The sequence below is a fragment of the Macrotis lagotis genome, chromosome 7 (genome assembly GCF_037893015.1).
Source record: "Macrotis lagotis isolate mMagLag1 chromosome 7, bilby.v1.9.chrom.fasta, whole genome shotgun sequence".
Lineage (NCBI taxonomy): Eukaryota > Metazoa > Chordata > Mammalia > Peramelemorphia > Peramelidae > Macrotis > Macrotis lagotis.
In genome coordinates, this window is record NC_133664.1 from 217,975,698 (window position 1) to 218,245,155 (window position 269,458).

General features: G+C 34.9%; 1 protein-coding gene, 1 non-coding gene and 1 pseudogene across 3 annotated transcripts; 1 reads left to right on the forward strand and 2 right to left on the reverse strand.

Annotated features, from left to right (window-relative positions):
* Positions 1-46,874: 46,874 nt before the first annotated feature.
* On the reverse strand, positions 46,875-167,336 carry SLC38A4 (solute carrier family 38 member 4). 2 transcript variants are annotated; one of them, XM_074194891.1, is made up of 16 exons: positions 167,265-167,336; positions 80,981-81,210; positions 79,239-79,326; positions 78,555-78,670; positions 76,276-76,349; positions 74,471-74,563; positions 73,629-73,710; positions 73,452-73,534; positions 73,296-73,354; positions 71,996-72,271; positions 71,784-71,863; positions 67,397-67,497; positions 56,999-57,123; positions 52,144-52,288; positions 50,078-50,175; positions 46,875-47,141 (listed from the first exon to the last, which is right to left on the reverse strand). In XM_074194891.1, the coding sequence occupies exons 2-16, from the start codon at positions 81,112-81,114 to the stop codon at positions 47,040-47,042; spliced, it is 1,656 nt and encodes a 551-aa protein (XP_074050992.1). In that variant the 5' UTR covers positions 81,115-81,210; positions 167,265-167,336; the 3' UTR covers positions 46,875-47,039. The 2 variants fall into 2 exon arrangements, with proteins under 2 accessions (XP_074050992.1, XP_074050991.1); XM_074194890.1 differs by lacking the exon at positions 167,265-167,336 and adding an exon at positions 93,056-93,163.
* LOC141494281 (mast/stem cell growth factor receptor Kit pseudogene) lies at positions 81,217-88,604 on the reverse strand (annotated as a pseudogene).
* An 89,680-nt stretch (positions 167,337-257,016) lies between the features above and the next one.
* LOC141494593 (U6 spliceosomal RNA) lies at positions 257,017-257,120 on the forward strand. The gene has a single exon (XR_012470495.1). It is a non-coding gene; the product is annotated as a U6 spliceosomal RNA (small nuclear RNA).
* Positions 257,121-269,458: the final 12,338 nt, after the last annotated feature.

Consider the following 269,458-nt stretch of genomic DNA (forward strand, 5'->3'; position numbering starts at 1 on the left):
AATAATAATAATAGAATGAGAAAATTACACTTCAATTTGTACTTAGAATTCATTAGTTCTCTCTCTGCATTTTCATTTCAAGTCTTTTGGAATTATCTTAGATGATTGTATAGAGCAGAGTAGCCAAATCAAGTTGATTATCAATACAATATTAATATTATTATTGCACAATGAGCTACCAGTTCTTTTCACTTCACTTTGTATCAGTTCATGTAAGTCTTGCCATGCTTTTCTGAACTGCTCTCCTTGTCGTTTCTTGCAGCATTGCTAGTACTCCATCATGATCAAATGCCACATTTTGTTCAACTATTTCTGAATTGAGAAACATTCCTTCAATGTCCAATTCTTTCCCCCACAAAAAAAAGTTTCTACAAATGTTTTTGTAAACATAAATCCTTTTTATTCACTTTCTTTTGGTACAGACTTAGTAGTGAAATTACTGGATGGAAGTATGCCTAATTTTTTAACCCTTTGGGCATTATTCTCCAGAATGGTCAAAACAGTTCACTCTTCCACCAATAACTCATTAGTGTACCTATTTTCCCTCATCCTTTCCAGCATTTGTCATTTCTGATAGGAGTAAGGTAGAACCTCTGAGTTATTTTAATTTGCTTTTGTCTAATCAATAGTGACTGCCTGTTCACATTGCTCAACCATTTATCAATTGGAGAATATTTTTATTTTTATAAATTTGACTCATTTACTTAGATATTTGAGAAATGAGGCCTTTATCAGAGAATTTACTGTAAATTTTTTTTATATTACTTCATTGTCTATGGTACCTTTTATCAAAAAGTGGTTTCCTTGATCATTTATTTTAATTAGGTTTATTTTTTAATTTTGCTTTATCTGAGATCATGATGGCTACTTCTATCTTTTTTACTTAAATTGAAGCATAATTGTTTCTTCTCTGACTCTTTTTTAAAAAACTCTATGCCTGTGAATATCTGTCTTTCTGTTTCAAGTGTGTCTACTATAAACAACATATTGTTAGATTCTGGTTTCTATTCAGATTCTATCTGCTTGCATTCTATGGGCTAGTTTTCCCCATTCACATTTATGATCACTAACACTGCATTTCCCTCCATTCCATTTTTTTCTGTTTATCCTTTTCCCTCTCTTTTTACCCTATCCCTTCTCAAAAGTCTTTCTTCTGCTCAGTGTCTCCCCCAAACTTGTCTTCTTACATTTCATAGCAGCCACCCCCCCACCCTCACCCCGGCCCCTCCAACCATTTCTTTCTATCTGAAAATTTCCACTCCTATCTCTCTATTAGGTAAGATAGATTTCTATACCCAACTGAATATGTACTCTTGGCTCTTTGGAACAATTCTAATGAGATCAGTTCAAGAATTCTTTGCCACCACTACCCTTTCCCCTCTCCAGTTCTACCTTTGTGAGAAAAAAAAATTTCCCCATTTTACCTGTTCCTTCTTCTTTCTCTCAGTTCATCCCTCTATCTTAATCGTAAATTTTTTTTACTTCAAATCTGACTTCAGACACTTAGTAGATGTATGATTCTGAGCAAGTCATTTAATCCTGTTTACTTCAGTTTACTCATCTACAAAATGGCCTAGACATAAAAATGACAACTTCTAGTATCTTTACCAAGAAAACCCCAGCTGGGATCACAAGGAACTGAATGCAATAAAAACAACTCAACAGATAATCTAATTGGTTTTTACCTTATTTAGTCATATAATATAGTCTTCTTTCTGGTGCAATGTTTTGAGGGTTTCCCTTTTGGGGAATTATTGCACAAGCTTTGTCTTGGAAATTATTGTACAACCGCTACAATGGGAAATAGGGTAGAAATTTCACTGATTATGGAATGAATGGAGAAATAGAAGGAGAGATGGAAAGAAATGACAAAGACTAATACTACGGGAAGAATATTCTTTAATGGGAAAAGAAAGAGTATGTGAAAATATATCTGTAGTCTATAAATAAAACTTGTTTATTACATACCTCAAAATGAAGCCTTGAATATCAGTAGCTATTTGTTGAACTACATAGTTGGGTAAATGTGAATTATATGAAATAAGTAGTTTTTTAGATCATAATTTGAAATGGAAAAATAAAGTGATAATAGCTTACCTCTACTTGCCTTGTATCCAGGACCATCTCCAATCATCCTGATTCATGTCTGACCACTGAGCTCAGATGGTTCTGGAGGAGAAAGAAAGCTGGTAACTTAAAAGAGCATTTCCTCATTCAAATCCAATTCATGTGCTTGTCATGGCATCATTTCCCTGATGTTATGATCATCTTTGAAAATGAAGGACAAACATTATTATTATTATTGTTGTTGTTGTTATTAATAACCATGAAGTTAACCAACAAATATTCAGATAACGTGTGCTTCAAATAACTATAACTATCTTAGTTTAGTTCAGTAATATATACCTAAATATATATAATGAAACACAGTCTAATGTCTTTACTTATTGATATCTAAGGACCAGAAAACAGCAAAGTACATGCACTAAAGCTCATATTCCCATTTTATGGGAATAATAGAATATTTATTGAATAAATAGAAGAAATATGGGAAATATTTAGAGATCTTAATCAGAGGCTACTCAGATATTACAGGGAGTTCTAACAATCTTGGTTAATTGTTTAATAGACCCACAGTAGAGTGGGAATAAGAGGAAATAGGAAAAGGCACTAAAGGCAGACACATTTTGACACTGTGAGATGTGATAGTTGATGTCTGGGGAAATAACCAAAAATAACTATATAAGCAGAAATAAAAAACTCAAAAAGGACAGCTGCCTGAGGCAAATTATCATGAGAAACTTCCTTAAAACTCTCCTTAGACCTTTCTAATCCACAAGTATTCCAATCCAAATAATTGGATATATGATAACCATGAATAATTAAAAAATTCTCTTCAGTGTGATTTTTAAAAAAGGAGAGAAATTGGTACTGTATTTTAGAAATATTCACCCATGAATAATAAAATGAAATTTTTCTGCTTAAAGAAGTCTGCTCTCTGGAAAAACCTATCTAGAACTCATTCCCTGAGAATTACAGAGGGCTGAAATTTTTCTCTTATGCAACACAGCTATTATATTCCAAAGTTTTCCCAAAAATTCCATTTTATAAATGGTATATTAATCACCAGGGCAGCTAGATGGCTCAGTTGATAGAGCACTGGCATTGGAGTCAGGAGGATGGGAGTTCAAATCCAGCCTCAGATACTTGATACTTAATAGCTGTGTGACCTTGGGCAAGACATTTAACCCTGATTGCCTTGTATCCAGGACCATCCCCAGTCCTCCTGATTCATGTCTAATCACTGAACTCAGATGGTTCTGGAGGAGAAAGAAAGCTGGCAACTTAAAAGAGCATTTCCTCATTCAAATCCAATTCATGTGCTTGTCATGGTATCATTTCCTTGATGTCATGATCATTTTTGAAAATGAAGGACAAACATTATTATTTTTATTATTATTATTATTATCATTAATCACCATAAAGTTAACCAACAAATATTCTTTTTCATTTTTTCTTAGATGGAATGCCATATTAATTTCATTTTGCCTTCAAAACAACATTTGTGTGTTTGTACATACACAAACACATACATGATATACTTGTTATATATATGATATAAATATATATATATATATTTGTGTGTATATATATGTATTTGAAAACTGAAAAATTTGGAGAACTCAAATATTCTTTAAAAAACTATATAATGGGGTGGCTAGGTGGCGCAGTGGATAAGAGCACTGGCCCTGGAGTCAGGAGTACCTGAGTTCAAATCCACCCTCAGACACTTAATAATTACCTAGCTGTGTGGCCTTGGGCAAGCCACTTAACCCCATTGCCTTGCAAAAAAACTAAAAAAAAAAAAAAACCCTAAATAAATAAATAAATAAAAACCTATATAATGTTAAAAATAAAAACCCCAGTTCCAAAAGAGGAACCTGGAATGATTCAGAATCCAGTTTATAAAGATTATAAGTACATTTATTACTTGAGAAGAAAAAAGTTGCAGACTGGAACAATGAGACAATATTCTCATCTGTTCAATACATATTTATGTGTATTTGTGGTATCTAGGACTTTTTGAGCTATTTATGACTATCGGGGTTAAGGGAAAAACACAATAAATTGGGAAGTTGGGGTCTACCGGGGAAGATATATGTAAATAAAATAAATTAGAAAGCAGAGGATTATTGCTCTTTAGATAATTCATCAAGCAAGACGTTTGTTTTTCTTTGAATTGGTCAAGACTTTGTTTCACAGCAGTTGTAGGCATCTCTGAATTCAGCTATAGTTTACTTCACAAAGAATCACTAATGTTTCAAGTAGCCTTCAACTTCAGAAGACTTTCTGTGGAAAAAGGAAGGTCTAGCATATTTAATCGATTAGTACAAGTATTTCAGAGCACAATAGTTATTATGAACTTTCTAAGAGCATGTCACTGGAATATTTGGGAATAAAACTCTGGTTTCATAATTCTTGCATCTTATGTAAAATTAGTCAGGATAGAGTTCTGCTTCTTGGTTAGGGTAGAAATGACTTGTATTACTTCAGAAGTTTTAAACTTAGTAACAATATAGTCCAAACTCTTCATTTTAGAGGCATAATTTAAGTGGTGTAATCAAGTATGTGGTGCTGGGACTGAAGTCAGGAAGACCAAATAATACTTATTCCCTTTCCATTTATTAGTGAGAAAAATGAGATTGAGGAAATTACCTTGTAGCTGAGCATGGATCAGAGTATAGTAATACTAATATTAATTCCATTCTGGAATAAAATAAATCATTAAAAAAACTAACAGTTTGATTAATAAAATGGGAAAGCAAAAGATGAGAAGATCCATGTAGCAAGGGAATTCCTGAGTGTTTATCTCAGAAGTAAAAAGTTGTATCCTCTATTCCATCTTCTTTGACCCCACTTCACCTGAAACTTTAAGGTGGAAAGGAGTATATTCACTTGGATCAATGATTATTTGCAGAGAGAAAAGCCCTCCAAAAAAAAAAAAAAAAACAATAGCCTAGAAAGTCAAAATAAAGTAGCCATCATGAACTGAAGGTTCACCCGCACATAGTTCCAGGCCCAAGGAAAATAAACTTTTGATTTTATTGTCTGGTTTAACTGTCCAGAAGGAACTAGATTTTTTCAGTTTGGTCTGACTGCTTTGACTAAATCTTACATTTTTTTTTGAAAAATTAGAAATGAGGTGTGGAAACTAAATATGAGTGGAAAAACTGGCAAGGTTTCCCCAGGAATTTATATTAGTATTCATCTTCTCCATTTTCTCTGGTGAAACCCTCATTAAAGGTCTATTTACTCTCAATTCTATCCTTCCTGTGTGACCTTGGGAAACAAACTTGCCTTCTTTGGGACTATTTCCTGCTTTATAAGGTAAAAATATTGAATTGGATATGTAGAATCTCTTACAGTTCCAGGTCGTAATTGCATTTATTAACTTTTTAAAATATCCTAATAATTTTAACAGCATCAAACAACTTCAATATTTCCAAACATCTTTAATTTCAACAGTATGCTTACTCCTATACTGAGAAAGATCACAACAAACCTTCCAACCTTTTAAACAGTTTCATGAGACAACATGAAGCAATGGGAAAAGAGGAAAAGTTGACTTCATAGTATCATAGGATTTAGAACTAAAAAAGCATTTAGAGATTAGATTACTTAATCCAGTTCTTATTTTTAAGAACTGGGGCTGAATGACTTTCTTAAGGTCATATAATAAATAGTAAGCAGCAAAACAAGAATTCAAAACCAAGATCTTTTATATACAGTGATTTTTCGAATTCTAATTATGCTATATCTCTGACCTAGAGCAAATTTCTTGATCTCATTTGACTGTATTTCTTCATCTGTAATATGAAAGAGTTAGATGAAATGTTTTCTATGGCCTCTTCCAGTTCTGAATATGATGATTTAGTTATCTGCGCTAAAAACATTTTCCTTATGGGTTGACTTATCCCATGATGAATCTGGTCCTAAATTCATGTTACTATTTTCATTATCAAAATATAAAGAATAGGAGACTTAAATTAACATCAAAGGAAACCAATCAGTCTTTCAGAAGTTCACAACTTGAGATCTGTGAACTTTTAAAAGATTTTGGTAACTAGACTTTAGCACAGTTGTTTTCTTTGTAATCCTAAATATTTTATTTTGTGCATTTAAAAATTTTCTGAAAAGGAATCCAAGCCTACAATAGATTTATAAAGGAGTGAAAGACATAGAAAATACTAAGAACCTTTGGACTAGAGCAAAGTTTTTTACAAAGAATCAATTAACAAGAATTTATGAAGTATCTACTGTCCCAGGAACTAGGAATGCAAAGACAATAACAAAACAATCTCTACTTTCAAAGAAACCACATGCTAATATTTTACTAGAAGAGACATCATTCATATATCTAAGAATATATAAAATAAATATGTAGAGAACAAATACAAAATAAAAACAAGCTAGTTAAGAAGCAATAACACTAACAGGATGATCAGGATGAGGATTTAAATAAATAAACCATATACGAACAATTTACAACTTCTGTGGTGACTTTTGCCTCTTCTGATATAATATAAATTGGGCATAATCAGATTAATATTATCTCTTGTGCTGCTCCAAGTAGTCTAAACAAAACTTTCTGCAAAATAACCAAGGAATCATACAGAAGTAATCTCTAAAATCGCTGGAAAACACAAAATCCTGACCCTTTCTGGTTGTTCCATTCACACCATTAATATTATAACAAATGCTAAATCTTTGCTCTTCCATAATAGAACTGCAGGACACTAACTCATTACTACCTAGAAAAGTTGACAATTTTTACATTTATAATAGTGAATAATTTCCCATATGAATTATGATAATTTTAGAACTAATTATAGAAGTAACTATGTTATTATAAAGGAAGGGAGAACTGCTGTACTGGAAAATAAAATTTGACAGATAAAGGAAATCAGGACTTTCTTCCATAAGACTTATATAACTGACTTTGTCTGAGTTCCTTCACTAGTTGCCAAAGCCAAATAGTTACATACCATCAAATAGCCACTTTTGTTTGTGCTTTTCAGATTAACTAGAGACTTAAAAACCAATACAAACTTAGAAGATATTAATGTGAAAACAATTACAAGCAAAGTCTCAAAGAAAATTGCTAATTATACCCAAGGTCAAGGAAAGAGATAAGAGGGGTAAAGGGAAAATTTGGGGAAGAGGGAGAAGAATGACATAATACAAGAAAATTATGAAAAGAGAATTAACAGTTTGATAAGGGACACAAAAAAATTGCTGCAGGAAATAGCACATTAAAAACCAGATGACAAGGTAAAAGAGGCACAAAAATTTACTGGAAAAGAAAAAAAAAAGAGCTCCTTTAAATAGGCCAAATGACAAAGGTGGCAAAAAAATCCCACTGAAGAAAATAATTTCTTAAAAGTTAGAATTTGGCAAGTAGAAGTTAATGATTCCATGAGATTTCAAGAAATAATAAAACAGTCAAAAGGATAAAAAAAATAGAAGAAAGTGCGAAATATTTCACTGGAAAAACAATTGATCTGGAAATAAATTCAGAAGAGATAATTTAATAATTACTGGACTACCTGAAAGCCATGATTAATTAAAAAGAGCCTAGAGTTAATATTTCAGACATGGTTTCTGGAAGGTTAGAAATTTGACCTGAGCAGTCAGATGATGCTTAATGATTCAGCCATTGATTAGCAGAAACAAATCTCTTGCCCTGAAATGGGAGAGTGTTGTTTTTCCAATTGAAGACAGATTGAGGGACATTTAGTTTAGGAATTATTGTCTTGTCCTTAATGATGGGATCGTAGGATTCTGTGCCCAGCACAACAAGGTCTCATAATTGAAATGAAGATAAACCTAGTCAATAAAGTTTGGAGTACATTCATTTTATTGGTGAAACTAGTATAGTAATTAACAACAAAATGAGTCTTCAACTACTTAGCAAGTCAAGATCATGGGGTGGGGTTTACTAGACTTTATATAGTTTTGGGAAGTACAAGAGAACAAATAGGAAGCATCACAGATAAAAAACAGCATTATTGGTTACAAAGTCTGAAGTATCATAGACAAAAACAATTTGTTGGCTGTATATTTGACCAGCAACAACTGCTCCTTCTAGGCTGTTGTCAGGGGAGTTGATTGATAGAGTCTATCTGTTTGTTAGTTGAACAGAAATAACATTCTTCTTGGTTCCCAACTTCATTCTATAAGGCTTGTTAGAAAGATAACATATTTTCCTTAACTGTACATGAGTATGCAAGACTATATAGAGATAATGTATTTCTTTGAGTTAAGATGATTTGTAGAACAATTTAATTTTAAACTAAGTCAGAAAGGGAAAACTGAACTCATGAACTTCTGAACTTAACTCAGAGACATAGAAACATGACTCAGGCAGTTTCAGAATAGAATCAATTACAGAATGAAATGAAATATAAAATACTAAATCAATATTTGATTTTCTCAATGGTATCACCACCCAAATATCCGAATTGAGACTGAATCTACTTTCTGTTCTTCTAATGACTCTAACCTGGTAATTTAGTATTTGATCACTCCTATGACCTCCAGACCCCAGATTACTTGGACAGACTCATGAACACTACCCAGGAATGAGTATAAATAAAAACTTTCTCTTTCCTATCCCTCAGAGCTCTCTCATATGCCAAGCATGAAGCTTGAATTTAAGCTGACAAGAAGGATTTACCAGGACCGGTTCTTCCTAGGGTACCTCCTGCAATCATATTAATGGCTACTGAAATCCAGTCACATAAGCCTTTCTCACAGTGAATAGAGACATTGCTTAATAAGGCAAAATGATACTCCTCAAGAGTCAGGTCATTATAACTGGGAATATCCTGGGTCAGTGAAGTAGGAAAGCTTCCAGGGTCTGGTCTGGATGCTTTAGTCTTTGATATAATCATCATCTGTTGTGAAAGGTACTAAGGAAGGGGGGAGGGTCCCAGACAATCATGAATTTTAATTTAACATTTTTGCTTAGCTGTAGAAGTTGTCTGTACTCTACCCATCTTGTTAGCGAGACCAACTTGTATCACCTAACAAAGGTGGCTTTGGAAAAAGAATAATTGTATGGTCTTATGGCATCAACTCATTACTGCCTAGAGCCTATTAAAAGACAAAGAACTGATTTTCAGAAGCAATAGAGTGAACAGTACAAAGCCACCTGTTTTGGAGAATCTTAAACTCTAGATGATTAATAATGACTTATTCTGGTCACCTCTTGATGTTTGATAAAGTCTTGATTCATTCTAGTTTTTTAAGGACAAATCAGAGAAAAGTCTGCTTTCTATTTTCCAGTTCTGTAGCCTTCTCTGGGGCCTACTTGAAAGGGGCAGACTTGGAAATGAAATAGGGACCATCAGGATGTGTAGATGGAAAATGTGGATTCTCCAAAATCTAAAAAAATCAAGACTATTTGTCTAAACCACAACTGTTCCAACCTTCTGCTCAAATTTCACCACTTTAGTGATTAGTCCACATCTGTATAGTTGTGTGGTAGGGAAAATCCAGGGCTAAAATCTGAAGCCATAGTTGGAACTGTATCTTTGAGATAGATTGGGCATTAGGATGTTCATAGGATATTCCCTCTTTCTAAGGAATAGGATTGGAATGATGATCTGCAGGATTCCAGATTTACTAAAATGGGGAGGGAAGGGTAGTGGCAGAGAGCAGGTTTATTAATCAATGAGGAAATATCTTAATTTAGAGATATTTTCTTTGTCTATGGAGTTTGGCCTCAGGGTGATGTCCTCTCGGAGTGTTGGGCAATTAAGGCAAAGGGAGGAATGGTGTTAATCCCTTTATCCAAGACTGAAGACTTGATGAGATGTTCTTATTCCTTTTTCTGGAAAGGAATAATGTCTGATTCATGATGAAAATGGTGTTTCTCTTCTTCCAGTGAAAGCTAGGAGACCTGATAATCCTCTCTTCTTACCCCAAAGACTGGAGATTGGTTTTCAATAGAACGATTTTCCTCCTTTTCCTTGGAAAGCTGGAGAAGATGAGGCACAATGGAACAGCACCCTCCCCCCTCCTACAAAATCAGGACACTGGTGCAATGGAATGGCACTCCTCTATCCAAGAATTGCAGAATGCTCAGGGATTGCATATCAGACCAAGAAAAGGTCCTAGACCTACCCAGGGGACCCAACCTTGTCCAGGTAGCAAGAATAGCTACAAAATGATATTTTTTTTGTATTCTCATTACCAATTACAAAAACAAATTAGTGGGGGGAGGGGGTCAGGAGGGCTAAACACGGGATCTGAACCAAGGATAATGATCCAGGATGAGCACTAATCACAAGCCCAAGGATGTGTCTTCAATAAGGAGAAAGTTGAGAAGCAAGCATCGACTGAGTGATTGTTTGCCAGGAGTTGAGCAAGGGCTCTTGACTAGCTATTAGAGCATCCTGAAGCCTACAGCAGAATAACCAGCCTGGGAAATCCAGACCAAAGAGAACCCTGAATTTCTGTCATTTTTAACCTGCTAAATCCTACAGCAATCTATTTGCACTCTAACCAGAAGCAAGCTTAAAGGACTGTTGCTCAGAGATACTCCAGGAAAGCAATCTGTAAGTAAAAACAAGGAAGACATCAGGCAGAATTTGACTTGGATCAGACTACTTTGGGAGTACTTAAAGCTTAAAGGCTTCCAGATTGAACTATTACTTAGGTCCTAGGACAATACAAAGCATGAAAGAAGTAGCAGAAGCCAAGAGGACATAAGCTCAGTCCAGAATTTTTATCTAAAAATGCACAGAATTCAGTCCTGAACATAAAATTTGAAGAAAGGAAGTAGTCTAGATAAGAATAAATTAAAACCAAAATATCCTACTATAAAGTGTTTATATAAAAATATTATCATGTACTCGAGATACAAAGAAGAAAATTATTGAAGGAGAAATAGTAGATAAATATTTGTCTACTCTTTCCTGTAATATTAAAGAACTATTTATCTGACAGTTTCTCTGAGCCTCTAATTCCTTTCCTATTGTTCAATTTAGCCCTCTTCTCAAATGCAAATTCACTAAGATAACAAAAAGCTGTCTCAGTTTCTTCCCCCCACCCCTCCTCTTGCAAGTCTGGCTCTTAGCCTTCTAAGGTGTTTGCCTGACCCTTGTCATATCCATCTTGATCCCCCCTTGACCACCCCCCCCCCCAGTTTTGACATGTTCACTAGGTTCCTTTTAGAATTCTGCCCAAACACTTCTCCAGGCAGCATGTGATCCCAGTTCCATGTGACTGGATTCATGTTGATCTAAGGCAGTCACATCTCAAGACTATTTCTTTTTCCTCCTTAGCTAGCTTTAATATTTTCAACAGTCTAACTTGTAGCTGTTTCTTCTTTGCTTAAACTTCAAACTTCTAATACCTCACTTTATTTAAGTGAGTTAAAGAACTTAATCTGTGAACCTTTTTAGCAACCTGTGAAGTTTTTGTAATAACCTATGAACTTTTGCAGCAACCTGGGAATTAAAATCTATGCTTTATCTTACCCTTGTGAGTCTGAGAACCTCATGATTTCATCATTCATAATGAAATCATATTGATCCTTAAAGCTCTCCCACCTCTTCCCTCTCCCCTCCGCTCCTATTCCTAAATGACTTCAAAACATCTACAAGCAAAGGAAGAAAATCAACTGGAATTTCTGAAAGAAACAAAGCAAGAGTTGGTAGCAAAGAGTTTAAATTATTTTTAAAATGAAATGAGAGCATTTAGAAGAAAGAGTCAGAGATTCTGAATGCAGAAGTCAGAAAATTATGTGTTTTGGTTGTGATATTTACTAAAGACCATTTTATACATACACATATAAGGAGTCTGTGTGGGTGGGTATGTTTTGTACTATTTGGGTTATATTTGTCTACATGGGCCTCTCTAGATGTGGCTCCCAGGGAAGCAAGAATAGATGTCTCAAGTCTCCTCCCCACCCTGCTCCAAGGAACTCTCTCATTCTTGCCAAGAATCCTGCTGACTTCTTGAATTTTGTGATCTCATTATTCTGCAGAATGAAATCAGCTCTGAAGCTCACATTTCTTGGGCCCCCTGAATCCCCACAGCTCCTCCCTCTATTTGGAGAGTTTGGAGGGTGGACACTGGAGAACTGTTTCCTAATCCTCCACCTTTTAAGGAGTGCCAAGTTCAGCAGATTGCTCAGGGAACTCATCTTCACATTTCCCAACCTGATGACCTGGATTTCAAGATCTCTAGAAAAGATGAAACCAACCCTGAAACTTACTACTATTTTCCAACCTAACTTGCAGAGGAACCTAGAAGAGGAACATTCCCACCCCTTCAGCTTCTTTATGTATTGTCTACCCACATCAGATTGTGAACTCCTTGGGAGTAGGAACTGTCTAATACTTTTCTTTGTATCCCTAAAGCATAGGCACACAGTGCCTGGAACCTCATAGGCTTTTAATAAATGTCTACTATTAACAAAAAAAAAACAAAAACAGGAAGCAGGAGGTTGTGGCTAGAGGTTGGCCACTAAGGGAGAAGACTAGCCAAGGTTAGTGCTACATCTATCTGACCCCTAAATATTTTTAATCTATGGGATTACAAGATTGTACTCTTTTCCCTCCAAAAGAAAGCACAATGTTGAGACAAAATTTTTGAATAATTCTCTCTCTCTCTCTCTCTCTCTCTCTCTCTCTCTCCATATATATATATATATATATATATATATACATATGTATATATATGTGTGTGTGTGTGTGTGTGTATGTATGTATATGTGTATATATATACATATATATATATATGTAATATGTTACAACAAATTTTAGCTTATAAACCTAGGAAAAATACTATGGCCATCAAGGTACACTTGACTCTCTTCTCTTTATTTTAGGTGAAAAGAACTGAGTTAGATTACAATCAGTAGGCTCTTTTTTATTGGTTGTTTTTGTTTTTGCAAGGTTTAACCCCATTTGGTTAAGGTGTCTGAGGCTGGATTTGAACTCTAGTTCACCTGATTCCAGGGATAGGTGATCTATCCACTATACCACCTAGCTGCCTCTAATCAGTAGGCTCTTAAATGTTAAATGTTTATTGTTTGACAACACCTCTGACTCCCCAGTTAGGAAAAATTTCTAAGACCTAGGAAGGGCTCTCTACCTAATCTTACTTTTCCCCCCCTTAATCAGTGATGTTAAATATTTAATAATCAGCTTTCACATATCAAATAATGAATAAGCCTATTTATCTAATTTGATAATTAAAACAGAAAGCAGAGGAAGTAAATGTGAGAATATATATACACCAAATAATACACAGAGTGAATGAGTTGTCCAATGGGGAGCAAGACAGTCTTAGATGTCACCTAAGGGGAAATGCCACAAAGTCTCAGTTAAAAAAAGGCTGAGAACAGGTACATGTTTGAAGTGCTGAATCTTCTATATGTCAGTATCTTTTTTCCCTTGAGAGATGTGAAAAAAGTCCGGGACCAAGTCTCTTCTTATTCCCCCCCCCCCCCCAAGGCAATTGGGATTAAATGATTTACCCAGGGTCACACAGTTTAGTAAGCATCAGTTATCTGAGATTAGATTTGAATTGGGTCCTCCAGACTCCAGGGCTGGTACTCTAACCACTGTACACCTAGCTGTCTCCAAGTCTCTTCTTTTTCAAAACTTAAAGTCCAAATATTAGACTCTCTCTTCCCTTAACCTCTCACCAATTTCATTTATCACCCAGGTGCAAAGATTTGAGTAATCAATCTCTACCAATTATGAAAGTCCCAAACAAAAGGGCTTTAAGGATCAAGTTATACTATATCTATTTAGATATAGTATTTTGTGACTTGAGTAGGTGAAAACACTTTTTTTATTTTTTTAATCAAACAATCATAACTAAGTGTGAACAGGACCCTGTTCCTTGAACCATTGTGTTAAAGACTAGATAAATGTCTTTTGCTATTTATATTTTAAAAAAAAGAGATATCTCAGAATCAAGAGAATAAAGAAACCATATTAGAATTAGAAAAATAGACAATGCTGAACATCTGAATTTAAAAGATTAAATGGAATACTGTGTTATTGGTACCTACCAAAGAGAGTCATTATTGATTCTTTGGTCATCTTAGAGAGGATGATCTAGACTTAGGGAAGTCTTCTTCAATTTCCTCTCAACTTCCCCTTCTACTGTCTGTTTATCCACAGATATGCTAAAATAATTTGTTTTTTTCTTTAACTAAATGTTTCCAGGAAACTGAATATTGCTCAGCCACAATGAGACTAGGGATTTTGTTAGATAAAGGATTATACTGAAGCCAGTTTGAACCAAGTCTAGAAAACTCCTTGCTAAAACTTCAGTCATCACTTGTACCTAGAAATTTGGGGGTGATTTATTTATTGTTTTGTTGATTATCTAGATTTAAAGGTTGGGAGGGAACTGGGGGAAGGAAGGGGTGGGGGGTATTTTAAAATATTTACTAGCACATCACTGATTAAGAAAAAAAAGGAAGATTAGACAGAGAGTTCAAGTACTTACTAGGTCTTGGAAGTTTTTCCTAACTGGGACTCAAAGGTGTTGTTAATCAATAAACATTTATTAAGAGCCTACTGATTGGAATTGAACTCAGCTCTTTTCATGTAAAATAAACTTCCCAAAGCTAAACAGAAGAGACTTAAATGTGATTTAGTAGCCATTGTATTTTGGTTAGGTTTATAACAAACTAATTGTTGTAACATGATAATACATTTATAAAATTATTTAATAATTTTGTCTTAACATTGTGTTACTTTCATAGCAAACTATTTAGAAAGTTCTTTGTTCTTTTAAAATAAATTTATTTAAAATGATATTTTTAAAAGTTTGTTATAACTATTATTTTGCTAAAGTAAAAGAAATGTAAGAACATTTTTAATTTGTTCCAGAGTTATATTTCTTTCTAAGTCACAGGACAATGTATCTATTGGCTTATATCACCACAAGCCTCACAAAAGAGAACATACTTCAATGATGATCAACATATCAATTTTCATTTATAAGAACTGGCCAAGTTTAAAATAATCCCTTTGTCTAGAGCTAATATTCCTTACCCAAATGAAATATTATCGTAGTAGAACATTTCATGGAAAAACAATATTTAATTAAATCTAAATCCTATTATCTGATAAGATGGAGCCTTCAGGATTATATTTTATCCATCATAAATCCATATTTATTTTAAAATTCTGGAAGCTTAATTTGAAAAACCTGAAAGTAAACATAAATTAGATTTTATAGTTATTTGAATCAGGTACCAGAGGTATTCCAAATATCATTTAACCTAAACCCTGATTTTTCAGATGAGAAAAGAGGCCTAGAAATGTTATCTAATGTCTAGTATTTATATAAAGACACACACACACACACACACACACACACACACACACAGAATTTGAATTTGGCTTGAACCAACTATATATATGTTTAAACAACTTTTAGTTTCCATTATTTGCCTGATATATGATTTTTAAAATTGCAATAATTTCAGGGATGGCTAGGTGGCGTAGTGGATAAAGCACCAGCCCTGGAGTCAGGAGTACCTGGGTTCAAATCTGGTTTCAGACACTTAATAATTACCTAGCTGTGTGGCCTTGGGCAAGCCACTTAACCCCGTTTGCCTTGCAAAAACCTAAAAAAAAATTACAATAATTTAAAATATTAGACTATTCTAATAAATAAAAAACCAAGAGTATTATTTTGTCATTCTTTTGTGTATGTTTTAGTTTTTTTTAAGTTTTTTTAAAATCTAAAGACTTAAATCCTAGTCTTGCTATACTTTCTTTTCTTTTTTTCATATTTTTGCAAGGCAATGGGTTTAAGTGGCTTGCCCAAGGCCACACAGCTAGGTAATTATTAAGTGTCTGAGGACAAATTTGAACTCAGGTACTCCTGACTCCAGAATTGGTGCTCTATCTACTGTGCCACCTCTATAAATATATAATTATATAGATAAATAGTTTTATATATCTATATACATATATACATATATATCTATATGTATAAACACACACATATTTTTCTTGTTCAGTCGTTTCAGCCATTTCAGTTATGTCCAAATCTTCATGACCCCATTTGGGAACATTGGAATGGTTTGTCATTTTCTTATCCAGCTCATTTTACAGATGAGAAAACTGAGCTAAACAGGGTTAAAGTGACTTATTCAAATTCACAAAGCTAGTAAGTGTCTGAAGCCAGGTTTGACCTCAAGAAAAGGAGTCTTCTCTCTCAGTATTACACTCTATCCATTGTGCCACATGGCCACTCCTTGTTCATATACACATATATAATATATATCTATACATATTGATACATATATATTGAAAATGTATGCCTCACAGGGTTCTTGTGAAGAAAATACTTTTGGAAACTGAAGAATGATATCTAAACATGAGTTGATATTATTTTAGTTATGAAAATATTATTTAGTACACTAAAAGACATTGTCTTAACCGATACTTAACCTTTAAACTAAAGAATTTAAAACACCCACCAACAGCACAGTTTTCTCTCAAATCCCTTTGTTTTTATTTTAATTAGTTTTATGGAAAGAATTTTTTTTACTATGCCACTTATTGATGTTTTAAGGAAACCCATTTTATAAAAATATAAGCTTACAAATCAGAGAGGGTACATTAACAGTATTCACTTTCTCTTTGTGAAAGGATTACTTCAGGATTCCTTTAGTGAGTTCTTTTAGCATGGAAAAATATGTATGAAACATAACTTGTGGGGTATACTTGTTTTATTTCTGAGAAAAATACGTGTAAAATATTTTATTTTTAACTTCTAGTTTTACCAGAAGAGAAAGGGGTATGTGAAAGATGTTTTCATGGGACAAATTAACAAACACTGTCCAACTTGGAGTTAAATGAACTGAATGTTCTGGGAAAATTTTTCAGAAATGAACTTGCAAACAGAAGTTCTCATATTCAGATTCCCTAGGGAAATTATGAATAGTTTAGTTAAGTGAACATTTCTATGTTGTGTGTCAAGCTAAGTTTGTAGAAAAATATGAAGAAACTTATATCCTAATAATTTAGAATAATTCAGTGTGATCATCATGATTAAATATTTAAAAAGTACTTAGCAAGTACTCACAGGAACTGGTATTATTTGGGATCTACTGATGAAATAAGCTAAAAATTCATTTCTCAAAATACTCATGGATAGAGTGGGTTTGCTTTTAGTTCATTTTTGGAATGCATTGCAGACTGCCTGACGTTGTCTGGAATGCTGGTTGGAAATTGTTCATGGTGTATTTAAGCTAATTGAGCAATTCCTCCCCTTCACTCCTCACTCCAATTTTTTCTGTGCATGTGACCCAAGATTTGTTGATTGGAATGAATAACCTAAACATCAGTCAAAATCTGCTTACTCTACCACTACATATTTTATTGATTATGAGACAAAAGAAAAATTGCAAGGCTTTTTTTTTTTCCTGTTCATGAACCAACTCTGATGGTCACATTACAAATGAAAGTAGAGATAAGGGAAGTTGCAGTTAAGTGAGCATTGATTCACAAATATTCTTTAGCAAGGCAAATAAATGAGTTGGCACAGTTATTTTTCTAAGAAAGTTGCCTCTTCAGAATTCAGCAAAACTGAACAAATGAATGAATGAATGAATGAATAAATGAAAAAGTGCCATTGGGGTGGCTAGGTAGCATAGTGGATAAAGCACAAGCCTTGGAGTCAGGAGTATCTGGGTTCAAATCCGGTCTCAGACACTTAATAATTACCTAGCTATGTGGCCTTGGGCAAGCCACTTAACCCCATTTGCAAAAAAGAAAAAAAAGTGCCATTGGCTGCACTTTGACTCATGTCCAACTCACTGTTTGAGTTGAGGGAGTTGGAAACTCCTGGTTCCCCACTACTACTTTCAGGTTCTTTCTCTACCATCATCACTCAGAAACCTCTCCTCTCTTCAGGATCATTCAATCCATATCTACCACTCAAACAAAATTCTGGTAACTATTGTCTGCTGACCAATAGGAGATTCCTCCCTTCTTTCTTCAATGAATTCAATATTTAGCTCACAGTCTCCTTTGCAATGTCTTTTCTCATATAAGAGGCCTTTAACATACATAATGATACCTGTGGTGGAAATACTCTAACTTCAAAGTTCCTCAGTGTATTCATTTTAAAGGACCAGAGTTATTCCATTTTTGGTCATGACCACGTGTACATAGCCCTTTATTTTGCTATCACTAAAAAATGCTTCCCTTCAGTGTTCCTGAACTTTGAAATTCTCTTATCTGATAGCAATCTCTTGATATTCTGCATTTCCCTCTGCCTTGCAAACCCAAAGTCTTACTTTTATCTTCACTCCCTTGATTCCTCTGTTCTTTCTTTGTATTAACTACACTTTCTTCCTTTCCCTATCCCCCCCTTAGTGAATAAGTTCAATTTCACATTGTTCTCTTCTCTTGAGTCGTCCCTTATCATACTGGAAAATTGACCAACCAAGTTTCAGACTTGGATCATTTCACCATCAGTTGCCTCTGCTCCTATTGCATATGGTGTTGAATGAAGGTGAAGAAAAATCACAAACCATACTGACTAGCTCTACATGTTCTGAAGTGTTTGTGGCAAGGGAAGTGTTTTTTATGCTTTCCTAATTAACTCACATTTCCACTCAATGCAGCAGCTCTTACAAATCTTTTCATCTATCCTCAAACCTCCCTAGGCTTCTCTGTCCCCATCCTTTCATAACCTTGCCTCATATTTTACTGAAAAAAAAACCCCATCTAATTAATTCTAGTATAGCAGACTAGGGTTAAGGACATTCTAGAGGTTACCAGTTCCTTTCATTTGGCTTCTTCCTAGTCTTTTTCTTCCTTCAGTGACATGAAGAGAGATTATAAGGATTATTTTTTTTTTCCTTCCTCAAAGCTGAAAGTCAGAAAGACCACTGGAAAGTAGAAGAAACAGGAAGGCAAAAGATTCCCTCTGTCTCTTGCTCTCACAAACTCTATTGATCCCTCATACATATGTTGGTCATTGATCTCCTAGTGGTCAGCAGACAATAGTTACCAGAATTTTGTTTGAGTGGTAGAGATGAATTGAATGATCTTGAAAGGAGAGGTTTCTGAGTGATGATGGTAGAAGAAGAATCTGATAGTAGCAGTAGGGAACTAGGAGTATTCCAATTCCCTCAACTCAAACAGTGAGTTGGGCATGGGCCAGACTGCATTCCATTACCATAACCCTTTAAACCTTCATTCCTCCCCTGAAATAATTATAGTCTTTAACAAAGATCAGCTAGGGCAAGTAGCTGTTATGGGTTGGCCATCAGGATCATCATAGACTTGTCTATATCTACACTGGCAGCCAGGTCAGATTGGATAATTTGTTCCTTCTCTGTGGATTGAATCTATACCTTGGTATACTCTGTAGCAGTTTTAGGCAAGAAAAAGATTGTTTCTAGTTTGGATTTTCCATCCCTAAAATAAATAATATACACAGTCTCCTTCATTGGATGCATTACTATTATCCCTCATACCTGAATCAGAAAGTCTGCACAGTTGGTGGATAGGGTTTTATTCCCAGCTTTTGCCTAGCTGAGTATCCATCTATTGTCTCCAGTTGTTCATTAGATAGTCTAATTACCTCTTCTGTGAGTAACAGGTGATTGTGGTGAATAGTCCTGCTGCTATCTCCTTCATTCTCTGAGGTTATATTGTAAATAATTTTCCAGTTGCTCAATAATTTTGTATGATGGGCTTTCCATTTTTCAGCTAACTTGTGAGCCCTTGAATGCCAGTTTATTCAGCAAACTTTTTCCTCATTGAAAGTCTAATACCATACTCTAGCATCAATGTTATTTTTTCCATTGTAGATTGCTTTGTTTCATGTAGAACTGAAGCTGTAGCTTGTAGACATCTCTCAGCTTCTTCAAAGGAGAGATGTATTGAGTAGGAGTAGTTGCATCACTTTCTTCATCTATGGTTCCAAAACCCAAGTCAATATGCAGGTATGGTTCTCACTGAAACATGAACAAATATGATTAAAAATGCCTATAGCATCACTCCTGACTGAATCATATGTATGTACTAGAAATGATGCATATTAACTCTACTGAATCTTTGTTTTAATTTCAAAGTAGCACATATTTAACAGTATATAGATAAAATGTTCAGACTGCTAAACTTTTCAATACCTGCGAAGGCCAACATTTTCTTGAGCTCCTCTCAATGTCTCTATTTTGGTCAAAGTAAAATCTGGTTAGAGAACACACACACACACACACACACACACACACACACACACACATATATATATATATATAATTTAAAAGATACTTTGCCAAAACACTTCAACAACAGTGAATGTTTTTTGATATCTTGATTAGTATGTTCATGCATACCTGGTGAAAAGGTGTCATACCAGTAAAATCAATTTTTATCAGCTCTAGAGTCTTTTCTTCTACTATTGCCTAGCAGGAAAATGCTCAAAGACATCATACAAGACATTCATAACCATTGAGTCATACACTTTGGATTGGATCCTTCCTAGTTCCATGTATGGAATCATTCAATATTCCATAGTTATGATTTAACTTCTATTGTTGCCTGTCTAGAACTTCAAACAGGTAGAATCATTACCCTTCTTTTTTACTTGCATTACTTCTTTTAGTCCTTCTTCAGTCATCTGTTTGCCACTAGTCATTTGCAGACTACAGTTACAAAGAATGATTTCAAAAGATTTACATAAACTGTTTTGTAGAAATTGCAATGTCTCAGGTATACTTTTTTTTTTTTAGTTTTTGCAAGGCAATAGCGTTAAGTGGCTTGCCCAAGGCCACACAGCTAGATAATTATTAAGTGTCTGAGGCTGGATTTGAACTCAGGTACTCCTGACTCCAGGGCCAGTGCTCTAACCACTGAACCACCTAGCTGCCCCTCAGCTATAATTTTTACGCAATAGTAGTTTAGTACCTTGAGTGTCACAGCTAACTCATACCTTCTGCTGGTACCACCACAGTTCTAGTGTTCTGTGACTTTCTGGAAAAAGCATCTACATCCACATTTATCTAGGCAGGTCTATAATGTATGACTAATCATAATTTATCTGTTCTATCTCATTATCTATGGCAAACAGCATCCAATTTGGCACTGATAAAAATACAGGCCAATATATTTTTATTATTTTATATTCTTGGGATTTTATTCTATATGCATATTCTTTGAGGTTTTTAGGGTATATCATCACAAAGGCAAGACTTTGTAGGGTTTTTAAAATTTATTTAAGGCAATGGGGTTAAGTGACTTGCCCAAGATATCTGAGGCCAAATTTGAACTCAAGTCTTCCTGACTCCAGAACTGGTGCTCTATTCACTGCACCATCTAGCTGCGCCTGACTTTGTAGTTTTTAAGACAATTTTTTTCTTTCCTACTTTTTTTGGTTCTAGACTCTGTAATCATAAATGTATGAGTGAGATCATTTAATAGTTTAGCAAAAACAGCATAATTCTTAACAGATTTTTGATAGTAACCAATAAATGCCAGAAATAAGATTTTGTGGTTATGGCTACTTGAGAAGTGCTTCTATACTACCTGGGTAAATGTTTACTTCTTTTTGGGAAATGAAGACCCTGTACTTAACAGAATTCTACAAAATCAGCATTTATTAATTGACACCTTTAGACTAGAGTCCTTCAGTTTGCATTCACACTTTCACTAGTCTTTCCTCTTCCTCTGGTGACTTACAAAAGACAATAATGACATCAAGGTATTTTAATACTTCCAGATACTTTATATTCTCAATCACTTTCTCCTTCAGCTCTTTGAAATTGGCTGTTACCTCTGAATTACCTTAGACTTGTCCTTCATTTTGAAGAAGACCACCACCATCAGGCAGGTGATGCCATGACAAATAGGTAAATTGAATTTGAGTGAGATCGTCATCAACCTCACTTTTTCCTCCACAGCCACCTGGATCCAGTGGCCAGATATGAATCAGGATGACTGAAGTTGGTCCTGGATGTGAGGAAATCAGGGTTAAGTGACTTAACCAAGGTCACATGTTAGTAACAGTTAAGTATCTGAGGTTGAATTTTAATTCCCATTCTCCTGACTCCAAGATCAGTGCTCTATCAGCTCCACCTAGCTGTCCTATTTTACAGAAATTGACATTTACACAAACTGTCAAAAAATCTACCTGGTCAGATGAAAGCATGCCTTCCTAAGTTATAGAAATCTGACACTATCCAGTCTACAAGTCAAAGACTAGAAAACATTGGTTATCTAACAGACAATTCAAGGCATCTTGTACCTGTAATCCACTTTTTTCCCTTTGTTTGGATAAAAATAATCTACAGGCATCTGTATCTTTCTATTTTTCTTAGGAACCATTACTTTGGCTGATGCATAAGAGTTACTAGATTTGGTGATGATTTCATTAACCAACATTGGTTTCTGAGATATTCCATCATATGCAGAGTAATTTGTCTGGATATTTCTCTGAATGGTCAGGAATGGATGAGCTAGATTCTGTGGGTTGCATCTCTCACATATTCTGCATTCCACTCATGAAATGAGAACATGGCTGTTCTCTTGCTGAATTATAAGTTCATTCTAACCCTCCTCTCTTGTGGTCCTAAGAAAAGTCAAATTACTCAGGTTTCATCTCAGAAAGTAAACAAATGGGGGTCCTGAGATATTCACTTGAAATTTGTCTCTTTTGATTAATTTTCTGTACTGTCTTTATGTGTGGTCAAAGTGTATAGGTACTGGGTCCCAACTTGTTGCTTGCAAAATACTTCAATTTTGAATTTTGAAAAGATTAGCATTAATTCCAATTGGTGCTGACATTCTAGTGAATGTTGGACAGTCTGCACACACCAGAGCCACAAAGCCTGTTTTTCTGATGACACCAACAACTTTCCAGAAAAATTTGAAGCTTATGTAGAAGAATCCTAAGTAAGAATAGTGTTTATTACTTAAATATTACTTAAACCATGCCATAGACTCTATAATCATTTTTTTTTTAAATTGGAAAATAATGATAATGAGCTCCACTTCCAAGAAAACACTGCAACCCCCATTCTTCATTTTAACTATACTTTCTATGTGAGGGCCCGTGAATTTAAGTGGATTATGTCCATAAGGAATTGATTTTAAAGTCAAGGAGTCCAGAATGATCTTTCCTGACCCTGCTCTGGTTTCCTAAAGCTGAATCAGAAGATTTTAGCTTCTTTTATAATCAATGTTGCCGTCTCTTTGCTAGGACAACCAACTAAGTATAGTTATCTAATTCATAATTACAACAAAAGATAGATATGTTACTCTGAAGATTACCTGATGGCAATGATCTTATTTCAGGTTTTCATGCTCTCTATTTCTTTAGTTCTCTGTATCTCCAAGAAGAATTGGATTATTTGATTATCTTGGGTTCTGAGCCTGCAGTACTGGTGTACTGTTGCCCTTCTTTATTCCTGTGGCCCACTCTCAAGGAAGTCCAGAACCTCCTGAGGTGAGTCCTATGAATTATATTTCCCTTTGAAGCTCAGAAGTGCAGACAAATCTAAAAAAATTAGGACTTTATAGACTTGAAGACTGAGATTTTCAGGAACATTCAATAAAAGCCTGAGGAAATTTAGAGTACTTAAATCATCCAGAAAACAATGAGCTATTCTAGAGACAAAATATTGAAACTCCTCAGGACAGGAAAAAAAAATAGTCCAAGGCTTTAAGGGGAAAAAATCTGACAAACATAACAACTTACAAAAAATAAGAAATTATAGTCATATACCTAGGGTTACAGTTCTCATATATATTGTGTCTTGTGACCCACAGAAAAGCAAGAATAGATATCTTCTCTTTCCCTTCTACAGGGAGACATTAATTTCTATCAAAAACGGAAGCAGAAGTTGGGACCAAAGGATGGTCTCAAAGAGAGGGGATGCTGGGCTAGAATTAGATTCAATGATTCCCTTAAATATGATTAGTCCAGGAGCTGTAATTTCCTGAATAATATTTCTTAATAGGAAAGAAGGGCCCAAATTTTATATCCAAGGTTTGACTTCTTTCCCACTAAATGTCAGTTTTACAATTAATACACATGGGGCAGCTAGGTTGGAACAGTGGATAGAGCCCTGGCCCTGGCCCTGGAATCAGGAGGAACTGAGTTCAAATGCAGCCTCATACGTTTGATATTTACTAGCTGTATGACCTTTGGCAGGTCATTTAACCCAATGACCTGCAAAAGCCAATGAACACGTGGTAAATAGGAAAAAAATTCATTTATTCAAATAGATAGCAAAACAGAAATCCCTTACAGAAATAAAATAGAATGGACAAACATAAGTGTTTAAATAAGACACATAATAATAACTTCATAAATATTTAAATCCTATTTTAGCTAATGAGAAAGTGAGCATTAATATTACATGATAGATTACTGAACAAAAGCAATTTACTTTAATTTTCTCTCTGTTGTCTTGCTACCAGTCCTCCCTGAAATTTCAGTCCAACAAAAACTAGCTTGAATTGTCAGAGCCTTAGCATTAGGATAAATTCTATGGATTTGGTTGTACTAGCATTAGAAATTCAAATTAAAACAATCTTGAGTTATCATTTCCTAGTTATCAGATTGACTAAAATGACTGAAGAGAAAAGTGAAAAACATTGGAAGGAATTTGGAAAAATTGGGACACTATTTCATTGTTAGTGAAGTTATGAACTGATTGAAACATTTTGGGGAGCAATCTGGAACTATGCTCCCCAAGTCATTAAGGTACTAAACTTTTTTTTTTAGGTTTTTGCAAGGCAAATAGGGTTAAGTGGCTTGCCCAAGGCCACACAGCTAGGTAATTATTAAGTGTTTGAGAACGGATTTGAACCCAGGTACTCCTGACTCCAGGATGGGTGCTTTATCCACTGCGCCACCTAGCTGCCCCAGTACTAAACTTTTTAAGAAAGATTTTATTTATTTTGAGTTTTATAATTTTTCCCCTAATCTTGCTTCCCTCCCCCAACCCCCCACAGAAGGCAGTCTGTTAGTCTTTACATTGTTTCCGTGGTATACATTGATCTAAGTTGAATGTGATGAGAGAGAAATCATATCCTTAAAGAAGAAAAATAAAGTATGAGATAGCAAAATTACATAAAGAGATAATGATTTTTTTCCTAAATCTGGATATACATGGTATTCTCCATTGCAGATACCCCAAAATTGTCCCTGATTGTTGCACTGATGGAATAAGCAAATCCATCAAGGTTGATTATCACCTCCATATTGCTGCTGGGGTGTACAATGTTTTTCTGGTTCTGCTCATCTCAGCATTAGTTCATGCAAATCCTAACAGCCTTCCCTGAATTTCCACCCTTCCTGGTTTCTAACAGAACAATAGTGTTCCATGACATGCATAAACCATAGTTTGTTACGTCATTCCCCAATTGAAGGACATTTACTTAATCTCCTATTCTTTGCCACCACAAACAGGGCTGCTATGAATATTTTTATACAAGTGATGTTTTTACCCTTTTTCATAATCTCTTCAGGGTATAGACCCAGTAGAGGTATTGCTGGATCAAAGGGTATGCACATTTTTGTTACCCTTTGGGTATAATTCCAAATTGCTCTCCAGAAAGGTTGGATGAGTTCACAGATCTACCAACAATGTATGTGTCCCAGATTTCCCACATCCCTTCCAACATTGATCATTGTCCTTTCTGGTCCTATTGGTCAGTCTGAGAGGTGTGAGGTGGTATTTCAGAGATGCTTTAATTTGCATTTTTCTAATAAGTAATGATTTGGAGCAATTTTTCATATGACTATGGATTGCTTTGATTTCCTCAGCTATAAATTGCTTTTGCCTATCCTTTGACCATTTTTCAATTGGGGAATGGCTTGTAAAGTACTAAATTATTAAACAATACCATTGCCATGTTCATTTCCAAAAATAGAGCAAAAGGAAAATGACAAAAATTTTCTAAAATGTTTATAGCAGCTGTCTTTGTGATAGCAAAGAAATGGAAATTGTATCAACTGGGAAATGACTGAAGAAGTTGTATGTGATTGTGATGGAATACTAGTGTTCAGTAAGAAATGATGAGCTAAAAAAAGAAATGATGAGCTAAATGATTTTAGAAAAACATGAAATGACTTGCACCAAATAATGAAGAGTGAATTGAGCAGAACCAAAAGAACATTATATGTAGTAATAGCAGAGTTGTTGGGGTTTTTGTTGTTTTATGTTTTTGCAAGGCAATGGGGTTAAGTGGCTTGCCCACGGCCACACAGCTAGCTAATTATTAAGGTCAAATTTGAACTCAGGTACTCCTGACTCCAAGACCCTATCCATGTGCCACCTACCTGCCCCCTGCAAAAGAACAACTTTGAGTGAATGTCATTTTTATTGTTACCAACACCCAAATTACTTATAAAGGACAAATGTAGAAAGATGCTATTTGCACCCATATATGTTTGCATCTAATTATGGTTATCTTGAATGTGGGAAGAGAGAAGAAAAAAAAATTTACATGATAATGTTTTATATTAAAAGGAATAGCAAATTATATATATATATAGTAGATCTACAATTTCATAAACAGTCATTTTTATAATTCTATTGTTTTAATTACATAAATAGAAAATAAAATAAATTTTAAAAAACGTTCAATAGGGAAAGTTTAATTTATTCTTTTGGGCGGTAAAATGGTGCAGTGAAGAGAGTACTGTCCTTGGAATCAGGAAGATAGGAGTTTGAATACAGGCTCAGTCACTTGTCACTTATTAGCTGTGTGACCTTGGACAAGCCACTTAATTCTGATTGCCTGAACTTCAGGCCATCTCCAGTCATCCTGATTCATATCTGACCACTGGACCCAGGTATCTCTGGAGGAAAAAGTGAGGTTGGTGACTTAGCACAGCATCCCCTCACTCAAATCCAATTTATGTGCTTGTCATGACATCACTGATGTCATAGTTTTCCTCAACAATGAAGGTCAAACATTATCAATTTATACTTTGAGTAAACCATAACAATCTTTTTCATATTCATATGTAAACCTAACTGCTGGCCACTGTAGCCATGGATTGGATTGTCTTCTAGAGGAAAGATCTTTTTCAGCATTTCTCAGACAGGATAATCTATTTTTATAAAGCTCCCAGCCTTGAGAGTGAGGCTTAGAGAAAAATGAATGGAACTTTGCATAGTTTTAGTGTCCTCTAGTGGCAACTTGTGATATAATATTGAAGAAATTCATCAATGTAAAAAGGGAATTTTTCATGGGGATCCCTGAATGATGAAGGTCATACTGCCCTTTTAAAAACTTCTTCAATGTCATATAATAAGCATAAGTTCATTATGTCATATAATTTTTATTTCATATAACAAACATAAGTTTATTGTTATTATTTATGCATATATGAATATGATTTTTCAATTTCTACAGGGGTTAAATGAAATCAGAACTAACGTTTGTTGTATTCTACATAAATCTATCCATCTCTCTTTCTCTATCTTCTTGCTTATATATCTATATTTATTTTAATGAATGAGATTTGGGATAATAATGAGTATAGAAGGAGAATATTCCCCCCCTTTTTTAACTTTAGTGTTTGTTGAATTCAATTCAATTCAACAAACACATATAAATGACCTACTATGTTCTAGGCATTATGACAGGAAGACAAAAACAGAACAGTTCTGTTCAAGAAGGTTACATTCTCTTTGATTGACTTTAATTTGTCCATTGTTGGTTTCAGTGCAAAGGAATGACATTAATAAATGAATCCTGAACAGATTTTATAGCCAATTTTATATGCAAGTCTAGAATTTTTAGAGTACTTTTTCCTTGTTATTTTAGATGATAAGAATATATATAGATAGATATAGATATAGATACATTTCATATATGCATAGTCAAAGTCAACTTCTGAATTTTAGCAGTGAAATTAAATGTTTGAATAATCTTCCAAAAATTCAAAAACTAGTTGGTTTCTTTTATAGTTAATGAATTTTGTGCGAAAGACTAGTTACTAAGACAAATAGTCATAGATTGATATCTTAGATAAATGATGATTAAAAAGATTCAAGATGGGCTTACTTGAGTAGAACTCAATGAACTTCATTACATTAAATTCCTTGTTTGGTTGGGGAGAATTATAATGAAATCTCGTTATTAGTTACATCCTTCAAGACACATTAAAATCAGGGCTTTGAAAGAATGGGAAAACTCTGAATGTCCCCAAGATTTTGGTTATTAATGATCATTTCTCTCAGATAGTTGAGATGACTATTTTTGAGCAATATATTTAAGACAAAATTATTTTAGCTTTTCCCTAGAGGGCACACTTTTTAAAATCACAATGACAAAACCTTTATGTAGAAACTTTTTTTTTGTGGATCATAAGATTCATAAGAAACATTTTTTTAAAAGAAAGTAATTTGTAAAGAGTGACTTAAGAATCAGAGAATCATAAATTTCATAGCTACAGTGAATCAAGTCACCTCTTTGCTGGAGAGAGGGACACTTTGCAGGGAAAGAAGGAAATAATAAAGTGAAGGCAAGAAACCACTGATCCCCAATGAGGGAGAGTAGTCCCAAGGGAATCAACTTTATGTATTTTAAGGAGTTAAGAGGCAGTTGGGGAGAACAGCAAAGAGGATAATCAAGTTAAAAAGGGTGAGATTCTAAAAAGGTAATAAAATTAAGCAAAAAGAGATTATTACAGGCTGGAGAAGAGTTTCTAAGGAGATGGAGCATGTGTAGACAGCTTAGAAAAAGAAAGGAGAGAGAAGAAAACAGTAGCAGCAGCAAGCCTGGGGCAAAATCTTGATTAAATAGATTTTTGTGGTGGGTGGAAGAGGGTGGTATTTAAGGAGCGGCCTAATACCTGGTATAGGTGTGGTTTTCCACTGGGCATGCCACAGGGATGGTCCCCAAGGAGTGACTAAAGCCTGATTTAAGGTTTCACTCACAATGCATGAGCAGCATTCATTCTAAGCATGCTTCTGCCCCAAAGGGAGTGACCAAGGTCAACTTTAACTGTTAAAGTCCAAAGTGACTTAGTTAATGGAGTTCACAAAGAGTCATCACAGAATGGAGAACATCTCCAACAGTTTCCAGTGCAAAAAGATTACAGCATTTTCTGTGTACACAGTTTTCCTGCTTCAATCTAATCTTCCCAAGTTCTAAATCAGAAGACTTAATTACAGAGAAGTTAAGTGATTTGTCCAAACCCACATGAAAATAAAACTGAAAGGTAATGTTCTCCTCTAGATCTTGGCATTTTTCAAGATACTCCAGTTTACAACTGACAAACTGATAATCATATCATTTAACTCAAATGAAATTTTACATAAGATAATAAAGTGAGATGCTGATTTTTTTCATTAAAGTTACTGGGGAAAGTTTTAATTAATTATATTATTTAATTTATATATATATATATTTAATTTATAATATATTTAGTTATATAATAATTATAACTGGTTTCCCCCCACCTTTCTTTCTTGATCTCTAAAGAATTTCAAACTATGCCTTTAAAATATTCTTTCTTCTCTGGATTTTTATTACATACCGATTTTTTGGTCACTCCTCCCTTACTTCTTTTATCATTCCTTCTAAGTTGATTTTGCTGCAGTATCATACATAACCAAAACCCTAACTAGACTGGTACACCAAGACTCTGTCCTCTCCATATACTCATTAGCTCTTGAATTCAATTATTCTCATTATGCAAATAATTCTTCACCCTATATCCTAGTTTCTATTCTTTGCTCCAATCCTACATCAACAATTGCCTATTGAAAAGTTTGAAGTGGATGTCCCATTGTTGTTGTTCAGTGATCCCATGTACCATATCATGTCAATACTGTTCATAGAGTTTTATTTATTTATTTATTTATTTCATTTTATTTTTTCCCCCTGGTAACATGCAAAAAAGTTTCCACATTTACCTTCAAAACCTTGAGCTCCAGATTCTTTTCCTTCCTCTCACCCCCACTCTCCTGCATTGAGAAAGTAAATTATTTGCTATAGGCTAAAAAATGTGTAGTCACGAAAAATAGTACCACAATTGTCATGTAGTAAAAGTAAAACGTAACCCCACCCCCAAAAGAAAAACAAAGTGAAATAAAAAGCATGCTTCAGTCTGTATTTGGACACCATCAGCTCTGTCTTTGGGATGAATAGTACTCTTTATCATAAATCCTTCAGAGTTGCTGAGAAAAGGTGGGTCATTTACAGCTGATCATCCTGCAATAATGCTGTTACTTTGTATACAATACATTTTCCTTTGTATTTGCTCATGCAAGCTTTATTTATTTATTTATTTGTTTGTTTGTTTGTTTGTTTGTTTATTTATTTATTTATTTTCCTGAGAACATCCTGTTCAACATTTCCCAAAACAGAGAAATATTTCATCTCAGTCACATACCACAATTTGTTCAGTCATTCCCAAACAAATGGGTATTCCCCTCAAGCTCCAGCTCCCTACCACCAGAAAAGAACTGCTATAAATATCCCTATACGTATAGATTCTTTTCTTCCAGTATTTTTTCTCTTCTGGAATATAGTCTAACAGTGGCACTGCTAGGCCAAAGGATAGGCATAGTTTTATAATCCTTTGGGCATGGTTCCAAATTGCTCTAAAGAATTGTTGAATCAGACTTCCAGCCAAGATGGCGGGGAGAAGCCAGGCACTGTCTTAAGCTCTTCTGTCTTCCCCTCAGAACTAACATGAACCAGGCCTCTTAACAGAACTTGGATCCACCAAACCTATAGAAGAACCAAAGAGATGGACATCTACCAACAAGGTCTGTCCCAGGGGAGTATGGGGGTGGGTGGCGGGGTGAGGCCCAGGGACTAACCTGAGAACAGTGGTGGAAACGTTTGCTGTGTAGGGAAAGAGAGCTCCATCTGCGCTCCATCTCAGCTCAGTTGGTCAGGAAGACTAGGGCCAAGAGTCCCCGTATTTTTGGCTGAGCCCTATGTTTCCAGTTGAGTCCCCTCCCCACCCATTCCTGTGGAAGAAAGTGACTCTTCCCAGAACAAACATAATAACATCTCCCTATCCCCATAGGCTGAGATGTGGGCAGCAGACCTCCCCCAGTGCTGATTGAGAATTAAGTAGATTGACTATCTAGCCCCATATGCAATGGGGATAAGCTAGAAGCATTACCAATAAGATTAGGGGTGAAACAAGGATGCCTGTTATCACCACTATTATTCAATATTGTATTAAAAATGTTAACATCAGCAATCAGAGAAGAAAAAGAAATTGAAGGAATTAGAATTGGGAAGGAAGAAACTTTCTTACTCTTTGCAGACCTAGAGAACCGTAAAAAAACTCATCTTAAAAACTACTGGAAACAATGAACAACTTTAGCAAAGTCACAGTATGTAAAATAGATCCACATAAATCCTCACCATTTCTATATATTACTAGCAAGATATAGCAGCAAGAGTTAGATAGAGAAATCCCATTTACAATAACTTCAGACAACATAAAATACTTGGGAGTCTACCTGCAAGGCAGACTCAGAAACTCTGAAAGCAAGTATGAAATACTTTTCATGCAAATAAAATCAGATTTAGATCACTGGGCAAATATCAGCTACTCGTGGATAGGTCAAGCTAATATAATAATGACAATTCTACCTAAAGTAAACTACTTATTTAGTGCCAATACTAATCAAAATTCCAAAACATTACTTTAATGAGGTAGAAGAAATGTAACTAAATTGATATGGAGAAACAAAAAGTCAAAAATATCAAGAGATTTAATGGAAAAAAAAGTCCAACGAATGTGGCTTAGCCTTATCAGATCTAAAATTATATTATAAAGCATTAGTCATCAAAATTAACTGGTCCTGGTTAAAAAATAGAGTCGTGGGGTGACTAGGTGGTACAGTGGATAGAGCACCGACCTTGGAGTCAGGAGTACCTGAGTTCAAATCTGAACTCAGACACTTAATAATTACCTAGCTGTGTGACCTTGGGCAAGCCACTTAACCCCATTGCCTTGCAAAAAAAAAAAAAGAACAGAGGAAAAAAAGAAATTAGAGTGGTGGATCACTGGAAAAGACTAGGTACAAAAGAGATATCAGCCAATGATTATAGTAATCTGCTTGTTTGATAAACTCAAAGAGTCCAGCTTCTGGGTTAGGAACTCACTCTTGGATAAAAGCTTTTGGGAAAACTGGAAGATAGTATGGCAGAAACTTGGATTAGACCAACATCTCACACCTTATACCAAGATAAGATCAAAATTTAGTATATAGATATAAAAGATAATATTATAAGAAAATTAGGAGAACAAGGAATAGTTTACCTGTCAGATCTATGGAAAGTTTATGATGAAGGAAGAGATAGAGAACATCATAAAAAACAAACTGGATAATTTTGATTACATTAAATTAAGAAGCTTTTGCACAAACAAAACCACTGTAACCAAGATCAAAAGAAATGTAAATTCTGAAGCAATTTTTACAACTAGTGTTTCTGAGAAAGGACTCATTTCTAAAATATATAGGGAACTGCATCAAATTTATATTTTAAAAAAGCCATTCCCCTATTGACAAATTGTCAAAGAATACGCAAAGGGGAGGGTAATAGAGGGTAGATGAGGAGATCAAAGCAATCCATAGTCATATGAAAAACTGTTCCAAATCGTTACTTGTTAGAGAAATGCAAATTAAAGCATCTCTGAGATACCACCTCACATCTTTCAGACTGGCTATTATGACCAGGGAGGATAAATGATGGATGTTGGAAGGGATGTGGGAGATCTAGGACATTAATGCATTTAGTGGAGCCATGAATTGATCCAACCTTCTGGAGACAATTTGGAATTACACCCAAAGGGCAATAAAAATGTGCATACCCTTTGATCCAGCAATACCACTACTGGGTCTTTACCCTGAAGAGATCATGAAAAAGGGAAAAACATCACGTGTACAAAAATATTCATAGCAGCCCTGTTTGTGGTGGTAAAGAATTGGAAATCAAGGGGATGTCCATCAATTGGGGAATGACTAAACTGATTGTAGTGTGTGTGTATATATATATTTATATATATATATATATGTATATATATACATATATATATATATATATGTATATATGTTATGGAACACTATTGTTCTATTACAAATCAGGAGGGATGGGATTTCAGAGAAGCCTGGAAAGATTTGCAGAAACTGATGCTGAGTGAGATGAGCAGAACCAGAAGAACATTGTACATCCTAACAGCAACATGATCAACCTTAATGGACTTACTCATTCCATCAGTGCAATAATCAGGGACAATTTTAGGGTATCTGTAACAGAGATTACCATCTCTATCTAGAGAAAGAACTGTGGAATTTAAATAAAGACCAAAGATTATTACCTTCAGTTTTTTAAAAAAAAGTTGTCTTATGTACTACATAATTTTTTCTATCTCTAATATCTTAGTTCTTCCTCAAGGATATGTTTTTTTCTCTCAACACATTCAATTTTGATGAATGCATAGCATGAAAACAATAAAAATTATCCTCTTTTATTATTCTCCTTGATTTTGTTACAGATGTACAAAATGTTATTGACTTGTGTGATTTTTTTTTATATGGTAGACTCTAAATTTACGGAAGATATTATTAGGTATTTAGGTTATCCAGTATATAAGAGCAATGGGCCTAGAGTCAGAAAGACAAATTCAAATCTTACCTCTGATAACAATGAGCTCTGTATTTGTGGATAAGTCATTTTAAACTTTTTCTGTCTCAGTTTCTACGGGAGTAAAATAGGGATAATAAGAGTACCTATCTCACAGTGTTGGTTGTAAGGATAAAAAGTAAATATTCTGGTATATAAAAGATAAATGCATATTCCCCTCTCTCCCTTTTCTCCTAATCATTGGTTCAATTAGTTTCTTTGCTTATTTCATAGGATTGTCTCAGTAAATCATTATCTTATCAATCAACTGAACTATCTCTGTGCTTTCATGTTTTTCTGGTCTTAGTGGAATTGCAAACATTTTTAGAACTATTCTAAAAATTAATGAGGAAATGTGGCATTCACTTCTCCTCTGTACATATTGTTAGATTTTGGTTTCGGATGCATTTTTTGAAATTAAATCTTTGCATACCAAAAGTACAGGAATTTTTTTTGCTTGACTATGCATATTTGTAATAAGGATTTTTTTCCTTTCTTTCTTATCAAGTGAATAAGAGGGAGAAAAGAGATTTTTATCCATTGAAAAAGATCACTCTATGCCTATTTTTAGAATTTTAAGGATTATTATTGTGCTTTGTCAAAATCTTTCTCTACATCTATTGATAAAACCACATGGTGTTTGTCTTTTGTTTAGCATTTGATTACATTATTTTCCTCATATTGGATTATCTTCAGATCCATTACAAATCCAGCCTAACTATATAGTAAATGACTTATAAAAAAATTACTGTAACTGGCCAATATGAGCAGAAAGAACAATGATCATTGTTGGAAGGGTTGTGGGAAATCTGGGACACAATTACATTGTTGGTGGAGCTTTGAACTCATCCAGCCTTTCTGGAGAGCAGTTTGGAACTACACCCAAAGGGCAACAAAAATGTGCATACCCTTTGATCTAGCAATACCACTGCTGGGCCTATATCCTGAAGAGATTATGAAAAAATATTATAGCAGCCCTGTTTGTGGTGGCAAAGAATTGGAAATCAAGTAAATGTCCTTCAACTGGGAAATGGCTTAGCAAACTGTGTTTATCATTAGTCATTTAAATTTCATTTTTTGTATCTTTTTTCAATAAAGATTTCTCTCACTCTTTCCATTATCCATCTTCTTTTTCTGTTTACTCAGACCCTTAATATCTGATTTTACCACTTTAATTATTGTCTCTCTCTCCTTTTTCTCTGTATTCTTCATAAAATCCAAGTTTCCAAGGTATCCATTATATGCTCTCCCCTCTATATTGCCACTGCTTTGTGGGGCTTCTTCATTGATTCCATAATGAATAGAAAAGAACTTCTGAATATTGGAAAATTAATTTCCAAAGGAAAGAATTCACAGATTGCCTCTAGAAACAAGACAAAACATCAAGAAACATAGTGTTTAATTAAAGAATTCAGTTTGGAACCTGCAAGCCATATGGAAGAAGATTTTTTTTAATTGGTATGTAATCTTTAAACAAGTTGTCTATGAAAATGTGTTATTTATTGTACATACTTTTTTAAAAAGAATCTTAATTGATATTTTATTTTATTTTTCCAACTACATGTTATGAAAGTTTTTTTTTAACATTCGTTCTTATTTATGTTACACAATTTTCTTCCATCCTCCCTTCTCATCCCCTTCCTTTCAGCAGTGAATAATCTTGTGGACACTTTTCATGTACATTTGTGTTTTGCATATTTACCTATCTGAGATTTTCTGGAAGAGGAATTAGGACAAAGGAAAAAGAAAGGAAACCATGGAATAGGAACGAAAAACATAAGGAATTTTTAAAGAATTAACGTAGTGTTTATTCAGATTCTGTAGTTTGTTTTTTTGTTTTGTTTTGTTTTCTTCTTCTGGATGTGGATGGTGTTGTCCATCACAAGTCTCCCAGGATTGTCCTGGCTTTCTGAACTGCTTAGAGTAGTTGCATCTGCCAAAGTTGATCTATTCACAATGTCGATGTTTTGTTTGGATTTTGTGTGGGTTTTTGCAAGACAGTGAGGTTAAGTGACTTTCCCAAGGTCATACAGTTGGGTAATTATTAAGTGTCTTGAGGCCATATTTGAACTCGGGTCCTCCTGATACCAGGGCCAGTCCTCTATCTACTGCACCACTTAGCTGCCCCCATAATGTTGATGTTAGTGTACAATGTTCTCTTGGTACTGCTTCCTTCACTCAGCACTAGTTCCTGTAATTCCTTCCATGTTTTTCTAGAGTCCAACCACTCATGATTTCTTATAGAACAATACTACTCTATAACATTCATTTACTTGTTCATCCATTCCTCAATTGATGGACATCCCCTCAATTTCCAATTCTTTGCCACTACAAAAAAATTTGCTATGAATATTTTGGAACATGTAGGACTCTTCCCATTTTTTATGATTTCTTCTGGATAAAGACCTAGAATTAGAATTGGTGGGTCAAAGGATATGAAGAGTTTTATTGCTCTTTGAGCATAGTTCCTGATATTGAACTATCCCTGCCTACCTGGTATAAATCCTACCCAATTATGGTTTATTAACCTAGTAATAACTAGCATCAATGTTCATTAGGGAGATTGATCTATAATTTTTGTTGTCTGTTTTGACTCTTCCTGGTTTGGGTTTTAGCACCATATTGGTGTCAAAAAGGAATCTGGTAGATTTCCTTCCTGATATTTCTTCTACTTCCCTTACTTGATTTTCAAAATCTGTTTTGAGCTCTTCCATAGTCTGAGACTAATTCATGTTTTTCTTGGAGACTTTGAATTCAGAAGCTTTGACTTACAAATAGAGTGTATATTTTGATCATCCATAGGAGCCAAAGTTTGTTCATTTCTCCAACCTATGACTTGATTTTAATACTTTGTTAAGGTAGAACTTTGCTTCCAGAATGGAGGATGCACTGTCCCAAACTTTTGAGAGTTTTGCAGTTCTTTTCAGGGACTCCCCTCTCCAGGGACCTGAAAGTTCTCAATTCTTCCAAGGTCTTATGAGAGACTGATTGCTCTTCTAGCCTGTGCTCTGATATGTGGATGACCACAAGCACTCTTTTCTGCCCTGAAGCTGTGAGAAGAGTTCCTGCTTTGCTACAGACAGTGAGCTCTGTTGTGCTTCTACTCTTTTATCTGAGACTGGGGCTCCAACCTGCAACTTAGATCTGAGCATGGGCAAAGCAGCAGAGTCCTACCTCAGGGATAGAGAGACCTCTGCAATCTCCCTGAGCCCCTATGGGCTGAGTGCTATCAAAGCAGCTGCCAAATTGGCACCCTGCTAGGAAATATCCCAGGCCTGCTTCTGGTCGTCAGGGACTGGGTTTAATCTTAGACTTACACTGGACTAGGCTCCACTCTCACTCTGGAGTAGGAGTTTACCTGCTGACCTTCCATGTTGTCCTTGGCAATCCCTAGGCTGAGAGGTCTGGAAACCGCCACTGGTGCCATGGACCCAGGCACTTTGCAATCTGTTCCTGGAATGTCTGGAGTCGATTTGTTCCAGTATGGCCTGGACTGCATTGTGAACCCTTTTTAACCCCAGCATAACAGATCCTTCTCATGTATCTTCCAAGTTGTCATGGACTGGAAAATTGCTTCACTAAATCTTTTTGTGGGTTCTGTTACTCTAGAATATGGTCAGAGTCATTATTTAAAGATATTTAGAGTGGTTTGGGGGAAGAGTTCATGGAAGTCCTTTACTCCACCATCTTGGCTCCACCCCCACATCTAAGTTTTTTAAAATTTTATTCACTCTCTTAACTTTCTTCTTGTTTATTTTGTGGTTAGATTTATCTAGTTCTGAAAGAGAGGTTTAGGTCCCCCACTATTATTGTTTTACTATATATGTCTCTATATAATTCATTCAGTTTCTCCTCTTAAGAATCTGGTTGCTTACCTAGCTGTGTGACCTTGGGCAAGTCACTTAACCCCATTGCCTTGTAAAAACTAAAAAAAAAAATCTGATTACTATATCACTAGGTGCATATATGTTTAATGATATTACTTCATTGCCTATGGTGCCTTTTAAGAAGATGTGGTTTCCTTCCTTGAATTCTTTTAATGAAATCTATTCTTGTTTTTGCTTTGTCTGAGATCAGAATAGTTAATCCTGATTTTTTTTACTTCCACTGAAACATAATATAGTTTGCTCCAGCCTTTTAACTTTACCCTATATGTATCTCTCTGCCTCATATGTGTTCCTTGTAAAAAAAAAAAAAACATATTGTAGCAATCTGGTTTTTTAATCCATTCTTCCATCCACTTCTGTTTTATGGGAGAGTTCATTCCAATTCACATTTACAGTTAAGTTTACTAAATCTGCATTTCCCTCCATGCTATCTCTCCCCATTTATACTTTTTCTTTCCTTTCCTCTTATTCATCATCTCTAATGTCCCTTTCTCCTTTAATTTTTCTTTTCAACTTTAAATTTACTTTCACTTATATCTTCACCTTTCCTTTTATTATTCCCTTCTTTCCCTTTCTCTCCCTACTTCTCTGTAGAGTAGGATAAACCCAATTGGGAATGTATGTTATTCCCTCTCTGGGCCAAATTTTTTGAGTAAGATTTACTCAGTGTTCACACCCTCCCTTCTTTCCCCCCCACTATAATACATCTTTGTGCCTCTTCACCTGGTGCTATTTATACACTTTACTTAGACTTCCGTTAGTATTGTCCTTCTATTTATGTGTTTATTGTTTTAACCTTGTCTTGTACTTATATCCCCTTAGTCAAAATATATTCCTTTTATCTGTCCTGATTGAAATACTATTCTCAAAGACTGACTGATTAATAAGTAGCATTACCCCATAGTCCCTAAGTACCCTCCTCTCTTCTATCTCATTAGAAATATATTTTTCAAGAGTTATGAATCACATCAAATTATAATCACTTTATACCATACCCCCTTTTCAAGTAACCATCATGGACATATAGTCCCCATGAGCAAAAGAATCATGCAAAGCCAAATCATTTTATGAAGCTTAATACCCCTTCCCTTTAAGCATACTACCTCCTATTGTAGCCAAGCATCAAGCAAATCAAAATCTCTTCATGATATTTTCATGTCCATTCACTCTAAGTTTTCTCTTCCTTGATCTCTCTATAGCACTCCAGCTGTAGCCCTACAACACTCCCCAACCAGAGAATAAGGTACTTTCTCCCACTGTCCTTTTATCACTCCAACATGATATTTAAATTGTTGTTAACTAAGAATGGATTAGGACAAGATTACTTACTAATCTATTTATGTGGTTCTAACCCTTTTAAGTAAACTTCCACCCTCTGTCCCTATTGTATACTACCATCTTTAAGGCATCTAGTAAAGTAAGATCACTTCTGATTTAATTATGAATAGAGACTTTAAGTATTCTAAATAGTGGGACATTCTCAAAGTTTCTCTTAAGAACTTTAGAATTGATTGTAAGGCATGGGAGACAGTGACAAAGGACTGCCCAGCATAGGATGCCCTCATCAGAAAAAGTGCTGAGCTCTATGAGTGAGGCACAATTAAAATAGCTCAAATGAGACACATAAGTTTAGAATAAATACCCCAAAAGTTCACCTGAACTAATTGTGTACAACCTGTGGTAGAGCATTCTGAGCTTGTATTGGTCTGATCAGCAACAGTGCACTGCACTGTAATTTGTCTCAAACATAGTGATGTCATTTTGGTCCTCTTTGATAATGAAGGACAACAATCAACCATACCCATATTCTCTAAGTAAAATCTCTTCAACTATCTTCAACCCTTTAACAATCCTAAGAGAAATACAATTTTTAAGAGTTACAAGTGTGATCTTCCCATGTAGGGTTGTATACAATTTAATATTCTTGACTAACATTTGCTCCCCCCCTTCTGTTTACCTTTTTATGCATCTCTTGAGTCTTGTATTTGAAGATAAAATTCTCTGTTCAATACTGGTCTTTTTAATCTGGAAATTTTGGAAGTCCTCTATTTCATTGATTCTTCATTTTTTCCCCCTGAGAGAATTTGCTGAATCTTACAGGAAAGTAAATTCTTGGTTGTAATCCAAGTCCTTTGCCTTACAAAAATATGGTATTCCATGCCCTCTGATCCTTTAATATTGAAATTAATAAGTCTGTATTCTTATTGTGCTTCCTTTGTATTTAAATTGCTTCTTTTTGGCTTCCTGCAATATTTTCTCCTATATTTGAGAATTCTAGAATTTTTCTATGATATCCCTTAGACTTTTTAATCCTGGGGGGGGGGGGGGTCTCTTTCTGAAGGTGTTCTGTGTATTCTTTAAGGACTCTTTTTTTTTTCCCTTTAGTTTTTGCTAGGCAATGGAGTTAAGTGGCTTGCCCAAGGCCACACAGCTTGGTAATTATTAGGTGTCTGAGGTCAAATTTGAACTCAGGTACTCCTGACTCCAAGGACGGTGCTCTATCCATAGTGCCACCTAGCCACCCCTGCTCTTTTGTCTTCTTGATCCAATATATTGGGACAGTTTTTCCTGCTAACTTCCTGAAAGATATTATGCAGGCTCTCTTTTTTGATCTAGGTTTTCTGGTAGACCAGTGATTCATAAAATGTCTCTCCTGTATCTTTTTTTTTTCCAGGTCATTTGCTTTTCCTGAAGGGTATTTTACATTTTCTTCAATTTTTTTCAGTCTTTCGATTTTGTTTGATGGAATCTTGTTATCTCTTGGATTCATTATTTTCTATTTGTCCAATTCTAATTTTTAGGCTTTTATTTTTTCAGTTAATTTTTGTATTTCCTTTTCCAGTTGGATAATTTTACTTTTTGCTGGTTTGCATTCCCTTTCCAGTTGGTTGATCTGAATTTTAAATGAGTTGCATTCCTTTGCCAGTTGGTTGATTTTATTTTTTGAAGAATTACATTCTTTTTCCAATTGTTATTTTTACTTTTAAAAGAGTTGATTTCTTTGTTCATTTTTTTCAAAATTTTCCTGCATGGCTCTCATTTCTTTTTTCCATTTTTCTTCTTCCTCTATTCTTTGCAAAGAGACTTCCCATGTAGGTAGTTTGTCACTGTTTTCTTCTTCTGAGATGGCCTCTCTATCTGCAAAGTAGCTTTCTGTGGTTAGCCCTCTTTTAGGTTTTTTTTTTTGCTCATTTTTATTGTTGAGCTTTGCTCCTAGAATATAGAGAGTATAATCTTGAGTTTTTTTGTGCTGAGACTGGGGTCTGATCCTTGGCTTATCACTGGCCAAGATATTGCCTATGCAGCCCTGGCATTGGCTATGCAGGGGTTTGTTTCTTTATATTCAGTCTCTATCTATGCAGTGATTTGTTCTTAACCAGGCCTGTCTTTTGCCCCAGTGTCCCCAGGATTCAGATTTTGTCTAGGGATGGGACTCTCCCTTCTGGCTTGCTATCTAGCTGCCACCTCTGTGCTGTTGTCTAGCTCCTGTGACCTGGGCTTCACTCCCACTGCCTTTCCTGCCTTCCCTCCTAGCTGGGCTTTACTTCCCATTTTCCACTGAAGAGACAGACCTTCACTGAAGATCCTCCAAAACTTGTTTTGATCTTTTTTTTTCTTTTCAGTGAGATCTGGAGCTTTAATGTCTGTGTAGAGGCTTCATTTGATGTGTAGGAAAAAATCTTAAGAACATTCTAGCTTCACACTGCCATCTTGGGCCTGTCCAAGAAATCCAGAAGACTTTCAAATACAAAGGAAAGGATATTTTAAATAGCACAAAACTGTTCATCATCTACTTGAAAACAGGAATAAATGGATATCAAAGAGCAATGGAGCTTAAGATGCAACCAGGGTGATTCATCCTGCAAATCTTTGCTTAGCCGCTCATGAAGAAAAATAAACAAATATGTATATGTGTGTATTTATACATATATACATACATATATATAGCTTCCTTGTTTATCCTTTTTATTTTTTGCTTTTGCTTTATCAAATATATTATGATTGTAACTTCTGAATTTTTTGGATTCAACTGCTGCATTGTAATTTTATTTTGTCAAGAAAACTATTGAGAAATAACAAAATGACAATCAGAGAAGTGCACCCTCTGTGCATCCTCACAGAAGGTAAGTTCCATGAAAATTGACACATTTTGGCTTTCTGTCTCTCTCAGTGTTCTTCTTGTAGTAGTTGCTTAATAAAAGGATCTTGAACTAAATTGAATTGACAAGATTAAATTTCTCCTTTTTTTTTGGAATCTTATCATAGAACTTGAAGGGACCTTAGAAATCACCTAGTTTAACTTCCTCATTTTAGAGAAGAAGAATGAGAAGACAAAATAAAATATTTCTGAAATTAGAAAATGTGAGAAAAATAAATGGATATTATGTTCTGGCACATTTGTATAATCTTAATGATCTCACAGTTGTTTCCCTCACCATGTTATAGCACAAAAGAATAGTTTCAAATGATAATTAAAAAATACCTGAATACTTTGTTTTTCACTTACAAAAAACAAACCAAAAAACAAAAACAAAACAAAACCCCCCAAAATAAAACCCACAGTCAAACCATGAGTTTGAGTCTGCTACTTGCTTGCTTCCTTGACTATAGGTTTATCACTACTTAATTTCTCTTGACATCTGTAAAATGAAGGAGTTAAGGTAGATGATCTCATACCTTTTTCTATTTAGCTCTTAATCTTATAGTCCTTTTCCCAGTTATCCATTTGAAGCATGATTAATAGGCAACTCTATTAAGATAGTTGATGGTCTTAGGAGAAAAACTATATAATTTGCATGTGGAGATTTTAGTTACTGAAATAAAAATGAACCTGATCATCATCATGTGGCTCTAAAATTACTTTAAAAGCTTGTGTTTTTACTATTTGAAAAATGCTGCTTGAGATGTATTATAGGGAAAATTCTGATCTTTTTAGAAAGATGTTTCTGTGATGAATACAGAGAAGCATGGAATGATTTCAAGGGACTGGCAAAAATGAAGCAAGCAGAACCAGAAAAAAGAATAAATGCAGTGACTATAGCAATATGAGTGGAAAGAGCAACATCCAAGACGAATGGAACTTAATAATTAATTTTCCATTTCTTGATCTTTGGCATTATGGTTTCACTATATTGCAAGTTGGCATAAAAAATTAAACAGAAATTTGTGTAGAGTTTTGTGCAAGGTACAGACAGCAAATGTAGATCAGAAGATGACACAGAGCCTTTGACCATATAGTTAACCAAAATTTAACAATAAGGTTCTGAAAACACCCCTTAAAAAAAAGAAAAAAATCCAACTTCTTGGCTATGAAGGGAAAGTCAAAAAAAATTTATGAGAATTTTCCAGATAAAGAGGATATCCTCATCCTCCTAATGTAGTAGAAAGAACTTTTTTGAAAAATTATGAAGAATAAACTTGGCCCAAAGAAATGAGAGTATATTCCTCCTTTGTTGAGTTTAGATCAACAAAATTAGAATATTGCACAAAATGTCAGATTTTTATAACATACCAATTTATTTAATTGAATTTCTCTTAAGAATTCTTTGTTGCAAGTGATGCCTCTCTGAGAGGGAAAAGAGAAAAATATGAAGGAGGTAGGAAATATAAGTAATATGAAAAATTCAATAAAATCTATTTTTTTAAAAGATGTCGCTATATAAACTAATAATTATGAAAAATAGTGAAAGATGATAAATGTACTTAAATTTGTTTCTACTAGATAGAGCTGAAATATTAAGAGTAGAAAGGTCTAGCCTCTTCCTAAAAGAATTAACTGACAAAAAGTATAATTTCAAATGTTAAAACATTTTATGATTGTAATTGTTCACTTTATGTTTCTGTCATGTGAGGGAGCCTTCAAGCATGGAGAGAAAAATATGTTAGAAAACTGAAAAGGTTTGCAAAGAATTTTAAATACTCATCAGAAGCACTTCTATCTATTCCTGAGTGTAATGGAGAGGCACTGGCAGTTATTTAGTGACTTGGTCAAATCTGAGATTTAGGGAAATTCCTTAAGCAATTCTAACTAAATCATTCCTCATATCAAAGTTTTTTATTCCCTCTATCTCATCAGCTTATTCTTTTATCCTAGGTACCTTGTAAGAAAATAAATAATTGGGGTGGCTAGGTGGTGTAGTGGATAAAGCACCGGCCTTGGAGTCAGGAGTACCTGGGTTCGGGTCCGGTCTCAGACACTTAATAATTACCTAGCTGTGTGGCCTTGGGCAAGCTACTTAACCCCATTTGCCTTGCAAAAACCTAAAAAAAAATAAAATAAATAAAATAAATAATTTCAATATTCATTAGTATCCAGATTACTTATTATTTATCTGTTTACGTGTTTGTCTATTTCCTATTCTTATCTTTCAAAATTCCTAAAAGGGTGGGAACACATGGCCATTACAACATTGGATAATAAACTTTAGCTGGTTGGTAGCTGAAATTCTTCCCCCTTTACTCAAGCTTCCCATTTGTTTTCTGACTTGAGCCCATGGCACTAGATCCCATTTGACTTTGTTTCTTTTTCTAACACAATTAAAAAAAAACTAATTCACTCTACTCCTTGTACCTGGTGCCGCCTTCTATTGAGGAACCATGACCTAGAGATTTGTTAGGCTAAGTTGCTGAATATCTAGTGTTGACATTATTGATCTTCAGTGATGACTGTAAATCATGGGGCCCCAAAGAACCTCTTTCCCCTTGATTTAACCTGATCTTATGCTGCACAATGTGATATGTGGACAACACTCAAAGTACAAACACATACAGGAAAAAAAGATGTTTATATTTCAACCATCTCATGAGAAAATCATCTTCATTCTTCTAATACATCAAATAAATACTATATTAATTTAAAAAGTTTGTTTATTTTATGTTAATATACACTTTCTGCAATAAGATAAAAATCTTTTCAATACATTGACTCACCTTACAAATAAAATAAGAAAATAAAATTTTATCTGCTCTACATATAGGGTTAAATTAGTAAGTTTTTCATAGTAAGTACATGCCCTTTTTTGTAATATGTGAACTATCTGGAGGCCCTAAAAGAGAAATTCTGTGGCTTACTAGCTCATCAGTGTAAAATGAATTTGAAAATTGTTTCAGAATAGAATTCTGACCTTTTCAAGTCAATCACTTCAAATATAAACCAGAATATTGCCCTGTGGTCAGTAAAATTTAGCTTTTGCTCAAATTGTAAAAAATTATTATTGATCAAATTTCTATTTTAATCTGTTTTAATTTATGTTTAAAGTTCAGATAAAAACTCACATTGAACACAGAGCTCAGATTAAACACCAGGATGATAATTCTGTTTTCCGAGGTATTTTGGATAAAAATAAAAATGCATATAGTGGGGCATATATCTTGAAGCTACCATTACTGAATCAGTTTCTACAAACAAGAACTCTAAAGTTTTGGTAGCTAATAGAAACATTCCATTTTCACAGCAAAGTACATTCATTCACAGTATTACACTACTAAAAATAGCACGTGAAACCATATAACTCAGAATAACTATTTGCAAAGCAACTTTTTAGTTTAAAAAAATAGAGTTAATATAATTCCATTATCTTTTTAGCTAGAAGAATGGACTTTAACTTTTTTACTTTATTAACTCTTCTGGTGTAGACATGTTATATTATGTTCTTGAAAGTTTTATTTGTTATTTAGTTGCTTTAGATTCATTTATAGGGTAAAGTTAGGAAGAAACTAACATAAACTGCAAGTATAATTGATCCCTTGTGAAATTCATATTTTGGCCCAAATTTGGCACAAAATATTCAGTACCGGGACAAAAGGGAAAAAAATTTCCAGCACTGAAAGAGTTAAAATACATTATAAAGTTTAAACTGTATACTTGTTTTTCACAATTTAAAAATTGTTTAACTCCAAAATATTGGATAGTGAATTTTTAATGCAAAAAAATCATTATAGACCTACTTTTGTCCCCTGAAAAATTGGAAATAATAGAGGAAGAAGTGTCATTTATTAGAAAAAGCACCAACCTTGGTATCAAAAGACCTGGGTTCAAATTCTACTTTTGAGTAGCTAATATAAGTCAATTTTCCAGTCACAATTTACCATCTATAAAATAAAGGGGCTGCACTAGATGATCTCTAAAGTCCCTTCCAGATCAAACAGTATGCATCCATGGTTTCACTTTTAATTGTGGAGACATCTCCATTATTTTCATAGCAAAGCATTCAATTTTTGTAAGTTTAATAAATCTGTAAACATCTTTTCAAACTAAAATTTATTCAGTCTTATTTTAGATATCAAAAGTGGGGGGGAAAGTTTAGAACTTACAATTATTTAGAGCAAAGGAACTTCCCACATAGCTGATTATTGTAAACATCTGAGAACATTTTACTAAATTGCAACTTGGGTCTTAAAATGTAAAGTTCTTCCAATAAACAGAAACATAAAAAGTAACTTTCTTTTTCTAACTAATCTATTTTCCCCAGAATATGAAAAAAATAAAAGCTATGTAAAAAATAAAAAATAAAGTGCCATATATTAATATTAAAGTGAGTACAGAAAAGGATTATATACATGAACAAAAAGCAAAAGACAATTTCCTTCACTGAATGTTTTTCAAATAAAATGTATCAGGCAATCCTGGCTCCCAGGTACTCCCACATATATTTGCCTAAAACCTAATGAGTTAGAATGGAAGACAAGAAGGATAGCACTTGTTCAGTGACATAACTCATATATATCATAAGGGGCCTGTGACAAATAACAATGATAATAAAATGGATGCTTCCAGACTACAATTTTTGCTATAAATGACTGTTCTTGTAGATTTGTAGTTTTTAAAGCCCCTCTCAGAATTCAATCAGTTTTCCTAATAACTGTGACAAATCCATTGTCTGAAGATTATTTTTCTTTTTTGACAAATTTGATTCAATGTCACTGACAGGCTGGACAAAATATGTCATGATGACTCATCCATCTACAAATATTGATAGAGCTCCAAGTTTTAGACTCTACTGACTGATCCTTCTTGTGTAACAGGGTTGTTTATGAATTGTGCCAATGTGGCCATATTATAAAAAAAAAGTTCCATTAGATTTTATGGGAGTGAAGAGCCAGCAGGTTGAAGAGGAGGAGGGGCATGAGGGTATTTTGGGGTATTCTAAGAAGTGCTGCTATAAAAATCTGGAGGAGAAAAATATTTCTTGATGAAAGATTACTCTGCATGTACAGCAGTAAAAATGTTTTTGACATCTCAGATTTCTTGATTAAAACCAGAGTAGAGTTCTTCTCTCTAGGTTTTAAATACATAAACAACTTGTTGGTTTAAAAATATGATGGTTTAATATTCTAAAGATATAGTGATATTAATGGAGAAATTATTTGAATTCTTCTTGTAATTTTTCACTAGAAAACATTCAAATATAGATGTCAAAATGGTCTGGTAGGTCATTTCCAAAAATGAAATTAGCTTTTGCTTGAATTAATGATGCTTGGAATTTGGAGGGTTGTAAATCCAGTCAATTATAATGAGTGCCATGCTTCCAATCATAAAGATGATGCCAACAACAAGGAAAATGGCAGCCTAAAATTGAAAAAGAGGAAGGAATATCATTATAAAATATCAAAAGAATCTAAGTTCCTTTAGACTTAGTTACTTAACATAGTTTTGGTTTTATGACTTGATAAAATAATGTACATTTAGTGGTAAATTGATTGTTCTTATTTCAATAAGTCAGTATTTACCTCATCTGCTCAGAGTTTGTAAAAGTTTTGTTTAAAAACCTTACTACTGAATCATTCACACAAAATATTAGCAGACATGAACGATACAGTAAAATCTTTTTTTATTGATTGCCTAGGTACTGATTGACTGCATCTCCAAAAGTCCTACTTTGCTGTTCCTTGTGATAGGATGGTCACCTTGGTTTCTCAGTTATTCTAGAGAAATGATTATCTCTTGAAGCACTTAAAAATTGCCAAGGTTTCGAGTATAATTCTAATGTAAAATTTCTCATCTGTCTGAACTTTGAAGGGACTAGTCGCAAGTTGTCTACAGCCTGATGACTTTAGCAAGCATAGTTGTTCTTGAATACCATATACAAAGTTATTGAGGGGTTGTGGTATGGAAAAAATGGCCAATATTGATGAAATTTTAAGTCCCTGTACTGCTGAAGTTTATTGGATATTGTTTCTGGCTCTGTTTAAAAATTCCACACAGGGAATTTACCTAAATATTTGATTTTGATCTAATCAGTTTTGCATAATCTAATAATTTTGATACAGTAAGCAAGAATTTCCAAAGAAATAGAAATTAATTTTGTTGTATATTTATATGCGTGTATTCTTTCAAATGAGTGTGCAAAATAATAGTGATTGATTTTTTTCACCTAATCAACTTCTTACAGGGCTTATATTTGACAACTAGTTGAAGAATCTCATGTTTCCAAAAGCAAAATATCCTTATAGCAAATTGTTTAGTTTTCATTATATTTTATGCCAATTTCTTCAATATATCCTTAAATCCATTATTTCCAAAATTTAATGAAAGTCAATGGGAAAATATTATTCTACCTACAAATATTCAATTTGAATGCAATCTTTTTATGATTGGAGAAAATCTATTAAATGAATACTCTTCCTTTGATTCTGCCTAATTATGTATGGATATACCTGCTCCTCATTAAGTCAGGTATAACCAGTCAAGGATATCCTTTCTCATTACTCTCTTTCTCTGAAGGAGGTGATATATATATTTGTGTAAGAGGTTGTATATGCATATTTGTGTGTGGACATGTGTATGCATGTATGTGTATGTGTATAATATAGTACAAGATACTGAGGTGGCATTTTAATTATAAATATATCACAATAAATCAAAAAGTTGCAGCCTTTGACAGACTGAATTGCTAGAGATCACACTGAGATAAAGTAGTACAAATGACAAGAGATGAACTTTTCTCAATTTATTGAATATTGAATATATTATTATTATTTATAGCACAGTGATAGAAATAGTCCTAATATTATAAGTTATAGTTTATATTTGGATAAATTATATATAATTATGTAATCATGCTCATTCAAATTAAATGGCATGAGGCAGTAGGTTCTTTCCATTTGTTGAATTTCTTGACCAACATTTGCCCATGTGTAAAATATGGGAATTAGGGTAGATGATGTTTTAGATTATTCCCAGAAACTGTGATTCACATAGACTGTTATTTGCACAGGGTCTTACAAATAAAGTCAAAGCTAAGACTAAAATGTAAATGCCCTGATTCACAGACAAAAAGGAAAATAGAGTAACAAAAAAGGAATATTGATGTCATTCCTTTCATGCAACAGCATGAAAACAGATTGTATGTAGCAGGGAAGAAAAAGAATTGCTGATATTTCTGGCCATATATTGGGAGAGAATTTTGATAAGATGATCTATAGTCCTGGAACTGTCCTGAGAAGTGCCAAGGCTCAAAGATAAAAATTTAGGAAGAGTTAGGAAGACATATTCAACTACAGCACGGGTAGAAAATTATGCCTTGGGGCAGTTAGATGGCACAGTGGATAGAACACCAACCCTGGAATCAGGAGGACCTGAGTTCAAATCTGACCTCAGACACCTAACTGTGTGACCTTGGGCAAGTCATTAAACCCCATTGTCTTACCAAAAACAAAAAAGAAGAAAGAAAATTATACCTTAAAGACCAACTAATGCAGCTCAGGTTCAGGAAACTATAGAATCCTTTTCTTAACCCCATTCATATACTATTATCCCTGGCTATACCTTCTCATAGTGTAAGGAAGAAATTTTGTATAACTTAAAAAATAAGATGTAATTTTGAAGAAGAAATAAAGTTGCCATATGTTTGCCTATCTGAAAATAAAACTCTCAGTGTCTTTGACAAATAGGAATGTATTATTCTGAATAAAATTCTTACCAGTGTTAAAGGATTTATTCCTATTTCTGGGTAGTCAAAACAATTATCGTGATTCTCTGTTTCATCTGCGCTCTCAGTGCACATGTGTACATTGATAATACAAAAATTCTATTGCTATATGTCACAGTTCAGACTTGTCAGCTAGCTTTGATTTGTAAAATTCTGGAATCATCTACATCTCTGAATTTGTGTGTGTGTGTGTGTGTGTGTGTGTGTGTGTGTGTGTGTGTGTATGTAGAGGTGGAGTAAAGCACTTTGTCCCAAGTTGAGATATTTTAAACATGTATGTCTTGCAACACGATGGTCTGAGGTGGTTAGGTGGCACAGTGGATAGAGCACTGGCCCTGGAGTAAGGAGTACCTGAGTTCAAATCTGGCCTCAGACACTTAACAATTACCTAGCTGTGTGGCCTTGGACAAGCCACTTAACCCCATTGCCTTGCAAAAAAAAAAAAGAAACACTATGATCTTAGTGCAACATTTTCCCCCTAACAATAATGCATTTTCTTTTTGATACAAGTAATAACTTGAAGCTCAACTTTTGCTTGAGGAAAATCTCAAAATTCCTTTGCTGGTTAACTTACCCCAATCTTCTGAGTTGATCTTAAAGGTTCTTTTTTAACTAGTCGAAGGTAAAAAGCTGCTGGGAGAATGAAAATTAGCATTGTCGCAGAAGATGCACCTGAAGAAAAATCAAAGCGAAATGCTACTCACTATAAGTAGAAATCAAATATAAAATCACCTAAGTCATTGAAATGTACTGTGAGGCACTTAATTTTTATGTTTTGAAAGACAGCATTCAATATTTAAAGAGCTTGCCTCTCAAGTCAGGAAAACCTGGGTTCAAGTTCTACCTCTAATGACACTTAACCTCTCAGCACCTTTAGACAAATCTTCCTCCTCAGTTGATCCCAAAACCAATGAAGTCACAAGTTCAGTCCAAAGATGAGATGGCTGAATGATCCTGAGCAAACTTAGAATGGAAAACTAATTGCAGTTACAAGAAAAAAGGAGGAAATTGTTTATAAAAGTCAAATTCTTTACTTTTCAAATTTTTGTCCTTTCACAACTTCGCTAGAAAATTTATAGGACCTCTGGGGTGGTAATCTGAGAGGCAATGTAGTCAATTGACTGGCAATTAACAATGTCTAGGATCTAACTTCAACTGTACCAATAAGGCTTTATGTCTTTGGATTTTTCTGTACCTCAGTTTCCTTATGTGTAAAGTAATGAGATTGGGTTAGTAATGATAGCAATCATTCTACTTTGCAATACTTGATAGTATGTATGTTCTATATGTTCTATACCTCTTTTGTAGCTGAAGATACTGAGGCAAACAAAAGTTAAGTGACTTATCCAGGAAAACACAGTTATTAAGTGTCTGAGGCCAAAATTGAACCCAGATCTTTCTAGTCTCTAAGCCTAGTATTCTATTCACTGGGTCACCTAGGAGAAACTAGTGTTTTATAATTTTGCAGTTCTACCAACAGTGTATTAGTGTTTCCATCTTTTCATAACCCCTCTAATAATGATGGTTGGTTTGTTTGGGGGGTTTTTTTGGTCACTTGTGCCAGTTTGCAGGGTGTAGCATAAAACTAATAGTAAGAGAAATGCAACAAATAGACCATATTGATGCTAAATCCATATATATATATGTATATATATATACATATATATATATATAATATTTGGAAAAATCCCATGGCATACCATAAATTGTTGATTATACCTCTCTGAATATCAATTGAAAAATAAAGGGGTTTGACTAGATGACAAGAAGTCTCTCGGTGTTTCTAAATCTATGATCCTATGATCACAAATACTGGTTTATTATTGTAGTTTGTCCTTCAATCTCAAAGAGGACCATGACATCAGGGAGGTGATAACACAGCATGCAAGTGAGTTGGATTTACCTCACATAAAGTGAGGGGTGCTATACAAAGTCACCAGCTTCACTTTCTCCTCCAGAGCCAACTGAGTCCATTAGCCAGATATGAATCAGGACAGCTAGGGATGGCATTGAATACAATTTGACTTTTTTAAAGCTTAAGTCTTTCCAGGTCATAGTTTAACTGAGGCAACACCCATTCAGTCAATAAGGTAAGATAAGAAAGAGATGGGACAAAGAGGCCAAGAATGACCACTTGCAAAAAAAAAAAAAAGAGGAGAATAAATATTGGGAGGGTAAAACAGTGATTAAGGCAGGTGAGAAAGAAAATAAGCAAGAAGTTTCTTCTTTTGCATAGTCCAAAAAATCAATATGGGAGGGGTCTTCTGACCAAAGCAGAAACAATTTCTGTTTTAATTCACTCTGAACCAATCAGGGCCCAAACACTGGTTAAGTGGACTTAGTATGGTACCCTTGTTGGTCAATCAATTACAGGAAAGAAAGAAAGGGGGGTTGAGAGAGAGAGGGGAGAGAAGGGGGTAGAGAGAGAGAGAGAGAGAGAGAGAGAGAGAGAGAGAGAGAGAGAGGAAGGGAGAGAGAGAAAACAAAGATTATCCAACAGTGGGACTACTCCTATTACTCAGAGAGATTGTTTTTCCTCTACAAAGAGGTTATGCATGACATGCAAAATTTGTTTAATCATTCTATCTAGAGAATGATGAGGGTCTGAATTCAATAATTAAAAGCATTTCTGAAACCTACCTATGAACCCAAAAATGTATTTTATAGTTGGCACAAGAATAACAAGGACATTATTAAGTGCGAGGAGGATTGCTGCAATCAGGAAGTGTCTTATCCAACTGAATGGCCTTTTGGGGAATAACAGCGTGGTCACTGATGTGCGGATCTGTAAAAGAAGCATGAAAAAAGAAATAGTTCCGATTTTTAGTTTTTTCCAATTTTTTATTTTTAAATGTTTTAAAAATGTGTTAATTTTGGAAAATCTTGAAACCTTTTCCTCCTACTCCATGGAAAGATCTAAATACTGTTTTGATATCTAAAGATGTCCCATTGATGTTTTCTCCTTGACTATAGAATAATTTTATTCAATCAATTTTCTGAACTCATTTAGCAATTTAGCTTAAATTTTAAAAACCTTAAAGGAAGAGTGAAAAAGAAAATCCATATAAATATTGAGAGAGATGAAAACCTTAAGACATTTTTTTTAAAAAGCTGTTTTCTTACTTTTAGGACATGAGCCACCAGTCAGGGTTCAGTGCTAATGTTTGATTTTCATTGACAATTACTGAAAAATTAGTGGAAATCAAATTGGGATTTGGAAAATTTCTTCCTATTTGACCATAATATATTTGAGAAAGATCTCCATGAGACTTCATCATTGTTTCTTCACTCATGCAATTTTTAAATAAGTAATTTTTTTTAAAAGGGCCAAGAACTGCTTCATTTGCCACAGCAAATAGCATTATAACTGAATAATGATAAAGAAAGCCTACAAATGGAAGCACTGAAAGCTTACAGGCCCCCAAAACTAACATTAAAAACAGAATATAAAAACTTGAGGTGTCAGGCATTTATCCTTACACCTCAGACAAAGATAAGTAAAGACCAACTCTGATATAAAATCCAAAGTTAAGAAATGACCTAGAAAGATGAGCAAACAATCAGAACAACAACAAAGATCTGATCATAAAAAGCTACTATGTATGTGACAGGGAAACTTGAAACACAAATTCAAGAGATAAAGATGTGAAAACATCTACAGAGCTTCAAAGAAAGTTCAGGAGAATTTCTGTAAAGAGCTAAAGATTTTTAAGAAGAAGAAAGAAAGGATTTTTTAAAAGCAAATAAGAGCAACAGAGAAAAAAAGTTGGAGAAAGATATGAAAGCAATGCCAGAAAATTATGAAAAGAAAATTAACAGCTTAGTAAAAGAGCACAAAAAATACTGATGACAATAACCCTTTCAAAATCAGAACTGTCCAAATGGTAAAAGATTACAAAACCTCATGAAAGAAAATAACTCTTCTGGATGCAGAATTGGTCAAATGGGAAAAGAGATACAAACCTTGATTAAAAAAAAAACTCCTTAAAAATCAGAATTGGTCAAAGGAGATATCAATTGGGTATCAACAAACTGATGAGATATCAAGAAATAATAAAATCAAACCCATATTGAAAAAACAGAAGAGATAAAATGTCTCATCAGGAAAACAATTAAAATGGAAAGTAGATCAAGGAGAAAAAAATCTGAAAATCTTTAAACTACCTGAAATCCATGATTTAAAAAAAAGTCCCTAGGTATCATGTTTGCAGAAATTATAGAACTGCCCTAATATCTTCAAAGCAGATAAAAGAATGCTCTGAATATCTCCAATATAGATGGGTAGCTATTTTAAAAAGCTGCCTGTGCTACTGAGATATTAAATTACTTGTTCAGGGTTATTTAGTCAGCATGTGTCAGAGGCAGGACTTGAACTAGATATATTGACTCCAAGACCCACTTTTTTTTTTAAACTATGCAGTAGATTCCTTAAACAATAGTAACCAAAATTACTAACATTTACTGATGTAGAACATCTTAAATATTTTCAAAAAAATCTAAAAAAGGCTCTATTTTCCTCATCATATTCTTGTGAAATTTTATTAAGAATGTCTAAGTTTAGCTCTAAAGGATGGTTTGGGGGCAAAGTTGTTGGAAACAACTAAAAATTATTACTAGGTCCCAGTTTACTATAACTATACTCAGAGCCTAAACTTACATATGATAGAAAACAAAGATGTAGATCAATGTAAGGAAAACTCATGATCCTATAGTGATAAAATAAAGTTCATATTCTCTAAGTTGCACAATTATGATTATTTTCAAAAAGTGTGATGATGTTTATTAGAGTAGTAATCATTATTATAAAGAAAATACTTTTATTTCTCTACTCCCATTGAAGATAACATCAACTAGATCTAATGGAGGATGATTAAAAACTGATTGGCAATGAAGGAGAATATAAGACCTAACAAAGAAACTGACTGACAATGAAGAAATCAGTCTCTTATTGATTTTAGACACTCAACCAAAGAGAAATACAATAATTAAATTAGAAGGGAAAAGACCTAGAGACTGTGCTGTCATGAAAGAACATCAAATCTGAAGTCAGAGGACCTAACTTCATATGACTAATGATCTCTTATGGTTCTAAATCCTATGTTCTGATAGCTTCACCAATTTCTTGGGCTACTTGGGCAAAAGTCTTTGGCATGCACAACCATGTTTCTTATTGTTAATGAATGTTTATTCATAATTATTTATTAATACATTTATTAAGAAGTTACTATGTGCCAAGCACTAAATTAAATACTACAGATACAAAGAAAGATAAAAAAGGGTACAATCTCTCAAGGAGATCAGTATAATGAAGCAGAAAACATGAAAGCAACTATGTACAAATAAGACATAAACAGGATAAATTGAAATATCAGGAAAAAGGAGCTGTCATAAGAAAGGAACAGAAAGGATGCCAGTGTCCCAGAGTATTGGCAATAAGGTATAAAAAAAAAACTGAAAAATATGAAGGAGTCAGGTTATGAAGGGCTTTAAAAATCAAACAGGATTTTTATTTGTTTCTAATAGTAATAGGGAAAACTGGAATTGATTGAATTAATTAGGTGATGTGGTCAGAATCAATCAATTTGGCATCTAAATGAAAGTTGAACTATAATGGAGAGAGAATGGAAATGAGGAGAGTATTACCAGTAGGTTATTATAGATTGTAGGAGACCTAAACTCTTAGGTCTGAAACTATCATCTTAGCCAGAAGTCTTCGTATTTGTCCTTTATAGTCCTAGCATAAGGTATTAAGGGATTATAACAGGGGATTAGGTATCAAAGTAGAGAATGGGGTATATACAAAGGTAAAAATGAAAGGACTTGGCATCTGATTGTCTATGGAAGGAGGGCAGGGAGAGAAATTGATGAGTAGAAGGTGCCTCTTAAGGTTTCATTCTGTACCCTAAATAACAGCAGCAAAGTTAACCAAAGAGATGAGCACAGGAGAGCAATAATGTAGTCAGTTTTAGACATCTTGAGTTTCAGGTATCTATGATACATCCAGTTTGAGAAACCCAAAAGGCAGTTGGAAATGTGAAACTGAACAGGAAAGAAGTTAGATCTAGATCTAACATGGACTTAGATTTTAAATCTATCGATCTAAGAATTATCTGCAGAGAGATGATAATTGAATTTATGGAATCTGATAAGATGCCTAAGCCAGAATTAGTTCTGAGTCCACTGGTGAATATACCAAGAAGCAAAAAGAGAAGGAGGAGGAGATGGATAGATCTGAAGAAAGTTTGATTGAACAAGAATTCAGATCTGGTTTCTAGTTCTAACTCTGCCACTGATGTGCTATTTGGCTTGGAAAAGTCAATTAACTTTTCTGGATCTTCATTTCTGGAAAATAAGGATTGTTGTAATAATCAAATGGAAATATGTACAAAAATATGGTCATAAGGTCAATGTACTGAGCTTAAAGTCACCAGCATAAATATGTTACATATTCAGAGTACTAGTCATATATTCAGCACTAAACAGACTGTTCTATGAAGAATGATATTAATTATTTAATTTCTTGGTTTCTCTCTCTTTTGAGATAAATGACAAAATACAGATTTTTTGAAAGGCATTAATTTTATAAGAATTCTATAGCCTTTGCTCATTTTATCTGTCTTCACCACCAATTCCACATGGATGGTTTAAAGAATTCTGTCCCTTCAAGTTTGGGGATAATACAAGATATATATATATATATATATATTTTATGGAAAGCAAGCCTATCAATTTCTTTTTTTCTTTTCTTTTTTTAAGTTTTTGCAAGGCAAATGGGGTTAAGTGGCTTGCCCAAGGCCACATAGCTAGGTAATTATTAAGTATCTGAGACCGGATTTGAACCCAGGTACTCCAGACTCCAGGGCTGGTGCTCTATCCACTGCGCCACCTAGCCACCCCTAAGCCTATCAATTTCAAGGTGAAAGTAGAATTCATTTGGGAGAGAATTTTTTTAAGGTTTGTTAACTAGATGATAGCATGAATACAGAAACAAATAATGATTTACTATAATTCTTTGCTCCTGAAATTTGATTCTGATATATAATTGGCTTCATAGGAAACATTTTTTTTTATCAACAAATAAGCAGTACTTTTAAAAACAACTTGTTAGATGCAATTGTCAATACTGCCAAAAAGACAGAATAACAGTGAAATCATTACATTATTTAAAAATATATGGTCACAACTTTATTTTTTCCTACCATTATTTGAATCCCTTGTTGTCATTTTATTAATTTGGTGAATAGCTGTCCAGAACTTTTTTCCTGAAGCTGAGGTAAAAAATCTATTGTGATTATTTTGCCACATGAAATATAGTCATTACATTTAATTAGTGGCAAAAAACACTTTATTGGACATTATGAAAACTACTAAATTCAAAAATAAAATTATTCTTGATTATGGCTTTCTAAAATCTGCACCATTATTATATATATATATATATCAGATCCAGTAAACTTTCAATTAAATTTCTTCTTCCAAAGTTCACTTTACTTACTGGGAACAAGACAATAGGGACTGTAAGTGTGACTGCCACAAGTACTGCTAGACGGACCAGGAGAATTGGGGTGTCAAACGTATACACCTTGGTATAAGCATGGAGTAATTCATCTTCAACTTCTCCTACATGAGAAACAAAAGTCGGTACAGTAAAATTAGCATTAGTTTAGCTAAACAGTATAATATCTCATTATACATTGAAAGAAATTATAGTATATATGATAGGAGGTCCTAGACATTAACTATGAGTAAAATGATCCCTCTAGTGTCAGGTTTGTGGACCAAATGAGACAATGAGGATGAGCTAAGGGAATCTAATCCCTGTCATTAGAGGCTGATTCCTCCATGATTAAACCTGTCTTAATCACGTGCCTGGGTCCAGAGCAGAGGAATTCTTGGATGGGAAAGGGGATGGGAACTATGCTGACCCAGCAACAGTTTCTGGAAATTAAAGCAAAGAACTGGGAATTTGGAAATGGTTAAGCAAATTATAATATATGAATACAAATTATAATACATTATAATTCATGAATTATAATATGTAAGATATATAATTATATAATATATATATAATTATATAATAATATAATATTCTTTAGAAATGAAGACTATGAGTAGCAACTAAGTGATGCAGTGGAGAGAGTCTTGGAGTCAGGAAGACATTAGTTCAAATCCAGCCTCAGACACTTAATAATTAACTAGCTATGTGACCTTAGGCAAGTCACTTAACCCCATTGCCTCGCAAAAAAAGAAAGAAATGAAGAATATGGAGAAACTTAAGAAGATTGATATGAGCAAAGAAAAGTATGTAGAATAAGGAAAACAATATGCAAAAGCATAATATGTAAGTAGAGGAATAACAACAATAATCAAATCCATATATTGACTTATATGTAATCATTAATGATTAAACTTAACCCTGAAAAGATAGAAAATGCACCTTCTTCCCTTCTTTATGGAGATAAGAAAGGTATAGAACAGTGTATTCTCTATAAGACTTGACTGATATATATTTTGCTCACCATAAAAAATTTAAAGAACATGAGACAAAAGTTGGGGGGAAAAGCTTGGGAACCAATAGCAAAAGTAATTTCTATATGATATGGTTCACAACAACAATTAATTCATATCAAACATCATCCTGAGAGAATGATTAATGGTTAAAGTAAAGTAAAAACATAAGCAATATCTTCCTTTGGTAACCCCTCACTCCAAAACTGAGTTTGACATGAAGAGTTTGGTTTATAAAAGCAATGCAAATTATATGTAATTGCAAATTCAACATCAAATCTTACACAGAGACTATGACTACAGTTATAATATTTTAGGATTAATGGAATCTTGTGGAGTTCAAATATAAGTGTAATATAAAAAGAAACTATAAGAAGACTGGAAGTTTGATTCATTCAGGAGAGACTTATAAGCAACATGACTTGAGTGAGACTATTTGATCATAGAGATGTTCATTGATAAGATAAAGGACAAATAAGATTGTTAGCTAAACTCTAAACATTCATTAGGAGTTACAGTGATAATAAAAGTCAAAGAAAAATGGCCATAAACTACTCCATTCTGTCCAGGTCTCCACAAGAAGATTGTCAGAAAACTCTAGAGCCTGAGTGGGGATCAACCAGGCAGGAGGTGTGGTATTTAAGTAACCCTTATTCACCACCAAAAAAAAAAAAAAAAAAAGAGCCAGACTACTTCCTAGTACTGAGCCCAGGACGCTATGTTCAAGTCATAGCAAAATAAATGTCCAGACCAACACTGAGGGAATATAGAATCTCGAACCTAGGCATCTTGACTAAAGCCACAGAAGAAAGGACAAGGCCAGACCGGTGCCCAAGAATGCATGGCATAGTAAAGTGCTCAAGAAACCCATAACTGAGTCTCAGAGACCAGTGCCTGGGAAACCAAAAAATACAGATAATCATAAACAGATCCATAACAGGAGATAAAGTCATGTCATAAAGGAAGTAAACTGGTCCAGACCATTTCCTAAGAAACCCATGCACAGTCCAGAACCTATAGGTGACCCTTATTTGAAGCATTACATGAGGCAGGGTTAAACAAGTGGCCAAACAACCCAACTCCTAGGCAGCATGTGCGCCCAAGCCACAACAGAAGATAGAATATGGGAAGTACAATGGAAGAAAGCAACTTAGAGTATACAGGAAACCTGCTATCCACACAATTTACAAGGATCTGAAACTGTGTAAGTAGGATGTAAGTTTTATTAAGCCTAAAAAAAAGATTGATCAGGAGAAGATCGAAACAAATCTCAGGGATTGCCTAATCTTAAATCCCCTCATCTGGGTTGGTTGTTGTCCTTCATGCTTGAAGAGGACCAAAACAACATCATTTTATTGGGATCAGGGTACAGAGCATCTGACTGTGGCTGAGTAAAGCAATAAAAACTCAGAAAGTTCTACATTTCAAGTACAAAAAGTCCATAAGAATATTTGGAGTAGAAATGTCTTTAAATTTGCCCATCTCATGTTTCTTGTGAACCTTTGCATATTCTTATGTCTCACAATCTATTCCAAAGTTTTTCAAAGAAATCTTGAGTATGTCCTTGTTTTGCTTCTTCTGACTCACACTTTGTGTAAGTTCTCCATAAAGTTGGTTTTAAGGCAAACATGTTTGGCATTCAAATAACATGACCAACCGAGAGGATGAAATTACATCCTCTGTAATACAGTTTGAATGTAGTGGAGTTCAGCTTGAGAAAAGACACATGTTCAGCACCTTATTTTGCCGGGTGATCTTCAGAAATTTTCCTAAGTCCTCTTTTCTCACACACTTTCCCTTGGAACCCCCAAACACTGAACTAGCTCTGGCATTGTGTGCAGATCTTCACCTATGTGTCCATCCCTGGGAAAGTACTGCTAAGGTAAGTGACCAAAGCATTAAAAGTTCTTCATGTACTATAACCTCATATGGTCCTTGTATGGATGCTGTGGTGCTGGCTGGTGGAGAACCTTTATTTTTTTGGTACTAATTAGTAGACCAAAATTAACAAAAAGGGCAGAGAATCCATCCGTTCTATCTCCACTTCAAAAGCTATATTGAATGCACAATCACCTTTGAACAAAAAGTCACATCCAACTCTTCTACTTGGCTTGTAGCCTTTTCAAGTTAAACAACTCACTGTCAGTGTAGTAAATGACTTTGATGGTTTTTTGTCCACATTGAAGGCATCTGACATCACTTGAAAAACAGAAGCAAACACATGACTTGCTTCACTCCATTGGTAACTAGGAAAGTGTGAGTGCAATGTACATTATTCAGAACTCAGTGCAAATATGCCATCATGAAACTAGAGTTCTCATGACTGACAGTATCAAAGGTCTTGGTCAGAACTACAAATATTGTGCACAGACCTTTATTCTGTTCCTGGTATTTCTCCTGGAGTTGTCAAGCAACAAACAGCATATTGACTTCGCCTCAGCCCTTTCTGAAGCTATACTGACTCTCAGATCGGTGACGATCTTTCAGATGAAGGATCAACCTAATAAGAGGGATTCTGGCAAGAATCTTGCTGGCATTGACTAAATCCTACCATCTAAGACCACCTGTGATTATCAAAGGACAACTTATTTCCTTTTCCTTTATAGAAATGGACAATGGAGTTATCCTTGAACTCTTTGGGGACAACCTCTTCTTGTCATATAACCTAGAAGGTTTCGATCAGACTTTATATGAGCAGTGGACGCCCTGCTTTGTAAATATCAGCTGGAATAGAATCAGATCAGGTCCTTTGCCACTCAAGAGGAGCCTAATGGAATTCAAAACCTCCTCTTTGGTTGGAAATTCAGCTAAAGAGGTTTACTGCATTACCTTTAATCTGAGGTATTATGGGTCATAGCTTCAACAATTCTTGATGATGGTCTGTTGAGAATGCTTGAAAATATTCAACCCATATCTCCAGGATCAGATCTTCATCACTAATTGACTTGTCCCTACCACTACTGTGTAGTTGAGATGGATCTTGGACTTGTGATGCAGCAGCAGAGGCAGAGCTGAGCTTCACCTTTGTGAAGAGTTGAGCACATACACCTGGCATGAGCTTAGTAATCAGAAGTTAGGTTCAGTTTTGCCTCACCTTCTACCTCCCCACTACACATTTCAATGGAGTATAGGTTTTTGGTTCATAAATAGCCTTCAGGAAACACTTTAGATTGTTATTAGCACCATAAAACTGAATTTCATCTGCCTTCTTATCAAGCCAAGACTCCTGAATCTCTGTAAACTTCTCTTTCACTTTATTTTTTTTGTATGCCTTTTTTATAAGGCAATGGGGTTGTGATTTGTCTAGGGTCACACAGCTAGGTACTTATTAAATGTCTGAGACTGAATTTGAACTCAGATCCTCCTGACTTCAGGGCCAGCACTCTATTCATTGTGCCACCTAGCTTCCCCTGCATTTTATTTTGATGAAATTAAACGCTGATTTCTTAGAGACAGATGAACTGATGATAAATCCTGTAGAGTTTTCATTCTTTGTTTAGCAGCTTCTGAATTCCCCCATCAGTTCATCTATCTCTAAGAATCAAACTTAACCAAGACCTTTTGAACACTTTTCATTTAATTATTATGATGTTCGATTTGTTACTATAATTATAAGAATTTATTTTAATGGCAAGTATAAAGTAAATCATGAAATTATATTTAAAAACTAAATTCATGAGATAACCAGAAATATTAAAAGAAATTCAAAATTTGAAGACACCAAAACAGAAGACAATCTAAAGAATATACTTTCAAAAACTGAACTGGGAAAAATACTGCCTGAAAATTAGAACTTTCCTACAAAACAATTGCCTGAATGTCATATTTAAATAAATAACAAATTAAAACTTCCCAAACTAATTAGAACCAAAGTGCAAAGTGAAAATAGAAGTCAACCATTTCTTAAAGAAACACAAAAAGGAAAACTATCAAAATGTCACAGATCAATGGAAAAATACTGCCTTCATCCAAAAAAAATGTTCAAGAACCAGAGAATCCTAAGGATCAAACACTTTAAGGAAAAGGACATTTTAGAAAATGATATTTCACAAGGCAAAAAATAAAAGCTTATAACCAAGAATAACAACCCTTTAGAGGAAAACAGACTCTTCAAAGAAGACTTTCAACTATCCCTGTCCCAATCTAGTGTGGTATTGTTCAGTTACTTCAGTTGTACCTGATTCTTCCTGCTCCCCATTTGGGCTTTTCTTGACAAAGATACTGGCATAACTTTGCCATTTCCATATCCAGCTCATTTTTACAGATGAGGAAATTGATGCAAACAAAGTTAAGTGACTTGGCCAAAACACACAACTAGTAAGGATCTGAAGCTGTATTTGAAGAATTGAATAGAAGAATAAACAGAAGAATCATGGAAAAACTAGAAAGGTAAATATTTGAGCACTTGAAATTCGTGAGGAGGGGAAGAAGTTGATAGAGTAATTCTGACTAATAGAGAAAAATAATCATCTTTTCAAAATCTTAAAATTTTCAACAAACAGAGGGCCTAGGGTAGTGTTTTTTAGTTTTGTTTGGGAGAGAAAATAAAGTATACTATGTAAGAAAATAAGTTAAAGAATTAATTTCCTTTTTCACAAAATTAGAAGGCACAATATAAAGACTATTTAAAGATGGAACAAGGGGTGAAGTCAAGCATGAAGGTACACATTTGTAATATCTGTTACTATAGAAGGCTGAGGATGGTGGATCACTCAAGTTCTTGAGTTCTTAATTGCAATAGGGCAAATGCAATAATATGGTACACTTGCAGGAATGAGATGATACCAGGCTACAAATGAAGGCCAGTCCGACCCAAATCTGAAATGATGCAAGTCAAAACTTCCATGATAAGCAGCAAGTGGTCCCCAAATTTCCAGCCTGGGTGAAATATGAATATTTATGTGGGGCAAGGGTCAGAAGAGAGAAGGGTAGAGAAGATGAATGGTATAGAATAATTTCCATTAACTTTAACTTCTGAAGTTGATGAAGAAGTGTTTAAAATAATCACATATACATTTTATGGAAAGAATTTAGTGTAGAAAAAATTTAAATAGGAATAGTATTGCAAAAAGGAGAAAGTGAAGTTTATAAGGAAAGTTCGAATTGGTGATAATTTAAGTAAAACAAATTCCAATAATGGAACATGGTTGTAAAGGGGAAGATTAAAAGGAAATAAATATTAAAAACCTATGATGAAGAGATGTCAAGGGGAAGGGAAGAGTAGCAGTAGAGCAGAAATAGATTGCTTCATATAAAGATCACACATTCATCTTTCTTCATCTTCTTTTCTTTTTCATAGAGAAGGTCTTAAGGGAAAAGAGTACAACAGCACAGAATGGAGGAAATACAGAACTAACAATAACAGTGAATATTACTGAAATTAATTTATCCAAAAAATTGGATAGAGAAGGCAGAATGAATAAGAAAGCAGAATCTAATGATTTTCACATGAAATATCCTTGATAAAGATTTACACAATTTAGCATAAAGAACTGAAGCAAAATTTATTATGTTTCAGTTAATTTTTTTAGAAGAATGGATTAATAATCATGATGTCATATAATTTATCTGTAAAAATACTTGATTAAAAAGGAAAAACAATAAATGTATATTGAATCTATGTGAATATTTAATGTGTATGCACTGAACAGGAAAGTATCTAATATTTAAAGAAAAAGTTATAAAATTTTGTGGAGACGTTGATCTGTAGTAATGTAAATATATATTCAATATATCTATATGTTAACTAATAATTAAATATATTAATAATTGATATTTAATGCATGATTATATATTAATATTATATATATATATATATATATATATATATATATATATATAAAATAAAACTATAAAAGAAGGAATGCCAATGTACCCCTTTCAGACTTGGACAAAAATAACAAAAGGTTAAAAAAGAAAGAAGATTAAAACCTGAATAGAATTTTATAAATGTTAGTTTGGCAGCTGTGTAGATATTATTGAATGAAACTACAAAGGCATATATATATATATATATATAGTTATATATGAAATCTTCAAAAAAAGCTGATCATATTAAAGCAGAAGTTTTAGACATTTTATTTATACATACTTATTCATATTTATTTAGACATACTATTTATAATAAGGCAACAATAATGCAATAATTATAAGCAAAAAAGGTCCTTTAAAGAAGAGATTCAAAATTAACAGAAAACTAAATAATTTATTCCTAAAGAAAGTGTGGGATCAAGGGAAAAAGTAGAGAAATAACAGAAAATTTCATTTAAAGCAAATTACAACAATGAGGCATATTCCAAAACCCTGGAGTGCAGGTAAATCAGTACTTAGAGGAACTTTATATCTCTAAATACCTTCATCAAATAGAGATAAAAAGTAAACAATGAATTGAATATGCGACTTTTAAAAAGCTTAGAAATAAATTACATAAACTCAGAGTAAATGCCAAATTAAAAATTCTGAGAATCATAGAAATTAACAAAACTTCCAGCATAAAATCCATTCTGTCAAAAAGTAAAATTTAGAATTTTAAGATAATAAAATAGATAACTTGTCAGTTTGATAAGAGAGAAAAATTAGATTGTTGATATCAACATACAAAAGGACAATTTATAGTTACTGAAAAATAGACTGGGAAAATATTTTCCTAATCAAATTCCTATAAAACTAAAACCGATGAATAATGACAAATAAAAAATACTAGATTAAACAGAACAAGAAATAAATGATTTAAATACCCAAATACGGGGTGGGGGTAAAGGTGGAGGGGAAAATGTAAAAGTTATAAGTACTCTCAAGAAGGAGTGAAGAATAAAATATGATCAGATGGATTTACATCAATTTTATGAAACAAAAAAATAATTCAGTCTAATGATACATAAATGATAAAAATAGAAAATATTAAATAATTATATAAACAGAAGCTGAAAACATAATTTTCAGCCATTTTTGCTACACAAAAATATAAATTTATGGACATTTTCTTCTTTTTCTTTTTTTTTCAAATTTATTTAAGGTGGGGGGTAGCTAGGTGGCATAGTGGATAAAAGCACCGGCCTTGGAGTCAGGAGTACCTGGGTTCAAATCCGGTCTCAGACACTTAACAATTACCTAGCTGTGTGGCCTTGGGTAAGCGACTTAACCCCATTTGCTTTGCAAAAACCTAAAAAGGCAATGGGGTTAAGTGACTTGCCCAAGGTCACACAGTTAGGCAATAATTAAGGGTTTGAGGCAGGATTTGAACGCAGGTACTCCTGACTCCAGGGCCAGAGATCTAACCACAGGGTAACCTAGCTGCCTCCGGACATTTTTTTTAATATAAGTAACATCTAAAACCAAGAACCAACATATATGTAATGGAAAAAAATTAAAATACTTTTCCAAAGGATTAGGGATAGTGCAAAGATATGAACTATTACCATTATTATTTGATGTAATTCTAGAAACAGTAGAGATAGATCTTAGAAAAATAGAGGGAATATTCAGTGGGAAAAAAAGGAAATTCCTTGCTCTATTACATGAAATAATGTTTTATCTAGAGAATTCTAAAGAATTGATTAATTTAAATTCTAACAACTTCAGAAAAGTTGCAGGACATAAAATAAACACATAAAATAGAGACACCTAGGTTGTCCAATGGGTAGACCCCTGGACCTAAAATCACAAAATCTTGAATTCAAATTTGACCTCAGACATTTACATGTGACTCTGGGCAAATCACTTAACTTCTTGCTGTCTCATTTTCTGCAAAATGGTGATAATTATAACAATTACCTTGCAGTGTTGGTGTGAAGATAAAATGAGATATTATTTATAAAATGTTTTGCAAACCTTAAAACATTATATAGGGATAGTACAGGGGATAGAGCACTGGTCCTAGAGGATTTGACTTCAAATCCAACTTCAGACACTTGATACTTACTAGGTGTATGAATTTGGGCAAGTCATTTAACCTCATTGGTCTACCAAAAAAAAAATCACTATATAAATTTTAGCTCTTCTCTTAAATCAACAGCTTATTGTAAACAAAACCCAGCAGGAAGTTAAAAAGGAGAAAACCTATTAAAAATAACTATAGAAAGTATAAAATATTTGACAATCTACATACCAAATCACATACAAGAAATATTAATACAACTAAAAAATTTTTTTAGAAATAAAAAACTTAAATAATTGGTGACATATCAATTTCTTATGATTAGGTAATACATATGTATTAAAATTGATAAAATTCTAAATTATTTTATTTATTCAATGCCATCAATTATTTAATATTCAGTAATTAATAAATTCATTTTGCTTATTCAATCTAATTACAGAATTACCCAGATCTAATTTATTAACAAGAAAGCAAGTCATTCTATTAATTTATAAGAAAATATAAGAACCCTTGGTTGCCTTAGAGTCTATGACACCAAATTAGTCATGAAGTAGATGAAGGTTTGGAATTAGAGTGGTTGACTAGTTGGTACTCAAAATAGTTTATAGATACTACAATGAAATTGAACTATGAATGCCTTAAGTATGTGTTTCTATTTACATTTAACATGAGACAACTGTATCATTTTCTTGTGGTTCACTGGTTCCTTGCTAAACATAATCCATGTAAAGATTTAATGAGAAGTTTCTAGTGCATTTTGATCTCACAGAATGCCTAAGTATCTGTACTGCATATCAGAAAACATAAATCAAAGTCTTCTTGTTTGTTTTTTTTGAAAATCCTATTAAAAAATGAATGGACAACTATGGTCTAATTTGTATTGGCCTTTTGAATCTGTAAGTGCGAAAGATTCATTTGTATACTTGTATGTACTTTAGGTATCCTGAAGTGAGGAAACTATTGGCTATCTACACTCACTAAATGTGAGACCCACATGAAACCCACCCTTTGGCATAAAGAACATAAAAATGTGTTGTATTAATAAAGAATTAGTTATTAGGATAAAACAATTCTCCATTTAGATTTGCACACAAGATTATTTGAAAGTTTGTATTTGTTATGCAATCTCTTTCTAATATTTATTTGGAAAACAAGCATAAAAATAAAATGCTGTTATGTTCAATATCATCATAACTTGGATTGAAGTAAATGGGTAACCATGGAGGAAAAATATAGAACATATTTTATAGAAGGAAATTATCCAGTTTGGGAGTGGGGATTTTACAAAATGTTTATAGGTTAATACATTCTCTAAGCCATTAGCTAAACTCTTTAAGTATCATTTTCTTAGGTAGTAGTTATTGAAATGAACAAATGTTCGTTACATGAACAAATGTTCACCAATAGGATGTGCTTGTAATCCAGAATCACTAAAACAATTCTATAGGCTCAAACTGCTGATTGATTTGAACAAGGATTTTTTAAAAGAATGTAGCTTTAACTTACCATAGAAGCTTAGGTAACCAAACAGGGCAGCAAGCAGATACATAATCAGCATTCCTGTAATGGAGATATTGGATACAGTCTGCATTTTCTTTCGTGATCGACTGAAAAGAGAGAGAAGAAACTAAACTTTTAGTTTTATAAAATGAGGAATTTGTGAAAGTAGTCGCTGTTTAAGTTCTTGTCTAATTACTCAATATTTAGTTGGTTTATAATGCTAATTTAAATTTGATTTCCAAGAGAGCTATGAAGAATTTGTTTCTAATACTATTCCTTGTCTACTTACTTATACCAAATAATAGGTAATTGAAGGTGAATGAAACCTGACTACTGAATAACTAACATAAAGATCAAACTAGATTTACTCTATAGAAAAACTTTGCTATCAGAATGAGACAATTCACCCAATAAGAAACACAATTCCTTAGGGACAGTTCTTAGATTTCCATGGACATGGAGCAATATGTTATTATCATAACTAAGTCATTATTATGAAAATGGGATTTTAGTGAGAATTTCCAAAATTTGTGCAGAAATGCAACTTTTAAGAATGAGCACTGTAGTGTTTATTTTAACATGCTGAGGTTCCAAATATCACACCTACATGGCATTGACCATTCTTTTAAGAAGCAAAACTGCTGCAAAATCAGGGGTAGAGGCAAGATGGCAGCATAAAGGCAGGAATTCCCATAAATTCATTCCCCTCAAAATTCTAAAAGCCGTCAAATTTTGACACTAGCCAACATTTAGAGGAGTAGAACCCACAGAAAGACTTAGTGATACAATTTTTCAGTCCAAGACAACTTAGAAGTTCCACATGAAAGGTCTGTTTCACCAGGATGAGGGGGTGGAAAAAGCCTCAGAGCAGCTGCAGCACAGCCAGGCTGGAGAAAACCAACTCATCCTGTGGGATGCTTAGATCCCTGGAAGAGCCTGGGGCTGTGGCAGAGGGGGCAGTTTCCAGACCTCTTAACCCAGGGATCACAAGGGACAGCCTGAAGAGGTAGTGCGAGTGAGTGCAGAGTGCCAGCCTCAGAGTAGCCCTGTGGTAAGAACTTGCAGCAGGAATCAGCGGAACCACCCAGCACTTCCAGAGTGCCCAGCCCACAGACATAAGGGGATCAGGGAAGACTGCAGAGTTTCTGCTCTCCCAGGGGCAGGGCTCTGCTGTTTGCCCACACTGAGATACAGGTTGCAGTCTGGGCCCCCACACCACTATAGCTGAGCAGAGATTCTCCTCACAGCTCCAGGGCAGAAGGGAGGGCCTGTGGTCATCTACATATCAAAAGCATAGGCAAGAGAGTAGTCAGAGCCTCTCATAATACCTTGGAGGAATTAAGGTCCCTTGTGGGGTGTCCCCCAAACCCTCCTTGATGCCTTGGAAGTGAAGTAAATCAGTCCTAGCCTGAGGAAATGAGCAAACATCAGAAAAAGAAGAATCTGACCATAGACAATTACTTTGGTGCCATAGAGGATCAAAATATACACTCAGATGACAACAAAATTGAAGCTTCTGTTTCCAAAACCTCCAAAAGAAATAGGAAATGGGATCAGACTATGGATGAGCTCAAAAAAATATATTGAAAAACAAATAAAGGAGGTAGAGGAAAAATTGGGAAGAGAAATGAGAACAATGCAGAGAAATCATGAAAACCAAGTTAGCAGCTTGGTGAAAGAAATACAAAGAAATATTGAATAAAATAACATTTTATTATTTTTTAAAAATTTTTTTAGATTTTTTTTTCAGGGCAATGAGGTTAAGTGGCTTGCCCAAAGCCATACAGCTAGGTAATTATTAAGTGTCTGAGAGTGGATTTGAACTCAGGTACTCTTGACTCCAGGGTTGGTGCTCTATCCACTGTGCCACCTAGCTGCCCCTAAAATAACTTTTTAAAAACCAGTTTAGGTCAAATGGAAAAAACAACCCAAAAGGCAAATGAGGAGAAGAATGCCTTAAAAAGCAGGGTTGGTCAGCTGGAAAAGGAAATAAAAAAGCTCTCTGAAGAAAATAAGTCCCTCAAATGTAGAATGAAACTAAAGGAAGCTGATGACTTTGGGTGATATCAAGAAACAATACCAAAAGAACCAAAAATTAGAAGAAAATGTAAAATATCTCATTGGAAAAATAACTGACCTAGAAAACATATCAAGGAGAGTTAATTTAAAAATTATTGGGCTATCTTAAAGTCTTGACCAGGAAAATAGCCTAGACTTTATTTTTCAAAAAATAATGCAGTAAAATTGCCCTAAGATCCTAGAAATAGAGGGGTAAAATAGAAATTGAGGGAATTTATCGATCTCTTCCTGAAAGAGATCCCAAAAGAAAAACTCCCAAGAATATTAGAGCCAAATTCCAAAACTCCCAAGTCAAAGAGAAAATACTAAAAGCTGCCAGAAACAGACAATTCAACTACTATGTCACTGCAGTCAGGATTACACGGGATTTAGGAGAATCTACATTAAGGGTTCATAGGGCTTGAAATAAGATATTCCGGGAGGCAAAAGAGCTTGATTTACAACTGAGAATCAACTACCCAGAAATATGGGGACTTTAAACTTTTCTGTTAATGTGACCAGAACTAAACAGAAAGGACTCAGGTAAAGCACAGAGAAGATTGGATGGGAGGGCTTATTATGAGAGATTTAATGATGCTGAACTGTGTGTATTCCTAATGTAGTATAAAGATGGAGTCAATGAGCAATAAAGTAAAGTACTGGGAAGAAGAGAAAGGAGAGGTAGAATGGGCTAAGATATTTCATGTAAAAGAGTCAAGAAAAAGCTTTTGCAACAGAGTGGAAGGGAAGATAGTGAAGGGGAATGAGTGAGCCTTCATTATCATCAGAAATGGCTCAGAGAGGGGCAATTAGGTGGCACAATAGATAGAGCACCAGCCCTGGAGTAAGGAGAACCTGAGTTCAAATCCAGCCTCAGACACTTAATAATTACCTAACTGTGTGGACTTGGGCAAGTCACTTAACCTCATTGCCTTAAATAAATAAAAAAATTTAAAAAAGAAATGGCTCAAAAAGGAAATAAACACGCTTAATAGGATACAGAAATCTCTTACCCTGGAGAAAAATGATAGGAAAGAGATGGGATAAGGGGGATGGGGTGGGGAGGGAAGAGTAGGTGATAGAAGAGAGGGAAGTTCATAGGACAAGGGAGTCAAATACAACACACTTCTGAGGAAGGACAGGGTGAAAGGAGAGAGAATAGAATAAATGAGAGTATGGAGGAATAGAATGGAGGGAAATATAGCTAGTAATAGTGACTGCGGGAATAGATATGAAAGCAACTTCTCTGGTGGACTTATGATTAAGGAGGCAATTCATCCTAGATACAGAGCCTTTGGAATCTGAACACAAACTAAAGTACACTTTTTTCCCTCTCTCACTATTCTTGAGGTTTCTCTATTGGGGGGGAAGGTGTTATGTTTACTTTCACAACAAGATAATTGTAACAATATAAAATAAATAAACCATAAAAGGGACAAAAAAGAAGTAAAACTACTGTAGCCACAATGGGTAACTAGGTAATAGAGTGTTAAACTTAGAGTAAGGAAGAGTCATCCAGACACTAGCTTGGGCAAGTCAGTTTGCCTCAGTTTTCTCATCTATAAAATGAACTAGAAAAGAAATGGTAAATCCCTTCAGTATCTTTGCCAAGAAAACTCCAAATGGGGTCATGAAGAGTTGGACATGACTAAAAAAAAAAAGATTGAACAACAAAAGAATTAGTAGCTAGCCTTGTTTTTTCAATTTGGAGGGAAAATGGTGGGGGTGGGGTAAAAAGAATGCAGTGCTTATGAATAGGACAATTGCTCTACAGGTGAAGTTAAGCCAGGAGAAATAATGGCCCTTTTCTCCAGAGAGTTCTTAACAGAGAACAACTGATGCAGAAAAGGAAGCATTGTCACCTAGATGCTGACACCCTGGGACAAAGCATCATTCAATTCCTACACATTACAGATTTTGTGATATATGTTCTCCAGTTCATCAGTCCTAGTTATCAGCATATGAGAAGGGAGGGGGACTCTATCTTCAAAGAAAAAAGAACTCATGAACCAATTTGTAGAGAGAGAGAATTCTATCCAATTATTTCATTATATAGATGAGGAAAATGAAGTCCAAAAGAGAGCAAGATGGTTAACCACTTCCAAAGGGGAAATACTGAATAAAAAACTTTAGTACTGATTATCAGTAAAATTAGTGTCTATCATTTATACAATGAATGCTCTGAATTGTACTTCACTGATTAAAGCATGTTTTCATGAGACTATAGGATGTGACATGTCAAAAATAATAAAATTATGTTTCCACAGAGAAACATGGGAACATGATGAACACATTTAAAAATCAAACTATAAAGCTAAAACAATGGCAATCTTACTCTTTAAGCTCACTGTAGATTGGAAGTACCTCAGGGTGGCATACAAAAGCAAATGCAAGAATGGGGATTGCATAGGCAGTCTGAAAAAAAAATAACATCCTTCAGTTAGCCTTTTATCATAGATAGCACTACTGTGCCATTTAGGCTTAAGACACAGAAACTAAATGTGTTAATATGATGGCTGGAGATTTAATCTAGGGAATCTTGCTTACCCGTGAGTTAAATGCAAAGTACTTTGGCTGACATCTGTCCATATTCTGTACTTCATAATCCACATCTTTCCTGTGAAGGGCATCTTTGATCTGCTTCTCATATAGATCTGCAATATTTCCATTAGTATAATCCATCATGAAATTCACTTCAGTAGTCTGAGACTTGTTGGGCAACATTTTTAGATGCATCAGAAATGTATTGTTGTATGTCATATTTCCAACATTGTGATCCAGCACAGGTAGAGGACAGGGAATTTGAAATTTCTTATAGATCACCTAATTTGAATGCAAGTGGTGGGGAGAAATACAAAAGACTGAGCCAAAAATTGTGAATGATAGAAGTGTTATTTTTTTAAAGCTACTGTTGAGATTGTTAAAGAATAAGTATATAATATTTAGTTTTCTATCATCCTTATTAATACCTTGTATTCTCTATCTTAATGGAAACAACTGCAGCATTTGGAGTCTACTATTGAGAGTCATAATCAGTGTGTAAGATATTTTTGTTCACTAAAACCATCACTAGTCTACTTCGCCTCTCTCAAAAATACATACTGCAGTGGTGCAGCTAGGTGGTGCAGTGGATAGAGCACTGGCCCTGGAGTCAGGAGTACCTGAGTTCAAATCCAGCCTCAGACACTTAATAATTACCTAACTGTGTGGACTTGGGCAAGCCACTTAACCCCCTTTGCCTTGTAAAAACCTTAAAAAAAAAGGGAAAAAAAGAAAATGAATGAAATTGAAGGGTTGAGATAAATCTGATGACCTTTGCATATTTTCTTCTTGGAGAAATGAGAAAATAGAAGGAAAGGAGAGGAGAGAGCAAGGGGAAAGGAGAAAGGGGAGAAAAATGGAAAAAGAAGAGGAAAAGAAATAGGAGAAAGGGAGTAGAGAAGAAAAGGGAGGATTTTGACATTTTAAAGTATTTCATATGCACTATTTCAATTATTTGTATTCTATTCAAGCATCAATAAAATTAGGACTAAGGGGTTGATCAGGTGCCTGTCTACATCTTTAAGTTCACTAATTGTCCCCCCCCCAAAGGAGGGAAGGATCACTGACTGACTCTGCTGGAAATGTTTCTTCTGACTTATCAGATGCCTGTCCAAGTTCCTGTATGATGTCATTTGGTAATTACTGATCTTCTACTTTCAAATTATAAAAATATTTGTTATTCAAAACTATGATGAAAAGGAAAAAACTGATATTTGTGGAACCAATTTCATAATATCTAAATAATCAAAATATTAGAAATTCATACTGCATTGAGCCTTAGAGAATATATCAACAAATTACTTACTACACTGACAAAAAATACCATGCAGGTAAGGGAAAATCCACTGGTATAACCAAGGTAACCTGAAAGAAAGGAGAAAAATGATTTAGTCAATAACATTACCGAGGTGCAGCCTACATAAGCAAATCAGGAGAAGTTTCAATTGTGAAATAAGTTTACCTAAATTTTTAAGAAGGGAAAGTGGAAGAATAATTCCAACAGACACAAATATAACGAGGTAGTTGCCATTGAGGTACCATTCTCTAAAAGAGAAAACGAAGAAAGGTATTCTATAGCAGCTAAAAATATCAAATAGGTTGGTTTAGTTGAAGTCATAGAGAGAACATCAGAGCATACCCAGTATTCTCTTCAAGTCCCATGAATGTCCTGATTACTTCAGGTAGTTCATATTTAATAATAAAGAGGTAGCTTGACATTGCTAAAACAAGGGGAAATGAACAACTTAGTGTTATTAGATTTCAGTGAAGAACAATGTATACCTTTAAAAGCATATGCTAAATCAAAAAGATAATGGAATCAAGAATATAGTTACTTTTTATAAACCACAATTAAAGTTCTACTCCAATGCTTTAGTTTCTTAAGTTTTCTGGTTTCTTAAGGTTTTAATAGGAGAATCTAAGTTCTAATAGTTTACACCAAGTTGGAAAAACTTCAAGGTCAGGGACAGTAAAAGAAGATATTTCTCTGGTGGACTTATGATAAAGGAGGCAAATCATTCCAGAGACAAAGCCTTTAGAATGTGAACACAAACTTAAGTACACACTTTTTGTGTAATGAATAGTCTTGATAAGTATAGAAAGGTTTATCATTTAAAGACTGACCACCTTCTAGGAGTGCCTTGGCAACTCATGAGTAGCCATCTACTAAGGAATGGAAGAGGGTAATTTATATTTATAGAGAGAACATGCACCCTAATGAAATCAGAGATATTTTTACGTTACTGAACAGAATCATAACCAGCCCAGCATGGAAGGGGCGCTGTCTGAAGGTTCTGATACAGAGGAGAGGCATGTTTCCATATTCTCCATTCTACACCTTTCCGTATCAAACATCTTCAAGGTGAGGCCAAAGCTTGATCACAAGGACTGTGGCATCAACCAATTAGAGAGAGATGGATTCCACCTTCATCCCAATATCCAGTTTGGGAGCATGTCTCCAATAATCCCTGACTGCCTTACCTCCAATGTTCTGCATTGTAATAGAAACAAAAGCTCCAATTTTCCCAGGCCATCCAAATGCTTTCTCCCCCAATTTCTCATAAATTAATGAGCCTGTAGTTTAAGAAAAAGAAGGGAGAGAGAGAGAGAGAGAGAGAGAGAGAGAGAGAGAGAGAGAGAGAAGAAGAAGAAGAAGAAGAAGAAGAAGAAGAAGAAGAAGAAGAAGAAGAAGGGAGGAAGGAAGGAGGAAGGAAGGAGAAGGGGAGGGAAAGAGGGAGAAAAGGGAAGAGATTTATTGAAATATTTATTTTGATCATTTAAAATATTTCTATAAATAGTCATCATAGCACAGTGGCTAGAGCTGGCTTTAATATTAGGAAAAACTAGGCCCACACTTCCTGCTTTTGACAAATATTGTGTAAATCATTTAGTAACATCTCAGTGCCTTAGACAATGCTCTAAGCCTATAATTTGAAGAGAAGGTGCTGTTCTTCTATTTTGATAGAGGAGATTGATCATGAGGACATCTTACCCCCCAAAACATTTCTTTAGTACAACTTTATATCATGTAAAGAAAACTTTTTTTTAGGTTTTTGCAAGGCAAACAGGGTTAAGTGGCTTGCCCAAGACCACATGGCTAGGTAATTATTAAGTATCTGAGACCAGATTTTAACCCAGGTACTCCTGACTCCAGGGCTGGTGCTTTATCCACTACACCACCTAGCCGCCCCTAAAGAAAACTCTTAAGTATATTTGTGTTGTAGGACAACAGAATCACAGATCTTAAAAGAATGTTTGTCATCTTGTCCAACCTTCTTATTTTATGAATAAAGAAACTGAGAACCAGAGAATATAAATGACTTACCAAATGTCTTGAAACTAATAGTCTAGCAGCATCAATTGTAACAGCAGTAGCAGCAATAGTAGTAGCAGTAGAAGTAGCAGTAGTAGCAGTAGTTAGTAGCAGTACTAGTAGTAGTAGTAGTAGTAGTAGTAGTAGTAGTAGTAGTAGTAGTAGTAGTAGTAGCAGTAGAAGTAGCAGTAGCAGAAATATTGTAGTAGCAGTGGTAGTAGTAGTGGTGGTAGTAGTAGTAGTATCAGTAGTAGAAGCAGTAGTAGCAGTAGTAGTGGTAGTAGTAGTAGCAATAGTAGCAATAGCAGCTAGTGTCTATTTATCACTTTAGGGTTTGCAAAGATAAATTAATTTTATCTTCAGAACAACCCCAAGAAGTAGGTGCTATTATTATCCTTCTTTTCCAGATGAGTAAGCTAAGGCTAAGTAAGGGTGGTCAAGTGACTTATGCAGGGTCATTCAGCCAAAAAAATATCTGAGGTTGAATTTGAACTCAGTTCTTTCTGATTCCAAATCCAGCACTTTTGTCCACTGTGCCATCTAGCTGTGAGAGGAGATGAATCTGAGTCCTTTGATTCCAATCAGTCCTCTTTCCACCATACTAAAGTACTTCTTTTCACTTCAGACACAAAAATAAAGCAAGAAATTTCAGTAAAAATCTCTAGAGAAGAATAGAAGTTCAAAACCAAAAGCAAGAGATAGTGGGAAAAAATTTAAAACTTCAAAATCTTTATATGTGTCATATTTTATGAATGTCACCTACCAGTTACCCCCTTCATTTCTTTTGAATCATACATAGGCCCATTGATATGGTCAAAAAAACTTAGAAATTTGGTAATTTTCATTGAGAAGAAAACAAGATAATGAACAAAAGAAGAACATATATTAGGGACCAAAAAATTTTTCAAGAGAAAGTCAAAGCATAAGGTTATGTATTATATAGAATACAAATTTGTCATTAAGAATAACATACCTCCCTCTTTGGCTGTCTTCAGTAAAAGATGAACTGAATAGAGGGATAATATTGCCACAGCAAGCAGCATGATTCTAGGTGGATAATAAAGAATAAGAAAAGAGAAATGAGCAAGGTAGAAAGTCTAAAATTTATATCATAAGCCCAAAGCACATAGCATACATTGGGGGATTAAAGTAGGAAAATCAAGTTCACTACTAATATACTGAATTTTATTTTTTTAATAAACAGATAAAGAGTAAAATTTTGTGTTGGCATTTTGTATATATAAGTAAAATGGCCATTCCTATTCAGTCATTAGACCAAGTTCAGCCTCAAAGTTGGAAATATAGTTACATTGGTCATAATGGGTGAACTCATTTGGCTACTTTTTTCTTTTTTTCATTTCTAGCAAAAACTAGCTAACTGTGAATTCAGCATTCACTGTCATTAAAGAAAATATTGGATACCAAAGTTGGGGTAATATTTAAAGTGAATACTTAGTGAATACTTTAACACATATTCTCTGGGAATGCAGGGATGAATGTACAATACATTTTAAGATTCAACCATACTATTAACCTTTTCTCCATCACTTTTTAAAGCCTTAATAATAATGTTTGTCCTTCATTCTCAAAGAAGATCAAACATCAGGTAGGTGATGTCACCACCAGCACATAAATTGCATTTGAGTGAGGGCATGTTGTGTTGCTAAGTCACTAGTGTCACTTTCTCCTCCAGAGCCATCTGGGTCCAGTGGCCAGATATCAATCAGGCTGACTGGAGATGGTCCTGGATGCAGGGCAATCAACATTAAGTAACTTGCCCAAGTTCACACAGCTAGCAAGAAATAAATATTTGAGGTCAGATTTGAACTCCCATCCTTTTGACTCCAAAGTCAGTGCTCTATCCACTATCAAACAATAAATAAATGGGCTCTTATTGTGTGGATACACATGGTGATTGGTCAGTAAGAACTTCCCATGAATTATAGCAAAATTAATGTCACATTTATATCTTTAAACCTTAGAAATCTTTATCAATAGTGACTGTGATATCTTAACAATAACTTTCAGCATGAGGTATGAGGTATGTAGCTGCAAGAATTATTATACCCATTTCACAGATAAAGAAATGGAACTTTTAGGAATAAGTTTGCATAGATATTCCAGATATTGGTATACTCTCTCTGTTTATAACTAACCATGGGACAATTAAGTGCTTTTCAGAATTTCTCTTAATAGAAAGGAAAGGCCTTTGGGTAAAGATTCTACAGACCTACAGACCACAGAGGTCATCACTTACATCCCTGTCATTTTTATACATGAGGAAACTAAGGCCCAAAGAGGTTAAGCAATTTGTCTAAAAACAGATAAGCAATAAATATCAAAACTAGAATTTGAACCTAGGGTTTCTAATTTCAAATCTAGTGCTCTTTTCATTGCCCCATCTGGTGAGAGAACTCAGAACAATTTTAATACTATCCAGACAGTCTAGGTAGGCTAAAATATTTATCCCTTCTTCATCTCTTTAACTATATTTTTATATCTTTTTAAAAATTTTTTTAAATTTATTTAAGGCAATGAGGTTAAGTGACTTGTCCAAGGTCACTTGGGCAATTATTAAGGTCGGAGTTCAGATTAAAACTCAGATCCTCCTGACTCCAGGGCCAGGGCTCTATTCACTGCACCACCTACCTTCCCCTTAGACCTTTATTTCTAAACATATCCCTCTCTTATTCCCTACCCAGGAAGTCATCCCTATATGAGTAATTAAAAAACTTTTAAAAGTAAATCAGCAAAATTAATGTATCAACTGTAACATTTGCAACCCAGAAAATTTTTTTTAGGTTTTTGCAAGGCAAATGGGGGTTAAGTGGCTTGCCCAAGGCCACACAGCTATGTAATTATTAAGTATCTGAGACCAGATTTGAACCCAGGTACTCCTGACTCCAAGACTGGTGCTTTATCCACTACGCTACCTAGTCGCCCCTCAACCCAGAAATTTTAAAGAGAAATGAGGAAGTATATTTTCTCATCTTTGACTTCCAAACAAGTTTCAATATTAATTATTACAAATTTGTTATATTGAAGATACCATGCTGAATGATAAGGACCCAAAGACGAGGTCTCTCCCCATACATTCTATTGGTCTCACTTTTCCATCATCAGACTACTTCAATTATTAAAGAGTTGTTAAAAGTGATATAATTTATTGATACCTTGCAAATGTATATCCTTTATACAAAGATCATTTAAATTGAATAACTGAAAAACATAATACATATATTAGACACTTACATAAAAAGTATTATTCCAGTGTTGGCCATAGCATATGACAGTCCTAAGATTCCACTTCCCATAATGGCATTACTGAGGTTGAATGATGACATTCCAAAAGATGTGGTTCCAGGATGCTTGGAAAAAAGTGAGCATTCTAATCAAACATTTGCAGAAGGTAACCCTATTTTGATTATTGGCATTTTCATCATTTCCTTACAATATCTTTACTGGTGAAAAGTCTGAGGCATGACCAAAATAGAATTACTAGGAATAAAACATGTGATTTTGGGTGGAATGCTGTTTCAGTAGGCTTTAAATAAATTTTATACATGTGCATATATATGCATATATGCATATATTTGGATCCTAATGATTTCATTAGGATCTAAATAAAGAAAATATTTTGTATAATATAATGCAAGAGAAAAACTAGGGCCTTAAGTATGAATTCAGTTTATATTTGAGTTATAGTAATTTTTTTTTCTTTACAAAACAACTAACACCACAAATGAATTATACAGACATATGGTGAACAGCAAAAAAAACACTAGCCTTTATTCCAATGAAGACCTGAATAAACAAAGAATGTGCTGATGAAAGCCTTGGAAAATTTCAGTCATACTGTTTTTCCCATAGAGATTCAGACAGACCTGACATCCTTGATTCCTGTTTTTATGTGCTTAAAAGCATGAATTAACTTACATGTTCTTCTTCATAGTCTACCAACTTCTTTTTGCTTTGAAGTCCACTTGTCAGAAACTTCTGGCTTTCCTCATCGTTAGCAAATTGACTAAACTCAAACAAGAAAGAGGAAAATAATAAAACATATCAACAAATGCTTAGAAAGTATACTTATTTTACAGACAAACTAAATAAAATGGAGAAAGAGGTAAGGAAAGGAATAATTGATATTAAGAATGCCAGATCACTTGGAAAGTTCAGCATAAATTAAGAACTTTTATCATTTAATTATCATTAATTATTATCAGTCTTATTTTAAATAAGTGCTATTTTTAATATTGTACACTTTATTAATATGAGCTTGGTCCTTAACACACTGAACTTTTCGCTTAACTTTTAGAGAAATAGTAATTTTACATCATACATGTATGACAAAATCTTCCTTATACCCAAACTCTTCTATACATCCAGAGTGAGTTTTTCATAAGTATATCCCCCAGTTCCTATGGGAGTATAAATAGTACCTTCTAGAAGATAAGTCAATGCTTTTCCTGATGTAATTGCACCAATGATTTTCTTTTAATCAACCCTCTTTACTTCCTCTACTCATCTTTCACAACTGTTTAGATCCCAAGTGACAGAATTCTTAGTTGCAGCTCTGATTATATATTCCATCAACCCTAGTTTATCACCTTTCCTCATAGAGACAAATACTTCTCTGGGATACTACCTTCCTCTCTCCAGTTTTCCTCTTTTTTTGGCAAGGCAGTGGGTTAAATGACTTGCCCAAGGTCACAACAGCTAGGCAATTAAGTGTCTGAGGTTGGTTTTGAACTCAGGTACTCCTGACTCCAAGGCTGGAGCTCTATCTACTGCCACCTAGCTGCCCCTTTCCTCTCCCTTCTTAAGCAAAATTTCAATTGTGAAGTCTTAGTCAATATATATTTTCTAGTAAAACAGAAAGATTGAAGAAAAGATTAGTGAACATGTCTGGATTCAAATCTCAGTTCTGTTCCTAGATGTGTGATCACAGATGAGTCACTTAACTTCCCTGAGTTGTTTTCTTCTTGTAGTAACCCTTTGAATTAGTTAGGCAAGGCCCAAAGAAACTGAGACTCATCTAGAGACCTTTTGTGAATTTATAAATTTTTCATAGCTTATAAACAGGAGAACTGGGACTTGAATTCTGATGCACTGACTGTATTTTGTGCTATATAGTAAAAAATTATTTTTCAGTTTTTTCTCCTCCTCCAATTTTAAAATCTTTTATAAAGTATTTTAAGTATATGATTAAGTGAAATACTTTGATTAAGCAAGTGAACAATTTTTCATCACTCTCCTATTCTGATGCCTCATTGTGGTGTGTAGACTTTGGAAGGCTATTCCATTGTAATGCCATCTCTGGCAGGTCTCATCAGGGTAAAAAGTCCTCAGAACTGGGGCTGGCAATGTAGTGTAAGGACCAGCCTGCCTACAGACGCACATGGCCATTTGTGATGATTGATTCTGGCTCATTATCCATTGAATAAGGTCTGGAAGTATTTTGATCCATATCAGTGGAAAAAACACACTGATATAATCACAATTAAAAAAAAATCTAATGGTGTATTTCCTCTATTATGCATTAAGCTTAGGCTAGAATGAGACCACCAAAATCTATATCCCTGTAGTCCAGGCATATAATGGAGATGAATCTTCCAAATGAACCCCTGGCTTCCAGTCTCTAGTTTTCATGCAGCTTCTGATTATTGTCAATGACTTACCTTTTAATAGGGGCCTTTACTGAACTGACCATCTCAATATAGCTGTCAGGGACACTTTCTCCACTACTGCTTTTGTCATCAAATTGGATGTTGATTTTTTGTGGTTCTGTAGGATCCATTTGAATTGTCAACATTTCCTAGTCTCTACAGCAGCTTCTTCAGTGCAAACAATGGGCTATATCTTGAATCTGAGTTTTCTACCAACATATATTGACTTTCTGAACACTGTTCTGCAAATGGAACATACAATAACATTAAACTTCCTTAATTTCAGAAAATGAACATGAATTGCTCAATTTGTTTATTACAATGATATATAAAAGAAATGAAGCTTCTGCATATTAGAAAGTTCAAGTACAAATAAAGCCATATATTTGTGATTTCAGTTGTAAACATGGAATTTTATACTCATGCACATCCACATGGATGCATGCACATGTGCATGCATACACAGACACATAACACACACACATAGATGCTACCTAAAGATTGCAACTCATATCTGAATACTATGATTTAATAGACCAGTAGGTTAAGTGTTAAGAGATGGAAATAGAATAGGAATTCTTGAGTGCAACTCTAGCGCTTAATCATTGTGCCATTTTTACTCTATACTTCAAATAAAAGCAAGTAAAAAGTAGAATTTTTGATAAAAAATTTATGATTTACTATTACTAGATTTTTTTCTCACCACTCATTCTGGGGATAATTTAAGAAAACCATTGTCTCAGTTCCTAAATTATTAGTTGAAAGAGTTAGAAGTCTCACCCAAAATGCTTAATTTATAGCACATTCTGAAATCAGAAAACAGTACCATCTTTGCATAATACAGATCTAAAGCCTAAAGAGATCTCAAAGGTCATCTGGAATAGCGATGTCAAAGTCAGCTAGAAATGGATTCCTGCAGTTGCATATTGAGTTAGAAAAGCACAAAATATTATCTTTCTTGTTTCTATTTATTTTGTTAAACATATCCCAATTACATTCTACTCTAGATTGGATCATACTAAGGAGTTCTTGCCTCCAATCTAAGCCCACACTCTCATTTTAAAAATCCATTATTGAGGTCCATGAGATCTTAGAATTGGAAGATAACCCTCATCAAATATTCAAAGTTGTAAGGGACCTCAAAGATCATTTAGTATGACTTCCTCATTTTATGAATGGAAAACCTGAGTCTTAAAAAAAGTGAATTGGCTCAGAGCCAGTTAGTATAAGAGCTGGAACTAGAGCACAGGTCTATTTATCCAGTGACATTTAGCAAAGTGGAGCAATAGTAAGTATGGAAAAAATGGGTAAATCTTTGATAAAGAATGGTAATGGACAATGTTAACTTGAGTGAAAATCTTCAATATAATGCCATTGGGTTGTATATTATGTTAATTTTTAATAATAACTTGACTAGAAATATAGATGACATTCTTTCAAATTATTATATGATATAAAATTGAAAGATATGTTTAATATATTGAGTGGAATGAGAAAAATTTTGACAAACTAGAAGGATGTATCTAAAATGAAATTTCCTTTTTCATTTATGAAATAAAACAAGAATTTTCATAACACAGTACAATAATAAATATGGTTGCACATGAAATTCCAATCTATTGTAAATTTTTTTTCTCCCCTCCCCCACCCTAGAGATGGCTAGCAATGAACACAAATAGATTTACTTTTGCAAAATAATTCTATGCATACTCTTTATCAGTTCTTTCTCTGGATGCAGACAGTGTCCTTGAGACTTCATATATCATTTGGAGCTATTTTGTGTATTTCATAATAGGCAAAATAACTTATTTGCCCAAAGTAAGGACACTAATTTATTGTTGGTAGAAGTGTGAACTGATCCAACCATTTTGTGATCTAATCCAACAATTTCAGCAATCTGAAATAATGCCCAAGAATTATTAAATTACGTATACCTTTTGACCCAGCAATACCACTACTTGGACTATTTAAAGATGATCAAAGAAAAAGGAAAAGGAAAAGAACTAAAATGTTACAGAATGTTTCAACTCTCTCTTTGTGTTAGCAAATTGCAGGGGATGTCCATCAGTTGAGGAAAGGCTGAACAAGTTTTATACAATGGTGATGGTGATATGCTAAAAGAAATGATGAGCTCAATGGATTTTAGAAAAACAAGGAAAGACTTACCCCCCAAAATGAAGAGTTAAATGAGCACAACTTAGAGAATACTGTATACAGTAGCAGTAATATTTTTAAAATGAAATTGAATCAATAAGTTTATTTGGATTCAACACTTAAACTGAAAAAGTATGAGATGTGGAAAGTATGTCTAGAAGACAATCCATGCCAAAAAAAGGTAGAGAGGTTTTACTCAATTCTAAACTGAAAGAAAACCAACAGTTAATGCAATTAGGCTATTACTAGAACTACATCCAAGATGAAATGATGGCACTACTATAATTTATGATGGTTAGACCATACATTGAATATCATATTCATTTTCTGAGCATTACCTTTAGGAAGAATGTTGATGAGATAGAGCATTACGAAAGAAGGCAACCAGATAGTTATGGTTTTTTTTGAAATTATATAACATAAGGATCAATTAAAGGAAATTGTTGGGTTTTTTTCTTTTTGAGAAGACTAAGGAAGGAGATTTGATCGAGATTTTCAACTATCTAAAGGATTATCACATAGACTGAATAGATTTGGGGTCTGCTTGGTCCCATAGGTCAGCCAGATCAAGGATATGTGGATAGAAGGGGGGTGAGGGGTGGATTGAGAGGATGAAGATTGTTTAAATTCTACCTTTAGCAAAAAAGGTTTTTTCATACAAATTCATTTCACTAAAGATCATTTCAAGCTGTGGAAGTAGAGGTGCTATCTCATTGCAGATTCCTTAAACTAATGACTTCTTAACTCTCTTCCCCATCCAATGAGAAACCAAAATTTATCACAAGTATGTAATATGCAAAATAAATTCTCACATTAGCCTTACCCCACCCCCAACAAAAAAAGATAAGAAAAAATAAAGAGAAAAAATTATGCTTCAATGAGTCCATCAATTCTCTATATGGAGGTCCTGAGTCTGTTGGAATTGTGGTGGGTGATTCAAAGTCATTTATAACCTAGCCTCATTCTACCTTTCCAGACTGCTTTCATCTCTTTGATCCAATGACACTGGTGTCCTACTGTTCCATGAACAAGACACTCCATCTCTCAATCCTGGGAATTCTCTTTTGTTGACTCCACCAAAATGCTCTCCCTCCACTGCTTCAACTACTAATGCCCCTGGCTTCCTTAAGTCTTAACTAAAATCTGACTTTCAATAGGAAACTTTCCTCAAATCTTCTTAATGCTAGTGCCTTCCCTTTGTTAATTATTTCCTACTTATCCTGTATATAGCTTGCTTAGTATGTATTTGTTTGCAGATTGTCTCTCCCATTAGATTGTAAGCTTTTTTATAGGGTTTTTTTTGCAAGGCAAACGGGGTTAAGTGGCTTGCCCAAGGCCACACAGCTAGGTAATTATTAAGTGTCTGAGACCGCATTTGAACCCAGATACTCCTGACTCCAGGGCCGGTGCTTTATCCACTATGCCACCTAGCCGCCCCTAGATTGTAAGCTTCTTTTGACTCTTTTTATTCCCCCCCCATGTTAATAAAGTGCTTTAGCACATAGTAGGCTCTTAAAAATGTTTATTGATTGATTACAATAATAAGTTACATGTTCTTTTGGAAAGACATTCTTTAAATCATAATAATATTCCAACTCATTCATGCACCATAATTTATTCTGTCATTACCAATTTAATGAACACTCCTTCAATTTTCAATCTTTGGAATCACAAAAAGATTCACTATATGGATCCTTTTCCTCCTTTTTTGAACTGCTTTGAGGTAAAAGACCGTTTATATTGAGATATTATTATTATTATTATTATTATTATTATTATTATTAGGTATTGCTTGTTCTTAGAATATAAGCCTAGTTCCAAATTACTTTTCAGAATGATTGCACTCAGAGCTTTGTCAACAGTGAATGCGAGATGGTACCTCAGAGTTGTTTTTAGCAGGAATGGGTATTATATTTTGCCAAAAAGTCTTTTCTTGTATCTATTACTATTTTGTTATTGATATTGATATAGTTTTTCTAACATTGAACTACCCCTGCATTCCTTGGACATTTTATGTGATCATTGTGATATACTACTATAATCTCCTTGATATCATTTTTATTTAAAATATTTGCATCAGTAATCATTAGAGAAACTGGTCTACAGTTTTCATTCTTTGTTTTGACTTTCTTTGCTTTAGTGATAAAGGCAATATTTGTGTTTCAGGATATGGTAGTATTCCTTTACCTATTTTTCAAATAGTTTATATAATATTGTAATTGTTCTTGAAATGCTTGTTAGAATAATAAATCTATCTGTTAATGGGATGTTTTTCTTAGAAAATTCATTTTTGGTTTATTCAATTTCTCTTTTCCAATATTGGATTATTTTTGTATTCTATTTCTGTTCTGTTCCTTAGGGAAATTTATATCTTTGTAAATATCTATTTCATTTATGTTATGTTTTATTTTTTATAGTTGGACAAAACAACTCCTAATAATTATTTTTATTTTCTCTTCCTTGGTTGTAAATTCACCTTTTTTATTTTTTTTTGAATAAGGTCAATCAACAAGCATTTATTAAAGCACTTACTAAGTAGCAGCAGTATTCAAAGACTAAAACATGATCTCTTCCCTCAAGGAACTCACATTCTTTTTTTAACAAAGCATTTTATTTTTTGCCAATTCCATATCTAGAAAATTTTAGCATTCATTTTTATAAGATTTTGACTTCCAAATTTTTCTCCCTCACTCCCTCCCCTCACCTCTTCCAAAAGTGATAGGCAATTTGATGTAGGTTATACATGTGCTATCATGTAAAACACATTTCCACATCAGTCTCAGTTTTGGAAAAAGAAACAGATCAAAAGAAAAATAACACAAGAAAGAATCAAGTAATTGAAAAAAATATGCTTCAATCTGGGTTCAATATCCATCGGTTCTTTATCTAAACTGGATAGAATTTTTCTTCATGAGTCCTTTGTACTTGTCTTGAATTATTAGGTTGCTGAGTCATTCATAATTCATCATTGCACAATATTGCTGATAGCGTGTACATTGTTTGCCTGGTTTTGTTCATTTCACTTTGCATCGGTTTATATAAGTCTTAAGGAGCTCACAATCTTTAATAAGAAAGTTAAAAAAAAAGACTGAATTCTTGCCAAAATCATTAGAAGTCTTTGCTTTTAAATGCATCCAAATCAATGGTGTTTTCAACCACTATTTTTCCAGCACGGATGAATTTATCTTCACATCCACTGGTTGAACACCTCTGCTCAGTTTCTAGACAAAAATACCTGGCTATTGCAGGTTCAGGAAATCCTAATGCTACCCACTGAGGCAGATCATTCATTATATAAGAAGCTCTGGTTTTGTCTTTACATAAACATTAAATGTTACAGAGGCACTAACTTCTGAATTAGACACTGAAAAGGTATAAGGGCCTCCTTCGGTTTCCTTTAATCTATTAAGGTAAAGTTCACTTACATATCTTGATGATTCTCTGATTTCCTGGCTTGGTATAATGATCCCATTTGTCAGTCACTGTTCCATTCATATTTATCCATTGAAGCTGTGCAGGTTTGGGAAATAGTTCACATTCTACCACTAAGTCTATCTATATATCATTTATAAAAATTGTGGTAGTCATCTTGGAGAAAATGTTAATCCTTTTTCTACTACTTTTAAGGTTACTACAACATATGCAAATTCAAAAGTATTTTTTGCAAAACACATGAAGACTCCAGATCATTAACTCTCACTGAACTCATACTCAATATGTGCTGACATTCTTAAGCATAATCACCAAAATGCCAGTTTTTAGTTTCTGTGCTACATCTTTAATTGTACATATAACCTCAAAGGTCTCTTTCCCTGAGAAGGTAGTTGGTCTTGAGCAAGTTGACTTCTGGCACGCTTGGTAGGTCTGACCTCACTTTCAGGATCACCCTGTTGGATAGCTTCAACTGCCAAACTAGTTATGCAAAGCAATGGAAGCAGACCTTGTGGTGACTTCACATTTTTGATAGTTTTGCCTTTCTACAACAGAAATAAGCATCAGATCCTTAGGAAGCAGCTTACCATTACATAATTTCAAGGTAAAATTGGATACTTCAAGGACAGTTTCACATAAAGATGAAGATCCAAAAGGAAGAGATTCAGAGATCTTTAACGAATACATAAATGCAACTGCTCAAGCCCACTTCATTAATACTTATCTATCTCCTACATCTTGAACCTTGGCATTGCTCATAAGTCATGATTTTGTATTTCTGCTTGATTTTAAAATGACAGAAGTTCTCAAAAGTCTACTCTATTGAGAAATCAATACGTGACAATATAATCTCACTTTCCAAAATACAGCTGGAATGACTGAGGGTGAAGAATAATAAATGGGACTACTAGAATATCTAAGATAACCTGTCTGAAAGCTTAGCAGGAGCAGAAGACAGAAAAACTCTCAGGTACCATGAACCCCAGTCATTGCTCAGTTAGGTCACTTCCCTCCTCCAGTCAAAACGTACCCAGAGCAAACACCTTTTTAATTTTTGATATTTGTATTTAGATTTTCTTCTTTCTTTTTAAAATAAAATGAGCCAATATTTTATCTATTTTATAGTATTGTTTTAATTTATTTTTTTTTTAGGATTTTGCAAGGCAAATGGGGTTAAGTGGCTTGCCCAAGGCCACATAGCTAAGTAATTATTAAGTGTCTGAGGTGGAATTTGAACTCAGGTACTCCTTACTCCAGGGCTGGTGCTCTATCCACTGCGCCACCTAGCTGCCCCAGTAGTATTGTTTAAAAAAAAAACCTCCTAGTTTTATTAATTCAATGTTTTTTAAATTTTGATAACTTTTCTTTAAAAGGCTTTTTATTTTTATGCTTAAGTGGAGATTTTGAATTTGCTGTTTTTCTATTCTCTCTTTTATTGATGAAAGAGTTTAGAGATATAAATTTTCCCCAAAGTACTGCTTTGGCAACATCCCACAATTTTTTTTTTAGGTTTTTTGCAAGGCAAATGGGGTTAAGTGGCTTGCCCAAGGCCACACAGCTAGGTAATTATTTAGTGTCTGAGACAGGATTTGAACCCAGGTACTCTTGACTCCAGGGCCAGTGCTTTATCCACTGTGCCACCTAGCCACTCAACATCCCACAAATTTTGATAGATTATCTGATTATTTTTATTATGTTCTTTAATCTACTAATTTTTAGGATTAGATTAATTTCCAACTGATTTTTAATTTATGCTTCAAATATATTTTATAGAATTATTGTTTCTTGCATCTACTGTTTCTTCTGCATTTACTTATGAGTTTTTTAAGCTCTAATACATGATCAATGTATTGATAGTCTGGTGCCAAACTACTTACAATATTCAACATTCCTTTATATCCCTTCTTAATATTCTCCAAAGATTTCTCATATATAACTTTTTCAAAATTCTATTTATCTCTTTATAAACATTTTTCTCTTTTATTTGATGTTTAGATTTACCTAGTTCTAAGAGGGATAAATTGAGATTTCCCCCACTAATATGGTCCATTTTGTACTGCAATTCATTTAATTTCTAAGAACTCGGAAAGTGAGAAACAGGGAGATAAAAATAAAAAGATACTGAAATTACCCAAGATTTCAAAACAAAAAAAAGGTCAGTCAAAGATCTTGAACACAAGCAGACAGACAGGGAAAATAAAAATGTAAAAAGAGAATACAACCTCCAAATCAGCTCAATGCAGTAAGATATTCATGATTAAATATTGCAAAACAAAATAGCATGATCAACACTTGAGAAGGCAGAATATGAAATTGTAGCATTATGATCCTAAATGAATTAATAGAGAATCAAAAATTTGAAATTATGACTTGCGTAGCAGAAATAATTGGAATAAAAGCAAATTTGAAACTAAAGAAACAAAATAATTGATTGAAAATGTGTCTATATAGAAACAAAACAAAAACCCATAGGAAGAGAAGACACAACACTTGAAGAATACATAACCTTTATATAAACAAAATTAATTGACTATGAAAATAAGATGCATACAGACAATTTAAGGATCAAAGGTATCCAAAAGAACATGACAAATCAAAAAACCTAAATACTTTAGGGCAAGAAATAACATAATAAAATGGTTAGAATTTTGGAACACAGAAAACAAAGTGCCAATCAAAAGAAACTATGAATCACCTCAAAAAAAGCTTATGCTGAAAATTTTAAGATATAGAGTAAATAAATTTGACAATTTTAATAACAAAACACAAATTCCGTAAGTGATCAGGAGAAAGACCTTCAAATATAAAGCAAATGAAATTCAAATAACATAAGAACCCACCAGAGGAAATGGAAAACATGCTACAAATAACAAAGGAAGTCAATATGTCACCTAAGATTACATACCTTGCAAAATTTGTGTTTTAATCATTTGCAAAAAAAAATGCAGTAAAAGATTCATTTGCTGCAAATAGTTGAGGGAAAAAATATAGAAACCAAGAAAGGCACAGGTAATGAAATAAATTACTTCAGAAAAAAAGGAAGGAAAAACTAAAAAGAGAAAGAACGAGAGTGGACAAGAACAAGAAAGAACAGCAAAATTATAAAAGAGAAGCCATTAGGAGAGTTCTTTCTAAAAGTACACAAAGAAAGGAGTGATTGAAAGTCAAATAGAAATGATGGTAGAGGAGAAGGAGACCTGAAACAATATGAGTCAAACTTCATAACATTCCATTTAGAGGTTAATTGTACTTTGTAGGATCAAATCAAACAGTTGTGGTGCACATTAAAGGGAAAGGGGAGAAAGAAAACAGAAGGGAATATTTGATGTAGCCTTATAAAGTAAAGGTTAAAAATGAAGAGAAAATAACTACTTTAGTTCTCAAGAAGAACAGGGTCTACAGGAGTTGGCAAAGAGAAGAATTAAAACGGGAAAAAAAGAAAAAATATCAATTCAGTGATAGTAGGGAATACATTCCACTTTCATGGGAGGGGGAACAAAGATATTCTTTAATGGGAGATGAGAACTTTATAATGGGTATAATTTGCATTGAATTCCTGCATCTATGAAAATGAATGGGATTTGAGAGAGAAATGCATTAGTTAAATAGGGAAACAAGGACAAGGGCACTGTTATAGTGAGGAAGAAATGGGAGTTTTGAAGGGAAGGGCAGTGTCTAGGAAGGAGTAATCATAAGAAAAACAATTATCAATTTCAAAGAGATATAAACTAAAGCAGAATAAAATGAGCAGAATGAATTGAATAATTTATAAAATGACTACCATGTTTGAAAAAGACAAAAACTATGACCAATCACAACAGCAGAAGAGTGATGTTGAATTGTGCCTTCTAGTTCATGAAAAGTGGTAAACCAGAGATACAGAATGATTAACCACAATGCAAAGTAGTGAACTGGTTTTTAATGGTTTTTTATTTTTATTTTTTGGTCTAATTTTCTTTGTAACACTTCCATGAGAAGTGCCCTGAATGATATCTTTGTGTTATATTGCTGACTTTTGACTGACTAAAAGAATACTGAGTACATTGCTTTGTACTTGTCGTACGAGTCTTCCTTGTGTTGATTGTGGAAACTAATTAAGAGAATACCTATAAAAAAGTCCATTGAGAGAAACTTGACTGGCACAGACTAGAGCCCTCAGAGTCATGGACTTTCAGGGTTTACAAATATAGAGTGCAGGGGCGACTAGGTGGCACAGTGGATAGAGCACTGGCCTTGGAGTCAGGAGTACCTGAGTTCCAATCTGGCCTCAGACACTTAATAATTAGCTAGCTGTATGGCCTTGGGCAAGCCACTTTTAGCCCCATTGCCTTGCAAAAAACAAAAAACAAAAAAAAAATATAGAGTGCTGAGAGCAGACCTCTCCTGAGTGGGACTGTTCTCCTTGCTGCTTTGAGCTGAGATTTTATCTTACTCCCAGCTAAATAACTCATTTACTCTCCTGCATTATTTGGTAAACCCTAATCTTAGTGAGAAAAGCTAACTGGTCCAATAGATAGTATGCCGAATCCAAAAGTCAAAAAAAATTATGAGTTCAAATCTAGCCTCAGACACCACTATTTGTGATGGTCTTTTGCCTAAACAAAGTTTGGTGAGAATGGGCTAACTTGGCAAATGTAAGTTAAGGCTTATACTCCTTCCTAAGAGCAATTAATGAAATGCCTCTCTTGAACCCCTGAAAAGTATACTCCTAAACAAGATATATTTGAGGAGTAGCAGATAGATATAAATCATCTTGGACATAGAAGAAATCTTCCAACCTTGACAGTCTTGGATTCTGCCTGCCTCACCTTCCCAGATAAATTGCTAATGGGGCCCTCCTACTTTGCATAGAGGTGGAACAGACCTCAGTTCATTTCTGGGGGTTTTACAACTATGTTTACAACATGTTTTATACACACACACACACATATATATTTATATTATACATATAAATATATATGTGTGTGTGTGTGCATATATTCATATATTGAACTTTTTACATATTTTTATTCTTTATTTTACTGACAGTTGCATTTTCTACATTTTCAGCTCATCATTTTGTGAATTGAGAGTTGGAAAGAAAAAGCAAGATGGAATAGTGGTTCTTGGACGACTCTCAGTTTGCCTTTCCCTCAGTATTCTTTCAACTTTTTCTTCAAACATGCTAAAGTACTTTTATAACTTCAGAAATGTATAGCCATAACATGGAGGATATAATATATAACAAACTGTAAAGTCTGACAGAGTCAAAATTGTGTCTGAATCATTGTACTTAAGAGTTGAAAGGGATCTAGTTCAAAATTCTTATTTTAAAGAAAGAATAAACCCAGAGAAGTGAAATAATTTGTTTACATTCAAACCCAAATTGTCTGACTTTAAACCCAGTGCTCCTTCTACGGTTTTACTACTTACTGCCTGCTCCAATTCCTGCCTCTTCATTTACTAATGAAACACATTTACTAGAAATTTGTTTCATAAATTATTATTTATGCTGAAAATTCTATAATATATGGTCTCTAAAAACTTAAAAATTAATGCTAAAGATTTACTATTAATATCAAATAATTTCTTTTTATTTAAAGTATCAGAAATGATTTTTAATCACTATTTTTAATATCAACCTAAGCACTGCATTTACTTGATATGAAAATCTGAAGAAATAAGGTGTTTTACATCACTTGCTTAATGTTTATATCACTTGTCAAAAGCTAAACATTCATATTCTGTCTAATAGTAGGGACTAAAAGAAGGTTCTTAAGAAAATGCCTGATGTTATATTTAATGTTTAATTGTGGATACTAGGAACCCCCCCCATAAATAATAATCACAATCATTTACTTTCATTTAACTGAACTACCAAAATATGATTGAATTATTTTAATGAGACCAGTATCAATTATTTTATAAATTGACACAGAAAAATATACACCTTTATATATAATTGATTCCCTTTCATCAAAATTTGGTATCTCATTTAGGTTTTATCTATTCCATGGTATGACAGAAAAGCAAATTCACTGAGAACAGCTTGGTGTTTAATTAAATCACTAACTTGAGATACATTAACATATTCAGACGTATTGAACCATGTTATGCTATATGATATTTCTCTCTTTTCTTTTAATTAAAATGAGTTTTCAATTAAATGGAAAGTCGCAAAGTGCATCCTTCTTTTAAAAATTTCTTCTAAAAAATTATTTTAATTGTAACACAATGACTAGAAGTTGCATATAAATATTATTAATTGATCATTTCCAAAGTTTTAGTCTTTCTTATTGCTTAGTTCATTCATTTTTTTGTCCAAACCTCCAAATTATTATCTTAAAAAATACAGAGTAACAGGTATCTTAATAAATTTTAGGCATGATATTTAATATTTTCAAAAGAAGGCAAAATGCTTAAATTATTTTCTTTAAGCAATTAATTTTAGAAATGAAAAAATAATAATATTAATTAAATACGAATTTGTAAGAACATTCATTTTTTAAAAATTTGCTTTACCTCCAAGCCAACCATCCAATCTTCCCCTCCTTTCTTTAATGTTTGGACTGACATATACCTGTAAAAGAGTTTACTTATGTGAAACTTTGTGCAACTAGACAAAGATTTAAAGACATGTGGGAGTGAACCCAACTAGCCAATCACCAACACTTCTCCATCCCAACACCTCCCTTTGTCTAACTTGCGTCAGCTCTTTTAAAAAAAACAAAACAAAACAAAACTATCAAATCAATTTACAGGTGCACATTTAGTTTAAACATCAGTTACACCAGCTTCTATTTGCTTTCTGAATTTGGCATTAATACAAGTACACTGTGGTTGAAATTTTTTTATAGCTTACTGTCATACCAAATCAAAATAATATAGATTAGCTCCCAAATAGAACCTCAAAAGGTTAATTTTTAAAAGAATTTTCATACAGGAGTAAACAAGACAGATTTTGTTTTGGAAGTCAGGTAAAAAGAATCACCACAAAAATTATAAAGTCAGATTGTTTCCTACATTCATTCCTTTAAACAAAATAGAGAAAAAAATTTCATTTGTCTAGAAAGTATTTTTAATATTGATTGGCAAAATAAAGTTATAAACAGAATGAAACTAGAAATCATACAAAATTCCACAACATGGAAAGTATTCATGGATAAGTTGCAAAATTTAAAATTCAGTACCATCTTTATCTGCTGCCACTATTCAAATGATATGAGGAAAGGACCCCAATGTAGCAGGAATGTAATAGTTATTTAAAATATCATTGTGTTTAAATAAAACATAAATAATATTTCAGCTACTTTAAAGTTTTCTTCTTTGTTCCTTATAACTGTTAATAATTCACATTGGTGTATCACTTTAAGCTTTACAAATCATTTTCCTTACAACAATCCCATATCTATTATCATGAGATTTTTACAGATGGGAAACTAAGGCTCATAAAGTAGAAGAGGTTTGCCTATAGTGAGTTCACAAATAATAAATGTTTGAGAGATCAGTCTAATCCAGGTGTCCTGACCCCACATTCTCCACTACATCAAAACCCACAGTTCTTAATGCAGAGTTGAAAAATGTGCACCTGAGTTCCTGGAAAGATAAAGAGCTGTTTTAGTAAGTTTAACCTATACCTATAACCTATACAAATTGCTATTCCAAAAGAAAGACAAGAAATGTATTATTTAAAAACTCAATTTACATAAGTTTTCTTTGCCTTTTAAATAATAATAGTAGTATGTGCTTGGGTGTCCAGTCAGCAATAATACTTTATAATAACAATTCTGTCAATTCTCAATTGATAATTGTATAGAAAAACAATAAAATGTCTTTTAAAATGTTTTTCTCATGAAAGAGTAAAATTTAGTGCTGTCAAATAATCATTTTTCCTTTTTAAAATTAAGCTTTTGGAACTAATTTGGAATTCATTTTGTACTTTTGAACATTGGATATATTTTGCTTATCTTTTCATTAACATGTTTTATTTTTCTCACTCCTTTGTTTTTTTTTGTCAAGTGCAAATAATCATGATCTTTAAGAAACAGAAAATTGTAAAAGTCCTGTTGTTACTGATTGACTGAGTTTCAAAGAAAAAAATCATTTATTTTTAAAGGATGATTTCATTATTAAAGTAGTTTCAAATAGTCCTAATAGAACAATGAGGGAGATTTTCCTCCTTATTTTGAAACTTAATAGCAACAATATCATCCCAAAAGAATTTGAGGAACAAATGAGATAATATATATGAAAACATACTGCAAACTTTAAAACACTATGTAAATATCAGCTCTTATTATTTGAAGCAAATAAATGCCTTTGTTTATATAAATTCATCACAGTTTCTATGCAAAACACTGCCGCATAATCTAATCTCATATTAATTTCTCCAGTCTTTCTATACTTTTAGAATGTCTACTTCAAAACAGCAATGACTTGTGATTTCCTTATTAGTTAATCTTGTCCTTAGATGGGAGAAATATTCTATCACTGGACCCATATTGAAGAACCTTCTAGTTTGGGAGTACCTGTAAGAGCTTAAATTCTAACTTTCTTTCATTTCAGGCATTATCTTTCCTCCTGCTCATCATTTCTTATGGTACAATATTTCTTTACATTCACATGCCACAATTTGTTCAGTCATTCCATAACTGATGAGCAACCCCTCAATTTCCAATTATTTGCCACCACAAAAAGAGCTGCTATAAATGTTTTTGTACAGATAGATATTTTTTTTATTTCTTTGGGATTCAGTTAGCCATGGTATTGCTGGATCAAAGGTTCCTTTCCAGTTCTGAAACTCTAATCAAATGAATTCTATCATTGCTCCTGGAAAGAATATGTCAATTGATGCCCACATACTACAAGAACCATTCCTTTAAATTTCCAAATCAAAGTATCCCTCCAAGTCCTCTACTCTCCTATACTATGTTTTGTCTAACTGTTAAAATGTTAGCATCTTAAATTAAGGGTACTTGTCTTTGCATCTCAAGGACTTCAACCCATGTTTGCACACAATAAGGATTCAATATATTATTCTTTATTCATTAATTTCTGTGTAATAAATCATAACATTTTTGATGCATATACAAATATATATTTGTATGCAAAGAAGAGTTCAAATGGAGAACACCAACAAGTGACCTGGTATTCACAGGATTTAAACAGGATGGAAGTATGCTTCTCTGGATAAAATAGGAAAGGGTTTTATACTGCTTTAGAGACTAAGTCAGCTATGAAAGAATTCTTATGGTTATGACTGTTTATTTTTTTAGTTCATAAAATACCCAAGATATGATCCATATGGTACAGACCAATTCACTCTAAGAACAAAATTAAGTCATTCACTGTTGTAACTAGACAAGTAAGTGCCTTAGACCAAAAACTTCTTAGGCATTTCTCCCACCTCCAAAAGAGTCGGGGTCAAGGACCAAGCCAGAATGCCATGCCCTTTAACCCTATAGTAAGAGAAAGAAGATGTGATCTGGAAACAATCTCTTCCTTCCCTTAACCACCGGAAAAAGGAAATTAAAAGCAATTGCCTGGCCAAACTCTTTCTCAGTATCCATCTACTCTTGGACTCTATGCTGCCAAGAACACTGTAAAGTATTGAAATTATATCGACAACAAGATTATAAATGTTGGAAAGAACAGGGTCTGCAGTCAGGAAGATATGAATTTAAATCTGGTCTCAAACACTTTCTAGTTATGTGATCCTGGAAACATATTTAACCTATCTGCTTCAATTTCTTCGGCTGTAAAATGGGGATAATAATAGCACCTGCTTTGCATGGTTGTTGTGAGATCAAATGATACAGTATTTATAAAGTGCCCAGCATAGATAAACTATTAATAAAAATATTTTTTCTACCTATAGGCTTATTTTTTCAAAAACATTGGGAAAGGGAAATATATCTAGGGAAGATATAATAAATGAGAGAAGATGTGCCACATGTTAGTCAACCAATAAACATTCATTAAGCACCTACTGTGTACAAGAAAAGGAAAAGTAGCTCTGCCCTCTAGGAAATCACAATCTAATGGGAAAGGGGTAAGAGAAAAAAAGTCTTTCATAGTGTCTACTATATTCTAGCACTGTGCTAAGTCCATACTCAGCAAGACCATTTTAGGAGGAAACTGAGGCAAGTGGAGGTTATGATTTACCCAAGGTCACATAACTAGTAAGTGTAAATAAATATAAATTTGATTGCAGTCCATCTCTACTCCAAGCCATGCACTGTACCCACTGTAAGACTACCTATTTGCCTCTAAGATAAACATTAAAAAAAAGACAACACATATAAAAAAAGATTTAAAAAAAGAGGGGAAGAAAATGGATATGATGAGCTCCTTTGGAGTTCAGTATAGTAAGCAACAATGATGTGGTTACCCTGGGTCCCTTCCACAAATGGAGGATTTGAGAAGTCTTCACTGTCTACCCTCCATCCTCTCCCATCTGAAAGGGAAAGAGGCACCAGGGGCAAGAGGTATGAAGAAAAATTAGTTTCAGAGTTGTTGTGTTCTTGCAGTTTGATGAGATTCCAGAGGAGAGGATGTTAAAGTTAGGATAGTCAGGTGAGAAATTATAAGATAGTTGCTCTAGAGCCCTCCTTGAAGAGAGAATCTGGTAGGAAGCTACATTGAAAGGCATCTGACTTTTCTTCTATATTTTCCTTATGGAAAAATAAATTTTACAAAAGAACTATCTAGGACTTATTTAAAAACTGAATCTTCATATTCAAACATTTTTGAAAAATAACTAACCATTTAAGTCACCATAATTAACCATTGTTTCAATTAATTCTTTTTCAAATTGGTTTGCAAGATCAAGTATAGATAGTTAAGAACCCTATATCCTAGACTATGTATTTAAAAGAGTTACTCTTCTTTACTCTTAAAAATTCAGACCTAGGTATAGTAGTTGGGACTCAAATTCATTTTATGATCAATTCAAATGAAAATTTAACATAAATGGTTAACAGAGCTATGCTACTTAATTTATAAGTAAAACAAATTCAGAAAATTCAGAGTTCAATGTGACTCTGATTTTGTTTCAATTTTAATGTAGAAAGGCAATCCAATGCTGAATATACATGAACCTTTAAAAGAGTGCATGAATGAAAAGAAAAACTGAAAGTGGAGCATAGAGACAAAAGTCTATGATAAAAACTTGAATACTGGTCCCCAGAGAAACCAATGGATATTTTTTGAATAAGACACAGCCCTTGAACTTATTAAGTTTATAATCTAAAATAAATCCAAGTGAGGGTTTGAACTTTTCCCAACTCAGATGATAACAAATGAAGAGGGGTATTAACAAATTCTGAGCACCAGATTATGCTTTAATGGAATATGAGTATCTTTGTTAAGTTAATCAAAGTTGTGGGATATGGAAAGTGGTCAGGGGCTTAGGTGAGATGATCATTCCCCCTCACCTTACTTCCTCCCTCCTCTGCCTATGGTATCTAACAGTGGAACTATTGCCCCAATGTAGACACTACATTCAGTAGTTTAGATTCAGTTTGAGAGGGTTTGAGGAACCATTGAAGGAGCAGAACACATACTGCAGACAGATATTTCAGGATCAGGATCTTAAGTAACTTGCATAACACTGGCACCTAAAACAAAATGAATGATAAGATTATTTGCTCACTTTTCATCTTGGTGGTCTTGTTTTAAACTCCTACCTTTAGTGATCTCCTAAAGTAAAATTTACAAACAAGTTGAAATCTAAACTAGTTAACAAACTCCACACTGAGCCACCTCCTCAAAACACACATACACACACACACACACACACACACACACACACACACTCACACATGCACATGCACACACACACACACAAACTCACAACTTTAGCTATATTATCAAGACTATTTTGCAATAGCTGCAACTGATAACCTCTTGTCCTCATCATGATTGCACCCAAAGGCTGATTTGAGTCTTTTGATCAAATATCTAATACTCAGAAATAGAATTTGTTTATAGCCAAATGAGAGCCAGAAGCTTACTTTATATGGAGAGATATCAACATTTCAAAAATTTTGCATTTCTAATTTCTATTTTCTAAACTTTCTTTGCTTTTACTAATTCCTCTGGACATAGGTTATATCATATTGCTATACACAAGCATATTTATTTCTTTTTTCTGTCACTATCAACTCAAAATTATATTTAATGGTTCAATCTATGGCTTTAGTTCAAATTTAGGATAGTCTATGAACCAATATTGAAGGTTTCCAAAGACAGTTCAATAATATTAGCCTATATAGTTGAAAAAATACTTTATCAGGACACTTTTTTCCTGCTTGATTATTATATGAGTTTAACCTATAGTGTTTCTTTAGGTAGGGTTTAAAAGTGTTAGAATGATATTTCATCTTTTCAATGTAATGTCAATATGTTAACTTTTTGTTTGGTCCAAGTATACCAGAAAACAAAATAAAAATCCACCCAAGGAGGAAACATTACAGAAATCATCAACTTTCTAAGTTTCTAAATAGACTCCTATTCTCTTATCAAACTTTTTTTCTTTTTATTTGTTAAATATACTTTATTTGTTTTAACATTCTTTTTTATGCCGAAAGATGATTGGCTGTGCCTGAAGCTATTTCCAGCAATACAATAATCTAAGGCAACTCTGAAAAACTCATGATGAAAAATGACATCCAATCCCCAAGGAAGAACTGATGGTGTTGAAATACATATTGAAGCATACATTTTTGAAAAAAAAAAACATACTTTACTGGGGTAGCTAGTGGGCACAGTGGATAGAGCACCAACCCGGGAGCCAGGATAACCTGAGTTCAAATCCAGATCAGACACTTAATAATTACCTAGCTGTGTGATCTTGGGGAAGTCACTTAACCTCATTGCCTTGCAAAAAAAATTACTATATTTTTCTTGAGAGTTTTTTTTGCTCTATATTTTCTTTCACAGCATGACTATTATGGAAATGTTTTGCATGATTATACATGTATAACCCATATTGGATTAATTGCCTTCTCAATACACAGGGGGATAGAAAGGAGAGAATTTGGAAATCATAGTTTTAAAAAGAGAATGTTAAAAATTGTGATTACATGTAACTAAGGAAAATATTAAAGATATTCTTTAAAATTTTTTTTAATTTTGAGTTTCAAATTCTCTCCTTTAGTCCTGTTTTTCCCAATAAGTGAGAAAGCAAGCAATATCATATCATTTATTCACTTGAAGTCTTGCAAAACATATTCCATGTTGCCAAAAAAGCAAGAAAAATTGTTAAAAACATGTTTTCAATATGTATTCAGAATTTATCAGTTCTCTATGGATGTATATAGCATTTTTCATCATGAGTCCTTTGGAACTGCCTTGGATCTTTATATTAATCAGAGCAGCTAAGTCTTTCACATTTGACCATTTTGCAATATGTCATGCTGCTTCTACGCACTCTACTTTGCATCAGTTCATATAAGTCTCCCCAGGTTTTTTTGAAACTATCTTGCTAATATATAAATATTTTTGTATATATACATCTTTTCCCTTTTTCTTTGATCTCTTAATAAAGACAAATATTTCCATGTTCTATTTGGGTGGTGCTATTTTCTTTAAATCAAAGGGTTACAGTGATTATAATGACATTGCTAAGAATGACAACAATGATAGTGATGATGATGCTGGTGATGGTGATGGTGATGATGATGATGATGATGATGATGATGGTGGTGGTGGTGGTGGTGGTGGTGGTGGTGGGTGGTGGTGATACTTCAATTTCAAAATGTAATGATTTCATTTCAATGGAAATTCCTTTCACCGAGTCTGATAGAAACTCTATGCTTACTTGAGTAGATATTTTTATGACTCTTGTTAAAGAATCATTTCCAGAAGAGACAAACTTTTGATGATGAAACTCTTCACAGATACTTAATAAAACTTGATTTGTTGAATTCATATTTAGTTAGACAGATCCTCTGGCAACAAATATATAGGTTATTATCAGGTAAAAAAGTTTTTCACAGAACTTCAAATATGAATAAGACCTCAGAGGTGATTTAGTTCAACCTAGACCAGACTGAGAAGCCATTCTACAGTACTACCAATAAGTTGTTATCTAGCTTATGCTAGAAAATCTCTAGTGAGTGATGCCAGAATCCTATAGCCCACCTTCTTAATATCATTCCCCAAATTCGGCATCCAAAACTGAACATGGTATTCCTGATGTAGTCTAATAAAGATTACATAATAGATACTTACTGCTTTCTCAATATAATCATATTGCATTCCTTTCTTTTTGGCTGCTCTGTCACATTATTAACTCTTGAGTTTGAAATCTAATGATCCCATTAAACCTTCTTGTTTTTTCAGATTCCTATAGTCTACCTGTACTTTACATTAGACAAGATCAGATTGAGTTTATGATCTCTTATCGTAGTCTATATAAAAAGGACCATTTCCATATAATACTAGCCTTCATAAATTGTTTATTTTTTAAAAAATACTTTTGCTACTTACTTTTATTCTTACTATCCTCATTTTATAGGTGAGAAAAATGAGACCCACAACTAAAAAAGCAAGAGAGTTAGGATGAGGATGAGAATCTCCTGACTCTAAATTCATTTTTGTCACTATCATGCTGGCTCTCATACTATAGAGAAATCTAATATTTTAACTGTAAAATCTATTTGAAAGTATTTTCATTATTTATCTTCATTATTTGACATGACAGAAATACTTTGTAACTTCACCATGGTATGGAAGTAATGCTGCCCTGAGTTCTACATGGCTATGCCAATTGGAATATAAACTCTGAAAGGTTCTACTAAAGCAGAAAGGCTAGTCCCAATAAGAAATTACGTAATTTGGCATTTACCTAGCTAAGTACAGAAAGATTTCATGAGCAGAAGCTTGAGCCATTGATCATGAATTTTTCTGTCATGGCAATTTATAAGGATCTAAGATCATAAATGTGTATAGACAGTATACATACTGATGAAATTACAGCTCTTTCAAAGTACCAAAGCAAGACTATATATTGTCTCATCACCCCCAATGTACAAAATAAGAAACTCAAGCTAAAACTGGTGTGTTGCCCCCCAAAAATCACCAGTCAATTGATTCATAGGAACCAGAAGTAAAATTCAGAGACCTCTGAGTTTTGAGGCAGTCTTAAATGATGAGGATCATCCTACCTCCAAACTGCTCTCTGCATTTTAGAAATGTTTACATAGTCAGACAGTAACTTTATTGCAAAATTAGCAAACAAGCTTTGTCCAAGTTGACAAGGAACTGATCAGGCAGTTATTTACTTAACCACAAACCTGGATAGAAAATACTATGCAGCTTCAACTAAACTTATCAAAAGGTAGAACATGTGGTAGGTCACATTTTTTTGTCTCTGCCTTCTGGTTAACACAACTGGAAAGAGTTTGAGATCTTGGCAGCTTTGATTTTTGTATTTGTTTTGTTATATACAAGTAATATAACATCACATACCAGTTTCTGAAAATTTCTGATACATATGTATTCTAAATTCTATGTGATTTTTTTAACTTCAATTTAGCCCTTGAACATTGGGTTCAAACAAGACATGCTTTAAATAAGAACTTTGATAAGAGTGTTTTTTTTACAATAAGAACCAATCTAACATTTTCAAAAATCTATTTGAGAAAATAACACTTTTAAGGAGAATGACCATAATGAGGATAATTATAATCACACTAAAACAGTACTCCAGGCAAGATGCCATATTAATCTAAGTAAACCACATCTCTAATTAATTAATATTAGCATTTTTAGCAATTTACAGTGAGGGAAGGCATAACAGATTTTCCCCAGTGTTCTGTTTTCATCTTACCCACTTCAAAAGCAAATTTCTTTTAAGAATATTACTATTCATTTTGGGATTGTAATTCTACTACAGATTTGATTTCCTAAGTCTGGGTAGTACTTACTGTAGCTTCCCAGATTCAGGGAACAGAATTAAAAGTCTTGTATTATATATATACTTATACAAGTGCTTTTTTCTTCTTCTTCTTTGCTTTCAGAAAGTTGAAATCAAGAATGAGTGATCTTTGAAAGCTATTTTTCAAAGTGACTTTGAGCTAAAGATGACAGTTATTTAAAGGTATTAATCTCTTCTGACTTTAGATTTTTTTCAGTAAAGTGACGCTGAATTAATCAGAAAAAACTTAAGGTAAAGGCAGTATGTCTCTACTGGCATCATTGAGTAAGTTCCTGTTTAATCAGTTCTGCACATCAAAATGAATGTGGAGCACTCCCAGTTTTTGTTTAAATTTAGACTTTCAGATCCTTAATTGGTTCCATAAAACCAAGACTATAGGTAAAACAATATCCTGCTTCCAGTTCAGCCCCACAGTTATTATCTAGGCAAGGATCTAGGGTAGAGAAGGGTCCAGGCATCCCTCAACAATGACCAAACAACTGCCACATGCAGGGCAGAGAAGCTAGTCTAGATGAGACAGCAAAGCACTCCAAGAAAAAGGAAAAAGGCATATGCTAGGGAAGTCAGTCCAAAACTGTGATCTCTCCTATGGCCACAATAGAGACATCAAGAACCTTGAGCCCCAGGGACTACAGAATAAGACCACTATTCCTGCTTCTAATTCACTCCTATACCACTGCTATCTTCATATAGGAAATCATCTCTAGTAAAAATGCAACCTAAAAACTGCATCCTCAGTCACTAAAGTTCCTGCTACCAAAGTCCTTGGCACTATTCAACAATCAGAAATTAGTATTGTTGCATTCGTTAAAATAACATTAAAGAAGCTACATTATCATCTTCTTTGCCTCTTTATACACTATGTAACTTGCAAGTGAACCTCCTTTATGTGTACTCTTTCCACCTATAAACTCCCCCTTATAGCATCAACCACTTGAGAGCACGGTCTGCCTATTTGTATCTTCAATGTTATGCTTATAGTAAGTATATTAGAAATGATTTTTCATTTATTCCTTGCAAACAACAGCTAGACTCACAAGGAAATAGTTGTCTGATAAAGAGTCATACTCTAGATGTACTGTGTGTAATGAGGTATACCTACCTGTCAGTATAAGGCCCTCATTATCAATACTATCACTAATTCCAGTGTGAATTGGTTATTGTCTGTCATGCTTGAAGAGAACCAAAATGTTGCCACCAAGGTATAGTGTGTCCAGCTGTGACTGATCTATGCAAACTTGGGAGGTTCTACCACAGGTCAGGTACAAAAAGTCCATAAGAACATTTGGAGTGAAGAAGTGTCTAAACTTGCACATCTCACATTTCTTTTGAGATCCTGTCATTCTGCTTTGCTTCTGAAGCACAGGGCCTTCTCTGGTGCAGGCATACTATGCTGTGTGGTCCTGGGCCAGGGCCTCCCATGTCCCACAACTGATTCCAAAGTTCTTCAGAGAGACCTTGTGAGGGTCCTTATATTGCTTCTTCTGACCTCCATGTGACCTTTGCCTTGCATGACTCCTCTATAAAATAATCTTTTTGGCAAACATACATTTGGTATTTAAACATCAACAATCTATTGGAGTTGTTCTCTCTGCAGCAGAGTTTGAATGGCTGCAGTTCAGCCAGAGAAAGAACCTCAGTGTCTGAGACCTTATACTGCCAGGTGATCTTCAGAATCTTCCTAAGACAATTCAAATAGAAGCAATTCAGTGACCTGGCATGGTTTATGTCCAGTATACTGTCCAGATTTCACAGGTATATAACAATGATGTCAACATATTGGCTTGATGTTTAGTAGGCAATCTAATACCTCTTCTATCTCACACTTTCCATGGAAGCTTCTCAAACACTGAGCTAGTTCTGGAAATGTGTGCATCAACCTCATCATCTATGTGTACATCCCTGCCCAAGTTAAGTGAACTTTTCCCCAGTATTCAAAATTTCTCCATTTATTATATAATTGATGTCTCCATATTTGGATAGTGCAATAATGGCTGGTAGAGAACATCTGTTTTCTTGTTAATTATCGGTCAAAATTAGAACAAGCAACTGAGAATCAATTCATACTCTGTTGTATCTCAACCTCAGAGGCTGCATTGAGTGCACAATTATCTGTGAACAAAAAGTCACAAGCCAACTCTCCCTCCACTTTATTCTTGGTTTGTAGCCTCTTCAAGCCAAATATTTACTATCAGTGCAGTAACTAGCCTTGATTCTGTTTTTGTCCTCATTAAGGTATCTGACAACATCAATGAAAACATCATGCTAAAAAGTAATGGAGCATGCACACAGTCCTACTTCACTCTATTAGTATCTGGGAAAGTACAAGAGAATTGTACTTGTACCTGTATAGACTTGCCATTATAAATTGGTATACAATACTGACGAAGTTTTCCACACAACCAAACTTTACTGTGGTTTCTCACAATCCTTAATAACTGATAGTATCAAAAGCCTTAGTCAGATCTACAAATGTTGTGCACAGACCTCTGTTCCACTCCTGGAACTTCTTCTGGAGTTGTCAAGCAACATTCCTTCAACCTGAGGTATTACTGTCTTTGGTTTCAGCAGTAGTTGATGATGGTCTGTTTAGAACACTAAAAAAAGTATACATCTCTCCAGGTTCACATCCTCATCACTAATCAATATGGCTCAATCAGTAATAAGTAGTTGAGATGTACCATGAGTCTTGGGTTCATAAATAGCCTTCAGGGCATCATAAAAACACTTTGGATTGTTACTATCAATGTAAAACTGAATTTCATCTTCATTCTTACTGAGTGAAGAATCGTGAATCTCTAAATTTCTCTTGCATTTTACTTTTTATGAAGTTAAATACTGCCTTCTTAGAGATGGATGAACTATCCTGATGGTAAACCCTATGTAATTCTCCTTTTTCAAAAACTTCTGAATTTCCCCATTATTTTTATCAAACCAGTCTTGATGATGTGAGTGTTCTGACGCAAATGAGTAAATGTAGAGCTATTTTTGGTATGTACCAAATCTCTAAAAACCATCCACTCATTTCATGCACCACTGTTGCCAACCATGTGTTCATTAAACTTTCCTTCCAAGTGACCATCAAATTATTCATCCACAGAAAAGCATTGCTGACATTATATTATCTGGCAATTGTCTTGCCTTGGGGCTACCACTTTTGCTGAATATGAATGTTTAGTTTGGAGAGGATAAGTCTGTGATCAGTCTAGTGCTCTGGCCACTTATCATTTTTGTCACTCACATTTTGTCTACTCTTCTTACAATGATATAGTCTATTAAAATGCCAGTATTTTCTATTAGTTGCATCCACAAAGATTTATTATATTTCAGTAAACAGAAGACAATGGTGGTGATGAAAAGTTTTCAGTTATGAGTGACTGTTGCTATTACTAGGCTTGACTCCATTCCTCCCAATGACTCTCTGCCATGTCTTATAATCTATGTCTTCTCTGGTATTAGTCACTCATAATTACAAGCTTGTCCTTTTTCAACTCATTGACAAGGGTCTTAATAAAATTTTTCCTTACACCTCATCAGGGAAGATCATGTTGGAAATATACACAAATGGTGGCATGATATTTTTTGCAAGTGACAACCCTTTTATCATGAGCCTTAATTCCTTTTGGAAGATTTTTAAGATTTTTGACTATATTGGTCTTGTTTGTGAAACCTACATTAGCTTCATGGGACTCCCCATCACTCTGACCACTGCAGAAAAATATGTAACCAACTCTAACTTTCAGTAAACTGGCCTTCATTTATCAACCTTGTTTCCCTCAGGGTTGCTCTTTGGATGCGATCCTTTCTGGGTTTTTTGCAACAAGTGCTGTTCATTTTTTAGGTCTACTGGGATTTCGTGTTGTCCAAAAGCATACATATATGCCATGTAACAATAGTGAGTGAAATAATCTTCACAAAAGTTTTCATATTTTTGACTGTTTTGACTGCAGGATGGGAACCCCCTCCTGTGGAACTAAGTAAGCTAAGGTTATAGGAAGCAAACAATTTTTAGAGCACCTTTTCTAACTCCTTCTTCATGCCAGGAGATGAGTAGTGCAATCCTTCTAAAAGGCTGCTTAGACATCCAGGGGACTCCTGAATCCACCTACTACTTCAATCCATTGAGAAGACGTCCCTACGGCCTGAGCCATCTGTGTGAGGGATTGTGACAACAGTTCCCAATACATCCACACTTGCTGCTCTGCCATTTGCCTTTGAGGTAGGAAAAAATGTGATATCTTTTGACACTCATGTAGATTGGATTGAAGTGCCATAAAGTTATCAATCCTACTCTTTTTTCCAGAGTTATTGGACTCCAGTGCCAAGACAAAAGTAAAGATAACTGGTGATGGCTCAGGCTGCAATGGATGACTTTGATGTCTCCATAATGTCTACTTTCTCTATCATCATTTTCTGTTGGAATATATTGTTCACATCTGCCTATTCCATCAGGGAAGTCTTCACATGCTTGAGGTAGACAACCTTCTAACTCACCAACATGTTTGAGGGCCCTCAATTGCCTTCAACCTGATTTAGTCAATCTGCCAAAATGGTTTACCAGATTGTATTCACTGCTCATGTTGACAGGTTCAGTTGGATGGGTACACATCAAGGCCAGAAAGCAGCCCTGAAAAGGTCTCAGCAGCCCTTGCACCAGTCATCCTAGACTACCCTTCCACCCCTATCCTAACAACAAAAATTAAAACAAAAAATCATCACTTGATCAGAGGATCCCCACAAGCTATCATACCTTATCTCTCTTAGTTTTGGCCTTTGTTTTCTTTTTTCTTACTGTCTTCTTAACTCTTTACAGCCTAGCTCCTCAACTTATCATTCAATTTAAATTGTTTTCTCCAAAGTTACCAGTAATCTCAAAATTGCCAAATCTAATGATCTTTTAAGGGCTTCTAAGTGATGCAGTAGATAAAGTACCAGGCCTAGAGTCAGGAGACTTATTTTCCTGAGTTCAAATATGGTCCCAGACACTTACTGAGTAATTCACTTAACCCTGTTTGTCACCATTTCCTCATCTGTAAAATGAGCTGGAGAAGGAAATGACAAACCATTCCAGTATCTTTGCCAAGAAAACCCCAAATGGGATCACAAAGTGTTGGCCACAACTGAAAAGGACTAAACAAAAATGACCTTTTATCAATCCTTATGTTTCTTGTCCTCACTTTCACACTGTAGGACATGATATTCTCTTCTTTCTAGGTTTTCAATATGTGGCCCCCTCATAGTTTCCCTCCTATCGATATGAACATTCCTTCTCAGTCTCCTCTGGTCTATCTTCAGGTCACACCAGCTAACCATGACTCTGTTCTAGGTTATCTTCTCTTCTTCCTCTATACTATTATTCTTGGTGATATCACAAAGATATATAATTCTTATATCTACTTATTGAAGACTAACCTCTCTCCTGACCCCAAGGCTTACATACTCAACTACCTATTCGGCACCTCAAACTTGAATTCTCCTAGACATTTTAAACGTGATATGTACAAAAATGAAATTCATTCTCTTTCCCCCCAAACCCTCCTTCCTTTCTAAATTTCTTATTACTGTTGAAGGTACCATTATCCTCCTAGTCACCCAAACTCACAATCCAGGTGGTATTATCAACTCTTTCTCATTTCCCAAATCTAATCTATTGTAAATTCAGTTCATTCTACCTTCACAATATCTCTTATATAAATTCCTCCTTCTGTCCTCAGATATTGTTACTTCCCTCATGTAGATGGTCCTCACTTTATGCCTGCACTACAATAATCATCTATTTACTGCAGAACGTCTTCTACTCAGCTATCAAATTGATCTTCCTTAAGGACAAATATGTCTATGGTAACCACCTTATCAATTCAATCAGCTGAATTGCTCCTTATCCCTTGCAGAATCAAATAAAAATTTTGTTTGATTTTTTTAAATCCTTTTTAACTTTCTAGTCTTCTTATGCCTTATTCTCTTCCACCTACTCCATTATATAGTGACATTAGCATCATTGAAGTTCCTTGCACAAAACACTCCATCTCTCAACTCTGAACATTTTCCTCCTCATTTCTACTTCTTGGCTTCTCTGGCACATTCAAATCTCAGCTAAAAATCTCATTTTCTTTAAAAAAAACTTTTCCCAGATCTTCTTAAACTTAGCATCATCCTTCTGTAATTACCCCTCCCCATTTTTCATATATACATATATATACATACAAATATGTATGAAATGTATATAATTATTTGTTTACTATTTTTCCCATTAGACTGAGACCTTGAAAGCAGGAATTATTTTTTTCTGGTCTTTCTCTTTATCCCCATTTTTAGTGAAGTGCCTGACTCATAGTAGGTGTTTAATAACTGATCATTTTCTTAACTTGATTGATATTTAAAGTTTTTTGAGTGTTACGCTTGTATATTAGTGGCCTGGCACATACACACTTTACCAATTTGATTAGCTAATGCAATGTCTCTGAATAGACAACATGGGAAGCTAGCTTCTGAAAAATTATGATGACCAGTAACAGAAGTGTCTTAAACTGAGGAACACACATAGGACACATATTTCATAACTAATTTCAGACAGCTAGCTATATGAATTGGAGGTTCTTCACTTCAGGCTCTTCAAAAAAAGCCTATCATCCCAGCTTCTTTCTCTCTTTGTCCTCCTTTTTTTGGGAGAACTCAAAGACCATGTGGTTTGGGGACACACCTTAGAACCATCTTCCCCTTTGAGATCATATGGTCCCAGATAAATGAGCCCAGGTCCCCAACCTTTTGGAGTTAGTGAAGTTGTCAAAACTTTGTAGCGTGAGGGATCTGAAGGATGCCTTGGAGAGCCAGCCCAACAATTATGACCTAAGGAACAAGGAGCAATCTTTGGGATTGATTTTCTGGATACATGGCAGTGAAAACTGAAGTGAGAACATAATCTTCAGTAATTCCTTTTCCAGATATGAATTTGGTTGGGCCAGAAACAGAGCTAAATTTTGAGGCTACTTCCCCAGAAACCAGGGTAGTAAACAAAGAAAACTTATGCCCAGGAGAAAATGCTTGCCCATTTCTATCTTTGAACTAATATACTTTTTATAAAAGTTACTTGATGTTAGGTGGTTAAAGAGACTGAGTTGCTAGTAACAAGTCTCCTAACAATGAGGGATTGAGTGAGAACAGAGAAGATGCCCAGATCTCTCAAGATATTCATCTGGAACTCTGAGGGATTGATCAAGTTTACCTGGCTCTGGAAGAGAGCCAGAATCACACTAAAAATCTTAGTTCTAGACTTGATATTGCTGTTCAGTTAATGTATGATCATGCAAATCACTTAAACTTCAGTTTCTTTTACATGAAATATTTGCGGGGACTAGGACATATATTATCTTTTAGTTGCTTTCCATCTATAGCATTTTGTTATTATATTAGAAGTTATAACTAAATCTCATAATTCCCTTCAAAGTTCTATGTGACAATAAAATTAATATTGCTACTTCATATGTGGGAAAGCTAAGGTATAGAGTGAAGGACTATCCTTCTAATCTTCTAAGAGAGATGTATAGCTGAGAAAACTGTCACATTCACATTTGGGGATACATTTTAGCTCCTCCCTTGCCTGCCTGAGAGCAGAGTTGCCCCAAATGATCATTGGAGATCATTTCTAGCTCTAAAAGCTGTGATTGACATAAGATGAAAATAAGCAGATACCTCTTGGTTATAATTGTAGTGGTAATATCAGTATCTTCATTTCTGAATATATTTTCCACTTTTCCTTACCCAACAAACCATGTCTTTTAATAAAAAAAAATATAAACATAGTTTTCCTCCCATCTTCAGTAGTTTTCCTCCCCTCTACAACAACCACAAATATAGAGATATTATTGCTTTATCTCTAAGAAGGAATAGAATCCTAGGAGAGAAATAGAACTGTCATACTGGAAAGACTATTAACTGTGTTTTATAGAGAGAGATTGAGTATAAAGAGAAATCACTAAGAGAATTTTTTTCCTGAGAGACTGAGTTTAATGTTTATTCTATTAAGAAGATATACTTTGGAGAAATCTGGGGAAAAAAATTTTTCCATCTGAGACAGTTGAATTAGAGAATATGTTCCCAGAATTGAAGAGAAGTTAGCAGATATAATTGATAGTATAGGTGACCCTGATGGTTATCTCTCTCATTTCTCATACACTGTTGAAATATTTATATAAGTGTTGGAAGCAAAGCCCCATTCAGACTTTGCCCTTTTCAGACCTTAAGTGGCAATATTTGCATGTGGAAAGTCCAGTAATTCACTGGACAGAGACTTTGTCTCCTGGTTATGGAATGCTTTTGGCACCTTTTCTCCTGATCATTCATTTACATGGGCAAGTTGCAGTTCTTTAGCCTCAATTACCCCTGAGATACCTGAAAAATGTAGCACCTGGAGATCAGCAAAAATGGCACAATAAGAGGAAGCAGAACAGCAGATTTTTACCATAACTCCACCAACAAAGTTCTAAGAAGTGCAACAGACTGATTAATGATTGGAAAATTGAAGGGAAAAAACACAGTGAGTCTTTTTTTTTTTTACAGTTCAAGTCAAAATAGGGAGACAAGCAGGCATCGTGGATGGGAGACTAACCAGGAATGTGTTATTCAGAACTTACCAGCCTGGGAAATGAACTGAGGTAAAGCATACCCAGTAGCTAGAATTTGCTAGATCCACAAGATCTGACACCATGTAAATGTAAAAATAGAAGTTATCAAGTAGGTGTGTTGGTATGACCCCTGATGTAGATCATAGATCCAGTTGGGCCAGAAGACCTATGTCCAGTTGATACTAATCTGTGGTTATGTACCAGGAAAAGAAATAGAAACAGAAGTAAGCAGCAGTTTTGTGGCTCTGACCCTGAAATAGGGTCTAGACTTCAACCCCTTTCCCACTCTAAGGCCTAGAGCTAAATAAGAAGGTCAGGCCAAGGAATAGTGTTCAATTCAATTACTATGAAACTGTACAGTCTTATAACTAATGGAGAGGGACTGGGAGCGCTATCAGTATACCAAAGCTCTAACAAAGGACCACTTTGCAATTGTGTTATCCAGACCAAAATTGGAGTCAGCAGTACATGAACAAGGAGGGAAGCCATCAGACTTCACACCAGATCAGACCATTGTGGAAGTATTGAAAGTTTGCAAGTTTCTAGTGTGAACAATCACTAAGATATTTTATGTTAGATCTCAAAACTCAGAGAAAGCAACAGTAGGCTTCCAGAAAATCAAAACCACAAAAAAATTCAAAATTCCTCCCAGAAGTACAGAGAATATGACCCTTACCCAGTCTTGTTTTGGTACAGAAAGCATTATAGTTAGTACTAATAAAGAAATGAAAACTAGCATGACAAAGAGCTATTATGGAATATTCAGGAATGTTCAACATAAACTCTGAAGAGAATAACTCCAAAATATCTAAAAGAAATGCACAATTAATAATCCTGTGTGAATGTGAATTAATGGAAAGGAGTATCAGAATGTATTAAAAAAAATAGAATTCATTAATGTGATGTTTTTACATGAAACATTTGAAACCTAAAAATTCACACAAAATTTGTAAAGTATTGATGAAAATCATTTATGTTCCAGTTGAACTAAAAAATTAAAAATAAATTGTGGTGGGGATTCTCTGTATAAAGAGAAGAACAAAGAGATAGGAGAGCAGAAGCTGATTTCATCAAGTCTAGGTCACTGTTCCTTTCTCTCAGTACAATCTTCTTATAAGGAGAAAGATGGATAAAGAACAAAGAGAAAAAAGTATAATAAGAATATGATGAAGAAAAATACAATCAACATTCATAGTTTGAAAGTGAATAGGATGGGGCAGCTAGGTGGTGTATTGGATAAAGCACAGGCTCTGGAGTCAGGAGTACCTGGGTTCAAATCCAGTCTCAGACACTTAATAATTACCTAGCTGTGTGGCCTTGGGCAAGCCACTTAACCCCGTTTGCCTTGAAAAAAAAGTGAATAGGTTGAACACACCCATAAAATGAATAAAAGACAACAACAGAATTTATTAGAAAGAAGATTCCAACAAGATGTAGTTTACAAGACATTTGAAACATAAAGATTCACAGTTAAAAATCAGGGAAAAGAGAAAAATCTCTTAGGATTATACTGAACTAAAAAACGCAAGGATAGCAATCAATTTGATTGCATAATTACACAGAAGTTGAAGTTTTCTTTAAAAGAAATGAACTACATTCTGCCAAAAATTTTCATAGACGTTAATAACAGTACTTATACATGGAATGGTTTAACATCTAAATACTTAAAGTAAAAGCTAAATAAACTAGAGAGATATAGAAAATAAAGCTGTAAAAGCTGCAAACCTCATGTACCTCATAGATTTAAACAAATATAATAACAAAAAGGGGAGAGAGAAAGAGAGAGGCTTAAGTATATTAATAGAATTTTAGAAAGATATTTTAGATCTCTGGAAATTTCTGACTTGGAGTCAAAAAGAGTATTCATATTTCACAGCACTGCTTTGCACCTTCATAAAAAAATCACACATGTATTAAGACATTTAAATTTCACAAAGAAATTAAGAAATATAAATATTTCAAACATATACTTTACTGACCAGAATGAAGTAAAAATTATGTGGCCATTGAAGACCATTGAAGAATATAAAGACCATTGAAGAATATAAAAATTTTGTTTAGTAAAAGACCATTGAAGAAAGTATTTCAAATTAATTAAATTCCAAAATAAGTCTAAAGAATGGGTAAATCAGATAACAAATCATAGAAATAATAGATAAGTCCATCAATGTCAACAGTGAGTCAATATAAAGACAATTTTTGGAATCTTGGAAAAGCAATGTTTCTTTAATGAATAGACTTTCACCAAGTAAAAAAAGTATGGATTAGTGTATTCATCAATGCATTTACTTAGGGAAGCCTCAAAAGTCAACTAAAAGAGCTGACAACTTCAACAAAATTTCAGTGCATAAATTAACTTCACATAAATCACCATTTTTCTGTATATTATCAACAGAATTAGAGCAGAAACAAATCCAAAGAGAAATTCCATTTAAAATAGTAATAAAATGTATTAAAATGAATGCAATCACAAAACGTTTTTGGTAAACATGAAGACATATAAAAATAATTGGAGAAATGTCATGAATGAGGCTGTTAATATAACAAAAATGTTAGTATTACCTAAATTTTTTTACTTATTATAATTATGAAAGGATTACTTTGTAAGATCAAATCATATAGTAATTAAAATTCATCTGAAGGTCAAGAATCAAAGGGGAAAATGAAAAAAAGTAGAAAGATAGGAGATTTAGCAAGTACTAGATCTTGGACTATTTTACAAATTGGTACTCATTAAAATGATGATTTGGTCATTGTTAAGAGATATAGACAACAATTCATGGTATAGATTAGTTATAAAACAGAGAAGTAAATTAACATAATAGCCTAGAGTTTGATATATCCGAAGACCCTACTTCTAGATTGGGAATTGGGAGTTAAGAACACAAAACTGAAAAGCAGTCTCACAAAAATTTAGATTTAGACAAATACTCTATATATCATACTAAAATAAATTCAATTGAACTAATGCATTTTACATAAAAGGTGACATAATAAGCACATTAACAAACCAAGAAAGAAATTATCCTTCCTATTTGTGACTGGGGAAGTATTCAAGACTAAAGAAAAAAGATAGCATGACAGAAGGTAAAACAGATAATTTTGATTACACAAAATTTTGTACAAACAAGCAGCCAAAATAGATAACTGGGGGAAAACTCTTTGCAACAAGTTTTCTGATTTCCAAGATATAAGGATTTGATTCCACCTTATAAAAACAATAACCATGTCTCAGTTGATGGTCAAGAGCAGTTTTCAAAGTTAGAAAATCAAGCTATCAACAAATATGTGAAAAATGCTATAAATGATTAATGATATGTATATTAAAGAAATTCTAAGGTTCTATCTTAAACCCACCAGATTGATGCATATGATAAATGTTGAAAGGGCTATGGGAAAAGAGGTACATTAATATACCATTGATGGGGGCATAAATTGTTGCAGTTGATTTCTCTTCACTTGACTCAGCATGAATAAGTGATGATTTTAAAGATGAGAGGACAGATGGTACCAAAGGTGCATATTTTCCCAGTTAACAGATTTGTACTTTAACTGACATTTTAAGGGATGTATATTAATCAATCAAAGACCCTACTACTAGATTGGGAATTGGGAGTTAAGAACATAAAACTGAAAAGCAGTCTCACAAAAATTTAGATTTAGACAAATACTCTATATCAATCAATCAACAAGAATTTGTTCAACACTTATATCCAGGCAGTAGATTAGGCATAAGATGTACAGTTTTTTCCAAATGAAATAAATTACTACTCTCTAGAAACCTGCATTCTATTGAGCAAGATAACAAAATATATAAATATATGCAGAATAAACATATACAAAATAAATGCCAACAATTGAATAATGGTAGTTATGGAAGGAGGATACCACAGGTGAGAAAAACAGAAAAAGTTTCATGTAGGTTGTTGAGACCTGAGCTTTGTCATGAAAGAAAGAGGAATTCTATGAAGCACAGGAGAGTAGAGAATGCATTTCAGGTTTGAGGAGCAGTAATTATATTCCTATATTTTTCTGTTCTTTTTGTGTGTTAATTCTTAGTAGATAAACTCCTGAGTATGTCATATATTTTGGAAAGATTTTTCATGGAATTTCTCTTTTTATCTCTTCCTGCTGGCTTTACTAATAATTTATGTCGATTTATTTTATACATTGCTACTTTGCTGAACTTATACTTTCAATTAACTGTTTTACTTACTGGAATTCTTGAAATAAACTATCTCATCATTTTACAAAATCAATAATTGTGATTTTGGTTGTATCTGTCCCTCAGATTCTTTTCCTTATGCTATTGTTAGAGCTAGCATTTCTAGAACCTAACTATGTTATTTTATTTTTATGGAAATCTAGTCAAAAACTTCTGCATTTATTAAAATATGGATATGATTTTATTCTAGTTATTAATCAGATTTATTATCTTTATAGTTTTCCTAATATTAAATAAATCTTACAATTTTGTTCATTAGTGAAACTAAATAATATTTCTGTAATGGAATCTGGTTGTTTTCAAACAACTTATGTAATGTTGAGATTAATTGTTCTTTGAACGATTAATAGAATTTGTAAATATATCTGGTTCTTTAACATTTTTTCCCTTTGGAATCTTGTTTAAAATATTTTTCAATTTATTTTTTTGAGATTGGATCATTTAAATTCTCTATTTCTTATTTTGTTAACCTGGAGATATAATCTAATTATGGTCTCCCATTTCTTTTAATTTTTAGTTTTAATGGCACATGATTTGGCAAAATATTTTCTGATAATTTTCTTTGATTCTTACTTATTGGATGTGAATTCTTATTTTTTCATTTTTCATTTTGACCATCCCTTTGAATAGTTTCTTCTCCCTGTAATACTTTATTGGCTCTCTTTCTCTCTAACTATTCCTTATTTGTTCTGATGGGTATTTTTTCCCTCTTTGCACATAATCTTTCTCCATATACTCTCTCCCTGATCAATCCCATTCAATCTCAAGGCATCAACTAACACCTTTAAACAGCACAAATATATTTATGTTCAGTCTCAACATGTCTTCCAAGCTCTAATCCCATTTATCCAATTGCCTAACACTTTAGCCTCAATATTTCTAAATCTTCCCCCCCCAAAACTTTCCTTAAACCTAAATTAGGCTTTAATGGGTTCCTCCCATTAAACTTTAATTTTTATGAGAAACACTAACCAATTTTCATTATCTTTGAATAGTTTCTCCCTTAAACCTTATTTTCAATTGTTATATTAATTTTATTTCTACACCTCCAGTGTATTTCTTCAGTCACCATTCTAGGACAGATGCTAATTATTACTTGCTAAGACTATTTCAATAGCTTCCTAATGAGTGTTCCTACCCCCATACCCATTCCATTTCAATCAATTCTTCATACCACTGACAGAATAATATTTCTTATGAAATCATCTTATCACATTACAATTGCCTGATAAGTAATGCTTGGCATTTAGAGATCTTGACATGTGACATGCTCTCCATATGCTCTAGAAGCCAGGCAAAACAGATTTAAACTGTATATATCCTGAACATTCTCTTTAATTTACTTCTTTTACTTATATTTTTCTCTATTTGTGACTTTATTTACCTCATGAACTCCTCCATAAAGGCTTGCCAAATTTATTATTAATAGAATTTCATTTTGCAGTTCTCTAATTTGTGTAAGCTATGTCTTTTGTATATTATAATTATCTCTGATTGTATCAAATGTCTGACTAGACTATAATTTTAATGAGGGAAAAGAATGTAATTTTAATGAGTGCATGATCTAAATTTTGCATCTCTTTTAGTGACTAGCAATAAGAATATTCAATAAATATTTGCTTAATAGAAATGAATGATACTGCAGCATCTATCTAATAGAGTTATGAGGAAAACATCTAGTAAAATGTAAAGCAAAAGTGATTTTCCTGATGTCACACAGATAAGGATAATTCAGGACTAGAATTCAGGGCTCCTGAATTTATGGAATAAGAATTTATGTAATAAGAACAATGGACTCCTGCATTCTAGACTAATCAGTCCATTGTTCTTATTACATAAATATTCTGCTATATAAGTGTTCTAACAATTTGCTCATTTTTATCCATTTTTATCAATTGACTATAAGTATTAAATTAAAATTCTTACTTCAGACATTCTATTTATTAAAAAGAGCTCAATGAGTTTCAGCACCTTTTCTTAGATAATGTATTAATGTTATTCATTCAAGAATTTGATTTGTCAAAATAGTTAATTTCCACATTGTATAATGGGGAGGAAATGTGATTGACAAGTTGTGACCATGACCCATGAAATCTGAGAAAACGGTCTTATAACAAGATACCCTTTGCAATGAATGTTTAATATTAACCCGAGAGTTTAAGCTACATGGTGCCATGGTACATATTTGCTCCCTACCGCTTTCCCACAGCCACTATATAAACATGTTAATGAACTTAATGGTGTGTGGGTGTTTGTGTGTGTGTGTGTGTGTGTGTGTGTGTGTGTTTCTCTAGAGGGGAGAGAGGGAAGACAGGTTGGTATTACCAGTGAAATTGAAATTGATAAATCAAAACCAAAACATGAAGTTATTTTCCAAGGCCAAATTTTTTTAATCTAAGCTATTGTAAAATGAAGTTATGTGGAGTTTGGGGGGAACTTTCAGTGAGCTAAACTTATGTCCAAGTTTGCTTCTTAGTTGGAAATATTCCCTTAAACATGGGTCCTCCAGCACTTTTTATTTTCATTTGCACTAAACATGAATGTTATATACATATAATTGCATTTGTTCAAACTCCATTTAGGTTACATAATATATCATTTGAAGTACTTAAACTATTAAACTATTTCTCTCCCCTTTCAGTTTTACAATTATAAAATAAATTTAGATTGAGTATACAAGAATGAGGATTCAGTCTTTGAAATAGTGTGACCCAACTGAAATAGTGCCCAAGTGAAATAGTGAGCTCAAAAGTTAACACAAATATTTTTGCTAAATAACCCTTGGATGTATTTTCAAGAATCCACATTCTTGTTTCAGGAAATTAGACATTTATCCTCACAAATAAGATTAGTTATAATTCTAACTGAAGCACAAGAGGATTGAAGATGAAACTAAAAAACTTTTACACAAAGAAAATCAATGCAACTAGGATAAGAAAAACAAACCATGGACTGAGAAAAAAACTTTGTACTCAATATTTCTAATATTTCTAATATTCTAATATTTCTAATAAATGTTTGCAAACCAAGATATATATATATATATATATATGTATATACATATATATGTGAACTCAAATATTAAAAACCAAAAAACATTCCTCAGTGAATACTTAGTATTTGGAAGCATAACAAACTGTTCCAAAAAGAACTACCAAGACAGTCACAGCAATATGAAAGATTGCTCCAAATCAAAAATATTGAGAGAGAATGCACTTCAAAACAATTCATTAACATGAATAGATCATGAAAAGACAGGAACACTAAATAAATTGTTGTAAATTGATTCAACCATTCCAGAAAGCAATAGAGAATTACTCTAAGGAAGTGATTTGATTGTCCATATTAGTTGATCCAGAGATAATGCTGATAAGCATAAAACTCAAAGAGATAAAAGCTGAAAAGTCCAAGATATAGAAAAACAGACTTATTTGGTACTTTTTGTAGTGCCAAAGAACTAGAAAAGTAGCAGAAGTAGCAGAGTGATATAGTATACATGGAATCAAGAATCTAAGACTGAAAAAGTTCACATGTATCTCTTTGTCCATGGACACCTCACTTGATTTCATAGTTTCCCAAGTAACTGTTGGAAAAATAATCTGGAAAGTGGATGATCCTACATTGTTTGAGGAGTTTACTATGCCAATGAAATGACAGATCTGGTCCAATTTCCCCTACTCTCTCAAGTGAAAACAAAACAGATGTCATCAGTTGGGAGATGGTTAAAGCAAATTGTCTTACATAAATTATAAAATATTACAATGCAATTAGGAAAAATGAATATAAAAAAAGCTCAGGAAGACTTATAAACTGCTACAAAGCAAATCCAAGTGGAAAAAACATGCAGAGGCATCAATGTAATTGGAAAGATCAAAGAAAAATGAAATGGAATGCTTTGACTGAACTTGGTCCCCAAGAAAAAATATGAGAATTCACCTTTTTCCCTTCTTTAAAGAGGTGGGAGATATTCATATAAAATATTAAATACTTATATGTATTGTAGAATGAGTTAATGTGGTGCTTAGCTTTTGCTAAATTGCTTTTTTTCTCTTTTTTTGATCTTTAGAAGGAAGAAAGATTTATTGGGAAGGAAGGTGATATACAAATGGTAGAGATGATCTAGATATAGACATCAATCATACATATGTGAATATGGTATAGATGTAATGGGAACCTACCCAATTGGAGCTCCATCCTTAGAACATGCCTGCTGTGACACCATATTTACATAGATGATAAAGATAGAGAAATTTCATAGCTAGGGATTAAATCCAAAATTTCTTTAAATAGCTTCCAGTTGGTATAATTTTTGTCCATATCCTGTTCATCAGCATGAATTAGTATGTAACCAAATCATTAAATTAATCAACAAGTATTTATTAAATGTGTATTTCATGAGCTAGGTGCTAAGAATAAAATTGCAAAACCCTTACTTGTGTTAAGTTTACATTCTAGTGGAGGAGACAAGTAACTAAATGTACACATACACCATATACAAATGTATAAAATTATATCCTGAGTAAACATAAAGAGAATAAAGATAAAGTTAAATATATAGTTGTTTCAGAGAGAAGATACTAATTGTTGAGGGGTAGATGAAGAAGTCTTTATGTAGAAAATAGTGCTTGAGCTGCATCTGGAAGAAATAGAGAAATTCTCTGAAGCAATGCTGAGGAGGGACTGCATTCCAAGCAATACAAGCCTTCAGAATATAGTACATGTTGATCAATTTGGTTGAATGATAAATGATGGGAAAGGAATAATGCAAAAAAGTAAAGGAATCAATCAAACAATCAATGCACATTTATTAATTGCCTACTATGTACCATTCACTATGGTAAATTCTGAGGATACAAAAAGAGACAAAAATAATTCCTGCCAAGGGGCAGCTAGGTGGCACAGTGGATAGAGCGCCAGCCCTGGAGTCAGTAGTACCTGGGTTCAAATCCGGTCTCAGACACTTAATAATTACTTAGCTGTGTGGCCTTGGGCAAGCCACTTAACCCCATTTGCCTTGCAAAAACCTTAAAAAAAAATTCCTGCCATGATAGGGAGTTTACAATCTAATAATAGAAACGGCATGTAAACAAATATATCAAAGCAAGCAATGTGCAAGATGAATAGGAAATAATTAACAGAGAGAAGGAACTAAAATTAAAGGGGATTAGGGAAGGTATCTTGAAAAACAGGAGATTTTAGTTGGGACTTAAAGGAAACTAGAGAAGTCAATAGTTGAAGGGAAGAGAATTCAAGGAGACAACCAGAGAAAATACAAGTCAATAGATGGCATGTCCTATTCATGGAAAAATCAGGAGGCCAATGTCATTGAATTGTAGAGTATGTGTTATGGAGTAAAGAATAAGAAGAATGGAATAGTAGAACAGGGCTAGATTATGAAGGACTTTGAATGCCAAACAGAACATTTTAAATTTTTTCCTAGAACCCAATAGAGAAAGGAAAGCTGAGGGGAGTTCCTGAAGTACAGGTGAACTCTTGTTGAACTTTTTCTTTTCAAGTTTGCTGTTTTGTCTCAAACACGTCCCTCATTATATGTCCTTTTAGAAATTCATTACTCAAAGACAAATTAACATGCCATCTCATCACACTAATATATTCTGTAAATGAGGTCAACACAAATGGGTTTCCCCATATGCCCCATAATTGCTACAATTTTTATTTTATTTCATTTGCAGAAATAAACTGTTTAATTCTTCCTACAAATGTAACAGTAATCAACAGTCTCATATGTGAAAGAATTCTCAGAAACAATCTAATCTAATCTAATCAGAACTTAAACAAAAATGATCAACCACCATTTCAACACCTCCATTGAAGGGAATTTATGTTATGAAACTTGATTTTGCTCTTTCTTTCCAGTTGTGCTCTCTAGAACTAAGTTGAACAAGTCCAATCCCTCTTTCACATGATAACCCTTTAGCTACTTAGAGACAGCCACCATATTCTCCCTAAGTTTTTGTTTTCCAGGTTAAACATCCTTATTGCTTACTGAGGAATACACATGAATATTTGAAAAACTAGATATTATCTAAAGTCACTCTTTCATTATTTATTATTCTCTATAACAAGGTCTAAAAAATTCCAGATTAATTTTCAACAATTTTTAAATGACTAGACCTAAAACCACTTGTATTTATTCAAGAATAGCAAAATAAAAATACAATTGGTTCTGATGAAAAGACTACAAATGGTTTGATTCTACTGTGTAAAGTTTGTGTGATTGTTTCTTATTTTCACAAGTTGTTTGATATCTTAAGAGAATAATGAACATAATTATTTATAGAGAATAATTGTTTTGTTGAAATAATTTACCAAAGACTATATTAGGAGAATGGTCTGAAAATAGCTTTTAATGACTTTTAATGTCTTTTCTAGTAACCAAAACTATTAATTTATCATTTACCAAATAACTTAATGCCCAATTCCAAGATTTCATCAAATATTCTTCCTAATATTAGTTCTTATTAGTTTAAGCTCATCTCCCTCTCCAGGTAAAAAGATTAGAAAACACTCTCATGGCTTTTACTATTTGAAAAATAAGCAGATGTTCTAGTCAAAGAATGCCTTCCATTTGTATGTCCTATGCTTCTATGCAGGTGCTATTCAGGCAACAGCAGTATTTTTGCTAAAAAATCTTAAACAATTATATGAAAGAGTAGGATTGTGTTGTAAGGGGGAAAATCCATTGAAAATCTAGACTTCAGGGGCGGCTAGGTGGTGTAGTGGATAAAGCACTGGCCTTGGAGTCAGGAGTACCTGGGTTCAAATCTGGTCTCAGACACTTAATAATTACCTAGCTGTGTGGCCTTGGGCAAGCCACTTAACCCCATTTGCCTCGCAAAAACCTAAAAAAAATCTAGACTTCAGTTCAAGCCTTGCTTATGGTATTTATTGTTTGATAATGAGAAAGTTAGCATATACATCTAAGCCTCAGTTTTTTCATTTCTTAAATGGAGATAACAAATGCCTGGCTGAAGAGGAGTGTGTAAATCTTTAAAATTATATATATATATATATATATATATATATATATATATATATATATGTATATGTATATGACATATTATTATCATAAAATATAAAGTCTGTAAGGTACATCAGCAATCATGTCAGCCTTTTGCAAATGAGGAAAAAGAGGGTCATATAAGTGAAGTCACTAGCTTAAAATTATACTAATTAAGTTCTTAGTATGCAGTTAAAATGTCCCAAGTTAAAAACACTTGAAAACAAATATTTATAATAGAAGTGCTGACATAGTCTTAATGTCTACTGCATGATCTGGGTCAGCTGCAATGTCTATTTACTGTACAAGACTGAATAAAATATGTGAATTTGCCATAGCAACCTCTTAATCAAAAAGCAAGACAAGTTACTTCTATGTCATTATAACTTTTAAAAATTTAGATAAATTTGTTAGCTGGATATGTATGAATTTTGCATTTGCAGAATGTAAGTTACTCTGCACAGTAGCATTTTCATAATATCTCATAAAACATATATTGATTTATGATTGTTATTCAAACTTAGAACTTAGTATATTTCCAGTTTTATGTATGTCACAAATATTTTTTCACAAGTATTTGTCACAAATATTTTTCTCAAGAAGTTTACAATCTAATTTTAGATGGAAAATCTGTATGCAAATAACTGTGATACATAGAAAAATATCATAAATGCAAAGAAGCAGACCAAGGTAAAATACTATAAGAAGTTTGAAAGGGAGAGGGTCCTCAAACTAGAGGAAAAGAGAGAAGGCTACATGGAGGAAAAAAGTATTTTGGTTGAGTCTTAAAGATATATTAATATTTTTCATCTGTTTTTATCAAATCTATATAAAATTATAAATATCATTTTTAAATTATAAGAAAAAAGGAAGGTGATCAGAAGAAAGGGTAGGAAATTTATTTCCTTACCCCACATATTCAATAAGTTAACAATCTTAACTACACAACATCAAATAGATCTGAATTCATTTCTTCACTTAACACAACAACCATCCTAGTTCAGGCATTTAACTTTCATCTAGCCCAACCAATTTCAATATCCTCAATATCTTATGTTTTTTCTCTCTTCAATCCATACAATGGTGGCAAAAAAAAGTAGTTCAAAAAGGATACTTTTAAAATGTTGTGAAAGTGGAATAGAAATAACTTGGCAGAAGATTGGATATTTGTGGAAGAGAGAAATAAAGTAGTCTAGGTTGTAAGTATTGATGATCAGAAGGAACATAGTACCTAGGACAGAAATAAAAAAGTAAGGAAGAGGGGAGGGCTTGGGAGGGGGGATAATAAATTCCATTTCAGACATGTATTCAAGATCTCTAAAGGACATCCAGTTCAAGATGTTTAACTAACAGATTCAAGAAGGAATACTAGGAGAGAGTGTAGGGTCTGGATAAGTAGACTTGGGTCTCATAGAGATGCTCATTGATTCCACAAGAGCTCATCAAGTATAGAGGGAGAAGAGAAGAGGGTCCAGAATAGGACTTCGGATGTAACCAAAGTTAGTGATTATGATTTTGAAGAAGATTCAGCAAAGAGGAGATGAAAAATCACAGAAACCTAGAGAGAAAAGAAAATCAAGAAGGTGTTTAACAGTATCTAAGCCTACAGAGGAATTAAGAATGAAAAGGACTGATAAAAGACCATTAGATCTAACAAGAGATCACTGGAACTATAGAGAGCAGTTTCTGTGAAATGTTGGAGTTTGGAAGTCTTACTGCATAGAGTTATGCAGTCTTACTGCATAGAGAATGAGGGGGAAAGGAAGCATAAACTTTGATTATAGATGGCCTTTTCAAGAAGTTTAGCCATGAACCAAGGAGAGAGATGGGATGATAGCTAAGAAGGATAGATGCATAAAGTGAGGACTTTTGAGGATATGGGAGGCATGAGTATGTTTGTAAGCAATAGGAAAGTACCCAGTGGATAGAGGGGGGAAATTTTGCTATAAAATTTGCTGTTAAAAAAAGGAGACATAATGTCTGAAACTGAATTCTAGAGAAGTAGAGCCAACAAAGTAGGAGAAACTTTTCCTGCCCAAGTCAACTTAAAAGTTTGGAAGGAATGATATGAGATACTGGGATAGGGGGTGTCCTGGAGTATACGTGGCACTAATATCAGTTGAGGGCCTTTGGAAGTGGCAGAGATTACAACAGCCTCAGTAATTTCAGGAGCTCTCAGCCCAAAGTTGGTATTTAAACTGTATCTTGAGGAGAAAGATTCCATCAGACAGATTTGGGGAGGGAGTGAATTATAGGTACAAAGTAACATCAATGCAAAGGCATACAGATGGGAGATGGAGAGCTGCAAGAGAAAAAAAAAGAAAGTTGCAATGATCGAATTGAGGAGCACATGCTAAGATGTATGAAATAAGGAGGAAATAAGAAAAAGCTCTTGGGGCAGCTAGGTGGTACACTGGGTAGAGCACTAGCCTTGGAGTCAGGAGTACCTGAGTTGAAATCCAGCCTCAGACACTTAATAATTACCTAGCTGTGTGACTTTGAGCAAGTCACTTAACCCCATTGCCTTGCAAAAAAAAAGAAAAAAAGAAAAAGTTCTCAGTGATTTTTTTTCCTCAGGGAAATATGAATCAAAGTTCTCAACTGAGAGGGTAGAGGAGGGAACAATGTGAAAGTTTAAGGAGGAATAGAAAAGGGTTAGAAAAACTGCTGTGGTGAGTGAAGTAATAAATTGCTTTAAAAGGTATGAAAGATTACCCACAGGCACAGATGAGATTATACAACAAAAATCTGTAGTGAACTCAGTCCACTGCAGCAGAATTTTGTGATGTTTTTTTTTTTCATTATTCAGCGGCCCATAAATAGGAGCAATGGGGTATTCCAAGACAGAGTTCCAAGGCAAGATAAATTCCAAAACAGAATAAAGACAAAAGAGGACTACCTACAGGGAATGAAAAGGCATAGCATGTCCAAGGGTGATAGCCTAAGAAAGAAATTGAGTATCTCTCAAATTAGATCGGAGGTCATAATAAGAAAAAGAACAGGGTTTGGTACTGCAAAACAGAGAGGGAGAATGAAATAGACTGATAAAAGTTTATAAATAAGGAAATAGAAGATTTGTAGATGATAGCAAGGTAAAGGATAAGACGATCTCTCTGTTTATAGTTGAGATGAAGTGAAAAAATAGGTCACAAAAAATGAACAAGCTGAGGAAATAATAATTGTGAGGGAGTGTCTAAATTTATATTTTGTGAGGAAGGAAGGTAGGAAGAAAGGAAGGAAAACAGAAAGGAAGGGACAAAGGAAAAAAGGGACATAGGAAGGAAAAAAGGGAAGAAGGAACGAAGGAATGAAAGAATTAAGGAATGAAGGAAGGAAACAAGGAAGGAAGGAAGGAAGGAAGATGTATTGAAATTGTGCAGTTAACAGAATATTGATAGATGATAAATATAAATTGAGTGAAACTCAAAGGAAGAGAGGTAACTAAATGATAATGGTTTAATGAAAGTCTAGAAATAACAATGGGGAGAAAGAAATAGTGCAACTCCTCCACCTCAATCAATGTCAGGAATCCCCACTACATGACAAGTATTAATTCAGCTTCTTGTTGAAGAATTCTTTGGTGGGAATAACCTTCTAGATCTCAAGGCATACCAAGGTACTTTTGAATGTGAGAATGTTTTTCCTAACCTTAAGCCTAAATTTGACTTCAAATTCCATCTATTGCTTCCAATTGTGCTTTGTGAGGTCAAGCAGCATAAGGGTAATACTTCTAAGTGTCCTTCTAACACTTAAACCCAAGACTCAAGGCCCATCACTAACCTGTTTGAATTCCTTTGGGCATTTTCTATCTTGTTAATATCATTCTTAAACTGTGGCATTCATAATACTCAAGATAGCTTTGATAAGGATACAAAGGAACTATTATGCCTTTATTCTGAAAGTTATGCCTCAATAGAGTTTCATCAAAAAACAAAGTATTAATTCTATGCTAGGGACTGTTCTAGGTGTAAAGAAAACAAATAATAATAATAAATGAAAAAATCTTCACAAGAAACATATTCAAATGGGGAGACAAGATATAAATATATGGATATATATTTGCATTAAAATAAATATATAAATAGAGAATAAATATAAAGTAATTTATGAGGGAGGGCACTAGCAGCTTTTGCAAATTAGGAAAGATTTTTATAAAGAAGTTGGTATTTAAACTGTATCTTGAAGAGAAAAATTCCATCACACAGATTTGGGGAGGGAGTGCATTATAGGTACAATGTAACAGCCAATGCAAAGGCATACAGGTTGGAGATGGAGAATTGAAAGAGGAAAAAAAAAGTTGGAAAAAAAAAGAGGGAAAAAAGTTGATAGGATTGAGGAGCACATGCTAAACAGAGAAGTTTATATTTTATTTTAGAAGCAAAAGAAAGTCAGTGGAGTTAATAATGGGTCAGAAAATTACATAGTCATCTCTGATCTTAAAGAGAATTAAAGATGGACTAAAATGTTGAGAAATTTAAGACAAGGAGTTCAATGAAGAGACTAATTGATTAGAAAGCACTGAATACCTAAACTAAGGTATTGCATCTGAGAGAAAGGGGACGAAGAAAACATCATTCTCATGAGATTGAGTGAGTTTAATTCTTATCCTATTAGATACCCTAAAGAGAATTCTTCAGAAATTATGAGGATGGCTCCTGAGAGAATTAAATTTTGTTGGATTAAGGAGTCAGCATTTGAGGTAATAGTTATGTGCAATTTAGGTTAAAATACATTGTTGAAATATTTAAATATGTTTCACTGCTGATAAATTTTATAACTAGTGATACTGAGACTTATCTAGGCCTATGTACAAGATTTATATTCAGAAAGATAAGTAAAACTTTATAAGATTGGTCTGGGAGTATAGGAAAGTAAATAAATGACTTTGAATAAAAAAAAAGTTAAAACAGGGGTAAATGGTCCTCCACTTTATTTTCAGTCTGTTGAGAAAGCTCAAAGAATTGGGGGGGGGGGATATTCATGTTTATTCATTTGTAAGTTAATATGTGAACATAAGAGGAGAGCCAAGATGGAGGAGAAGAGGGAATAATCCATTCAAAAACTCCTAACATTCCTTTCTTCACATCTTTAAAATAATGCCTGAAATTGAATTCTGGAGAGGTAGAGCCAACACAAAGGAGACACTTTTCCTGCCCAAGACAACTTAAAAGATTGGAAGAAATGATCTGTGACACTAGAATAGGGGATGACCTGGAGCCCATGTGGCAGCAACATCAGTTGAGGGACCTTGGAAGAGGCAGAGACAACAACAGTAATTTCAGGTGCTCTCAGCATGAACATGGTAAGAAATAGAAATAGTCTGTGGTAGAATAGAAAATAGAAAATAGAAATACCACTGTGGTAACCCTGAGCATAGAAGTGGACACTGTTTTGGCCAAGTCCTTTGCCCATTACTCAATTACAGGGTTTCAGTTCCCTAGCAGTGAAGAGTGCTTGCATCAAGAGACCAAAAAGTCTAAATTGGCCATTGTTGAGTTCTGTATTGCAGTTCCAGGGGAGAAAGGACTTGTTTCAAGAGAGTGAGGGACCTCCTTGGGTAAAGAGCAATTTGCATCAATTTTACTTCTCTCAAACCACCTTGAAAGCACCAAAAATGTATAGACCATCTCAGAACTAGCTGCATAAATTAGCATGACAAAAAATCTGATGTTTGGAATAGAGAATATCCTAATTAATATTGATACAAAAATATTTAAATACAATACTAGCAAGGATGTTGTAATAATATGACAAAGATCATATTTTATGGCAAGGTAGAATTTATACCAGGAATGCACAGCTGGTTCACTATTAGGAAAATTATAAAAATAACTGACATTTCAAAACAAAAATAATAGAAATCATATGATTTTATCAATACATGAAGAAAGAGCTTTTAACAAAAGGTCAATACCAATTCCTATTTTAAAAAAAAACAAGGAATAGGAATAAATTGCATTTTTTCTTAAAATGATAAATAATAGCTATGTACAATCAAGAGTAAACTTTATCTGCAATGGCAATAAACTACAAGCCTTCCCAATAATATCAAGGGTGAAACAAGGATGTGCATTATTACATAACATTCAATATTGTACTAGAAATGCTAATAGTAACAATAAGACAAGAAACATAAATTGAGGGAACAAAGGGAAATGAGGAAACAATTGTCACTCTGCAGATTATGTGATGGTATGCTTAAAAGAGGGTGTACTGGACCTGGAATCAAGAAGGTCTGAGTTTAAATACAACCTCAAACACTAATTGTGTGATTCTAGGCAAATCATTTAATCCTATTTGCCTCAGTTTCCTCACCTGCAAAATGATCTGAAGAAGGAAACTACTCCAATATCCTTCCAAAAAAAACCCCAAATGGGTCATGAAGAGTCATACATAATTGAAATCACTAAATAGCAACAAGAGAGGTCCCCTAAAATCATTTCAAAATCTAATTAAAACAATAGACAACTTTAATAAAGTTGCTAGACATAAAATAAACTCACATAAATCATCAATATCTCTATTTCTTTCCAACAAAACTCCTAAGGAACAAATAAAGAAATTTCATTTAAAATAACCACAGACAATATAAAATGCTTGGGAGTCTACATCCCAAGACACACACAGGAACTATGTTTCACACAAATACAGGCATCTCATCAACTAAAGAAACATTAGTTACTCATGGGTAGGTCAAGCCAATATAATAAGACAATTCTATTTATATTAATTTATTTATTCATTGCCATATCAATCAAACTACCAAAGAATTATTTTATAAAACTAGAAAAAAATAACAAAAATTCACCTGGAAGAATAAAAAGGTCAAGAATATCAAAAGAATCTATTAAATAAATGAAGGAAAGTGGATTAGCAATAAACTGTATTACAAAGCTGTAATCATCAAAAGAATCTTTCTAAAAAAATAGAGTGGTGGGTCAATGGAATAAATTAAATACAAAACATATACCACTAAATTATTATAGTAAAGTAATGCTAAATAAACTCAAGGATCAAAGATTTTTTTAATAAGAACTCATAATTTGACAAAAACTGCTGGGAAGCCTGGAAATTAGTTTGGCAGAAACTAGGCATAGAACAACTTCCCATTCTGTATACCAAGATCAAAATGAATACTTGATTTAGATACAAGAATGATCTGGTAAACAAATTAGGGAAGCATAGAAAAATTTACCTGTCATATATATCAATAAGGGAAGAATTATGATCAAAAACAAAATAAAGGTGATCACAGGAGATAAATTGGATTATTAGGATTAGATGACATTAAAAAAATTTTACAAAAATAAAACCAATGCAGTCAAAATAGAAAAAAAACAGGAACCTGGGAAAAAATTTTACTGCAAGTTTCTCTGAGAAAGGCCTCATATCTCAAATATATTAATTTATATATATATCCTCATGAATATATAGAAGCCCATATAAAAGTATATTATATATGATATATGTCATGTGTAACACAAGTATATGAGTCATTTCCCCAATTAATAAAAGATCAACAGATATAGGCAGTTTTCCAAAGAAGAAATCAAAGCTATCTAGTCATATGAAAATATCCTAAATCACTTAATAATTGGGAAAATACAAATTAAAACAACTCTGAGGTAGTACACTTCATGTGGGAAAATAAGTATGCTAATAAAGTACTGTTGTTAGAGTTGTGAATTTTTCCAACCATTCTGAAGAATAATGTGGAACTGTGTCTGAAGGGAGATAAAACCCTTGACTCACCAAAGGTACTACTAGGTCTGTAACAGATGAAAGGAAAAGGAAAAAGGACCTATTTATACAAAAATATCTATATCTACCAACTCTTTCTGTGGTGGCAAAGAATTGGAAATTGACGGAATGTCCATCTATTGGGGAATGGCTGAACAAATCGAGGTATATGATTGTGTTAGGATACCATTGTGAGATTAAAAAAAATGACAAGATAGTTTCAGAAAAACCTGGGAAGAGGTCTGTGAAGTGATCCAAAGTGAAATAAACAAAACCAGTTAAACATTATACACATTAACAACCACATTGTAAAAATGATCAATCGTGGAAAACAGCTACTTTCATCATTACAATGATCCAAGATAGTTTCAAAGGACTCATAATAAAAAATACTACCTCCCTCTACTGTGAAAATTGATAAGCTCTGGATGCAGATTGAAAATTTTTATTTTTCATTTTATTTTTTGGCAACATAGCTAATATAGAAATACAGTTTACATGATTTCATATGTATAATTTCATATCACTTGCCTTCTCAGAGGGTAAGGGAGGATGTGAATGGGAAGAAAGGAGGGAGGGAGATAATCTGGAATTCAAAATAATTTTTAGATAAACATAAAAATTAAATAAATAAAACAAAGCAACTTGAATTACAACTTAAAAAAATAGCAAAGCATATATTTTGCTTGTCTCAAAACACAGGTAGAGAATTAATAAGAAAAGACACTAATAGAACTCAAATATTACTTCACCAAGATTACACATAGCATTCATGTAATCTCTAAAAAAACAAGTACAGTATTCATGTTGTCAAATCTCATAGAATATAAACTCTTTGAAGGAAGGTACTACTTCCCTTTTTGTTTTTGATCAAAAAGGCATCCCTTTGGTAAATCCTTGTTGATTGCTTATTGAATGAATAAGTAAATATATGACCAAGGGTACAGAAAAGGAAAAGGGTAGAGTACTTAAATTTGATTAGAACATATAGTAGTAGATGAAGAAGAATGAGATGAAATTAAGGTTGTAAGGGTAGATCCGAGTCATATCAAAGAAGAATCCTTCTTTTGGAGTTGGAGAAGGCTGTAAAAGTCAAAAGTCGTCTAATTCAACCTCCTTCATTTTAAAGATAAGGAAATAGAGGTTCCAAGAATTGTCCAATATCACACAGAGAGTAAAGGCAGGTTGAAGATTTGAACCCAGGATGTCTGATTTCAAATCTATTGGGTTTTTTTGCAATCTACTAGGCTGCTAAGCTTAAGAGGACTTTGAATGTCTTCAGATTCACAAATGTACATGTTATTCAATAGTCTGTTAGAGCTTTTTTATAATTAGAATGGTATATTCAGCGGTTCTGAATTGGACAGGAAAGAGATTAGAGTCCCATCTGAATTTAACTTGTCAAAGGTGAGATTTAAAGATACTGTTAGAAAATTGTACACACACAAATATGTGTATGTATGTATGTATAATCAACATAACTTTTATCTTTGCTATTTTTATAACAAACATATTTTATCACTTTTTTTATAAATCAAACAGCTTGGGGCGGCTAGGTGGCACAGTGGATAGAGCACTGGCCTTGGAGTCAGGAGTACCTGAGTTCAAATCCAGCCTCAGACACTTAATAATTACCTAGCCATGTGGCCTTGGACAAGCCACTTAACCCCATTGCCTTACAAAAACTAAAAAAAAAAAAAAAATAATAATAATAATAATAATAATAATAATAAATCAAACAGCTAATCCTGCATACAGTATGAATGTAAAGTTATACACAGGCATATACATATATATTGCATACACACATACACACACATACATACACACATAAAATCCTGTATCTAATTTATCCCATAGAAATATGGGAAGGCTTTTATGGAATGATGCAGAGTATATACAACCAAGAGAATAATTTCAGCAATGACCACCGTAAGCAATTTAAACTGATGAATTGAAATAAAGTATTTTTCCTAGATAACTAATATGGAAACACAACTTCCATTCCTCAGTAGAGGTGGAGAGTATGAATATGAAGTGTGGCAAAAAGTGTTAGATGTTAGTGATGGTTAACTTGGTTTAAATGTTTTTCATTTCTACAATGAAGGGTAAAGTGGTTAAGGGGACATTAGCACGACCTAAAAATAGAGCAACATGTTCTTTCAGAATTTTTAAATGATAATTTATTAAAAGACTGATCTATCTGCATTTAGTTTATTTTGCAGATTAAAAAAGTTTTCCTTGACTCATTTCTAAGAATACTATTTTCATTAAAGAAAATTTTGAGTTATTCAATTTTTCTAAAAGACAAAAGACAAAACTATTAAGTAACAAGGCAGGAATACTAAAATATACCCCAACAGTCTTTCCATCTTGGTAAAACATTCCATGAAAAGATGGGTTGGGGGATGTGGCATAAGTGCTAATGTGACATTTGCCTGGAAACATTCCCTACTGTTCTTTTGTACAACTTTTGAGTTCCTTTAGAAAAATTCAGGATATTAGAGTAGACATCCTTATATTTGCTAAGTCCTTTCATTCCTACATGTCAGTCCTTTCAGTCTAAAGAAATAGCATATAAAATAAAGTAGTATATTAAGCAGCATATAAAAATCTATTAAGCAGCAGAAAATACATCTATTTATTCCAAATTTCCATTTCCATATTAAATACTATTTTTGTGCCAGATTTGAAAATTATTTTTGAGACACTTTCAGATTTACTGAAGGGAAGTACATTGTTCTTTAGGAATGAGTTCAGAAGACTTGGCTAAAATACTGACTCATAATGGAAAAAGCATTAGATTTGGAGTCAAATTTGAATGGAATGATAATACTTCCAACTGTATGTCTAATAGAATTGTTGTGAAGGTAAGATTTAAAACAAAGTGCATATCTAAGTCTATTGCTATGTTATTATTATTCATTAATCTAGGCAAATGACATGAATCAAAAGTTCTAAATTAATAGCTACCTTAAATTAGGGATCAAAAAGACACCTTGGGGGTGGCTAGGTAGGGCAGTGGATAGAGCACTGGCCCTGGAGTCAGGAGTACCTGAGTTCAAATCCAACCTCAGATACTTAATAATTACCTAGCTGTGTGGCCTTGGGCAAGCCACTTAACCCCTTTGCCTTGCAAAAAAAAAACTAAAAAAAAAAACCTAAGAGACCCTAATATATCTGTTACTTAATTTTTTCTTTTATTAAAAATGAATTTGACAAACATTTCTGTTTTTAAAGGACAGAAAAAGAAGGTCACATGTGAAACAGTGAATTTCAATTAAACATAATTTGTTTTTTTAATATCTGATGAATTTAACAAATATCAATACTGCTTTACTTGTATCTGTGAACTTTTTGCTCATCAATATATTTTTAAGTGTTTCATTAATGTCTGATGCATTTTTGATAAATGCTTTAAAAATGGATACCAGATTTGCATTTTTTCTAAATTCAGAAAAATTATTTTTGACTTGGAAAACATGTAGAGAAAGTAGAAACTGCTCTGAGGAAAGGTTAAATATCAGGGTATTTCAAGAAAATCTGGAAAAATAAAGGTTTGGGGTGGAGATTTCTGGAGATAATTGGATAAATTGGGTTTTTTTAAGGATGTATTTATGAAAAATGTGAAATTAGTTCATCTTAGATCTTTTAGAATTTTTGGACCCAGACTGAAAATATACTAGATAAAATAAGAAATCAATAAAATCACTGTAGGCTGGGATTATCTCTTGCCTAGAAGTTTTTACCTTTCTAAATGCCTATGATGGCCTCTGAAAAGAGAGTTTAAATTCATGGTACACGATCTTGTGCCTTGAGGAATTATTGTGCCTTGTGTATATGTAATGTTTCTTTGTGTTTGTTTTATGTCATGTAGAGTATATACTGTCATATAATTTGAAGCCTGTATACTGGTAAATCCAGCTGGCCTTTTTTTTTTTTTTTTGCCTTGTAGTCTAATAAATTAAAGGAAAAGGGGTGAAAAGAGCAACTTTTCGGATGAAAATTTCAACTTTAAAAAAGCTATGATCTCATTTTCTTCATTCCTTAATTCTGAACAAGGTAGAAATGAAAAGAGAAAGACAGATAATAGGAAAGGAAATTCTGTCCACATTTACAGAAATTTATGGCACTAAAACTAAAAATTAGAGATCACGTTTATAATGAAGTATAATTTGTTTAACATGTATTTCCAAACAATGATGAGAATGTAGTTTGAATTTTTTATACATGCTAAATTTTCAGAGAGGTAAAGCACCCTAGAATTATTAAGGTTTATTGTTTTAGTGTAGGTAACAGTGATTTCAACAACTGTAAAATTCTCAGTTCTTAAACAGAACTGGGGTTCCTTTAATGATTTCCAGTGATTCTAAAAGCAGAGGGGGGAAAAGAAGTGGTTTTTGAAGTTTGAAGTTTTCCATCCAATTTGGAAAGAAAGAGATTTATTAAAATCAGAAAGTAAATGATATGGGAATAATTGAGCTTTCATTTTAGAAGATTGGTTTTACTTTACCACTATGACTGACATAGAATTTGATTCCATAAAACCAAAGAGAAAATGCCTGTAAATCTTGAAGTTTCCATTCTAATTAAGGGAATGAGAAAGATGAATTTAAGAAAATTGTGATAAATTTTCAAAGGACAGTTCCAGTGGATTTTAAGGAAGCTATTTATTAAGATGGCTTGAGATATGATGTGGAAAACATAGAGGTGCAATTTTGTGATTTAAAGGGCTTTGATCAGAGATCTTAGGGAAAACGTGAAATAGGAGGAGAATGGAAGAAGTAATTGTGAATATGAAACTGTGAAAACCTTGTGAAAAACACTGTGAATATGAAACTCAATATAGAAAGTGTTCTTTAGATGCAGAAGTTTTTAAAAATGAAAACTAATTTGATTTTCCAAAAATAAGAACATAAATTACATATTTTTATTCAACTTGGGGTACATCAAAATCCTCAACTTTGCAATTATCAAAATATCCAGCATGTGAGAGAGATGAGCAGAACCAGAAAAACACTGTACACCTTAACAGCAATATAGAGGTGATGATCAACTTTGATGGACTTGCTCATTCCATCAGTGCAAAAATCAGGGACAATTTGGGGCTATCTGTGATGGAGAATACCATCTGTGTCCAGAGAAAGAAATGTGAAGTTTGAACATGGAAACAATGTAAAAAACTAAGACTACCTTCTGTGGGGGGTGGGGGAGGGAAGCAAGAATGGGAAAATTGTAAAATTGTAAAACTTAAAATAAATAAAATCTTTCTTTAAAAAAAGGCACAAAAAATGTATGATCATTTCAAAACAATTTTTTCACAAACTCCCTCAGTTCCCTTCTGGGCATTTTAAAAAGGTCTTCTAGGCCTCTCTTATTTGCTTTCTTTTTAGTGGGGGAAGACTATTATTAGAGGAAACTGATGATTCAGTGGATAGAATCCTAGACCTGGAACCTAGAAAATCTCAGACACTCAGGAAATTTATGATTTTGGGTAAGTTACTTAATCATTGTTAACCTCAATTTACTCACCTGTGAAATAAAAATAATAATATTGTCTGACTCAAAAAAAATATCCAGCATGGATTGAAAAATCAGTCTAGGACTTGTGGGGAAAAAAACTGAATTTTAAAGAAAGTTTCAAACTTCATTGAGATAAAAGGAGAATAAAATTTCTATACTTAGAGAAATGCTTTTTTCTTCTTCAAGGAAGTTAAAGTGAGGATTTTTTTTAATTTTTATTTTCAGTCCAAATTTTCTGATAGTATGAGGTGGTACCTCAGAGTTGTTTTAATTTTAATTTCTCAACCTCAAAAGACTTACATAAACTGATGCAAAGTGAAGTGAGCAGAACCAGAAGAACATTGTACACAGTAACAGAAATATTGTGTGAGGAAGAATTGTGATGACAGCTATTCTCAGCAATACAATGATCCAACATAATCCCAAAGGACTAAGATGACACAATTGCCTCCAAAGAAATACTAACTAAATACTATCTGAAATGATATCTAAATACAGACTAAAGCATTCTGTTTTTCATTTTCTATTTCTTTTTTTTTCTTTTTTTACTCAAGTTTTCTATCATACTGTTTTCCAATTTTCCCAATGGCTTTTTTTTTTTTATCAAATAGTAAGTTCATGTCCCAGTGAGTAAGATCTTCTGGTTTATCAAATGCTAATTTACTAATTTACTAATATATATATATATATATATATATGCATATATATGGGATACTATTCCACTAAATAATCTATTTCTTGACCAGTAGCAAATTATTTTGACAATTATAATTTTTAAATATACTTTAAGATCAGGTACAATTGATCCCCCTTTCTTTTAATATTTATTATTCCCTTGACATTTTTTATTTTTTGTTCTTCTGGATGGATTTTATTATTATTTTTTCTATATCTATAGTTCTTGGGTAGTTTATCTGTTATGGCACTGAATAAGAAAATTTTAAAGTACCTTTATAATTTTTGATATTAGCTGGGCATACTTGTGAGCAATTACTATTTCTCCAGTTATTTGGAGAATTTTCCATTTAGAGAATATTTCATTTAAAGACTTTTTTTGTAATTCTGTTTATTAAGTTATGGCAGTATACTGTCAGGTAGATTACCAAGATTTTAAGCTGTCTATAATCATTTTAAATGAAATCTTTTTTCTCTACCAAGATTTTAAGCTGTCTATAATCATTTTAAATGAAATCTTTTTTCTCTTCTTTTTCTTTTCCTCCTGAATTTTGCTGGCAATATTTAGAAAATAGGATTATTTTATAATCTACAATTTTGCTAAAGTTGTTAGTTGTTTAACTTTTTTTTTACTTGTCATTCTAGGATTGTTTAGGTAAACTATCATATTATTTGGGAAAAAATGATAGTTTTAGGGATATTAATTTGTTAGTTTCCTAGATTTTTAGTTGTAAGCTCAATTTATTGATCTACTCTTTCTCTTTTATTGATGTAAGCATTTCTCCTAAGGAAAACTTTGGCTGCATCCTAAAAGTTTTGGTTTTCATCTTATGGTTATCATTATCTTTCATGAGATCATTATTTCTATGATTTCCTATTTGACCTAGACATCTTTTAAATATCAAGTTACTTAGTTTCCAATTCATTGTTAGTCTTTTGTTTCAACAGTCCTTTATTGAAACTTTATTGCCTGGTGGACAGGAAAGTATTCATTTAATAATTCTGCTTTTTTGCATTTGTTTATCAGGTTTTTATGCTTCAGTACTTGGTTGATTTTTGTGAATGTGACATGAATAGCTGAGAAATGAATATATGTCTTTCTATTACCATTCAATATTCTCAAGTGGTTTATTATATTTAATTTCTCTACAATTCTTTTAAATCTATTTAGATCCAAGAAGAGTAAACTGAGATCACTAGTTTTAAGTTTGTTTTCTCCTGTAATTTTAATACTTATTTTATTTTGTTTTTGTTTTTTAGGTTTTTGCAAGGCAAATGGGGTTAAGTCGCTTGCCCAAGGCCACACAGCTAGGTAATTATTAAGTGTCTGTGACTGGATTTGAACCCAGGTACTCCTGACTCCAGGGCTGGTGCTTTATCCACTGTGCCACCTAGCCACCCTAATATTGATTTTAATTCAATGTCTATGACATCTTTTTAGTAAAATAAATATTATTTTCTTTAATTAGGTTTAATTTTGCCTTTGCTTTGTCTGAGATTATGATGGCTAACCTTGGTTTTGTATATCAGCTGAAGGCCAATGAGTTTTCTCCAACTCCTTATTTCAGTTTTGTGTATCTTTCTGTTTCAAGTGTGATTCTTGCATGCAAAATAATATTAGAGTCTAGTTTCTAATACATTCTTTTATTCTCTTATTTTATGGTCAAATTCATCCTATTTATATTATCAATTATGATGGGTGTTTATTTTCCTCCATACTATTCACATATAATTTTTCCATATCTTTTTATGTGTCCCCTTTTGAAAAGTTTGCTTTACTTCTGATACCGCCTTCTTTAATCTACCCGCCCTCTTATTCATTTCCTATCCCCTTAAATTTTTCCTTCCTACTTCACTTTTGGGTAAATGAATTTCTGTACTCAACTCTCTGTAAGTGTATTCATCCCTTCCCAGGCCAGATAAGAGCAAGACTCACACGCCACCAACTCTACACTCCCAATGCCCCTTCCAGTGAGTTTATAAACTCCCTGAAAACCCTATTTACGTAAGATAATTTCCCCACTCTTTTCCCCCCATTAATTTTTCTTCCTTAATCTTCTATTCTTTTTTTAAGAGATTAACTAAACACAATTGAATCATAGCAGATCCTCTATCTAATTAGATTGCCTTTAAGACATTTGGTGATGATAAAGTTTTGAGGGATTACATGTATCATCTCCATTTATAAGAATGCAGATATTTTAATATTATTTCCTTTTAACTTTGCACTTTGTGCCTTTCTATACTTTACTTGACCTCTGTGAAAAATTTTCTTCTCAGGTCTCATCTTTTCAAGAAGAAGGCCTGGAAATTTTCTATTTCATAAAAGGTGGACCCTTGTAGGATTATATCAAGTTTTGCTAGATACTTTACCCTCTGAAATTTCATGTTCTAAACTCTCCATTTATTTATAATAGTGGCCCTCCAACATTTGTCATTTTCACCTTCTGTCATTTTAGTTAATCAGTTGGGTACAAAATGAAAGTTGTTTTTTAACTTGCATTTCTCCAATCAATAATGATTTAAAACATTTTTTCATCTGATTATAAATTGTTCTGTTTCTTCATTGGAAAACTATCTATTCATATCCTTTAATCATTTATAAATTGGGGAATAACTCAAATTCTTATAGATTTGTCAAAGTTCTTTATTTTACAAATATATTTTACAAATTTTTCCTCAATTTTATGCTTTTCTTTTGATCTTGGCTACATTTATTTTATTTATTCAAAACCCTTTTAATTTAATGTAATCAAAACTATCCATTTTACACCCAACTTTGTTCTCAGTCTTTTGTTTACTCATAAAAGGTTCACCTATTCATAAGTCTGATAAGTAATATTTTCAATGTTCCTCTAATTTTCTTGTAATACCTCTTTTTATATTTAGGTCATAAATCCATTCCGACCTTAACTTCATAAATAAAGTTAAGATATTGAACTTTGTCCAGTTTCTGCCATACTACTTTTTAGTTTTCCCAAAAAATTTTTACCAAATATTGAATTCTTATCCTAAAATACTAAGTTTTAAACTTGTAAAACAAAAATAAACTTAACAAAGTTTGTTGTATGTATACTATATTCCATTGATCTACCTTTCTATTTCTTAGTGAGTGACATACAGTTTTGATAATTCCTGCCTTATAATATAGTTTAAGATCCAGAACTGTTAAGCCTTCTTCCTTTTACAGGTTTTTTCCCATCATTTCCTATAATTTTCTTGATTTTTTATTTCTATGAATGAATTTTGATATTATTTTTTTCTAAATCAATAAAAAATGGTTTATTTAATAGGGATGGTGTTGAATAAACAATTATTTAGATCTGACTTTACTGTATGAAAAATTTTATTATAACTTTGTTTATATAGTAACTGAATTTGTTTTAGAGGTGTACCCCAAGGTATTTTATAGTCTTTATAATTTATATATAATACACATAGGTATAATGTATATTATACTATATTTTAAATGGATATGTTTTACTATTTCTTCTTGTAGAGTTTTGTTTGTGACATAAAGGAATTCTGATTCTTTATGTGGATTTATTTACTACTTTGTTAGAATTATTGTTTCAACTACCTTCTTAGTTGAGTGTTCGGGATTTTCCAAGTATATCATCATAGCATCTGAGGTTTTATTACTTCATTCCTATTCTGATTCCTTTTATTGCTATTGCTAGGATTTCCACAATATAAAATAATATTAGTGACAACAGGCATCCTTGTTTCACACCTGATCTTATAGGGAACTCTTCTAGTTTATCCTTATTACAAATAATGCTTGCTGATCATTTTTGATAAATACTTTTTATCAATTTAAGGAAAAATCCATATACATTCAAGTAATGAATTAATGGTTATTGATATAAAAATTTAAATAAAATATTATCAGGAAGCCTAAAGCAGGGAGGTCAATCATTGGACAAGATTAGTTACATATAGATCTATTGGGGGGGAAATTCACTATTGAATAAAAACATTTGGGAAAACTGAAAAGTAGTCCGGTAGAAACTATGTCCATATAAACATCTCATACTATATAACAAGATGAGTTCCAAATAGGCGCATTGACTTCGATATGAAGGGTAATGTTATAAACAAATTGAAAGGGCAAGAAAGAAGTTATCTGTCAAATTATGGTCTAACAAAAGTTAGATCACAAATGGTAAAATGGATAATTCTGATTATATAAACTATTTTAAAAATAATTACATGAGCAAAGTCATTTCAGTTAAATCATGCAGATAAGTAGCAAAACTGTTTGCAACAAGTTTCTCTGCTAAAGATCTCATTTCTAAAATATAATAAGAATGTAATAAGAATTTTTCCTCAACTTAGGAATAGATGCTTTTCCAAGAAAGAAATATAAATGCTTTTGATAGCTTTCACAAAAATTTCTCTTATTTACTAATAATAAGATAAATGAAAATTAAAATAATTCTGTGGTTCTACATCACATGCAAAAGTCTGGCAAAGTTGACAAAAAAGGAAAATGTCAAATGCTTGAAGGAATGTGTGTAAAGAGGCACACTAATGTTCTGTTGATGGAATTGAACTGGTCTATTCTTTCTAGAAATCAAATTATAACTATGCCTCAAAAACTATTAAAGTCTGCATATTCAGTGACTGGTAACATAATATTACTATACTAGATCTATACCCCATCAAAGAGATCAAAGAAAGAATGGAATCATATGTTAAAAAAATTAGAGCAACTGTTTTTTTGATAGAAAAGAATTGAAAATAATGGTTGCTCATCAGTTGGGGAAATCACATGAATGTGATAGAATGCTACTATGCTATAAGAAATCATGAAGGGGATAGTTTGAGAAAAAAACTTTTTTAAAGTTCAGAAAATTTTACGAAGTTATGCAGAGAGAAGTAAGCAGAATCAGAAAAGCAGTTTATACAATAACAGCAATAATATAAATATAAACATTTTGGAAAACATAAGAACTTCTATTAACCATTGCCACAATTCCAGAAGAATATGCTTCCCTCCTCCTAATAGAGAGGTAACAAATTCAAAGATTGAAACAAAATTTTTTAGGCATGACTCATACCTTAACTTATTTTACTTGACTATGTATTTCTAACAGGGGAAGGATGCTTTCTCAGTGAAAATAAGGAGGAAGGTGTATATAAGAGAAGGTGGGTCTTTAAAATAAAATTTAATTTTAAATAAATTATGATTTATGAAGGCAGTAGAATACTATTGTCCCAAAAGAAATTATGAAATGAAAAGTTTCTGGGAATCTGGAAAGATCTCCATAACTGATACTGATTAATAGAAAGATAAAAAAACAATTTTGAAAGACTTCAGAATGCCGATCAAAGCAATGATAAATCATGAGTCCAGAGGACTAAAGAAGAAATACTCCACCTACCTTCTGTCAGAGAAGAGAAGAACTTCATCTATTTAGGATACAGACCTGGTAGTGGGATTGCTGGGTCAAAGGGTATGTAGATTTATAGTTCTTTGGACTATAAATATCTCCAGAATTATTAGATCAGTTTATAACTCCACCAACAATCCCTTAGAGTACCTGTTTTCCCCTTATTCTCTCCAGCATTTTGCCATTGCTAATAGATGTGAGATGGAACCAGAGTTGTTTTAATTTGCATTAAAATGCATTAAATCAATTGTACTTTAGAACATTTTTTCATATGACTATAGGAAGCTTTGATTTTTTCTGAAAACTGTCTGTTTATGTCTTTTGACTATTTTTTAATTGGTGAGTGGTCCTTTTATAAATTTGAATTCATTCTAACCTAAGTATTTATTTGAAAAATAGTATATATTTGAGGTCTTTATCAGAAATATTTATTGAAAGAAACTTATTTCATTGTCAAAGGTATCTTTTACCAAACTGTTCTTTCTCAGATTATCTCTTTCAATTGAATCTATTTTTGCTTTTGCTTTGACTGAAATCAAGATTGCTACCCTTTCCTTTTTCACTTCAGCTGAAGCATATTAGACTCTGCTCCAGGTCTTTATTTTAACTCTGTGTGTGTGTCTTGCTGTTTCAGGTGCATCTCTTAAAAACAATGTATTGTTGAGTTCTAGATTCCAATCCATTCTGTTTCTATTTTATGAGTAAGCTCATCTTTTCACATTCACAGCTACATTATGTATTTCCTTCTATCCCAGTTTCTTCTATTTCTTCCTCTCTCTTTGTATCCTGTCACTCCTTAAGTTTATTTTGCTTCTTACCACTACTTCCTTTAATATATCCTTCCTTTTATCATCCTCTCTTTTATCTTATCCCCTTCCTCATCTATTTCCCTTACTATGTTATATTTCTACATAATGTGTGTCTAGAAATTCTTTTCCTCTGAGTATCAATTCTAGTAAGAGTATAAAGGTCAAGTATTGCATGATATCAATATTCCATTTTCCCCACACTGTAAAAACTCTTCCTTGAATACTATTTTCATATGAGAACATTTTCTCCATTCTATCTCTTCCTTCCCCATTGTTTCAGTGCATCCCTCTTTCTCACCTCTTCATTTTTTTTCTCAAGATAATTTCAATATAATCAGCTCACATCCATGCCCTATGTTCAGCTAAGATCCTTTTAACTACCCTAATAATGATAAAGTTCTTGAGAGTTAGTTACATCTATTATCTTTCCATATATGAATGTAAATAGATTAATTTTGTGGCGTTCCTTTGATTATTTTCTTATGTTTACCTTGAGTCTTCTGTTTGAATGTCAAATTTTCTATTCAGCTCTGGTCTTTATCAAGAGTGCTTGACAGTTCTCTGTTTCTTAAAACTCCTTTTTTCCCTTGAAGGATTACATTCAGTTTTGCTGGACAGGTAAGCCTTGGTTTTATCCATGCTCCTTTGTCTTCCAGAACATCATATTTTCAGCTTTCTGCTCTCTTAATATCAAAGTCATTAAATTTTATGTGATATTTACTGTGGCTCAATAATATTTAAATTATTTCTTTCTGGTGGCTTACAATATTTTTTACTTGACCTACATAGTGTGTGTCTATATATTCTTCCCTCTTTGAACATCAATTCTAATCAGAGTGAGGGTTCAAGTATTACCTGCCACCAATATCCTATTTTCCCTTGCTTTGTAAAAACACTTGCTTGAATGCTTCTTTCTTATGAGAAAATGCTCTAGAATTTGGCTACAACATTTCTGGAAGTTTTCTTTTGGGTATCTTTTTTTCCAGTAGTTGATTTGTGTGGATTCTTTTAATTTTTTTCTTTACCCTATAGATCTAAGATATTGGGGCAGTTTTCTTCATTAACTTCTTGAAAGATACTCTTTGTTTGATCATGGCTTTCAGGTAGGCCAATAAATTTTAAATTATTTCTCTTCAATCTATTTTCCATATCAATTGTTTCTCCAATGAAACATTTCTCATTTTCTTCTATTTTTTTTCATTCTTTCAATTTGGGGGGTTTTGTTTGTTACCTGATGCTTCATGGAATTATTGGTTTCCACTTGCTCCATTCTAATTTTTAAGGAAGTCTTTTCTTCAGTGAGGTTTTATACTTCTTTTATACAATTCTGCTTTATGTTATTTTCTTTAGTATTATTTTTGCCTCTTTTACCAATATGTTAATTCTCATTTTATGAAATTTTTGCATCACTATTATTTTTTCCCAATTTTTCCTCTACCACTCTTATTTTCTCCTTTAACTCTCCCAGAAATTTTTGTTGGGTTTAGTTCCAGTTAATATTTTTCTTTGAGATATTTTTTTGATTTTACATTACTGTCTTCTAAGTTTAAGGCTTGGTTTTCCCTGCCACCTTAGTAGTTTTGGGGGCTAACCACAGAAAGCTACTATTCAGATAGAGGTGATAAAAATGCCTACTCAGAAGAAGAAGAAGAAAGCAGTGACAAATTATCTACGTAGAAGTCTCAATGGAGTTTATGAATTGGACTCAAATCCAAAACTTCATAGAAGTGATTCAAAGATTTTAAAAACCAAAGAAAAGGAAGAAAAATGGAAAAAAAAAGAAATGAGAACCATGTAGAAAAATTATGAAAATTGACCAAAGAAATCAGTTCCCTTAAAAGTAAAAATAACCAACTGGAAAAAGAATGTAACTCTTCAAAAAAATAAAACTGACCAACTGGAAAAGGAATGCAATTCATCTAAAACTTAAATTGACCAATTGGAAAAGATTTGCTTTCCTTTTTCCCTCTGAAGAGACAGACCTTCCTTCACCATGATGTTTACAGTTGAAAACTTGTTTAACTCTTTTTTTAATGAGATCTGTAGTTTTTATGCCTATGTCAAGGCTTCTTTTAATATTGTAGAGGGAAAAGCTCTGGGAGTATACTAGCTTTATGCTGCCATGTTGACTCCATCCCAGAAGTCATATAACAATTAAATTTAACAGTTAGAGTTATCTTAAAGGAAATGAGTTTGAGTAGTGATAGTTTCCCTTTACTAAAGATTCTATTATATAATAGAATGTATTAATAGTATAAATTCTTTTGTAATATGGGTTGGACTAGATAGATGACCAGTTACTCAAATAGACCCATAGAAGGGGTGCCTTCAAATTCAGATTCTGTGACTCTTAACTAAGAAGACCTAAAATTTTGATTCCATATAGACATGTTATGTTCACATGTACATGCATGGGATAGGCAGATGGCACAGTGGATAGAATGCTAAGTATGAAGTCAAGGAGACTCAACTTCATGAATTCAAATCTAGCTTCAGACACTTACTAACTATATTAACCCTGCTAGCCTCTGTTCCTCATCTATAAAATGAATTGGGGAAGGAAATGGCAACCACTCTAGTATCTCTGTCAAGAAAATCTAAAATAGAGTCATGAAGAGTCAGATATGATTGAAAATTGACTTAATAGTAATATTTTCAAATACACATCCTAGAAACTTCTATAGAACCTGATCACAGAGTCATGGAATCTGAAATGTTACTGCCAATTTTCCTTGGGAACCTTTGTTCTTGTTCAAATTACTATAACCATATCTTATTAATCTATTACTTGTTCCTAGAATGTTACAATTGCATCACACTCAAACTTGTATTCTTTTTCATGCTCCACCTCTGCACTGTTTCAAATTTTCTGTTGTTGAGTGAAGGACCTGATACTCAGTAATATGTCTATAGTTTGACTCTTCCCTTATAGTTATAGAAAAAAATAATAATATTTTGGTCAAATAAGAAAATTCAGACTATTCAGAATCAATTTGACACATAGGGAAAGTTTGAAATCCTGATCACCTAAATTAATTCAAGATTAGATAGAAATATTTATGCATACATACATGCATGCAAATATATACATCTTAAATATGTATCCATATAAAAATATATGTGTGTGAGTATGTCTATCCAGGCTTTGCCAAAATCAGAAGGGGATGGAAAGAAAAAAAATCTATGATTTCATTAGCATAGTAGACTCTTAGTGAAGAAACTCAGAGTTACCTAAGGCATTAATAGGTTAAACAATTTACCCAAAATAATGTAGCTAGCATATGTCAGAGAAAGGACTTGAACCCAGGTCTTGCTGACTCTAAGACCCTATCTATTATGCCATACTATATCCTAAGTAATTGTCTCTGATATTTGCACACACACACTTATATATTCTCAAATCTTCTATTAACTAGAATATCTGTCTAATAGATAAAACAGCATAGTGGAAAGAACATTGGTCTTGGGTTGATATGCTTCTGAATTTGAGTGCCATTTCTTTGCTCAAGAAATCTTCCTTATCTTTAGAACAAAATACAGTCTCTTCAGCCAGGCATTCAAATTTCATCACAATCTACTATAGAGATTTCACATAAGGTTGCAGACAACCCAGAAGCCAGGCTAGTAGTCTTCCATATTAAACTTCATTCTGGAGCACCTAACTCTGATCTCTTCCATCAGAGACTTCTTCAGTTTTTCCTCAGGTCTTTCTCAGATCTGGTTCACCTTGAACTTGTCAGCATCTGCCTTCTGATTGAATTTCTCCAGACTATATCTTCAGTCATTCTTACCTATACAGCTAATTTATTGTAGCTTCCAAGACACACCATCACAACCTATTTCTTTTTATTTATTTCTTTTTTAAATATTTTATTTTTTTAATTCTCATTTTATACAATTTTTTTACATTAATAAAATATTCTTGTTTAAGAGTAAACAAAACACCCCTCCTCCCCATGAATATATACTTGCTTGTGCGATAAAGTAAAGGAGAGAGAAAAAAATTAAAATTAAAAAAAATAATAGTAATAATTGTAGGTATGGCCAGGTGGCGCAATGGATGGAGCACCAGCCCTGGAGCCATGAGCACCCGAGCCCACATCCAGCCCCGTAGACACAACAATCACCCAGCCGTGCATCACAACCTATTTCAAGGAAGGGCCTTGACATAGTATAATCAGCTGCTTCCCTCTATAGACTTCTCTCCAGTCAGTGATACTCTACATGGACTCATTTATGATTAGCATACTCACATGTGCACATACTCTACTCATCTCAGTGATTCTGAATCCTCATTGCTGAAATATGCCATTTCCCACCCCCAAATGCCTGCTTCCCTCAAACCTCTACCCTAAGTGTCTTACTCCAGATCTACCTTGTCCTTGCACTGTGCTTTCTGGTATGCCTGTTCCATAATGAATCCAGATTACAAAGTTTGATGGATTTATCCAGATTCATTCCTCAAGATTTGAATTAGAGCAAAAACAGCAGGTAGGAGGTGGAGTGGAAAGAGTGCCACATCTGGGGTCAGGAAGACTCACTTGGTTAGGAAGACCCAGAGATTCTGGAAGGTCTGCACCATAATTAACAAATCTGCTTTTTTCCCTAAATCTTTACCTCTCACACTTCTATTTTCTGTCACTGAGACATGACTCACTCCAGATAACACTACATTACTGGCTTCCCTTTACAATACTGGTTACACATTAACTCAAGGTCCAGTCATGATGCATAAGATAGAATTCTCCTTATTTCTCATTGCAACTTTCATGCAGTCCTTCTACCACCATTACTCAGCAACTGATCTACATTCAATGTTCAAATTTATCATCAAATCCTAATCCTGGAGATGAGTGGCCATTATCAATCAACACTGGAGGAACTTCTTTCTTCAGTGAGTTCAATGCCTGCCTCACAATCCTTCTCCACTCCCCGACTCCCTGATCGTCACTTATTTTTATTAAACCACCTTAACTTCCTAGCTTTACAATCTATTCCTTCAATCCACTTCAACAATACTCAGATAGTCATAGTGTCCCCACAAGATTTGCACTTTTGTTTTCATGAGATGTGAAATTCCTTTATCTGACTATAACCTCTATTATTCTAACTTCTCTATACATTACAAGTGATAACACACAGTTCAGCAGCCTCAGTGTGATAGGTCTATCTTTCAGTTATTTCTTAGACAAATTGATTGTACCCTCTTCCCTTCCTTTCCCTTTCTTGATACCTTGGTAAATCAGTTCAACTCCCCATTGTCCTATCACTGATTATGTCTTACAAGATACCTCCACAACATCCCCTTCTCTCCACTTACATAGTTATTGCTTAGATGTGAGTTCCTAACTCCTCTTGCAGGATTTATTCCCATATCTTCTAGTTGAGTTCCCTCCTTCAACTTCCTTCCCACTTCAATCTATACCATATACTTACACATCATAGGAATAGGAAAAAGGCCAAACTTTTTAAAAGACAGCCACATTCAAATCTTTTACACAGACTGCCATTGTACAATCAGTTTTGCCTTCAGTAAAGTATGAAATTTGTTCTTTAATATACATCACTAAAAGTGGTCCAGAGAAAAAATGGAGGCAGCTAGGTGGCACAGTGGATAGAGTACTGGCCTTGGAGTCAGGAGTACCTGAGTTCAAATCTGACCTCAGACAGTTAATAATTACCTAGCCGTGTGGCCTTGGGCAAGCCCCTTAACCCCATTGCCTTGAAAAATCTAAAAAAAATGAATATGGAGGAACCACTCTGCTTTGTGCTTTTTAGACCACAACTGGTATACTGTGTGCAGTTCTAATACCATATTTTAAGATATGGATAATATGGGACCCATCCCATGACCAGGGATGTGAAGGACACAAATCCATATCATATGAAGAATGATTATTGGAACTCAAGATTTTTAAATTAGAGAAGAAAATTAGTCAGCAACTATTTATTAAGCACCTTACTATATTCAGATATTGTGCTGGGCACTGAAGATACCAAAACAATAAACAATCTCTATTTACAAAGTCTACATTCTAATGAAAAAGATAACAAAGACATAGGTAATGACTAAGTCAGTATTTATTAAATATCTACCATGTACTACTACTTTGTGCTAAATTCTGTAGATTTTCTTCTGTAGAAGAAAAGTCATAGACAATCTCTGCCCTTAAAAGTTTATAATCTAATGATGGAAGCAAACAAAGACATATGCATAAACAAGCAATTTACAGAATAAATGGGAAACAACAAGAGAAGGCACCAGAATTAAGAAAGATTAAGAAAGTTCCTGCAGAAGATAGGATTTTAGCTGGGAAGGAAGCCAGGAAAGTGAGAAAGTATAGATAAGAAGAGAAAAGTGCTCTAAGCACAAGGGACAGCTAGAAAAAATATCTAGAGATAGATGGTGCATCTTATTCATGGAACATGGGGCCACTGTCATTGGATCAGAGAGAATGTGATTTGAGTGTGGGTAAAGGACAGTGCAGTGGGGAGGGGGGGGGGGGGAGTAATAGGAGGAGGTGGTGTGAGTTATAAAAAATACTATAAAGGGGTGGGAGGGCTAGGTTATGAGGGATTTTAAATGCCAGGAATTTTGTATTTGATTTGGAGGTGATAGAGACCACTGGATTTTATGTATGTGAGACACAGACCAGTGTTTAAGAAAAATCTCTTTGATGGCTTAATAAAGGATATACTTTAGTGGGGAGAGAATTTGTGGCTTTAGAGGGAAGACTAGTGGGAAGAGAGTAACTAGGAGAGTATTGCAACTCAAGGTTTACAGCAAATGAAGGGCTTCATCAAGGTGATGCAGTATCAGAAAAGAGAAGGGGACTTATTCAAAAAAATGTTGCTAAGGTGAATGACAGACCTTGGCAATAGATTAGCTATGGGGGTGGGGTACAAGTAATGATAATACTTAGTTGTGAGAATTAGATGACTAGGAAAATAATGTCCTTAACAATAACAGAGAGAAGGGGCAGCTAGGTGGCAGTGAATAGAGCACCGGCCCTGGAGTCAAGAGTACCTGAGTTCAAATCCGGCCTCAGACATTTAATAATTACCTAGCTGTGTGGCCTTGGACAAGCCACTTAACCCCATTTGCCTTTCATAAAAAAAAAAAAAAACAATAATAGAGAGGTTTGGAAGAGGGTAAGGTTTAGGGGAAAAGATAATGAATTCTGTTTTGGATATGTTATCTTTAAGATATCTGTCTAAGATAAACAACTAATTATTTTATATTATATATATATATATATATATATATATATATATATATATATATATATATATATATATTATATATATGCCAGCTGAAGATAAAAACCTAGAGACTGGTTGGGGCTGGATAAATCGGTGTGAAAATAATTACAAAAATGATAATTAAGCCCTGGGAGTTAGTAAGGTCACCAAACTCAAGACAGAACCCTTGTAGAATACCACTGATTAATGGGCATGACTTGTATGAGAATTCAGCAAGAAAAGAATCAATACAATAGGTAAGAGGAAATGTTGGGAGCCAGGGTCTAAGCTGTTTAACACAGTTGTCACACTGCCTGATGGAACAACATTTCCTTCTTCAATACATATATATATATATATATATGTATTCATATATATGTATATATATACATATACATATGTATATATATATATGGATTCCATGCATATCAATATTTATAGGTCTATTATTGATTGCAATACTTATTCATCCTAATAGTGGAATAACTATAAAGGAAGGATTCCAGAGAAATTTCCTGAATAAAACAGATTGTAAATTCTGTCCAAATTTAACAGGACTGCCTCTCCCTGAGGCATACAAAAGGCTTCAACATTATGAAATCTCTAGAAAACCCAACACTGGGAATTCCAAGGAGATGTCAGAATACATACAGGGAAAACAGATACAAGATGGGTCAGATAGAATTCCGGGGGAAATTAACAGTTTTGCCCCTCCCCATCATACACAGGAATATATGATAAAGATGGTGAAAGAATAGTTAGTATAGGTGACCGATATGTGAACTCTAACAGCCTTAGTTTATTGGGAAAGAATAAAAAGTCATGGAAATCGTGGTGTCTACCAACAAGAACTGAAAGGAAAATTGGTTACTGAAGGAGTCAACAGACAGGCAGACAAACATAACTGTCCTCACTATAGGTTGTCAAGGGAGCATATCAAAAAACATTACATACACGGCACAAAAACATAAAAGCATTCCATTAAACAAATCATATCAAAGATTATTATCAGGAAAGTTCTGCTTAATTAAAACTTTACTATGCAGCAGCAAACTACGAAACAGACAGGTTGAGGTCATCACAGTCTGAGCAGGGACAAGAAAATTAACTACATGATTGATAATTAAACTTGTAACCACATGAATTATATGATTGATAATGAAAATTATACACTTTTGTAACCAAGGAAATAATTTTGGCTTGCTTGCTTGATACATACATGATTCTGAGACTATAAAAATAAATCCAAGCAGCTGACAGTCAGTCAACCTGCTCCTGCCTTTAACCTGTGTTAACTCAACTCATTTCACTGACTGTATCCCTCCTGTCAGGTTCCAAGGACCCCACAGAGGCTGGACCCCTGCAGACTGGCACCAGGAACAGGAACTTGACAGGTAATATACTCCCTTTTCTCAGTGGGATAGATAGGTTTCTGCTTGGGGGATCTGCAGGCTTCCTAATGAGAGTTATATCAAGCAAGAAAGAGCAGTAATCTTAAGAACATCATGGGTAATAATAAAAGTAGGCAGAGAGTTCTTTTTATTGAAATTCTGACTCATCTATTACATAAAAGAGGAATCAAGGTTTCTAAGGTCCGAGTCACTCGATTTATCTCATTCGTGCATAATTGCTGTCCTTGGTTTCCTGAAAGTGGGTCTATAGATCTTGATATTTGGCAAAAAGTAGAAGATATCAGAAAGTATTATATAGAACAAGGGCCAGAGAAAGTTCCCACAGATGTACAGATGTGTTCAGTTTATGGAGCCTGGTCAAGGACACTCTTGATCCTGACCATGAAATTACAAAAATAAGTACTAAGTTATCATCTACAGTTTGTAATTCAACTGAGGAAACTCCTTTATTAATAAAATCTAGAAATAACTCAAGGGCATCTCTCCAAGATGAGCCTGACGAAGATCCTCCTCCTGATGAATTAACTCCTGAGGAAGAGAAGGATCTGGAAGACAAAACAGCTAGATATAATGATGATTGGGGTGCATTTACTGTAGAAAAGAAAAAAGAGGAGGGTAAGAAAAGCAAAAATAAAAATAGTGACCCCACCTCCCTTATCAGATGTGGGATTTTATGGGGCTATTAAAGAAACTCTAAAAAATGGAGATATCACCTTTGGGTATTATCCCCCTAGACTGGCTGCTTTCCAGCTCCTGGAAAGATCCAGACATTCTTTTAACATCCGGAGGAGGGTTTATTTGTATAGTCCCACAGGACACAGACTCATCTGTCTGGATCCCTGATCCATTCATCTGTCATGAGGAAAAGAGCAAACCCACAAAACCCCCCATGGAATGATGACTCACACGTTGTCCCTATTTGTTCCTTGGTGAACCCAGTTCAGAAGCTCTCTCTTGAAGACACATTTATTCCTCCACCTGTCTCCAGAAGAAGACTCTCCTTCTGTTAGATCATGTGTTCCAGTGCCTTTTGCTCTCTTGCTAGTTCCATCTGATGCTGATTTTATTATAAAAGAAATGTCTCCAGATTTATTTGTTGTTAACTGTACTGCCTGTATAATTTCTAATTGCATTGATTCTAAATCTAATGTAAATGCTGTTATTGTAATCCATCAACCCTCTTTTATCCTACTCCCTACTACCCTCAATGAGACTTGGTCTGATGATTCTGGGTTATTTGCTTTAGATGTTATCAGTAATGCTCTTTCCCAGCAGAAAAGATTTATAGTCTCCCTGATATTGGGAGTCTCTGCCTTAATTGCTATTATAACTTCTGTTGCCTTAGCCTCCACTGCTCTTATTCAAGAAGTGCATACAGCACACACGGTGGATCAGATTACAAAGAATGTTTCCCTAGCCTTAATGTTACAGGAAATTATTGATAGGAAGCTAGAAGCTAAGGAAATGCTTTAGAGGAGACAGTTCTATATTTAGGGGATCAGTTACAAGACTTGAAAGTTCGTCAATCCACTAGGTGTCATTTTTCCCTGAAATCTATCTGTGTTACCCCCTGCCATGGAATGCTTCAGCTATTCCCTGGGACAATCTTAAGAACCATGTCCTTGGTATCTGGAATCATTCTGATTTATCATTAGATTTTTCAAAATTACATTCCCAAATATCTGCCATGTCTTCTGCTCCATCGGCTCTTTTCACTCACGCTAATGTGACTTCCAAATTTTTAACAAACTTGAAGTCCTTCTTTAATTCTCGCAATTTAATAATGTATATTATAACATCTTTGGGTGTTATATTATCTCTATTAATCCTCCTTTTTTGTCTTCCAGTCTTCTTCAAGATTATAATAAGATTAATTCGAATGGCCCAAGTTGAACTTTCTGCTATCAAACTAAAAATAAAAGGGGCAAATGTTTGGAGCCAGGGTCTCTAAGCTGCTTGACACAGTCACGGCAAGAAGACTCAAGGCAGTCACACTGCCTGATGGAACAACATTTCCTTCTTCAATATACATATATATATATGTATATATATATATATATATATATATATATATATATATATATATATATGGATTCCATGCATACCAATATTTATGGGTCTATTATTGATTGCAATACTTACTCATTCTAATAGTGGAATGACTATAAAGGAAGGATTCCAGAGAAATTTCCTGAATAAAACATTGTAAACTCTGTCCAAATTTAACAGGACTGCCTCTCCCTGAGTCATACAAAAGTCTTCAACACTATGAAATCTCTGGAAAACCCAACACTGGGAATTCCAAGGAGATGTCATAATATATACAGGGAAAACAGATACAAGATGGGTCAGATAGAATTCCAGGGAATTTTCCCCCCTTATCATACACAGGAATATATGATAAAGATGGTGAAAGAATAGTTAGTATAGGTGACCAACATGTGAACTCTAACAGCCTTAGTTTATTGAGAAAGAATAAAAAGTCATGGAAACTGTGACGTCTACCAACAAGGGCTGAAAGGAAAATTGGTTATTGAAGGAGTCAACAGACAGGTGGACAAACATAACTGCCCTCACTATAGGTTGTCAAGGGAGCATATCGAAAAACATTACATACATGGCACAAAAACATAAAAGCATTCCATTAAACAAATCATATCAAAGATTATTATCAGGAAAGTTCTGCTTAATTAATAACTTTACTATGCAGCAACAAACTACGCAACAGACAGGTTGAGGTCATCACAGTCTGAGCAGGGACAAGAAAATTAACTACATGATTGATAATTAAACTTGTAACCACATGAATTATATGATTGATAATGAAAATTATACACTTTTGTAACCAAGGAAATAATTTTGACTTGCTTGCTTGATGCATACATGATTCTGAGACTATAAAAATAAATCCAAGCAGCTGACAGTCAGTCAACCTGCTCCTGCCTTTAACCTGTGTTAACTCAACTCACTGACTCTATCCCTCCTGTCAGGTTCCAAGGACCCCACAGAGGCTGGACCCCCGCAAGGAAAACCTATATAGAAGCATATCAAAGTATGATGAGAAATTAGAGAAATGCAAATTAAAGCATCTCTGAGGTACAACCTCACACCTCTCAGACTGGCCAATATGACCAGAAAGGACAATGATCAATGTTGGAAGGGATGCAGGAAATCTGGGATACTAATATGTTGGTGGAACTGTGAACTCATCCAACCTTTCTGGACAGTAATTTGTAATTATGCCCAATGGGCAATAGAAATGTGCATACAGTTTGTTCCAGTAATACTACTACTGGGTCTATACTCTGAGGAGATCATGAAAAAAGAGTAAAACATCACTTGTACAAAAATATGCATAGCAGCCCTGTTTGTGGTGGCAAAGACAACAGAGAAATTGAGAACTGAGAATAGAATGTCAATTAAGTAACATTGATAATATTGGAGAAAGCAATTTTGATGGAATGATGAGATCACAAGTTTATGTTCATGGGTTAAGAAAAGCCTGAGAGTAGAAAATGTGGAAACACCTTTCTCAAAGACTTTAGATACAAAGGGCAAGAGAGATATAGGATAACAACAAGGATGGAAAGATTAAGGGTTTTTTCATGTGTGCGAGGCAACTAGGGTTAAGTGACTTGCCCAGGATTACACCACTAGTAAGGTCAAGTATCTGAGGTCAGATTTGAATTCAGCACCTCCTGATTACAGGGCTAGCGCTCTATACTTATCCTTTAAGGAGGGGGAAATGGAGGCCATTGGAGAAACTTGTACATAGAGGAGTAGGAGAGCACAGATACAGGAGATTTCCAGGTAAATGTAGAGGGGGAAAATGTCAAGAGAAGGGAAATGCCCTACATTGGGGCAGTATCCTCTCTGATATCTGCAATACTTGGCACGATTATTTCAGTCGGTGATAACCCTACTCCTTAGGTGGCCAGGAAAGAGGGAAGAAGCTAGCTTCTCTTTGAGAGCTTGCATGGTTCTGTACTAAAGGAAAAAAAAAGATGCAAAGAGGAAGAAGTTCTATCTCAGTTTTATTGCTGCCTAGGATCCCTAGATTCATGGAGTTTGTTGCCTGGTGAAGAGAAAGTTATCACTCCTACCCTGTCCCTCACTAACCCTAATCTCAAGCATCATTCTTAAATTTAAAGCCTGGCAGGAAAAATCTTAGTGGTCAAAGACTGACTTTTAATATATACATAAAGTTCCTTGGAAGTAGTCAGAAGATCTCTGTCCTGAAGGAGGAAGGACAGTGATTTGTAAATGGAAATTCTATACCTGAGATTTCATCAAGATGGAGAGCCCTGTTGTCTGCAGTTTATAATCTTAAACTGTCATGGGGGCTAGAGGAATAAATTGAACCATACCTTTCTACTTCAAAGTTCATCTCTATTTCAATAGTTTGAATTATGCCCTTTGTGAAAACACATTCAAATAAACGAATTAAAAAACACCTCTATTTAGTTTGACTAAAAGGACAAAATCAAAAGATTAAAAAAAAAAAAAACCCTGAAAATGAATTAAGGATAATAATCAAACTTAGAACAAAAAAGAGCCCTATGGTAGTTAAGAATTTTGCCTTCCTTTTCCTCTAGAAATGGCAATGCCTTTGGCCAGCATCCTCTTTCCCCATTCTGAAGGGATTAAAGTGTTGATGGGGAGGTTGATTCTTTTTATTTAATCTAAGAGAAAATTTAGGTGAAGTGCTCATAGAAGGAAGCTTAATGAAAGCTTAAAATAGCTATACAATTGGAATGTTGCACAAAGTCCACAATCATATCTATTGTTGAAATTTTTTTTGAAAAGATCAAGTTTTATTGTTTTTGAATTTTACAATTTTTTTCCCAATCCTGCTTCCCTCCCCCCACCCCCCCACAGAAGGCAATCTGATAGTCTTTACATTGTTTCTATGCTATACATTGATCAAAACTGAATGTCTTTTTTTTTTTAGGTTTTTGCAAGGCAATGGGGTTAAGTGGCTTGCCCAAGGCCACACAGCTAGGTAATTATTAAGTGTCTGAGACCAGATTTGAACCCAGGTACTCCTGACTCCAGGGCCAGTGCTTTATCCACTGCGCCACCTAGCCGCCCCTAATAATTTGTTTTTAGAATTCTTTTTTTTTTTTTTAAGGTTTTTGCAAGGCAGGTTAAGTGCTAGCCCAAGGTTACACACTTAGGTAATTATTAAGAGTCTGAGGCCGGATTTGAACTCAGGTACTCCTGATTCCAGGGCCAGTGCTCTGTCCACTTTGCCACCTAACCACCCCCAAAATTGAATGTCTTGAGGAAGAAATCATATCCTTAAGGAAAAAAATAAAATATAAGAGATAGCAAAATTACAAATCAGTTACTTTTTTTTTTGCGAATTGAAGGTCTTTAGTCTTTGTTTAAACTCCACAATTCTTTCTTTGAATACAAATGGTATTCTCCACTGCAGATAGCCCAAAATTGTCCCTGTTTGTTGCACTGATGAAATGAGCAAGTCCATCAAGTTTGATCATCACCCCCATATTGCTGTTAGGATGTACAGTGTTATTCTGGTTCTGCTCATCTCACCCAACATCAGTTCATGCAAATCCTTCCAGGCTTCCCTGAATTACATTTTTCCTGGTTTCTAATAGAACAACAGTGTTCCATAACATAGATATACCACAATTTGTTCAGCCATTACCCAATTGATGGACATTCACTCAATTTCCAATTCTTTGCCACCACAAATGGGGCTGCTATGAATATTTTTGTACAAGTAATGTTTTTACTCTTTTTCATGATCTCTTCAGAGTACAGAACCAGTAGTAGTATTGCTGGAACAAAGGGAATGCACATTTTTATTGCCTATTGGGCATAATTCTAAATTACTCTCCAGAAAGGTTGGATGAGTTCACAACTCCACCAACAATGTATTAGTGTCCCAGATTTCCCACATCCCTTCCAACATTGATCATTGTCCTTTCTGGTCATATTGGTCAGTCTGAGAGGTGTGAGGTGGTACCTCAGAGATGCTTTAATTTGCATTTCTCTAATCAGTAATAATTTAGAGTAATTTTTTCGTGACTATGGATAGCTCTGATTTCCTCATCTGTAAATTACCTCTGTATATTCTTTGACCATTTGTCAATTGAGAAATGGCTTTTTTTTGTAAATTTGACTCAGCTCTCTATATATTTTAGAAATGAACTCTTTGTCAGAAATACTAGTTGTAAAAATTGTTTCCCAATTTACTACATTTCTTTTGATCTTGGTTACAGTGGTTTTGTCTGTGCAAAAGCTTTTTGATTTACTGTAATCAAAATTATTTAGTTTGTTTTTAATGATGTTCTCCATCTCTTCCTTGGTTATAAACTACTTCCCTTTCCATAGATCTGACAGGTAAACTATTCCTTGATCTCCTAGTTTGCTTATAATGTTGTCTTTTATGTCTAAATCCTGTGCCCATTTTGATTTTATCTTGGTATAGGGTGTGAGATGTTGGTTTAATCCAAGTTTCTACCACACTAATTTCCAATTTTCCCCAGCAGCTTTTATCGAAGAGAGCTGGATTGTTTAGGGCTAAACCACTTTCTTTTGCACTTTTTTTCATTAAATCCCTGGAAAGACTAGACTTTTTATTTCTCTAAGAATTTCCCTACAATTTTTCCTAACTCATTAAAGTAATTTTTTGGAATTTGATTGGTAAGGCATTATTATTTTTATTATATTAACTCAGCCTACTCATGAGCAGTTAATATTTGTCCAGTTATTTTATTTGTGTGAGAAGTGTTTTGTAGTTGTTTTCATAGAGTTTCTGAGTTTGCCTTGGCAAGATAGACTCCCAAGTATTTTATATTGTTTGAAGTTACTTTGAATGGGATTTCTCTTTCTAGCTCTTGCTTTACATATCTTGCTAGTAATATATAGAAATGCTGAGGATTTATGGGGATTTGTTTTATATCCTGCAACTTTGCTAAAGTTGCTAATCGTTTCTAGTAGGTTTTTAGATGATATTTTAGGATTCTATTCTCATCAGGTCATCTGCAAAGAGTGAGAGTTTTGATTCTTCCTTTCCAATTCTAATTCCTTCAGTTTCTTTTTCTTTTCTTATTGCTGAAGCTAATATTTCTAACACAGTGTTGAATAGCAGTGTTGATAGTGGGCATCCTTGTTTCACCCCTGATCTTATTGGGAATGCCTCTAGCTTATCCCTAGATAGAGATAGAGATAGAGATAGAGATAGAGATAGAGATAGAGATAGATAGAGATAAAGAGATATAGATATATATAGATATAGATATAGATATCTCAATGGGGATATAATGCTTGTTGATGGTTTCAGATAGATTGTTCTAAGGAACAATTCATATATTCCTACACTCTCCAGTGTTTTTAGTAGGAATGGGTACTATATTTTGTCAAAGGCTTTTTCAGCATCTATTGATATAATCATATGATTTCTAATAGACTTGTTACCAATATAGTTAATTAAACTAACAGTTTTCCTAATATTGAACCAACCCTGCATTCCTGAGATAAATTCCACTTGGTCATTGTGTATTATCCTAATGATAACTTGCTGAATTGCTTTGCTAAGATTTTATCTAAGATTTTTGCATCTGTATTCATCAGGGAGATAGGTCTATAATTTTCTTTCTCTGTTTTGACTCTTCCTGGTTTAGGTATTAACACCATATTGGTGACACAGAAAGAGTTAGGAAGAGTTCCATCCTCACCTATTTTGCCAATGAGTTTATCTAGAATTGGAACCAATTGTTCCTTAAATGCTTCATAGAATTCACTGGTGAATCTGTCTGACCTTGGAGATTTTTTCTTAGGGAGTTCAATAATGACTTGTTGAATTTCTTTTTCTGAGATAGGGTTATTTAGGTATTTAATTTCCTCTTCATTTAACCTGGGCAACTTATATTTTTTGCAAATATTCATCCATTTCACTTAGAGTATCAAATTTTTTGGCATACAATTGGGAAAAATAATTCTGAATTGTTACTTTAATTTCCTCTTCATTGGTGGTGAATTCACCTTTTTCATTTATGATACTGGCAATTTGGTTTCTATTTTCCTTTTTTTAATCAAATTAACCAGAGGTTTATCAATTTTATTGGTTTTTTCATAAAATCAGCTCTTGGTTTTTAGTTCAATAGTTTTCTTGCTTTCCATTTTATTAATTTCTCCTTTAATTTTTAGAATTTCTAACAATATTTAATTGGGGGGGTAATTTGTTCTTTCTCTAAATTTTTTAGTTGCATGTTTAGTTCACTGATTTCCTCTTTCTCTAATTTATTCATGTAAGCATTTAAAGATATAATATATCCCCTGACAACTGTCTTGGCTGTATCCCATAAGTTTTGGAATGCTATCCCGTTATTGTCATTATCTAGGATGAAATCATTAATTCTTTCCATAATTTGTTTGAGCCACTCATTCTTTAAAATGAGGTTTTTTAATTTCCCATTAGTTTTAGGTCTATCTCTTCCTAGCCCTTTATTTCATGTGATTTTTATTGCATTATGATCTGAGAAGGATATATTCACGATTTCTGCCTTTTTGCATTTGATTATTAGGTTTTTATACATGGCCAATTTTTGTGTAAGTGCCATGTACTTCAGAAAAAAAGTATATTCCTTTCTAACCCCATTCAACTTTCTCCAAAGGTCTATCATGTCTAGGTTTTCTAGCATTCTATTTACCTCCTTAACTTCCTTTTCTGTTTATTTTATGTTTAGATTTACCTAAATCTGAGAGCGGGAGGTTGAGGTCCCCCACCAGTAGAGTTTTGCTGCCTTTGTATTCAACTTCTCTTCTAAGAATCTGGATGCTATACAGCTTGGTGCATACATATTTAGTATTGCAATTGCTTCATTGTCTGTGGTACCTTTTAAGAGGATATAGTTTCCTTCCTTTTCTCTTTTAATGAGATCTATTTTTGCATATGCCTTGTCTGGAATAAGGATTGCTACCCTGCTTTTTTCACTTCAGCTGAAGCAAAATATATTTTGCTCCAACCTTTTACCCTTACTCTGTATGTGTCTCTCTGCTTCAAATGAGTTTCTTGTAGGATTCAGGTTTTTAATCCAGTCTGCTATTCGCTTACGTTTTAAGAGAGTTCAGAGTTATAATTACTAACTCTTTATTGCCCTCCATGTTATCCTCCTTTTATATTTCCCCCCTTTTTTAACTTTATTCATATTCCCCAGTATTTTGTTTTTGAATATCACCACCTTCAGTGTGTTTGCCCCTTTGTATCCAACCCCCCTCCCCTTTCTTTTCCCTTTCCCTTTGCCCCTTCTTCCTTCTATTGGTTCCTCTTTTCCTTCCCCCTCCCCCTACTGAAATTTTTTGAATCTTTTCATTTCCATTTATAATATTCCTTCTGTTTCCCCAATCCCCACAAGTTATTTACTCTTCCTCTCTAAACTCTTAAAACAAAACAACCAAGGAACTTTTTCCAGTAGAGAGAAAAACCTTAAAGTCCTTTCTGTGGCATTAAGACTACTGTTCATGCTGCTCTAACTGACCCATACCTGCAACTGGTGATAATTATTTTCCTTCTTCATTTGTATAAGGCTACCTCATCAGGAAACAGAATCATTTAAGAGGTACTGTTATTGAAAAAATGAGCTGAATTCTCAATACTGCGATCAAGTTCTCCATAAAATTTGCCTCTAGATGAACTACTTTTCTTCTTTACAATTTTGGTAGTATAGCAAAATGTACCTAGTGATTTTAAATTGTGCCAACTCAAACAGCAAAGTCCCTGACCTGAAGCATATGTGGTATAAAGAGAATGAATGTTGCAAAACAAATGACAGAATAACACAAGCAGGAAAAGGTGCAAAGTAAAATTATGGTGGACTAAAGAGAATTTTCATTTGGTTTTAAAAGGACAAAATCACATAAACAAACCAGGGTCCAAAATTTTGAGAGTATAAACAAAAAATATATCAATGGATGAAGGTTTTAATTTGTAGAAAAATCAATCAATATACATTTATTAAGTCACTATGCTAAGTTCTGGGGGGATACCAAAAAAAAAAAAAAGCAAAAGACAGTACTTGTAAGGAGCTTGAAATCTAATGAGAGATAAAACATGCAAAGAAATCTATACAAAGTGTTTGTGTGTAACAAAGGGGAAATAATTAAAAGAGGGAAGACCCAAGAATTAAGAGGAGTTAGGGAAGGCTTCCTGAAGAAGACAGAGCTTTAGATGAGACTTAAGAGGAATTCAAGGGAGGTGACTGAGGAATGAAAACATTGAAAGCATATAGGAGACAGCAGGAGAAAATGTCCAAAGTTGAGAGATGGAATTTCTTGTTGATGGAAAAGTCAGGAGGCTAGTGTCACTGGACTGAAAAGTACATGTTGAAAAAGAAGGAAGACTGGGAAGATGAAAGGGGCTAGGTTATAAAGGACTTTGAATGCATAACTGAGAATTTTGTCATTGATCCTGGAGATGACAAGGAACCATTGGTGCTTAGTGTGTAGGAAGTAATAAAGTCAAACCTTCAAGTTATTTTACTGGAGACACAAAAAGAGACATCCACTTTGGTGGTTGAATGGGACTGGAAAGAGATTCAAGACAGAAATAGCCACCAACAGGCTGTTGCAAAACAGGCATGAGGTTATGAGAGCCTGCAAAAGGGTGGTGGCAGTATCAGCAAAGGAAAAGTATTTGAGAGATGTTGCAAAGGTGAGATCCACAAACTGCAGCAATAGCTTGGATATGGGGAGGTAAAACAGTGAAGAGACAAAGACAATTCCAGATTGCAATTCTGAGGGACTTGAAGGAGGGAACGAGAGTTTAGGGAGAAAGATGAGTTCTGTTTGGGAACTATTTAGTTTAGGATGTCTACTGAACATCCAATTCACGATGTCTAAAAGAGAGTTGGAGAAGTGAGATTGGAGGTCAATAGAAAGGTTAGGGCAAAATAGGTAGGTTGTAGAATAATCAACATAGAGGTGATAACTATGTCCATGGCAGCTAATGAAATGAAATGAGATTTTTAGTGTGAATTGTTTAGATTAATCATCTCAAAAATCCAATAGTTCCCTGCATTCAGCTCAGTATAGTGATTGTCATAGTAGTTGACTTATAGATGTTAACTAAAATTAAAGAATTGGGGGGAAAAGCATTATATTATAATGTAATTTTGCTATCTCATATTTTATATTTCTGCCTTAAGGATATTTCTCTGTCATCACATTCAACTGAGATCAACGTATAACATGGAACCAATGTAAACACTAACAGAATACCTTCTGTAAGGGATGGGGGGAGGGAAGCAAGAATGGGGGAAAATTGTAAAACTCAAAATAAATAAAATCCTTCTTTAAAAAAAGAATTGGTCTTATTCTTCCTTACTATTTTCTTTGAAATAGGGAAAGGTTGAGATAAAGGGAAGTTGGATAGTAGGATGCTCTTCAAGAAGTTAAAATAGTATAAATGGCCAGATAGGTTAGTTAAAAAAGATAAAGAAAACAGAGATGAAAAGATATTAAACAAAAAGAAAAGAAAAAGGTCTTCAATTATAATGGATACAGCTTCTCTCAGTAATTCAGAGATTAAGGGCAACCCTGAGAGACCTGCTATGGGTAATGACATCCACATTCAAAGGAAAAAAACTTTGAAGTCTGAATGTATACTATGTTCACTTTTCTTAACACTCCTTTCTCATGGTTTTGTTTTTATTTCACTTTAATTCTAATTCCTCTTTCACAACATGACTAATATATAAATATGTTAAACACAAATGTACATGTACAACTTTTACCAGACTGTTTACTACCATGGGGAGGGGAGAGGAAAGGAAGGAGGGTAGAAAAATGTAAAACTCATAAATTTGCAAATGAATGAATGTTGAAAAACTACCATTGCATGTAATTGGAAAAATAAAATAAATGTTCAAATTTAAAAAAAAAAAAAAACTTGGTGGGGCAGCTAGGTGGTGCATTGGATAGAGCACCAGCTGTGTGACTTGGACAAGTCACTTAACCCCATTGCTTGCAAAAAAAAAAAAGAAAAGAAAAGAAAAGAAAAGAAAAAACTTGATGGAATTTAAAAGGGGGGGAATTGAAAATCTTTGGTAATTATTGGAAGGTTATGCCTCTTTCCATGTTCTTGTCATAAAGAAATTCAGAAAAGGGAAAGATTTGGGCAAAATAATAACTTCAGTTTTAAATATGCTGAGTTTAAAACTGTGGTATATTAGTCATTGTTAAGCAATCAGTTCACCAAAAAAATGTACCCATGAGACACTTGTAAGTTTAATTTGCTTTATTAACACTTTAGTCATCTTAAATCTAGACAACCAACAAAACAATAAATCAAGTCCTGATTTGTAGCATTTGTTGATTTTTAAGGTATGAATTCTCATGCTGAAAATTTAACTCTAAGGTCCAATCTAAAGGAACTGGTCACAGGACACTTCTATTTCCTTGAGGATATTTCTGGGATATCCATTTTGCAATGTTTTTGTCAAAAGCACAATCATCTATCATCAGAAGCAAATTAGGAAGGCAAGGAATATTTTACCTGTCAAATGTATGGAAAAGGGAAGAACTTATGACCAAACAAGAAACAGGCAGTATTACAGGATGTACAATGAAAAATTTTGATTATATTAAATATAAAAGATTTTCCACAAAAAAATTAACGCAACCAAGATTAGAAGGAAAGAAGACGGGGAAAATGTTCACAGCAGGTATCTCTGAAAAACGATTCATTTCTCAGATATATAGAGAACTGAGTCAAATCTATAAGAATACAAGTCATTTCCAAACTGATAAAAGGGGTCAAAAGGCAGTTTTCAGATGAAGAACCAAACCTATCTATAATCACTTGGGAAAAAAAGGCTCTAAATCACTGTTGGTAAGAGAAATTTGAATGAAAATAACTCTGAAGAACCACCTCACACTTGTCAAATCGACTAATATTACAGAAAAAGAAAATTATAATTAATGAAGATGTGAGAAAATTGGTACACTAATACACTGTTGATGGACTGATCCAACCTTTCTGGAGAACATTTAGAACTATGTCCAAGAAGTAATCAAAAGGTGAATACCCTTTGATCCAGCAATACTAAGTCTGTATCCCAAAGAGATCATGAAAAAAAATCTCCATGTTCAAAAATATTTATAGTAGCTCTTTCATGGTGGCCAAGAATTGGAAATTGAGGGTATGCCCATCAACTGGGGAATGGTTGAACAAGCTGTGGTATATAAATGTAATGGAGTACTACTGTTCTATAAGAAATCATGAGGATTTCAGAAGAACCTGGAAGACTTACAGAAACTGATACAAAGTGAAGTGAGGAGAACAAGAGAACACAGAAACAGCAATACTGTGCCATGATCAACTATGATTTGCTCATTTTTTTCAGTGATACAATGATCCAAGATAACTCCAAAAGACTCATGATGGAAAATAAAAAGAAAGAACTGATGGAGTTTGAATGCAGATCCAAGTATGCTATTTTCACTTTCTTATTTTTTCATAGGTTTTTTTTCCAAATCCAGTTTCTTCTTTCACTAGATGGCTATGATGGAAATATGTTTTACATGACTGCACATATATAACCTAAATTAAATTGCTTACCATTTTAGGGAGGAGGGTGGGGAGAAAAGGAGAAAATTTGAAAATCAAAATTTTATTTTAAAAATGAATGTCCAAAATTGTCTTTGCATGTAATTGGAAGACAAAATAAAATATTATTAAAAGGGGGGAAAGCACAACAATCTTTCTAGTCATCCATATTTGCAGGCTAAATTATCTTTGATGCCTCATCCCACACAGTCTGTTCCCATCACCCACATAGTACTGAATGAGTGTGGTGGAGTGGTTAGAAGCAACTTCAGTTTTTTTTTTGTCTTATCCTCAGTTATCCAGTCAATTGGTAAACTATTTATTAAATGTCTTCTATGTACCAGACACTGGAGATACTAAAAAAGGTAAAAGACAGACTGCTTTCAAGAACTTACTGACTAAAGAGGGAGAGAACAAGCAAAATGCTATGTACAAATGAACAGTACATGGGATAAATTGTAAATAATAATAGAGCGAGTCCACCAGAATTCAGAAGAATAGGGAAAAGCTTTGTAGAAAGCATAACTGGGACTTGTAGGGAGTCAGGGAAGCAAAGAAGTGAATATGAGGAAGGAGAGGATTACAGGCGTGGTGGAAACTTGAGTAGATAGGAGTGTCTTGTTCAAGGAAAAGTTAGCAATGTCATTTGGATTACAGAGTGCTCAGAGGAGTTTACAGTGCGAGAACACTGGAAAATGACAGGGGGAGAGGAGAGGGTCAGAAGAGGCAATAAAAGTGCTTTGAAACTTAAAGAGAAGATTTGCTGTTTGATCCCGAGGGATCCTGAAGGGGGTATTGGTGCAGAAGCAATTGGAGAATTGAACGCAGTCAAGTACATAGACTTTAAAGAGGCAGCCAATCAGCAGGCGCTTTCAGGGGTCCCGGCATGAGGCGGCCGTCGAGAAGAAAAGAGACTAGACAGGAGAAATTATGCCTCAAAGTCAAAACTGACAACAGATTAGCTATGTATATTGGAAGGAGTCAAAGGATAACATAAATGAAAGCCTGGGGAGAGACAGTAATGGGGAAGATTGGAAGGGTAGAGGGTTTGGGGGAAAAGGAGTTCATTCCTGTGCAACTGTTGGACGCGCTGATGCTAAAATGGTGCTGTGTGAAATGCGGGAGTAGTCATAAATGTGAAGCCGGGGGTGAGCGGGGAAGTGAGGGCTCGCTAAGCCGATGTGAGGATGCTCAGCATGGCGATGCCGGGCACCGATGTTGCGCCCACCAGTAAGGACTGTTCTGTTCCCCGGGTGGAATGGAAGCTCTTGAGCGCGGCACCCGGCGCTCGGAAGTCCATGCTTCTGGACCGGCGGCTCGGCCCCCGCATTGGGGGTGCCCGCCCGTGGCCCCACAGGCGAGGGTGCGGCTTGGCTTCTGTAGCCACAGCTCGGCCCTCCTGAGCGCCCGAGGCCAGGCGGCCGGCCCGAAGGCCGCAGCAGCCTCCCTCCTGCAGGCGTCGGGGGCCCTCCCGGCTGTCCCGCCGCCCGCCATCTCCTCCCTGCCTGCTTTGCCGCCTCTCACCTCCCGGCTGCTCCCCAAGCTGGGGCCGCCTGGGCCGCCGGCCGCGCCACGCGGCCCTCGAGGCCTCCGGGACCCCTTCCGCGTCTACAAGCTTCGGGTCCGTTTTTCCGAGTCTTGGAGGTCACCCCCCCCGAGAAAAGGAGGGGAGCTTCCGGGCCCCCCTGAAGAGCACAGCATCCTCCGCAGGGAGGGGGAGGGGCGGGGCGGGGCGTCGGTCCAGCAGGAGGGAGGGCGGGGCGTCTGGAGAGGAGGGCGGGGCGTCTGGAGAGGAGGGCGGGGCGTCTGGAGAGGAGGGCGGGGCATCCAGCGAGGAGGGGCGTCCAGCGGAGGCGGGGCGTCCAGCAGGAGGGCGGGGCATCCAGAGGGGGCGGGGCGTCCAGCAGGAGGGAGGGCGGGGCGTCCAGCAGGAGGGCGGGGCATCCAGAGGGGGCGGGGCGTCCAGCAGGAGGGCGGGGCATCCAGAGGGGGCGGGGTGTCCAGCAGGAGGGAGGGCGGGGCGTCTGGAGAGGAGGGCGGGGCTCCCGGCGGAAGCCCCTTGGCCGCGGCGCCCCTCCCCGGCGCCCGCCCCGCCGTCGCCCCCCGGCCGGCTCCCCCACTTGGGTTGGGCCGCCTGTGTCGCCCCGCCGCCGGCACTCCCTCTGACCGCCCGGCCCGGCCCGGCCCGCGGCCCCGGCTCGCGGTCCGCCCTCTCGGCCCTTTGGCCCCGCGCCCCCGGGCCCCGGGAGGGCGGCCAGGCCGGGGCTGCCTGGGGCAGAGAACGGGGAGGGGGCGGGGCGGAGGCCCGGGCTCGGCGGTGCCCTTGCCCCCGGCGCGGCGCCTGCCCGCAGGGCTGCCGTGCCCCCCGCGCCCCCCAACCCTCTCCGGAATGGGGTCCTGGCGCTGCGGGAGCCCGGCCCGCCCGGCCGCGCACGTGCGCCCTCCCGCACAGCCTCCGCAGTCTCAGCCCCGAGCTCGCTTGCACGCTGACCACGATATTCCTTCTAAAAGAAAAAATGTATTTTTTAAAAATTTCAGAATCACTCACCTTCTTCTTTCTCCCCTTCCCTAAACGGGCACGTAGAGAAGCACCGGGGAGAAGCGCGAGTGCAGAGTCTGCTTCTGTTCTTTTCGCCCTTTCTGGAGTGCAAATTGCTGTCCACTGACTGGGGGCCACATCCTGGGGTGTCACATTTCCTTAGGACCCTCCCTTCCAGAAAAGTCACCAATCATCAGCTGGCAACCTGAGATGCGGGCGCGAAGCATCCTCCCAGGTGCAGCCGGGCAGCGGGGACACAGGACCTGTCAAAAGCCCGCTGCAAGTGGCAAGTGAAGCCAAGTGGCATAAACAAGAGAACAAATAAATAATGATTTGTAGTCATTTGGTCTGTCTGCTCCACCCAAAAACCACGTTCCTTTCTTTACTTTAAATCATATATTTAAACTTTCCCAAAGAACCAAAAAGCACTTTATGACTTAAAATAACTTGTTAGTCTAAAAAGAACCTTAGAAATAGTCATGGAAAGAGAAAAAATGATAAGGAGGTGAGGGATGGTCTTTCAGAAGTCATTTTGAGGTTTGAGAATTTAAAACATAGTATTGAGAAAAAACATAAATATAATTTTGCTTTTAACAAATATAATATTTGACTATAGAATAAAGGTTATTATTTTCATACACTACATGACTACCAGTATTAACACTGCTCTCTAGTGGATATAAATTATATTCAAAGAAAAATCCAACCTAGCATACAAGTCTTCTCCGGCATACCATCATTTTTCTTTTTTTAAAAAAAAGCAAAGTGTGAAGACCTCAAATCTACTAGGGTAGCAAACTGCATGAAGCACCAATAGACATTTTCTAGATTTTTCAATGACCAATTTGGGTTGGTTCAAGAGACTGGCACTCACAACTGGCAGATTGCCTTCTGTGGGGGGGGGGGGGGAGGGAGTAAGATTAGGAAAAAATTGTAAAACTCAAACTAAATAAAATCTTTAAATTTCACACAAAAAAAGAGACTGACACTCACTCTTCTCACTTCTTATCTCAGAACCAGACTAAATTCATTCTTGGAAGAATTTGGATTCCAGTGTAGGATGAGGCTCCTCTTCCCCCCACCCCCAGTTTTCATATTCATAGACTTTCATTGCTTAACTCATCCAAGTTCATTAAAGCTTAGCTTTTGGGTCCTTAGCTAGGATCTTCCCAAAGAAGGAAGTAGAAATGTATTCGTTCATATTTTGTTACCTATGGTGACTTTAAGATGCAGTTTTAACTGTCTATTTTTGCTGTGGCCCTCACTGAGATCATTATTATAAACCCAACTTTTCTGAAATATTCTGAGGAATAATAATCTATTTCAGTCCTTCATTTTAACACTTTGTGAATCTTTAATATAGTGTGTTTCTTATAAACAGTATAATGTTAGATTCTGCTTTTTAATCCAACTCTCACTTTCCTTCCTTTTATGCATGAGTTGATCACATTCACATTCAAGGTCACATGATACTTGTGTACTTTCCTCTATCAGAATCTTTTATAATTTTCTCCCTTCCTAATTCTTTACAAAGAAGGGAATGGAGAAAGAAAAGAAGTATAATCAGCACCAATTATCTTGAATAACTGAAGTAGTCTGTTCATTCTTCTGTGTTCCTACTCTATTCACCACACCCAAATACTTGTGTTTTTATTGCATTTTTTCTTTTTTAATTCTTAATTTATGATCCACTCTCAAAAGTTGAACTGTTTTTCCTGTGATGATTCCCATCATTTCCTTTTACACTCCACTCTCTCCTTGCCTTTTCCTACCTGCATCCCAATTAATTTTCATCTATTTCTACATCAAACTCTATGTTTGTGTCTGTTTATGTGGGTATGTATTTATGTGCATGGGTGCTCACTTAACTTTTCTTTCTCTGATTCACGTAAGAGTGAAGTTCACGAGATGCCTACTTCTTTCATCCTTTCTTTCATATTGTATATTCTTCTCATTTGTCTGAAATACACATTTGTATGAATTCATATGAAATTTGTATGTAACTTCCTCTTCTTTCTTTCTCATGTCATCCCAAGTATATTCCCTTTTGATTCTTTTTTTTTTCTTTACTCTCTTAAAAATCATCACAGCACACTTCCAACCAAGATGACAGAGAGAAGCCAGGCCCTGTGCTAAAGTCTCCTGATCTTCCCTCATATATAATATGAAACAAATCTCTTCATGGAAACCTAATCAACAAAACCCAGAAAGAGAAGCTAGGGGAACAACACCTACCTCAAGGTCTGTCTTCAGGGATTGTGGGTGTGCAGAGTTCAGAGATCAGACAGCCAGTGGGGGGCAGGGTGAGAGCCTGACTAGCCTAAGATCAGCCCTTGGGCTTTCCTGTGGGAACCACTTCACTCTGAGAAACAACAAGAGAGTGGAGGTATGGCTGTGGGACTCACAGTCTGGGACTTACAGGAAGGGCTGGAGGGTAAGTTCCAATTTCTAGCACCCCCTACTAGCCAGCTGGAGATGTTACACTCAGTGAGCAAAATCTCTAGTACACGTGGAGTTGCTAAACCCAGTGAGTAAAGCCTCTAGGGATCCCAACACCAAACCTCTGTGAACCAGCCAATACAAGATCTTAGGAAAATGAAGAAAGGCCAATGAAAAGGGCAGTTTATAGAAAAATTCCTAGAAGGAAAAGACCCTAACAAAGAGAGACATAGAACCTCTGAGAAGAATGTGATTTGGTCTCCAGAACAGAAAGACTTCCCTGAAGAAATCAGGGAGGAGTTTAAAAATCAATTGGAAAATTTGGGGGAAAAAACACAAGAGAAGATTAACACATTGTAACAAGAAAACAAATCCTTGGAAAATACAATTAGACAAATGCAAAAAAAAGAATATGATTCTCTCAAAATCTCAGTTGGTCAACTGGAAAACTCTTACAAAAATAGACTTGAGCAATTGTAAAAGGAGTTGCAAAGAGTAAATGAAGAGGGGTGGCTAGGTAGCATAGTGAATAGAGCACTGGCCTTGGAGTCAGGAGTACCTGGGTTCAAATCCGACCTCAGACACTTAATAATTACCTAGCTGTGTGACCTTGGGCAAGCCACTTAACCCCAATTGCCTTGAAAAATCTAAAAAAAAAAATCTAAAAAAAGGTAAATGAAGAAAATTCTTCCCTAAAAAAAACAGAAACTGTGGAAATGAATGACTTCAAGAGACAACAAGACTTTGTTAAACAAAACCAAAAAATTGAAAAAAAATAGAAGAAAATGTAAAATACCTCATCAGCAAAAACCACTGACCTTGAGAAGAGATCAAGGAGAGATAACCTAAAAATTATTGATCTTCTTAAAAACATTGAAGAGAAAAAAAAAAAGCCTGGACTCAATATTACAGGATTCAGTGATGGAAAACTGCCCTGATACCATGAAACCAGAGAGTAAATAGTTATTGAAAGAATATGTCGATCCCCTCTGGAAAGGGATCCCAAAATGAAAACTCCAAGGAATGTTGTAGCCAAATTCCAGAACTATCAGATAAAAAAAGAAAATCCTACAAGCATCCAGAAAGAAACAATTTAGATACCAAGGAACCACAATAAGGATTACACAGGAGAAGGCAGCATCAACATTAAGGGATTGAAGGGCCTGGAGTGCAATATTCTGAAAAGCAAGGGAGCTTGGAATGCAGCCAAGAATTCACTATCCAGGCAAAACTGAGCCTTCTCATCCAGGGCAAAAAATGGACATTTAATGAAATGGGACACTTCCATCTCTTCCTGATGAAAAAACCAGAGCTTAATAGAAAATTTGAACTTCAAACAGGAGACTCAAGAGACACATGAAAAGGTAAAATTAAAAAAAGGAGGGGGGAAGGGAAAAAACTGATAACAAATTGGATGAAACTAGCTATATCCCTACCTGGAAGAAAGAATTTAATAACTCTTGAGAATTGTAACTCTATTAGAGAGATTTTAACTAACCATAAGAGATGGACACTCAGGACTTATTCGAGAAACTGCTATCCAGTAAGAAGAAATTAGCTATATCCTTATCTGAGAGAAAGACTCTCATAAGTCTCAAAAATTATAATTCTATTAGAGAGAATATACTTAGCCAGAAGTGATGAACATTCATGACCTTTCTGTGACTCAGATAGAAGGATTTAAAAACTATACCTCCTTTAAAAGGAGGACAGTAAAGAGATGGGAGGATGGAGGACACTGAATGGGGTAAATTCCATTAGATTAAGAGGTTCAAAGGACTTATTGCAATAGAGAGGAAGAAGGAAGGAGATGAGAACCTTCTGAATCTTACTCTCATCAGATTGGCTTAAAATTAACATATCTAAACTCAGTTAAGAAATTTATGTTACATTTAAAGTGTTAAAAAGGGAAAAGGGAGGTGGCAGGAAAGGGGGAACCAACAGAAGTAAGGGAAGGAAGAAGGGACAAAGAGAAAAGGGAAAAATAAGGGGAGGAGGGTTGGATATAGGAAGGCAAACACACTGAAGGCGGTCATATTCAGAAACAAAACACTGGAGAATATAGATAAAGGGGGAAAAGGGGGAAATACAGAGGGAAGATAACATGGAGGCAATAAAGAGTTAGTAATTATAACTTTGAATGTGAATAGGATGATCTCTTCCATAAAATGTAAGTGAATAGTAGAGTGGATTAAAAACCAGAATCATACAATATGCTGCTTACAAGAAACTGATTTGAAGCAGAGATATACATATAGGTAAAAGGTTGGAATAAAAGTGAAAAAAAGCAGGGGTAGAAATCCTTATGTCAGAGCAGCTGCAAAAATAGATATCATTAAAAGAGATAAGGAAGGAAACTATATCCTCTTAAAAGGTACCATAGACAATAAAGAAATTTCAATGCTAAATACACAATGGTATAGCAACCAAATTCTTAGAGGAGAAGTTGAAGGAGTTAGAGGAAGACAGTGATAGTAAGACTCTACTAGTGAGAGACCTCCACCTCTGGCTCTCAGATTTAGACAAATCTAAACATAAAATAAACAAGAAGGAAGTAAAAGAGGTAAATAGATTGTTAGAAAACCTAGACATGGTAGACTTATGGAGGAAATTGAATGAAGATAGAAAGGAATATACTTTCTTTTCTGCAGGACATGGCACTTAACACAAAAACTGATCATGTACTAGGGCATAAAAACCTGATAATCAATTGCAGGAAGGCAGAAATAGTGAATGTATCTTTCTCAGATCATAATGCAATGAAAATCACATGCAATATTGGGCCAGGGAGATATAGACCCAAAACTAATTTGAAAGCAAATAACCTCATTTTAAAAAACGAGTGGATCAAACAACAAATTGTAAAAAGAATTAATTATTTTATTCTACATAATGACAATAATGAAACAACATACCAAAACCTATGGGATACACTCAGTTGTCAAGGGATATATTATATCTTTAAATGCTTATATAAATAAATTAGAGAAAGAGGAAATCAATGAACTAAATATGCAACTAAAAAATTAGAGAAAGAACAAATTAAAAATCCCCAGTTAAATATTAAATTAGAAATTCTAAAAATTAAAGGAGAAATTAATAAAATCAAAAGCAAGAAAACTATTGAACTAATAAATAAAACCAAGAGCTGGTTATATTAAAAAAAAAACAAAAAATTGATAAGCCTCTGGTCAATTTGATTAAAAAAAGGAAAACCAAATTTCTAAGTATCATAAATGAAAAAGGTGAACTCACCACCAATGAGGAGGAAATTAAAGTAATAATTCAGGTATATTTTGCCCAACTCTATGCCAATAAATTTGACAATCTAAGTAAAATGGATGAATATTTACAAAAATATAAGTTGCCCAGGTTAAATGAAGAGGAGATTAAATACCTAAACAACCCTATCTCAGAAAAAGAAATTCGACAAACCATTATTGAACTCCCTAAGAAAAAATCTCCAGGGCCAGATGCATTCACAAGTGAATTCTGTCAAACATTTAAGGAACAATTGGTTCCAATTCTATGTAAAGTCCTTGGAAAAATAGGTGAAAACAGAACTCTGCCGGACTCTTTCTATGACACCAATATGGTGCTGTTACCTAAACCAGGAAGAGTTAAAATAGAGAAAGAAAATTATAGATCTATCTCCTTGATGAATATAGATGCAAAGATCTCATAAATCCTCAACATTTCTATATATGACTAGCAAGATTCAGCAAGAAGAGCTAGAAAGAGAAATCCCATTCAAGGCAACCTCAGACAATATATAAAATACCTGGGAGTCTACCTGCCAAGGCAGATTCAGAAACTTTTTAAAAGCAACTAAAAAACACTTCTCACACAAATAAAATCAGATTTAAATAGCTGGGCAAATATCAACTGCTCATGGATAGGTCAAGTAAATATAATAAAAATAAAAACTACTAAAATTAAACTGCATGTTTAGTGCCCTGCCAATCAAAATTCCAAAAAATTACTTTAATGAGTTAGAAAAAATTGTAAGTAAATTCATATGGAGATATAAAAAGTCAAGAATTTCCAGGTATTCAATGAAAAAACATGCAAAAGAAGGTGACTTAGCCTTACCAGATTTAAAATTATATTGTAAAGCATCAGTCATCAAAACTGTCTGGTATTGGCTAAGAAATAGAGTAGTGGTGAGACTAGGTGCAATAGCAGGAAATGATTATAGTAATCTGCTGTTTGATAAACCCAAAGAGTCCAACTATTGGGATAAAAACTCTCTCTTCAATAAAAACTGTTGGGAAAATTGGAAGTTAGTATGGAAGAAACCTGGATTAGACCAAAACCTCACATCCTATACCAAGATAAGATGCAAATGAATACAGGATTTATACATAAAAAACAACATTATAAGCAAACTAGAAGATCAAGGAATAGTTTATCTGTCAGATCTATGGAAAGGGAAGCAATTTATGACCAAGAAAGTGGTGGAGAATACCATTAAAAATAAACAAGATAATTTTGATTACATTAAATTAAAAAGCTTTTGCACAGACAAAAGAAAATGTAGTAAATAGGGAAACAATTTTTACAACTTGTTATTTCTTACAAAGAACTCATTTCTAAAATGTATAGAGAGCTGAGTCAAATTTACAAAAAAAAACCCATTCCCAAATTGGCAAATGGTCAAAGGATATACAGAGGCAATTAACAGTTGAGGAAATCAAAGCAGTCCATAGTCATATGAAAAGTCAAATTAAAGCATCTCTGAATGATCAATTCTGAAAGGGATGTGGGAAATCTGGGACACTAATACATTGTTGGTGGAGCCATGAACTCATCCAACCTTTCTGGAGAGCAAATTGGAATTATTATTGCCTAAAGGGCAACAAAATTGTTGTTGCCCAAAGGGCAACAAAAATGTGTATGCCTTTTGATCCAGTAATACCACTACTGGGTCTATACCCTGAAGAGATTGTGAAAAAAGGGTTAAAAACATCACTTGTACAAAAATATTCATAGCAGCCCTATTTGTAGTGGCAAAGATTTGGAAATTGAATGAATGTCGTTCAATTGGGGAATGGCTTAACAAACTGTGTATATGTATATCATAGAACACTATTGTTCTATTAAAAATCAGGAGGGATGGGAATTCAGGGAAGCCTGGAAGGATTTCTGATGATGAACTGATGCTGAGTGAGATAAGCAGAGCCAGAAAAACATTGTATACACCCGAACAGCAAATGTGGGTGAACATCAACCTTGATGGACCTGCTCATTCCAATCAGGGACAATATGGGGCTATCTGCAATGGATAATACCATCTGCATCCAGAGAAAGAAATGTGGAGTTTGAACAAAGAATGAAGACTATTACCTTTAATTTAAAAAAAATGTTACCTTATTATGTAATTCTGTTCAGGGCAGTGGAAGTAGTACCCAGACCTTCCAATCCAGGCATCACCCAGAACAACTTGAAAGATCAGTGGGAAAACTCTGCCAGAGGGAGCACAGAGACCAAGCCAGCATGGCCCTGGATGCAGTCCTGGTCCCAGGAAATGGAAGCAGGCCTGCAGAGTCATCTAGCTAAATGACAGCTACTTCCAGAGCCCTCAGCCTATGAATGGCAAGGGGGTAGGGGCAGGCTGTTAATGTCCCTCCACTATTCCTGGGATGGGACTCTGGTACTTTGTCCCTATATAGACCCTGGTTGCTTTCCGGGGTCTGCTATTGTCATAGCAGAACAAGGACCCCTTCTCACAGTTCCAGGTCAGAGGAGAGTGCTTGTGGCTATCCACAGACAGAGCACAGGCCAGGAGGACAGTCAGAGCCTCTCATAAGACCTTGGAGGGATTGAGGTCCTTGCAGGAGTGTCCCAATAATACTTAAAAATCTTGGGAAGCACCCCAAAACCAGGGTACAGACTGAGGAAATGAGTAAAAAAAACCTGATCATAGATAAATATTTTGGTCCCATGGAGGATCAAAACACACTCATAAAAATGACAAAGTTCAAGTTTCTGTATCCAGTTTCCAAGAAAAATAGGAATTGGACTCAGACTATGGAAGAGCTCAAAAAGATTTTGAAAATCAAGTTAGGAAGGCAAAGGAAAAATTGGGAAGAGAAATGAGAGCAATGCAGAAAAATCATGAAAACCAAGTCAGCAGTCTGATCAAGGAGATACTAAAAAATATTGAAGAAAATATCATGTTAAAAATGAGTTTAGATCAAATGGAAAAGGCAATCCAAAAAGTTAATGAGGAGAAGAATGCCTTAAAAAATAGAATTGGTCAGCTGGAAAAGGAGATAAGAGAGCTCTCTGAAGAAAACAATTTCTTCAAATGTAGAATGGAACTAAAGGAAGTTGATGACTTTATGAGAAATCAAGACACAATAATTCCACACCAAAAGAATGAGAAACTAGAAGAAAATGTGAAATATCTCATTGGAAAAACAACTAACCTAGAAAACACATCTAGAAGAGACAATTTAAAAATTATTGGGCTACCTGAAAATCATGACCAGGAAAAGAGCCTTGACTTCATTTTTAAAGAATTTCTGTAGGAAAATTGTTCTGATATCCTAGAAGCAGGATGCAAATTAGAAAGTGAGAGCATCTCTCAAGCTCCTCCTGAAAGAGATTCCAAAATAATAACTGCCAGAAATATCATAGCCAAATTCTAGAATTCCCATGTCAAAGAGAAAATATTACAAGCAGCTAAAAAGAAACAATTCAAATATTATGGAACTACAGTCAGGATTATAACATTTAGCAGTGACTACTATAGGGCTTGGAAAATATTCTGGAAGGCAGAAGAGCTTGGATTACAACCAAGAATCAACTACCCAGAAAAATTTAATATCCTCTTCCAGGGGGAAAAAAATGGATATTCAGTGAAATAGAGAAATTTCAAATGTTCCTGTTGAAATAGCCAGAGCTGACCAGAAAGACTGATCCTCAAATGCAGGTCTCAGGTGGAGCAAAGAGAGGAGGATGGGAAGGACAAATTGTGAGAGATTTAATGATGTTGAACTCTTTGTATTCCTGCATAGGAAAATGATACTTATAATACTCATATGAACCTTCTCAATTAATAGGGCAGTTAAAAGGAGCATATCTAGACAAGGTACAGGAGAGGGTTGAATATGAAAGTTTAATATATTATAAAGATGGAGTAAATAGGTGGAAAAGGAATGTACTGAGAGAAAGGGAAAGAAGAGGAAGAATGGGCTCAGATATTTCACATCAAAGAGTCAAGAAAAAGCTTTTTACAATCAAATAGAAGAGGGAGAATGAGTGAACCTTCATTTTCATCAGAAATGGCTTAGAGAGGAAACCACATACATACTTAATAGGGTACAGAAATCTATCTTACCCAAGAGGAAAAAGGAGAGGAAGTAGATGGGAGAAAGGAGACAAGGGAAAGGGGAGGAAGGATATAGGTGATATAGGAAAGGGGAAGATTGTGGGACAGGGTAGTCAGATACAACATATTTTTTTTATTTATGGAAGGTGGTGGGATTTGGAGGCCTACTGGGGACCATGAAGCTGGGTGGTTGTTGGATGTCTAGGGCAGGACTTGGATTTAGGTCCTTTTGGCAGAGCTAGTGCTCTGTCCTCTGTGCTAACATACTTTTGAGGAAGGGAAAAGTGAAAGAAGAAAAAGAATAGAATAAATGGGAGTAGAGAGAAATGGATGGAGGGAGCTTCAATTAGCAAGAGCAACTGTGGGAAAAAATATAGAAGTAACTTCTCTGATGGACTTATGATAAAGAATCCAATCCATCCCAGGGACAGTGCTAATGGAATCCAAACATAGACTGAAGTACAATTTTTTTCTTTTTCTCTCACCTTATTTTTTGTGAGGTTTTTCTATTTTTGTGGAGGGAGAGGGGATTATGCTTACTCTTAAATAAGACTATTTTAATAATGTGTAAATAAGTAAATAAAAATAAATTTAAAAAATAAAAAGGTGTCTCTTATTTTGTTATCAATATGTATGTTGAATTAATACAGGAGTCTATGATGGATGCAACCATAGAGACAGTTCTTTTCATTGCTCTACTCGGTTTTAAAAGCAAGTGAAATTTTAGGTGACTCCTTTAAACATAGGGGTCACCTAAAATATTTCCCAGAATGTATTCTAAATAGAAATATTCTCTGTTCATGGTAAAGCTCTCTAAATACTCCTGTTTGTACAACTTTTTAAAAAAAATTAATAAATCTGCTAATCTTTTCACAAGAAAGGGAAATTTATTACTGAAAAATATTTCTATTCCAATTATCAACTAGGAAAGAAAATTTGAAGTGTCAATTTTGCCAAGGTAGCGGGAAAGTCATGGGTTTACTGTTGTAGACTTTTTTAAAAACAACAATTATATTCATTCCCTTCATCCTGATGATTATTTTCCTAAATCATTGCCAAGTCACCGTGAAAGAAAGGAATTAGAGAGGATTGGCATGGGATAATGATTTGATTTACTGTAAAAAATCTAGGAAAAATACTAGGGCCTACTGAATTCTCAGCACTGCAGTTACTTTTCTAAAACATTAACTCTAATTTGGGTAATTTTTAGAAATACCCTGTACCTTGTTCCTCTACTTATATCATCATGTATGAAAATGAGAAGGTAGTGACCTATTCTAATGTCACTTCCTAGTAGCTCAAGGAAATAGTAATTCAGTAATGATGCAAGCTAGTTCAGGAAATCCAGTACTAAAGATTCAATAACAATTATGATTCATGATATTGCCAAAATTAATATAAATGAATTTTATTTTTAAAAAATCAAACATTCCAATTGTATTACAAGGTTGATTTGCACTTATATTTTAGGAGGAATAGTAAGGATAATATATTAAAGATAAACAAAGTTATTTAGGCAAGGTTATAAAATTACATTGCCAAAAATAAATCAGAAAAATAATGTGAATGTTTAATTAAACCATTTTAAATCACTTACCATATATTTGGGGTGATATAAAGGGGGAAAAACAGTCCCAGTCATCAAGTAAGTAAAACATATAAACAAATAAATAAATAAAAGTATACATAAACAAAGCAATGCAAAGTAATTTCAAGAGGAAGAAGGTCCTTGTAGACAGTGGTGCCTAAGATGTACTTGGAAAGAACCTAGGGATTTTGATGAGGCCAAAATGGCAAGAGAATACTTTTCAGTCAACTAACAATTAATGAACTGCTAGGAGTAAGTTCTAGGCATACAAGACAAAAAAATGAAATTATCTACGCCTTGAAGGAACTTAAACTTCTACTGAAAGAAATAATATGAACCCAGGTTTCCCAAAGGTAAATACAAAAGTCATTTCAGAACACTAGATGATGAGGTGATAAAGAAAGATTGAATATAGGTGAAGTCACTAGAGGTGAGCTTTGAAGGACACTAGTGATTATAAGAAGTAGGACGAGCTTTCCAGGAATAGAGAAGCAAGCTTTACAAAAGTTTGGAGATAAAAGATCAAGTGTTGGGTTGGTAGATTTGCCAATCTGATTTGTATGGATTACAGAATATATAAAGGAGAGCAATGCACAGTAAATATGGAAAGTATGATGCTGTCAGTTTGTTCAATTTTAAATGTCAGGTAACTTCTGGAATTCATTAAAAAGAAGAATGAAATGGTCATTACTATGTTTTAGAAGAATAACTGGCAGCTCTGTAAAGGATATATTGGAGTGGGGAAATCTCCATATACCAAGAAAGCTCCAAATGAGTACATAACTTAGACATAAAAAGTGACAGCACAAACAAATTAGAAGAGCAATAAAAAATTGTCAGATATATGGAATAAGATAAACAGTAACTATAAAACTAGAGATCACAGAAGGTAAAACAATTTTGATTACATAAAATTAAAAAGATTATATACAAGCAAAACCATTACAGTGAAAATTATAAGAGAAACTAGCAAATGGGGGTGGGAGGGATTTGAAGCAAAAAATTTTGTTAAATGTCTCATTTCTAAAATAGATATGGAACCAATTCAAATAAGATACCTGTAATTTTGTTTAAAGTAGATCCTTTCACAATCATAAAATTCTTGGTCTCTTTTCCTTGTCTTCTTTCCTTGAAGTTAGAATTTTTTTATTTTCTAGTTTACATGGAAGTCACAGATGGTGTTCCTAAATTCAACACAATTGGGATTCCAGTGATAGCACAGATTTTCCAAATATTACCCTTTTTCCCTTGGTTTATGCCCCCTTTTCCTTTACCCCTTCCTTTCCTGTGAAAGGTTTTATTTATCTATTCTAAGTTGTCACAGAATACTGCTGATTAGTTTATATATGATAAGTAGAACTGAAAGATTATAAAACTGAATTCTGTGTCCTGGGAAGATGAGGCTACTAGTCAGGGAGAAAACACTTTCTTAGCATGCTAATAATCTATTAATCAATAAACATTTATTAAACACCTATATGCCAGGCACTGGGTTAAACACTAGAATAATAAATTTGTGAAGTATGGTAAGGTCCTTGTTCTTCTTAGTCACCCCTCTTCTTCACTCCAATTTTTCGATGCTCTTTCTAACTCACGGTACCCCAGATTGAGCACAATATTCTAAATGATGTCTGTCAGGGGCAGAGCACAATGGGACTGTCACTTCCCTATTCTTGAAAACAATGTAATTTTAATGTCTCCATTAATTTTTTGTATGCTGCATCACTCTACTTATACTAATTCCACTAAAAAAATACAAATTTTTTCAGAACAATTATCTATTCATGGTTCCCCAATCTCACTTAAAAAGATGACTTTTTTCGTTTATAACAAAGTGCAGGATTCGTGTTTTTCCCTAATGAACAGGGAGGAGGAAAAAGTGTGAGCCAGTAGCTGTAACTTTGATATCAGAGTAGAATCTTAGATTCTGACCACAATAGCCTGCAGCTCAGTAATGAGGCTAGGAAGTTTAGACAATGGGCAGTCTTATGATTCTATTTCTCAGACTCCCAGAAAGAAACTTGCATTTACCCACAGTCTGAGGCTAGGACTTACAACTGAATAAATAAGACAAGAATTGAGATCAAGGATAAGGTTGTAGTACTGTGATTTGAACCCTCCAAAAAACTTGAAGCTGGCCCAGGCACTGTCTATTAGATATCCATACAGGGACAAGTCCAAGACATCAATAAAAGATCAGATCTTACCAAGCTCAGAAGAGGAGACAAGACATCAGATTATGCCTGAGATTAGAATACTAAAAGTTTATAGCAGTCTGATCTGTGGTTCTTCTGAGATCCCTGAAGAATATAAGATCCAAAGAAAATAGTTCCACAAATAATAAAGGCCAAAGTCAAATAAAGGCTCACATTCCTTCCAAAGAGTTCATACAGCCTAGTCATAACACAACATTTCAATACAGGAATTATAGAAGTAAGAATTAATAGATTAAAAAAAGACAAAAACTATAAAAAGAAATGCAACACAAATTCAGATGAGGAAAACAACTCTAAAATCTCTGCAAGAAAACAATATAATACAGCTTCAAGATCAACTAGAAATCCTGGGGAAAATTAAGCAAAAACTTTCAAATTGATATTAAAAATAAAATTAGAATTTAGAGGGAGAAATGGAAAACAAATGAGAACCCTAAAGAAAAGTCATAGAAAGAGAATTAATAGTACAAATGTATAAAACCTTACTTAAGAAACTGAAATTAGAATAAACCAGAGATGAATCAATGGTTCCATGAGAAAATTAAAACAACAAAAAATCAGAATTCAGGAAAAAATGGAATGAAATAATAAAACAAGATAAATATCACATTATCAACAAAAGTCTAATCATATAGCTAGCATTTATGTGGTACTTTAATTTTATAAAGCATTTTAAAGTCACTAACTTTATCCTCACAACATCCTTAAGAGACTAGCAAAAAGTGTTATTATTATTCCTATTTTACAGATGAGGGAATTGATACAGGTATAATCATGACCAACTCAGAGTTACATATTTAGCAAATGTCTGAGAAGGTATATAAATTCATCCAAAGCCATGACATCTAAATACATAAGGAAAAAACTAAAGAAGCATGTAAACAAAAAGCAGTAAAACTACAATATTTGGAAACCTCAATATAATGCTTTAAAAGTTAGATTTCAGGGAAACCTAATTATTCAAGAAAGAAGTTAATGTTTGACATAGAATTTTTAAATAAAATATGATAGATCATTGGAAATTATTGAATATCTCAGCACTGTGTAGCACCTTTACAAAAATGAAAACTATTAGGGCATAAAAATTCCAGAACAAATTTATAAAAACAGAAAAATCACATATCCTTTATTATCATGATTGTAGAACTACTAAAGAAAAGATTAAACATAAAGGGGAAAATATTTTAATCCTAAGAAACTGGTGATTCAAAAGAAAAATCATAGAAACAAGAGATACTTTCCATCAAATGACAATAAAATAATATACTAATGTTTGTGAGATGGAGTCTAAACCATTAATAAGAGGAAATTGATATGTATAAACATATTTACCAATAAACAGAATTGAGTATGCAACTAAGATAATTAGTAAACCAATCATACAAAAATCCAAAGTAACTACAAATCCAAATTTTAGAAAACAAGGAAGAGATGAACAAAATTAAATAAAAATTAAATAAAAAATTTAAACATTAAATTTTAAATTAGCACTTTTAAAAAAATAAACCAAAGATTAGGAAAATTCATATAAAATATGTGAATATATATATGTTATAAGAAAATTAGAATGTGAACATATTATCAGACTTATGGATAGGTAAACAATTTATAAATAATAAATGAAAAGCAAAGTTTAATTATGTTGAATTTTAAAAGGTTTTGTACAAATAAAATAAATGTAAACAAAGGAAAGGAGAAAATTGGTTGGGGGGGGACAAGAAGGAGTTTGTCAGATAAAAGTCTCATATCTAAAATATATCAAGAACTTTGCCGAATCTATAAGTATGTGAGTTACCCAATTGATAAATCAAAGGATATGAACTGACAGCTTTCCAATGAAGAAATCAAAATAATTTATAATCATATGAAAAAATGCTGTCATTATTTTTTTTAATTTTAGAAAGGTTTTATTTTACAATTTCCCCCCCACCCCCACAGAAGGTAGTTTGTTAGTCTTTATGTCATTCCCATAGTATGCATTGATCTAAGTTGAATGTGATGAGAGAGAAATCATATCCTTAAGGAAGAAACATATAGTATAAGATATAGCAGAATTACATAATAAGATAACTTTTTTTTTAATTAAAGGTAATAGTCTTTGGTCTTTGTTCAAACTCCACAATTCTTTCTCAGGATACAGATGGCATTCCCCATTGCAGATATCCCAAAATTGTGCCCTGTTGGTATGAGCAAATCCATTAAGGTTGATCATCACTCCCATGTTGCTGTTAGAATGTACAATGTTCTTCTGGTCCTGCTCATCTCACTCACCATCAGTTCATGCAAATCCCTCCAGGCTTCCCTGAATTCCACCCCTCCTGGTTTCTAATAGAACAATAGTGTTCCATGCCATACATATACCAAAGTTTGTTATTAATTAGAGAAATGCTCATTAAGATACCCTAGAAATATTTACATTCACTCTGAGTCAATTGGGGCTCAAATAATGACCAAGTAGACTTAGCCTGAGTCCCACTGCTAGTCATTCAAGGAGAACCAGAGTGATCTGAGGCCTGTAAACCTAAAAACAACTTATCAGTCCCAAGAGTTTAAGAAAATTTCAAAATTAAAATCTAGATATATCTTTTCCTAACTTTTCTCATCAGTCTGAGGTCAGTACAGTCATAGTCTGATGCTAGGAAATCTGACCCATTCAGCCACCTATCTCCAAGAGGTTACTTTTCTATCCTTGCTGCATCCTCTTTATTCATGATTTACTTGGGAGTGGTGTAATGTATAAAACTTATGTCTAGTTTTATATCACATGTCTAGATTTTCCTTACCAAGGTTTACAACTCCACCATAAGCACTCAATCTACAAAATAATTATCAAGTATGGGACAGATTTATTATTATGTATAACTCACTGAAGCCTATGAACAAGCAAAGAATCAAAAATCACTTAATAAGGGTGATGATGATGATGATGATTTTAAGGATAGTACCATTTATATAGCACCTACTATTTTGCAGACATGATGCTAAGTGCTTTACAAATGATATCTTAAGGTGCCATAGTGGATAGAGAACTTGCCCTGGAGTCAGGATGTCCTGAGCTCCTCAGACACTTAATAATTGCCTTGCTATGTGACCTTGGGCAAGTCACTTAATCCCACTGCCTTAAATAAATAAATAAATAAATAAATAAATAAATAAATAAATAAATAAATAAATGATTTTTTAAATGTAATCTTATTTAATCTTCAAAACAATCCTGGGAGGTATGTGCTATTATCATTTTATAGTTGAGGTAACAAGTAAACTGAGGTCAAGTGATACACTTGAAGTAATTATCTGAGGTCTGATTTGACTCCAGATCTAGAACTCTATTCACTGTACCACTCCAATAATCCATTAGATTTTCTCCAGAAAGTAAACTCATGTGTAGGGTTGATAAACAAATTGCAGGTAAATTCCCTAGAATTTGGAACTGTAATATTCAGACAACTTGATTATATCAAGGTTAACAAATTCTCCAGATCTCCCATCCCCTAATGGGGAACATGTTTGGTTTCTGTCTTTTTTTCCTTCAACTACACAATGATCTTTCATTAGAAGTCTTCTTTCTCTAAATATACTTAATTCCTGTGTGTACAAATAGATAATCTTGACTCTTCTTTGCCTCACCCCCTATTTTTCCAAGACATACTTACTCCTGCCAAAAGAGAAAGCAAGATGCTGGAAATTTTGCCACTCTGGTCTCTTCAGAGAAAAGATACTGGGTTAGTGAAAATATGTATTATAAAAGATGGTAGATAGATAGATAAATAGATAGATAGATTTGCCCACACATATCCATATACAAGTTGTGTAGATCTATGCAAATGCATACACACATATACACACCCTACCCAAATATTGTTAGTCTAAGAGAAATAAATCTGAGAGAGTTAAGCTGAGCTCTCAATTTCTATCCTTTAATGGGGAAGGAGTACCCCAAGAGGTCCTCTTGATCTCTTCCTACAAATGTACCTACATATCTGACACTAAATGAAAATGGAGAAAAATCATGCAATCAATCTGAGTGGATCTGCTACAAATTTTTTTTCACATAATTTCAATGGGATACTCTCTATTGTTAGGCAATCCTACTATACTTCCCTTATGAATTCACTATCCCACTCTCCATAGTGGCTCTTCCAAACCATTTCATCCCTCCTACAACCCTCCATGGCTCCCCCTTTCCCTACTCTCTCAACTGAGAATCTTGTCTCATATTTTATAGCAAAAAATTGAGGTCATTTACTATGAAATCCCTCTTCTCCCTCCTTCCTGATCTCCTACCACTCAGGTGACTTCTGCCATTTTCTCCTCTTTCACCCCTGTTTTACCCAATAAAGTGACCTTATTCCCTATTAAGGATAATCCCTCTACTTGTTCAAGCCATTCTATTCCATATCATCTACTCCAGCAGATTGGCCCACCCCCATCATCCTTATTCTTTCATTTATTCTCAATCTCTTTTTCTCTACTGGCTCATTTCCAACTGCCTATAAACATACCCTTATCTCTCCTATTCTGGGGAAACAAACCTCACTTGATCCTTCCATTCTTGCTATCATTCTATTTCTCCTCTGTCCTCTCTTCAAAAAGGCCTCCTGGAGTGGCTGGGTAGCACAGTGGATAATGCACCGGCTCTGGAGTCAGGAGTACCTGGGTTTAAATCCAGTTTCAGATACTTGATAATTACCTAGCTGTGTGGCCTTGGGCAAGCCACTTAACCACATTTGCCTTGAAAAAACCTAAAAAATAAAAACAAAACAAAACAAAAAAAGCCTCCTACAATAGGCACATCTACTTTCCCCTCACTCTCTTTTTAAACCCTTTAAAATTGGGCTTCCTACCTTATTATTCCACTGAAACTGCTCTCACATCCAAGGCTATCTTTAGTACCTGATTTATAATTGACCACTAAACCCAAATGATTCCAGAGAAAGTAAGGTTGGTGATTTAGCTCAGCACCCCCTCACTCAAATTCAGTCCACTTGCTAGCCATGACATCACCTCCCTGATGTCATAATCTTCTTTGAGAACATCATCTTTATCATCTTTAAAGTTACCAGTGATCTCTTAGTTACCAAATCCTACAGCCTTTTCTCAATTTCTCATTCTCCTTAACCTCTCTGCAGACTTGATACTGTTGATCACACTTCTTTTTTTTAATTTATTTATTTTTGAATTTTACAATTTTTCCCCAGTCTCACTTCCCTCCCTCCCACCCCCCACAAAAGACAGTCTGATAGTCTTTACATTGTTTCCATGCAACACAGTGATCAAACTTCTTTGATAATTTTTTCTCTCTAGGTTTTTGAGTAACCTCTCCCCTGGTTTTCCTCATACCTATTGCTCCCCTATAATCTTGATTGGATCCTCCTACAAGCACAATTCCCTCTAACCAAAGATTTCCCTCAGGGGTCTGTCCTGGGCCCTCTTCTCTTCTATCTGGACACTACTTCACTGGATGATCAGTTCCTATGGATTTAATTACCATCTTCATGTTAATGATTTTCAAATCTATCTTTCCTGCCTCAGTCTTTCTGTCTACCTCCAATCTCATATCTCTAACTTTCAGATATCTCAAACTATATATCCAGTAGGCATCTCAAATTCAATACATCCAAAACAGAATTTATTATCTTTTCCTCTGAAGTACAATATCAGTGTTTGTGAAATTCCTCTATAGAGAGGGGTCCCCCTGACATCCTTCTGAGCCCTGAGAAATTACTTAGAAATACAAATTTGGCCAGGTGCCTTTGGGTCTGAAAATAATAAGACTCAAGTACTTGACCTAGTGATCCAGGATATACCATAAAATTGTTTGAAGAATCACAAAGCACCCTCATCAGCCTAATTATCTTGCTGCATCTCTTAAATTCTAGGACTGCCTCCCCCTTCCCCAGGTGTGGCTGGAACAATAAGATAGTAAATTCCTTGAACTTGTGGGAAGCTCATGAATATGTGACTCCCCCCATCTCAGGAAATATGTTCAAAGACCCTTTCTGTCTATATGGAACCTTATATTTACATATGATAAGATGATCTTTGCTTCTGTATCCTGCCTGCTCTCAGTATTTCCCCCCAAATGCTATAAAAACCCTATCCCCTGAACACTCAGGTACTGTCTGATTTGGGTACTCCATTCCCAGGCAGTCCCCAGGGAATAAAGATCTCCAAACTTATCAAATTCTGGTCTTGGTCTCTCTCTTTGGGTTCAACACTCTAAATCCACCTCCCTTTCCCCACCTTCCTTTTTTACTGTAACACAATTCTTCCAGGACCTGAGGTTTGCAGTTATACTTGATTTCTCTCTATCTCTTATGTCCTTCCCCCATTTCCAAACTGCTGCCAAGGCTTGTTGAGTTCATCAAATATGCTTCTCCTCTCCTCTGATTCTGCCACCACTCTAGTACAGACCTTCATCATCTCACACCTTGTTTATTGTACTATCCTACTGATGGATCAGCCTGCCTGCAATCCATCTCCTATTCAGCCACTAAAGTGATTTTCCTAAAACCTAAATTCAATCCTGTTGCCACTCCTCCCCCCCACTCAACATGCTTCCCTGGATTCCTATTGCCTCTAGGAACAATTACAAAATGCTCTTTTTGACATTCAAAGTCATTCAATACCTAGCCACCCCCAACCTTTTCATTTTACATGTTTTCCCCATATTGTACTTTTAGTTAAATATAATAGCTACTATAAGTTTTTATAATCTATATTCTTGTTCAAAAGTTGTTTTTCTTAGCTATTGTGAGGATTGGGAAATGTTCTCTTCAGTCTTTGAAAGGAAGACTTGGCCTGCCCTTTTTAATTCCTTTATAATTATAATTTGAAAAGAAAATTTTGTCTGACTCTTCTGAAAAGAATTCAGTTTGCCTTTAACCTGCCCTGCTGTTACTTCAACTCAAAACTCAAAGAGTAGTTATCTCCCTCAAGGAAAATAGTAATGTAAAAAGAATGTTCCTTTGAGATCAAATAATAGAATGGTCTCCAAGCAAGTTTAAGGTTTTGTCTACTCTTGTTATGTATCATCTGTTTCCTTCCCCTTGTTAATGTATAGATTTTTCTGATCTCACTCAGTTTGGGGAGATCATTTCCTAAGATGGTTTCCATTACCATGGTGGTGGGTAAAATCCCAGAGAAATAAAACTTTGTTTTATTTATTTCTTTATTGTTGTTGTTTTGCTATTTTAACTCCTTTTTTTAAGGTTCTAAATTTTGGGTTAACATCTTTAATCCAGTAACATTGAGCTCTGACTATTCCACGAACAAGACACTCCATCTCTCAGGTTCAGGTATTTTGTCTGGCTGTCCCCTGTAATAAATGACTCAAGAATACTTAGTTTAGAGTGGATTAAAATCATTTTTTATTAATATATGTTTACAAAGAAGGACCACCTCTCTCTTAAGGGAAGAGGGACATCGAATCCTGGAAATAGTAGGTGTTATATGCACCTTGAAAGGCTACTTCCTCCCTCCTCACACCAATCATTGGTTGGGGCTACAATTCATTTGATACATTCACCCGCATATTTTTTCCTGCCCCACTTGATGCAGGGGAAAGATGAAGAGAATTGTGAATGTAACAGAAAGAATTTGGGTGGATATGTAAACTGATTCTTGAGATGTAAACTGACTTGAAGTAGAGAATTATAATTGTAACAGAAATAATTGAAATCTTGATTTGTATCTTGATCTCCTTAGGCTTTACCCTCTACCTAATTAATTCTGGGTCCAGTATAGGGAAAGGGAGTTCACCTTTTGCCCTCTGGATGATAGGCAAGATATAAAAACCTGGGTTGGACCCTGGCTCAAGTCTTCTCTATCTATCTATCTATCTATCTCTCCCTAGCCCTTCCTATGTCTTGTAACCATTTTAATATATTTTTGTTTTATTTCCACTCATGCTTTACTGAGTCTGAATAATGATTCCTCAAGAGCAGAATTGAACTCAAGTAGCCAGAGGCTACATATATGGCAAGCACCCATGTAACATGAGGCCATACTTTCTAATCGAATACTTACCATCTCACAAATTGCTAATGAGACATCCCAGGCCCTCTCTGATATTCAAGAGTCTCTTAACTCTTTAGCCAATGTTTTGTATTGTATTGCTCTTGATTATTTCCTTGCATCTTCAGGTGGTGTTTGTGTTCTAGCCAACACATCTTGCTGCATGTATCTTAACAGTTCCTATAAGGTGGAACTCCATACCAAGATCTCCATTCCACCTTGACCTCCCCTTCTTCCTGTGTGAGATGAGTCTACACACTTAAATAAAATTTGAAGATTTCTCAAGGTATGAAGAGAAAAGTTTTATTCAATTCTCTAGAATTGGACCCCTCCCCCACAAATAAACACACTTTGGCTTAAAACAAGGAGAGAGACAGAGAGAGAGAGAGAGAGAGAGAGAGAGAGAGAGAGAGAGAGATGAGATACTGGAGCAAGGAATCCAAAATCTATTTATCCTAGCACAATCCCCCACCACCACCACTGACTCATCCTCATTAGTGAGGAATGTGGTCTTCACAATCTAGTCGTGTAAATTAATCTAAAGATAAAAGCATATAATTCAAACAGAGACAGGTTCTCCCCCTCCAAGACAAGGAATATAGAAACATCTGGACTTCAATCCAGATAAGACAGGGTCAGTTTAGGGGCAGCTAGATGGCACAGTGGATAGCGTACTGGCCCTGGAGTCAGGAGTCAGGAGTACCTGAGTTCAAATCTGGCTTCAGACAGTTAATAATTACCCAGCTGTGTGGCCTTGGGTAAGTCACTTAACCCCATTGCCTTGCAAAAAAAAAAAGACAGGGTCAGTTTACTCTTTACCTTTCGGGCAAGGTAACATTAAGTTGTTTGTCAGAGGAGGAGGTATAGAAGAGACATAACACACAGCTCAACTATTTCTAATCTATGATATTCTACTGAAGAAATGTCAAACTTTATCCATTCACTCTGGATCTTCTTGGGGCACCTGGTTACTCTCCTTGCTGAGTCCCTTGATTGTTCCACTTATAAGAATTGTTCTGCTTTTTTTTTGGCCCTTGCCTACTTAAACTCCTTGTCAAATTTTTCTCCTCTAGGATTCAAGCAACAGGCCTGCAGCTAGTGACCTCGGACAAACATCAGCCTCTACAACTAGTGACTTTGGCCAAACTTCAGTCTTTATCTGATCCTAATTGCCCACACCCCTTGGATGCCACTTCAATCAAGTTTTGTCTGAAGAATATTCCCTCTCCAAATGGGCCCCTAATAGTTTTCCAATTCCCCAGAAGAATCTGGGTCCTTAGGGGCAGCTAGGTGACGCAGTAGATAGAGCAATGGCCCTGGTCAGGAGGTTCAAATCCTACCTCAGACACTTAATAATTACCTAGCTGTGTGGCTTTGGGCAAGCTACTTAATCCCATTTGTTTTACAAAAACCTAAAAAAAAAAAAAAAAAGAATCTGGGTCCTTAATAATTTGTGGGGGGAATATGATGCAGAGAAACATGGGTTTAGGGGGTGATGAGATCAGTTGGAGACAAACTTTGTAAATCTTTTGTTTGCATTGTAAAGCGAATCTTCCTTCCTTTATCATCTAATTTAGGCCACACCTGAGGGCCTGATCTTCAACTTGGATTGCATTGTTTTTCTGGGGCAGCCAGGGAGCATAGGCACTGGAAGACCACTCAAAAGAGACCTCTCCCCAAAAGGCAAAATTTCCAATGAGAAACTTGGGTCACTCCCAGGTTACCACCCCCTTCCCATGGACTCTGGGAGAGAACATAAGGAGAAGAAAAAAGGAGCTCCATCTCCTTTTAACCTTCCAGTCTCCTGTGGAACCCTGGCCAGCTGGTCTGGCCAAAATTCAATCAGCAATCCACCTGGTCTTCTCTTAAAACACTTTATAACTTTTCTATCCCTTTCTTAATATGCTGCAACTTCCTTTAATAATTCTCTATTTTCTTTCCAAAATCTGCATTCCTGAATCTGAGTTGCGATTCCTCACAGGGCAGAGCTGAACCCAAGAAACAAATCATCGACCACACACTCTTTATACTAATGAGCACCAGGGAAGGAACAGTAATGTCCTTGAGCATGCTAGTCCAAAGGTTAACTCAGAACTAGGTGAAGCAGACCTGATTGAATCTTAGGTTTTGATCAGGTTGAGGCTAAGTCTTTTATCTTACACTCACATGCCTACCCATAGTCACCAATACTGGCAAAAGCCAGTCTTTGTAATGTAAACTAACAATCTCACTTCACTTTCCTGTGGGACCCAAATACTCCCATATTCCTCAGATCCCCCATGCCTTCATTGCTCTCCCCTCTTCTCTCTAACTGACCTCCCTGTCTTCTTTAAATCACAACTAAAATCGCATTACTTATAGGAAGTTTTCCCCAATCCCTCTGAATTCTAGTGGCTTCTTTCTGTTATTTGCTATTTGTCATGTACATAATTTTCTTTTGCCTACAAATTGTGTTTCCTATTAGATTGTGAGTTCTTTGAGGGCAGGGAGGTTAGGGACCTTTTACCTCTTTCTTATTCCAGGTACACTTAGTACAGCACACAATAGGTGCTAGTATATAAATCTATCTACCTAAAGAGATATTAAATAGAAATCAGACAAAAAAAGTTGAGACTAAACCATAAACATAAGAAATTTTTGTTATTCTAGGAGGTCTGGTGCCTGGATATTCAAACTTAATAACTCTTAATCTCTTGAGAACTCTAGAACTCAAGATCTCTATTTTTGACCTGTTTTTAAAATGAAACAAAAATAGAAACCATAGATTTCCTCTCAGAACTCAGATATTCTGGGAAAGGAAATGCATTTTTGGGTAGGAAATGATAACATTAGACTCACACCATCTGAATAACTTGAAGTAATTATTTTTAGTGATGAGGTAGAAATTAACCTTTCTATAATTTAATCCTTTAGTTAAGAGTAATCATTTGTGTGACCCTCTTTATTAGTCATGGCTATCTGATATTCAAGAATCACACAAGTTATTTTCTCTTCTTTCTATAGGAATTCAATTTTTGAATTTCAGATGCAATCCCTAGTGCAAGAGCTGTCAAGAAAAGCTACTTTTTCTAACTAGAAGTTTAGATTTAAGGATCACATTTCACAGAGAGTGGGAATGTTCACTCCTTTCCACTCCACTCCACTCTACTCTAGTGTCCATTAATGAATACTGTCTATAAACTACCTTTTAGAACACAAAGACAAGCATATCTGCTTCTGCCATGAGCTTCTTAAGGAACTCTGTCAATGCTGCCTGCCTTTGTCCTATGCTTGGAAGATTGGGGGTGAGGTCATATAATTACCATATTTTCCTAAGCTAAGTTTTACTAACTTAAACATTACTGTTTCATATAGAGAGAAGGACATTACTTTTGCCTGTAGAGAAGAGTGAGACAGTCAAGAATATACAGGCTCCCCTGAAATACAAGCTGAGTCTGCTGCATTGATGATCAATAAGGAAAAGGTGAATAGGCAAAAAAAAAAGACCAAGAAGTGGGATATTTCTTTATATTTAACACAAAAGAGTGAATCCTACAAGAGATTTTCCTCCTGAATTATAGCAGACAAATTATCTTGGAAGCAGCCCCACTCAATGAGAATGAATCAGGAGTTTTATCTGTATAGTCTAAGCAAGCTACCAAGCCACATGTTGTTGTTCAGTCATTTCAATTATGTCCCTCTATTTGTTACTCATTTAGAGTTTTCTTGGCAAAGAAATTGGAATAGTTTGTCATTTCCTTCTCCAGTCCATTTTACAGATGAGGAAATTGAGACAAACAGGGTTAAGCGACTGTCGGGGATCACATTGCTAGTAAGTATCTGAAACCATATTTGAAGTCAAGAAAATGAGTTCTTGATACCAGGTCTGGCACTCCATCCCCTGTGCCACCCAGTCACCCACTGTGCATGCCTATGTTCTATAGGGGGGAAATAGAGATACTAATTTATTGAGGGGAACCTCTTTATAGGCTCCCTTACATATCTGTACATACATATATACATATACATACACACATGCATATATATATATATATATAGCCTTTTTGATACCCTGATGATCTCAATTTGGAGTTGTCTTTAAAAACAAATCACTAAGAGTCCTACATGTTTCAAAATTTTCATAGCAGCTCTTTTTGTGGCAAAGAACTGGAAATTGAGGGGATGCCTATCAATTGGAGAATGGCTAAACAAGTTATGGTTCAGGAATACTATGGAATACTATTGTTATATAAGAAACCATAAATGGTCAGACTCTAGAGAAGCAGGGAATGACTTACAGGATCTGATGCTGAGCAAAAGAAGTAGAACCAAGAGAACAATGTATACATCAACAACAACATAGTGAGATGAACAATCTTGATCAAAGCAGCTCCTCTCAGCAGTTCAGAGAGCTAGGACAACTTTATTAGACTTACTATGGACTATGTTATCCCCATCCAGTGGAAGAAAAACAAAACAAAACAAAACACAGGGGAAAAAATCCTTCTGAATCTGATGAACACTTTATAAAAATTATCTCTTATCTATGTCTTTCCCTTAATCATAATTCCTCATGATGAAAGTTACTACTTTGTAAATGTGTATCAAAATATATGTGTAAAATGTTAACCTGACTGACCGTTCCCTTCTGGGGGGAGGGAGGTGGGAAGGGAGGGTGGAGGGAAACTTTGTAACTTGGAAATATACATGAACATATGAATGAAAATAAATAAATAAATAAATGTTTTAAAAAAGAAAAAAGTCACTAGGGCAAAGCCAAGTGGTGGAAAGGAAGGCAGGAAATCCTGGCAGCTCTCCCCCAAACCACTCCAAATATCTCTAAATAACTCCAACCAAATTCTAGAGTGGCAGAACACACAGAAAGACTGACCAGTAGCCAAAGAAAACTGGCTCCACTCATTGAGGAATAGCTCACAGGGTACCTAGGTCCCTGGGGGTTCCTGGGTCCAAGGCACTAGAGCAGCTTTCAGACCTCTCAGCCCAGGGATTGCCAAGGACAACTTGGAAGGTCAGAAGGAAAACTGCCGCCCCAGGGTAAGCACAGAGCCCAGTCCAGTGCAAGTCTCAGTGCAGCCTGAGAAGCAGGAGCAGTCTGCTGAGCCACCCAACAGGGAGTCATTAGGTAGTTATTTTCAGAGCACTAAACCCACAGATGGTAAGGGGCTCCAGAGAGACTGCAAAGGTCTCTTTTCTATTTCTGAGACAGGACACTCCTGTTTTGCCCATACTCAGGGCATACTCAGATCCAGGTGGCAATCTGGACCCTAGTCTCAGGAAAAGGAACTTTACTGTGATAGCGAGTAGAGACCCTCCTCACAGCTCCAGGGCAGAGGAGAATGCTTGTGATTATCCCCAAACCAGAGCAATAGGCCAGGAGAGCAGCTGGAACCTTTCATGAGATCTTGTAGAAACTGAAATCCCTGAGGGAGGAAGGGGTGTCCCTGAAAACAGCTGCAAAAACCCCTCAAAAGCTTAGGATAGTACATCATCCAATGGAAGATCAAAATATATACTCTCAGAAGATAACAAAATCAACTGCTGCCTCCAAGAAAAATATGAATTGGTCTCAGACAATGGACGAGCTCAAAAAAGATTTTGAAAATCAAATAATGGAGGTAGAGGAAAAATTGAGAAGCAATGCAGGAAGAAATGAGAGCAATTCAGGAAAATCAGCTGAACAGAAACTTTGATATTCAAGTATAGGACTCAGATGAAGCATAGAGGGGTTGGACAGGAAGGCCAAATTATGAGGGATTTAATGAGGTTGAACTGCATGTATTCCTGGATACTGATAATTCATATGAACCTTCTCATTTATTAAGGCAGGTAGAAGGAGCATTTTTGACAAAGCACAGGAAGAAATTGAAAATGAAGGTATAATATCTTATAAACTTGGAATTAATGAGCAAGAAAGAAATGTCCTGGGAGGAAGGGAAAGGAGAGGCAGAATGAGCTAAAATATTTCATTCAAAAGAGGCAAGAAAAGGTTTTTGAAATGGAGTGGAAGGAGGGAAAGTGAATGAGAATGAGAGATCCTTCACTCTCATCGGAAGTGACTCAGAGAGAAAATAGTATACACAATCAATTGGGTATTGAAATCTATCTTGGCCTAGAGGAAAATAGGAGAGGGAAGATATAGGAGAAAGGGGATGGGGTGGGGTGGGAGTGGGGGGAGTTAGGTGATGGAAGAGAGGGAAGATTGTAGGAGAGGGTAGTCAGAAACAACACATTTTATTTTACAAGGCAAGGGGCTTATGTGACTTGCCCAAGGTCACATAGATAGGTAATTATTAAGTGTCTGAGACTGGATTTGAACCCATGTCCTCCTGACTACAGGGCCAGTGCTCTATCCACCATGCCACAAAACAGTCCCTATAACACACTTTTAAGGAGTGACGGGGGAAAGGAGAAAGAAAATAAAATAAATAGGTGTGGGGAAGAATAGGATGGAGGAAAATTCACCTAGCGATAGTAACTGTGGTAAAAAATATTGAAACAATTTCTCTGATGGACTTGTGATAAAGCATACTATCCATCCCAAAGACAGAGCTGATAGTATCTGACTATAGATTGAAGCATCCTTTTTTTTTGACTCTCACTTTATTTTTCTTGAAGTTTCTCTTTCTTTATGGAGTAAGGAGAGATTATGTTTACTTATACAACACCACTATCATAGTAATGTGAAAAAAAATAAAAGTAAAGTGAAGGAGGAAAAAAATCACTAAACTGAGTCATTTCTCTTTGACTACTTGTTCTTGATGGATCTCTAAGATCCCTTCATTTAATGATAGAAATACAGATCTGGATTCCCAAGCAAAATTATAAACTATTTTCCCAATGAAAATAAATGCAAAAATTTTGAACAAGGAAATTACACTAATATATTGCACAGATTATGCACTATGACCAGGTAGTATTCATACCAGGACTGGTTAAATATTAGGAAAATTCTCCAATATAAATGACCATATCAATAACAACATCAATAGAAATCATATGATTATCTCAATAGATACCTAAAAAAGCTTTTGACAAAATATAACATTCCTATTAAAAAACACTAAAGAGCATGGGAATAAAGGAACATTCTTTAAAATGACAAGCAGTATCTATCTAAAACACTAATGTACTATTGGTGGAATTGTGAACTGATTCAACCATTCCAGAGAACAATTTGGAACTATGTCCAAAGAGCAACCAATTGTGCTCACTCTTTGATACAACAATAATATCATAAAAAAGGGGGAAAGGACATACATGTACAAAAATATTTATAGTACCCTTTTTCATGGTGACAATATTGGAAACTGAAGGATGGCCATTGATTGGGTAATTGTTAAACAAACTATGATATATGAATACAATGGAATACTATTGATCTATAAGACATGATGAACAGGCAGATTTCAGAAAAACCTGGAAAGACTTGTATAAACTGATGCAAAGTGAAATGAGCAGAACCAGAAAAACATTGTACACAGTATTAGCAACATTATGTGATGATCAACTATGAACAACCTTCTCAACAACACAGTGATCTAAAACAAAGGACCCATGAAGGAAATGCTATCCACATCAAGATAAAGGACTGATGAACTCTGAATGCAGATCAAAGCATATTTTTTCATTTATTTATTCTTTTTGTGTTTTTCTTTTGATTTATGTCTTCTTTTATAACTGTTACATGGAAACATACATGATAGTATGTCTAGGAGGGAAAGGAGGGAGGAAGAAAATTTTAGAACTCAAAGTCTTGGAAAAAAATGATAATGTATAACATATCAGATTACTTCCTATCAATTTGGGTGAGTGAAAACTATGTATAATTGGAAAAATAAATAAACAGAAAGAAAAACAAATGCTAAAACTTGTCTTGATATGTAACTGGGGAAAAAATAAAATGCAATTCAAGAGAAAAGTAAAACAACCCCTGCTCCCCAAGAGTTTGCATTCTCATGGGAGAAGATTTATGTGTCTGTACGTATAAGTAAAGTTTCAGCAACAGATAAAATGAAAGAAATACCATAGTACTTTGGGTATTTTAAAGTATAAGTCCATGTGACTTCAGTAATGTTGTGTCCACTAATAATATGATATCAGTTTCTGATGTAGAATTATTTGACAATGCCTAAGACTTTGGTAGTAAAATCTTTTTTCCCCTGGATCTACAATAATTGTAACTGCAGTACCTGAAGGAGTTATTAAAATAGAACAATCAGTGAGATTCTTTTTCATATAGCTCCTGAACCCCAGATAACTTTTGGAAAAATATACAAAGAAGCTTTATTGCTCCTCTCCTCTTCTCTCTTTGCCTTTCTTTTTCTCCCTCCCTCCCCCAACAATGTACCTGTCAACCACTCTTCTTCCAACTCCCTATTCAAAATTAGATGACACAATGAATACAGTGTTGAGCCTGGAGCCAGAAAGACTCCTCTTCCTGAGTTCAAATTTGATCTCAGATCCTTACTATTTGTGTGACCCTGGGCAAATCACTTAAACTTGTTTGCTTCAGTTTTCACATCTGTAAAATAAATTGGAAAAGAAAATAAACCACTCTAATATTTTTGCCAAGAAAACCTCAAATAGGGTCACAAAAAGTCAGATACACCTGAAAAACAACAAAAACAAATTCAAAAATTAGAAGGCATACAAGGTAGATTACTTGTGATCAATCAGCTTTTTAGCTAAGCTAACAACATTAAATAGAAATATGAAGAAACTCTAAATAATAGTACAATACAACATTAAATATACACTCTCTTAGACAGTGAAGGAAGAACTATCCAATGTCTATCATCTCTGAAATAGAAAGTTTTCAATGACCCTCACTTCTGTGCCTCACATAATGACCAATGAAGGACAAGAAGTTATAAATCACAGAGCTCTGGCAAGGGTATCCCACAACCACTACCCTATCTCAATACCTCAGTGCCCATTCTCCCTCGGTATATTGATTCACATTACAAACCATGTGATATATTCAAATGTGCCCTTTCCTTGTCTTTGCTCTTAAGATCTTTTCCCCTCAGCTCTAGAGAAATATAATGTTATTTTCAGTTCCTAAAACTCATATGGCCAAGAATTACAGAAGCTGGACTCCAAGGCCTTGTAACAATCATTTCCTTAAGGACACTGAGAGCAAAGCCATGTTGCTGCTGTTTTTTAAATTCAAATTTTATTTTTTACAACTACATGAAAATATAGTTTTCAACATTCATTTTTTTTTGCAAGGCAAATGGGGTTAAGTGGCTTGTCCAAGACCACACCGCAGGGTAATTATTAAGTGTCTGAGGTCGAATTTGAATGCAAGTACTCCTGACTTGAGGGTCACTCGAGGAGTCACTACGCCACCTAGCCACCCCTCAACATTCATTTTTTGTAAGATTTTTGAGATCCACATTTTTCTCCCTGCCTTCCTTCCCTCCCCCTTCCCAATGACAATGAGTAAGGTACAATTAATTCGACTTTTAGCCAAGGTGGCAGAGAGAAGACAGGCACAGTTCTAAAGTCTCCTGATCTCTTCCCCATCTATCACATGGAACAAACCTCTTAAAAGAAATCCGACCCACAAAACCCAGAAAGAAAAGCCAGGAGAAAGAACATCTACCTCAGGATTTGTCTCCGGCAGCAGCATTGGCCGAATTCGGGCGGGTGAGTCTGGGCTCAGAGGGAGGATCAGCCCCGGATCAACCAGATTAACAGCTAAATTGGAGCTGGGAGTCTGAGGGCCCAAGAGCCGGACCTGCTGGATCAGTGGTGAGGCTAGACAGCAGGGGCTTCAGTCAACTAGGGAGTAGAGGTACTGGTGTTGGTGCAGGCCCCTGGGAGCTTGCGAAGAGGGCTGGGGGTAGAGTTTGGAGCAGGAGAGCTGTGGACACCATTCCTGGGCTTCTTTGGTCTGAGGAACCCAGAGTCCCATTACAGCTCAGACCTCTTCCCGAACAAAGGCAAACTACTTCTGCCTCAGGCCCAGGTGTGTGAGTAGAAGAACCAGCCCAGCTGAGGAATGACCTCAGGCCAGGGTAAAGCCCACCATTGATTGAAGGCAAAAGAATCCAATAGCTCCAAATCCTCCCTTCAAACAAAGGGAGAAGACCTCAAGCAAGGTCACAGACACTCCAGAGAAAGCAACCAACACCTCCTACTGGCCAGCCAGAGAAATTGCATTCAGCCTTTAGCAATGCCAAGCCCCTGTGAACCAGCCCCTCCCCAACTCAAGGTCTTAGCAAAATGAAGAAGGGTCAGGGGAAAGGTGGATCCATAGAAAAATTCTTGGAAGGGAAAGACCCTAACTCAGAAACACCTAGAACCTCTGAGGAGAATATGATCTGGTCTTCAGCACAGAAAGGCTTCCTTGAAGAAATAAGGAAGGAGCTTAAAAATTTGGGAGAGACAATTAATACCTTGCAACAAGAAAACAAAACCTTAGAAAGTACAATTGGACAAATAGAAAAGGAGAATAAATCTCTCAGATCATCAACTGGACAATTACAAAATGAGAATAATTCAGATCTCTCAGACTGGGCAAATGCGAATGACTCAATGAGACAGCAACAATCAGTTAAACAAAATAAAAAAATAGAAAAAATAGAAGAAAATGTAAAATGCCTCATCAACAAAACCACTGACCTTGAGAATAGATCAAGAAGGGGCAAGCTGAAAATTAAGACTTCCTGAAAACATTGAAGAGAAAAAAAGCCTGGACTTAATATTACAGGATCTAGTGATGGAAAAATGCCCTGATATCATGGAATTGGAGGGCAAAGTAGTTATTGAAAGAGTACATCAATCCCCACCAGAAAAAGATCCTAAAATGAAAACACCAAAGAATGTTGTGGCCAAACTGCAGAACTATCAGATAAAAGAGAAAATCCTGCAACCAGACAGAAAGAAACAATTTAAATATCAAGGAGCCACAGTAAGGATCACGCAGAACCTGGCTGCATCAACATTAAGGGATCAAAGGGCCTGGAATGAGATATTCTGAAGAGCAATCGAATGCAGCCAAGAATCTACTTTCCCACAAAGCTGAGCCTTCTCTTCCAGGGAAAAAGATGGACATTTAATGAAATGGAAGAATTCCAAAAATTATTGATGAAAAGACCAGAGCTAAACAGAAAATTTGGACATCAAACAGGAGGTTCAAGAGACACATGAAAAGGTAAAAAAAAGGGGGGGGTGGTAAAAGGAAAAAAAATGCAATCCAGTAAATTGAAATTGGTTAAACTTCAGCATGGGAGTGAAAAAAAAAAGATTCTCATAAACCTTGAGAAATGTAACTCTAACAGAGAGAATACACCCAGCCAGAAATGATGGATATTCATGACCTATCCATAAGACTGCTATCTAAAGAGATGTAACTGACTTTAACCCCCTTGGGAGAAAGATCCTAATAACTCTCAGGAATTTTGACTCTATTCGATAGAATATACTGAACTAGAAGGGACAGACACTTAGAATTTTCTATGACTTAGATAGAATGATCTAAAAAACACTACCTCCTTAAAAAGTGGGACAGGAAAGAGATGGGAGGAGGAAGGGGATTGAATGGGGTAAATCTCATTACACTAAGAGGTACAAAAAAACCTATGGTAATAGAGGGGAAGAAGGGAGCAGATAAGAAACACCTGCATCTTCTTCTCATCAGACTTGGCTTAAAGTCAACCTACACATACTCAGTTAACTTATAAAACATCTAAACTTTCAAGTATTAAAAGGGGAAAAGGGGAGGGGGCTGGAGAAAGGGAAGGGGAGTGGGGGGAAAGGGGGAAACAGCAAAAGGAAGGGAAGGGAAAAGGGAAAAAGGGAAAGGGGAAAGAAAGGGGAGGGTGTGATATAGGAGGGCAAACACACTGAAGAGGGTGGTATTCAGAAACAAAATACTGGGGAATATGGACAAAGGTGGGGAAGGGGGGAAAAATACAAACAGAGGGAAGATAGCATGGAGGACAATAAAGAATTAGTAATCAAAACACTGAATGTGAATGGGATGAACTCTCCCTTAAAACGTAGGTGAATAGCAGAGTGGATTAAAAACCAGAATCCTACAAAATGTTGCTTACAAGAAATTAATTTGAAGCAAAGAGATACATATAGAGTAAAGGTAAAAGGTTGGAGCAAAGCATATTTTGCTTCAGCTGAAGTAAAAAAAAGCAGGGGTAGCAATCCTTATCTCAGACAAAGCAGCAGCGAAAGTAGATAGCATTAAAAGAGATAAGGAAGGAAACTTTATCCTCCTAAAAGGTACCATAGACAATGAAGTCATTTCAATACTAAATATATATGCACCCAGTGGGACAGCACCAAAATTCTCAGAGGAGAAACTGAAAGAACTACAGGAAGACATAGACAGCAAAACTCTATTCGTGGGAGACCTCAAACTCCCACTATCAGATCTAGATAAATCGAATCATAAAACAAACAAGAAAGAAATTAGGGAGGTAAATAGATTGTTAGAAAAATTAGATATGGTAGACTTATGGAGGAAACTGAATGGGGATAGAAAGGAATATACCTTTTTCTCTGCAGTACATGGAACTTATACAAAAATTGACCATGTACTAGGACATAAAAACCTAATGATCAGCTGCAGAAAGGCAGAAATAGTGAATACATCTTTCTCAGATCACAATGCAATAAAAGTCATATGCAATATTGGGCCAAGCAGATATAGACCCAGAACAAATTGGAAACTGCATAACCTCATTTTAAATAATGAGTGGACTAAAAAACAAGTTACAGAAAGAATTATACATTTTATCCTAGATAATGATAATAATGAAACAACATACCAAAACCTATGGGATTCATTCAAAGTGACTCTCAGGGGATATATTATAGCTCTAAATGCTTATATGAATAAATTGGAGAAAGAGGAAATCAATGAACTAAACATGTGACTAAAAAAAATTAGAGAAAGAATAAACCAAAAATACCCAATTAAATACCAAATTAGAAATTCTAAAAATTAAAGGAGAAATTAGTAAAAGCAAAAGCAAAAAAACTATTGAATTAATAAATAAAACCAATAAAATTGATAAACCTCTGGTCAATTTGATTAAAAAAAGAAAAAAGAAAACCAAATTGCTAGTATCATAAATGAAAAAGGTGAACTCACCACCAACGAGAAGGAAATTAAAGTAATAATTCGAAATTATTTTGCCCAGCTCTATGCCAATAAATTTGATAATCTAAGTGAAAAGGATGAATATTTACAAAAATATAAGTTGCCCAGGTTAAATGAAGAAGAGATTAAATACCTAAATAACCCTATCTCAGAAAAAAAAATTCAACAAGCCATTACTGAACTCCCTAAAAAGAAAAATCTCTAGGGTCTGATGGAGTCACAAGTGAATTCTACCAAACATTTAAGCAACAATTGGTTCCAATTCTATATAAACTCTTTGGAAAAATGGGGAAAGATGGAACTCTGTCTAACTCTTTCTATGAAACCAATATGGTGCTGTTACCTAAACCAGGAAGAGTTAAATCAGAGAAAGAAAATTATAGACCTATCTCCCTGATGAATATAGATGCAAAAATCTTAAATAAAATCTTAGCAAAATGATTACAACAAGTTATCACCAGGATAATAAATTATGATCAAGTAGGATTTATTCCAGGAATGCAGGGTTGGTTCAGTATTAGGAAAACTGTTAGTATACTCAATTATATCAACAACAAATCTTTCAGAAATCATATGATCATATCAATAGATGCTGAAAAAGCTTTTGACAAGATACAGCATCCATTCCTATTAAAAACACTAGGAGAGTGTAGGAATAAATGGACTGTTCCTTAAAATAATTAGCAGTATCTATCTGAAACCATCAACAAGCATTATATTCAATGGGGAGAGGCTAGAGGCATTCCCAATAAGATCAGGGGAGAAACAAGGGTGTCCATTATCACCACTACTATTAAATATTGTATTAGAAATGTTAGCATCAGCAATTAGAGGAGAAAAACAAAGTGAAGGAATTAGAATTGGGAAGGAAGAGACAAAACTCTCACTCTTTGCAGATAACATGATGGTCTACCTAGAGAATCCCAAGAAATCATCCAGAAAACTACTGGAAACAATTAGCAATTTTAGCAAAGTTGCACGTTATAAAATAAACCCTCATAAATCCTCAACTTTTCTATATATGTCTAGCAAGATACAGCAGGAAGAGCTAGAAAGAGAAATCCCATTCAAAGTAACCTCAGGCAATATAAAATACTTGGGAGTCTATTTGCCAAGACAGACTCACAATCTTTTTGAAAACAATTATAAAACACTTCTCACACAAATTAAATTAAATTTAAATAACTGGGCAAATATCAACTGCTCATGGATAGGTAGAGCTAATATAATAAAAATGACAGTTCTACCAGAAGTAAACTATCTGTTTAGTGCCCTACCAATCAAAATTCCAAAAAATTTCTTTAATGAGTTAGAAAAAATTGTAAGTAAATTCATATGGAGAAATAAAAAGTCAAGTTTTGAAGAATTCCCAGGAGCTTAATGAAAAAAGTCCTAAAGAAGGTGGCTTAGGCCTACCTGATCTAAAATTATATTATAAAGCATCAGTCATCAAAACTGTTTGGTATTGGCTAAGAAATAGAGTGGTGGACACAGCTCCACCAACAGTGTAATAGTATCCCAGATTTCCCACAACAAAGTAAAGACTAACAGATTGCTTTCCGTGGTGGGGGGGAGGGAAGTAATATTTGGGGGGAAATTGTAAAACTCAAATAATATCTTTAATAAAAAATAATATCTTTAATAAAAAAAAGACTAGGTGTAAAAGCAGGAGATGATTATAGTAATCTGCTGCTCGATAAACCCAAAGAGTCCAGCCATTGGGATAAAAACTCCCTCTTTGATAAAAACTGCTGGGAGAATTGGAAGTTAGTATGGAAGAAACTTAGATTAGACCAACACCTCACACCCTTTACCAAGATAAGATCCAAATGGTTACAGGACTTAGACATAAAAAACAATACTATAAGCAAATTAGAAGATTAAGGATTAGTTTACCTGTCAGATCTATGGAAAGGTGAACAGTTTATAACTAAGGAAGAATCGGAGAACATCACCAAAAACCAATTAGATGATTTCGATTATATTAAATTAAAGAGCTTTTGCACAGATAAAACCACTGTAACCAAGATCAAAAGAAATGTAGTAAATTGGGAAACAATCTTTACAACTAATGATTCTGACAAAGGACTCATTTCTAAAATATACAGAGAACTGAGTCATATTTTAAAAAAAAGCCATTCCCCAGTTGACAAATGGTCAAAGGATATGCAAAGGCAATTTACAGATGAGATCAAAGCAATTCATAGCCATATGAAAAAAATGCTCTAAATCATTACTTATTAGAGGAATGCAAATTAAAGCTTCTCTGAGGTACCACCTCACAGCTCTCAGATTGGCCAGTATGACCAGAAAGGATAATGATCATTGTTGGAAGGGCTGTGGGAAATCTGGGATACTATTACACTGTTGGTGGAGCTGTGAACTCATCCAACCCTTCTGGAGAGCTATTTGGAACTATGCCCAAAGGGCAACAAAAATGTGCATACCCTTTGACCCAGCAATACCACTACTGGGTCTATATCCTGAAGAGATGAAGAAAAAGGGTAAAAACATTACTTGTACAAAAATATTTATAGCAGCCCTGTTTGTGGTGCCAAAGAATTGGAAATCAAGTAAATGTCCTTCAGTTGGGCAATGGCTTAGCAAACTGTGGTATATGTATATCATGGAATACTATTTTTCTATTAGAAACCAGGAGGGATGGAATTTCAGGGAAGCCTGGAAGGATTTGCATGAACTGATACTGAGTTAGATGAGCAGAACCAGAAAAATACTGTATACCCTAACAGCAACATGGGGGTGATGTTCTACCTTGAAGGACTCGCTCATTCCATCAGTGCAACAATCGGGAGCAATTTTGGGCTGTCTACAAAGGAGAGTGACATCTGTTTCTCGTTAAGGAGCTGTGGAGTTTGAACAAAGTTCAAGGACTATTCCCTTTAATTTAGGAAAAAAACAGATATCTTATTGTCTGATCTTGTTACCTCTTAGATTTCTTATCTCTTCTCTAAGGATATGATTTCTCTCTCATCACACCCAATTTGGATCAAGGTACAACATGGAAACAAAGTAAAGACTGACAGATTGCTTTCCGTGGTGGGGGGGAGGGAAGTAATATTTGGGGGGAAATTGTAAAACTCAAATAATATCTTTAATAAAAAAAAGGTACAATCAAGTCTAACATATTTCCATATTTCTCTTAGAATGAAGGACAAAATAATTCTTGTTATTATACATATTGTAAAAAAAGAATCAGTTCAAAAAGGGAAAAACATGAGAAAGAAAGAAACCATAAAACAAATTTTTAAAAATGAAAATAGTATGCTTTTCTTCTGCATTCAGACTCTATCGTTCTTTCTCCAAAGGTGGATGGCATTTTCCATCAAAAATCTTTTTTTTTAGGTTGTTTTGTTTTGTTTTGCAAGGCAATGGGGTTAAGTGGCTTGCCCAAGGCCACACAGCTAGGTTATTATTAAGTGCCTGAGGTCAGATTTGAACTCAGGTACTTTTGACTCCAGGGCCAGTGCTCTATCTACTGCTCCACCTAGCAGCCCCCTCATCACAAAATTTTTAGAATTGTCTTTGATCACTGCATTGCTGAGAAAAGCTAAGTCTATTGTAGTTGATCCTCACATAATGTTGCAATTAAGATGTACACTAATCTCCTGGTTCTGTTGACTTCAATCAGCATGTTAATGAGTGTCTTTCCAGGTTTTTCTGAAACCTGCCTGTTCATGATTTCTTACAGAACAGTAATATGCCACCACATTCATAAACACAATTTGTTCAGCCATTCCCCAATTGAAAGGCATCTCCTCAGTTTCCAATTCTTTACCACTACAAAAAGAGCTACTATAAATATTTTTGTACATGTGTGTACGTCTTCCTTTTTTCTGATCTCTTTGTGATACAGATCTAGTAGTGATATCGCTGGATCAAAAGATATGCACACTTTTATAGCCCTTTAGCTATAGTTTCAAGTTGTTCTCCAGAATGAGAGTTCACAACTCCACCAACAGTATATTAGTGTCCCAGTTTTCCCACATCCTTTCCATTTACCATTCTTCTTTTTGCTTGTTAATCAGCTGGATGAATGTGAGTTGTTATCTCAAACTTGCTTGAATTTCCATTTCTCTAATCAACAAGAATTTAGAGTATTTTTTCATAAGACTAAAAATGGCTTTAATTTCTTCATCTGAAAACTGCTTATTTATATCTTTTGACCATTTATCAATTGGGCAATGACTTGAATAAAAACATTGTTTTGCTGGGGTCTAGGTGCCCAAAAAGGTCTGGAGAATGAATAACTGAGAGAGAACCTACAAATAGGAAGCCCTCTGTAAATATTGAGTAGTAGCAAAACATGAAGTACCTAAAAGTGGACAGTGGTTATGAAAGGCAAAAGAAAGGTACAGAAAGGAGGAGAGAGTTAAAGAGAAATCTTTCTCTTCCCAGTTTGGCCAATGACCAATCCTGGTGACTAGCATTGCCTTAAGAGAGATGCTTTCTTGTTTCTTTCTCAGGCTGTGACTAGAATGTATTCCTCTGCCAACCTAATTTCTGGTCTGCCCATTGAGGGAGCATGCTGGTTTTCCTTTATGCTATAATAAAGTTTTGGCAGTAAAAGAACAAGTATCTGGTTTCAGGCTCCACATCTATTCCTAGCCAAGATTTTAAATATCACTGTCAACATTCAGTGAGGACATGGGTCAGTAAAGACCACAGATGGGGGAAGGGAGAGAAGTTTTTTAAAACTCACTATACAAAATGTGTAGTATATCATGACTATTTGTGGAATTAAATATTTTGAATTACCAACATGGCTTGGTGGCAATGCAAGTAAAAGCTACCCTAAATTATTTTGCATTATTAATGACTAAATACAACAGATAAAGACAAGAAGTTATATTTCTCAGGATTTGTCCAACATTTAAAACACAGAATAGATTGTGAGCTTTCATTTTTTTGTCTTCTTCAGTTGTTACTTAATAGTTATTGACCTTTATGATTTTTTTTCTGTAATTTCCTTCAAAGAAGTCACTTAGAGCCAACCTAGGTGCAGAATGAAAAGAATGATTTGTTTTTTCCATGGGTTTTGTTCACTGAGCATGTTTTTTTTTTTTCTTGAAATGTCTCCTATTCAAATAAATATAAGTGGAAAGCAAGGTGCCAACCAGTCAGTGGCTAAACTGGGAATTAAACTTTCTGGATGTTTACTTTATTCTCATATTTCCCCATGTATTTTTCTACTATCTTGGTCAGTATAAAGAAAAGACTCCTGGATTTCAACCAGTTCTGATACATTTGCCAAGGATCTTAGTGTTCCTTTCATAGTTTGAAAGGTGATATTCATATCTGGATATATTTCAAGTAACAGTGATCCCCTGCTTAGTGTCAGGCAGCTCCAAAAAGCAACCTATCATATATTTATATATAGCTCCAAAACTGTTTTCATGTACTCAATAAAGTATCCCAGCAAATTCATATCAAAATGACCAATGGCATTTAGAAAGAATAGAGTAATAATATAAATTTCTAATGAAGAATATCTTGAATAAGAGTTCAACTTATTCACATTTCAAGTGTCTTCCCTCTTTTGACTTATTTCCAAATTATTTGGCATATAGTTTCTTTACTGTACATAGTTGTTTGCATGTTGTCTCCCCCCATTAGAATGAATTCCTTGAGAACAAGGTATGTCTTTTTCCTTTCTTTGTATCCCCTAGCATTTAGCAGTGCCTAGTACATAATAATATCAATAGATATTTATTGAGTGACTAATAAATTGATTCTACTCATTTCCCCAAGTATACTGTCCTAAATATTTATTAACATACTATTATGTATAATTTTTTTTGCAAAGTTCTAGGAATACAAAGAAAAAATTTAAAATAATGTCTGCACTTAAAAAGCTTAAATTATCATGGCGGCAAAAAAAAGGTATATACATAAAAAAGTGTCAGAATCCTTTTCTTATATTCTTTGATTCATCACACACAAACACATACACACACACATCATGCCTGAAGGAGTGAAAAAAAGACTATTTAATTTTCACAGTTGACTCAAAACTAAGATCTCGCAAAAAGGGGGGAGTAAAAAGTTATTCAGTGTACAAAGTAAATCAGTTATGGAACAGATTTTTTCTTTTTTATTTATTTATTAATCTATTTCATGTTCAATGCATTATATTGACAAGAATATTATCAATTGTTCTGAATTCCAAATTTTTTCCTCCCATCTTTCCCTCTCTCCTCCCCAAGGCAGCAAGTTATCTATGTTATTCATGCACAAACATGTGAAACATATTCCCATACTTCCAATCCATAATCTTGTTCTGAAAGAAGGATCAGAACAAAAGGAAAAAATCAGAGAAAGAAAAAACAAATTTTAATAAGGGAAAATAGTATGCTTTGGTAAGCATTCATACTCCAGTTTTTCCTCTGGATGTGGATGGCATTTTCCATCACAAGTTTTTGGAATTGTCTTTGATCAGTTCAAAACAATGCATTAATCTCCTAGTTTTTTCCACATCCCCTCCAACATTTATCATTTTCCCTTTCTGGTATGTTAGCCAATCTAAGAGGTGAGTTGGCACTGCAGATTTTTTTTAATTTGCATTTCTCTAATTAATAGTGATTTAGAGAATTTTTTCATATGCCTATAGGTAGTTTTAATTTCTTCATCTGAAAACTGCCAGTTCATATCATTTGACTATTTATCAACTGGAGAATGATTAGTATTCTTTTTTTTTTAGGTTTTTGCAAGGCGAATGGGGCCAAGTGGCCTGCCCAAGGTCACACAGCCAGGCAATTATTAAGTGTCTGAGACCAGACCTGAACCCAGGTACACCTGACTCCAGGGCTGGTGCTTTATCCACTGTGCCACCTAGCCACCCCGATTAGTATTCTTAAGTAAAATTTGACTCACTTTAAGTTGATGGCTTGTTCAATTTCTTTTTCTAAAATGTGACTATTTAGGTATCTTATTTCCTCTTCTGTTAATCTGTGCAATTTATATTTTTGTAAATATTCATCAATTTTGCTCATATTATCAGAATTATTGTCACATAATTAGGTAGAATGTTTTCTAATGATTGCTTTCATTTCCTCTTCATTGATGGTGAATTCACCTTTTTTAAATTTTTATTATTGCGAATTTGGAAATTTTTGTTACTGGGAACGTCTTTATTTTTTTATATCAAATTAACCAAAGATTTATTGGGTTTTTTAAATAAAACCTACTCTTTTTTATTTATTAGTACAATAGTTTTCTTAATTTCACTTGTATTAATCTCATCTTTAATTTTTAGAATTTTTAATTTGGTATGTGATTGACAATTTTTAATTTGTTCTTTTTCTAGCTTTTTAGTTGCATGACCAATTCATTGAGATTGTTTCTATGATTTTTTGTTTGACCCATTCATTCTCTTATTATAATATTATTATTATATTCTCTTATAAAAATGCCATTCACATCCACAGCTCTGTCCCTTGTCTGAACTGGATACTCCTCTAGGCAAAGTCATTAGGTTCTGGATGCTGTGTCTACTTTTACTCAAAGCAACATCTTTACTTGGAGGCTTCTGAGTTGAGATTCTTGAGTTTCTGTTTCATTAATAGCTTGCTATATCTTTAATAGCAAAGTGATGACTTTTTCCTGTATCTTCAGTATCTCTTTAAATCTTTAAATTTTTGATTTTTTAAAATATAGACTTTTGTTCTGCCTCACTTTCCAATTTCATCTTCAGCTGATAAATTTTGTTTTATGTTTTTCTTTCTGCTTTCTCTAATACTCTCTGAACATAAAAGTTCTTAAAATTTTACTATCATTTTAATTCTTAACAAATCAGGCTTCATAATATAATTTTAAAAAAAAAACATTGATTACTTGGGCATCAAATTCCTTTGAAGCAATTGATAATTCTTCTTTTGAATGTACTTGACACTAGATGGCCACCTAGTACCCAATATAATAGAAAACAATTCTGCTTTTCAATAGAGTGGTACATGTAACTGTAGATTTCTATTAGCCTTTATTTTTAATATATTTTCTCCTTTTTAACTTTAGTACATATTCAAAGAATAAAACAAGCATTTCTATAACATAGTACAATTAAAAATAGATGAATACATAAAATTGCAAATTTACTAAGCATAACTTGCTATTCTTTTTAAATAAAGAACAAAATTATAATATAAATTTCTTTTTTTCCTTCTAACCTCCTCCCACTTCATTCTAGAGAGGGCTACCATTCAATACAAATAGGTATTTATAAAATTTATATATATATATACGTATATATATATATATATACACACATATATACACTTTGATTTATCAGTAGTTTCTCTGTTAACTTGGGTATTTTGATAACTTATAAAATAACTTATTCATTCAAAGTCTTTCTTAAAACAATATTGCTGTTCTATATACAATGCTTTCTAGGACTCATTTTTCTCTTATTATTTCATACAAGTCTTTCCATGTATTATTTCTAAGATCACTGAACTCATAGTTTCTTATAATACAATAGTATTCCATCACTATCATATACAGCAACTTGTTCAGCTATTCCCCAACTGATGGTATCCCTGCAATTCCTGGATCTTTGCCACCACAAAGAAAACAATTTAGAACACATATATGCTTTTCCTTTTTTCTTAGTCATCCTTGGAATTAGAGACATTGGTAGTTTAAGAACTTTGGGTATAAATCCAGATTGCTCTCCAAAATGATTGGATCAGTTCACAATTCCACCAACAATGAATTAGTGACCCATTTTTTTTGCATTCACTCAAACATTTGTGGCTTTTCCTTTCAATCATTTTAATCAATCTAGTAGATATAAAGTCTCATTTGTTTTAACTTATATTCTGTAATCAATAATGATTTAGAGCATTTTTATATGATCAAACTATTTTGATTTCTTCATTGGAAAACTGCCTGTTTATATTCTTTGACTATTTATTAATTGAGGAATGACTCATATTCTTATAGATTTAACAAAATTCCTTATATATTTTTGATATTAGACTTTTATCTGAGAAATTGTCTATAGTTTTTCCCCCATTTTCTGCTGTCCTTCCAATCTTGGTTACATTTGTTATATTTGTACAAAATCTTTTAAATTTAATGTATTCTTGTCAGTTCTCCCTTTCATCCCCTCTGTACCTTATAAAATGTGATTGAAGCTTTTTCACTGCTATCATGATCTTTGCAATGACAGGAAAGACTAAATATGCCTACCCCATTTCATAAGTTCATAAATTAATTCATTGTAGAAGAAATATAGAGATGCTGTTGACCTTGCAAAGCAGTATCAATACAGGGAGATTACAGTTGATTGGACAGGAAAAGTGGGTTAAACTAGAAAATAGGGACAAGGAGTATCCAGGATAGGGGAGGCTAATCATGTTTAGAATAGATCACACTGGAACTGTACATGCATCTCAGAACATGAAGAAGAGGAGTTAACTTGTTCGACTCTGCCAAAACCTCTGGTCCCCAATCTTATCTTCCCCACATCCCTCCCATATAAAGAAAGAAGACATGGCCCCAATATCTGCCCTCTTTCCTAACATCAGCCCCTTCAGTTCTGACAAAAAGAATTAGATGTGGGACAGTCTCCAGACTAGCCTTCCCCTTTCCAGGGGATCCACAGGCCATATGCACAGATTATGAAAAAGTAGTTAAATGAGGAAATTAGACATTTTCTGGATGTTCTACACATTAAAGCTAAAATGACTGTCATGCCAGTGATGCGGGGAGTTTTGGGAATATGATACAGGGAGTTATGGACATAGCAATTCTGTAATTGGAAATAAATTTTGCAATTTTTTACACTGATAAATTGTGTCTGAGGAGAAAGATAGAAGAAATATCTGTCTAGTTGAAGAAATATTATCTTCTGTGATGTAAATTGACTCTTGGTGTTCCATTGTTAAATGTGAATTCATCAAGATGGGAGAGGACTTAGCTGTTCCCCTTCCTCCAGTTTCCTGTTTCCAGTCAACCTGAAACTTGGCCATTGATGGGTCAAGCTTACATGGGTGTGACAGCAAATGATGTGTTGGATTTAGAGGGTCACACACCTTGGGCAGGTGCTAGATCACTCCCCAAGCATCACCCTTGTCCAACGCACTACAAAAGTACATTTAAGTCATCCAGAAAAGAAGCACCCTTCCTTTTTCCTCTTCTTCACCCTACCTTCATATTGCAAGGATAGCTATCACTCTCTTTCTTTCTAAGTTGTCACATGCTCCCAGAATAAGCCTGCAGGAGAACCATGCCTCTATGCCATGGGGCCACACTAAGCCAGCCCTTATGGCTATCTATCCTTTCCCTCTTAGCAGGTCTCCTGGCTATTTTCCTTTTCACTTTCTTCTCTCTCATTCAAACCTCACCCCAATTTTTTTTCCAACTCTGTCCTCAATCCTCCTCCTCCAGAAGGAGAAAATATTTTAATCTGTAAACTCTGCAGGCTTGCATAATAATTCCTAAGAGGTTTTAAAATTTTATGTGAATCCTTTCACCTTTTAAAGCCTCTTAATCTTAAATTGGTGAAATCAATCCCCAGCAACACTAAGAAGGTCATATGAAAAGGACAAGAGGATTCCTCTTAGTGATTCTGACCCATACCCACCATTTGAACATGCAGGTAACTTTCACAAATAGAGTAGGAGCATTCCAGTCTTTCAAATGAGCTCTACTGATAATTCTCACTGAAGAATATATCAAAGGCATAGATCCAAAGAGTCATTTTAGAGGCAGAGACCAACATGCTGATGGACCATGGTCCATCTCATCCTACTAGGAGGTAGGTATTACCTTCAGCATAGGACCTTCTCCAGCTTACCCTCTTCCACCAAGGAGGTCTAGTTCAAGCAAGATAGTATTCCACATAGGAAGAGAAAGACCACTGCCTTAATATAAGAGTTATTAAATACTGGAATTACTGAATACTCAAAACTGTCTCTCAGTTCAACAAACCAATATAACTAGTAAAGAAAGTCAATAGTACTCGATAATTTCCTCCACTTGGGGGGGGGGGGGTTAAACCAAATTGTAAACATCATTGCCTTTATTATATCAGATATAATGACTGAAATTGAAATTCTAGTGGTCACACCTGGGGAATAATTTACTGCTATAAACTGGATGAAATCCTTCTTTTCTATTCTCTTAAGGAAATAGGACTAAACATCTACACTTTTACTAGGTAGGGAATGCCATTTGCCTTTATTGTCCTACCCCCAGGATAAACTGGCCATTTGCCAACAATGGGCGGAAAGGATAATGGCCAAGTACCCACTTGACTCTGACAGTATAAGCCTCCACTATATTGAAGGCCTTATCAAAAGGGGAATATCTGATATGAAAGTGGACATTGCCCAACTATTTTGAAGCCCTGGATGGAACAAGACAAGGGAGTAATTAACTCAGACAAATATAATAACTGGTATGACAGATGAATTTCCTGAAGGATCAAAGGGCATTCCTGTGATAGCCTGAAGCCCCTAACAATCATGAAAAAGGATCAAGAATTGATTAGACAGTTCAGTTACTGGCATCAGCACATGCCACATTTAGAGACACTTATCATGCTGTGCCTTGATGTCCTACTTGGTTTGAGTAAATTACATAGCAACAACCTGATTTCAAAACTATCCAGCAGATTGTCCAATGGACTTTTCCATTTGGACCCCTAGAATCTAACAATGCTACATAACTTCAAGAACTGTCTTCTGCCAATAGCAGAAGACAGGTATTGATGAAAGAAAAAGTAGCTGGGATCTAGAGACCTTTAGGGAACTTTTCCCAAGAAATATAATATATAATAACATAAAATCACATAGCTGATCAAAGTTAAACCTGACAAATTACTTGAGAGAGAAAAGATCCAATTGGACTCCTATTCTGCAGCAGTCATTATTTATTAAGTCAATGTGCTTCAATAGTGGTAAAGATTGTTAGCAAATATAAATATTTTCTCATCTACAAATATTCATTTAATCAGTTTAGTTAACTAATATTAGAATAAGAATAGCATATAGTGGGGTGGCTAGGTTGCTCAGTGGATAAAGCACTGGCCCTGGAGTCAGGAGTACCTGAGTTCAAACCCGGCCTAAGACACTTACTAATTACCTAGTTGTGTGGCTTTGGGCAAGCCACTTAAACCCTATTGCCTTGCAAAAAAAAAAAAACCTAAAAAAAATAGCATATAGTAATGAATATTTTATATTCATCTGAAAATCATTCATTTTGCAATTTATAATGTACTCTATTTCTTGTTTGGTCATAAATTTGTCCCCTTTCCATAGATCTGATAGAGAATTTCTTGGTCTATTAATTTATCTATGCTGTCATTCTTTATGGCTAAATCTTGTACCCATTTTGACCTTATTTAAAAATAATGAGTTCTTATCCCAGAAGCTAATGTCTTTGGGCTTGTCAAACAGCAAATTATTGTAGTCATTTATTACTATTTCTTTTGAATCTATCCTAATCCACTGATCTATTTCTTTTTTGTTTGTTTTGGTTTGGGTTTTTTTTTTTTGCAAGACAAATGGGGTTATATGACTTGCCCAAGGTCACACAGCTAGGTAATTATTACATGTCTGAGGTTGGATTTGAACTCAGGTCCTCCTAAATCCAGGGCAGGTGCTCTATCCATTGACCACCTAGCTGCCCCCCTCCACACTGATCTATTTCTAAAACAGTACCAGACAGTTTTGATGGCTGCTGCTTTATAGTAGAGTTTTAGGACTGGTAGAGCTAAGCCACCTTCCTTTACATTTTTTTTTCATCAGTTCCCTTGCTATTCTTGACCTTTTGTTGCTCCAGATGATTTTGCTACTATTTTTTTCTAGCTCAGTAAAATAATTATTTGGTAGTTTAACTTAATTTGTAGAACTGTCATTTTTATTATATTAGCTCAACCTCACCATGAGCATTTGACATTTTTCCAATTATTTAGATCTGACTTATTTGGATGAGAAATGTTTTATAATTATCTTTATACAGTTTCTAGGTTTGTCTTGGGAGGTAGATTCCAAGTATTTGATGTGGTCTACAGTTACTTTAAATGGAATTTCTCTTTCTATCTCTTGCTCTTGGGCCTTGTTGTTCATATATAAAAATGCTGATGATTTGTGTGGGTTTATTTTATATCCTGCTACTTTGCTGAATTTGTTAATTGTTTCAAGGAGTTTTTTTAGATAATTTTCTTGGGTTCCCTAAGTATCCCATCATATCATCTGCAAAGAGTAATGCTTCTTCATTTGCTTCCTCATTACCAATTCTGATTCCTTCAATTTCTTTTTTATTCTCTTATTGTTAAAGTTAACATTTCTAATACTATATTGAATAGTAATGGTGATAATAGGCTTCCTTATTTCACCCCTGATCTTATTGGAAATGATCCAAGTTTATCCCCATTACATATAATAATTGTTTAGATAGATACCACTTATTATTTTAAAGAAAACTCCATTTATTCCTAAACTTTCTAGTGTTTTTAATAGGAATGGAAGTTGTATTTTATCAAAGACCATTTCAGCATCTATTGAGATAATCATACAATTTATTGGTTTTGCTATAGATATGTTCAATTATGTTGTGTTTTCCTAATATTGAACCATCCCTGACTACCTAGTAAATCCTACCTAATAATGGTGTATTATCCTAGTAATGACTTGCTGTAATCTCATTGCTAAAATTTTATTCAAACTTTTTGCATTAATGTCCATTAGGGAGATTGGTCTATAATTTTCTTTGTCTGTTTTTATTCTTCCTGGTTTAGGTGTACCATATTGGTGTCATAAAAGGAATTTGGCAAAACTATTTTTTAATAACTTGTCTAGAATAGGAATTAATTGCTCCTTAAATATTTGGTAGAATTCATTTGTAAATGCATCTGGACCTGGAGACTTTGACTTTGGAAGTTTATTGATGATTTCTTCAATTTATTTTTCTGAAATGGAATTAAGTATTTTATTTCCTCTTCGATTAATCTGTTTGTATTTTTATAAATATTCATTTATCTCACTCAGATTATCAAATTAATTGGCACAGTTCAGCAAAGTAGCTCCTAATTATCTCTTTAATTTCCTCCTCATTAGTGTTTAGTTCACCCTTTTCATTTTTGATACTGGTAATTTGGCTATTTTTTATCTTCTTTTTAAACCAGATTAACCAAAGGTTTATCTATTTTATTTTTTTTCATAAAACCAACTTTTGATTTTATTTATTAGATCAATGTTTTCTTGCTTTCAATTTTATTAATCTCTCCTTTGATTTTCAGAATTCCTAATTTGGTATTTAATTGAAGATCTTTAATTTGTTCTTTTTCCTAGCTTTTTTAATTGCATACCCAATTCATTGATCTCCCCTTTCTCTATTTTATTCATATAAGCTTTTAGAGATATAAAGTATACTCTCAAAATTGCCTTGGCTGCATCCTATAAATTTTGGTATGATGTCTCCTTATTATCATTTTCTTGGATATAATTATTGATTATTTCTATGATTTGCTGTTTGATCCACTTATTAATTAATATTAAGTTATTTAGTTTTCAATTAATTTTTGGTTTATCTTTCTGTGACCCTTTATTACATGCAATTTTTATTGCATCATGGTCTGAGAATTTATTATTTCTGTTTCAGAATTTGATTATAAGGTTTTTATGTCTAGTATATAGTCAGTTTTGTTATTGGTATCATGTACTGCAGAGAAAAAGTTATATTCTTTTTTATTCCCATTAAGTTTTCTCCAAAGGTCTATCATATCTAAGATTTTATTCACCTTTTTAACTTCATTCTAGTTTATTTTGTGGTTAGATTTATCTAGTTCTGAGAGAGGGACGTTGAGGTCCCCATTATTAAAGTTTTGCAGGCAGCTTGATCTTAATGCCTTGCCATCAAATGTCTTGAATAAAATAAAAGTAAAGAATTATATTTTATATGGAAACTAATAATTCTTTCTGGGACTAGAAAAATCCAGATTACATTCCAATTAAGGCCTATGCTAATAAGCTAAGATCATGTATTTTAAAATGTGCATTATCTCTGAAATTATGTAACTGAATTTGATTTTCTGTGCAAGGTAACTTAAGAATGCAATCAACTATATCAAGGAAATTTAATTACTGATTGACTATTTTAAAATTTTAATATACATATGAGGTTCCTCAAGAAATTATAATTGATCCTAAAATTATATGTTCAGAAATATAATTGGTACAATTCAAAAATAATAATATAAATATATGTGTGTATGTGGGAGTATATTTTAAAATATATTTTAAATTGGAGATGTCTGTATAGTTTTCAATGAGTCTTTTCACTTCTCTCCACTGGCCTGGGGGGCTGAAAAAAGATCACTTGACTTGGGATTTAAGTGAACTGACTAGAGCTCCTAAAAATCTCACTATATAAGTGGATCAATGTGTAATCTTTGTTCAAAAAAAATTATGCCTATCTATATGTGCATGTGTACATGTGCTAACTCAAGTGTGCAATTCAGATCTGAAATGGTTGCTGATTATTACACTGAGTTCATTGATATCCTTGTCTAAATGTTTATTATTCCTTTCATTTGGATTCTGGATTTAATTGTTTTTCAAACACTAATTTAAAATTAAGTAATCAATTACTGAGTTAGGGTCTGAGTTAGGATGTCATCATTTTAAAATCCTAAAGCCTAGCTCCTTACTAGAGAATTTTGATACAATAAACAATTTGGCCTCAGTTAGAAATTGCAAAGACAATATCTACCTTTAAATCAAGTTAGTAAGTCAGAGTTTAAACTAGATAAAGGGTTCAAGTTGGCATAAATAAGAGTTAATTGGGGTTTTAAAAGTAGCATATATATAAGATTTATTTCTTGAAGAATCTCATTTTCTTTTTGAAAATAGAAGTGTATTTGGAATAAGTGGTAAATAAGCATTTAAAATAAAATGCAAATATATTGTTATGAGATTAAACTTAAAGATATCTTTTTTGTTTTATTCTAAATCTCATGTCAATATGTTCAATTTTAAAGAAGTCAGCCTTCCAAAAAAAACTGTGAGGGTCTCTAAAGATTAATTGGGCAATTTAATATTATTGATAAGTAAGATATTAAGAAATTTTATCAGTTATGTGATTTTTTGGTTATCTGTTGTGAAAATATAAGCCATTTGGAGTTATTATAAGTGTTAAAGCCTGGAGTTAATAATTGATTATTTGTAGATATAATGGGGCAATATCAAAAAACTAATGCCCCTCTCCAGGATTCCTGATATTACTAAACTATATAAAATTATATTATAATATAATAATGGAAATATTCTTGTGTAAAATCTAATAATTATGTGTTAATTGACTTGAAAACCTGGTTGTTGTTACTACTGTTTTATTACATTGAAATTAATAACAGTTGAAAATTTAAAATTGTCTATGATGTTCTAATAGTTTTAAAGAATTCTGAAAGCAATGATATGTATCTTAAACATGATTAATAACTAAATTGATTCAATGCAAAAAGTTGCTTTTATTTAAAAAATCCAGCTTATTATATTTCATTATATTATTTTCATTGTTGTCGTTAGATACATGAACAACAGTTGAATTAGTTATAATTTTTTCTCTGGATTTCTTTGCTGATATTGATAATCATACCATGGCAAACTCTGATTCCATTAGTTCTCAAGCCACCTGAAGCTCTGATTATAGGTATTTGCTGTATCACAATATATTGATATTTGGTCTGTCTGACATCAGATATGTTAAAACAGAAAGACCACAGTGTATCAATGAAACCACTAGCCCCAAGGGACTAATAAGTAGAAGGGACCTTTGAAAGAATGACCCTAGCCTCAACTGGGATAAGATTGGCAGACCTGGAGCCTGGCTCATTGAAAATTGTCTGTAAGACTTCTGCCTGTACATGGCCAGAGCTAAGGCAGGTTAGAGACTGGAGAGTAACGAATCAATCTGAAGTTTAATTTCAAAGTACCATATTTCACCATGTATAAGATGCACCCTTTTCCAGAAAATTTTGGGTATAAAAACTAGGAGCATCTTGGTTTAGATTGGTGGTTTGGATTTTTTTTACTTGCATTTCCCGCTTTTTTGCACTTATTTTTGTGCTCATTGTTTCGCATTTGTTGCCGGTATATTAGTTTACATTTTGTCACATGCTGCCCAGAAATGGATCAGAAAAGATTTTCATTCAGTGCTGAATTTAAGTTCAAAGTGATCCAATTTACAAAAATGAATGGAAATTGTACTACTGTGTGTGAGGCTCTGTCCTCCCTCCTGGTCTGTGAATGACCATAAGCTCCCCCACTCTGCCACGGGGCTGAGGTGGGGGGGGGGGCTGCTGTTCTACTGGGGGGAGGCCTAGACTGCGATCAGGATCTGAATGTGGTCAGAACCCCAGTGTCCTGTTCCAGGGGCAGAGCTGGACAGTCTCTCTTCACTCCCCTCCCTAGGTTCAATGGACTCATGCCCTGGAGGCTCCTGCTTACCTGCTCCACCTGCTTCTGTTTCCTGGATCTGGACTGCCTTGGCCACTCTGCTCACTGTTTGCCCTGAGGGGGCTGGGCTTCATGCGCTTGCTCTGGCAAAGGTCCCCCACTGTTCCCCCAAGTTTTGCCCAGTGCTCCCCAGGGCATAGATCAGTAAACTCCCCCGCTGCTGTGAGCTGTGGCTCCCAACTCCCTAAGGCTGTCTCCGGGAGGCTGAAGTTCTTTCGTTCTGGTAGGCCACCCCTCCAACCCGGAGGAGCAGAGCCTTTCTGCTCTTTTCCCGGTTACCTTGAGTAGGAGAACTGCCTCACTGGGTCCCTCTGTGGCTTCTGTCTCTCGAAAATTTAGTTAGAGTCCTTAGTTTATAAGTTTTATGAGAGAGCACCTAAAACACCATCCTCTCTTGTCGCCATCTTGGCTCCACCCCTGAAATTGTGCTACTGAACATAAGTTTGGTCTTCTGCCAACTGAGAAAACACAGAAGAAGGCCATGAGAGGCAAGTCAGCCAAATGGTCTGATTTAGAGAGGGAAATGAAGAGATGGATTGAAAAGCAAAGGGTGATTGGAATTCTTGTGTTCACAAAGATGGTTCAGATGAGGCAAGAAGAAATGCTGATGAAAAGGAAGTTAACTGACTTCAAAGGACACAATGGGTGCTTCAGATTCGTGAACCGGAATGAACTAAGTGTGCATCCACATACTGGACTTGCCCAGGGAGAGCTTGTGGTCAACCACAGACCAGAGCACAGGCAAGAGAGCAGTCAGAGCCTCTCCTGAGACAGTGATTTGTCACCCAACACAGATGAGGACAAGCTAATGGATGGGAGTTTTGACAGTGATGAGGAGTTGAAGGAATTTTGTGATGAATAAAACTTGAGTTCAATAACTTTATGTAATATACTTTCTTTCAAATTTCGGGCCCAAAAATTAAAGTGCATCTTATACATGGGGAAATATGGTAAGCAAGCAAGCAAGAAGGGGATCTAAACATATGAGCCAGGTCCTATCTCTAGTAAGGGGACCCAAGGGAGTGTGGGGAGATCTCAGTATTTTATATCTATGACTATGCAATGAGCTGTAGCCCTGACTGTGAGGGTAACAGCAACAGTGAGGCAAATGTGAATACCCTTTCTCCAATGATATATTTATAACATAGTACATAATCAATACCTTAATAGATAGAAGGATCACCTAAATGGGCAATTTCCCCTTGTATTTCTTTTTTCTTTTTTTTTAAGGTTTTTTTTGCAAGGCAAATGGGGTTAAATGGCTTGCCCAAGGCCACACAGCTAGGTAATTATTAAGTGTCTGACACCAGATTTGAACCCAGGTACTCCTGATTCCAGGGCCGGTGCTTTATCCACTGCACCACCTAGCCACCACCCCCTCCCACTTCTATTTCTTTTACACTCTGGAAGCAGGGTTTCATGACTGGAACACAGAAACTTGTCTGGTGCTTGTCTGAGCTCAGAGAACAACTAGTTCTGGTAATTATGAAATTTTGTCAGAGGGTGAGATCATCCAGAGAATGAGCACAAAGGATAGTTGTTATGCCAAACTCAGGGACATTTTGCTTAATGAGCTTTAGTTTTTATCAAAATATTAGAGACACCCTGTTTACCAGACCTAAAGCCCAGCAAGCCAGCTGTTCTTGACAGCAATGCTATCTGTGTTCTATATGATCTCACCTCTGGCAATAACCAGTTCCCAGAGACATTTAGCTCCCCCTATTTTCCAGAACTATCCATCACACCTCCTGACACCTATATAATCTTCAAGTGAATCAAGCCAGGTACTACACTCCTTTTCCCACCATGCTGCAACCTAGAGACTATCCCATAGGACCCAAGAATGCCTGTTTTGTCCCAAGAAATGCCAATGATGAGAACTGACTGTGTTATGATCCAACCCTCATATATATATATATATATATATATATATGACCTCAGCAGCATTAGGCCCTTCTTCTTAGGGGAGTATGGGTTCCCACTTTCAAACATCATTTTCCCCAACTCTGAAATTAAATAAGTTTTATTTGGGTCCTGACTCTGCTATCTCTAGCCTATTTTGTGCAACACTGGCCTCTCACGGGTTAGAGGCTAGTGCTGGTCTAGCTGACATTCCAGAAAACAGGCTATCTTCTAATAACTTGAAAGGTTATATTAAAAAAATGGAACAACAAGCAAACCTTTCTTTCAGTTTAAAAAAGTATTTTAATGCTTTGAAAAGTTAACAAAATCATAGGAAAAAGAAAGATTGACCATCTCACCCCTTCCAGTTAAAACTCAGTTCATGAGAGGACAGGTAGAAGATATCTAGCTCCTAATAAGAAACTTAGAAAACACATGGAACTGAAGGAGAGAACATAAAAAGTTCTGAGGAAGTAGGAGAGTGAAATCATGGACCAAGGAAGCTGCCAACAAGAAAAGTATCAAGATATTTCAAATGAGGGAATTTGGGCTTATTATGCCCAAAGAATGAAGGATAAATATGTTATTGAAAAATTCCTCCCTGGACTATGGACTTGAAAGACCTACATTGTAATATTCTTTCTTTATTTTTTTAATTCAATTTTTACTGTATTTCTCCTTTGGCCTTTCTACTTTCCATACTTATGAAAAAGGAAGAAAAATAAAACATATAATTTCCTTTCCCTTCATATCTCTCCTAGAAGCCTAAAATCTATCCCCCTGAACACTTGGTAAGTCTGTTTATTTTTCCTTGTTTAAAATGCTTGTTTTATCATTATAAATAGTATTAACTACAAATCTTTGCTAATCTGGGTGTACTTATTTAGGAATGAAGTGAAATGGAGGCAACTGAGGGAGTCAAATTTCCAAAAAAGAGAGAAATAAATCATTGTGAGCTAGAGAGAACATTTTTATGGGCATAAATAGGGAACATCACTATGGGGAAGATAAACAATGAGAAATATAGATCAAAAATTGCAGAACATGATATTTATTAACATGGGTGTTTATGCTTTCGGATTGAGGTACAAGAGTTTCCACAATCATCATGAAAATTATGTAAGTATTGGGGTGGAGCCAAGATGGCGACAAGAAAGGATCGAGTCTTAGGCACTCTCTAATAAAACTTTGAAACTAAGGACTCTAACTAAGCTATCGAGAGACAGAACCCACAGAGAGACCCAGTGAAGCAGTTCTCCTACTCAAGGTAACCTGGAAGAGAGCAGAAAGGCTCTGCTCCCCGAGGTCAGAGGGGCAGCCCACTGGAAGGGTGGCCCGCCAGAGTGAAAGAACTTCAGCCTCCCAGAGGCAGCTCCAGGGTGCTGGGAGCCACAGCTCACAGGAGTGGGGGAGTCTCCTGAGCTGCACCCCGGGGAGCACCGAGCACAAAGTGGGGGAACAGCAGGAGACCTCTGCCAGAGAGAGCACATTGAGCCCATCCCTCAGGGCACACAGTAAGCAGCTTGGTCTTTCCTCAGTCCAGATCTGGAAACAGAAGCAGGCAGAGCTGGTAAGCAGGAGCCCCCAGGGCATGAGCCCATTGAGCTGAGGGAGGGGAGTGAAGAGAGAGAGACTGCGGAGCTCTGTCTAGGGCCCCTGGAACAGGACTCTGGGGCTCTGACCACATTCAGATCCTGATCACAGTGTATGCCCCCCCATTGAACAGCAGGGCCCTCCCACCTCAGCCCCATGGCAGAGGGGGGTGTATATGATCATTCACAGACGAGGAGGGAGGACAGAGCCTCACACACTGAGACCCTTGTGGGAGTGTCCCAAAAGCTCAGGAAGCACCCCAAAACCAGGCCCAGGCTGGGAAAATGAGCAAGCAGAGAAATAAGAGGAGCACCATTGAGAAGTATTTTGCAAATGAGCCCAAGAAGGATCAAAATACTCACTCTGAAAATGAGGAAGCACAAGCTCCTGCATCTAAAGACTCCAAGAAAAACAGAAATTGGGCTCAGGCTATGACAGAGCTCAAAAAAGACTTTGAAAATCAAATGAGGGAGTTAGAAGAAAAACTGGGAAAAGAAATGAGAGAGATGCAGGAAAAACATGAAAATGAAGTCAGCAGCTTAGTCAAGGAAATCCAAAAAAATGCTGAAGAAAATAGCATGCTAAAAACCAGCTTAGGTCAAATGGATAAACTAGTTCAAAAAGTTATTGAGGAGAAGAACGCTTTAAAAAGCAAAATTGGCCAGATGGAAAAAGAGATAAGAAAACTCTCTGAGGAGAACAAATCCTTCAGACAAAGAATAGAACTCAGGGAGATTGATGAATTTAACAGAAATCAGGAATCAATACTCCAAAACCAAAAAAATGAAAAGTTAGAATAAAATGTGAAATATCTCATTGAAAAAACAACTGATATGGAAAACAGACTTAGGAAAGATAATTTTAAAATTATTGGAATACCTGAAAATCAGGATCAAGAAAAGAGCCTGGACATCATTGTCAAGGAATTACTACAGGAAAATTGCCCTGATATTCTAGAAGCAGAGGGCAAAATAGAAATGGAGAAAATCCATAGATCCCCCCAAGAAAGAGATCCCAAAAAACCAAAAAAGCCAAGTTCCAGAACTCCCAAGTCAAAGAGAAAATATTAAAAGCAGCCAGAAGGACACAGTTCAAATATCATGGAGCTGCAGTCAGGATCACACAAGACTTAGCAGCAACTACATTAAAAGCTCCTAGGGCTTGGAATACAATATACAGGAAGGCAAAAGAGCTTAGAATGCAGCCAAGAATGAACTACCCAGCAAGGCTGAATGTCCTCTTCCAGGGAAAAAGATGGACTTTCAATGAACCAGGGGAATTTCAAAGGTTCCTTTTGGAATGGCCAGAGCTGAACAGAAGGTTTGATCTTCAGATACAGGACTCAGGTGAATCATAGAGAGTGGAGGAGAAGGGGAAAATATGAGGTACTTAATGATGATGAACTGCATGTATTCCTGCATAGAAAAATGACACTGATAATACTCATATGAACATTCTCAGTTACTAGAGCAGGTAGAGGGAGCTTTTATAGTTGAAGCACAGGAGAAAGCTGAATTCAAAGATAAAATATCGTGTAAAAATGGAGTCAATAGAAAAAAAGGGAAGTGTAATGGGAGAAAGCAAAAGGAGAGGGGGGAATAGGCCAAGATATTTCATATAATAAGATTTTTCTTTATTACAATGAGCTATTGGAATGATATGGAAGGGGGGAAGGCAAGGGGGAATGAGGGAATCTTTGCTCTCATCAGAGGTAGCTAGGAGAGGAAACAGCATATATACTCAATGGGGTATAGGCATCTGGAGTAAGAAGGAGGGGGGAGCAGGGGGAAGGGGTGGGGATGTGAATAAAGGAGGAGAGGATGGACCATGGGGGGACAGTGGTCAGATATAACACATTTTCTTTTGTACTTCTTGCAAGGGGCTGGGATTGGAAGGCCTGTCCAGGACCATAGGGCCAGGTGGATGCTAGGCCTAAGGGGTGGTATGCGGCTCAGGGCCTCTTGGCCCCAGGGCCAGGGATCTGTCTGCTGCACCATTCAGCTACCCTACAGCAGAGTCAGAGTGAAAGGAGAGAGAAAATATAGTACATGGTAGTGGAAAAATAAGAAAGGAGGGAGTTGCGATCAATAATGGCAACGTTGGAAAAATATGGAAGTAACTTTTGTGATAGACTTACCATAAAGAATGTGATCCACCCACGACAGAGTTGTTGGTATTGGAACAAAGACTGAAGCACATTTTTTATTATTATTATTTGGGGGAGGGTGCAGGGAAAATGGGGCTGGGTGGCCTGCCTGGAGATGCATAGCAGGGGGATCGTTGGTTGTCTGAGGCTGGATTTGGACCCGGGTGCTCCTGGCTCAAGGACCAATGCTCTGTCTGCCACCCAGCCACCCTTACTATTCTATTTTATCTTGGGTCTTTTTTTTTCTTCTTTTTGGTTTTTTGCCGGGCAGTGGGGTTGGGGTGGCTTGCATGTCACACGGCTGGGTGATTGTTGGGTGTATGGGGCCGGATGTGGGCTCGGGTGCTCATGGCTCCAGGGCTGGTGCTTCATCCATTGTGCCACCTGGCGATACCTACAATTATTACTATTTTTTTATTTTAATTTTTTTCTCTCCCCTTTACTTTATAGCTCAAGCAAGTCTATATTTATGGGGGAAGGGTATTTTGTTTACTCTTAAACAAGAATATTTTATTAATGAGAATTAATATGAGAATAAAATGAGAATAAAAAAATAAAAATGAGAATAAAAAATAAAATAAAATAAGAAAAACAAAAAAAAAGACAATTATGTAAGTATTCCTTACAAGAACAGAAAACCTTGACAGGAATGGGAAACATTAACAGATTAGCAATACTTAAGGCATAGGCATGGAGGAATTGTGATTTGTGAGCTGTTAGATGGCACAATACTAAGCATGGAGTCAGGAAGACTCATCTACCTAAGTTCAAATCCTACCTTAAACACTTATTAGCTGTGTGACCCTGAGCAAGTCACTTAAACCTGTTTGCCTCAGTTCCTCATCTATAAATTGACTTGGAGAAGGAAATGGATATCCATTCTAGTATCTCTGTCAAGAAAATTCTAAATGGGGTTCACAGAGAGTGACCTAACAATAACATCTACAACCTTAGAACTTCAAGGAGTCAACTAGAAAATAGTGCAGCTTAGCCTGTACTTGGGCAGCACTCAAGCTTAATCTATATCAGGTTTTATTTTGGAAAATCACAGTTTCAGACAGGAATAGAAAAGTCAGAAGAAAGATTCAACTTAGCTCAATGAAACATGTTGTTTCTTAGATAAATTAAGTTTTGAAATACCTCTATATCTTGGAAAAGAAGACATTAAAAATATTGTAATGAAGCTAATAGAGTTTTGAGCAGGAGATAAAAATTTAGGAGTCAACTGAGGTGACATTTGAAGAGATTTTCAAAGGTTAAAGTGAAGAGAAAGAAAAGGAGTGACAAGAATAGAAGCTTAAGTAATACCCAATTTAAGAGATTTGTAAGAATTTCACAAAGGTCAACCAACCAATAGTCCAGATGGTATAAAACTATAAGTAGCCACTGAAGGGACAGCTGAGAGCAAATGCAGACTAGGTAAATGTGAAGTAAGAAAGTAGTTGTCAGAACTGATATAGTACAAAAATAAAGATTCCACAATCAAATCAGTAGAAAAGTTCAGAACTAGCTCTTGTTCAGATAAGCCAGAAGATAGCATATTATTCTGAAAAGAAAAATAAAGTCAAAACACAGTATGAAGATATGGAAGAAGGATAGGGAGAAAGTAGGGCAAAAGAGAGAAAGTTTAGGGAAATGAAAAAGTCTAATATAGAGAGAAGTAGGTCAGAGCAGTCAGAGACAATCATGTTTCTTTCTTGTTCAGGAAGTCTGAAATTATACCTAGAAAAGTCAGAATTAGTCAAAAAAAAAGCATAAAGTCTAGTTAGATGGCATATGCCCATGAGATAAAACAGAACTTCAAGAAGGATTAACCTAGCCTTGCCTTTTTTTGAAACAATCTCAGGAGCCCAGTATGGCAGAAGGTAAAATAAGAGATGGAGTCAGATTCAAAAAGGCAAATTAGGTCAGATTGTTAAAAGCTTTGAATGTTGGGGACAGCTAGGTGGCACAGTAGATAGAGCACCAGCCCTGGAGTCAGGAGTACTTGAGTTCAAATTTGGCCTCAGACACTTAATAATTACCCAGCTGCGTAGCCTTGGGCAAGCCACTTAACCCCATTGCCTTGCAAAAACCTTTTTTAAAAAAGAGCCTTGAATGTAGATTTAAAAGCTAAGTTTCTTTGATTTAAAAAATGGCAAGTCAGAATAAATTAGATGCTCAATACACAGACTATAGAAATCTAATGTTTGATAAACCTAAAAATTCAAGGTTTTCAAACAAAAAAATTCACTATTTCACAAAATTTCTGGGAAAACTTGAAAACAGTTTGGCAGAAACAAAGCGAAGACCAATACTTCACACTGCCTATCCAAATAATAAAAATGGACAAATGATTTAGACATAATACTAATATACACAAATTAAGGGAGCATGAAAAATTTTTACCTGACATCTATAAATAAGGGGAAAATCTGTTTTTAAATAAGGTATAGGAAGGATCACAGGAAGTAAATGGATAACTTTGATTACATTAAGTTAAAATATGCAATCAATGCATCTAACAGTCATCAGATTGTAAACTGTTGGAATGATAGTGGAAAAAATGGGATACTACCACACAGTGAAGTTGAACTGGTCCAAATATTCTAGAGAATAGTTTTGCCCAAAGTGCTTATAAAATGTATATTTTTGACCACCAATATCACTACTAGATCTGAATCCCAATGAGATAAAAAAAAAAGGTGGGGGGGGAACCTATATGTACAAAAATATTTATAGTAGTTTTTTGTGTTGGAATGACCATTAATTGGGCTGAAAAAGTTGTAGTATGTGATTGTGATGAGTAGGATGATTTCAGAAAAACCTGGGAAAACTTAGATAAAATGATGCAAAGTGAAGTGAACAGATCTAGAATAACATTGTACAGATGTACAAAGAAGTAGCAATATACAAATAGCAGCAATAGTATTCTGATGATCAACCAAGAACTACTTTGATTAATATAATGATTAAAGACAATTCCAAACAATTTATGATGAAAAATGACATCCACATTCAAAGAACTGATAGTCTAAATACAGATTAAAGTATAATTTTTAAACTTTCTTTATTTTTCTTGCTATTCTTTTTGCAATGTGACTAATATGGAGATATTTCACATGTTTCATGTGGATAATTAATATCATATTTCTTGCCTTCTCAGGGAGTAGAGTGGGGAAGAAGAGAATTCACTCTCAAAAATTAAAAACTATGAATATTTAAAAATAGTCAATTAAATTTTTTAAAGAAAAATAGAAAGTCACTGGAAGTTTTTGACTGGTTGGGTCACATGATTGATTAATCTATTATTTAGATATGAAGGACATATTGGGGAGGTATGTGTGTGTATGAGTATATGTAGATATGAGTATATGTGTGTGTGTGAAGAAACTGAGGGCATTAATAGTTATTTACAAAGCTATTGAAACAATTCAAGCAAGGCCTAATGGTAGGATGGTGACAAATGGAAGATATAGAGAGAATAATTTAGGGGGCTGAAGCAGTACATTTGTACATTATCAATTGATAGGACTTGGAAATTCATTGCACATTTAAGGAAATGGAAAAAAGTCAAAGATAAATTCAATGAGCATTAGTGGTTGGCAAAATGTTGTTATCATTCATTAATATAGAAAAATTCAAGAGGGAGCAAGAATTAGGAGAAGTCAAGCAGATTTTAGAGAGTATCACAGAAGTTAAGAAACAAGATAGTTTGAACAGAGGATGGTCAGTTGTACAAAATGGTCTAGAGACATTTCAGAAGTGAGGAAAAGCAATTGGGGGAATAGTGTGAAGTCAGGTTACAAAAGTAATTGGTACTACCAGATAATGGAAGTTTGAAATGCCATTTAAGGAGTTGCCATTTCATCCTAGAGGCATTAAGAGACCAATGAAGGTTTTTTTTAATAGGGGAATGACATGCTTTCTTAAGAACCAGTTGGCAGGGGCAGCTAGGTGGTGCAGTGGATAAAGCACCAGCCCTGGAGTCAGGAGTACCTGGGTTCAAATCCGGTCTCAAACACTTAATAATTACCTAGCTGTGTGACCTTGGGCAAGCCACTTAACCCCATTTGCCTTGCAAAAACTTAAAAAAAAAAAAGAACCATTTGGCAGCTGCCAGTGCATTTTAAATTAAAATTTCCCTCTCCTCTTCATCTACCAAAAGAGAGTAAAGGAAAGGGAAAAGGGAGAGGAAAAAGGAAAGAGAAGGGAAAAGAAAAAGATGGGAAGGGAAAGAGGAAAAAGAAAAGGAATCCTAAGGTGAAAGTAATTTCTTCTTCCTCTATTTCCTCATATCCTTTATCTGAATCTCTCCCTTATGCATTCAGTATTAGAGATACAAGGTCTTTCTCTCATTGTAAAACTTTCATTATAAAAGTTCTTAGAGTGTAAAGATCAATTCTTGTCCTCAGTATCTTTGAGTATAGCAGAGTATGGAAATACTTGCAGTCATTTGATAAATGTTTTTTCAATTGAATGAAATTTTAAGATTTACAACTTTACAATATGGGTGAGTAATTAAACTCTGAAGTGGGGTGTTATCTTTTCCATCAAGTTCCATAACGTAAGTGACTAGAAGGAAGACTTTCTTGTGGGAATTTGATTCTGGCTTTAATTTTGAATGACTACATTAATATGTTCTTTGATATGAAACCTAATCATCAAATCCAGAAAATTGAATTCTATATGATCAGGAAATGAGTTTATCTGTGATCAAAGCATTTGGGAGGAATTAAACAACCTATCAGTCTTTTAAATACTGCCCTTCTTTCTATAAAGTAAGAACACTGCAAAGAGCCTGGGCACAACACACAATATACATCATAGAAACATGGGAAGATGAAAAAAATACATGACAGTTATTCAGTTATAACTGACTCTTAATGAACCCATGAACCATAGCACCCCAAGTCCTTTATATTCCACCATTTCTTGAAGTCTGTCCAAGTTCATGAATAACAGGTCCATGGTTCTTAAAATTTTTCTTCCTATAACCCAATCCCCATCCCATATTGACTAGTGCTTGCATCAATACTTTATCAAAGAGGGAAATATGAAATAAGGGATAGCTATTAGTGATCCTACCTACTAACCCTTCATCCCTCCACATCCCTCCAAGCCTTTTATGTTTTTTTAGCTAATGAATCTTTTTGTGCACTATGTATCCTTGAGAATAAGGGTTGTCTTTTGTCTTTCCTTATATCTGCAGAATTTATTGACTGATTGACTTAATAGATATTATAATAATTATAAATATTGTGGACCAATCATGAGCAAGGGAAAGTGTGTGGGGCATAATGGATAAATAATTACCCTTGAAATTTTAAAAAATAAAACAACCTGGATTCAAACTTTGCCTCTAATATAGACTGGTTATTGGACTCCCCCCCCACCTCAGTAAGTCAGTTAACTTCTCATAGTCCCAGACTAAGAGTATTAAGTATCAAAACAGTTGCTGATCTGCATTAGTAGAGGGAGTTTCCTCATGGGGAATTTCCCACATGAATAAGATAGCAGTTCTAGACAAGAAGAAAGAAGAGGAGGAGGAAGAAGAGAAAGATAGTTGTTCGCGTTTGTGTCATATAATAATAACTAGCATTCATATCGAATTTTTGAAGTCTGCAGAGCACTTTATATATACATTATCTTGTGATTCTCACAATAACCATGTGAGAAAGGTGCTCTTGCTAATTTTGTTTTTAAAACCAAAGCTCAGAGAAGTTGCCCATGGTCATACAGGTACTAAGTAACTGAGGCAAGAATGCAGTTCTCCCAAACTCCCAGTATAGCACTCTCTTTTGCCTCACATGCTAAACAGTAAGTTCCATAGAGGAAAGAGATCATTTTTAATACAATTTCTGTATAGTTCTATAAAGTGCAATGCAGACTCAGAATGCGTTGGATTGCTAGTAAAGACAGAGAAAGAGGAGTTTCTGTTCATAATTTTACCCAGAAAATATCTTTTTAAAGATTTACAGCTTCATTTCTAATTCCTTCTTGGAATTTGGTCACTGTCTTCTTTGACAAGCACTGACAAAGGTTTAATTCTCAGGGTGACACCAAATCTTAGTTTAAAAAAAATGAAGTCCTTTTGTTTGCAATTCTATCTCCTAGCATAAAGGGCCCAGATATCCTTCTGAGAATTTTCCTCACATATTTCCTCATACACCAATAGCTTCAAGATTTAAGTGCCTATTACAATCCAGGCACTATGACAAACACCAGGGATACAAAGAAAGGCAAAAATCACCTCTGAAAAATGAGGAAATGAAGGGACTGGAAAAGAAAGATTCAAAACTATCAAAGAAATTCAAAGATATGTAAAAACAGTTCTTCCCAGTGTTTGGAAACCTGAATCCCAATGTTAGAAAAGAAAGTTTTATTTAAAAGTATAAAAACAAGTTGGAAATCCTAAAATGAACAGCTTTTAGTCCAAAAATGTGCAAAAGTCTCCAAAGTAGCTTGTAGTCCCAAATAGAAAGAGTTCCTCTGTCAAAGGAACCTTTAACAAGTCTTCCATTCTTGAACCACTGTTACCTATCAGTTAAGGGAGAACTAAGGAGGAAATCTTTTTTTCCTCTCCAAATCATGACTGCTGCTTAGGGTATTCCCAACTGCAAAGCATTGCTAAGACACTCGTTTTTCAAGCATGTGAGACTAATTTCCCCTTGCTTCTGCTCTATGCACGAAATAGCAAAACTCTGCAGAATTCCTCTTTTCTTCCCAGTCTCTCTGTCTCTGTCTCTGTCTCTGTCTCTGTCTCTGTCTCTCTCTCTCTGTCTCTGTCTCTGTCTCTGTCTCTCTGTCTCTGTCTCTCTCTCTCCTCTTTCTACCCCTCTCTCTCCCCTCTGCAAATCTTTTCCTCTCATTTTCTTTGTCACAAACATACGCATAGACACACACACACACACACACACACACACACACACACATATATAAATACACAAACACGCATTCTTCTTTCCTCTTCTCTTAATTTAGTGACTCTTAGATATCACTATATGTATCTTGGGGCAGACATGTTTATTTTTTCCAGTTTTACTAGAAAAACAAAGAAGCAGGAGGGAGGTAGGAAATACTCCAACACTCAAAACTCTTAACACCCAACAACTTCTTGATTGCCTAAATGGCAAAAGGAAATGAACTACAAGAGTGAACGACCAGCTCCTTGGTCATTCTTTTATGAACATAAGTTCTTTTGACAACATGTGCACGCCAATGAGCTGATCGTTCACTCTTGTAGTTCAAAAGCACTTTTGCCTATTTTTTCCTAATATTTGTCTTTCATTTTTTGAAGATTATGAAATCAGAGAGACGATGCCATGACAAACACATGAATTAGATTTGAGTGAGGGGATGCTGGGTTAACCCAGAGTTATCTTGAGTCTAGATGTGAATCAGAATGACTGGTTGCAGGGCAATCTGGGTTAAGTGACTTAGCCAAGGTCACACAGCTAGTAGATGCCAGAGGCTGGATTTGAACTCCTGTCCTCCTGAATCCAAGACCTTAATCCAATGCTCTATACACAGTGCAATCTGGTACTAAGATATTGAAACCATCCTCAAGACTTAGCTCAGAGTATTAAACATTAGGTTATCATTGCCTCATGGTCAGCCAACTACAAAGCAAAAGGGTCTCTCTGATGATTGGTTGTTGGATCACAATGGGCAATTCAGGCAAGGAACCTTTGTTCACCTGAATCAGTTTAAGGTATCCTCAATGTCCTTTGAAAATCCTTCTTCTAAAATGACTGTAAATCTTTTTAAACTATTGGATTTAACTGCTGAACAACTGATAGTTTCTCTTGTAGTTCCAATATCAAACCTAAACTACCAGAAATTTGTCTGAGTCAGGTCTGTGCCATTAAGAGTTGGAAGAAGAGATCAAAGGGGAAAACAAGAAATAAAAGGAATGGCAGCATTGGGGAAAACAGAAAGAAATCATTTGCCTCTCCCTTTACTCCCCCTTAGTAACTTTATCAAAATGAAAATATGGTTAATCTGACTTAGTATTCTTTTAAAAATTGTTTTGATATAAGGAACTGTAAAATATCTTTCCTTAGAAAGCTGCCTAGGGGTGCTGAGAGCACTTGCTCCAGGGTATCACAATGACATGTGCCAGAGGTAAGACTTTCTGACCAGGTCTTTCAGACTCCAAGACTTTTTCATTATACCACATTGTCTCAAGCCCAAACTATTCTTGATAAAAAGCATAAATGGCTAGCAGTGAACTTGTCTTCCTTTTCTTGAGTTAACAAACTATTCCTTTAAAAATATGGTATTAAATTTTACCTGGTTTTGAAGACAAAATCATCAGCATATACTTTTAAGACTGTTCTCTTTGGTGGCTATCAGAACAGCATTTACCAAACTATTGGAAGATCTCTCACTTAAGTAACAATGACTGCTCTCTTCAAAATCACTGTTGAATAATGAAATGAGGGAAGGGGGAGGGGGGAAATGGTGCAAGGGGTTCAGATTAGCTCTAAGAAGAATTTTTCCCAATGTAATGATTTTTTTTTAATTTCTGAGCTTAATAAAGACTTAGATTGAATTTTTTAAAAAGAGATTATAAATTTATGTAGCCTAAATAAAAGGAAATGAGCAAAAGAGAAAAAAGAAACACGACTTAAGGAACTCACTTCAGAAATGGAGAATATAAGAATAGAAAAAGAAAAGTGATTTTGAAAATTAACTTTCATTATGGAAAGGCAGAAAAAGAGAAATGAAAAGAATGAAAATTTGAATTTATGTAATAATAAAATTAATGGTGAGAAAATTACATAGATGCATATAATACATCTAATAATTTTTTTAAAAATCTCATAGAACTGTCTTCTCTAGATTTTTCATTGTTCTGAATTGGTTTAGTTTTTAGTCTTTTCTAGGACAAAGGGATTAACTAGATGATCTTTCAAGTTTTGCAAATAACCTAGTCTGTGATTTTGAGTAATGTGATTTGAGTCTGTGATTACTCCTTTGAGTAAGTCTTCTCTGAGATTCAGTTTCCTCAACTATAAAATGAGAAAGATTAAATTATCTTTAAATTCCCTTCTACCATGAATTAGTCTCAGTCTTATTATTTCCAATCCTGAACTTCTTTCTCTTTCCTGAAATAACTGCTGTGAAATTTTAGCATGCAGTGTGAGAACCAATAGAAATAAGTAGGTCCAAAGATTCAGATCTGAAAGGGAAATGAATTTTTTTAGTCTTCTCACTTTACTTACAAAGAAACTGAGACCCAAAGAGGTTAAGAGATTTGTGAAAGATCACAGAGTGGGTAAAAGAAAAAGAAGGAAGGAAATTTCAAGGAAATTTACCTCTCTTCCCCCTCCCCCTCCGGGTTAAGGAGCTGCCCTTGGACTCTGAACTGTACTAACTCTATGTACCACGTCATTTAAAGAGACCACATACACGTAAAAGGATGTCTTTATCAAAATATCTATAATGTTGACCTTCAAAGAAAGAGAACAAGAAGTACTAATGATTTTCTTGTTATTTCACAGGTACTTTTTTCTTTCTTTCTTTCAGTTCCTTCATTGTTAAGACCTCTTCCTGGAGCAAAAACAAATACAGATTCTCTACTCATAAGACAGTCAAGAAACAGAAATGAACAGTAACATCTAGTGAGTACATCTCACTTTTTTCTTTTTTTTTTTAGATTTTGCAAGGCAATGGGGTTAAGTGGCTTGCCCAAGGCCACATGGCTAGGTAATTATTAAGTGTCTGAGGCCATATTTGAACTCAGGTACTCCTGACTCCAAGGCCAGTGCTCTATCCACTGCGCCACCTAGCCGCCCTACATCTCACTTTCTTTACCTGTCCCACATGCTTTACCAGCTCTCCAATGGTGTCATGAAAATTGGGTGCAGTGTTCAGTTGATTGGAACATAGCAACACTAGGATGGACCAAAATGGTTTATTTATTTTGACAGCCAAGAACAAAACATAGGAAAGTACAGGCAGTTGGTTAATCAAGTATACCATCCCAGGGGATTTCCTTGCTCCCACTATTCCATGGGGCAGTAGGTAGGATAGTGGTCAGGCAATCAGCTGAATGTGAATTCTGGTTGAAGTCCAAGAGCCACTAAGAGCTGAAGGTTACATAGAATTTTTATACAAAAGACCTGCCACCACAACTGTCACATTATTGGTAGAGCCATGAGGTTTATGAAGATAAACTTGAAGTGTAAGGAGCTTTCTAAATAAAGGAAGACCAACTTAGATGTTAGAATTATAATTGTGGCACATCAGGTTCTTACTAGAACTAGGTGTGGAAATTAAGCCTTATGCATACTCTCATTGAGTAACAGGAGCCAGACTTGAAAGAATGGAGCCATAAACTCCTTTGACTATTCACATGGAAAGCCCCACTACTTCCATAGATAGGCATAAAAACATTCCTAGAATGACCTTGCATCAGTTTCTATCTCCACCAAGAATCCCAAAGTGAACTTTGACAGGAACAGAAAAACCAAATGCCTACTTGTCCATTAATAAATATATAACTTTGCTTTGCAGATTGTTGTGAAGATTAAATGAAATATTATAGATGAAGTACTTTACAAACTTTAAAAACAATGTTGTCATTATTATTTTTATGTCATATTTATTGTATACTAATTTATGAAGAATAGCAAGCTCATGGCATATAATTCTCACCTTCTTGGTTGTTTAATTCTAGGTCATAGGTTCTAAATTTAAATTGAAAAGGGATCTCAGAGGCCATCTACTCCATCATCTTACAAGTAAAAGTGTATCTGTGAGGAACCATTTGTATAAGGAAAAATGTTTATGTTGTACTATTATAGAACGTGGGGAGTAGGATTCTTACTTCTTCCCCTATGATTCTCACCTCATGTCTTCCAGTTCCCCTCTTCATCTCTAGTCATTATTTACTAGGAGGTATGCATAGATTCTCCTAACCAATATATCTGACTTTCTAGATTTTTTATCTTTAATCATACAACCTTTCTTCCCCTTCCTAAATGATCCCCATACCCATCTTCATGACTTCTAATAAACTACCTATCACCAAAGCCCTGAAAGAATCTTACAAATCTTGATGTGATTCTATTCTGTGATGGACCATTCAGGCAGTTGGATTCAGAACTTGTCGCCCTGTTCACAAGAAGCATTCTTCATGAAGCCCTTGCATAAATCCTCCCAAGCTTCCAGTTATCAAAAGATATGTCAATAAGCATCTGAATTTATTCCTTATGTACCTGTTGAACAAATTTGAAAAAACTTCCCATTTTGGGAAATCTTCATTTCCCATGAGTCTCTTATTCCTACTCTTCTTAAAGCGTTCACTGTCCCTCCCATATTACTGTCATTCCCAGTTACTGATCCAATTTCCCTGAGCAACTAGTCCTAGATGGTACCATGGATAGATCCATGAACAGGGACTCAAGAAGACCTGAGTTCAAATCAAACCTCATATACTTTCCAGCTATGACTTTGGACAAGACACCTAATATGTGTCTACCTAGTTTCCTTTACTAAAAATGGGAGATAATAATATTACCTACCACCAAGATTGTTTGATTGGGGATCAAATGAAGTAACATTTGTAAAATGCTTATCAGAGTACCTGGCATATACTAGGTGTTTAGTAAATGTTTGGTTATTTCCTTCTCAAAATAAAGGACTAAATGAAAGACTAAACTCAAAATGAAGGGTCAAAGCTTTCCCTTTCTCGTTCTTTCACTTGACCTCATTTTTCTCAGCAGGTTGAACTTTCCTTTGGAAAAAAATTGGGGGGCAGCTTGGTGGTGCCATGGATACAGCACTGGCCCTGGAGTCAGGAGGACCTGAGTTCAAATCCAGACTCAGACACCTTGACCTTGGGCAAGTTACTTAACCTCATTGCCTTGCAAAACCAAACAAAAAAAATTGGTGAACTCCTCTAGGTTACTCCCTCAGATCTTATGAAAAAACCAAAGGGTGAATTCCTAGCCTCTAAATATCTGCTTTTTTGACTTTCACTTGTGATTAATCAATTGGGCAATAGGTGCAAATGAGGAATAACAATGAGACAAACAAAAATGGTATCATCCAGGGATTCATCAAATAACTATCTCAATAACACAATAAAGTGCGCCACCAATAAACAGTTCAATTCAGGAAAAAGATAACAAAGTCCAAAATATTAGCTTGTATGGCTATCACTTCCCATTTCAAGCACAAAGAATAAACTTTATAGAATTCCCAATTTCTCTGGGATTAAAAGTACCATCTAATGATGATCTCTATTTTGCCTACATGATAATCAAATTCCCTGACCATGGTAACTAAATTTCTAATATTAAAAATCCCTACTGTTGACCTCCACTATGGATTGAGTGAGACCAAAGAAGCCACTTTACCTCTGATGTTAATCACTAGCAAGCAAAAATTATTGGGTTCTTTCTGAAATTTTATAGGTCTTGTGATCCCAAATATTTAGGAAAAGTGGAATGAATCTAAATGTGAAGCAGATTCTAGGGAAAATACATTAAGACTCAGGACTTAGATGACTTGAAGCTCTACTTCTAAAAGTAATAAAATTCAGAAATTCCTCCAAAGAGAAAACATGATCTTTTGGTGTACAAGACAATGTTCAGATAACCCATGTCAATGGGAACCCAGATACCAATAACAGAAAAGCTGAGTGAAAATGTGACTGTGTCACATGGACTATGTCACTTTGTTAATTAAGTACTCTTTAATTAAGTAATCTCTAACCTCCACAGGAAAAATCAAAGTGGCTGAACCAAACAATATTCCCTTTCACTGCATAAAATCAGCAATATTAATTCTATATAAGAATACATTGCTGGAGGTGGAGACAAGATGGTGGCATGAAAGCAACATTTCCCAGGAACTCCTTCCCTCCAAATGCCAAAAAACAAACAAACAAAGGATTACTCTAGCCAAAATTTAGAGGGGCAGAACCCACAGAAAGATTGAGTGATACATTTTCCCAGTCCAAGATAACTTAGAAGTTCCGCAGGAGAGGTGTGTTTCACCAGGACTGGAGGCTGGAAAAAAGCAGTGGTTCAGCACAGCACAGCCCAACCCAGCCCAGCCCAGCCCAGCCCAGCCCAGAGATCACCAGCAACAAGTTAAAGGGGTAGTGAGAGAATTCTGTTGCACCTGGGTGAGTGTGGAGTGACGAGCACCACCAAATCTGCAGCGAGAATCTGGAGAAAGCAGCCTGCACCCCCAGAGACAGTAAGGGAAGTCTGCAGAGATTTCTTTGCTCTCCCTGGGGTAGGACTCTGCTGTTTGCCTACACTCATATATTGGGCTTCCATACTAAGATGGAAGGATACCTCCATATAGTCCTAGGGCAGAGGGAAGTATGGGGGCTATCTATATATCAAAGCACAGGCAAGACAGCATAGGACCTTGGAGGAATAAAGGTCCCAATGGGGTATCCCAAAAAAACCTCCAAAGCCTTGGAAGTGCTGTAAATTAGCCTTGGGCTAAGCAAATGAGTAAACAACAGAAAAAAGAAGAATCTGATCATACTTTAGTCCCATGGAAGATCAAAACACATACTCAGATGATGACAAAATTAAAGCTTCCATATCCAAAACCTCCAAGAGAAATAGAAAATGGGCTCAGACTATGGATGTGTTCAAAAAAGACTTTGAAAAGCAATTAAGGGAGGTGGAGGAAAAATTGGTAGGAGAAATGAGAGCAATCATGAAATCATGAAAACCAAATCAAAAGCTTGGTGAAAGATATACAAAAACATACTGAAGAAAATAATATGTTAAAAACCAGTTTAGGATTAATGGATAAAGCAAAACAAAGGCAAATGAGGAGAAGAATGCCTTAAAAAGCAGAATTGGCCAGCTGGAAAAGAAGATATAAAAGCTTTCTGAAGAAAATAACTCCTTCAAATGCAGAATGGAATTAAAGAATGCTAATGACTTTGCAAGAAATCAGGAAGAAATAAAACTCTTCCAAAAAAAGCCAAACATTAGAAGAAAATGTGAAATATCTCATTGGAAAAACAACCGCCCTCGAAAACAGATCCAGAAGAAATAATTTAAAAATTATTGGACTATCTGAAAGTCATGACCAGGAGAAGAGCTTAGACTTCATTTTTCAAGAAATAATACAGCAAAATTGCCCTGAGATCCTAGAAGCAGAGGGCAAAATAGAAATCAAGAGAATTCACCAGTTACCTCCTGAAAGAAATCCCAAAAGAAAAACTTCCAGGAATATTATAGCAAATTCTAAAACTCCCAAATCAAAGAGAAAATTCTAAGAGCTGCCAAAAACAAACAGTTCAACTACCGAGGCTCCATAGTTAAGATAACACAGGATCTGGCAGCATCTACTTTAAGGTCTCATAGGGATTAGAATATGATATTCCGGAAGGCAAAAGATCTTGGTTTACAACCGATAATCAACTACCCAGAAAAACTGAACATCCTCTTTCAGGGGAAAAGATGGACCTTCAATAAAACAGGGGACTTACAAACTTTCCTATTGAAGCAACCAGAGCTGAACAGAAAGTTTGATCTCCAAGTACAGGACTCTGGTGAACCATAGAGGGAGTGGAAAAGAAGGACTAACTATGAGTAGGGGGTTTATGTTTACTCTTATAACACATTCATTTTACATCAATGCATGACATGGAAACAATGTAGAGACTATCAGACAGCCTTCTGTGGGGAGGGGGGTAAAAATTGAAGAATTCAGAGCCTTGCAAAAATGATGGATATGTATTACTATTGTATATAATTGGAAAACAAATAAAATGTTAAGGTGTTAAAAAAAAAAGGAAAGGGAATAAATGGGGGGGGCAGCTAGGTGGTGCAGTGGAGAGAGTACCTGTCCAGAAGTCGGGCAGACCTGGATTGGAGTGTGGCCTCAGACACTTAATAATTGCCTGGCTGTGTGATCTTGGGCAAGTCACGTAACCCCATTGCATTGCAAAAAAAAAAAAGGAAAGGGAATAAGTATTTACTTCTGCCTCCTTGGTGCCAGGTCCACTGCAAAGGACTTTTCAAATATTGTTTTATTTGATCTAGAGATTGGTGCTGTTGTAGGCTTATTTTATAGTCAAGGAAACAGGCAGACAGAGATTGGGTAACTTGCCCAGGATTACACAGCCAGCAGGTGTCTGAGGCTAGATTTTGACTCAGGTCTTCTTGTCTCCAGGCCCCTCTACTTCACCACCTAGGAACCTCAAATGGTACCTTATAAGTTTCAAGGAAAGCAATTTTAAAACTATAAACTGTTTTTAGAAAGGTGAGCAATTGCTATTTTTTAGCAATAGAATATAAACTTCTTGAGGGCAGGGGCTTTTATTATCATCTTTTATCTTCAGAGACTTGTGATAATGTCTGTAATAATAGTCGATTAAACCTTAAAGTGCTTAAAAAATAAACTGAAATAAACTCTTTCACTTAGATGGTGGGATGGACCCTTTCAAGTACTATAGCCCAATAAGACTGTCATAAAAGTGTCATAAAAGTCAAAGGAATATCCACCTAGATCTATGCCAGCTACACTCACATTTCAATGAAGCAGCACTGGGGTGACTAACCTACTAGAGATCTCAAGCTTCCGATTCCCAGTAGGGGAAATGCATGCTTCATAAAAATAGTTACCATCATTAACTTTTACAGGATTCGGGATGAATAAATGATAATTGAATTGGAGAAACACATTTTATTTATCTTTTTTCCTTAGTTTTATCTTATCTACTATTGAATTTTTTCACTCATTTTAAAATATTATATATATATAGCCTTTGCAGGCTTTCTTAATACCTGAACCACCTAAACTCAGTAAACTCTAATCAATAACTCCATAGTTTTCTTGGATTTTCTCTCTCTACAGTTTATATACTTGCTTTATTGTCACTTAACTCAGTTCTGAAAGTAGTACTATATCAGAAGAATTGTCCCCAAAATGAGATTCTTGAGATACTTTTCAAGGTAATGTCTCTCAGACCTACATTGACAACAAAACTTCAAAGCTGAATCAAATACAAATATAGTAGGGATTTTTCTTTTAAAATTTTCAGTTATATATTTCATGACATCACAAGAAGACAGTCAATAACTCTTCTTGGAACCAGTAGTATGCCCCAAAACCTTCTAAGTTTCGGTGTGCTTCTATGATGAGAATTTTACAGAAATTCAGCCTTGATAAACTTAAGAGTTCATCTATCACCAGCAAGTCTAGAATATTTCTATGCAAGTCTAACTAGCTGGCATCCAGAAAGGTAGATTCTCCCTTCCCCATACTAGATGAAGAAGGATTAAGATCAGATGAGCTATACTATCTGTACCCCAGACCCCTCCTTCCCTTTCTACTACATTTGGGGCTAGCCTGAGATTTAGTAAACAGGCATGTTTGCAGTCTTATAGCAAAACCTTAATAAAGGCTTGTTGGGAATATAGTAGAAGGGATTTCATGGAGTTTGAGTTGGAGGCAATGACTCCAAAAGTATGTAGAGATACATTGTACTTTAATGGCCTCTTTACAGGATTGTAACTCATTTTAACTTTTTTTCTATAGAGACATCTAGATGGAAATATGTCCGATTTCAGTGAATTCAATTCATTTCAAATCAATTCATAGGTCAGTATCTGATCCTAAAAGTAATTGAACCGAGGGAATGTTTCATTTTACTTGTTCCAACATTGATTTCCAAGGGATGCAAAAAATTCCCAGAGATGGCTCTGTTCTGCTTCAGCTTCAAATATTAAATAATGGAGAAATCACTACTTATTCTGTTTTCACTTTTTCACAGTTCTAATTGCAATTAAATTTTTCCTTGTATCAAACTAAAATCTGTTTCTCTGCAATTTCTACCTATTGTTCCTATTTATTCCTGGAACCAAACCAAGCAAATCTAATCCGAATAAAGGATTAGATATAACAGCACTTCAAAAATGTGAAGGTACCTACCATCCACCCCAAATCTTCTCTTTGTTAGGTTAAACACTCCTTATATGGCCTGATTGTGATTCTATTTACTATTCTGGCTTTCCTTTTCTGGATATACTTCCATTTTCCAGATGCACCTAGAACAGGATACAATAACCTTTAATCTGATAGGAGTAGAATCCAACAAAATTATTTGAAAGAATGGGGGATTTAGGTGAAATGATGATTTTTCTTTGGAACAAGTTAAATTTGTCCAATAGATAATTGGTTGTGTAGGATTAAAGCTCAAGGAAGAATAAGTTATCCAAATGGATGCAATAATTTAGTCATGGGAGCTGATCTGATATCAGACTTAGAGAAGCTAGAAATCTGAGGACTACTTAGGAAAGATCCTTAGAGATCTTCACAGTTTAGGGGGTGATATGGTTGATGAGCCAGAAATGGAACTTAAACAAGACCAGCAGGAAGAAAAACAGGAGATAACAGTTATCACTAAAACCCACATATATAAGCCTTGTATTTTATGTACTATTTTCCTTTGAAGCAGCTAGATCAAGTCTTTCAAATTACCTTACAGCTACTTCACAATAGATCTTCGAAAAATGGAGAAGAGAGGTTTAATAGAATTTGTTCTCAAGGCTTCTGCCCAGAGGAAAACTTATGTTCTCACTAAATATAGAAAAGTTCCTTGTTTGCCTCTTACTCCTCTGGAATTGTGTGGAAAAAAATCTTTCCAGGGACTTCTGGAGCAGAGGCAAGATTGTGGCACAAAGCTAGAGCTTTTCCTGAAACAACTTTGAATGAAGCCTCTAAACATATCCTAAAGTAACAGAACCCACCAAAAATACAGTGAGATATCTTAGAGGAACTTCAGGAAAAGATCTGTTGGGTGGTTAAAAGTGGAGTATAGCCTAATGTTTGCAGGTGACCTGGGAAGGCAGCAAGAAACTTTTAACCACAGAGCAACTAAGGACCCAGCACAGCTCTGCCAGCAGCAAAAGTCCCAACCCCACTCAGAGAGCATGGTTTTGAGCCCTGAGAAACTGGTGAGATGTTGGGCTACCCTAGTACAAGGAGCAAACCAGGAACATCAGAAGAGCCAGAACAGAAAGCTAGGGATCAGAAACCTGGTCCCAGCCAAAAAATCAAAAAAAGCTCAGAACTATATGTGGGAACACAGGATATTCTAACGGACCACCACCTGGACAGTCTTAGGAGCTGGCAAGCTGCCCTGAGAGATAAGGTGCACCAGAGTCCTTGGGAGCTGGACATTCTGCCCCACAACCCAAGGGCACAAGACAAAGCTGTGTTTTACCACCTCCCCTGTAAAGTACCCCCTTATCCTGTAACACAAGATGCTGCACCTATACCCCACTTGATAATCCCCCCAATTACCTCATTTTCTTTGTTCTACCCTGGAAGACCTAACAGTATATATGTAATAGCTAAGCAGTAATAAAATTGAGCTGGAGGCATAAGGCAGAGGTGGCTTGACTCCTTATTCTCAGCTCCCCTCCAGGAGGGAGGTCGTTGCTGTGGGCCCCAAGGTGAAGCAAGCCACAACAAATGGTACCGAAATCCAGGATCCCCCCAAAGTTCTGAGGGATGCCTCAGAATTCGCACTCATCCTTGCTGGCTAAGGTAGGTGCCCCATATCGACCGGTCTCTGACAGTCCCCTCACCCCAGCAACCTCCTGTAGTCCCTTAACATAATGGGGAATCTTCCCCCTTCTTCCCAAGATACCCAAGTATGGGTTCTTAAACACCTCCTAAATTCCCATCCCTGAAATGCTCTGAAAGAGAATGTAAGATAACACTCCAGGCAGTTTTGGCCTTGGCTCCCTGGATTGAAGCTGGCCACATCCTGGATCCTGATATTTGGGGGCGTGTTTTGACACTTGCCACAGAGCTGAGGTCCATGGTGACTTTCTCCCTTGCTGCCCTTCTATCCTAGTGTCACTGCAATATATGCCTGCCTTTCAGGGAGAGAGGAAAAATATCTTGAGAGATATTTTACAGACCGCTTTAGATGCAGAAAAGGCCAGGGTAGAGTGCCCGTGCCAACCTCACTGAGGTCTGCGATGAGGGCACTCAAACTGATGAGAAATCCACTTGCCCCCCTCCTCCTAAGCCCTCCCCGGATCCTCCACCTGACAAACCACCCCCCAGTAAAGCCTCCTTGGCTCTACCTTGAGTTGCCTCAGGAAGACAGCTGGATCCAGCCTCCCCCAAAACATCAAGATGCTCCCTCTGCCCCCCTCAGCAGCAACTAACAACTTCACGGATGCCTGTCAGATGAGAGATCTTTGCTGGGTCTATTGATAACCATTACCCACCCTTCCCCCTTTCTCAAGAGGATTTCAGCACTCCCTGTCAACATGCTCCTCTTCTCATTTCCCTTCCCCCAACCCATTCCACAGGCTTATGTAGCCTTTACAGATGCAAACAGAAAGCACCTGAGCAATGTAATCTACAGTAATAGATCCATTTTATTCACTCAGGAGCCCTCACACCCAGTCTGTGCAATGGGCAGAATTGCAAGCCCTAGCCTTGGTCCTTGCCCGCTTCCCTTCCTCCCCCATCCTAATGTAAGGGAGAGGGTTTGCTTGTGTTTTTCCCAGAGATCTCACTGCCCTGCTGTGGATTCCTGACCATCTGATCTGACATGCCTCTCTAGATGATGCTAATCACAGCAGGGGCAGCAGCAGCCCACCCCCTTCCAGATCAGGCTCTCTGTAGCAGCCCTGACCAAAGGAATGCAAAGAATGTCTCTAAACAACAATAAAGGAGATCCAAGACAAGGCGATTCCCCCAACCTCCCTGCAGCACTCTAGGACAAGCTCCTTACCTTGGCAAAAAGAGCAATGGAATTTAAACCCAGAGAACATTTGTCTCTTCACCAACTCCTTGTTAGTATGCTATTCCTGCTGAACACCCCCAAAGAATGTATCACTCCTTGGTGCACACTTATCCCCTTGCCCCCAATTCTTTTACCCATGGCTCATGATGCATCTCTCTTCCTTGCTTACTGGCCCCAGAATTTCAGAACCTTGTACCCTGGACCTAAGATTACCAAATGACCCCAAACACCACACACCCCTCCCTGTCCTTTTCTCCCTGACACTGGACACTCCCCCCACTTCTGGTCTCCGCAGATCCCCTGGACCACATGTAAAAGCCCCTATGCATTTCATAGTTGTTCATTATGTTTATTATTATTTTGTGGTGTTTATTATGACTATCCAGTTCTCCTTGGCCCTTAATGAAAAACAAGGGGGAGATGTGGGAACACAGGCTATTCTAACGGACCACCACCTGGACAGTCTCAGGAGCTGGCTTGCTGCCCTGAGAGATAAGGTGCACCAGAGTCCTTGGGAGCTGGACATTCCACCCCACAGCCCAAGGGCACAAGAGCTGTGTTTTACCACCTCCCCCCGTAAAGTACCCCCTTATCCTGTACCATAAGATGCTGCACCTACACCCCATTTGTTAATCCCCCCAATTACCACATTTTCTTTGTTCTACCCTGGAAGACCTAACAGTATATATGTAATAGCTAAGCAGTAATAAAATTGAGCTGGAGGCATAAGGCAGTGGTGGCTTGACTCCTTATTCTCAGCTCCCCTCTGGAAGGGAGGTCCCAAAGATGAAGCAAGCCACAACAACTATATACCCTATACCACAGGAACAGAGCTCAACTGACAAAGAAAGGGCTAACCATTGATAGTTTCCATTCTGATAGAGGTGATTGAAAAAAATCTTAAAAAAGGAAAGCAGCAACAAACTACCTACAGTATCTCAGGGGTTGATGAACTCAGCTACAAAAGAGTTCATTTATTTTATTTTTTATTAAAGTTATTATTTGAGTTTTACAATTTTCCCCCCACTCCACTCCTATGGAAAGCAATCTGTCAGTCTTTACTTCGCTTCCATGTTGTACATTGATCCAAAATGAGTGTGATGAGAGAGAAATCATATCCTTAAGGAAGAGACAGGAAGTCTAAGAGGTAACAAGATCAGACAATAAGATATCTGGGGTTTTTTTGCTAAGTTAAAGGAAATAGTCCTTGAGCTTTGTTCAAACTCCAGTACTCTTTGTCTGAATACAGATGGCACTCTCCTTTGCAGACAGCCCAAAATTGTTCCTGATTGGTGCACTGATGGAAAGAGCAAGTCCTTCAAGGTTGAACATCACCCCCATGTTGCTGTTAGGGTGTACAGTGTTTTTCTGATTCTGCTCATCTCACTCAGCATCAGTTCATGCAAATCCCTGCAGGCTTCCCTGAAATCCCATCTCTCCTGGTTTCTAATAGAACAATAGTGTTCCATGACATACATATACCACAGTTTGCTAAGCCATTGCCCAATTAAAGGACATTTACTTGATTTCCAATTCTTTGCCACCACAACCAGGACTGCTATAAATATTTTTGTACAAGTGATGTTTTTACCCTTTTTTATCATCTCTTCAGGGTATAGACCCAGTAGTGATATTGCTGGGTCAAAGGGTATGCATATTTTTGTTGCTTGGGTGTAGTTCCAAATAGCTTTCCAGAAAGGTTGGATGAGTTCACAGCTCCACCAACAGTGTAATAGTGCCCCACATTTCCCACAACCCTTCCAACAATGATCATTATCCTTTCTGGTCATATTGGCCAATCTGAGAGGTGTGAGGTGGTACCTCAGAGAAGCTTTAATTTTCATTTCTCTAATAATTAATGATTTAGAGCAATTTTTCATATGACTATGGATTGCTTTGATCTCCTCATCTGTACATTGCCTTTACATATCCTTTGACCATTTGTCAATTGGGGAATGGCTTTTTGTTTTAAAGATATGACTCAGTTCTCTGTATATTTTAGGAATGAGTACTTTGTCAGAATCATTAGTTGTAAAAATGGTTTCCCAATTTAATACATTTCTTTTGATCTTGGTTACAGTGGTTTTATCTGTGCGAAAGCTTTTTTAATTTAATGCAATTGAAATCATCTAGCTGGTTTTTGGTGATGTGTTCCACTCTTCCTTAGTCATAAACTGCTCCCCTTTCCATAGATCTGACAGGTAAACTAGTCCTTGATGTTCTAATTTGCTTATAGTATTGTTTTTTATGTCTAAATCCTGTAACGATTTGGATCTTATCTTGGTAAAGGGTGTTAGGTGTTGGTCTAATCTAAGTTTCTTCCATACTAACTTCCAATTATCCCAGAAGATTTTACCAAAGAAGGAGTTTTTATCCCAATAGCTGGACTCTTTGGGTTTATCAAACAGCAGATTACTATAATCATCTCCAGCTTTTGCACCTAGTCTTTTCCACTGCTCCACCATTCTATTTCTTAGACAATACCAGACAGTTTTGATGACTGATGCTTTATAATATAATTTTAGATTAGGTAGAGCTAAGCCGCCTTCTTTTGCACTTTTTGTTCATTAAGCTCCTGGGAATTCTTGACTATATATTTCTCCATATGAATTTACTTACAATTTTTTCTAACTCAAAATAATCTTTTGGAATTTTGATTGCTAGGGAACTAAACAGGTAGTTTAGTTTTTGTAGAATTGTCATTTTTATTATATTAGCTCTATCTATCCATGAGCAGTTGATATTTGCCCAGTTATTTAAATATGATTTAATTTGTGGAGAAGTGTTTTATAATTGTTTTCAAAAAGTTTCTGAGTCTGTCTTGGAAAATAGACTCCCAGGTATTTTATATTGCCTGAGTTTACTTTGAATGGGATTTCTCTTTCTAGCTCTTCCTGCTGTATCTTGTTAGACATATAGAGAAAAGTTGAGGGTTTATGAGGGTTTATTTTATAACCTGCAACTTTGCTAAAATTGCTAATTGTTTCCAGTAGTTTTTTTGGATGATTTCTTGGGATTCTCTAGGTAGACCATCATGTTATCTGCAAAGAGTGAGAGTTTTGTCTCTTCCTTCCCAATTCTAATTCCTTCAATTTCTTTTTCTTCTCTAATTGCTGAAGCTAACATTTCTAATACAATATTGAATAGTAGGGGTGATAACGGACACCCTTGTTTCACTCCTGATCTTACTGGGAATGCCTCTAGCCTCTCCCCATTGAATATAATGCTTGTTGCTGGTTTCAGATAGATATTGCTAATTATTTTAAGGAACAGTCCATTTATTCCTACACTCTCTAGTGTTTTTAGTAGGAATGGATGCTGTATCTTGTCAAAAGCTTTTTCAGCATCTATTGATATGATCATATAATTTCTGATAGGCTTGTTGTTGATATAATTGAGTATACTAACAGTTTGCCTAATATTGAACCAACCCTGCATTCCTGGGATAAATCCTACTTGATCATAATGTACTATCCTAGTGATAACTTCTTGTAATTGTTTTGCTAAGATTGTATTTAAGATTTTTGCATCTATATTCATCAGGGAGATAGGTCTATAATTTCCTTTCTCTGTTTTAACTCTTCCTGGTTTAGGTAACAGCACCATATTGGTTTCATAGAAAGAGTTAGGCAGAGTTCCATCATTCCCTATTTTTCCCAAAGAATTTATATAGAATTGGAACCAATTGTTGCTTAAAATGTTTGGTAGAATTCAGTTGTGAATCCATCAGACCCCGGAGATTTTTTTTTAAGGAGTTCAATGATGGCTTGTTGAATTTCTTTTTCTGATATAGGGTTGTTTAGGTATTTAATCTCTTCTTCATTTAACCTGGTTAACTTATATTTTAGTAAATATTCATCCATTTCACTTAGATTATCAAATTTATTGGCATAGAGTTGGGAAAAATAATTTTGAATTATTACTTTAATTTCCTCCTCATTGGTGGTGAGTTCACCTTTTTCATTTATAATACTAGCAATTTGATTTTCTTCTTTCTTTTTTAAATCAAATTGACCAGAGGTTTATCAATTTTATTAATTTCTTCATAATACCAACTCTTGGTTTTATTTATTAATTCAGTAGTTTTTTGCTTTCAATTTTATTAATTTCTCCTTTAATTTTTAGAATTTCTGATTTGGTATTTAATTGGGGATATTTAATTTGTTCTTTCTCTAATTTTTTTTAGTTGCATGTTTAGTTCATTGATTTCCTCTTTCTCCAATTTATTCATGTCAACATTTAAAGCTATATTATATCCCCTGAGAGCCACTTTGAGTGAATCCCATAGGTTTTGGTATGTTGTTTCATTATTATCATCATTATCTAGGATAAAATGGTTAATTCTTCCTATAATTTGTTTTTTGGTCCACTCTTTCTTTAAAATGAGGTTATTCAGTTTCCAATTGGTTCTGGGTCTATATCTCCTTGGCCCAATATTGTATATGACTTTTATTGAATTGTGATCTGAGAAAGATGTATTCACTCTTTCTGCCTTTCTGCAGTTGATCATTAGGTTTTTCTGCCCTAGTACATGGTCAGTTTTTGTATATGTTCCATGTACTGCAGAGAAAAAGGTATATTCCTTTCTATCCCCATTCAATTTCCTCCATAAGTCTACCATATCTAGTTTTTCTAACAATTTATTTACCTCCTTAACTTCTTTCTTGTTTATTTTATGATTTGATTTTTCTCGATCTGAGAGCGGGAGGTTGAGGTCTCCCACTAGTAGAATGTCTATGTTTTATGTCTATGTTTTGCTGTCTATGTCTTCCTGTAGTTCTTTCAGCTTCTCCTCTAAGAATTTGGATGCTGTCCCATTGGTGCATATATATTCGGTATTGAAATAGCTTTATTGTCTATGGTACCTTTTAGGAGGATAAAATTTCCTTCCTTATCTCTTTTAACACTATCTATTTTTGCTGCTGCTTTGTCTGAGATAAGGATTGCTACCCTGCTTTTTTTACTTCAGCTGAAGCAAAATATATTTTGCTCCAACCTTTTACCTTTACTCTATATGTATCTCTCTGCTTCAAATGAGTTTCTTGTAAGCAGCATATTGTCGGATTCTGATTTTTAATCCACTCTGCTATTCACCTACGTTTTAAGGGAGAGTTCATCCCATTCACATTCAAAGTTATGATTACTAATTCTTTATTGCCCTCCATGCTTTCTTCCCTCTGTATTTTCCCCCTTCCCCCATCCGTATTCCCCCAGTATTTTATTTCTGAATACCACCCCCTTCAGTGTGTTTGCCCTCCTATATCACCCCCTCCCCTTTCTTTCCCCTTTCCTTTTTTTCCCTTTTCCCTTCCCCTCCTTTTGTTGGTTGCCCCTTTTCCCCCACTCCTCCTCCCTTTATCCATCCCCACTCCCCTTTTCCCCTCTTAATACTTGAAAGGTTAGATGTTTTTTAAGTTAACTAAGTATGTATAAATTGACTTTAAGCCAAGTCTGATGAGAAGAAGATTCAGGTGTTTCTCATCTCCTCCCTTCTTCCCCTCTCTTACCATAGGTATTTTGTACCTCTTAGTGTAATGAGATTTATCCCATTCAATCCCCTCTTTCCTCCCATCTCCTTCCTGTCCCCCTTTTTAAGGAGGTAGTGGTTTTAAAATCATTTTATCTGAGTCACAGAAAATTCTGCGTATCTGTCACTTCTAGCTAAGTACATTCTATCTAATAGAGTTAAAATTCCTGAGAGTTATTAGAGTCTTTCTCCCAAGTGGGGTTAAATCCAGTTACATTTCTTTAGATAGTAGTCTCATGGATAGGTCATTAATGTCCACCATTTCTGGCTAGGTATATTCTCTCTGTTAGAGTTACAATTCTCAAGATTTATGAGAATCTTTTTTCCCCCATGCTGGGATATAGCCAGTTTCAACTTACTGGATAGCATTTTTTCTCCTTTTACTGCCCCCCCTTTTTTTTACCTTTTCATGTGTCTCTTGAACCTCCTGTTTGATGTCCAAATTTTCTGTTTAGCTCTGGTCTTTAGATAACAGTTTCATGGATAGGTCATGAATGTCCATCACTTCTGACTAGGTATATTCTCTCTATTAGAGTTACAATTCTCAAGATTTATGAGAATCTTTTTCCCTGTGCTGGAATATAGCCAGTTTCAACTTATTGGATAGCAGTTTTTTTTCTTTTACTGCCCCCCCCCCTTTTTAAACCTTTTCATGTGTCTCCTGAACCTCCTGTTTGCTGTCCAGATTTTCTATTTAGCCCTGGTCTTTTCATCAGGAATTTTTGGAATTCTTCCATTTCATTAAATGTCCATCTTTTTTTCCTGGAAGAGAAGGCTCAGCTTTGCAGGATAGTGGATTCTTGGCTGCATTCCAAGCTCCCTTGCTCTTCGAAATATCTTGTTCCAGGCCCTTTGATTCCTTAATGTTGATGCGACCAGGTCCTGCATAATCCTTACTGTGGCTCCTCGATATTTAAATTGTTTCTTTCTGACTTCTTGAAGGATTTTCTCTTACAAAAGAGTTCAAAGAGGATTTAAAAACCAAAGAAGAGAAGAAGTAAAATTTAGAAAAGAAATGAGTCACCCAGGATAATTATGAAAAATTAACTGAAGAAAGCAATAATTTTAAAAGTAAAATTGACCAGCTAGAAAATAAAATTAGCCAATTGGAAAAGAAATAAAATTAAGAAGAAAATTAAACTTTAAAAACTAGAATTGGACAAATAGAAATTAATAATTCCGTGAGACACTAAAATTCCATCAAACAAAGCCAAAAGGCTGAAAAAAAGATTTAAAAAAAGAAAATAAAAGGAGAAAGGGAAAAGGACTAATAGAAGGGTTAATGGAGAGGCAAAAATCAGAAATAAGACATTGATAAGGAGGGAGAAGGGGAGAAAAAAGAGAAAAGGACAAACAAGGAAGATAGCATGGAGGGAAAATCAGAGTTAGTTATCATAACTGTAGATGTGAATGGGATGTTTATTTTCTTTCTCCTGGTTTTTCCCCCCTTAGTTCTAATTCCTCTCTCACAGCATGACTAAAATAGTAATCTGTTAAATGCAAGTGTACATGTACAGCCTTTACCAGATCACCACCATGGGGAAGGGGGGGAATGGAAGGTGGTAGGAAAATGTGGAACTCATAAACTTGTAAATGGATGAATGTTGAAAACTATCTTTGTATGTAATTGGAAAAATAAAATAATTTTTTAAAAAAACCTGAAAGATGGGACTTTAGAAAAGTTGGAAAGACTTGCATGAACTGATGCTGAAAGAAGTGAACAGAACCAAAAGAACATTGTGCACACCAATAGCAACACTGTGTGATGATCATCTATGATGGACTTGCTCTCAACAGTGCAATAATCAAATACAATTCTAAAGGACCTGTGATAAAAAGTACAATCACATCACTAGGTAATTATTAAGTGTCTGAGACCAGATTTGAACCCAGGTACTCCTGACTCCAGGGCCGGTGCTTTATCCACTGCACCACCTAGCCACCCCCAAAGCTTACTATTTTCAATTTTTATGTTTTACTTTAGATATTATGGTTTTTACTTCCTCACATGATGTTTTCCCTTTTTTATTTTATTTTTCTTTCACAACATAATTAATATGGATATATGTTTAACATAGGTATTGTTGTATAACCTATATTAGATTGCTTTCTATCAGGGAAGGGGGAGAGGAGGGGAAGAGGGAGAACATGTGAAGCTGAAAACATTACCAAAACAATTGTTGAAAACTATTTTTGCAAGTAGCTGGAAAAATAAATAAATGAAATTTTTTTAAAAAATTTTTTCAGAAAGGAAAAGGTCCAGACCTAGAAATTAAGTCTCTTTTCCTCATTTCTAAAACTTTCAAATGGGAAGGAACTGGAATTTGTCTGATGAGAAGAGCTGCCATAAATTTAAAATAGGATTCAAAATCTTTTTAGGAGACACCTTAACTCCCCTAGAAACTGAAATACAGAGTTATGTTTCCCTTTAAATTCCAATTATGCAAAATGTTGAGTTAGTAAATTCTATTTCCAGGATTCTCTTAATTACTCTTAAAAAGTGATATTTAGAGCTGTTCCATTAAGAAGGAGTAGATATATATATATATTAGAAGCAAAACCCAGCAGGAAAAGAAAAAGAGAAATTCCATTTAAAATAACTACAAACAATATAAAATACTGTGGAATCTACCTGCCAAGAAACATATAGAAACTATGTGAAGGGGAATCTCACCCATGGAGAGTTGATTCTGCCTGGGGCTTTTCTTCCTCTCTTTCTTTTCTCTCTCTCTCTCTCTCTCTCTCTCTCTCTCTCTCTCTCTCTCTCTCTCTCTCTTTCTCTCTTTCTTTCTTTCTTCCTTTCTTTCCCAAACCGGGACTTAACAGAGAGGCTGGAAAAGAACATGGGATCCCCCCAGCCACAGACTGTTCAGAGTTGGTGCTCCCCCAAATTGGTAATGTTATCTTTATCTTTTTCTTCTACTTTGATTATAGTATTACTAACCCATTGTCTTTAATGTATTAGTTGCTGTATTGGATGTTATTGTAATCAGTCTATTCCTTGTGTTGTGTAATTAAAATACTTTCATTCTCAAAAAAAAAAAAAAAGAAACTATGTGAAGATTGTAACAAAGCATTCTTCACCTGAAGAGCTAAATAACTTGAGAAACATTGTTTGTATATAGTATGAGCCAATAAAATAGAAATACTACTTAATCTACTTATTCAGTGAATTTAATCAAAGAATTACTTTATAGAGCTAGAAAAAGTCATAATAAAATTCACCTAGAAGATCAAACAATCAAGAAAATCGATTTAAAATAGGAAGGAAGGGGTACTAGATGTCAAATACAACAAAGTTGTACTAGTACTATTTGCCAATGGATAAAAAAAATAATTGATCAGTGTAACATATTAGTCACATAGTATCCTAGTGTACTTTAAACCTAAGTTTACAGCTATGGGGACAAGAAGTCACAATTTCATGTAAACTAACAGAAGCCAGGTACAGACCAACATTTCACACACCAAGATAAGCATAAAATGACATAAAGGGTAATATCATAAGTAAATTGGTGGAGCTTGGAAGAAATTATCTGTCAAATCTATAGATAGGGGAAGATTTCATATCAAACCAAGAAGGAAATAATTTTAATTACATAAAATTTTTAAAGTTTTTGCATAAACAAAACCAATGCAAGCAAAAATTGGAAGAAAAAGAGGAAACTGGAGAAAATATAGCAAATTTCTTTGATAAAGAATTAATTCTAAAATTTATGGGGAAACAGTCAAATTTACAAGAATGAGTCACTTTTTAGTTGATAAAGGATCAAATATACAGATTTTTTTAAATAAAGCAAAGCTATCAAAAAACACATGAAAAATGTTCTAAATGAACAATAAAAAGAAAAATGTAAATTAAAGTAGCCCTGAGATACTACTTCATACCCATTAGATTAAGATTTTTTAAAAAAAGAACATGATAAATTCTTGAAGGCCTGTGAGAAAACAAATATTTTGATGACCTGTTAGTGGAGCTGTGAATTAATCCAACCATTCTGGAAAGCAATTTAGAATATACATAAAAAGTTTTTAAATTTCACATACTCTTTGATCCAACAAAAGTACTACTAAATCAAGGAGATTAAAGAAAGAGGAAAAGCATCCATATGCACAAAAATATTTGTGGCAGCTTTTTGAGGCAAAGAAATGGAAACCAAAGGGTATTCACATTAATTTGGACAATGGTTGAGCAAGGTAATGCTATATGAATGTGGTAGAATACTATTGTGCTCTAAGAAATAATGAAGGGGATGGTTTCAGATGAAAACTTGGAAGACTTGAATGAATCAATGAAAGGTAAGTTGAGTTGAACCAGGAGAACCATTTATAATAAAATCAGAATTGTAAAGATAATTATTAAAGACCTAGTAATTAAAGATCAACACAATGATGACCCACAGTTTCAAAGGTCTCATTATGAAGCATGTATTCTCTTCCAGAGAATTCAGAGTATAGATTGGTGCATATTTTCTTCTATTTCTTTCTCTTTTTTTCTGTTTGTTTCTGTAAATTGACTAATACAGAAATTTGTTTTATATGTCTATACATATTTATAATGGATATTATTTTTCTTGTCATCATAATAAGAAGGGAAGAAGTGAGACTAGGGAGAGAATTTGAAACTTAAAATAAAATAAAATTGATTAAAAAAATAAAAAGAAAAAATACTCAAGACCAAATGATAAGGTGTAATACCAAACAAAAAATTTCAGGAAATACCTAAATGTCAAGTAGAGTTTGTATGGGGGGCAGAGACAACAGGTCCTTATGAAAGCAGTAGGATGCCCAGTGGGAGCCATGCAATGCTATCTATAAAAAGATATACATTGCGCTACTGCAACAGAGGAATGTGTGAACCTCCATGTGTGTGTGTCTAAGTATGTGCATGCTCTCCAGTGTGTTTTTTGCCTCAGGTTTATGGGAAAATATTTTGTTTCTTTTTTCCTCTTTTGCTATTTCTTTGAATACCTTTGCTATAAACTAATTGTGTTCTCTGACTGACTAGTAAAAACATTACAGAAAGAGAAAAAGAAGGAATATAGTCCAAGTCAATGACACTTCATTTTGCTCATTTAATTGCATTTAATTCAATCTCATGAAAATATATAGAATCTCCTCAACTTTGAAAATTTTTCAAAAAAAATGTTTGATTTTAAAATGTTTGATTTACTTTAAAAATGTTTGATTACTTGAATTTAAATATAGCAATTGTATACATTAAAAATAACAATCGGGGCAGCTAGTGGCACAGTGGATAGAGCACCGGCCTTGGAATCTGGAGTACCTGGGTTCAAATCCAACCTTAGACACTTAATAATTACCTAGCTGTGTGGTCTTGGGCAAGCCACTTAACCCCATTGCCTTGCAAAAAAATTTAAAAAATAAAAAAAATAAACCTAAAAAAAATAACAATCAAGCCCATAAGGTCGGTATTGGGGGGGGGGGGGGTTAAGTCCAGACCCATAATTTCTTCAGTGTAGATAATACCTGCACAGAAAACTCCTATACCAGACACAGATCACTAACACCTCTATAATTTGTAATCTCAAAAACATTAACCTATTTTTAATGTTATTTTTAAAAGTCAGTATTATAAAGTATGAATTCAGCATGGTAACCAAAAATTTACTCCCAGATCCCAATAGGAAAATTTTGTGTGACTATTTCTTATGTACCTTAGGAGGAGAATGGATAATCAATGCCAAAATGACAAGACAAATTACTCTCAGATTTGGTTTTATGTCCCAAATCCAATGCTATTCTCCACCAAACTCCCCACCAACCCCCAACTATTTTACCATTTTATCATTAATCATTACCTGAGATACTGGGAAACAAGAAGAGGAAGTAACTTTAAAATCAGTCAAATTAAAATTTGTGTGTAAAATGTTTGTGATAGGAAAAGTTCAAAATATAATTAAAAGATGATTAGGTTAATAGTTATAGTTCAATTTATTTATTTAACATTAAATTTAAATAAACATTTAAATTTAACAATTTATTTAACATTATATAGATTTTTTTTAAATAAAGCAAAGCTCTCAAAACCTATCATATGGATATTTATGGAGTACTATAAAGTTTGCAGAGCACTTTATATACATTGTGCTATTTCATCATCTAAACACACATGTAAAGGAGAAATAGGTTTTTATGCCAATTTTATAGATGAAGAAACTGAGTCTCAGGAAGATAGTCACTAGCCAACACAGCAAACAACTATCAAAGTTAAAATTTGAACATATTTCTGAGCCCAGGTACAACACTCAATCTGCTCTGCTACTTACAGCAATTTACCATGGTAGTTAGTCCTCATTCCCCATCCCCCATTATTATAAACAGTGAGAACTAGTTGTAATGAGAAAAGTGTAGAAATACAAGTCAACGGTACAATAACAGGATGCAGCTGCAGATTTCATAGAAATAGCAGCATTCATATTATCTGTACTGTTAGGAGCATTCCAAGGTTACATGACACACTACAGGCTGAAGTACTGCCTAAGATTCTTTCAGACATTTCAAAAATGAGAACTGTCTGATGAACAAACTGTCAGGCTTCTTAATGATGAAAAGAGACAGTTAAGAGTTCTTATTGACCAATAAAGATTAGAAACATAGACACATTAAAAACAAAAGCAAAGAATACTCAATTCAGCAACATATTTACTAAAATCAGAGCAATACAGAAAATTAGCATGCCCCTCCGCAAGGATGACCTGTGAAATTGTAATGCATGTAAAGATTGTCAGATTGCCTTCTGGGGGGGGGAAGAGGGGGGGGGTAAAAATTGAAAAATTCAAAACCTTACAAAAAATAATAGGTAGAAACCACTATTGTATATAATTGGAAAATAAATAAAATATATAATTAAAAAAAGATTTGTAATGCATTCCATATTTTTAACTACCAGAATATACTGTATTACAAAACACTTCTTGCACACATAAAAAAGACTGAACTAGGTAATTTAATGAATATTGATGCTCGTGCATAGATCAAGCCATCATAAGAAAATAACAGTAGTCCCTAAATTAATTTACTACCAAAAGATGCTTTTATAAACCCCCCCCAAAGAAATCAAAATTCATCTGTAGAAAGAAAAGGTCAAGATACAGAAGAAAATTAACAGAATAGTTTTTAATAAAACCAAACATTCCAACTACTGGATGAAAAACTCAAATTTGCCAAAAACTGCACCCAGGCTCTTCATTCTCTCACTGCTCCCCATATCCAATCTGTTCTCAAGTCCTGTCATTTATGACTTTATACAATCTCTATTATACTTCCCTTTCTCTCCTCTCACATTGCAACCACTCTAATGCAGGTCCTCATCACTTAGTTCTTGGACTATTGTAATATCCTACTGGTAAGTTCTCCCAGTCTCAAGTATCTCCATTCAACTATTCAACTGATCTTTCTTTTTTTTTTTTAAGTATTTTTGCAAGGCAGTGGGGGTAAAGTGGCTTGCCCAAGGCCACACAGCTAGGTCATTTCAACTGATCTTTCTAAAACACATCTGATCACATTGAATAATGGCAGTGGCTCCCTGTTACTTCCATTTCATAATCTGGTCCCCTTCTAGCTCTCCAGTCTTCTTAGACCTTACCCCATTTCATCTACTCTAATATCCAGTGATACTGACTAGTTTTCTGTTTTAAAACACAATACTCCATCTCCTGACTCAGATCATTTTCACTGTTTAGTCCCCCATGACCAGAATGCCCTCCCTCTTTATTGCTACCTCTTAACTTCCCTAACTTCAAGTCCCACCTACTGCAAGAAGCCTTTCCTACTCTTTCTTAATCTGAGAACATCCCCAATTTATCCTAAGTGTATCTTGTTTATATATAGTTGTTTGCATATTGTTTTCTCCATAAAACTGTGAGTTCCTAAAGAACAGAGACTGTTTTTGTCTTCTTTTTGCTTAGAGCATTGCCGGGAAGATAGTAACCACTTACCAAAATTTGAAGTTCCAAATAAATTTTTTCAGTCATATTTGATTGTGACCTCACTTAGGATTTCTTGGCAAAGATACTGAGATCGTTTACCATTCCTCATCCAAATAAGTATATAATTGTCAAAAGAACTGCTTGCTTTGCACTCTTTTTGCCTTCTGGCTTCTCTCAACTCTTCAGTCCAAGACTGTTGCTGGTCACTAGACCCAGGGATGCCCAGAAGGTGTGTATATTGCAAGTGAACTCCTGGAACCCTTGGGTGGGTAGGGAAAGTCCCCTACAATAATTGAATTAAAGCTAGAATAATATTAAATTATAGTTGTAAGAGATTTTTCTTCAGATCTTAAAGCTATGCATATTATTTTCTGTAATTATAAGAAGTTAAAAATAAGCACTTACAAGTTTTAATTATCTTTTTAAATTCAAATGTATCTTGAATCAATCATTAGAAATTAATTAAATGATCACATTCTGGAGTTTCACACATATAGTGAATACATGATAATTCACTCAAAACCCAGAAAAATACTGGTCTTGGTACTGACAAATAAACATATTTGAAAGTATTGTAAATTAACCCTTGATGCTAAAATAAAATCTTCAAACCTGGAACATGTCAATCCCAAGTTGTAACCCTAACATATACTATTTCAGTGCACTTTTATTATTTTCATAAGTGATGGTCCAACAATCTTTCAGATAAAAATACTCTATATAAAATAAACTTGTAAGACTCTTTAACTATGAGAGAGCCTAATTTCTCCTTAAATCACTTCATTCTTTTAAAATTCTACAACATTCTACAACATTCCTTCAGCAACTTCTCTCACAGAGTCAATAATATTTATTATCTCATTAGGGGCAAAGAATCCAGAGGACAGAAAATTTGGCAAACCCCCAAAGAAAAGCTGTAATATTTTCCCAGATTGTAAATAATATTCTTTTTAATCATAATATACTCAATTAAACACAACAGATGTTTTAACCATAGTATCAACACTATGAAAAGAAGAATTAATTTTACAATATACAATTGTATCACCTTCTAGACATCAATTTTCAAATTAACAACATTCCTTATACAATGATTTCCCCAAAAATCACAATACAAGAAAAATTCAGAAGCCTAAAAATAATATAAACAAAAACTTTTTGCTAGTCAAATATCAACAATTTAGTTGTCTGCTTGTCCAAAGTATCTTACATAGTAAATCACTTCATCTATCAATTTGGCATTGTATACTAATTGTATTCAAAAGATCATTATAGAGTAGTTTGCTCTTTGCATTCTTATATATGTTGTTTCTAAGCATTTTGCCTAAATGTCAAATATCAAATATATTTTCCTTTGAAGCCTGAAATATCTAGAGAGGGTTAAATATCACAAATATCCCGCTTTAAATGAGATCAACATTATGCATTATTTGGGGGATAAATAATCAAGTCAAACCCGAATTTACAATCACAAATGGTTTCATTCAAAATCTCAACTTTCCCAAAAGTCATTAATTGCCAGAACTTCAAATTATAGAGCCTACTGCTTTCCATTAGGTCTCTTTAAAAACATTATTGTGGCATTCTCACATTTTCATTTTCTCTTAAAATATTTCAGGATTTATAAAAATCTCCAAACCATCACTTTAAATTTTACAACAAAAACATTACATTTCAGTGAAAAAAGAACATTGTTAACTTTATAATGCTATAAATTTCTACTAACAAGGAAAAGTTTCCTGGAAAGAAAGGAAATTTTTGATTTTCTGACCTAATCTGTATCATTCCAACTTGTCCAGGACTGAAATGACAGAAAGCCTCTTGTAGGATTTTTTTTTCTTCTTCCTAAAATCCCATCTCTTACTGAAAATCTAAAATAGGAGCAAGTCTCTACTTAACTTAGTTGGAGAGTTTAGCATCAAATTATAGAGAGGTAGGAGAGCTGTTTAACATATGAAACTTTATTCTCTTCCCCAAAAACTTTCTTTCTGTGGGTTTTTTAAAAAACAGCATTCTTCATAGTTGGGTGCATTTTTCCTCTTAGATATCTTACAAGGTAGAATAACAGTTGACACAATACAAGACAGGTTTTCACAACATAAGACAAAGTTTTTCCTGAGATATTTGTAGGAAGGGTAGAAGGAGAGAAAAAGAGAGCTTTTTACCTGCTATTAGTTTATGAGCATTTGGCCTTTGAATGCTCAACCCTGAACAACTTATTTTGACTAGAACATGTTCATTTCCCTCAGGATGTTTGTCCTTCATTTTCAAAGAAGACCACAACATCAGGGAAGTGATGCCATGACAATCATGTGAATTGGATTTGAGTGAGGGAGTGTTGTACTGAGTCACCACCTCACTTTCTCCTCCAGTCATCTGGGTCCAGTGGCCAGATATGAATCAGGATGACTGGAGATGGCCCTGGATGCAAGGCAATCAGAATTAAAGGACTTGCCCAAGGTCACACAGTTAATAAGAGTCAAATGTCTGAGGCTGAATTCAAACTTCAGCCCTCCCTACTCCAAGGCAGTGCTCTACCCACTGTGTCATTTCTCTTATTAAACTGTAGTTGTACTAAGTGTATTAGTGTAAGAATAATGTTAGGCAACCAGTTCATCACAGTGATTCAATCAACTAAATGAATAAAGGAGCTAAGGTAGAAGGGATTGTATGATACATAGTCCTGGGGACTTAATCAGAGCAGGGTTAGAACTAGCCTAACCACTCTTAATTGGCAAATTATGAATCCTCTTAGTTTGATCCAACAAGGACTCTGGGAGCATATCTGTTATCTGTTAAATTTGACTAGAAGTCCTGTTAGGGACTGTTGTGTATGGGAGCACTGTAAATTATCTTCACCTGGTGCCCTTGTGCACCAGAACTTTATCTTATTAAGTGGCATGGGAATGAGAATGGGAGTGGATTAAGAGACTGGGAAGGTATTTAAGGTATAGGGAGGAACCCGTCTTCCTTGTCTCCCGACCCTCCAAAGCTCGCCTGGGGAAGATTGAGGGAGTCCAGAAAAAGGATTCAACATATGAGTCAGGAAAGGGACTCAACATTATGGCACCCATAGAGGGAAAAGAAGGCGGAGTTATCTGAGTAAAGTCTGGAATAAGGACACAGCAGATACAAGCAAGAGAACCAGGAGACATCCCAGAGCAGAGGACTCTGGAGAAAGTAACAGGCTGATTTGTTACTGGGGGGGGGCTGATTTTAATCAAGGAGGTGTAAAGTGAAAGTGAAAAGACAAATAGTATTCAGCATTGAGGAGTCAGTGGGAAGTGGAGTCTCCAAGGCAGTGCCAAGGGGAGGGAGCTTCTTTCTCAAGCAGCAGTCTGCCTCGCAGTGCCAGCACCATGAACCAGATGTGGAGAACCTACTTGCCATTCTTTTTGGCCACAGCTGCCTGCCTGACTGTGCTGTGGGCTCTGGGTGTAACCTGGGCCCCTGGACCTGTGGACAGCTGCAGAGACCTTTCATCGCTGACGAAGACCCTGATGCAGACTCTGACAGGGACTTTGACGCCAATGTTGACCGCTGTTCATGGGGTGCAACAACTCTAGATTGTACTGTCAACATCTTAAGTAACATCTCTCATTCTCTGCAGTTCCCACCCTCTGCAGACGGAGGGAGAAGGGAAATCTTCCTTTTTTGGAACTTCGAAACTCAAGCTTATGTCTTAGATGGAATGCAAGATTCTACAAGGACAAGACCCCTCCAAAAACTTATTCTAGATATAAATGGACCCCCCCCCATGCCTTCTTCCTGGTTCGAGGAGAAGGGGGTGGGCAATGACTATATTTTTCAATAGCTTATTGATTGGGAAGCTTCGTGGTTAATTAGTTAAGAAAAAAGAGGAAGATTTTTTTCTGGGATTGGGAAATTTAGATTTTGAAGCCTATGCCTATGGTTTGTATTCTGTTGACTGGTCTTAATTGGTGTGTCATGTGTATATGTGTATTTAATCATCAATAGGATGGTTTTATATTTCTCTACTGGCCTGGAGAGGTGGGAAAATATTTCTATATTTTGAGATTTTGATGCCAGTCAGGGTGTCCAACAATCTCACTTTGATAAGTTTGAAATATAAAAGAGTTATTTTCTGTGTTTGTGTTAGTGTCTAAACTCTGAAATAGTTAGGTAAAGTTAAAGGTTACTCCTTTTAGTTTGAATTTTGAATTTGATTGCTTTGAAAAGTTTTTTGTTGGCAAAAGAAAAAACTTTGTAATCTTTGTAAATTGGGGATAAAATGTATTTCAAGGAATTTAGGAATATTGGCTTTTACTATTGACATTTGTTTATTTTTGAACTTTTGTTTATAATTTATGTGGAATTCATTATGTAATAATTTTGTTTCAAAAAAAGACAAAAAGGGGGATATGTTAGGGACTGTTGTGTATGGGAACACTGTAAATTATCTTCTTATCTTACTAAGGTGCCTCTGGAGTGGGAGTGGATTATGGGACTGGGAAGGTATTTAAGCACTAGTATTCTGGTAAATAAATGGAGACCTTGGAGATCTTGGTATATAGGGAGAACCTTGTCTTCCTTGTCTTCTTTGTCTCCCACCCCTCAAATGCTCACCTGGAGAAGATTGAGGGAGTCCAGAAAAGGGAATCAACATATGAGTCCAGAAAGGGAGTCAACAAAGTCCTCAAGCAGATATCTCTATCTCAGTTTCTTTCCTTCCTTTCTTTTTCTGTATTTCTCTTAATCCTCTGTGACAGATTGAACCCATCTAGGTAGATACCACCCCTCTAGTAGCAAATCAGATTCTGTTTCTTTCACCATAGCTAATATGGAAGAGAGCAAAACCCAAAACTGAAATGATTTAGTCTACATTCCCCCACCTCCTCCATCCCAGTGTCTGTAAATAATATAATATACAGAATTCAAACAAAAGAACAAGGAAACAGACACTGAAAGGTTCTTTCTGTGGTCAGAATAACCTGAAATCAGAAGTTAAGTATTAAACCAATCTGATATCTAGACACTGAGTCCGGTTTCTTAGCTATGCAGTAAAGTTTCAAATGTCTTTCATTGAATGGTAGTATTTTTTAATTGTCTATTATGCTCAGGTTTGCAGAGTATGTAACTTTGGGTAGCATCTTGAGCTCTTTTGTTCTTAGAACAAATTATTCCATTCCTGTCTGTAAATACTGGAGGGGCATAAAGTAGAGTTGTACTATTGGAATTCCCTTAGAATTATTAAATTAGAATTGTTATGGGGCAGCGAGGTGGCACAGTAGATAAAGCAACGGCCCTGGAGTCAGAAGTACCTGGGTTCAAATCTGGTTTCAGACACTTAATAATTACCTAGCTGTGTGGCCTTGGGTAAGCCACTTAACCCCATTTGCCTTGCAAAAAAACTAAAAAAAAAATTAGAATTATTAGAATTAATCACAATGGATTCAAGTTGTCTGGAATAGTTCCTTGCTTTCAGGGGGCTCTCAACTTCTTTAGATATTGTTTCATTGTCTTTTTGTCTTTCAACTTTTATTCAGAAGTATTTGGGCTTATTTAAGTGATTTGAAAACCACTTTCCTTTCTATTATTAATTTCTTACTTATTAATATCTTGGTTTTTCTACTCAGTTTTATTCCCCCTTAAATATTTGGTTATTTTTGTCTTTTGTCCTTATAGCCCTTCATTACTCATTTTCTGTCTCCTTCCCTGTTAGAGATCCTTGAGGACCACAGTTGTGAAATGACAAAGGTAATGGTTTAAAGACCCTCTTGGCCTCTTGTTGATTTGTAAAAACACTGGCTTAGTTTCTCAGGAGAACAGCATGATCCAAACCCCTTTACTTTTCCATAAGATCAGCACAACCCAGCTCCTTTATATCTCCTGACATTGATCAAGAATCGCATTATAGCAAGAGCTATGAAGTATTTATAAGAATGTGTAACTGTTTAACCAATGTGTAATGATCTAACCAATGTGTAATCTTTAACATGATTGGTGCTCAAACTGGTAGCATGAGCTGTCCACGAGTACAGAAGTAAACTAGGATATAAGCTGCTATGTGACCCTAATAAAATTTGGAGTGCTTTACTATGTCTGCCTCCTGTCTCATTCACTGCAAGCTGAGAACAGTTATCTGCTGGCCAGAGAACTCAAGTAGTCAGTGTACTATACAAGTGGAGCCTAATGTGGGGCCCCCTAGGGGATTAGGGGAAGATTACTTCAACCACAGGGCAGATCAGTCTCTAAATAAATGGAGGGCAGATCAGTCTCTAAATAAATGGCGCCCAAAGCAGTAGAGGTCTCCAGTTGCAGCCCCAGTATATACAGACAGGTGAGATAAAAAAAAAATCTTATCATGGGGCAAGTACTAGGAGTTTCAGATAAAGAAACTCATAAGGTTATTATATAAGACTTTGAAGAAACAGGGATATACAGTAAAAATTAGAACTAATTGTAATCCTGTTTGTGAAAAACCTTCATAGGCAAGATGCTTCACTGGCTAGCATCAGTTCTGCCACCTATTCTGTACAAATCATGGCACAAACCATGGCTTGGGGCTTTCAAAAAAATAGTATAAAGTGCTTTAAATGTGGAAAGATTGGATATATTAAAAAGGACTGTGGAAATAAAGGGGGAGGTCCTCAGTGGATAACTCCTTGTACGAAGTGCAAAAAACAGGACATTAGGCAAGTGAATGCCATTTAAACCTAATGTCTGGCCAACTCCCATTGGCCCAGGAAAACAAATGGGGAATGCTAAGGATGGAGGAAGAGGTTAGCTCTGGGACAAAGGAATTAAGAAAGAAATATCAGGCGTTAACCTCTCACAGGGAGCATTCTTAATTAAACTCTGTTCCTGAGGAGCTTGTACCACAGTTACTCTTCCTATACAGGAACCAGAAATGAATAGTAATAAATATTTAGTGGTAAACACACCAAGTACAGACTATACCAGCTTACATATCCAGTTTACTATATTAGAAGGAAATGAAATCTGAGTTTTTATTCCCCTACAAAAATCATATAAATATTGAAGTCAACCAAATAGTAGCACAAGGAATATTATTAGAAAATTCAGGCTCTACACCAGTAATGGGAATGTTTATAGAAAAAATACAGTCCTCTAGAACTATGATAACCATAAAGGCAGTTCAAAGGAGTGTGTATGTGTTTATCTGGTATCTTGTTTTTTGTCTTTGTGTCATGTTTAAAGGGACCCTTTAGTGTGAGAGCAGAGTAGGTTTCCCAGATTTTGGGGACTTCTCGGGTTCTAAATGCTCTGACTCCATTTATGTGTCTATGTGTTACTTCAAAATCCAGGCAGAGAAAAACTCTCAGCTGTCTCCCAGGCTTGCTGTTTGTTCTCTGTGTTCTAATTGGTCGATCTTATTTCCATTCAAAATTAGATCTTTTTTCCCAAAACTCATGATTGGTGCCAAAAAAGGAGATTTTCCTGAGAATCATGTTGCTTTTGGAGGAGAAGGGGTTCTCTTATTTTCTCTTATTTTCTATTGTCTCTTTTCTGGTCTAATAGACTAATAGAATTTTATTTACTGATTTAACAAATTATACTTATAAGGACCTAGAAGAAATTAAAATTTTCCCTAAAATTATTTTTTGAACTAGTCTTAATTACTATGTCTAAATAATTAGTGCATACTACCTTGATATCTTAAAATGTGAGGAATCTCCAATTCCCAGAATATCATTTGCCAGTGAGGATAGAAAGTTCTTTTAATTTAGAGCATTGAGAAGTTAGAATAGCATTGATACAGATAAAAAGGATTTGCAAACTTTTATATTTTGAAAAAGAAAATAATTGAAGGTAATTTTGAATATGAGTTTGAAATTTATAGAGTCAGACAATTTTTTGAAACTTTAAGATTGTGTTACAATAACAATGAATGAATTATCCATTATCCATTATCTTTGTAAAGATTTGTTATACGAAAACTGGATAACACCTTGCCAATAAGGTTATATCTCTCAAGGATTTTTGGCTTAGAGAGATTGTGAAAAGCTGTGTTCTTCCACCTAGTGTTTCTTTTTTTGTTTTGGGGGGTTTTTTCCAGGTTTTCTTTGCAAGGCAAATGGGGTTAAGTGGCTTGCCCAAAGCCACACAGCTAGGTAATTATTAAGTGTCTGAGGTCAGATTTGAACTCAGGTACTCCTGATTCCAGGGCCGGTGCTCTATCCACTGCGCCACCTAGCCTCCCCTACCTAGTGTTTCTTAAAGGAAATATTTCTTACTTAATATCAATTATTTAAGAAGAAATTATATATGTATCCTGTGATCCTGGCATTGGTAAAAGTTTTACACTGGATTTTTTGAAATTATATATATGTATGCATACATATATATAAAACTAAATTCATAGACAAGTATTTAGTTATAAGGTTAACTTTAAGAGAATGAAATGTCAGTATGGAAACATTATGTTTCATGTAGATTAAGAACTTAATGTTTAATTTTAAAGAAGCAAAAATGGTAAACTTGGAAGAAGGTTGTATAAGGGATTGGGAATTTGAAAATAAACAGGGGAAGATTAGACCATATGTGGTACAAGGACTTCCCATGATCTTATGGGGAAGAGACTTGCTCATGCAAGCAGAACTCACCATCTCTATGGATCTTTCACAGGGGCCACTGAAAGAAAAAAATTAATGCCCCCTAAAATAAAATGGAAATCGCTGTTGTTTGATCTCCTGTTTCTCCCAGTTTCCATTAAAACAAATAATGGTCTGGCATATGTTTAGGTCTTTTGGAACCTTTTGTAAGGAATTTAACATTATACATATAACAGGAATACTTTATAACCCCCATGACCAGACTATTGTAGAATGTGTCAACTGGACACTGAAAACCTTTCTCCAAAAACAAAATAAGGGGAATTTTGGGAATAAACCTAAAGTTAGGATAGAAATGGTATGTTTTACATACAATTATTTAACATTTAATAACAATGTATAACTCCAGCCATGAAATACTACTGTCATCCTCCAGTAAATGGCAATAGCAATTCTAAACTAAACAAACAACTTGCACAAAAGATACATAATGAACAAGTTATGTGGAAAGATCAGGATGGAATATGGAATGAACCTAACAAAGTATTAACAAAAGGGCCAAGTTTTCTAGATGGAGGTGAATGCTGAACTGCTCAAAATGCAAGATCTATCATTGAAGAAGATCATATAAAAGGGGTAGAAGAAAAAACAAGCAGAATATACAAAAACTATGGGCTGTTGTGATGCTGTTATCTCAAATGCAAACTAGCATGATGGAATGCCCAGAGGAGGAAAAGAAATGGTTTTTTTTTTAATTCTCAACCACCTTGGGTCCGAGTTGTGGAAGAAGGAGAGAAGACCCCTAAATCTTTCACAAATAGTTCAACCACAATTTGAATGTGATCTGTTTTACAATCACACTAATACTCCTGTTAGATTTAATTTTCCTGGATTGTCAGAAAAAAATCTCTCTGTTTCTCCAAAAATAATCACATGTGTATTCCAGTAGTTACAGTAACTTAACATCTAACTTATACCCAATGACACTATTCCTTTCCTGCAGACAAGCCACCTGCTATAATAGATTATCATGGATTCCCTGCTCCATTACATATGGATACTTGGGGAAAAACTTTAGGAGAAGGCTGAAAAATAGCTATGATTATGGACTAAGCAACATCACAAGAAAAGATACTTCCAACAGAATCACTTCACGTGAGACATTGATGGGGAGGGCTTGTCTGGGGAACAATTATGCCTTTATGTATGGATCTACTGTAAATATATCAGTAATGGATGGTTATTACACTATATCCTGTCTAAATTTTACTGTAACAGAATGTATTGGTAGTAGAACCCTAGGAACAATAATTATCATTACTAGGCTGAGGTATGTGATGATACCCATAAAAGTCCAGAATTGGCATAAAAGTAGGGCTGATCATGTGTTTTCTGAAATAAAAAAAAAGGATTTCTCAATATCTTATAGTAATAATAGAAAAAAGATGCATTTCATGTGTTATTTTAGGAATATCTTTATTAATATCTATTATTACTTCATCAATTTCTCTAACAATGTCTGTAAACACTGTAAAGAATGAAATAGTACAGGCTCAATTCCTAGAAGAGTTAGCTAAGAACATCTCTTTAGGATTCAAGGAACAGCGAATAATAGATGAGGAATTTTATAAAGCCATCAAAGTATTAAGGGATACTATTGAGAATATTGTGGATAAAGTAGATATGATAGAAAATAAGGCTAGTTTGGCATGTGATGATCAATATTCATCTGTTTTCTTGACAAAATTACAATATAATGAATCCCATCATTCATGGGAAAGAATTAAGAATCTTTTTAATGGATTATAGATAATGGTAATATTTCTATGCAAATTGAAGATTTATATGATTTAGTATGACAAATTAATGATGCTTCTAAACAAGATCTTTTACCAGATAAGACAGCTCAAAAATCATTGCTTATTTTAGTCACCTATTTTTTCCTTCTTGGGGATAGCACACCTTATATATCATTGATACACTATAAGAACAACCCTTCTGGTTTTAATCATACTATCATTTCTTGCTCAATTTGCATGGTCTGCTTTGCAGAACAATCTTGATCAAAGGCCCAATTAAGGAAAAATAAAAAGGGGGGGAATTGTTAGGGATCCTTAAGGACCACAGCTGTGAAATGACAAAGGTAATGGTTTAAAGACCCTCTTGGCCTCTTGTTTTGCAAAAACACTGGCTCGGTTTTCTCAGGAGACCAGCATGATCCAAACCCCTTTGCTTTTCCATAAGATTAGCACAACCCAGCTCCTGGCATTGATCAAGAATCGCATTATAGCAAGAGCAATGTAGTATTTATAAGAATGTGTAACTGTTTAATCAATGTGTAATGATCTAACCAATGTGTAATCTTTAATATGATTGGTGCTTAAGCTGGTAGCATGAGTTGTCCATGAATATGAAAGTAAACTAAGATATAAGCTGCTGTGTGACCCTAATAAAATTTGGAGTGCTGTACTATCTGTGCCTCCTGTCTCATTCACTGCAAGCTGGGAACAGTTCTCTGCTGGCCAGAGAACTCAAGTAGTCAATGCACCATACACTTCCCCTTTGATAAAGGTTCACTAAATGCCTGGAGCTCAAAAC

Excerpts from the sequence above, each read along its gene's own strand:
- SLC38A4 (XM_074194891.1), bottom strand. The coding sequence starts at position 81,114 with ATGTTGACAATTCAAATGGATCCTACAGAACCACAAAAAATCAACATC. Across the intron at positions 74,564-76,275 it reads GAAGACAGCCAAAGAGGGAG|GCTCATTAATTTATGAGAAA; the intron begins GTATGTTATTCT and ends CTTAAACTACAG. Across the intron at positions 71,864-71,995 it reads ACTTTGCATTTAACTCACGG|ACTGCCTATGCAATCCCCAT; the intron begins GTAAGCAAGATT and ends TTTTTTTTTCAG.